The 288358-nt window shown below is 45.0% G+C and overlaps 1 protein-coding gene across 1 annotated transcript; it reads left to right on the forward strand.

Annotated features, from left to right (window-relative positions):
• Positions 1-1213: 1213 nt before the first annotated feature.
• On the forward strand, positions 1214-121482 carry CPLX3 (complexin 3). Its single transcript, XM_069222138.1, has 3 exons — positions 1214-3081; positions 106612-106699; positions 118601-121482. The coding sequence occupies exons 1-3, from the start codon at positions 2918-2920 to the stop codon at positions 118817-118819; spliced, it is 471 nt and encodes a 156-aa protein (XP_069078239.1). The 5' UTR covers positions 1214-2917; the 3' UTR covers positions 118820-121482.
• The last annotated feature ends 166876 nt before the right edge of the window (positions 121483-288358 follow it).

Here is a 288358-nt window from a genome sequence, read left to right on the forward strand (position 1 = left end):
CACACCACTTACAAGCACACCACCTTCCACAGACATATTTCGCATGAATTCTAGGCCTTACAACTTACACACACTGTCTTCGGACTTGTGCACCCTTTACACATAGGCTCGTCCCTCACACACATCTTCCCTCTCTTATACCGGCCGTATTTTGTCAGTTGTGCTGCCTGGCACTCAACAAACACACACCGTTTGGACACTCTCTTTACACACACACACACACACACCTCTCCCTTCCACACATACCTCCCTTTCCATATATTTTTCCTTCTACACACAGTTATGTCTCGCTCTCCCTTCCCCCCTCTCCTCCTCCTCTCTCTCCCCCTCTCCCTTACTTCTTGGAAAACAAAAGCACACTCATTACTCAGGCACATGCCGCATCTCTCTTGGACACACTCCCCCAACACATGCAGACACTTCACACTTCTCTAAAGCACACTTACTCCCTCCCTCAAGTTCATACACGTAGAGTCTGTTGTCTCAAACATGTTTCCATTTCTCAGCTATTCAAGGAAGATCACCAATCTTAGAATCACGAAACAGCAAATACACAAACTGTCTCTCGTGCACACACACGGATGCACCCATTTCCCTCTTCTTATTTCTAGTAACTATTACTCGTGCCATAAGGTAAGTATAACTCAAGCGCCTACGCCATGCACAGCTAATTGCTCCACAAATTATATGATTGATGAAACCTATGGCATCTTTGATACTATCACTGCAACATTTGCCATCAAATTGTTGATGAGAAAACTGTACATGGTGAGGGTGCAAGTTATAGTTACCTTAGGGCACGAGTTATAGTTACTTGAAATAACTCTAAGTGCTTAATTTCTATGGTTTTACACAAGTAAATTCAGAACCTAACTATAAGGTCCTTGTAACCTTTATTTTTTTCAGTGAACATACACACACACACACTCACCTGCTTTCCGCACACCTTTTCTATATAATCCCTTCTACATACATGTCACACACTACCTCTCGTTGTTTTACGTGAAAAATGTGAGCGATTGGACTTGGTACATGGGAGACAGCAGGACTTGCATTTTTGGCAGATGTTTTAAAACGACAATAAACCCAGTATACATTCCAAGTGGCCTACATTCGGTATTGTTACGGGGTTTTCTATAGCGCGCAGTTCCGAGGGCCATTAGCACTGTGTTCCTACAGCGCACGCCCTTCCCCAGAAATGTATTTCTTACACAGTCTCCCGTCTCAGACACTTCTATCCGCCTCACACCTTTCTTCCCTCCTGTACTCCACCTTTACTCAGTCACTTCCCTCACACACAAAAGAGAACTCTCTCCCAGGTATTCCTATCTCCCAGATAAGCGCTCCCCTCGCACATAGCCATCTTTCTCCCGCACACAGTCTTCACTCAGACCCTTATACCCCTCACACGCACTCACCTTTCTCGGGCACTCCTGTCCTCAGCACGAACCCCCACTCATGTGTATCTCTTCTCCACACCACGTTCACTCCCTTTACTTACTCCTCATACGCTCTCCTCACACACACTCCCTTGAATCTTGAATGCTCCCTTCCCTCAGACTTCCCCCCCACTCGTGACACTCCACTTATCTCTCACACAAGCCCTCCCGTCACACACAGCCAACACCCCCCCCCCCGCCCAGAACAGGCGGTGGTCGGGAGAGGCGGGGCCGCGGAGCTGTCCACCAGCCGCGGTGCTGAAGAGCACATCACTCCCCCAGCAGAGCCCGGGCAGACGCCAGACTGATTGTGAGTGCACGAGGAGGCTGCCGCGGGACTGGGCACGCAGCCCTCGGAGCCGGGAGCCCTTGGGAGAGGAAGGCTGGACACCGGCCACGCAGAGCGGAGGCAGGAGAGCACCGGGCTCAGGGGTACACTCGGTGCACTAGCCCAAGAGCTGAGGTGTCCAGGGGGGGATTCCTGTCTGAGAGCTGAGGGGCTCCTCGACGACTGTGCCTGAAGGAGCCTGGTTTGGAGAGCTCCGGGGCTCTATCTCGGAAGACTCTGGGGTGTGGCTGGGGCTCTGCGCCGGCTTCAGAAAAGTTTGTGGAGAGCCGAGGGGCTAATCGCCTCCTGGGTCCCCGGGCGTTCCACGGTGCCAGGCACCCAAGCTCCGAGGATAGGTAAACCGCCCAGCTCTGAGAAGTCCCCGCTACCGAGGCTTCTACGAGGACAGATAGACTGCCCATCTCTGATTCTGAACTCTGATCTCTGGTGGTTCCTCCCAGGACAGATAGACTGCCCACCTCTGACTGACTTCCCCGCTACTGAAGCTTCTCAGAGGACAGGTGTACTGACTGCCTAGCTCTGAATCTGATCCCAGCCCCTGAGCCTCCTCACAGGTCAGGTTGACTATCCATCTCTGATTCTACTCTAAGCTCCGGAGGTTCCTCCCAGGACAGGTTGACTATCCATCTCTGATTCTGCTCTAAGCTCTGGAAGTTCCTCCCAGGACAGGTAGGCTGACCTGCCCTGAATCTGATTTCAGCTCCTAAGCCTCCTCCCAGGACAGGTTGACTATCCATCTCTGATTCTACTCTAAGCTCCGGAGGTTCCTCCCAGGACAGGTTGACTATCCATCTCTGATTCTACTCTAAGCTCCGGAGGTTCCTCCCAGGACAGGTTGACTATCCATCTCTGATTCTACTCTAAGCTCCGGAGGTTCCTCCCAGGACAGGTTCACTATCCATCACTGATTCTACTCTAAGCTCCGGAGGTTCCTCCCAGGACAGATATACCGCCCAGCTCTGAATCTGATCTCTCAGCTACCGAGGCTCTTCCGAGGACAGCCAGACAGTACTGTTTTGATTCTAGACTCTGAGTCTTCAACTTTGAACTCTGACCTCCCAGGTCTCGTGTGAACTCCGAGGGCACAAGGCTTTCCAGGGCTCACAGAGGCTGTAACTGCACCTCCAGGATGGCGTTCATGGTGAAGACGGTGGTGGGGGGCCAACTCAAGAACCTCACCGGGGGGCTGGGCAAAGGAGAGGAGAAGGGCGAAGGGGAGAAGTCTGCGGCGGAGGCCCAGGGCATGACCCGGGAAGAGTATGAGGAATACCAGAAGCAGCTGCTGGAAGAGAAGTAAGTGCCGACATCTTGCTAGTGTTACTTTATTGTGTAGTTTTATGAAGCGCTGCGAGACTGAACAGTTGCATTTTTAGGCGCCTCTTGAACTGCATGTGTTTCAATCCAAGCTACTGGTCTGGTGTACTATTCTTGGGTATTGTCCACGGATACTTGTCCAAGGGCATCTCTCTTCTAGTTACTAGACTAGGTAGGTACTGTGTCGGAGTGCTTGTCTTGTCTAGTGATGCTGGTCCTGGGTAGCGAGTTGATTCTTGTTCTGGTGTTCGGCGCTAGCTCTCGGCATTGTTAGTGTTGAGTGGTTCTAGGCTGTGATACCGGAATCAGTCCTGTCTCTGGGTACTGCGTTTCAAGTACTCACTCTGGGTAATGACGCTTCGTACTGGTCGATGGTACTGGACCTGGCTAATAAATATAGGTAATGGTCGTAATTACTAGTTCTGGCCATTAGTCCTGGCCCCAAATTTAGAGTAAAGGTCCAGGTTGCTGGCTATGGTTACTGGTTCTAAACACGTTTGCTAGGTAATGCTAATAGTTATACCTAGTTTCTGGCCCTCGGGAGTGGCCCCTGGCCCTAGATTCCGGTTCTAAGTACTGAAACTAGTTCTTAATTAAATTTGGAGTGAGTACTACTGCTACATTCTTGCATGTAGTCCTGGTTCTAGTTATTAGTTCGGGGTACTGCTAACGAGCACCAATCCTGAATACTAATTCAGGAGGTACTATCCTAGGTTCTCATCTTGGGTACTAGTTCTGGGCAACCATGCAAGGCACCAGTAATGGGTTTCAGTTCCACATACTAGTCAAGGGTATCAGGGCATGATTTAGTGTTACTACAATTGACGTAGAATATAATGGACTTGAAATATTACAGATCGGAAGTCCGTAACGTGTGTGATGGAGTTACCGGTCCTCCAATCTCTAAATTAGACACTTATGGGGCTGATTTAAGAAAAGTGGTGCTGCACCCAGTTGAGTGCCACTTTACTTGCGCCTCTTAGCGCAATAGCGTTGGAATTACCGACGCTATTGTTGTACTCGGCAGGAGTAGCGCCTACATTTTGACGCTACTCTCTCAGAGTACATAGGGGCCCATTGTATTCAAAGGCATGCCCCATTTGATCGCCTGCTCTGAGAATGTGTTTAAAGTGCCGAAAAAATGGCACAAGGAAATCTCTTAGATTTTCTTGTGCCATTTTTTCACCCCTCCCAACGGGAACACCCTCCTTGCATACATTATGCCTGGCGCAGGCATAATGTGGCGCAAGGGTTTACAAAGTGGCGCATTGCAAGCATGTAAATACGCGCGTGTAAAAAGCCACTTTAGCACCTCCTTTAGTGTCAATAAAATGATGCTGAGGCGACGCTAAAATGATAGTTTTAGGTCCTGGACTGAAGAGCAGGTCTGAAAACTGGTCCTATGTGCACAAGTTCTGGATACTCGACACCTATTTCCCGGTACTGGTCTTAGATGCCCGGATGCCGTCTCTCTTTCCTCTGGTATTAAATTCAACCCAAACTAAGATTTGCAGTTATTGGCCTTAAAATCCGTTTTCTTAATCCCCGTGCAATCTGTACACCGGGGGCGGGGCGTCCACGGCCACCTGGCCTGCTTATCTAGGTCTGCGCCGTCTGGACGTGAGCCCTGCCGATTAACAACGTGTTTCTAGGGGTGCAGCGGGGAGGATGACGTGTGTATGGCGAAAATAAGTGGAAGGGGCAGTGATAGTATACAGCCTCCCCCGTCGCCCCCACCCCCCCCCACCTCCCCCCCGGCCTCTTTGTTTCTGTGTCTTCTGACGGATTCTAAAAAGGGCATTTTCAGCACAAAACCTCTAAATAGTTTCCTAGCAGTGACAGGTCACAAAGGTCAACTACAAAGCAGGTGGTGGGAATTTTAAAGGCCATAATCAAATTTGACATCCGTCCCCACCCCGTCAATTTGTGTTAGCCAGTGTCAGAGTGAAGAAGAAGAGCGAGAATCAGAGAAATTACAGAGAATAGTAAAACGTGGGAGGAAAATGGTGTGCTGGGGTCAGCCAGTAAGGCAGCGAGAGGTTTTATAGCATTTTCATTTGTAGTTTTTGCAGCTCACAGAGAGCTTCTGGGTGCTATGCAACTAAACACATACTTACACATTTATCTCTGAGTAGTTGTAACATACTATGGGCTTGATTTAGAGTTTGGGTGGCAGACTTTGCATCCCTCAGCGTGAGTGAATTACCACCTCTGCCTGGGCTGCAGTGGCAAATCTGTCCTGCCCCCCCTGGTCCAATGAGCAGGTTTCTCCACTACAGTGGCTACAGGTGGAGGTGGGGTGAGGTATTGACCGATATGGTAAGTATCGAAACTGCGGTGCGAGGTATTTATGGAGTCCAGGGAATAAATACCTTCTATTCTGTGTTTTCTCTTAAAAATGTAGAACGACATGTAGTAATCAGTACCGACTGCACCAAATTACACGTCTCAGTAATTATCGTGAATTTTTCCCCGGGTAAATTTTGGCAACTTTGACCTGACGTAATTGACTCTAACTGACCCTGGGAAAATGGAAGGTGCACCTGGTAAATTACCCTCAGAATTTCGATTCCCAACAAAACAGGGGTTTGCACAGGTATCGGAATTTGCGGCTAACACGTAAAGATGCCCTAATTAGGGCGCTTGCTCCCCCAGGGAGTGGGGGAGGGGGTCACAGAGATAACGCGCCTCTTTTTGGCAGAGCTGCATACCATTACCTCTACCCTTATGTCTCCAGATCATCTCCACATCCTACATTTCTCTCACTCCTCCTTCCAGACGAACTTAAAAACATGAATTGACTAACGCACAAGGTTCTAACTAAAATGGAAATGAGAACAGATTTCTAAAATAAAAAAACAAAGAGCTGGAGGTAAGGCACCGCTATAATAAAAGTAGAGACAGGTCGGAGAGATCCCCAATGAGGTAGACAATCACTTGTAGAGAAAAGCGAAAATTCAGAGATGGAGAAAGGGACCGAATGAATAACTGATGGTAAAAACGATGCAGGGGATCGCTGCTGCACCCATCTATCCGCCGACAGTGAAATCTAAATAATATATACCCCCAATCTTAATGTAATTCGGTTCATTGTACAGAACTGGTGTTTACCAGATAGAACGCCCTGGCAGAGCCTGTGCTTGCGGTGAGGGGGTGAGGGGGTGTATGGGGGTTTAATGGGTCTCTGGACCCAGAGTTTTTGATCCCATATATTGCACAAGCTCACACTGCTGACAATACACGACCAGGACACGCAAAGTGTGCACCATACTGTAACATGCAACGATTACAATATCATTCACATCCAACATAACATTCGCACAATGCTTTAGCACTGACAACTAGCATAAAAAAATCAGATTTATATATTATGCACACATTAGCAAATGATGGCCCCAGCAAAATAACATGAGCATCGTCATAACATGCAAACATTACCAGCAATTGTGTACACTGCAACTGGCACATGGCACTAAAAGATGCACACGCCATTTTATGCTCATCCCAATGTAACCGCACAAATGAACAACATTTGCAAAGCACCGTGGCAGCACATATCACAAAACATACAAAGACCACCATAGCATGAAGACAGCACCAAAACATGTGCAGAGCACAAAGCTCGTACACACAACCATGCCAAGAATAACAGCAGTGCTCACATAGCAGAAAGCCATGCACACACCTGCAACATGCACACACTGCCATAGTTTGCACACATTGTAATACCATGCACACATCATCATAACATGCACACCGCACCCTGGAATGCACACCAATGGCATACAATGCACACCCCGTAGCCGGCAACCATCACATGCTCTGACAATCCCAAAAGCACAGAACGAAAACCTCTGCACATTTAGTATAGCATACACTCACTGATGTCCTTCTCTCGATGGCACTGTTGCCCAGTTGATCTGTGGTCTGCCTTTGACCTTGTTCCTCTATGACCAGACTAGTGCTTACCTGGCATTAATTTATCCACCCTAGTCCACCTTCAGTTTCATTTGGGGTGACATGCTCACAACTGCTTCTGAGGTCGCAACGGACATACATGCACACACAGACACCCCCCACACACATGCACACGCACAGCAACCCCCACACACAAAACTCACACAGATGTACATCTACTCCCCATGCACCCCATATAGCACACCACTACTGTAAGACTGACAACAGATCACACCTACCTATAAACATCTTCATGGCTCCACCCATTCTTCTGCCTCTAGGTGGAAGTCTGGTACTTTTAAGGTCTGAGTGCAGAGCGTGAGGCTGTTACCACCATGTGCCTGTCTCAGAACGGGAAATGCTGCAAAAAGGACATCCACTCCCTTACTTCTAACCATAAACAAAACCAAAACACTCCATGTAATACAAATACACATTTTCATGTCCTTCGATCAGGCCTACATTAGGGCATTCTGCAGCCTCTGCTTGGACTGGCACAGTCCCTTTGTAGAGCATCTGGTACAAACCTGGTGATGGCCTCTCCTGTTGACTTATGGGGTCATTTACTTCCTCAGCTCATTTTGGGTCTCCTTCTGCTGTACTGGCAGGTCTCTTCTGCCAGTGGCATCCGAGCAGACTTCCATGCCACCTTTATCCTTTATCCTTCCATACCTTATTCAATGAGGTTCATGTCTTCTTAGTGATGCATGCAAGAAACCATTTTCCTTCCTCAATTACATCACATCTACACCCGTGTACCCTCCATAAGTGGATCCCGAGATTGTGATATCTTTTTTTTCTAGTGTCAGAGAATGCCACATGGGCTTGCATGCATATTCGTCCCTCCAACATCGGCTGTATGTGTGACACAACATCAGCAACAGACAGCATGCTCCATTCTGATGACTAGAGGTTCTACAAGGTTTACAAGCTCCTTCATCTGTTTTTGGGCACGCTTCGTGGTTTGCATGAACCGTTCCACCTACCAATTTGTAACTAGGTGCTGCCATATGGTGGTGTTTTACTCCAGTCTTCTGAAGGGATTCTAGGAAAGTGTTGAGCATAAATTATGACAATCAGTCTTGACAACAAAGTTGTGTCATAGAGCTGGTATGATTGTTTTTCTACTGTTGAAGACATGGGGACAGTCCTCCAGCCAATTGGAGGGGGCATCTTCCTGCACCAGATGGGTCTCACTATACATGGGGTCTGCAAAACCACATCTAGTCTTCCCTGCCAGGTTGAAGTCCATTCCGGTGACTAGTCTTTTCATGGTGGTAACTAATGCTGTTCTCGACACACTCTCTGCAAATGGTCATGCACAGCACACCAACTGCTCAAAAGTGAGCCATGTTTTCTTCTGTTTGGAATCTCGGTTTTATACCGTTATATTTCTTTGATGCGCTAGGTGCAATAACCATTGAGTCTCCAATAAAACCCCACTGTGTATGCTGCGGCTTCTGGAGTGTAAATGGGGCAAATCCCTGGATGTCTCTGTGTCAGGAAGAACTAACTCTGCAGTCGGCCTCCAGATCGAGCGATGGCTTTCTGCACGTCTCCACATCTCCAGCCAACCATACGCAGAAGCAATTTGTTGGCTAACCTCAGACCAGTGGAAAGGGGAGAGGGTAAGAGAGAAAACATAGACACTAGATGTCAGCACTATGACTCTTTACTCTGCATTCATTGATGTCTGCGGGTCATCATAGATATCTAAAGACAAGATGAATACCTTTAATACCTAATCATTCTATTGAGTAATTTATCACTTACTATGGAAATGATACACCTTAAGAATGTATTTCTTTATGTTTCAGACTGTCAGTTTTCTAATGTTCCTGACAAAAGAACATAAATAATATCCATGTAATTATGGTTATACAAGTTTTTGACATGATCTCACTAGTTAATGACATGGTAACTATATTCCATTTCAATGAAAACAGGCTCTTTGGTCCCTGATGAACATTAAAGGTTGCCTTTTTGGAGCGCCCAGCTACCCTCCATGGTGATTAGTGTGCCATACAAATAGACGTAAGATAGCATAACACAGCGTAACACAACATCACCTGCAATACTATAACATACATTCATCATATATGCACAGCACACATTGATACCACTTAAGGAAATCCCTTAACATACTCCTACCTTAAATACATTCTGCACACCATGATTACTCAACATTCTTTTAAAGGAACAAGGATCCCTTTCTATTCCTCAAATAAAATAATCACTACTTCAAACCATTATACTTTGTTTCCAGGCATGACTTAAATTCTCAGGATACTTCTTTATGTTCAGGTCAGTTTTCAAACACACTTTCAAAGGAAAATAAACAATCTCCAAGGTTTTCACAAATTCTGATAGCAAGATCATGACTGCACCAAAAAAGTATCCTGATTTCTTAGGAAGAACGCTTTGAAACATGAGGAAACATACTAAATATCTTCCAAAGCGTCAATATTTTTTCCATACAAAATGAGAGTTTATTGGATTCAAGAGAAATGTAGCTTAAGTATGGATGCCAATGCATAGTGCATTCTCCATTGATGGAAACCTTTCACCAAGCATGCCGATATTCCAGGGCCGCTGTCAGCCTTGATTGCTCCAGAATAAACTTAGCACAAGTGAGTGTGGAGTACTGCCCTTGCACCCCCACAGAGCGCTGTTAGATAAGTCACAGGTCATGACTCAGACTGGCAATCCTGCAGCACATCAGGTGTGGCCCCTCCCCTATGACAGAGGAGCATTACCTCACTGCTAAAAGCAGAAAAATAAAGTGATAATAAACATATTTTATTATCACTTTATTTTTCTGCTTTCTTGGGGTGGGGCAGGGCCAGCATCCTCCACATCAGCAGGTGGAGGAGCCGTGGTGGTGCGCTTCTAAGTGCACATGTCAGTTTGTCTGTCGGTCCGAGACCTGCCAAACTGACATGCGCACTTAGAACTCTCCACCCGGCTGTGACCAAGCACAGTGTTTCCTTCCCTCTCTGAGAAGCATTTCGCCCCCTCAGGCCAATCATGGCACTTCTCTCATGCAGGTAACAGCATGAGAGAAGCATTGGGATTGGGTGGGGAAGGAGGGAGAAGACAAGAGGAACTGAGGTGGCTGGAGTGGCGGAACACGGAGGAGGCATGTATGTTTATTTTTATTTTTTTTATTGTCCCCCTGTGCCCTGTATTCTGCGCGCTGCCCTGCACCCCCTGCTCCGTGGGCTCACCTCCGCTCCCCTACCCCTTCCTGGCAGCAGCCTCATAGTCAGAGATCTAAGACAGCATGGTGTGATACAACATCGTTGTATCAGTGATTCCATTCTCATTCGTTCCACAAGCCAGATTTGATATCTCTCCAATATCAGGCACTCAGTGTGTGCTCTGAAGTCCCTCAGACGCTCATTACCTCTAAATGGCTGCAGTGGGATCGTGTGCATATTGTATTGCTGATCATGCAAGCGGTGTTTAGACAGAATGTCGGAAACAAAAATATTGTGGGACAAAAAATCGTGTCAAGAATATCAAGGGCAAAAATATTGTGAAGGGAAGTTTCTATAGGCAAGCAAAGTTTTACTAAAAATAACTCCACATACATGTACATTGATGATATATATATATATATATATATATATATATATATATCTATATATATATATATATATATATATCCTCAAAGTATGTAGATGTGGAGTTGAGAATAGTAAATCTATACTTCTTTGCATTGCCTTCTCAATATTTTTGACACAATATTCTGCCCCAAGATATTCTTGTTTCCGATATTCTGTCAGTGATCCTATGCAAGCAAGTACTGGATCTGTTAATCAGATATATGGCCCATTACATAACAGACCAGTTTTGGTTGTGTAAATACCCTGTAAATGTTAAACAATCATTAGCAGGAGTTTATGATCTATTATTAGGAGAATGCAAGGAAATATACTCTGCTTTTTGGGAGGGAAAAGCAGCAGCTTTTCTAAACGGTAGGACACCATCATTCCGAGCGCGACGACCATCTCTTTGTGGCCTGAACTACTCTCTGGCAATGAATGTTCTACTTGCCAGGAGTCAAGGCGATCAGAAGATACTTTTGGTGACATACCACCTGGACCACACTTAAAAGAAGTGCGTGACAGGGTATCAGTAGACCCTGGTATGATTCCAATCACATGATATCCTTGGTGTGGGTATCTTAGTCAGGGCTTCAACCATGTCACGTGCCATAGTCAGTCAGTCCTTGTCCACTTCTAGTTTGTCCGTTAATATCAATATTTAAATTTTGTGTTTATTTCCAAGTCACTTTAACTTTATAAGACCATATCACATAAAACATGATGAGGACATTTGACCTTAGTCAGTATTCATCATCATAATTAATTATTAGGAGTATACTCTTGTTTCAGTAACCCTGGACACCTTCAAATGTGTGTCCTTCTGCAAGAAGGTGATTATTAAATTCAAAGCAGCTTTCAATAACTCAGCATATCATTTCTAAGATTGTTGGCTGCAGCACAAAGGGGAAAACAAAAGGCTAAATGTTTCTCTGTAACATCCACAAACTCTCCTCCTTAGGTACGCCAGCTCATGTTCACAGAACTTCTAAAATAGGAAATTGGCTAAGTAAAAAACAAATACATCGTTAAGATACTACAGAAGTGTGTTGTCTGAACAGACAAGTCAGGGTCTGTCCTTAAACCAGTCTCTCTATATACTGCTTCCTCAAAGGACTTGCCCTCTCCAGACACAAGGTCTTTGTTGCACAACCATTGCAATTGAGATACTTTTGTACAGAGTTCAAACCAGCTGTGTAAACACACTTGTAGATGTTGCAAAGTCTTTTAAAGTTCTGTTAAGGTTTAGGGGCAGATTTAAGGAAAGTGGCGGTGCACCCAGTACACATCACTTTCCTTGCACCCCCCCTACCGCCAACATGTGTGTGTCGTATTTAAAATATAGCGCACCATGGCGCAGGGTAGGGGGTAATAGCGTAATTTTTTTTAATGCTATTGATGTACTCTGCAGGAGTAGCGCCAACATTTTAGTGCTACTCCTGCAGAGTACAAAGGGGCCCATTATAAATAATGGTATGCCTCCTTTTAACCCCTGCTCTGAGCACATGCATTGAAACAGCTTTTTGCACATTTAATATTTTCATATAATTGGATTTCATTTCATGCAACATGTCCTCTCACAGGACAACATTCATACTGCACACTGGCTGCATGCCCACCACATTTAAGAAAAGTAACACAACAAACACTTAAGAGGAAGAGAATGACCCAGTTACAGGTGACTGAATGTGTTTTAACTCCGGGTGGGGAGGGATGGAGATGGGGTGATGCCATCCAGTCCCAGGGGTAGAAGAAGAATGATCTATGCCCCTTGTAGATTCTCAGCATTCATTTGTCCCATGGCCTGGTGAGAGGGCAGTGCCCACCCTCTATTACGGGTGGCCCTGCCCTTTGCATCAAATCCCATTCCATCATAGTGTTGTCCTTTGATTGTCAGCAATATAAAAACACACAAAGCCCCTCTAGTAGGCTCTCAGATATAAAGCCCACAGGGGAAGAAAACACAGGATGATCCAGAACGGTGCATGAAAGGGCAAAACAACTGTTTTCCACACAATCACTTTGCAGCATTGTGCAGAATAGAAATGGTGCCACACACACCACAGCAAGTACACACCACTCGGGGACTATCATAACATTCCTACAAGATTATGGCATACACACATCAAGATATGCACAAAGCACCAGGATATGCACCCAACCCCATAATGTACATGTATTACTGCAACACACACACTGCCATGATATGCACACAGCACCAATTACAATAATCAGGCACCATGTCCACACACACTACATACACATACTACCAGAGCATACATATGCAAACATAACATGGGCACTGCATAACATGCCCCTGGACCTTGCAAAACCCTCCTGAAATTCACCAGTTATAGTTAACTCAACTATAAGTCGTGCCCTCACCATGCACTGCTTATGACCGCACGCATTACATCACTCATGATGTTTTAAGACATCATTGACAGCATCACTGATGACAACTGAAATTATATCATTGATGACATCACTAGGCATGGCAAGGGTGTAAGTTATAGTTATGTGAGTTAATTATATAACTGGTGAATTTCAGTGTATTTTTTTGTTTAAAATGTTACATTTGAACAAACATTTCCACCTAACTGCAACAACTTTTTTTTCAGTGAACATCTGAGGGTTTTTTAAAATTTAAAGTGAAATATTATTAACATACCTAACCATGCCATCACTTTAACCTTTCTTTCCATATATATGTAGATATAGATTGTGTGTGTATATGTTGGACCTGACATCCTTAGGGTGGTTCCCCCCAACCGTTTGGCTCACATCCTCCTGTTTTTGCTGACTTCATTTATGCTGGCTTTGGGACTCTGTGCACTTTACGACTGCTGTAAAGTGCTAAAGCACTTGTGCTCTTTCCATGGTGAAATTGGCTTGTACCCAATTGGCACATTTAATTTACTTGTAAGTCCTTAGTAAAGTGGTATGACATGTACACAGGGCCTGTAAATTAAATGCTGTTAGGACCCCTGAAATACTGATTGTACCAGCCACATAAGTAGCCCTTTAAGCATGTCTTAGGCCTGTCATTGCAGCCTGTGTGTGTGGTTTAAGCTGCCACTTTGACCTGGCAAAATAAACTTTTTACCAGACCCAAACATTCCTTTTTGAATCATGTAAGTCAACCCTCTGGTAGGCTCTATACAGCCCATAGGGCAGGGTGCAGAGTATTAAAAAAATTGGACATGGACTCTTAACCTTTACATGTCCTAGCAGTAGAAAACCCTAAAATTAGTTTTTCACTACTTCAAGGCCTACCTCTTCCATGGAATAAATTTGGATTAAATTATTACATTTGATAAGTGATAACTTTCAATTGAGAGCAGGTGGGAATGTCGAGTTTGGTGCCTAAAGAATTATAATGTAAAACCCTTTTAATGGTAAAGTCAGATTTTAAGTCACAATTATGGAAATGACACTTTTAGAAAGTTGGCACTTTTTTGTCCTAGCCATTTGGTGCCAGCAGCCTGTAATCTGGTACACTTGACTATGTTTAACTGACAGTTGGTCTTTGAGTATTGCTCCCAGACAGTGAGACAAAGGAGACAAATAACTGTCAGGATATGCCATCTCTGACTTGATGGGGGGAGCTGTCGCCTACCAAACTTGCACATCACACAGGTTCTGCCCAGCACACCCACAAAGAGTATGGGTACTAGTCTTTTGTGTTTGTGACCCCAAACAAGCTGGGGCCAGGGCAAAGAGGCAGGAAATTCAGAGCGCCTCTGGGGGTAGAAACCTCCAGAGCATTTCTTACTTCAAAGTAGGCACAGGTATTAATAATGGAGCTCGAGACCCAACTCTTCATTACACCTCTGGTCCTGTGGAAGACTCCGAAGGACTGCTGTGCTGCTCTGCAAGGACTGCTATTCTGTTGCCCTGCTCTCCTTCTGTCTGAGTGAAAGGACCGGAGCTGCATCTTGAACCTAGGACCACTAGGGTTAGTTGGCTGGCCTCCTGATCAGAGTTCTAGGGACAGAAAAGGCTCCAACCACCTTAAACCCAGCACCTGCACTCTGTCTGCTGTGAGTCCTACAACTCAAGGGGTACCACCACAGCCCTAGACCCTTAGAAGTGGGCCTAAAGGTGCTATGCTAGCACAGTGGGCAGAACTGATGCAGCCCAATGTATCTCCAATTCTGAACTTCTGCAGCGCAACACATCTCCGACACAAGAGTTCCCTTCGCAGCCCATAGCTTCATTGGAACCGCCACTCCTTGATGCACCCTCAATGCAAGCCTTTGCAGCGCAGTCCCTCGTTAATGCACCTTCAATGACAGTGCAGGAATCTGCAAGAGGGCCTACAAGAGGGCATGAAGGACGTCGCAGATGGGATGAGGCTCAGCCGCCTAAAGCTGAACTCTGACAAAACGGAAGTCCTCATCCTCGGCAACACCCCGTCCGCTTGGGACAACTCCTGGTGGTCCACGGCCCTCTGCACCGCACCGACCCCCTCAGACCACGCCCGCAACCTCGGCTTCATATTGGACCCTCTTCTCACCATAACCAAGCAAGTCAACGCCGTGTCCTCCGCCTGCTTCCTCACCCTCCGCATGCTCCGCAAGATCTTCCGCTGGATCCCCGCCGACACTAGAAAAACCGTGACCCACGCCCTCGTCACGAGCCGCCTGGACTACGGCAACACCCTCTATGCTGGGACCACCGCTAAACTCTAAAAACGCCTGCAACGTATTCAAAACGCCTCGGCCCGCCTCATCCTTGACGTACCCCGCAACAGCCACATCTCCGCACACCTGAGACACCTGCATTGGCTCCCAGTCAGCAAAAGGATCACCTTCCGACTTCTCACCCACGCACACAAAGCCCTCCACAACAAGGGACCGGAATACCTCATCGTCGCCTCAGCTTCTACGCCCCCACCCGTCTCCTCCGTTCCTCTGGCCTCGCGCTTGCTGCCGTCCCTCGCATCCGCCGCTCCACGGCGGGTGGGAGGCCCTTCTCCTTCCTGGCAGCCAAGACCTGGAACACCCTCCCCACCAGCCTCCGGACCACCCAGGAGCACTCCGCATTCCGGAGACTCCTCAAAACCTGGCTTTTCGAGCAGCAGTAACCCCCCCTTCCCCCTAGCGCCTTGAGACCCGCACGGGTGAGTAGCGCGCTTTATAAATGTTAATGATTTTGATTTTCTTTGTTGATTTTTTTGCATCCCGGCCCTGCCTCTTCTTCTGAACCACTGGTGCATGACACATGTTCAATGCGGGATTTCATTTCGCAGCCCGCAGCTTCTTGGAACTGCTGCTGTGCGATGTATCCTCGATATGGAATTTCACAACGCTCCTCAAACCAGGATTTAAAGTACAGTGTTCAGCAGGCCTAAGCTGGTCCCTGTATCCAGCCCACACTGCATCCTGGGTGGTATGAACTTGTGACTTTGTCCTGGTCCGGTGCGACCAGGTAACCACAGTTGGTGCTTCTAGGTACTATTTTCACTTAAATCTTTAAAATTGTGTTTCTCCAGTTCTGCTGGCTTGAAGTTTTGTTCTTTTGGTTTCAAATACTTTAGTAAATTTACATGCATACACCCTAACACCCTATGTCTCACACATGGGAATAAAAAGGACAAACACTGTCAAATACAAAATGCCAAAACTCACATATAATACACACAAAGATACCATAATATCATGCCACATCAACATGCAAATCCTACAACAATATGCTCACAACATCATAGAAGACATATGCTACCAGAGCGTGCCTGAACCACCATATAAGCCATACACAAACATAATCTATAGTCATGAACGTAACATGCAAAAATCATAGAATTAATGCATCATGACATGCATGCACCACTATAAAATGTACATATCACTGTTACAGACATACACCATCACAGCATGCACGTACAATCATAGAAAGCACATGTTGCCATAATGTGTACGCACCACTACAACACACACATAGCTCCAAAACACATAGGCAATATTTCCATAAGGCTTAGACTAGGGGTGGGCGGAATGTTTCATTCTCCCTGCAGAATTGGTGGAATTTGGTGACTCTGTATTATTCTTGTGACACAGATTTCCTGCCAAATTCTGCCAATTGCCGCTTGGTGCAACTTTTCTTGCGGGGCTCCATAAATACAAGCACAAGTGAGAATTGGCGTCCCCTTCCACCATTTTCTAATACGGGCAATTATAGGTGGTCACAAATGGTTGCAGTCAGAGTGCTGCTTCTTGAGTAGCTTTTCTGCCACTCGAGTACATTTTCTACTTGAGCTGCAGCAAAATCAACTCAAATAGCTGCGAGCTCCTGTGCACCGCATGGTGCAGTTTGCTCTGATTTTTCAGCGCTGCTCACCCTACTGGTGCTAAATTGCAGTACAAGCAGCTTAATGTGCATATTTCCATCTGTTGGCAGAACTCCACAGAATCTGGGGGTAGAAACCTCCAGAGCATTTCTTACTTCAAAGTAGGCACAGGTATTAATAATGGAGCTCGAGACCCAACTCTTCATTACACCTCTGGTCCTGTGGAAGACTCCGAAGGACTGCTGTGCTGCTCTGCAAGGACTGCTATTCTGTTGCCCTGCTCTCCTTCTGTCTGAGTGAAAGGACCGGAGCTGCATCTTGAACCTAGGACCACTAGGGTTAGTTGGCTGGCCTCCTGATCAGAGTTCTAGGGACAGAAAAGGCTCCAACCACCTTAAACCCAGCACCTGCACTCTGTCTGCTGTGAGTCCTACAACTCAAGGGGTACCACCACAGCCCTAGACCCTTAGAAGTGGGCCTAAAGGTGCTATGCTAGCACAGTGGGCAGAACTGATGCAGCCCAATGTATCTCCAATTCTGAACTTCTGCAGCGCAACACATCTCCGACACAAGAGTTCCCTTCGCAGCCCATAGCTTCATTGGAACCGCCACTCCTTGATGCACCCTCAATGCAAGCCTTTGCAGCGCAGTCCCTCGTTAATGCACCTTCAATGACAGTGCAGGAATCTGCAAGAGGGCCTACAAGAGGGCATGAAGGACGTCGCAGATTGGATGAGGCTCAGCCGCCTAAAGCTGAACTCTGACAAAACGGAAGTCCTCATCCTCGGCAACACCCCGTCCGCTTGGGACAACTCCTGGTGGTCCACGGCCCTCTGCACCGCACCGACCCCCTCAGACCACGCCCGCAACCTCGGCTTCATATTGGACCCTCTTCTCACCATAACCAAGCAAGTCAACGCTGTGTCCTCCGCCTGCTTCCTCACCCTCCGCATGCTCCGCAAGATCTTCCGCTGGATCCCCGCCGACACTAGAAAAACCGTGACCCACGCCCTCGTCACGAGCCGCCTGGACTACGGCAACACCCTCTATGCTGGGACCACCGCTAAACTCTAAAAACGCCTGCAACGTATTCAAAACGCCTCGGCCCGCCTCATCCTTGACGTACCCCGCAACAGCCACATCTCCGCACACCTGAGACACCTGCATTGGCTCCCAGTCAGCAAAAGGATCACCTTCCGACTTCTCACCCACGCACACAAAGCCCTCCACAACAAGGGACCGGAATACCTCATCGTCGCCTCAGCTTCTACGCCCCCACCCGTCTCCTCCGTTCCTCTGGCCTCGCGCTTGCTGCCGTCCCTCGCATCCGCCGCTCCACGGCGGGTGGGAGGCCCTTCTCCTTCCTGGCAGCCAAGACCTGGAACACCCTCCCCACCAGCCTCCGGACCACCCAGGAGCACTCCGCATTCCGGAGACTCCTCAAAACCTGGCTTTTCGAGCAGCAGTAACCCCCCCTTCCCCCTAGCGCCTTGAGACCCGCACGGGTGAGTAGCGCGCTTTATAAATGTTAATGATTTTGATTTTCTTTGTTGATTTTTTTGCATCCCGGCCCTGCCTCTTCTTCTGAACCACTGGTGCATGACACATGTTCAATGCGGGATTTCATTTCGCAGCCCGCAGCTTCTTGGAACTGCTGCTGTGCGATGTATCCTCGATATGGAATTTCACAACGCTCCTCAAACCAGGATTTAAAGTACAGTGTTCAGCAGGCCTAAGTTGGTCCCTGTATCCAGCCCACACTGCATCCTGGGTGGTATGAACTTGTGACTTTGTCCTGGTCCGGTGCGACCAGGTAACCACAGTTGGTGCTTCTAGGTACTATTTTCACTTAAATCTTTAAAATTGTGTTTCTCCAGTTCTGCTGGCATGAAGTTTTGTTCTTTTGGTTTCAAATACTTTAGTAAATTTACATGCATACACCCTAACACCCTATGTCTCACACATGGGAATAAAAAGGACAAACACTGTCAAATACAAAATGCCAAAACTCACATATAATACACACAAAGATACCATAATATCATGCCACATCAACATGCAAATCCTACAACAATATGCTCACAACATCATAGAAGACATATGCTACCAGAGCGTGCCTGAACCACCATATAAGCCATACACAAACATAATCTATAGTCATGAACGTAACATGCAAAAATCATAGAATTAATGCATCATGACATGCATGCACCACTATAAAATGTACATATCACTGTTACAGACATACACCATCACAGCATGCACGTACAATCATAGAAAGCACATGTTGCCATAATGTGTACGCACCACTACAACACACACATAGCTCCAAAACACATAGGCAATATTTCCATAAGGCTTAGACTAGGGGTGGGCGGAATGTTTCATTCTCCCTGCAGAATTGGTGGAATTTGGTGACTCTGTATTATTCTTGTGACACAGATTTCCTGCCAAATTCTGCCAATTGCCGCTTGGTGCAACTTTTCTTGCGGGGCTCCATAAATACAAGCACAAGTGAGAATTGGCGTCCCCTTCCACCATTTTCTAATACGGGCAATTATAGGTGGTCACAAATGGTTGCAGTCAGAGTGCTGCTTCTTGAGTAGCTTTTCTGCCACTCGAGTACATTTTCTACTTGAGCTGCAGCAAAATCAACTCAAATAGCTGCGAGCTCCTGTGCACCACATGGTGCAGTTTGCTCTGATTTTTCAGCGCTGCTCACCCTACTGGTGCTAAATTGCAGTACAAGCAGCTTAATGTGCATATTTCCATCTGTTGGCAGAACTCCACAGAATCTGGGGGTAGAAACCTCCAGAGCATTTCTTACTTCAAAGTAGGCACAGGTATTAATAATGGAGCTCGAGACCCAACTCTTCATTACACCTCTGGTCCTGTGGAAGACTCCGAAGGACTGCTGTGCTGCTCTGCAAGGACTGCTATTCTGTTGCCCTGCTCTCCTTCTGTCTGAGTGAAAGGACCGGAGCTGCATCTTGAACCTAGGACCACTAGGGTTAGTTGGCTGGCCTCCTGATCAGAGTTCTAGGGACAGAAAAGGCTCCAACCACCTTAAACCCAGCACCTGCACTCTGTCTGCTGTGAGTCCTACAACTCAAGGGGTACCACCACAGCCCTAGACCCTTAGAAGTGGGCCTAAAGGTGCTATGCTAGCACAGTGGGCAGAACTGATGCAGCCCAATGTATCTCCAATTCTGAACTTCTGCAGCGCAACACATCTCCGACACAAGAGTTCCCTTCGCAGCCCATAGCTTCATTGGAACCGCCACTCCTTGATGCACCCTCAATGCAAGCCTTTGCAGCGCAGTCCCTCGTTAATGCACCTTCAATGACAGTGCAGGAATCTGCAAGAGGGCCTACAAGAGGGCATGAAGGACGTCGCAGATTGGATGAGGCTCAGCCGCCTAAAGCTGAACTCTGACAAAACGGAAGTCCTCATCCTCGGCAACACCCCGTCCGCTTGGGACGACTCCTGGTGGTCCACGGCCCTCTGCACCGCACCGACCCCCTCAGACCACGCCCGCAACCTCGGCTTCATATTGGACCCTCTTCTCACCATAACCAAGCAAGTCAACGCCGTGTCCTCCGCCTGCTTCCTCACCCTCCGCATGCTCCGCAAGATCTTCCGCTGGATCCCCACCGACACTAGAAAAACCGTGACCCACACCCTCGTCACGAGCCGCCTGGACTACGGCAACACCCTCTATGCTGGGACCACCGCTAAACTCTAAAAACGCATGCAACGTATTCAAAACGCCTCGGCCCGCCTCATCCTCGACGTACCCCGCAACAGCCACATCTCCGCACACCTGAGACACCTGCATTGGCTCCCAGTCAGCAAAAGGATCACCTTCCGACTTCTCACCCACGCACACAAAGCCCTCCACAACAAGGGACCGGAATACCTCATCGTCGCCTCAGCTTCTACGCCCCCACCCGTCTCCTCCGTTCCTCTGACCTTATAGGTGGTCACAAATGGTTGCAGTCAGAGTGCTGCTTCTTGAGTAGCTTTTCTGCCACTCGAGTACATTTTCTACTTGAGCTGCAGCAAAATCAACTCAAATAGCTGCGAGCTCCTGTGCACCGCATGGTGCAGTTTGCTCTGATTTTTCAGCGCTGCTCACCCTACTGGTGCTAAATTGCAGTACAAGCAGCTTAATGTGCATATTTCCATCTGTTGGCAGAACTCCACAGAATCTCGTAGTTTTTATGTAACCCAATTTCGCTGAGTGGAACTCTGCGAGTCTTGTCCACCCCTAGTTCAGACACAACAGTTGTATGCTCACACAACATAAAAATGCATGTCATTATATGCATCCTAACATGCACACACCACCATACCTCCCAGATGCAACAGCAGCATTCACACAGCAATGCAACTTCCAGTCAACATTAAAGACGTGCTGACACCATAACAAGCACGCCAAAGTATTAATCTTCTACCGCAGGCATTGAGTATGGCATTTTGGAGCTCTCAGCTGCTCCACAACGGGAAGAGGTGGGGAGAGGGGAATGGGCAGACAGTTCAGACTAGAGAGAGGAAATTAGGGCGTGTAGGGAATTTCCAATGCTAAATCACAACAAGCATTGGCAAAGCCAATAGGCCTTGCCTGTGCAAGAGCTATTGGGTTTGCCAATGTGCTATAGCCATGCTGTTCACCAGCCTGGCTGCTGTTCAGCATGGCTGAAAGGTAGTGGCATAGAGGAGAGAGGCATGGAGTGTCATAGACTGGAATGGAGAAGAGTGGAGTAGAGTGTTGCAGAGTGGAGTGGCAGAGAGTGTCATGTATTGGAGTGACAGAGGGGCATATTTATACTATACTCTGTTTGCACCAAATTAGCATCATTTTTTTTTAACTATAATTCGGTGCAAAACTAACTCCATGTTTATACTTTGACGTTAGACCCATCTAGCACCAAATTTATGGAGTTAAAGTCATTTTTTGGATGTGGAAACCTACCTTACCTTAATGAGATGCAAGGTAGGCGTTCCCATGCAAAAAATGACTCTAAGGCCCTAGCACCATATTTATCTTTCTGTGCAAAAATCACGCACAGGGGAGGAGGGGTAAAAAAATGGTGCAAAACTTGCTTTGCACCATTTTTTAACGCCTGGGTCAAGGCAGACGTTAGGGGACCTGTGGGCCTAAATCCATGGTGGAACACCATGGAATAAGCCCACAGATGCCCACCCCAGGCCCCAGGGACACCCCCACCCACACCAGAGGGACAGCAGTGGATGGGGGAGCCCATCCCAGGTAAGTATAGGTAAGTATTTTTTTTAAAGTGCCATTGGGGGCCCTGAAATGGGCCCCTTACATGGCACTGGGTGCAGTGGCCATGCCCAGGGTTCTGGTCCCCTGTGCTGGCCATTGGGGTGGTGGACATGACTCCTGTCTTTTCTAAGACAGGAGTAATATGGTATGGATAGTTTTGCGTCAGAAAATGACTCTAGGCAAGTTAGAGTCATTTTGTTTTACTCTAACCTGCCTAACGTCATTTTTTGGTGCAAAACCCCCTTCTTCCATACCGCCAGCCCCACCCGACTAACCTAATTTTTTAAAATGCTATCTTACCCTTTGCACCAGCTTCCACCATTCCATAAATATGGTGCCCGGCTGGTGCACAGAAATGGTGCAAGCCGGTGCTAAACTTTTTGGTGCAAAACTGTGTTAGTGCAGTTTTGCACCAAAAAGTATAAATCAGGGCCATAGTGTGGAGCTGCATAGAGTGGCATACACTTGAGTGGCATAGAGTAGAGTGGACTGGTGTAGAGTGCATTGGCATAGAGTCTTGCAGAGTATAGTGGTGTAGAGTGTAGTGGTATTGACTGCAGTGAAATTGTATTCAGCAGCGTACAATGCAGTGACATAGATTGGAGTGGTGCATGGTAAAGTGGAGTGATTCAGAGTGGAGTGGTGCAGAATGGAGTGGTGTGGAGTGGCGCAGAGTAGAGTAGCTCAGAGTAGAGTAGAGTGGTGTAGCGTGTGGTGGCATAGATTAGAGTGGTATAGAGATGTGCAGAGTGGAGTGGTGTGGAGTTGAGTGATGCAGATGGCAGTGGTGAGGAGTAGAGTTGAGTATTGTAGAGTGCAGTGGCGTAGATTGCAGAGTAGAGTTGAGTGGCAAAGAGTGCAGTGGCTTGAAGTGGTGCAGAGTAGAGTAGAATAGAGTGGTGCAGAGTAGAGTATAGTGCCATAGAGTGCAGTGGCATGAGTGCAGTAGCATAGAGTAGATTGGTGCAGAGTAGAGTGGTGCAGAGTAGAGTGGTGTAGAGTTCAGTGATGCAGAGTGGAGTGTCAGAGTGCAGTGGTGTAGAGTAGAGTAGACTGACGTAGAGAGCAGTGGCATCGAGTACAATGATGCAGAGTAGAGTGAAGTGGCGTAGAATGCAGTGACATAGGGTGCAGTGGTTAAGAGTTAAGTTTCGTAGAGTGCAGTGGCATAGAGTGGAGTGGCGCAGAGTGGGGTAGAGTGGCATACAGTAGATTGTTTCAGAGTAGAGCGAAGTGGCATAGAGTGAAATAGTGCAGGGTAAAGTGCAGTTGTGTAGAGTGGCATAGAGTGTAATGGTGTAGAGTAAGGTGGTATAGAGTGAAGTGGCACAGTGCAGTGATGCAGAGTAGTTTACAGTGGTATACAGTGGATTGGCGTAGAATTTAGGGGTCTAGAGTTGAGTGTTACAGAATAAAGTGCATTGGTGTAGAGTGTATTGGTATAGAGTGCAGTAGTGTATAGTGCAGTGTTGTGAGTGGCATAGAGTGGAGTGAAGTTGTGTAGAGTAGATTGGTGTGGCCTGGACTGGAGTGGTGTAGAGTGCAATGGCATGAGTACAATGGTGTAGAGTTGAGTGGCAAAGAGTGCATTGTCATAGAGTAGAGTGGTGCAGAGTAGAGTAGAGAGGTCTAGCATGAAGTGACGTAGAGTGCAGTAGTGTATAGTGGAGTGGTGCAGAGCACAGTGTTGTGGAGTGGCGTAAAATGGAGTGGTAAAGAGTAGAGTGCAGTGGTGTGGAGTGATACACAGTAGAGTGGAGTGGCGTAGATTGGAGTATTCATGTGTTGTAGCACACTGCCATTACACTTTTTCAATTGAAATGTTCATTACATTTGCATAGACATACAGTTTTACCAATAGGACTATACAGTGCACAGACAAAAATTTGTGTATATTGCATCACCTAGTTTAATTATTTGTTTTGATCACATTAAAGTATTTGTTTCCAGCTTACTTCAGAAATAACAACTGTGCTTCATTTGTGCATTCATAATGTTGATATTTTCTGAAATACACGGTTCATTTAAATGTTATCGTGTGCTAGAAAATAATTCTTCCCTATCCCCAGTATCCAGCAAGATTGTCACATGAATCCTCTCACTTTGAAGTCAGAGAAAGAAAAGTAAACATGCGCCCTTGGAAGACAGCGTCTGACATTTGACCTTGGTCTTTGAATGTACGGCAAATGTGACGAGATAAGAACAAGATTTAAAGGCCTGTTAAGAGAAAGTGAGTTTGTGGAAGGAAACAGAAATGCAATTCAGGCAACGGGAAAGACGAACTGAACCTGGAGAGCCCAAATCGAAAAAAGCCTGCAAATGGAAAGCCAGAAAGTGTGAGTTACAAACCACAAAGTCAATGGTAATCAACAAGTGAAATGCATCCCTAGGTCAACTTTCTGAAAGTCGACAAGATGTCTTTAGCAAACCAGACAGCTGCTCTGTCTGTTAGGCTGTGACCTAAAAAGGGAGCTGAATACACCAGAGGAAGAGGAAGAATGCAAGCCTAGAAGAACTTATGTACGCTGTCCACCAGCAAGGGGGAAAATTAATAACTAGATTTTCAGTAGGTCCCTAAATTTCTCCTGATTGAGTTTGCCACGTATACATGTGGGAGTTTATTCCATGATTTTGCCATAGAATGTGACATAAATGTGCTTACTTTTCTCACCTGCTGAGTCATCAGGACTCGCAAGAGATGTGCTACCAAAGAATGCCCTGCACTGTTAAGTTGAATGTCTGAAACCGTTGTAGGAAGAAGACAGGCCCCTGAAGGTGGATAGGTCTCTGAGAGATGCAGGGTCATTTAAAGAGGATCCTCGAAGGGACAGGAAGCCAATGCACATTTTCCATCTCAGGGGAGATTGGCTCTCGTCTTCTCAGACCCAGAATTACTCTGGCAGCAGCATCCTGAAAGAGCTGCAATTTTCTGATCAAACAGAGCGGGAGACCTCTAAAGAGTGACACAACATGCACTAACAACGTGTGCACAACACCATAACATGCACACCCCAATAAAATAGGAACACCCCATATAAAAAATTTAAAAATGTACAAACCACAACAGCCTTCACATGGCAATGTGGCATGCACACAACATAGCACAGATCTACCACTTCAACAGGCAGGCACTACCAAGACATGCTCACACAGCCATCGCAGATATCACCATGAAGGGCACACAAAACTGTAACCTGCACTTAGCATGATAACATATACACATCACTATAAAGTGCACAGTTCACTATAGCATCACGGCATGCATACACCACAATAGCATGCACACATATAGGGCCAGATGTAGCAAGCAGTTTTGCCCATTCTGTGTCTATGCGAAAATGTGTTCGTACATATGGCCCATAGTAGTATGTCCACACCACCATAACATGCACACACCACCACAGTTTGCACACATCACTATGAGAGGATGGTGTATAACCAGAGCCACTCTAATTATGCCATTCTGCATTTTACACATAATTATAGATTGGCTGCACTTGACACATAATTGATCATCTACTGCATAAGCTACATATTTTAACAAAAAAGTTGTTTCTACCTCAAATACATCAAAGGTTACACGTGTTAAACCCTTTGTAATCGTCAGATGGTAAATTTTCAGTTGCCGAATGCTGTGTTTAAATGTTAAATTAACACAAATGAGGCAGAACCTTTGCCCAGACAATGTTAACTTGTTGAAAAAGGACAAAAAGTGAAGTAACATTGCACCAAATGTGCCTTATTATACTGGATAATCTTTTTCTTGCTTCTTAATTTAGTCAGCCCTGCTGCATAATCCCAGTGGCTCTGCATACAGTGCTATAATCACCAAATTATATTTTTACTCCTATAAAGCGGTAGGATACACCCACAGCGTGCACAAGGCACACAACACCATATCTTGACAGGGTTTAAAGAATAAGGCATATGATGCACATACAACTATAGCACAGACATGGCAAGGAAGTAAATTCACGTGAACGCCCCCTTCCAAGCCCAAAACCTCCACTTTCAGCCAAAGGTGTTAGAAGTCACACTCACTTTCTTAAAGGCTCAGCGTCTGTTAACACACACAGGAGATATTTTAACACAAAAAGGCAGGAAAATGTCACTTGAAACATTTTTGGGCTGTTTTCAATTATCACTTGTATTTTATGTGAACATTTTCTGAGTATGACGCTTATGTGTTTTTGTATAAATTGGAAATGAACACAATTTTTAATGTGAAAATACCATACACAGAAGGCACCCCCCACCCCCTCACACAGCACGATGTGCACGTTAGCTGTTGCCAAATCGCATTTTTTTACAAAAAGATTTCCTGCTGGAAGAAGACATTTTAATACATTGCTGCTGAAATGGGGATAATGCATTTTTTAATGAAAGGAGCTGTAATCCCCTAATCCGCTTTGGAGACTTGGAAGTGGGAGTGTGTGCGTGTTTTCTATTATAATCCAGCAACAACTACGCTTTGTCTAGGAGGCTGCTGCATCTTCTCGGAAATAAAATTAAGGTGCTTATTTACAGATCCTTAACAAGAGGCAGCCAAGGTCTATTTTTAGTGCCCTATCTGTAGTTTAACATTGCAATAATAGTCTGCTAAATGGACGGGTTAACCCTTAAATGACTGCAATATCAAACAAAATCATAAAATGGAAATACATTAGGATGAAACACAGTTGAGAAGGTGTTTAAATGAGGGACAGATTAAGGAAGTAGGGAACATTATGTATGGCCTTGCGTTTCATTTAATTTCTGAGTATCTATTGGCAAGCCAAGTTTACTCTGTAACTTCATATCATCAATTTATTAGATCGGATAGTGCGTTTTACAACTACCAGGTCACTGACAGCAGTGGGTAAAGTCTATAGAAATTTGAAGGATTTAGTCAATGCCTGGCATGTCATTGTCACTCACTCTCATTGCACCCTTTGAGGATCAGCGGGATATCAGGAAATGTCTACATTTGGGTGAGATGCTGTAAATAACACCTGTCATTGGATAGTATTCGGAGTCGCAGTCCATTGTTAATTTGTGCTAATTGTGCCATAACAGACAGAACCATTCAACAGCAAATCGGTGTTGGACCTCTCCAGTAGGAATAGTCCAGACTGAGGTGCTAGGCCACCCCAAGATCTGCAACAGAGGCAAACCCAGAGGCACTTTCAACTTCTTGGGCCTTAACAGTGAAGTGCCCTTGAGTAATATTATTCTTAGCCTCTGGTAATTACTCCAGGCCACATTCCAGTCTGTTGTTTTTCACTTACTGTGCCACTACAAACAGGAACGAACCAAAAACAAATCAGCCTCGGTCCTGTTCTAATAACAGCCCAGTCCGTTCAAATGTTCCCGCTTGGTCGAGGTTTCGCAAACAGAAGCCAAGGTAGTGCACGCATAATAGCATCTATGTAAAATCCTTAACTGCTCAAGGCGAAATTTGGATGTGATATTCACCTCCCGGGGAGATGTCAAGGCCTCAAACCATTTGTCGTCTTCCAGGCCCTCAAGGTCCCGATCCCATTGTTCCCTCAGATAATTGAGGGTTTCTGGGGAGTTGTTGATCAGCCTACGATAGGTAAGAGAGAATGCTTTTGGGGGCATGTGTTCGTCCAATAATCTATCCTCGAGTGGTGAGTATTTTGGAAGTTCCTCCCCCTTTGGTAATGCCTTTTGCAATGCAGGGCATATTTGCAAATATCGGTAGGCCCCAGTGGTGCCAATTGGTCCTCCACCTTTGAAGTTCAGTAAACTGGGTCACCCCTCCCTGTGTCCACAGGTCTCCCACCCTGGAGAGGCCAATGAGGTCCCACCTGTCTAAGCCACGCTGTGTCGCCAATGTGCCCAACTGTGCAGTGTCCCAGACGGGAGTGGCCTGTGTAATCCCCCCTGCCCAAGACATTAAGTGCTGTGTGCAAGAGAATGAGTGTGACTGCTGTTGAAGCTGTAAAGGACACGGTGCTTGCTCCACTATATAGGGCCCTAAGGTAGCCCCCTGGCCGCATGACTTGTTTATCCATATGGCAGACAGGTTCCCCCTCTGGGAGATGAACCCAGTGGTTGATGGCGACGAGTTGCACCGCTAGGTAATATTTCTGTGAATCGGGGATAGTGATACCCCTGTCATGCCAGCTACTCATCAATTTTTTAAGGGCAATCCACACTAGACCACCATCCCATCTCCTAGAGAAAGTGGGGTAGCACCATCATTTTGAATAAGGTAGCTTTTCCCAATAACGACAGAGGTAGGGTGCTCCAGATTGGACATCCCTTCGGAGGCACAAGAGTGGTGGCTCCAGATTGTGGGTGTAGAAAACATTTGGGTCTGTGGTTATATAGATCCCCAGGTACCGGAAGCCTTCTTCTGCAATGCTAGCTCCACAATCTCTGGGCAGATGTGGTACGTATCGATGAAGAAGATAAATTAGGGATTTGCTCCAATTGATAGTATAGCCCGAATACCAATGGTACAATGCGAGGATGTGCATTATTCTGTCAAGGGTGTGAACATGGTCTGATTATTATTTCTTTCCTGCTCTGAGTTTTCTTTTCCATTTCTACTTTTCATTCTTTCAGCCTCCCATCATCCTCTCCCTTTCTAGGTTTTATAATGTGCTGCTGATGCCCTCTTGCTATCTATCATCATCAACATCTTTTTCTCTGCCTCTTTGTATCCCTCCAAACATTTATACTGCCTCCCTCTTCTCCTGCCCCCATCAGGACTCTATCACTTTTTTCACATATTCCCCACTTAGATTCATTATATTAATCATCATCTTTGTAATGAAGAGTTTCTCTTCCATTTCTTGTTTCACCTCTGTCTATCCACTAACTTGAAATTTCCACCTTCTTCTCACTCAGGTGAGTGATCACAGGAGTGGGAGGAGCAGGGCAAAAAGGGAAGCTGACAGGATCCGGCATCCCCATCCTAATACTGGCAGATCAATAGGTTGCTTTCAAAACAAAAGCTTAGCTCATGTTATTGCTTCTTCACCTCTGAGTACATTTGGCATGCAAGCTAAAGACCTGCGCCAGATTTCCAAACATGCTTCAACCCATTGCTTTAATATTCATATGAACTGAAACTGCCCTTGCACGGTCCTCTGCAAAAACTGCCTGATGTGGGGGATAATCACAGTGCTGCATGAGTCAGTATAATGTATGCATTACTGAAATTCAAGTTTTACCTGCCAAATCTCCCCTTTTAAGTGGATCTCTCTCGCTAACAAAAACGTTGTTTACAGCTTTTTTTCTATTTAGCCTTCTTATAATACTCATCACCCTGATTCATATTTTTTTTAACACTTTTCCATCTTTGCTGTCAGCCTTATGGGCTATTCCACTCTCCTTAGCATATTGAAATGAACTTAAGAGTTTAGAAGCAATTAATGACATCATGTGTGAGACTAAGATTAGTACTCTGAATCTGATGCTGTGGATTCACAGGGGATTCACGCTGACACTAGGAAACTGACACTGGGCCACCAACAAAGGGATGCACACTTTGTCACTGCCACGCTGCCACAGGAGCACAAACAGTGACATGGGAACATTGGCATGGATACACAAACACTAGGATTCTAAAGAGGGGACACAGGTGAATCAACATTGACACTAGAAGACTAGCAGGGGCTGCTGATCTAAACACACCAACACTGACAGTGGAAACTTCTTTTGCAGCTTTCTAAACCACAAACCGGACTCTGGCACATTAGGCCATTTTACAAGAGAACAAGGAACACAATTGTAGGCACAGAAAGATTGAGTGATTTTTGCCCAGAACCACATGATGTTGAGCTGAGGCCAGAATTTGAACCTGGTTCCCCAATTCCAAGGCTGACGGTCTAGCCGCTAGGTCACATCTCCTTCTAGCAATATTGAATCACTAACAAAGGGCACGGTCACTAATGCTGGGACACTGGCATGGGGACCTTCCACTGGAACAGCGGCACAGGGACGCTAAGACACAAAGATGTTGATACTGTGAAATAATGCTAGTAAAGTAAGCCAACATAAGGACACTGACCCCTTGGAACTGACTGTGGGATGCAATACTAGTCTACAGTCATGTGGCTTCTGATTGAGGATGCTGACACAAGAAAAGTGACAAGGGACATTCGTACTGAGAAACCAATATAGAGCACCGGCATTGATATGGGGATATATTTATTACTGCAACATTGACATGGGTCACTAACATTGAAACTAGGACAGTGACGTGGCAGCACTAGCACTCACAAAGCAGCAATGCCACAAAGACACTGACTCTGGAATATTTCCTAATGGGCACAGAAACTGTGACACTGACACAATGGCATCAACACTGACTTGGTGATATTGACTTGGAGAGAGTAACACTGGATCTCTGTCACACACATTGATACCAGACCTATGCCACGGAACAGTTACACTAGGAGAAATTACACAGGGACACTAGGACACTGACACTATGACAGTGACACTTGGACACTACACCAGTACAGTGATACAATACAAGGTCCCTAACACCAAGCTGACTGGGGGGCACAACCTTGACGTACTAACTTATGGTTACTGACATGGGGACACTGACAAAGGAATGCTGAAACAAGGACAGTGACATGGATAAACCAACGTAGGGACAGGCAGCACTGATACTGACACTGGGACACTAACCTGGGCATCGGGCTTTGGTACACTACCAAGGCTTAATGCCACAGTGGCCCTACCTGGATACAAAGGCACAGACCTTGACACAAGAGGACCCTGAGAGAGACACTGAAACACACATAGGGACAGTGACATTGGAACAGTGACATTGGCAAATGGACAATGACATGGAAAACATTTCCCTGACGTGATTGAAACTAATGCCGGGGCATTAACACTAGGACATAGATAAAAAGGGAAATGGGGACTCTGACATTAATACTAGAAATATTTCAGGGAATAACAAAGAGAAGGACACTGACACTAATACCCTTACCATGGAACACTTTCAAAAAGTCATCAAACATTAATGATGACATAAGGGCATCCGCTTTGGGACACTGGCGTTAAAGCTAGGATACAGCTTGACTCTAGGGCACCCGCATGGAAGAACCAAGGGAAATTGCCAGAGGGATGCAGACTCTAGAACACTGAGACTTGCACATGAATACTGATATCAAGAGACACATCAGGGATACTGATGCTAGGACACTGACATGGATACATGGCACAGGAATGCAGGAATTTCAGTACTGACCACTAGTACACACATTTGGAATTCCTTTGCTACCACTGGAACACAGCCACAAATAGAATGAGGCACTGATGCTGGTACAGATAAATGTAATCGGGGACACGGACATTGGAATGGTGAACCTAGGAAAATGGCACAGAAAATGAGATGGGGATATTGGTGCTGGGACACTAACAGAGGGACACTAAAATAGGGAAATGCACACTTGGAGACATGGCGACATTTGAACACTGGGACGCTGACATTTGGACACTTCACGTTGTGACACTGACATTGGGATATGGGGACACAGAGACACTTGCTTATGCCACAGGCACTGAAAATTACACTAAGCCAATCACACTGAGACACATTTGCATGGACACAAAGATTAGGTAAGAGAGACAGATCAGATCAAACTGAACTTGCATCATGGGCATAAGATCTAACAAGTTCGAGGTCCCATCTATGCAACAATGTTCATTATCAGCCCGCAGCACCAAAAGCGCATAACACTAGCAAAAACTGCTCATCAGCAAAACTTCTTAACGTTTATTCTTGAGACAATAAGGTAGTCTACAAGTTTCTATACAAAATGAGCCCTCTCCCCTGCCAAAAAAGAACCTCAGTCCCATGCCTTAACCAATGGGAGTTCCAAGAAAACACCTTTTCAATTTCCAGCTCTGGGAGAAAGCTTCGTACTTTCTGCTGTCACAGCGTAGAAAAGGGGGTTCGATCATGGTAGGCCTGCAACCTATGGAAGAGAAAAGGGGTTCTTATTTCGCTTGTGGTGCCAGCCTTTTTCATTATATAAATTACATTGCCTGCCACCTTTCAGTTAATGTGAAAGCACTGTGCAGGCAGCCGCAGAGAAAGAGATCCTTACAGTGTGGGGTTCTGCACCCAGAATATAACACTCTCAGTCACTGTCAATTGATTGGGGGTCCCACAAAAGTTAATTAAAAAAAAAAGTACAAGGGGGGCAACGTTATTCTGAGGAGATCACAGTCAGGACCACCTGCAGCATCCCTCTGTATTCATAACTATGCTTCCATGTGTTTAGAATCGACTTTAAAAACCATTCTGTTATTAACACTTGTTAGTAAAATGTGCCTATAAATGCAGCATTTCCCCAAAGGTCCCTTGTGGGAGAACGTTCAGCTATGCGTATGATTGCATCTACGTGGTCCTCGGTGTTTATCAGTTTTACTACTCAGAGGTGCTTACAGTGGGGGTGATCCGCACCATCCCAAACCGTAGAGCCCTTTTTATGATGTTCATAGAAACCATGCCCCAAAGCGTCTAGCCCGGACCGCAGGCCTGTTTCCCCCCCCCTTGTACCCTTCTACCCCCTACATTCTCTCCGTGCTTTCATGCACCCGCTGTTTTTCCAACACAACTTTTGAAACATCTCTCCTCTTGCTCCTCAGCCTGCCCCTCCTCTTCTGGTCGACTTGTATCCTTTCCCTTTTTGTGTTCCTCATAGCCCATATTTATACTTTTTGACGCAAACCAGCGCCGGCGCTGGTTTGCGTCAAAAAACGTACTGCTGGCTAACGCCATTCCAACGCACCAGGCGGGCACCTTATTTATGGATTGACGTTAGCCGGCGCTGCGGGCTGGTTAGGGTAAAAAAAAAAGACTCTAACTGTGCAGCGCAGGCGTAGGGAAGAATGGGGGTTGTGCGTCAAAAAATGGCGCAAGTCAGGTTAAAGTAAAAAATCATGGGGGTGATTCTCAACCTGGCGGGCGGCGGAGGCCGCCCGCCAGAGTTCCCCCCTCCAGAATACCGCACCGCGGTCATTAGACCGCTGCGGGTATTCTGGGTTTTACACTGGGCTGGCGGGCGACCGCCAAAAGGCCGCCCGCCAGCCCAGTGTAAAACAACCTTCCCACGAGGACGCCGGCTCCGAATGGAGCCGGCGGAGTGGGAAGGTGCGACGGGTGCAGTGGCACCCGTCGCGAATTTCACTGTCTGCAATGCAGACAGTGAAATTCATTGTGGGGCCCTCTTACGGGGGCCCCTGCAGTGCCCATGCCATTGGCATGGGCACTGCAGGGGCCCCCAGGGGCCCCACAACACCCCATACCGCCATCCTGTTCCTGGCGGGCGAACCGCCAGGAACAGGATGGCGGTATGGGGTGTCTGAATCGCTGCGCCGCCATGGAGGATTCAGAAGGGCAGCGGAAAACCGGCGGGAGACCGCCGGTTTTCCATTTCTGACCGCGGCCGAACCGCCGCGGTCAGAATGCCCTGCGGGGCACCGCCAGCCTGTTGGCGGTGCCCCCGTCATTTTAGCCCTGGCGGTCGACGACCGCCAGGGTTAGAATGACCCCCCATGTCTCTAACTGGACTTGCACCATTTTTTGACGCACAACCCCCATTGAGATGACTCCTGTCTTAGGAAAGACAGGAATCATGCCCCCCCTGCCCAATGGCCATGCCCAGGGGACTTCTGTCACCTGGGTATGGTCATTGGGCACAGTGGCATGTAGGGGGGCCCAAGTTAGGCCCCTCTATGCCACTTAATTTTTTTTTTACTTACCTCAACTTACCTGTACTTACCTGGGAGGGGTCACCCCATCCATGGGTGTCCTCCAGGGGTGGGCGAGGGTGGCAGGGGGGGGTCCCTGGGGGCAGGGAAGGGCACCTGTGGATTGCTTCCATGGTCAGAGACCATGGAAATGAGCCCAAAGGTCCCTTAACACCTGCCCTCACCAAGGCGTTAAAAAACAGCACAAATCAGGCTGTGCGACATTTTTTAAGGTCCACCCCCTCCTGTGCGTCAAAATGACGCAGGAGTATAAATAAGGCGCACATGCCTTAAAGTCATTTTTTGGACGGGAACGCCTACCTTGCATGTCATTAACGCAAGGTGGTTTCCCGCATCCAGCAAATGCTGTACACTGCTGAATTTTGACATTTGCGGGGTTGGGCATTAAAGTATAAATCTGGTGTTAGGTTTGCGCCGAATTTGCGTAGTTTTTTTTAACTCAAATTCGGCGCAAACAGAGTATAAATATGCCCCCACGTGCCTTTGTGTCACATTTTCATTCTAGTTCACCCTACTTGTTTCTTTGTATCCTTGAGAATTATTTGTGTGTTTTTGGGATTTTTTCCTTTTTCTCTTTGAAAAAAAAAACCCTTGTGTTTGCTGACTGAATTGCTGTTGTGTTATGAAGGATAAAGTGTGTATCTAAATGTAGAGTGTGACGAATTGAGTTGCCTAGAAGCAGAATCTGTACATGGAGCAGCATCTGTACAATTAAATAATTTAAAAGCTAGACCACTGTATTGAGTGAACCTAGAAGCAGAGTCTGTGCTCTGGCAAGCACATCTGCCATGGGAAAGGCATAAACAAAGCAGTCGGTGCAGCACATCTCTACACTGAGGCCCATATTTATACTTTTTTAGCGCCTCATTTGCGGAATTTTTTTACGCAAAAGCGGCACAAACTTACAAAATACAATTGTATTTTGTAAGTTTGCGGCGTTTTTGCGTCAAAAAGCGGCGCAAATGCGCCGCTAAAAAAGTATAAATATGGGCCTGAGTGCCTAGACACACAGGGCCTAATTTATTTGTTGGTGGAGAGGGAACTCCAGTCTCCAGTCGCAGTGGAGTTCTCTCCCTGCTGACATAATGGTCCGCATGCCCGACAGAGTTGGGCAGACCATAGGTTTGACAATGGAAGAGACTACTCCGTTTCCGCCATAGTTAAACCCAGAAGGGATGTCGCAAGTTTAGCTATATGTCCACCTACCTAATTTCGATGGGAGGATATAGCTCCTATTTTCAGTGCCCTTTATTGCCAGAAAAAAACCTAGTAGTAAGGGGCATTGAAGAGTGCTCAGTGCCCCCCTTGCAATGGGAGGAAGCTCATATGGAGAGGGGACATTGTGTTTGGGCTTTGGGATTTTCCTTTTGAAAATAAAAGTGGGTTTGACATATGGCTTCATCATGTTAAGGGAGCTGTCTGTCAAACTTACAATGCATTTTCAGGAACCGCCATGATGACGCTTCCTGAAAATGCAGGAGATGTCCACAGGGGCCATGGGCAGCTTTAGATACTGTGGGTGGAGTACCCACTCCGTGGCCGTGGTAGAGTACTCCACCATGGTGATGGTCATTACTCCGTCCATCGAAACATGAATCAGCCCCACAGTCTGTAGATGGGAAATACCTTCAACATAATTATGTACAACAGAAGTGTCTAAAAGCAGATTCAGTAAACAGAAGACCTAGAAGCCATGTTTGGACACTGAGAGTATCTCAAAGCAGGGGCTGTAAAACTTTAGAAGCATTGTTAGTACACAGGGCAACTAGAAGCATGGACTACATACTGAGGGCTCATAGAAGCTGTGTGCATGCATTCAGAGATCCCAGCAGGGTCTGCATACTGAGATTGCCTTGAAACAGGACTCGGATCACATGGAAGTCCAGATGATGTACTAAAAGGGCCTAGAGGCTTGGGCTGTTTACATTAGGCACCTTAAAGAAGAGCCTGGTTACTGAATACCCAGAAGCAGGGGCTGTGCACTCAGAGTGTACAAAATGAAAAAGGACTCGTGGCATAGGGCATCTAGAAGAAGGGCCTATATATTGAACGCATCTAGAGGCGTGGACTGCACAGAATGGCGAGAAGCAGGACCTGTAAAGCTCCTTTAAGCAGAACCACTATACTCTGTATTGGAGAACCTTAGATGCAGACTCTCCACAAAGTGCTTTGTATAAGAGACTTTGCACAGAGCACGTAGATCGACAGTGTGTACACTGAAAATGCATAGAAACAGAGGGGGTTATTACAACTTTGGAGGAGGTGTTAATCCGTCCCAGAAGTGACGGTAAAGTGACGGATATACCACCAGCCATATTACAAGTCCATTATATCCTATGGAACTCGTAATACGGCTGGTGGTATATCCGTCACTTTACCGTCACTTTTGGGACGGATTAACACCTCCTCCAAAGTTGTAATAACCCCCAGAGTCTTTATCATGGTAGCTTCTAAAAGAAAAGTCTGTACAATGACAGCACCTACAAGCAGGGCAACCGAAATTTTGTATTTTCCGCATAATTATGAATATGTCTCGTTTGCAATATGATCCAACATATTCTGCATATTTATAGGACTTCATAAAAAATGTTAAGCACAAACGGATCAAAAGTTAAGACAACTACTACCACGCATATTGCAGTACAGTGGCAGGCCTTTTGTTGAGCAGAGGCAGGTCACATTTTAGTTGCTGGTTGCTGATTGCTGTATTCAGGACTTAAACCAAAATGACAAAATCATGAAGGAATACAGCTTCAAAGTGTTCGGCATTGACCCGCATAATTTGCCTTTGCTTGCTGCATAATTTAGTTAACCTTGCTGCATAATGTGGTCTCTACTCCTGCATATTTCTAGTGACCCTACCTGTGAGCAGTGGCCTTACAAAAAGATAGAGTTGAAGACTAGAAGCAGAGTTTCTGTTCTCGAGGTGTCTAGAAGACGGGTTCGTAAACTATCCAGAAACACTGTATTTACAGTGTCCCCAAAATAGAAGCAGAAACTGTTCACAAACGGGCCTATTCACAAAGGTAAATATGCATATGAGTATTTACTTATGTGTATATTTACTTCCAAACCTGGATGTAACTCTTTACTTTTTGCTATTCATCATTTCACCATTTTTGAGTGTGGATTTGTACCTTGATGAGGGGAAGTGGTTCTCCTACAACAGGATTTACAAGTGTAAATTTACTTCTAGTAAATTTACATGTCATTGTAGATCTCCGTCATTGTGGTGTCGAGCACCCTACAGGAAAGTAAAAGGAACATTATTAGTATATTATTCTTTTAAAAATATTTAAAACGTGTTAATGTTAAAACATACAATTAAATCAATTTTATATGATTTTAACATTGAACTACTAACATAAAACATTACAGCACATTAACTGATCAAATAAATATGTATTCAATAATCAATCAATTTAAATATATTCAATTAATGTATTAAAATATCATTTTAGAAGCATCCACCATCACTTACATTTTTATTTCTATTTAATACGTTGTAAATGTTACTTAATATTGTGTTTAAATAATATTAATGTAGCTTTTTAAAAACATTTTTAAAAGTTTAATATATGTTTGAAACTAAATTCATTAACTTGTTATTATATAATATATATGGGCATATAAATATATATATATATATATAAATAAATATATTCTTTCAAGTAACTTTAGGCCCTAAAGTAACTGTAACTCATGCCCTTGCCATGCCCAGTTTTCTTATCAATAATGTTATTGCAAACGTTTCAGTGATATTACAGATGCCTATGAGATCTCATCAATTACATAATATGTGAAGTAATTAGCTGTGCATGGCGAAAGTGCAAGTTATCGTTACCTTGGGGCGCAAGTTATAGTTACTTGAAAGAACTATAACTATAACTGCTGAATTTTTATGGTTTTGTACGAGTAAATTGAGAACCTAAATATAACGTCCCTGTAACCTTTGTTTTTTTTCAGTAAATTTCTAAGTTTTTTTAATGTAAAGTAATTTTATTTACTGTACGTTATTCCAATCACTGACGCACACAGCCTTTGGCCGTGGGCGGTGGCGGTTGCCCACAAGGCTTGGCCTTGCAGCCCAGCCTTTATAACCACCCAACCCGGTGCCATGCATGGCCTTTGGCCGTGCGCAGTGCAGGTTGAGCACAGGGCCTGTCTCTGTTAATGGATGTGTGAATGGGTGCGTGAGTGTCTGAGTGGGTCTGAAAGTGGGTGTGTGAGTCAATGAGTGGGTCTGATTGGGTGTATGGGTGTTTCAGTGGGTGTGTGAGTGGGCGCCTGATCCTCGGAGTGCATGTATGAGTGAATGAATTAGTGTATGAATGAGCCTGTTTTTTCTTTAAAATGTTTCCATAATTGTGAATATTTTGCACATAATTCATGACAATTTGTGATATTGTGCAATGCGAGGCAAAATTGTATTAAAACCTATAATTTGCCCCTAAACACACCTATATCACGCCCCTGAGGCCAGGGTACCTTCACTCTGACGCCTTATGCCGATTTCAAATTGTATTTTCACCCCTAATTGGTACAGCAAGTAACAATCTATTTCGCAGAATAGACAAGACGTTTATCACAATTTTACAACGCTGTATTACACCAGTTTATTTTAAGTATGTAGTGGTGCCTGAAAATTAAGAATTAATTAGAAACAACTACAAGTGACACAGAAAAAAGCATTTTCATAAAACTGAATTCAATACACATTTAAGACATCCTCGGCTAATTGGCCTTATGATAGCTGTTTACATATACACAGTGTCATGGATTCTAATTAATGCTTTTTTGTCCTTGTAACAAGTGCATATTCACAAACATAATGTTAGTTGCTTCATCAAGTTTGCTATTACTGTGGCAGATCGCTTTCATCGATAAAGTGTAATGTGAAAGTGCAAGAAGTGAGACGCCATAAGTTATAAAAAGAAAGACAAAAGACAAAACGAAGGAGTAAATGTTCCTAAAAAGAAACCAGATGTAACAAGATTGTTTTAATTCACTCTACCAAAATCCAAATCAACGGGCTCTTAGAATTCACTCAACCAATTGATAATATTGCTGTGGTATAGTTTTGATCACAATATTAATGCATTAGCCATACCGTGAGGGAATCACAGTGCTTATATAGCCACATCTTATAATAAACCAAGTGGTTTCCTCATGCTATCGGCTATACATAATCCAAGAACATCAGCCAAAGTTACAATATGATGGCTTTCCTACAGGCAATCTTGTTTCTGAAGCAGAAGAAAAGAGAAGCAGGCATGAAAGAAGTAAACAGTTTCAAACAGATACATATGGGTCCCAAAAGAGGAGTGGGGCAGCAGCTGTTATGTAACTGCTAACCAACATGTACATATAACTCCTCAGGCTTGATGTTGTTAACACAAAAGAAACGTAAAACATTACGTTTCTGGATGTGTTTTGTGTGGCAATGTCTGGCCACTGGATAAGTTTGGTGCACTTTCCTAAGCGCCCTCAGATGTTCAGGACCCATTTTTTTACTGGGAAGATTTAGGCCCTCATTACAGCCCTTGTGGTCAGTGTTAAAGCGGCGGTAATACCGCCAACAGGCCGGCAGTAAAAACAAATGGGATTTGGACCATGGCGGTTACCGCCATCCAACACCGCCACTTTAACACACCGACCGCCAGGGCGGGCATCACATACCCACCCTCGGGATTACGACCCAGCCTACCACCATGGTTTCCGTGGTTTCTGTACCTCCACGAAAACCATGGCGGAAGGCACTATCAGTGCCAGGGAATCCGTTCCCTGGCACTGATAGGGGTCTCCCCTGCCCCCCACCCCTCCCCAGAGCCCTCCCCCACACTCCCCCACCCGCTTCTGCCCCCGCACCTATACACACCCACACGCCCACCCATATACACACACGCACACATGCATACCCACCACCACCCACGCATGCACACATACATACCAACACACCACAACATACACCAACATAGCTTGTCACACACATGCATCAACAACACACAACACTCACAATCACTCATTCACACATGCATCCAACGCGACTCACACTCGCATGCACGCATACCAACACATATAACCGCCAACATACGCACCTCCCCCCCCCACATACACACAACACCCTCCACCACCCTCTCCGGTCGGAGAACCCGACTTACCTGCTTGCAGGGGGGTCCTCCGGCTGAAGACGGTCCGCGGTGTTGCTGCCAGCAGCAGCGTCCTCCAGCAAAACACCGCCAGGCGTATCATTGCTCATGATACGGTCGGTGGTGTTTTGCTGGTGTGGCGGTGCTGCTGTCAGCAGTGCCGCCTTACCGCCGTCCGCCTCCATGACCGTCGGCGGTGTTCCGCTAGATTTCTAGCAGTATACCACCGGCGGTCATAATACGCGTTGCCGGCTGGTAGCTACAGCGGCGGTATGTTGGCAGCCGTCACCATGGCGGTAGGCGGTCAATACCGCCAATCTTGTAATGAGGGCCTTAATTTCCTACCTACTGTTGCATTTAAGGACATTCCACACACAATAACCTGAGGTACATGTGATAAACCTTTTGACTGGTTTCCTCTTGCAGTGGGTACAGTGTATATTTTTTGGTTCAAACTGTTTTGACATGTTTTACAATATCTCAATGACTTCCCAGCCTGCTGTTCTGATTACATGGAGCAAAATGGCTGTGTACAAGCACATCTCTCAGTGATTTTGGTTTAAGGTATGTGAGCTGGACACTTTAGTCCTCAATCTTGTCTACAATGCTGTCAGCCTTAACTATGTGCCAATTTTACTTGCTTCATATGACTCACACTGTTAAATGTTGTTATTAGTCTAACTTGATTCTCTATCTTAGGTCTAGTTTTAGCTGTCCCAAAATAAAGGTTTTACCATTTTTGTGACAGAGCCATAGCACATGCAACCCTCAACAATTTTTTTCTAAATAATCTTGGAAAGTATCCAAGATGGTCACTCGACTACTATTACCTCAACAACATATCAACGGAACCTCACCTGACCCGCGACGACTTCTCCACAACATCTGCAAAATTCGACGATCATGCTCCTAGGGATCACCAATCGATTCTGGAGTCCCACATGCTGATGACTGATTGGAAATGAAGGTGGTAAGCAATGGCGACCCAACATCCCCTCCCAGTGCCAGACCGATGTTGTTGTTTACAGCGCTGCTGAGCTGCAATGTACATACTTTTCTGGGCTGGTGTTAAACGTAATGATCACCAGTCAGTCTCCCCCTGACCCGCTAATGTGTGATCTATGTGGGTGGTTGCTTGCTTCCTGCAAGAGTTCAAAAGCCTCATGTCCTGGTTGGCGCCACCTGTTCCTTGCTGGGCTACATCCCCCTACTTGGTTGGTTTCTAGGTCATAGGCAATGCAAAATTGGAGTTTGTCCCTTCACAAACCAACAACCACTGGAGCTGAAATGTGGTAACCTGTACGCCGCCTCTATTGCATGCTCAACGGTGTTGAGCATGGTGCTCAATGGTCCCTGGCACCTAATGATGCCTCTCCATCACTGTCCTTGCTGGATTAATTTATTGCACCTGCACTGACCCTTTTTTGCACATCCTGGGAAACAGTACTTTCTTTTGTTGACCCGGGACACATTTTTTGGCTCCCTACAAACTGAGCCTTTTGTTTCTGAGGCGGTGCAGCTTGCCCTTCACCATTGAGCTCCATTCCCCCTTTTGTTGGCGGGTCTCAGCTGAATCACAGCACTGGTTGCTCTCCCAGAGGAACATCAAAGTTGACCCCAATACATGGCTACTGATGTAGTTCTTTCGACCTAGACCTGTTTACCTCCCTCGCCTTGGCTTACATATGGTTGTTGTGTTGTACTGTATGTTTACCCTCTGTCATGTAGGGTACTTTGTCCTTATTGATCAGTGATCCAGATGACTCTGCTTCTCTGATGCCATGCTTTTCCATGCACAGTCAGTCCTATTGCCATTGTTTGGTTTGGTGCCCACCCTTGATTCAAACCTTCGGGTCGCCTGGCCATCTTTTTGCCACTGGTTTATCTCAGTTATCTGTTTAGCTCCCAAAAAGGCAGCCATCTGAGAAAGGGACCCGTTCCATTAAGAGATTTTTGTTTCTACTTTCTAACTCCTTACTGCTTAGTTTATGGAACATGGAACCATCCTGTATAAATAGGATGAACTCCCTTCTGTCTGCAGGACATAACTCATTCAAAATTAACTATCCTCCTAATTTAACCAAAAACACCGTAAAAAAAATCCAAACAAAAAATTCTCAAATATAACAAAGAAGCACATAATAAATGTCTGCTTTTGTTTCAAAAGGGGATCTATACTCAGTGATCTTATCTTCTTCACCAATCGTCATGCTCAGAGGAGAAAAGTGTTTTCCCCCTTACTCAACATCACATCTACCAAGAAAATACCACACCGCTACAAACTTACTATCGCAACCTCACCTTTGTTCAATGCTGATGCATTACCTCCATCTATAACAATGGCACTGTGCTCATTCAATCATCTAATAACAATTTGGAACTTTTTGACAACCTCTTCTCCTATATCAAGAACAAGATAGACGTTGATACAACCCCACCCCCTTATCTCAAGTCCCCACTGACTCCCTTCCAACTGATAACCACACTCCATCTACTCCCACTCCTACCTCATCCCACCACTCACCCACCAATATATCACTACAGACCAGAATCCACCCTCCTCATTCAAGAGTGTTGACCCTGCCCTAAGACAACTCCACTCCAGCAACTCTCCTTCCCAATCCTCAAGTGAAATCTATATTAACCATGTCCTCAGTGGTGAGAACATCAATATCACTCCTTATCAGTTATCCAATATTAAGATACCTATATACATTACTACAATCTAGCAACCACCCATCTCCTTAGATATGATGAGCTCCCAATTTCAGAATGCTCACTCCAATTTTGAGACCAATAGGTGTCTCTACACCTTAAATCACCATGACTATGTTCCATCCAACCTACATGCTAAGTACTAACTCTGTCCAAAATCCTATCACCATTCCCCTAGACTCACCCAATTCTCATGTCCACTCCTCTAAAATAAGGACCTCTCCGTTTACCCCCCAAATTACATACAAACCTCTCCCACTCAATTCAGTAGCTCCATCAATCACAATAGTACGACTCATCTGTACTCTATGCTTGATGCCATAAAATCAGATCTATTTCTGGTAAGGGCTGACATCCTCAATCTCTTGCATACCACATCTAACCTAGAACACAAATGGTCGACTCAAATGACTCACCACAGTCTCTGAAACCACTCTCATCCCTAAATGCCCACCTGCTGCTAGCCCTGCCAACTTCTGGGCTCCTCTACCCAGATGGAGATGCAAACCGAATCTAGACCATTCCACCCTACCTAAAGGGTTGATTAGACACCTATTGAAAAATGATATCCTTTCCCTTCTTGCCTCATACAACCCCTCCCTGACTGACCATGTTATGCCCACAGAAAAGAATCAGACAATTATAAACCATGCCCTCAGGGAACCCCATCCTAGATCTAGATCCATTAATAAAACAAACCTCAAACAAGTTCCCATCTCACACTCATCTAACAATGTTACCAAAACATACCTAAAATGGTTGCTACTCAGCAGCTGATCAGCAGAGAAACATGCTGCCGACATAGCTGACCTTATACTTAACCTGAACCTAGACCGCATAGTTCTCACTGAAACATGGATAAATTAATCTGTGTCCACTATTCTAAGTATCCTAGTTCCAACCAGCCATGACATTCTCCAACTGGACCTTGCAGGCCATCCTGGGGGTGGCATAGCCTGTATATATTGGATCAACCTGTCAGTAACACTGACTTATACTCTGCCAATGTCCTCTTGCAAAAATTTGAGGATCAATATTTCAAACAAAGAAAATGCAACTTGCACACTGCACACAATCTTCTACGCTCCTGGAGATAACCATATCCATCAAACAAATCACAGAGATCATCACTACTGACAACAGACAATACAACAACCATATTTTTCTTGGCAATTTCAACATTCACTGGAATGACATGAGTGACCCGCTAGTGAACTGTTTCAAGGCCTTCCTCCATGACCTTAACTTGGCTCACACCTTCAACAGCCATACTTGTAATAAAGGGGACACAAATGAGATGTAATCATAGCTAAGGAAAACACCATCTATCCTACCATACGACTAGGCCGACCTCCACTGCATCACCTTCTCCATAGCTGAAAGGGCAACTAACTTCAAAGGTCAACCAGATAAAACCAAACATTGGGTTGGAGACAACCGTAATATCAACGAAGGCACTCTGGGGGTCATTCTGACCCTGGCGGTCATGGACCGCCAGGGCCAACGACCGCGGAAGCACCGCCAACAGGCTGGCGGTGCTTCCTGGCTAATTCTGACCGCGGCGGTAAAGCCGCGGTCAGAAAAGGGAACCGGTTTTCCCCTGGCCATAGGAATCCTCCATGGCGGCGCTGCAAGCAGCGCCGCCATGGGGATTCCGACCCCCTTCCCGCCATCGCCAGGAACAGGATGGCGGGAACGGGTGTCGTGGGGCCCCTGGGGGCCCCTGCACTGCCCATGCCACTGGCATGGGCAGTGCAGGGGCCCCCTAACAGGGCCCCATAATGATTTTCAGTGTCTGCTTAGCAGACACTGAAAATCGTGACGGGTGCCACTGCACCCGTCGCACCCCAGCAACTCCGCCGGCTCCATTCGGAGCCGGCTTCATCGTTGCTGGGTCTTTCCCGCTGGGCGGGTGGCCTTTTGGCGGTCGCCCGCCCGCCCAGCGGGAAAGTCAGAATGACCGCCGCGGTCATTTGACCGCGGTGCGGTCTTCTGGCGGGGGAACTTTGGCGGGCGGCCTCCGCCGCCCGCCGAAGTTGGAATGACCCCCTCTGTCTGTTATCAGTCACAATTTCCTGTCCTCTCCTACCAACATGTTTGACACACACGACCCCACATAGCACTATATTAACTCTATGTCCAACATTATGGATTCTCTTGCCCCCAAACAATAAAAGTGAGTTCCCAGCAAAAGATCTAACCCATGGTTCAACTGTAGCCTTAATGAGGAACACCGCTTCCCTAGACTTGCGGAAAGAGTATGTAGACTGATCCCTTCTCTGATGAACCTCAAATGTATGCAGCAAAGGCACATTGCTTACAAAAGGCACATTTAAAGTTCCAATGCATCATATTTCCAACAACAGCCAGACATGGCCATGAATTGACCCAAAGAACAGTTTAAAATTGTCAAAAAACAAATGAATGGGAAACACAATTCCCCTTCTTCAAGCATTAAAACTCTACCAAATTGTGAATAATTTGCTTACTTCTTTTTTGAGAAAACCAAGTTAATTGACATTGATCTCTAGAAGGTGGTGAAACTCACACAGATCGAAGCCCCACCACACCTCATCCCCATCTCTCAGGAAGAATGCCCTGGAAGCCATCTCCTTAATCCTAAAAACAATGCCTTGTGGTCCATCTTTCAGTTCTTTGATGAAAGTGACATCCTAAAACTATAGACATCCCTACAATATTTTAACCACTCCAACAACCCTCTTCCCTCTAAACTCCTTAAAGAGACTAAGGCCCATATTTATACTTTTTTAGCACCGCTTTTGCGCTGCTTTTTGATGCAAAAACGGTGCAAATGTACAACATACAATTGTATTTTTCAAGATTGCGCCACTTTTGCGTAAAACAATTACACAAATGCAGCGCTAAAAAAGTATAAATATGGGCCTAAATATCTCTTGCTCCTGTTATGGACCAGGATTATCAAGGCCTCTCTTACACATGGCTCCATAACTGACTGTCTACAAATTGGCCAGGTTAACCCTTGTTTTAAATGAACCTAATTCCAACGAGTCTGATTCTAACAACTACCACTCAATCTCCAACTTCCCAACTTTAGCCAAGCTCTTGGAAAAATGTGTTCTTTAGCAACTTTGTAGTCACATCAAGCAATTCTAATGCCTCGACCAATGCCAGTCTGACTTTAGACTGGGTCACAGTACTGAAACTGCCCTGGCCCACATTGTCAACGATGCTGTACATTTATTCGATCAGAAGGAATCCTGCTTACTAATCCTACTTGATCTTTCAGCTGCTTTTGACACAGTCAAACATGAGATTCTCATGAACCTCTTAGAATTCAGAATGGGTCTCTCCAGTACTGTGTTAAAATGGTTCTCCTCATTCCCACATAACAGATTTCAAAGAGTCCTGATCAACCACGCCCTATAGACCAGATGCCAGTCCCGATTGGCATCCCTCAGGGCTCAACTCTTTCCCTCGCCTTGTTCACCTGTACATTGACACCCTGACCAAAATCCTCCAACTCGCTAACATCTCCTATCATATTAATGCTGATGATATGCAACTTTACATGAAAATTGCCTCACCCAAAGACATCTGCACCCTCAATAACTCTGACAAATACACAACATTGACTTACTTTTAACCACCTCAAACTTAACACAATCAAAATCGAATTCCTGTTAATCTCCCCACCCACTACCACTTCTAACATCAACAAATGGCTCCCACATCTTGCAGACTTGAACTATACCCCACATATCATCAAAAAAGCTAAATCCATAGGAATAATCCTGGACAGTAACCTCTCCATGCAGAACCACATCAGCACCTCCACCAGAAGGGCCAATCACCAACTTGCCATACTAAGGAAATTAAAACCTTTCCTTCACACTGCAGATCTCAAAAAAGCAATTCAAGCACTTGTGATCCCCAAATAAGACCACAGGAGTGCTACTCTCGTGGGCCTACCGAAAATAAAACTAGCATCTCTGAAGGCTACCTTGAATGCAGCTGCTCTGTTCATCACAGGCTCGGAAAAAGTGAATATATTACCCATGTCTTCCAAACATTGAACTGGCTAACTTATGAGGCAAAGATTCATCTAAAAATTGCTTGCATGGCACATAAAGCTCTTCAACCTCAACTTTCCATCCTGATTGGCCCGGAAACTAGCTCTTATCTGGTGGGAATAGATCCTCTCGTAGCACATGCTATCTACTGCTGAAGCCCCAAAAATGCAACAAAAAGAAAACCTACAAGTGAGCCTTCTCTAAAATTGGCCCAAACATTTGGAACTCTCTTACTCCTGAAACCAGGACCAACCCTTCAATAACGCTCTTCAAGATAGATGTAAAACTGTTTTAGAGGGTAGTATTTTTCCCTACTGATGCAATACCTTTCTAAACCTTACCGCGAGGAATCTAGTTGCTCCTGGTAACTTTCTGTTTGTTGCTTCCCAAGTTCGACATTCTATTGAATATCTTACTAATGTGATCTTCGCCGATCTTCCTCTCATAACCACTTATAAGTAAACTGCGTTATAACTCCCAGTTACCCGAAATGATCTTATTCATGATATCAACCATGGAATTCTATGTGTTCCTTTTTGTATAGAGGTCATCTATATATTGTGTTCTTAAAATTATGTATTTTGCCATGTCCTTCAAGCCCATGAACAAATGTGTGTGACTGGTGGTGAGGCAGGTGCCCATAGCAGTTCCAAAGAGTTGTCCATACCAATTACCATCAAAAGGTAACTTTTAGTAACGTATTGGTCTGCTCTTGAGGAAATGTTTGACAGCTAGCATGCCTGATTGATATTGAATGACTGTATACAGTGACAAACAGCAATTCTGATCATTATGTAACTCGGTTTCCAATGTACATCATATATCATTTTCCGAAAATCTTCACAGTCTTTACATTCCAAAGGGAGACTCAAAACATAAGGTAGTAGAAAATGATCTAGGTTGATAGATGTGTAGAAACAGTGTATTACCAGTTGTTCTGTCATAAAAAAAGTTAATTCATCAAAGGCCAGAATGCCCTGCTCTTTCCAATCCCATAGTAAATCAAAATAGGTATGCACAGTTTGGTTATACGTCAATGGTGAAATCAATTCATAGCATCCTGTGTTCTCCAGTTGTCTCGGTGCTTTGAGCTGTGAGCTAACAACAAATAAATTAAAAACTGAGCCACTCCCAGCCAAACACAATGAAAGAATATTGGGAGTGATGGTGGGGGCACGGAACAGACACCCTCTGATTTACTGGCCTGTTTACAGAAACAGGGTGATGCACAAAGCAAGTGAAAACAGGATTGATTGTGTTAATTGCTTCTGAATGAAGAAAAAAGTAGTTCCTAAGACAGATGCTAAAATGTGACCACTGGATTGAGATAGTACTTGGTCAATGCTCTTAGGGAGGGCTAAACACAGAAAGAGGCATGATGCATGCATGCCATGGAAAAATAGGAGAAAGAATAGGAAAGCACTGATGGAGGCAGTAAATGAGAAGCCTATAGAGAGCCCACAAAGTGTATACAAAATGTCTTGAAGGAGGCCTAAAAAAATGAACTGCTCCTCACTACAGGATTTTATTACCTAGAGATAACATATGTATAGATTCTGCAGCTTTTACTGATGGTGTCTCTGACTACGACTTCGGAGATCAGAGATCTGAACTTCCTGCAATTTAATGCATGCGTAGTAGGTATAATTGTCTGATAATTAATTAACAACACCTTCTGGGCCATTAAAAAATTGCATATTAATGCACACAGAGGACAACATTTTGGAAAAACTGTGACGTGCACACATTAATCTAAATGACAATCTCAATATAAAAATACTGTAAGCACATTATCATATGTTTCACTGAAGCACACGCACTATACTAAGTGCACAACTGTATTTCTGTAATACACATATATTTAGTGTAGCTCAACTTATTTGAATGCTTTTATGAAAAAACCTCATCATTTCATGTTTCTGTGATGTGCACACATTTATTTAGGCCCACCCAGCATTTCTGTGATGCGCAAATATAATTTGTGGCTCAACATCCTTTAGTAATCTCAGATTCTATAAGGGCATTACTGTAAGTGATGCGCGCACACACAGACACATTTGTATACTGTGACAACAGACTAATATACTATTTGAGTGTGCCCAAAACAGCAGAATATTTTACCTTCGTATAACTCTTTTAATATATGCAAACATATATGATTTATCCATTAAATATTGATTTATATTGCAATATGTGTGTGAGTGAATTGTGTGTTTCTTATATATTTCACTACTATATAAAATTAATTTTGATCCACATGCAAATATTTTGCATTCAAAATGCAAACCTCCACCCTCTCAGAACAAATGAGGTGTTTTTGACATATTTATATGCCACTTACACAGAAAAAGGCCAGTGGATAGATGCAAAAATATCTTTCTGCCTTCTTAAGGCTTTGAGGGGCAGTATATTTTTAGGATGCTTACATTCATGATTCCTGGTGAAGGTCTGGCTGAAATAAATTGCTTAATTACTTAATTATTGCGTAATTGCTTAATTACTTTTGGTGAGAAGATTGAAGCCTACTGGCAGTATTGCACTGGAGCAACATAGATTTTATACTAGGACCTAATGGAAATAAGTCATTTGATGAGTTTCTTACTAGGCTCAGAGCTCTTTCAGAGATGTAATGCTGGACTAATAAAGATGAGATGGTAAGGGATTAAATTATCATCAAAGTAAGAGGCAAGGAAATACAAGAACAACTGTGGTTAAAGAGGTCTGTCACTGCATGATGCTATCAAGGCAGCTAAAGTGATAAAACAATTGTAAACCTGGATCAAGTCTGTCAATGAAGATGGACTGGAAAGAAGAAACAAGGAAGTGTACAGTCTTGCAATCATAGTGTCTAAGGAACACTCAAAGTTTTAAATAATTGATAGACTAAATGGGTGCTATAAATGTGGCAGTTCTGCACATATTGCTGCTCTTAAGTTCTGTCCTACAATAGCAAAAGATTGGAAAAAACTGTTAAAGGCATGGACATTTTGCAACAATGAGTAACGGATTGCAAAGTTGGGAAGTTGGGAAGAAGGAATAGGTCTACCATTGCTAATGTATCAAAGGTTATGGAAGTTAATGATATTAGGAGTGTTCAGTCTACTTCACAGGAACAAGGTTTCATCCTTGCAGTGGGAGACAAAGAATCACAAAATCACCAAAAAGTCACCCATGTGTGTATTAGAGATTCTATGAACGGATTAGAAACTAATGGCAGATTCTGGTTCTCTATGGGCAATTGTTACTAAAGAAAGATTCATGGAGAGGTCTGGTGACATACTTAGGCCCTGATGGTGACCGCCAGGGGAAATGTGACGGTAGTACCGTCAACAGGCCTGGGGAGGGCACCTGTGGGCTTGTACAATGGTGTTCTACCATGGAAATAGGCTCACAGGTCCCCTACCCCCTGCCTTGACCCAGGCATTAACCATTTTTGCACGCAACTATAAATATGGCGTTAAGGCCATAGAGTCATTTTTTGCACGGGAACGCCTACCTTGCATCTCATTAAGGGAAGGTAGGTTTCAACTTCCAAAAAATTACTTTAACTCCATAAATTTGGCGCTAGACAGGTCTAGCACCAAAGTATAAACATGGAGTTAGGTTTGCTCTGAATTAGAGTAAAAAAATGACGCTAATTCAGTACAAACAGAGTGTAAATATGCCCCATAGTCTTACTACACAAGACACTAAAGTTTGGAGTTTGAAGAGAGTGGCCTAAAGTAATGTGAAGGTGGGAAAGGATTCTGTGGCACAGGTGAATAACACTCCTTTAAAAAAAAAAGAACCAAGCTTCAGGGTAGTATAGGAATTGGGAGTTGACCTTGATAACCCTCAGGGATGGAATTGCTGATACAACTGAATGTATTCTGTTTGAGAAACTGCAAGGAGAAAGTGTAGTCTTCCGGGTGAAATCCCACAGGACAGATCGGTTTAAAATTGCTATACTGGGAGATTATGATTAATTTATTTGTTTTCGTTTGTTAAAAGGGGCACTGGTCATTCATTTTATTTTTATTTATTTATTTAGTTATTTTTGGCCTCATTCCACCATCAGTTTCACAGAAATAAATGGCTTAGCTATTTTGCTGACAGTAGCTATCTAATGCAGCAAATGTGGTGTAATCATTAGACTTATCAGGCCAGATTGCCATTTGACGTACTCCTTCCAAACTTTATCTAAACATTTTGGGTTGCATGCTTTATCCAGCTGACAGATATAATTAACATACTTAATCTATTCTGCACAAGATGAAGGATCTGAAGATATTCATTCTCTACATATTTCTCTTCTTGTCCATGGTACCTTGTAAAATATACATTTCATCTGAATCTCGTTATGCACTCCATTTAAACTCAGATCTCTCTCGAATAATACTGGAGGTCGGCTTACCTTGATCTGGTATCTTATGGCTTCTGCTTATACCTTACTTACATCCTCCCAGAAGGATGATTATAAAGGACAATCTACAAACATATGTATGTCATCCCCTTCAGAGATTTACACTTTGTGCATCTCGGTACCTCATGTGAAAACTTAGCTAGCTTCTGTGGAGTCCAGTTCGCCCTGTAGAGAATACAAAAACGATTCCTCTTTAATGCAGCAGGTTTCACTGCAGAATAAAGGAAATTCAAAAATACTTGCCACAGGTCTTTAATCTCCATCTCCAGCAAGTCATCTTCCCATATTATATGCACTTCTGGAAGGCTATTGCCCTCCGCTTCAAGGACCTCCCAGTACCATAATGTCACTTCTTTCTTCAACTTAGCACTGTCTTTGATGAGATCCTCACACACCTCTCCAGACCATTTTGTGAGGACCACCATGATGGTAGCTGGAGGTACGTTTTTCTGTCTCAGCAGTCTTTTGAGCAAATCTTTCATACATTCTGGAGTTCCGGGACAATCCCAAATTGGAGCCAAATATGCATAATAGGGATTATTAAATACGTTCCTTATGCAGACCCATGTTTTTAGAGCTGCCACTAACATCTTCAGTCTAACTTTTTAAAAATACTTCCGGTTCTCAACCTTATATAACAAAAGGCTTTGATCTAATTTAGTCAACATTGCTGCATATCATATTCCTCTAGATGAATTATAACAAATCTAAATTTGATACGAGGAGAGGTGTGAGTGAGGAGAGTGTTCACCTGGGAGATTTTGTGCATACTTTAAAACCTGGATTCACATGGAAGGATAAATAAAAGTTCATCTCACTGTAAATAATATCTAACTGTTCTTAAACTGCAATGCATAGCAATTTATATGACAATTAGGTAAAGTTAGGTAGGGTCAGACTTCCCACAGCTAACTTCCTCTTAAGGTTTCTCCAAGACAAACTAATGCCCTAGGATGCCCATCCAAAACTGCTTACTTTGCCCCATATCTTGCTAATTTGATCCTTTGGAAATGTTGGTATTGATCTAAAAAATCAGTTTGGGAAGAATCATCATTTTTACCAGGTTAACTATCCCATAGTTCTTTAATTGCAGATTGTCCCATTTCCTTTAAAGCTTCTTGACTTGCCCAATGACCTTTTTCAAGTTTTTAACAGTGAGGTCCTCTAAATTGTGCACTATTTGAACAACCAAATACCTTATCTGTGCTTTAGAGTTTTGAAGTTTCTCCTTGATCTTCCAAGACATAACCATCTCTCTTTATTATCTAAATAACCTGAGATTGTCCCAAAATCCTCGGCATACTCTTCTAATTTAGGAATTGAATAAAGTGGGTTACCAGTGCACAACATAAGATCCTCTGCATGTGATGCTAGTTTTCTCGCTGATTGAAAGGCCTTAAACTAAAGGTCTGATATATAAATGGAACAACAATAGTGAGAGGGGACCGCCTTGTCTAGTTCGTATTGAAGCTAGGGACAGCATCTGTTAATACTCCATGTATTAACACCCTGGCAGATGGGGCTTTATACAAGGTCTGTAAAGTTTGTGTTATACTGTCATTGAACCACAAAATCCTTCCCACATGCAGGCCCAGCTCACCCTAACAAAAGCCTTAGCAGCGTCTTAGCTGCCACTGTCAAAGGAATTTTAAATTACTCTGTAATATATACTGCCCCAATCAAGAGATGCATTAACTCATTTGATTGCCATCCTGGAATAAACCCCATTTAGTTAGGATGACCTATAGTTCGAATTACCCCTCTACTCTTTTGGCTATGATACCCCTCAAGATCTTGTAATCACAAATACAGATATAGGTCTATAGGACTCTTACTTTTTTGGATCTTTGTTCGGGTTCAAAATCATCACAATGGAGCCTTCATATCAGGAAGGTATAATTTCCTTAACTTTAAGGTGTATTGAGTTAAACAATAGTTTCAATGTCAAGATTAAGAGTACCAGTAACTTTGTATAAAGCACTACAGGAATCCCATTGGGCCTGGAACTTTACCATTTTTAGGCTCAGAATCTGTCATCTTATTTTCTTCTCAGTAATTTCGGAACCAAGAATTTTGGCCTGAGACTGGTTAGCACTGGGAGTTCTTTGTCTCCCAACTATTCTTTGATGTCATTTACATCTGGCTTGATGTCCTCCTTATACAGCGTTCCTAGGTAATTCAGCATCTCATTTTCTGTCTCTTGTGTGGAGGTTTTCCTGTTTGAGCTTCAATTATTGTGTCTATAAAGTTTCTGGACCTATCTGTCTTAGTCTTCCAGCCTGACAGAGCTCCACGATTCTCCCTACATTCAAAGTGTAGCAAGGTTCTGGCTCTCACTCTATCTTGTGCCTTCCTTACCAGCATGTCATCATACTCACCTTGCATATTATCTCATTCTGATTGTAAAATTGCTAGCATACTGAGGTCAGCTGTGGAACACATCTGAAATTCTCTTTCTTTTTTTCAAAAGTTATACATTAGGGGTTCTGCCTGTCCTTGTAACTCTAACTGCTATTGGTGTGAGACTTTTCCTACTATTCCCCTCAGATGAGTCCCAAACAAAAGGCTGACTTGCTGAAACCCTATTATGATCAACAAAATTCCTTGGTCTTATCTACCCATTCCCTACAGATGCTCTTTTCAAGCTATACTACTCTATTCAGTGTCCACCTCGTCCTACACACCCTAGCTGGGAATTCCAGGCATAAAGACACAGCAGAATGATCCGACAGAAAAGTTGGAAGGTGAAGAACTTCCTGACTCCATATCATTCATGGTTTCATAAAGGAGGAAGTAATGAATTCTAGAATGGTGCCCATATTTCTTACTGTAGAAAGTAAAACCTTTCTGAGTGCCAAACTTCCTACGCCACATATCTATCAAGGGTAGATCTCCAATCATATCCTTTAAAGTACACCCTGTGTTGGGGCAATTTATATTATTAAATTTGGATGTCCTGTCTTTCTCTTTGTCTAAAACAATATTGAAATCTCCTCCCACTAAAATAGGTGTAGGGATGTCAAACAAGTGGTATTCTAAATTGCTTAAGCATGTTGGTCCATTGGAAGTAGAGCTGTAATAGACTGCACATGAAAAACATAATTTGCCGATCCCTAAAATAGGTACGAGCCATGTCCCTGTATCATCAGTTTTTCAGTTTATTAATCAAACTCCTGAATGTTGTATATCATACTGCCCTGCTGCTCTGAGCATACAATATCTTGTACCCAGCTACATTTACTAAGGAGGACCCTACAATCTAGATGCAAACGAGGCTCCTGTAGTATTATAAACTGAGCCACATTGTTTCTTTTGTGTTTGAGAATTATGTTCTGTTTTTTCCTTGATTTTAATCCATTCACATTCCAGTGATTATTGTAATGCTGGTGCCCATACTTTACATTTTCTGTCTCTCACTCCCCATATTTCTTCCATGGTAGTCTCAACGTCTCATCCACCTTATTTATTTCTGATTTACTACTTTCTCTGATGTGGGTCGTTGGGATTTTTTTGCATGTGTTTTTTCCTTGTATGCTCCCCACCCAATAGTGCCTGCCCGAGGAACCCTACCTTCCTCTCTTAATATAATTCCCACCATTTGAGAGCCTCAAGTAGAAGCTGCTTGCTAATTTAATTTCTACAATTGTGCCTATTTATAAAAGCCTCCCCCACCTTTCGTTCACCCTAAGTATTCCTGACCTTTAAGTATTTGCTTTCACTTACTTAATTAAATCTTCTGCCTCAAAAGCCTCTTTCAAGTCAAACATTTCATTCATAAATTAACACAAATCCTCCTAGGGGATTTTTGGTTTAATTCTGCATAAAGGAATCCATGTGGACTTTTTGAATTTCTGGGACAAGATTAATATCAGGTCTGTCCTGCAGGACTTCTCTCTTTACCAGTTTAATCACAAATCCCTGTATGTCACTAGCTTCCCTCCTTCTGTAATATTCAAAATTATTAGATTATTTCCCCCCAAGTGGTTTCCCAATCTTTCAGTGTCTTCCTTCAACAGTCTGTTTTATTGACTTTAATTTCCTTATTTCCTGGGTGTTTGCTTGCAGGCCAAGATTAGCCCTTTTTGTACTCCCTTACAGTACCTGTGTTCGCTCAGTGAGGTCATCCAGTTTACTTTATAAAGCATGACATGTCCTCTGTATTTCTTTCTTAATATTTTTGATGTCTCAAATCTTCTCATAATTTCAGATTTTAAGCCCAAAAGAATGCCCTTTAAGGAAGCATCTGACTTTTTGCTCTTATCAGCCTTATCTGACTCTTCGCCATGTGTAACACCCCTAAAGACATCTCATTCTTTCCAGGCATCCACTCTGCCCATTGCGCAGTCTGTGGAGACAATGGAAGCTCTTTAGCTCATCCGTTCCTAGAAGTACCTCATACCTGTTTGCTCAAGGGTTAGGTGAACCTGCTGGACCATCTGAAACATCTCCCCCACATATGGTGCCCCTCTGATGGCGTTCATGTTGTTTGAGTAATCTTCATAGGTGGGGGGCGGGCAGGAGAGGGGATGGTTCGGTGTTTTTTTCCTTAAAAAAGAAATTGCCTATTTGTCACATCAGGGTCCCTACTTGTGCTGATTGTTACAATCCAACGAATCCTTTCTGATTGTTCTGTTTTGAGATATTACAATAAAGTATCTTTGAAGAAAAGGGGAAGGTTGTGTTGTAGTGCAATATTTCCATGACACATTATCATTTATTTATTGAGTCAGTATTAAGATGTATGTATTTCATCTGGAATTCCTGCTAGTATTTCTTTCATTTTTATTACTGCTCATGCATGTCTTTGCTGTACAGTGTATCTTTAGCTGACATTCATTTGATATAGTGCTGTGCTCCTCAATAAATCTGCTCCAACGTACTTGAGTTTCTTAATACTAGGGTGGCAGTGAGGTATAATTTAAGAGATTACATTAGGTGTATGGGTTAGTGTAGGGGTAGCATTCAAGGTTAAGGATGGGGCAAGAGTTATGGATTGGGTAATGTATTGGGTTAAGTCTACTTCAGGAGTTGTGGAAACAACACAATTGTGATTCTTGTTTTCTTTTCCTAAATCAAAAGTCATTTTTTTCATGGATGTCCATAAATCTTCTTGTTGATTTCCATAAATTCATAAAAACAATTCGTAAGAAACAAACAGCCAACATGAATTTTGAAGCAACACTAACTTCTTCAGAGTTGATGAACATAAAAACATGCCAAAATAACAAGTGATACCCTGGCTGATTTATTATTCCATTAGAAAGATCACACCAGTTCATTAGTCTTTGCAAATTTGATATCTGGGATTGAAAATGGTGTGTTTTGTTTGACATAGAAAATTCAGGCAAGAGTAACTATTTTGTATAATGCAGTCATACTCTTCACGGAGAGTGGAAGTTTCCTTCAATGTTCCAGATCCTTCCTGAATCACACATGACATTTAGACAGATTTCAATCTAGGAATTTCTCCCTATCTTTTGTGATAAAGATGCCTCTCTATTTTAAAAGAGCATCATCAATTTTATGGTGCGGTCCACTCTGTGACTGGGAAAAGTATTGATTTGACCCAGTTAATAAAAATACCATAATATCATCCATATGGAGTTACTATATTTAGGTGGTCATTACGAGTTTGGCAGTCTTTGTCCAAGACCGCCGAAGCCACTGCCGCCAACAGACCGCCAGTGCTGGCGGTTCGAAAACCACCATATTTTGATTTAGGTAGGATTTATGCCCGTTTACGGGTGGAAATCTGACCCCATCGGCCTATCCGATGGAGGAAGAGAGGTGGTTCCACCACCAGCACCCACACGCCAAAAAGACTCCACCCGCCGCATTATGTTACGTAATATGGTGTGGCGGAGTCCTGTCGGCGGTGCGTTGCTGGTGGTGAAAAAAGGCAGGACATATCCCCTCCCAGATGACCACCTCACCGGAAAAGGTAAGTTGATTGTCCGAAAAGGGGGGGGGCGTTGGGTGAGGTGTGGTGTGTACGTGTATGTCTGCAAATGGGGGTGTCTGGGTGTGTGTATGTGTGCAAATGGGGTGTCTGGATGTGTGTATGTGTGCGAATGGGGCAGTCTGGGTACGTGAATGGATGCGGTGTCTGGGTGTGTGCATGTTTTGGAGGGGGGAGTGCGTGAATGGATGCGGTAGGGGTGTGCATGATTGCGGAAGGGGGTGCGTGTGTGTGAGTGCGAGTGGGGGTGTGGATGGTTGTGTGTGGTTGGATGGGGAGGGTGCGTGCATGTGTGTGGAAGTGGGGGAAGGTGCGTGCATGTGCGTGGAAGTGGGGGGAGGGTGTTTGCATGTGCGTGGAAGTTAGGGGAAGGGTGCGTGGAAGTTGGGGGAAGGGTGCGTGCATGTGTGTGGCGTGGGGGGGAGAGTTCTGGCGACAGGAATGGAGATTCCTGTCACCAGGTGCGTTACCGCCAGGGTTTTCGTGGTGGTGTGACTGCCACGGAAAGCCTGGCGGTCTGCCGGGTCCTAATACTGTTGGTGGCCTCACAGATGCCGCCGGGCCGGAGGTGCTGTGGCGGTACTGGCGACATTGTGGCGATTTGGCTGCAGCCAAAGCGCCTATCTCATAATGCAGCAGTCTTCACCACCGGGTCCGCGGTGGGGAGACCGCTGCCGCGAGGCTGGCAGTCCAAAGACTGCCAGCCTTGAAATGACCACCTTAATGTCCATTCAGTGGATATTTCAGGGTCCGCCACATAAAGAAGTGTATCATTCACATGAAATTACGCCCTCCCAGTCATAGCTCCATCTCAGCCCTTGCACTAAGGCATCTTTCCTAATCAAGCATGCCAGGGGTTCTGTAGTAAGGGTTAAGAGGAGTGGAGAAAGAGGCATTCTTGTCTCATGTCCCTATTCAGTATAAATGGTTCCAAAACCACTCCAATGACCCCTACTTTGGGTCTAGGGTCTCTGTATAGCAGCAACCCCAGGATATAAAGAATGGTTCACCCCCCATGTTTTCCATGATATATTTCTGGTAATGGCCATTTCACTGAATTGAAGGCATTTTTCGGATTAACTAACAGTACTGCCACTGGTTCTAGTATTTTTCTTGCACAACTAGGACAACCATTGGGACATCATAGATTAAGGGCCTTATTTATAGTTTGCTGGATGTGTTACTCCATCACAAACGTGACAGATATCCTGTCTGCCCAGTGCATTATATCCAATGGCACTTGTAATAAGGGAGGCGGGATATCCATCACGTTTGTGATGTATTACCCTTCAACCATACTCTAAATCATGCCTTAAGTCTTGTAGATCTGTCAGGAATATATCCTGTAATTGGGAGTCTATTAAGATACACAGTCAGCTGGCAGGGGCTTTTGTGAGTGTTATCCACATTCAGCAGAGATATGGGTCTTTAACATGAACACTCTTCAGGCTGTTTGCCAGGTTTATCTAGCAGTATAATGTTCGCCGTTTACAAGTCTGGTGGCAGAATACCTTGTTTTCTAACCTCAAACATCTTGTGGATGTACAGTACGATTCTGCTTGATAAACGTTTAAATATATCTGCTGGGAATCCTGTGTTTTACATTTTTTTTTTATTTTTATTTTTTAGATTTTTGTCATTTATTTTATACATTTTATTGATTTTCGGAGAGACAACTCCACATGGCATACGCTTAGGTTAACACTATAAATTCTTCATGCATGTCTGTTATCATGTAGAGCTCGTAACCCAGCATGAAAAAAACAAAAACTCATACCACAAGCTCTCTAACCCACCCACCTCCATGTGTTTAATATGTTTAAAATAAATATGTGCTAAAATGATTAGTCAGCAAAAAAAATACTTTTCTTATGGAGTAATGGTTTTAACCTTAAATACAATACTTGTCACACACAACCTTTAAATGCATGGAATGAATTAAGTTCTCTATTTGAAAACAAGAATTAGACATCTTAAACCTTCCTACCTTAACTAAAGCAATGTAAATACTGACAAAATATCCAAGATTGCGATATCCTGCTGAAACTAGCATACTTTGCTCTGACAGCTTTTCCACCATCGAGCAGAATGATAACGATGCGAAGGAGACTAATTTAAGCAAGGAAAATGCCCCCCTCCAGCCCTTGTCTGGTACGAAAAAAGAGAACCATAGGCCCTGGTGCCACTGCACCGGCTCGCACCTGCTTCCACCCCTTCACCCCCTTCTTTGTATGACTATATCACTTTGAAGCATCTGTAAGCTGCCTACAGGCCTTTACATAAACAATTACATTATTTTTTTTATATACGTAGTCGCTGTCACTCATGAGCTCACACATTGACATCGGAAATGACCTCACCAATGCTATGATTGATGACATCACTGATTATATCATCTGTGACAGCCGTAACATCATCTGTGCTTAATGCAGGGTAAAGGGCATATTGGATTTTATGTTCTCCCCATTTACTGGTAGCTACGAAAGTATTTAGTCCTCAGCACTGCCCTTTGCCTCCTGACAGAAATTTGCTCTGTATGTAACAGACAAAAGCCCAAACATACATGTGCACAGAGAATGCAGACCATTCCCTTTTGCTGTGGTCTGTCTGTTGCATGCCTTTCACAGGGTCATGTGCAGGAACATACATGGCCACAAGGAACACTTGGATAAATGGTACACAGGAAGACATCCATATTCTGTTTGTCTACGTGCTCTCATATTGGAAATGTAGAGCATAACGTAGCTGTGTGCTCTATGTTTCACTGTGTACAGCCTTTGCACTTGCACTGTGCACACTACTCATGGCGCAATGCATATGTAAAAAAAACAACAGATGAAGGACAGAATGCTGAACAATGCAAACATTCATCCCCGTCACAAAGATCTGGGGGTGAATGGGGTGGCGTGGTAGGCAAAGAAAACAATGGATTAAACCCAGATTTTTGTGACTGGGGGTGAATGTTTGCAATGTTCAGCATTCTGTCCATCATCTGTTATTTTTGCTTTTGTTGCCCTCAAATCAAATCAAAGCAGGATTTATAGAGTGCAACTACTCACCCATAAGGGTTTCAAGGCGCCAATGGGGTTTGTCCTCAGTGCTTCAGTTGAAGAACTAGGTTTTAAGGTCCTTCCTGAATTGCAGTAACAATGGTGACTGCCTGAGGTGCACAGACAAGGTGTAGCTCTTTAGCACGGTGTGCGAAGAACCTTCCTCCAGCCAAGGTCTTCCAATGTGAGTACGGTGGCTAGTGCCTGTTGAGCGGAGCAGAGAGGTCTGGTGGGGGAGTAGAAGGTGATGCGGTGGTTGAGGTAGGTGGGTCCTATGTTGTGGAGGGCCTTGTATGCCTGGACGAGGAGCTTGAAGTTAATTATTTTCTTGATAGGAAACCAGTGGAGGTCTCTTAGGTGATTGGAGATGTGTTTGCAGCGGGGAACATTCAGGATGAGTCTGGAGGAGGCGTTTTGAATGTGCTGAAGTTTCTTCAAATTCTTCTTGCTGGTACCGGCGTACAGGGCGTTGCCATAGTCGAGTCTGCTGGTAACCAGGGCATGGGTTACGGTTCTGCTGCAGTCCTTTGGGATCCATTTGTAGATCTTCCGGAGAAGTCGGAGTGTGTGAAAATAGGAGGACATGACTGAGTTGACTTGGCGGGTCATGGTGAGCGATGAATCAAGGATGAAACCGAGGTTGCTTGCATGGTTTTTTGGAGTGAGGAGTGTACTGTAGGTGGCTGGCCACCAGGAGTCATCCCAGGCTGATGTGGCCGGGTCCAGGATGAGAATCTCGGTCTTGTCAGAGTTGAGCTTCAGACAGCTGTCTTTCATCCAGGTGGCGATGGCTTCCAAAATTCATCTGGGCAGTTGGGTTTTCGGCCAGTGAGATGATCAGCCCATGGTTCCTGACGATGGATGTGAGTGGGGCCATGTAGCTGTTGAAGAGTGTGTTACTCAAGGAGGAGCCCCGTGGAACTTTGCAGCTTATCTCCATAGGTTCTGACAGGTAAGGCAGGAGTCTGACTCTCTCTGTTTTGCCAGACAGAAAGGACCGTGTCCATTGTAGGACCTTTCTGCAGATGCCGGCTGCGTGGAGTGTGAAGCAAAGGGTGAGAAACCATGTCGAAGGCAGCCGGTAGGTCCAGTACGATAAAGGCTGCTGTATGGCCACGGTCGAGGAGTGAGACAATGTCATCTGTGGCAGTGAGGAGGGTGGTCTTCTTGCTGTGGTTGCTCCTGAAACCAGATTGGGAGATGTCCAAGATGTTGTTGTCCTCGATGTGCTTACAGAGCTGTGTGTTGATGGTCTTTTTAATGACCTTGGGAAGGCAGCAGAGAGATGGGGCAGTAGTTCTTGAAGTCCAGGGGGTTGGCCGTAGGTTTCTTCAGGAGCGGGCGGATCTCGGCGTGCTTCCAGTCCTCGGGGAAGGTAGCTGTATCTATGGAACAGTTGAGGGTGTGGCGGAGCTCAGGTATGATGGAGGTATTGGCTTTGTTAAAAATGTGGTGAGGACAAGGGTCCGTAGGGGCTCTGGAGTGGATGCCGCTCATGATGGAGCAGGTCTCTTCTATGGTGAGGGTAGTCCAGCGGTGCAGGATCTGTAATGGTTTGGAGGGTCAGAGCTGGAGGGTTGTTGGAAGGCTCAGAGGGTTTTGGGGTCCGTAGCTGTTGTATATGTTTTTGATTTTTTGGTGAAGAAGTTAGCTAGTGTGTCGCAGAGGTTTTGAGATGGAGGGATGTTTGACGTTTCCGATTGGGGTTTGGTGAACTCTTTGACCACGGCAAAGAGCTCTTTGGTGTTGTGATCAGTGGCACTGATACGGTCCTGCAGTGTGGCTTTCCTGGTGGCTCTGATGAGGTGGTGGTGGGATTTGATGGCAGCTTTGAATGCCTCGAAGTCTTCATGGGACTGTTTCTCCATTTTTCTCTAGCTGTCTGCCGATGCGCCTGGAGTCCTAGAGTGCAGGGAGAACCAGCTGTCATTCTTGAGGTGGTGTTTAGCTGAGGTCTTACAGAGAGGTGCTAGGGTGTTGGTGCATTCGAAGATCCACTGGTGGAATTTCCGTGCCGAGATGTTAGTGTCGGTGGTGAGGTGCGGGAGAGACTTGCTAAGGGTGTTGGTGAGCTGTTCCTCGGTGATCCTGTTCCATTATCTGCTTGGGGCTTGGAGTGTATGGAGGTGGATAATCAGTGTGGTGATGGTGAAACAAATGCAGTGATGGTCAGTCCAGTGAAGTGTGGAGGTGTCGTCGATGGTGATGTTGTTGCTGGTGGAAAAGATGGCATCGAGTTGGTGAGTTGACCAGTTGCTTTAGTCCTATTGTGGCGAGGTTCTTGAGCAGGGAAGCCGTGATGTTGTTGTTGCCATTGTCAATGTGGTAGTTGTAGTCATCGAGGAGGAAGTAGTTTGTGGAGGTGAGAGCGTGGGGAGAAATGATGTCAACGATGAAGTCAATGAAGGCTGCGTGGGTGGCCTGTAGACTAGGGTGCCACGGAAGGTAGAATTGAGGGTGGCGTGTATCTGGAAATGGAGGTGCTCCATGAGAGGGGAGTGTTCTTCCGCGTTGGTTGTCAGGCGGAGGGTGGATTTGTGTACGATGGCCAGGCCGCTGCTTGGGTGAGAAGGCCGGTCTTTGTGGAGTAGTTTGTGGTTGCTTTGGATGGAAGTGGCGATGTCTGGTACAGAAGCTGGGTTTTTCCATGTTTAGATGAGAAAGGTGATGTCTGGGCAGCTGGAGTCTAGTAGGTCCCAGAGTTCTGCGGCATGTTTGCGTAGAGAGCGAATGTTGAGGAGGATGCAGCTGAGGAGCTCCGAATTGGTGTTTGATGACTCAGTGGCAGGATGGTCCGGTGATTGGTGTAGGGTGAGGGTGCGGTGGCAGTAGAGGCTGGAGAACGGTCTATGGGTGTCTCTGGATGAGGCAAAATGGCAAGATGCGGAGCATCCTGTGTTCAGCGCGTGGAGGGTCTCCGTGGAAGATCGGAGGACCAGGGTTCGTGGTGCTGGGCACGGTCCAGGCACGGACAGGCGCAGACAGGCTTGCCTTTGGTGTGCTGACAGTGAGGCCGCACTGCAGCCGCCATTAAAAATGGGAGGGAGGTGGGATTGTCCAGTCAGCTGGGAGGCTAGAGGGTGGGAAAGTGATTCGCTGGGATGTATGGTGGTGGGGCCACCAGGACAGCAGTGGCAGGGAATGGAATGCAGGGAGAATGAAAGGCTGAAAAGAGAGAAAAAGAGACAAGGAAGGAAAAATAAAAATAAAGTTGTCAGAAAAACAGGCAAAAGTAAAAGTGACAGCAGGATACTTACACACAGATGGCTACTAGGCCACCAAGGATGAAGCGTAGGTGGGAGTCTGCAGGTGGAGGTGGGCCTCGAACTGAGAGTCAGGCAGGCTCTCAGTTCGAACGCAGCAGAGGCAGCAGCAACAGGTGGAGCTGCACAGAGGAGAGCGAGCAGACGCTGACCAGGAGGTCAGAGGAGTCACCCAGATCTTTGTGACTGGGGGCCCTAAGTGGGGAGGGTATGTCCAGACTCTGTTCCCGTGCTCACTGCACCACTGGGTTCAAGCTAGCATGGCTGATGAAGGGTGATACCCCAAAACCGGTCCCAGGATGCTTGTTTCGGGTCTAGGGAGGACCTGGCTTGGCAGTTTTGGGCTGGACTGTTCCCATGGGGAACAGGGTCAAGACTGATGTGCATATGGCGTTTTCCAAACTGGGGTGGTGTGGTGGGAAAAAAAACAATGGATTAACCCCATATTTTTGTGACTGGGGGGGGTAAATGTTTGCATTGTTCAGCATTCCGTCCCTCATCTGTTTTTTTTCCAATGCATATGTAAACATGCTCTCAATTGTTGATGTATGCAATTTCACTGGTGATGTCATTGATGATGTAATTTGTGACGACATGAGCAAGAGTGATATGGTTGTATACATTACCATAACTAACACGTTTCATTCGTTTTTAGGTTTAGGACTGTCACACAGTGACATTTAAATGAAGTTTTTAGTTATAAAAAAACCATAAAATTCCTTTAACATACCATTTGGTCAAAGTGGTACTGAGTAATAGGCGTGCTCTTCAACCATGACTGTGCCCACTACCTATGCTCACAGCAGGCCAAGAGCAGGGCTCCCAGTCACTATCTGAAGGTAATGGGCACATGGCGTGGTCGCTGAGGTATCCAGCATGCTTTGAGCACTTTGCATGGCTCTCGGTCTTCCTTGGCTTTACATGAATTACTCACACTAGCCATTATTACAGACCTGATAAATGCTTGTAATTAGAAGAAACAATTGAATAATAATGACTGCTCCCAAGTTTTATCTTTCCTCTCTAAATTCGCATAAGAGAACATTTAAGTGCACATAGAGCTGGAAACTCGGGATGGATTACCTCCAAAGCTGGCTGGCATGAAAACACAGGCAAAACCAAAGGGGGGGGGGGGGCTGTCATGGTCTGGTATAAATCATCCAGCATTTTTGTTTAAATTATGTGAGGAATTGAAAATGAATGCGGGATACCATGTCCCCTTTTAACTGTTAGACTGAGAACACTGCAGGTACCAGATCGTTTGGGAAGGCTAGCTGCCATGACAAATAAAGGACGGATGTGAACATATGTGGGCGATTCCTGACAGATCTTGCAAAAATTAAATATATGAGGTTGTCTAATCCATCTAGATGTGCACCTTGTCTACTGTCCGATTTTAAGCAGAAACTAAGGGAACAGCAACTGGCATCTGCAACCTGAAAATGTATGAATACTCTTCTCTCGTGATTGCCAAAATCATGAAATGTGCATAAAACAGTTACAGTACTAACGGAGATGCACATCCAATATTACTGAGCATTGCCTGAGGGTTTAATAATGAACTGCTTGGCACTGTGCCCTGAGCTTTAAACAGGATCGATATTTGTGAATATTGAACAATAGAAGCACCTATTGGGCACCCTATAGGACCTGATAGCTAATCTCATAAAAGACAAATTGCTACATGTTGTCAGAGTGCTTCCTTACAGCGTCTGCTAAATTTAAAAACATTATTGGATGAACCCCATAAATGAAACACAACTTTTATTACAACACAGTCTGTCCCCACCCGAGGAAGTAGAAAAGACGGAGCCATAAGAAGATGCCCCATGCCAACAAACTATTAACAGTGAATAACACCCTGCACAGGATAAGCTAAATATGAATGTTTGCTTTCTCGAGAAACCTGAAAATTGCAAGCATTTATCCTTTTTACAACTATATGTGCTAGAAAGTGAAAATAGCTAGATAATAATACCCAAGATAGTGCTGCATGTGTTGCCTTTGCTAACACAACACAAAGCATATTTTGCTTTTCCAACCTTCATTTTCTTCCCGCACAATGTAGATTTTCCTAGTCTTACGACGGAAAGTCTTAATTTTATTAAAGACACGGAGGCGAGTATTATGCGTTTCTTTTCTTACTTTCATAAATAGCAGCAGTCAAGAAATATACTACAGTTCCCAGAAGGCAAAGTAACAATAGCCAATGGGAATAAAAACGTAGTCAGGACAGAGTACACCAATCAGCTGTAAACAAGGGTATTGTGACATCACTTGACTGCGAACAGCCCTCTTTTCTTGCGAGAGAGTCAGTTAAAATTAAACAATGGAACAATGGAAAACAAAATGAGAATTGCCATAATGAACGAGAAAACATCGGAACAAAAGTTCAAAATCCAAGATAGCCAAAACGGATTCCGGTAAGTAGCTCCAACGGGAAGATCTGCTTTGAACGGTGTCATGGAAGTTTGAAGAGTAGTAAACCAGGCTGAAATCAGAGATTTAAGTGGAAGGCTGAGTGATGGCCAGCGGTGCTGAAAGAAGGGAGGGAAAATAAGAACAAAGTTAATAAAGAGGAGGGATAATACTCGCCTCTGTGTCTTTAATACAATTAAGACTTTCCGTCATAAGACTAGGAAAATCTACATTTTATGGCAAGACCGGAGGCTCCTATTATGCGAGTTTAAAGCATATTAATTGCATTTAGAGACATATTATTGACAGGTTTACAGTGGAAAACTTTAAATACGTTATCATTAGACCAGTCTGCAGATTTAAGAATATCCTCTAAACGGGAACCTGCCAAAAATGCTTTAGAAGCCATAGCACCCCTGGAGGAATGCGCTCCGAACATAGAAGTATCTATGCCCCCCAGAGACATCAACCATTTAACCCATCTCGCTAGGGTAGCAGCCGAAACAGGAGAGTGAGGTTTCCTAAATGAGATTAATAATTGGGAATGAGAAGATGATCTTAAATCTGCAGTTTTTAATTCGTACGCTTTTAAACATTGTCCAACACATAATTTCGGATGATCAGGAAAATATGGATAAAATACTGAGGATAAATTGGTTTTTGTGCGGCGAACCACAGTAAACAAAACCCCTGTAGGTGTAAATTGTCGATTAGAAATATCAAGAGCTTTAACATCTGAGACACGTTTAATAGAAACCAGACACAATAACATAGTCAACTTTGCAGATAACATTTTGAGCGAAAGCATGAGATTATCAGGCCATGACAGGATGAATTTTAAAACAATGTTAACATCCCATAATTGACTGTATTTAGGTAAAGGAGGATTAGAAAACTTTACTCCCTTTAATAAGCGGCAAATCAGAGGATGTTCTCCCACGGGTCTCCCATCGACTGGAATATGATTGGCAGATAAAGCAGAACGATATAGGTTAATTGTACGGAAAGCTTTGCCTTTGCTGGCTTCAGCCGCTAAAAAGTTGATAATATAAATCAAATCTGCTGAAAAGGGATCAATGTATTTTCCCAAACACCAGCTGTGCCAAATAGACCAGGCTGACGTGTAAGCCTTTTTTGTGCCTGGGGCCCAGGATCGTGAGATGTATTGGGAAGCTTCTGTCGAAATGCACAGGAGAGATTGAGGTTGCCCGAGAGTTTCCATGTCGAGAGAGTTAGTAAATTGTCCAGGATGAGAGGATGAGATTGACCTAGCGGGTCTAGAAGCAGTTCGGGGAAGGAAGGAATTAAAATCGTGAAATCTATAGAAAGTTCTAGAAGGGCCGGGAACCACGTTTGTGATTGCCAAAAGGGAGCTATGAGAATTAAAGAGGCTTGTTGACGCCTGATGTGGGCCAGCAACCTGCTGATCATAAGGAAAGGGGGAAAGGCGTAATTGAGGGCAAGGGACCAGTCCTGTAAAAAGGCATCTGATGCCAAGGCTAATGGATCCGGACGCCAGCTGTAGAATCGGGGAAGTTGAGCATTGAGGCGAGATGCAAAAAGATTGATTTGTAGGGGACCCCATTTGTTGTAAATGATCTGGAAAATTGAAGTGTGGAGTTTCCAATCGCTTGCATCTCGGAGATGACGAGAATGCCAATCCGCCACCGAATTCTGAGAGCCGGGAAGGTACTCTGCATGAACCGAAATGTGGTTTGAAAGGCAAAATTCCCCAAAACCCTTGGCTAGTTCCGCCAGAGGTTTGGATCTTGTGCCGCCGAGGTGATTTATATAACGGACAGCAGAGATGTTGTCCATTCTGAGAAGAATGGCACAGCGAACCCTGTTTTTTGCAAGGCTTTTGATCGCAAAGGAACCGGCAAGCATCTCTAAACAATTGATATGCATTTTGGACTCCTCTGATGACCATGTGCCTCCAGTCGAGATTGGTCCACACCGGGCCCCCCAGCCGGTTCGGCTTGCATCTGATTCTAATACTGGATCTGGGGCTGATGCAAAGATAGTTCTTCCGTTCCAGGCTTCTAAATGGTCTATCCACCATTGAAGTTCTGTGCGAGAATCGACGTCTAAAGGAATGATATCTGCATATGAGAGTCCGTTCCTTAAGTGGCAAATTTTTAACCTTTGAAGTGCTCTGTAGTGAAGAGGGCCCGGAAAAATGGCTTGAATTGAGGAGGAAAGGAGGCCCACAATTCGCGCTAACATTCTGAGAGAGATCTGAGAACTGCGTAGGACTTGAAGGATCTCCGACTTTATGGTCTTGATTTTTGCGGAGGGAAGCAAAAGAGTGGCAGTAATTGAGTTTATTTGGAAGCCTAAAAATTCTATAATTTGTGAAGGGTTTAGTATAGATTTTTCTTTGTTTATGATAAAACCTAAATCTGAAAGGAGTGAGCACGTGAGGGATAGATGAGACAGTAGGGATTGTGGAGACTGGTTCATTAATAGGATATCGTCGAGGTATATAATCAATCTGATGCCTTGAGCTCGGAGAAAAGCTACCACTGGTTTCATGAGTTTGGTGAAGCACCACGGGGCGGAAGAAAGACCGAAGGGTAGAGAGGTAAAATGATAATATTGGTCTGACCATTGGAATTGGAGGAATTTCCTGAAATGAGGGTGGATTGGAACTACTAGATATGCATCCTGAAGATCCAATCGAACCATGCAATCCTGTTGAAGAAGAGAATCTCTGAGATGGAGGATAGTTTCCATCTTGAAATGGTGATAGACTACAAAATGGTTGCATTTTCTTGTTTTTCTTTAGGACCAGGAAAATTGAGCTGGTAAAACCTGTTCGATCGGGAATGGTAGGAGCAATGGCTTCTTTTTGTAACAGGGATTGTACTTCTGATGTAATGAGAGATGCCATGTCTGAGGAAAAACGTGGAAGGGAGGTTAACCGAGTCTGAACAGGGGTTGCGTAAAGTTCTATGGAATAGCCTTGAACCGTGTAAAGGACCCAAGGATCTGCCGTGATCTCTGACCATTTTGGAAGGAAAAAATGGAGAGGGCCTCCCACAGGTATAGAAGAAGGTATACGACTTACTTGGTTGAGAAGAGGACCTTGTGTTCCTGAAGCGCCTGGAGCGGAACCCTCTTGCTCTTTGGGGGTAAAATTGCGGCCTATAGTCTTGGTATGACGCATTGTGGTATCCTCTGGAACCCTGATAGTAGTATGGACGGCCGGCAAAGCGGTTCCTTCCTCTGCCAGCCCTTGCAAAAACCCGGTGGGCAAACATCTTTTTCATTGATTGTTGCACTTTGTCCAGTGATGTGAAAGTCGCAACATATTTGCTTAAGTCTTTGATAAAAGACTCTCCAAATAGAGCACCGTCGGTGTGAGTGTTAGGCTGGATAGAAGCCAGGTTGATCAGTTTAGGGTCGAGCTTCAGAAGTAAACCCTTGCGTCTCTCGTGTGTAAGGGAAGAGTTAGCATTGCCTAAAAGGCAAAAAGCCCGTTGAACCCACAGGGTAAGCTCTTCAGGGTCTATAAAAGAGCCGTCAATTCTAGCTGCGGACCGAAAAATATCAAGCAGTTTGTCCTGGCAAGAGGACCACGCCTTGTCCACCCCTTTGCGTGGTTCCTTGCCTAATTTTATGAAAAAAGTCAAAAGGGATTGGTCAATAGAGGGAGTAACTGAGAGATTACGGGAAAGGGAGGGGCGTGGACATTCTAATTTTAGTTTAGCTCTGGTTTGTTTATCTAAGGGACAATTGATTTTGATAGTTGAGACATATTGTGCGACATGATCTGCGGGAACCCATTCAGTAGAATTGGGGTGAATTATATTGGAAGGGTCAAACATTGGGAAACCCTCAGGGTCTAAAATATTAGAGGTTTGAAGGGAAGAGGGTTTAGCTTTTTTGGAGGGAGGAGGAGAAGGAGAAACATCATCACCATTAGAAGACACGTTGGAATCAGAGTCCAAGTCAGAGAGATCGTCATCGGTGTCTGGTATGGACGATATTATCAAGGGAGCAATAACATTCTTTTGCTTGAGTTTGTGTTTTAAACCAGTTTTTAAAGTTGGTTTCCCAATGTCCAAATGTTTATACTCCTTGGAGGGAGCCTTTTGAGGAGCCGCGTCCTCTGCCACATGTGAGAGAGTCTCACCTTTCTTTTGCGCCAATTTTTTTGATTTTTTGGGATTTTTTGAAGGGGAAAGGCGCTGACTGCATTCCCCCGCAGTCTGGGCCGAAAAGGACCTAGATATCATATCTGAAAAGGAAAGTTCTAGGTTCTTGGAATTTTTTTGCATAGAGGATGAAACAGCCTGTTGTACAGAGGTTTTTATAAAAGCAGATAATTCTTGTCTAATGTCCTCAACCTCATTTGAATGGGAGTTGTCAGAATCCATTATTGAAATAGGAAAGGCTGGGGAGTGAGGGGTTAACAGAACCAGGAAGGGAAAGAAGCTAGCAAACTCCGCCTTTGTGCGTCGTCAAACCTATCAGTCGAGAGAGAAGGCAAGAGCAGGAATGACCACAGCCTCGGGTTTTCGAGCGGCAGGAGAAAATAGAGGAAACACAGGACAAAGCTTTTCTTCAGTGTTTAGAGCAAGCGCTTGACTCAACGAGCGCAGGAGAGTGTCGAGTGTAATGAAAATAGCTGGAATTCCTCAAGCGCGGTGAAGCGAACTGCCGCCTGAGGGATTCCGAAAGGTAAACAAAGCGCGCGAGTGGCGCTCGCAGAGAAAAAATTCATTAAAAGGAGCGCGCAGAGCGCTGACAGAAATGCGGCAACATGCCGTCTAGTAACATAAGCATGACAATGAACCCAATGCGCTAAAACAGCAGAAACACAACCAAGTCAAACATTAAAACACATTACTAAAAATATATGACATAACTATTAGAAATATATAGGGGGTCATTCCAACCCTGGCGGTCGGTGTTAAAGCGGCGGCCAACCCGCCAACAGGCTGGCGGTTAAAAAAATGGAATTCCGACCCTGGCGGAAACCGCCAACAGAGACCGCCACTTCAACACTCCGACCGCCACGGCGGGACAAACAAACAGCGCGGCGGTCACCGCCAACAGACAGGCGGGAGACAAAGTACCGCCCACCCTATCACAACCCACCAATCCGTCACCTTTTCCGGGGCGGTAGCCCCGCCGATAAAAACACGGCGGAAACAGACATTTCGAAAGGAAAATGCTCACCTCCATACACTCCACGAGGAATCTGGACAGCATGGAACCCGAACTCCACATCCTCCCAGCTATTGTCTTCCTGCTCCTCTACCAGGAGCACGAACGCCGGCGCAGAAGACAACGGTGAGTACTGCACCTACGACACAGGGGAGAGGGGAGGTAAAAAATTACGGAGACACACATACGCGACACACCCACCCCCACCCTCACCCACTACAACACGCACATCAATGCATAGCAATACATCACAGTTACATCCCCAAACCCCCCGGAAGAATGCAAAGACAAAAGGAAATGATCATCAACTGTCGAATATATTGTATCACTGGCTTATAAATATATCACACATCTAAAACTATTATATACATAAATATTAAAAGTCCGATAATTTTTGCAGGCATTGTCTGTGGACCACTGGGCCCAAATCACATGGGCAAAACCCACACAGGATACCTGACACCAGCGGAGAGAACACTGCAGGGGCATCAGATAGCAAAACTACAGGCACCTCAGGGGGAAGGGAAGGGGGGGCACCTCAGCCAGATGAGTCCACGACGCCAGATCCACAAGGGGCCTCCATGCCCACTGTTCCATCCTGGGGAGTGCAAAGCCACAGTCTCTCAAGTCTCTGCAGTGGGTGGGTTGCCCACTGTGCCATCCTGGGGAGTGCAAAGCCACAGCCTCTCAAGTCTATACAGTGGGTGGGTTGCCCACTGTGCCATCCTGGGGAGTGCAAAGCCACAGCCTCTCAAGTCTATACAGTGGGTGGGTTGCCCACTGTGCCATCCTGGGGAGTGCAAAGCCACAGTCTTTCAAGTCTCTGCAGTGGGTGGGTTGCCCACTGTGCCATCCTGGGGAGTGCAAAGCCACAGTCTCACAAGTGGATGACAGTCTCCACTGGTTCTGGAGGGGGACTGGTGCCCAGAGTGCTTCGTGCAGCCCTGCCCAACACAGATGAGGGCCTGCCCCTTCTGCCAATGGGCCAGCGGTGCTTGAGACGGCGGTGCCCAGTTCAGCGGTGCTTGAGACGGTGGTGCCCAGTGCAGCGGTGCTTGAGACGGCGGTGCCCAGTTCAGCGGTGCTTGAGACGGCGGTGCCCAGTGCAGCGGTGCTTGAGATGAAGGGCCCAGTTCAGCGGTGCTTGAGATGGCGGTGCCCAGTTCAGCGGTGCTTGAGACGGCGGTGCCCAGTGCAGCGGTTCTTGAGATGAAGGGCCCAGTTCAGCGGTGCTTGAGACGGCGGTGCCCAGTGCAGCGGTGCTTGAGATGAAGGGCCCAGTTCAGCGGTGCTTGAGACGGCGGTGCCCAGTTCAGCGGTGCTTGAGACGGCGGTGCCCAGTGCAGCGGTGCTTGAGATGAAGGGCCCAGTTCAGCGGTGCTTGAGACGGCGGTGCCCAGAGCAGCGGTGCTTGAGATGAAGGGCCCAGTTCAGCGGTGCTTGAGACGGCGGTGCCCAGTTCAGCGGTGCTTGAGACAGCGGTGCCCAGTGCAGCGGTGCTTGAGACGGCGGTGCCCAGTGCAGCGGTGCTTGAGATGAAGGGCCCAGTTCAGCGGTGCTTGAGACGGCGGTGCCCAGTTCAGCGGTGCTTGAGACGGCGGTGCCCAGTGCAGCGGTGCTTGAGATGAAGGGCCCAGTTCAGCGGTGCTTGAGACGGCGGTGCCCAGTTCAGCGGTGCTTGAGACGGCGGTGCCCAGTGCAGCGGTGCTTGAGACGGCGGTGCCCAGTGCAGCGGTGCTTGAGATGAAGGGCCCAGTTCAGCGGTGCTTGAGACGGCGGTGCCCAGTTCAGCGGTGCTTGAGACGGCGGTGCCCAGTGCAGCGGTGCTTGAGATGAAGGGCCCAGTTCAGCGGTGCTTGAGACGGCGGTGCCCAGTTCAGCGGTGCTTGAGACGGCGGTGCCCAGTGCAGCGGTGCTTGAGACGGCGGTGCCCAGTTCATCGGTGCTTGAGACGGCGGTGCCCAGTGCAGCGGTGCTTGAGATGAAGGGCCCAGTTCAGCGGTGCTTGAGACAGCGGTGCCCAGTTCAGCGGTGCTTGAGACGGCGGTGCCCAGTGCAGCGGTGCTTGAGATGAAGGGCCCAGTTCAGCGGTGCTTGAGACGGCGGTGCCCAGTGCAGCGGTGCTTGAGAGGAAGGGCCCAGTTCAGCGGTGCTTGAGACGGCGGTGCCCAGTTCAGCGGTGCTTGAGACGGCGGTGCCCAGTTCAGCGGTGCTTGAGATGAAGGGCCCAGTGCAGCGGTGCTTGAGATGAAGGACCCAGTTCAGCGGTGCTTGAGACGGCGGGCCCAGTTCAGCGGTGCTTGAGATGAAGGGCCGAGTGCAGTGGTGCTTGAGATGAAGGGCACAGTTCAGCGGTGCTTGAGATGAGTGTCCAGGTCAGCGGATCCGGCCATGGCATGGATGTCACTCGCCACCTGACATGTGGCTGGAGGGGCCTTCCTGCCCATCTGTCTGTTGGCTTGCGGGGCCCTCCTGGGCTGCAGTACCGGGCCTGTGGGTGTCCTCCTGCACACCTGGGATGGGGCTAGTGGGGCCCTCCTGGGCAGCTGGCCTGCTGCCGAACTTGTCGGGCGTGCTGCCCTTCCCACCCTTCCCTGTTCGCCTGTGGCCCTTTCCCACCTTTGGCGGTGTGCCAGGTGGCACCCCACTTCCTGCCGGAGCCATGGTAGGGATTTTGGTCCCTGGTGTCTTTGGCCTCTCGCGCCGGGCACTGGCAATCTTCGGATGCTTTTCCGGGGGTGGGCTGGCCGTGCCTTGGCTCCTAGCTGAACTGCCTGCCCTTGAGGGTTGGGGACTCCACAGTCCATGGCAAACAGTCTTTATAGGTCCCGGTTTTGTGGTGGCTGAGGTGCTGATTGGAGTCTTATGAGTGGGGGAGTTGTTGGAAAGAGGTTAAGATTGGCAAGGAAAAGCAATTTCGAAAGAGAGGGACGGGTAGGTGTAGTGGGTATGGGAGTGGAGGAAGAGGATGTGGTTGTAGGAGTGTGAAGTCTGGTGTCTTTGGGTGCAGGTGCTTGGGCTGGAGGCTGTCGTGAGGTGGATGGCTGTTGGGTGGGTGGCTGCCTGTGTTTGTGTAGTTTGGAAGAGGGGGTGACAGACACACTGGGAGAGGACACAGGGGACGTGTAAATGGTAGTGGGGGTGGTGACTGCACGTGTGCGGAGTGTTCTGGTAGGTGTGCTGGTGATGGACGTAGTGGCTGAAGATGTTGTGCATGCAAGTGTGAGTGGAGACGTCACAGGGAGGGAGGAGGGAGACGAGGAGGAGGGGGACACAGTGGAGGCAGTGGGTGTTGTTATGTCTGCATGTGGATGTTGCTTGTGTGAATGCTTGTGTGATGTGTGGTGCTTATGTTTGGCTGAGCTTCCCTTGGGTGTTGAGGTGTGTGCAGGCTGGTCTGATGGTGTGTCTGGGATAGGCAGAGGTACAGGGGATTGGGTCTGGGTGGAGGAAGTTGGAGGGGGGAGGCTAGAGACAGGGACAATGGCTGCCGTCAGTGCTGAGGCCAGAGCGTTGATCGATCGCTGATGGGCAGCCTGACCAGAATGAATGCCCTCCAGGTATGCATTACTCTGGTGCACCTCCCTTTCTACACCCTGGATGGCATTCAAAAGGGTAGACTGCCCAACAATGATGTTCCTCAGCAGGTCAATGACCTCCTCACTGAGGGCAGCAGGGGTGACAGGGGCAGGACCTGAGGTGCCTGGGGCGAAGGAGATGCCCACCTTCCTGGGTGAGCGGGCACGGGGCAAACGCTGAGGGGCTGCTTGGAGGGTGGTGCTGGTGCGCTGGGTGGCGGCTGTGCCTGTTGTTGCGGGGGGCACGGATGTTGCCGCCACCACAAGGGAGCTCCCTTCAGAGGACGAGTCGCTGTCACTGACATCAGCACGAGTCCCCGCTGTGGAGCTCCCCTCGGTCCCACTGGTGTATTCGGACTCCGTTGCATGGCCCTCCAGGGCCATGTGGGATGCAGCTCCCTCGTGCTCCGATGCCACTTCTCCTCCGCCTGATGATGCTAATGCACACATGAACAGGAAGACCACAAAAAAAGGGGGGGGGGGGAATAAAGACATGTTGAGTGCATGCATTGGCGACACCGTTGGCGGAGAGGACAGACACAGAAGCCCCCTGCACTACGCCGCGCACTTGGGGTCCACTACGCAATCCGTGGGACATGGCCTACAAGCCTATGTACGACAACTGCACACATAGATGACACAGGGACATGGATACCTGTACTTGGCACCCTACAGAGGTGGGGGGCGGGGGCACAGGGCCATGCCTTACGGAGGGGCCTAGCCTACAGAAATCGCCCTGGCCTAGGGATACCCACAGCCCTCCTCCCCCACCCAGACACCTCCGCTGCGCGCAAAGTCACCAGAGTGAGAGTGTCCTCACCCCCTTGTGTCTGCTGTGATGTCCTCACGCGCCCATCCAAATCGGGGTAGGCCACCGCCAGGATCTGGGACATCAGGGGGGTCAAAGTCCGACTGGCACCCCTCCCACATTGGGAGGCCATCCCCAGCCGAGCCTCCGCCGTCTTCCTGCTCCAGCGGCGGATGTCCTCCCATCTCTTCCGGCAGTGGGTGCCTCGTCTGTTGTGTACCCCCAGGGTCCGGACGTCCTTGGCGATGGCACGCCAAATGTCGATTTTCTGGTGGGCGCTGACCTATGTGACATGTACAGGGAGAGAAGTATAATCATCACCTTCTGCATGCTCCATGTGAGTGGCCCCCCATCCCCACCCTTGCCATGTGGCACATGCTCCCATCTGTCGTTTGATGCATGCCTCAATCGCACCCCTCCCCACCATCTTTCATCTACCCCACTCAACACAGGCATAGCCCACGAAGCATGGTCCCAGTGTACTTACCTGTTGGTCTGGAGGACCGTAGAGTAGCGCATACTGGGGGAGGACCCCATCCACAAGTTTCTCCAACTCCTCCGCAGTGAAGGCAGGGGCCCTTTCCCCAGTCGCATGAGCCATTGTCTCTTCCAGACCGAGGTCACAGCAGCACTTGCAGTGTAGGTCCTCTCCTGTGGAAGATCAGGTATCGAGTGATTAAGCTGATAGAAAATGGCGGTTACGCACGCGGCGGTGCGTACCACGACCGCCGGCGCACATCGTCATTGGCTCCTGAAACCCATGGGGTTCAATGTTAACCAATGCTGCTTTACGCCGCGGTCTTCGACCGCCTACCGCCACGGTGTCCCACGCCAGCGCATTGACCTCACATCCCATTGTCGCACTTCACAGGTCAGGCAGCTGCCATTTCAAGGGCCCACATGGCTGAATTTGTACTGCGACACACATACCTAGGCCTTGCATCGACACTCATACAAGCCAAACAATGCATAGGGATTCGTGTTATGTGCAAGCTGTGGGAACGTACCTGTGGTTTGATTGACTCTGTGCTCGCTGTTGTCGTTCATAGGCACCGTCCACTGGGACATGCAAGGAGATGGAGGAATCTTCCCGTGTACAGACCGCTGGTGGACCTGTCGACAATGGAGGAAAGACATGTCATACTGACATACAGGCTTGACCGAGCCACTATACAGGAACTGTGCGCCCAGCTGGAGCCAGACCTGATGTCACCTATCCGCCAACCCACAGGGATCCCCCCTCTAGTGCAGGTTCTGTCAGTACTTCATTTCTTAGCAAGTGGGTCATTTCAAACAACTGTGGCCATTGCATCAGGGATGTCCCAGCCCATGTTTTCCAAGGTGTTGTCCAGAGTGTTGTCTGCCCTGCTCAAACACATGCGGAGCTACATCGTCTTCCCTGAGGTGGGGGATTTGGCTACAGTGAAAGGTGATTTCTATGCCCTTGGACATATTCCCAACATCATTGGTGCCATTGATGGGACCCATGTTGCTTTGGTCCCCCCCAGCAGGAGTGAACAGGTGTACAGGAACAGGAAGAGTTATCATTCCATGAATGTCCAGGTGGTCTGTTTGGCTGACCAGTACATCTCCCATGTTAATCCCAAGTTCCCTGGCTCAGTGCATGATGCGTACATCATGCGGAATAGCAGCATCCCTTACGTGATGGATCAACTCCAGAGGCACCGTGTGTGGCTAATTGGTGACTCTGGTTACCCCAACCTGTCATGGCTACTGACTCCAGTGAGGAATCCCCGGACAAGGGCAGAGGAACGGTACAATGAGGCCCATGGACGTACTAGGAGGGTGATAGAGCGGACCTTCGGACTCCTAAAGGCCAGGTTTAGGTGCCTCCATATGACAGGTGGATCCCTAATGTACTCACCAAAGAAGGTGTGCCAGATCATCGTGGCCTGCTGTATGCTTCACAACCTGGCTTTGCGACGCCAGGTGCCTTTTCTGCAGGAGGATGGTCCAGATGGTGGTGTTGTAGCAGCTGTGGAGCCTGTGGAGAGTGAAGAGAAGGAAGGCGAAGAGGACGACATAGACAACAGAAACACAGTAATACTGCAGTATTTCCAATGACACACAGGTAAGAATCACCCCCGGCATATAACATTTACTTAACCCCTACTACCTCTCTACTGTCTGTCCTTTTCCCCCAGTGTATGGTAACTGAGTTGTGACTTTCCCTTCAGATTTCAGAGCTGTGGGCCCCACTGCGTGACATCTGCTTCGTTTCCCCATGGACTACAGCTGTGTGACATTGGTATGGTGGCATCACAATGAAAATAAGCATTTTGGCACGGTCATATCTAATACATTTGTTCCAAATAACAGCCAGACTCCTGATTGTTTTGTGCAATAAGTGTGTTTATTACAGTGCTCTAAATTGGTGGGTGCTTGCAAATCGGTGAGTGGTGATGGTGGAGGATTGTCCATGGCAGAGTCCAGACTATCAGTATCACAGGTGCAATGTCCAAATGCCTGTGGAAAGTGGAGCAGGGACAGTTTAAGGTTGGACAGGGTGTCAATGTGGGACAGTGGGATGACAATCAGGGAGGTATCCTTTCGTGGCGGGGGTCTTGGCATCTTACTCTGTCTTCTTCCTGGATCTCAGGGCCCGCTTGCGGGGTGGTTCTCCTTCTGCAGGAGGTGGGGTTCTGGTGGCCTGTTGGTCTTGTGTCGGGGCCTCCTGTCCACTAGCGCCGGCGGAGGTGGTAGGCAGTTCTTGGTCCATGCTAGTGACAGGGGCCCTTTGTGGTGCCAGAGTGTCCCGCAATGTGGTGACTACCTGATTCAGTGCCACTACGATGGTGCCCATGGCGGAACAGATGTTTCTTAGTTCCTCCCTGAACCCCATATACTGTTGATCCTGCAGAAGCTGGATCTCCTGAAACCTGGCCAGGACCGTGGACATCGTCTCCTGGGAGTGGTGGTATGCTCCCATGATGGAGGAGAGGGCCTCGTGGAGAGTGGGTTCCCTGGGCCTGTCCCCCCTCTTTCACACAGCAGCCCTCCCAGTTCCCCTGTTTCCCTGGGCCTCTGTCCCCTGGACCGTGTGCCCACTACCACTGCCCCCAGGTCCCTTTTGTTGTTGGGGTGGTGGGTTAACCTGGGTTCCCTGTAGTGGTGGACACACAGCTGATTGACGTGTCCTGGGGACGGAGGTATGGGCCCGCTGGGTGGGTGCTGTGCTGGTGTTCCCAGAGGGGGGAAGGTCTGCTGTGGGCTGTGGCTGTCTGAGGGGAACCGACTGTCCAGAGGTCCCCGATGGGCCGGGCTGGTCATCTAGATCCAGGGAGACAGAGCTGCTGTCATCACTGTGGGCCTCTTCTGGGGGTGGAGTGGACATTTGTGGACCCTCCTGCGCGGTGACGTGGCGTTCGGGTCCTGCAGGGGTATAAAGGTATGGTTATTGCTTCTGTGTGTGCCATAGCGTGCAATGGGTGGTGCCTGTGTACCCCAGTGCTGGCATTCCCTTGTGGGGGCTTTTGTGATGGTGGTTTGGGAGGGGGGGTGTGCAGTGGGCATGCTTAGGTGATGGGTGTACCTGCTTTGTGGTCGCATGCAGGGCTTGGTGTTGGGATGGGTGCGTTGTGATGGTGAGACATTTGCAAGGAGTAGGTGTGATGGGGGTGAGGGTGAGGGTGGGGGTATGAGTTGGCATGCTGGTGGGGTGGGGGGGATGAAGTAGTTAAGATTAAACTTACCAGAGTCCATTCCTCTGCCTACTCCTGCGAGGCCGTCAGGATGCAGGATCGCCAAGAGCTGCTCCTCCCATGTTGTAAATTCTGGGGGAGGAGGTGGGGGTCCGCCGCCAGTCTTCTGCACCGCGATGTTGTGCCTGGATACCATGGAACGCACCTTCCCCCGTAGGTCGTTCCACCGCTTCCTGATGTCGTCCCTATTTCTTGGGTGCTGTCCCACAGCGTTGACCCTGTCGACTATTCTGCTCCATAGCTCCATCTTCCTGGCAATGGTGGTGTGCTGCACCTGTGTCCCGAAGAGCTGTGGCTCTACCCGTACAATTTCCTCCACCATGACCCTGAGTTCATCGTCAGTAAACCTGGGGTGTCTTTGCGGTGCCATGGGGTGGTGTGGGTGATGTGTGGGGTGGATTGTGTGGTGCTAAGTGTGGTGCTGTGTATTGGTGTGTTGTTTGAAGTGCGTGGTAATATTGCAGGGTGACAGTGAATTGCGCGTCTGGGTGCTCGGTTCTCTTTTCTCAGTGCGTGTTCACGAATCTCGAGGAGTGGGGGTTTGTGGGTGATGTGGGTGTGTGTTTTATGTTGTATTGGGTGTGTGGGAGTGGTGTGTGTATGTGTATCAGGTGTGTGTATTTCGATTTGTCCAATGTGGCTGTGTTTTGTAAGTGTGTGTGTATTTTGAGCGCGGCCATGTGTACCGCCAATGGAATACCGCGGTTGAAAGACCGCCGCGTGGATTCGTGGGTCGTAATGGCATGGGCGTTTTTCTGTTGGCGTGACGGTGGAGGTTTGGTCATCGCCAGTTTCTCGCTGGCCTTTGGTGTGGCGGACTTTTGTGGATGTCTGTATTTTGGCGGTTTGCCTGTTGTGGGTCAGAATGACCGTGGCGGTGTACCGCGACCGCGGCGGTTTTATGGCGGTCTTCTGCACGGCGGTAAGCGCCTTTTACCGCCGAGGTTGGAATGACCACCATAATTTTTTAGAGAACGAAGGATAAAGGGTACTTAACTTGACTGCGAGCAGCAAGAAAAGAGGGCTGTTCGCAGTCAAGTGATGTCACAATACCCTTGTTTACAGCTGATTGGTGTACTCTGTTCTGACTACGTTTTTATTCCCATTGGCTATTGTTAGTTTGCCTTCTGGGAACTGTAGTATATTTCTTGACTGCTGCTATTTATTAAAGTAAGAAAAGAAACGCATAATAGGAGCCTCCGGTCTTGCCATGAAATTTAGTCAACCCTGCCTCCCTGTTTTGGCCTTCACTGACACGAAGCATCACTCCAGTGGGCCTGGTCATAGTGTGGGGGAAAGCATATTTCAGGGCATTAGCATGAGTAACAGAAAGAGTGTGTGATATGAGCAGAAGGAGTCTTTGCTTATGTGCCGCTTTCAATAACTCGGCCCGGCCCTCGAATGACCAATCATGAGACGTAGGAGAGGACCAAATACAAACTTGTAGCCATAAGGTTAGGAAAGGGGACACACACGCGAGTTTTTTCTTCAGCGCCTTCACGGGTTTGCCGTGTGTTCACAAGGGTGAAGTGATGTGTGAGCATGAGACTGCAGGGGAAAAGGTGTGCTATGGAGAAATTCTGTGAATTTCCAAAGTATAAGCGTGATACAGATTAGAAGAAATGTGCATGCTGGCTGCCTGAACTAGCAAACTACTGTGCTATATATCACTTCAGGGGAAGGTTGCAAGAATGTACCTGTTACATACTCCCAGACAGGTTTATTTACGGCTCTCCTTTGCATTTCTATTTTTTTGCTCTCGCCTTATATATAACACATGGAGCGGCCTATAATCAGTGTATAAAAGTCGGTTTTATTTCTTTACCACAGGATGTCTGCAATTGTTTGTAATAATCCTGAAGCTACTTGCAGTATGATTCTAGGGATGTCAACACATTCACAATGCAGGATTGGAGACACTAATAGCTGTTGCATTGGATTCTGTAGAGTATGGTATTTTTTATCTTTTTGCGATTTTATAGAGCCCAACCTCGACCCGAAAGTGTTGGAGCGCTTTACACGAGCACCAGTTGTATTAGACAAGGTCAGATTCATATTTTTGTTTTTAGACGTGACATGACAGATATCCCGTCCGCCATAATATGATCCCATCATATCTTATGGGAATCGTAATACAGTGGATAGATATCTGTCCCATTTGTGATGGAGTAAGCCATCCACCAAACTCTAAATCAGGCCTCAAGTGACTTACCCAGAATTACAGGATGTTAAGCTGATGCCAAGACTTGAACCTGGATTTCCAGTGCCAGAGTTAGTAGCTCTGACCCTTACGCCGCATTCTCTCCAGTAAGTACAGCCTTCCATTTTTAGGTCACAGCCTACCAGACAGTGCAGCTGTTTGGTTTGCTAAACACATTTTGGGGACATTCAGAAAGCTGACCTAGGAATGCATTCTGCCTGTTGCTTGCCATTGGCTTTGTGGTTTGTAACTCATATTTTCTTGCTTTACATTTGCTGGCTTTATTTGTTTCAAGCTGTCCAGATTGAGTTTGTTCCTTCCCTTGCCCAAGCCTTATTTACAGTATCCTTCCGTGAGCTCCCTTTTTGTAAACAGGCCTGTGAATCTTGTTTCCATCTCGTCCCATTTGCTGTACATTCAAAGACTGAAGTCAGATGTCAGGTGCTGTCTTGCAAGGGCACTTGTTTATTTTTATTTCTCTGTATTTAATGTGAGTGGATTTATGTGACAATCTTGCTGGATACTGGAGGTAGGAAAGAGTTTTTTCTAGCACACAACAATATTTAAATGAACTGTGAAAGTATTTCAGAATATATCAGAATTAGGAATACAAATGTAGCACTTTTTTTTTTTTTTCTGAAATGTGTTGGAAAAAAATACTTTAATATCATCAAAAAATCATTACACTAAGAGATGCAATGTCCACACATTTTAGTCTGTGCACTGTATAGTTTTATTAGTAGAACTGTATGTCTGTGCAAATGTAATGGTCATTGCAATTGAAAATGTGGTGTCTGGAATGACAGTATGCTATCACATCATGAATACTCCACTCTACATCACTCCACTCTACTATGCACCACACCACTGCACTCAACTCTGCGCCACTTCACTTTACACCACTCCATGCCACTCCACGCAACACCACTCCATTCTATGGAACTATGTGCTTAGCTTCTCTACTCTACCCTGTACTGCTCTACTCTTTGACAATGCACTCTTTGCCACTGTACTCTATACCACTGCAATCCTCACCACTGCACTCTACACCACTCTAGTCTAGTCCACTCTGTGACACTGTACTTTACTCTACACTGTCTGCCAATGCACTTTACTGTGTATCACCTATCTCTATGCCCATGCCCTCTACACCAATCCCCTCTATGCCATTCTAATCTACTCTGCACCTCTGCACCCTATGCCACTGCACTCTACACCACTTTACCCTATGACATTACTTTCTATGCCACTCAGCGTATTTGCAGTCTACCCTGAACCACCCCACTTTATGGCACTTCACTCTACTCTGAACCATTCAACTCTATGCCACTGCACTCTGTGCCACTCTACACTTAACCACTGCACTCTTCACCAATGCACTCTATACAACTGCACTCTGTGTTACTACACTCTACTCTGCATCATTGTACTCAACACCAATGCAGTTTATACTGCTCTACTCCACTCTACACCCTGGGCACTCTACTCTGCACAATGCACTCTCTGCCACTGAACTCTATGCCACTCTACTCTGCACTGCTCCACTCACCGCTACTCCACTCTACGCCACTGCACTCTATGCCACTGCATTCTATGGCACTATATTCTACTCTGCACCACTCTATGCTACTCTACTCTGTACCACTCTATGCCACTGCACGCTATGCCACTCAACTCTTCTCTACACTCTACGCCACTGCACTCTATGCCAGTCAACTCTACTCTGTGCCACTGCCCTCTGCGTCACTCAACTCTATACCGCTCCACTCTGCACCACTCTATGCCACTCAATGCCACAACACTCTATTCCAATCAACTCTACTCTGCGCCACTGCCCTCTACATCACTCAGCTCTATACTCTCCACACCACTCTACGTCACTCCACGCCACTACACTCTACGCCACTCTATTCTACTCTGCACCACTCCACTCTGTGCCAGTCCAGTCAGCACCATTGCACTCTACTAGGCACCGCTCTAATCTGTGCCACTGCATTCTATGACGCTGCATTGTACGCCTCTGAATTCAATGCTACTATGCTCAGTGCCACTGCACTCTATGCCACTATACTCTGCAACACTCTGTTCCAATGCAGTCTACACCAGTCCACTCTACTCTATACCACTCCAGTGTATGCCACTCTATGCGACTCCACGCTATGCGACTCCAATACACAACACTCTCTGCCTCTCCAGACTACAACACTCTATTCCACTCTTCGCCATTCCACTCCACAACACTCCATGCCACTCTCGTCTATGTCACTAACTTCTAGCCATGACGAACAGGAGCCACACTGGTGCACAACATAAAAAAACATTGGCAGAGCCAATAGCTCTTGCATAGGCGAGACCTACTGGCTTTGTTAATGCTTATTATTAGCCTGGGTTATTTCTGGGTTTGAATACTTCTGTGCAGGGGTGGGGAATGGGGGAAAGAGGGGTTGCTCCTGTCTGAGACGCATACAGTTACATCAGTGCAGTTCTTGAGTCGGACCCCCTCCAGAAATAATTCCCAGCTTGGTCCTTGCATTTTCCTTCTTCGTTTGTAGGGCTATTACTCCGCCGGACAAATGTTAGCAAAAGTTAATTTAGATAATAAATTGCGCATTTGCGCCCGAGGAGTCAGCCACGAGCCTCCCGGGTCCCACAGCCCCCTCAGTCTGAGGCTCGCTGAGCTGTAAACTAAAGATGCCGCAGCGGTGTCTGTCTCTCACTGGTCCCCGGGGAGGAGGGGGCAGCTCAGTCTCCCCAGGCCCCTCACATAGCTGAATTATTCATCCAGACGAACTGAGAAAGAACACAAGAGAACGTCTTCAGCTTCCTAGAAGTAATTAAGGGTAACAGCAGGTGGCGCTCTAGGCAGTGGCGTCACGAAACTGGAGGACCCCTCACTCCGGACTCACGCAGGAGCTCTCAAATCAGGGTACTGTGCTGAGGGGGTCCCCTGGAGCTTGCCCCCACTCACCCCCTGCACCGTGGGGGCTGCGGGGGTCTTTGTTACGCCACTGGCTCAAGGATGGAAGGAGAGAGCTATCTATGTATAATAGAAACGGGCCGCAGGTAGGCATTGGCAGAGCAGTGTGTGTGCATGGACAGTGGGAATGCGGTGTAAAACCTGTAGACACGCCTGGCATGCGGAACAGAAACGGGATATCCAGTGATGCTGGAACAATATTTAGAGGGGAGATGCTGGGCATCACTCAAGTGCCTTGATTATTCTTTCCATGCTGCTGAGTTACATATATATGAGATATTTGTACTTTACTCTGTAAAGCACCCACGTTTATATGTATGTATGGGGGATACTGTCTCATCTCCTTTCACCTGTAGATTGTCACTAGTTAAAATCACAAAATATCCTCAACATGCATTATGTTATGTTATGTTAGGTAGTCTTATAGAGCACATCCCGGCGCTAGAAAAGCACAGAAACCTACCATTACCTGAGGAGATTGTCCCCACCTGTATAAACAGGTTTGTTTTTAGTTGCTTTCTAAAGCTCAGTAGATCACTATTGGGAAGATCGTTCCACAATTTCGCGGCCCTGTAGGCAAATGACCGCCCCCTCCCCTTTCTCTCCTAATTCTTGGGACCCCAAGGAGGGAGAGGTTGTTGGATCTCAACCGCTATCTTGGCCACCTGTGGAGTGATTAGAAGTTGCAGGGGATGAGTTCCTGCAGAATATTTCAGTTTATGTAAAATGCACATGGCATTAGGAGGAAGGAATTGTGAACATAGATATCTGTTTTAAATGAATTAGTAGTACTTCGTCTAACAAAGTGGCCTGACTCTCTAGACAGCCTGTGCTTTGAACGCAGGCCTCTTTCTTCAGTCTATCTGTCCACCAGCAAGCATTCATAGAGGTGCTGCAGTCTCTTCCGCACCCCACAGTGAAATGGGAATGCCAAAGTAGTCTCAGCAGGGGTGCAACTAGACTGGCACGTAGGCATGGGGTGAGGGGGAGGAGTTTAGTGTGGGAGGGGTCAGCTGACAGGTCAACAGCTGGAGACAGGGCTAATACTTCAAACAATGGGGTGGAGCTATCCTTAGAACCAATAACAGTGATAAATGGCACATTTAAACATATTGATCAGATCTGATAAAAATGTCTAAGTAAACCAAGAGATGGAATGACAGATCTATGTATGATCTTTTGGCATTATGAGCTGTGGGAGTTCTACAGGTCAAACTCCGGAGAAGAGATAGGACAGAGAACCCCATGCAGCAGAGTGGCCAAGGCCGGCTTCCCGAGTAGCTCAGGTGCTCGCTGAGTCACTCAGGAGTCCATTTTTCAATTGACATCGTTATTAATACTAATGTATACATGGCGGAGGAGCGTCACACCTCCACCCCCGCCAGCAGCAGCAGCTACAGAACATTTACAGTTAAAACGTAATAAACTATTTTTGCATTATGCCTGAGCAAGGCGGGGCATTCTGGTGCTAGGAGGCCCGCAAAAATGGCGCAGTGAAATTTGAAGGATTTCACTGTGCCGTTTTGGAGTTATTTTTAACGCCCGCTTAGAGCTTCCATTGTAACCTATGGGCCTCCTTGCACTTTGCTGCACTAGCGTCAAAATATTTGACGCTGATGTAGCAAAGCTCCACAATAGCATAAAAAATGTTGATGCTATTGTGCTAATGATGGTGCAACCATGGTGTCGTTAGCTGCCTGGAAGGGGGGGCGCAAGAAAAGTGGCACATTATAGCTGATGCGCCACTTTTTCTTAAATATGGGCCTTTGTATAATATGGTCCCAGAACAGCCCAGATGGAGAGGATCTTTAGCAGCACCTCTGTCTAGCAGGAAGGGGTCGACATGGTACAAAACATTACTTACCATCACTGTGCCAAAGGTTAGCAAGGTTTTGAAAATGGGAGGCGACTGCCAAGCACCTTAAAGGTACCAAGATGGAGTCTATGTACTGTGTTAGTACATATCCCTAGGCGGATCCATTACCAACTTTCAGCCACCAGTGCGGGATACTCACCCACTGCACTAATGCATTCAGAGCCTCTACATCATCCAGAAGTCGAATGAGCAAAAGCGTTAGCTCAGGTTGGTAAAAAAAAGCAATGGCTCAAGTGAGCACCTGAAACTAGAGGATTTGGGCTCTGAGAAAAGTGTTAATTGTATCATTTGACTTGCGAGGGTTGAGAAGAGCCAAATGTCATCCTAAATGGAAAGCACAAGAGCAAGAAGTTGAAATAGCTACCATTATTCACTCTGTAGTTTTGTGGTCAGTTTTGAGCGCTAGAGCTTATGGCTTTTGGCATTAAGGCCCATATTTAAGAAGCTCTTGCGACACAACGTCTTTTTTTTACGCTAATGTGTTGTTAGGCTTTAAAAATCGCCCTACAATATTTACAAATAGCGCAATGCATGCTTTGCACCACTTTGTAACCCCTTGCGCCACATTATACCTGAAAATGGCATAATGTATGCAAGTGGGTGGTCCCCCATCAGGGGGGCCAAAAAATGCAGCAAACAAATCTAATAGATTTCTTTGCACTATTTTTTGCTGCATTTTTTAACGTCTGCTCTGAGCAGGTGTTAAAAGGAGACACACCATCTGCTAAAATGGGCCTCTATGTACTTTGCAGGACTAGCGCCAACATTTTTGGAGCTGGTCCTTCAAAGTACATCAATAGCGTCAAAAATGTTGATCCTGAGCAATAGTGCGCCATATATTAACAACGGCGCAAACATGGTGGCTGTAGTGGGGTGCTAAAGTGCGCTAGAAAAGTAGCGCTGCATTGGATGCAGAGCCACTTTTCTTAAATCTGCCTCTAAGTCCGTACAAAGGCAAGGGCAGGAAGTTTAGAGTCATTCAGATATGGGAAGAGATCTGTGACCAACATCTTTCAATAGTGACTCCTCCTCGGCTTGGACACCAATTGAAGACAAATTTAAATAGTTTGGCCCAGATTTAAGAAGCTCTAGTGCCACCTTAGCATAATTTTTTTAAGCTAATGTGGCGTTAGGCTTTACAAATCGTCATGCAATATTTACAAAGTAGCTCAATTCATGCATTGCACCACTTTGTAACCCCTTGTGACACATTATGCCTGCACCAGGCATAATGTATGCAAGGAGGGATTTCCCTCATTAAAGGGTCAGAAAAAATGGTGCAAAGAAATCTAGAAGATTTCTTTGCGGCTTTTTAAGTGGCATTTTTTAACACCTGCTCTCAGCAGGCATTAAATAAGGCCCACGCGCAGTGGCAGTGGGGGGCGCTAAGGGGCGCATGAAAAGTGGCACTGCATTGGATGCAGCACCACTTTTCTTAAATCTGCCTCTTTGTTTTTTCAGGTGTTTCCTGGTTGAGGCATTTCTGCAATACAGAGATCAGTGTGTTGCACAACCTTGGGTGTTGGACTCCCAGGACCTAAATCCATGCTTCAGGTGCCTGTTGATTAATTGGTTGATGTCATATGTAGTTATTAATTGTAAGGTCCTAGATGTACCCTGGTGAAATGTCACTTTCTGTAGGTATCCTGACCCTTTACCGAAGTAGGCTTTTTGCGCAGCAGAAATTACAACACTTTATCATTTTATCCACGAGGATACATTGAGGTTGGTTTTATGTAGTCATGCTTTTGGAGATTGAGGGACATTACAGCTGTCCACTTTTGTACGCAGCCTGCCAATGAGTTTCTGTGGTTAACGTATTAGTTTTCCACCTGGAAATGGAATTGGGGTTTTTTGTCACACATTTAGAAGTGTACCTGATACATTTCCAGAAGTTATGCTAAAGGGCAAGCATAAATGATAAACTGTGGACAGGTTTCTTAGTAAGGAAAGTTTGGTTGTCCTCTAGGGCAGAACATGACACATTCATCCATTTTCAGAACAGTCTCAGAAACATTCCCTAATCCACTGTCTAATGCAGCTGAAAGTTAAAGGAGATGCAACTCTATTAACTTCCCCCATTTTGGAAGGAGGGTCATTAGTAGTGTGGCCTGCACAAGTTATGGGTCCACACTCGACCACCACTGGGATCCAAATACCCGATTGTATCGCTTGTCTCCTATAGGGTAGCACTGCAGAGCAGCCCAAGGCTTACTCAAGGGAGGTGGTGTCGACTAATAAACACCATTCACTAGCACACAAGAATAACACTCAATAAATTATTGTCTGTGGTTTTTTCTTTTGGTAAAGTAGAAGTACATTTATAACACATACACACACAACAATATACAAATATGCACAAGCTGATCGAATTACTTTTGGATGGCATTGCATAATCATTCTTGTCTCTCCCAAAGGGAGATATAAACCAACAACCTACATGGAAGAACACTCACTTGTATCCCAGTGCAATATTTAACTGTAACATGGAGTGGGAGCACCTAATACTGGCAATAAAGTACATCTACTTTGATCACTAGTGGCTGTCAGTCTCATCACTCAAATAAACATCAACAATGAGCATGTCTAGGCAGGTTAGAGTAATTTGCACTGAGTGGCATCCTGTCCTGAATGTGCCTGATCTCGGAAGTGTTAAGCAGGGTCGGGCCTGGTTATCCAGGCCCGACCCTGCTTAGCACTTCCGAGATTGGGCTAATTCAAGTCAGTGCACAAGAAGCCTGAAACGGCAGCTTCCACTTAATAAGGCCCTGGCGTCTATTCAGGCCAGGGCTGCAGGCAGCAAAAGCTGCAGTTTCAGGCCCCTTGTGCACTAGTGTGCACAAACAAAAATACGAGGACTCACCTGTGTCCTCATTGCCCGTGGCCTGGTGCTCTGCCTCCCTCTGCACCCTGTTCCGAGGCCCTTCCCGCTGGTTGAGGGAGGCCTGGGATTTCCTGGATCTGGAGCTGCTGAAGCCAGCTCATTCGCCGTCGGGACAAGTCTGTGCACTGCAGGCAAGTTATGGGTCACACAACGCAAGCGCAGACAGTCTGCGCTTGCGCTGTGTGGTCCATAACTGGGCAGCAATGTGCATGTTTCGAGCTCTGCTCCGCTGGCAGGGTTGGCAGATTTTTTGGACGAAATCCACACTCCAAGCGGAGCGCAGAGTGCCAAAAACTAAGAGCTTGTAGCCTACCCCTACCCACAAGGACTGCAGCCATAATCTTCACCCAGAGGGAGTGAAGTTCAAGCTGGGACAGGCTTGAAAACACATTTAAACCCTTGATGGGGTGTCATCATTTCCAAGTCCCTGAACCTGAGGGTGGGGACAGTTGATAACTTCTTGGGGGGGGGCTGAGCTCCTCCTGCAGCTCCCCCCACTCTTGGTGTTGAGTTTGGTGGTGACCCCGTGCTCATGGGGATCACCACCATACCAAAAAGTGTTTTTTTCACTTGAATTGGGCCCTCCAGGCCATTTTGGGCCGCTCGCTCTGGAGAGTGCAAACCAAATGAGTGGCACTCCCACTGCTCCGGGGAGAGCTGCTGTGGTGGTTTTCTTACTTGCTTTTGTTGGGGGGTGTTTCGTCCCACCCAGACACCCCGTGGCCACAGCATTGTTGGAGAGCAGCTTGGGGAGCCCCCCCGGCTGCTCTCGCTGGTTTCCCACCCAGCCATCAGGTGCTGCTGCAGGAGCCGGCTCTGCCTTGGGAGTCTGCCCATGGGCTGGCGCATATGGTGCTGCGACCTGGCAGGCAGCTTTTGGGGAGTGCAGTAGCACTCTCCATCACCTTCCTGGCACCAGCAGTGTCCAGGGATGGGTTCCTGGGCCCCCACTCACCTTCTTCATGGGGAGCACAACAGCACCCTCTGACTTCCTCTTTGGCTGCCGGCTTGCTTTCAGCTGGCGGCCATATTCACGAGGAGTGCAACAGCGCTCCCTAACTTTGCTTCCCCGTGGGGCCCCAGGATGGGGTGCAGGGCTCCTCTCACCATCTTTGCAGGGGAGCCCGAGGACATCTCCTACCTTTGCTTCTTTGTGGAGCTCAGGGGGGACAACATTGGATTGGCGGCGGAGCCCCACATGCTTCCCTGCCAGTCTTGGGGTCAAAGGTCACGTACCTTCCCTCTGGGATATCTCAGGCCACTGTGGCCCTATTTCACCTACCTTCTGCTCATTTTGCTCCTGGTGGTGAGCCCTAGCCTCCTGGAGGAGCATTTTCTTTAGGCCTCTGGGCCAAGAAGGTTCCCAACTCGGTAGGGAGCTGGTCCCACTGACTTCTTACACCCGTCTTTCATCTGGGTGCCTCTTTTCTTCTGGGCAGCACGCTCTCCTTGCACCAGAGAACAGTCTCTCACCCAACTGGTCCTCAGGTGGTGTAGGAGGACCAGCTTACCTGGTCCTGTAGTGTGCTCACTGGGTCTGGGGTCATTAAGGGGCAGAGTCCTTGACCCAGTGGGCAGTCCAGGGGTTGCACCTCTGGCCTATCCTGATACACCACATCACTTCTCCATCCCTGTCCCAGCCTTCCTGCACCGCTTTCTGGGATAGCTCAAAATGGCGTCATCGAGGACTCAGTGGCCATTTGTGCTCTGAGAGACTCAGCCCCTCCTCCCTGACATTCCTGCCGGGGTCTATCCCAGCAATTTCTCCAAGGAGCCTCTCCTCGCTGAGGGGCCTGGGCTTGGCCTGGTTCCTGGCACGAATAACAGCTGGCTGATTGATTCAAGGCCCTCCTCCCACAGCTGGACAGAGTAGTATTTGGCCCTAATCTTGAGCTGAGTCAGAGAAAGATGACATTCCTGGATGACCCATATGCTGTACAAATATGCTTTGTAACCTACTGCATTATTCTTTTCATACAGGTTACAGTGTACATTGGTGGAACTCTGGCATCTGTGGACCGTAAGGAACTGGAGCTGTGTCCTAGGCCAGCCTTTCCAATTGATATATAATGGAGTGTCTCTACAATCAAGACAGTAAACACACTGACTATCCCTTACATGTGCACACCTGTCTCATAAGGCCTACTCCAGGTCACCACTCACTTTGCATGGTCCCTTCTGCGCTAGGCTACTGAAGCGCAGTTCTTGGACTGCACACGCCAGGAATTCTCCCTGTGCAGCACTCACACGGGTTCTCATGCGTGTGTACATGTGATCACGTGTAACCAGCCCTGGACCTCTGACCCTTACTCCGTCACAGCAGCCTTTCCTTAACAAAGCAGTAAACATGTGCAGTCCATGTTACTATGAGTTTACTCTGAGTGAGTCCCAAACTATGAGGTTCCCTCACAGTAAAAAATCAGGTGATCCAAAAGCTAAAAATCAGGGTGGACCAGATAGCCAGAACCATCCTCTCACACCCCAGGGCCAAGAGGATCCCTTTTCTGATGCTGGCCAGAGCAATTTCAATGTTTCGGTCCCCCATATGGGACTAGTGCATCATTAGTGATTGTGAAAAAAATGCATTCGTTTTGCATCTTCCATAACTGTCTTGTGACAATGGATGTTAATTCATCAAAATGACATGAGGCTTTCAAGTACCTTCTTGCAACCTCTAAATCGTGATCACATTCATAGGACTGACTCACTGCACCATCGATAGCTCCTCAGAAGCCACCTGTTGGCTGCTAAGGCGCTAAGGGAAGTGCAAAGACTGGGAATTTCCATTCCTGACTCTGCTTTCATAGCCCTGAGACTAGTGGTAGTGAGGCTGTTGCCAGGGGCACCAAAGACCCTAACTGATGCTTATACTTGTCACCTCGCTGTCCATGATTATGGTGAGAGAGCGCGGAGTGAAGCTAAGCAAATAGTAAGCCATGATTTTTAGGTCTCTTGATGGTTTCTTCGAAGGTAGAGTTATGGTGGTATGTAACAAGGGATTGGGATTAACTCCACTTAAAAGTGAGGTGTTGATCAAGGATATGATGCCTGTTACAAGCGCAAGAAGGAATTGTTTCATGAAGATGTTGTGCAAGGCCCAAGAGGCAAGTTGATGATTTGGTTATGGCAGCCAGTGTTAGTACCACACCCTCCTCTAAGATTTAGGGGCTAGATGTAGGAAAAAACGATTTTGCGACTCTCAAATTGTGAGTCTGAGCGACTCGCAATTTGAGAGTCGCAAAATCGGATGCTGGATGGTGCCCCTGACACCATCTGCGAATCGGAAGGGGGTCGCAAAGACCCACCTCATTAATATTAACCCCCTTCCGATTCGCAGCGCTCACAGGGATGGTGGCCTGCTGGAGACAGCAGACCACCATGTCTGTGACTGCTTTTTAATAAACCAGTTTTTTTTTTTTTTTGTATTGGAGCCCGTTTTCCTTAAAGGAAAACGAGTTGCAACACAAACGAAAAAATTAAACGTTTGTGTTTCATTTTTTCAGAGCAGGCAGTGGTCCACAGGACCACTGCCTGCTCTGAAAAAAAAAATTCAGGGCCATTCACAAAGGAAACACCCCTTCCTATTTGCGAGTCGCATTCCCATTTTGCGAATCGGTAACCAGGTTACCGACTCGCAAAATGGGAATGAACATCCCGATGTGCGTTTTGCATGGCGCAAACAGTGAAATTCGCTGTTTGCACCATGCAAAATGCTTGCTACATCTGGCCCTAGATGATGAGAGGCAGGGAACTTGAAGGGAGGGCAGAGAAGTAAATCTGGGCTCTTAGTGATGGAGCCATAGGTTTTCATAATTTTGAACTTTAGAAGGTTTTAAAAATGTCTTATAGAGTTGGTCCTATGACTGGTTGACTTTAGATGTGTCTTAGATCTGTACAGTGTCCATTGGCTTTTGGCTGGGTTCGCACAGTAGAAATACTACATACATACATGTAAAAAGATACAAGGTGAAAGGAGCAGTGGGGTAGAGGAGAAAATGGGAAGAGGTATAGAAAGACAGGTCAGGTACGAAGAAGGAAGATAGAAGGGGGTGGAAAGCTGAAAGGGGTGAAGTGAAATGGAGAGACAGAGGTGAGGTAGACACGAGGGAGAGAGCTGTGGTGTAGAGGGATTGTTGTGAATTAGAGGACATATAGAGAGAACTGACAGGGAGAGAATGTAAAGCAAGAGGAAGGTAATGCAAGGGGCGGGGAAGGGGGAAAAGAGGTAGAAAATTAGAAAGGGGAAGAAGGGAGGTAAACAGATGAGGGAGTGAATGTAGGGTGGTGTGAACTCAGACGAGCTGGTGAGAAGGATGCGATGTAGTGAAAGAAATTAAGTGGCGTGAGGTGAGGTGAGGTAGAGGTGAGTTTGGGGCAAAGTAAAGTAGCTGGATGAGGCTGGGTAGAGATGAAACTGGAACAGTATAGTGAGGTGGAGAGAGAGGCGAGAGGCAAAGTTGAGGTAGAGCTGTAGAGGTTGAAAGAGAAAGTGGTAAAGGGAGAGCTGATGAGGGAGAGGTAGGGCGGGGAGAGGTGTACTGAGAGGTGAGATAGAGGGGGGTGAGGGTACATAAGGATGTGTAGAGGAGAGACAGAAACACCATTGTGTATTGTAACTACTGCAAACTGCCTGCGAGCACTAGAGTGAACGTTGGACAGGGCCAGCTGTCAAATTAAAATATTCAATGGTTTATACACACGGTTACCATTTTTCCAGAGAGCCCACGGAAGGTGGGGGCACCGGGCAATTGCTGACTTCACCCAAGCCTTGATCTCTGCTTCCATGGCTCCACTGGTTGCAGCCCCCGGGGAGTTGCCCCCAGTTCGGCCCTGTATCCCGGTCCAGATCAAGCAGCATCCGCAGTAAGGGTCTCCCTGGCAGCGAACGTCAGAAGCGTCAAGAACAGGGAGCTGAAAAGAGGCGACCAAAAGCAAGTCTTTGCATCAAATGTTTAAATGGCGGATGGCGTTCGGATCAGAGAGCTGCTTGTCGCACGGTCTGCTCGCGATGCAGCAGGCACCGGGATGTCGTGGCTCTCGTTACATGAGGATAATAACCGCCCATAAATTATAGCCCCATTGCAATGATATGGAAAAATACGTCTGTGGGATCGATACCTCCGGAGTAAGTACTAGACAGTGGTATATAATGCAGGCAGCAGACATATTTCAGTCACTTAAGAAGGGAGCAAATACTGCTGAGGATATAAATTACCACCTGGCAAAAAAATTACCAACAATCAGAAATACATGTCACTTCAAGATGTCTGCAGATCAGGGAACTCCAACACTATTGGCTCAGTGTTCAGTGGCCATTACAAAGGCTTCTGGGAACTGGTTATGGGATTTACCCATTTCAAGGACAGCCCCGCTGATGCTATTTGAGGCACAGTATTTCTGTGCTGGATTGCTGTTGGTAATCCAATTACCACTGCTGTAATGCATTTTACAATTAGCTGTAATTTTACGCACACATGTAGCCTACTAGGGTGGATTATGAGGCCAACAGTATTTACGCCTTCTGTAATGACAACTGGACAGTAATAAGAAAACTAGACACAGTTTAGTTTGCAGGTTACACAGGCCCGATTCTCCAGTGAACTAGTGCATCCAGTGCAGGGGAGTGAGTACCATTCATGTACTTGTTTGGTCTTATGGTTACAGATCAACTCCAGTTGGGGCCACCGAGCCTTTCATCCTTCTGAGGTCTATAAAATGAGTACCATTGAGTTGGACCACAATAAACATCTGTTACTCAGCGCCTGGATACACATCTGTTGAACGTGATTTTTACAAACCCCCCGCTTTTGTTTATATCATAACAGTGACAGATGCCAGTGAGAAGATCCTGCAGGCCCAGTAGCGGGGCCACTGGAATTTTGCAGCAAGGGATGACCAAACTATGCGGTTGAGTTTACTAAGTTATGCAACAGGAAAATGTAAATTACGTGGCATAATTTGGCACATTTTCTGACAATACAGGTCGTTATTATGTCATTTTTAGATTGAGCATAGCAGCGCACAAATGCTGCTTTTCTGACGTGTTGGTATGTATCTGGGCTTTTAACCACGCCCACCGCACGCCCATCACTATCACTCATTCATGGGCTTGCCCTTCAAAAATCCTTTATTTTTGTTGGTAAATGCTTCACGTTTGTCCCTCCTTGGGGCGGTTTAGGTACCGCCTTAGACATTGCCCCTCTTACATGGCTAATTGCACTTTTTGCTGATACGTTGGACTGGGAGCAAACTTCTTTTTCCTTTTGTGTGCTGCTTCACACTAATGCCGTGGCGCTTTGAATCGGCTCGCTTTTGTGAAACTGTATTACTTTTCATTTTCAATCTGTGTGGCAAGAAAAGTCCGGTTAGGAGTTTACAATGCTAATAGCTCTAACTCGAGCAAATGCAAGACCCATTGCATTGCAAATGCTTGTTACACTAGTTTACACTGTCTGGACAACGGTTTCACCGTATTATAGTACAAGTTTTAGACCCAAACAGGGCAATAAGCAACTGAAGGGTAAACAGCCAACCTTTGTGTAGTGCTTTCTGCTGCCCAGCAAAACACGTTGCAGCATTTTGTAGTTACGTTTGCTCAGGTTTAGCTGGAAAAACATTTTTTTGGGTTAAAATCTGCAAATGATGCAGCAGATGATGGATTAAGTGGGAAATGCTGCAAATCCATAATCATGCGAAATACGCCACACCACAACATTGCATAATTCCAGTGGCCATGGCTATTAGAGAGCCACTTGAGTTCTGGAAATCAGAGAACACTGTGGTGGAAAAATAAGCCTAGCAAAGAAAACGCGGGAGAGGCAGCCCTATCGCACATGCATGTACGATGATAAAGAATTTATTTATCTATAATCCTGGTGGATTTCCCTCTAACGTAATTTGGACTTTCCATGGCTTCCATACCACAGGCATTCACCAGAAGCCTCTCCAGCTGGGAGCATTCATCTAAGTGAGGAGCTCTCTTGGACTCCACCCCCTCCCAGGTATGCAACCTCACCACTACCATCACTAGGTTCACTTACTCTCTGTTCCCACAGACATACTGCCAAACCCACTCTGACCAACAATTAAGAAAGAGAGCATCTGGTGCATTAGATATGATGGGAAATCCTTTGGCATGTGAACCATACGAGTAGAATTATAAAACCGAACTTAACTGCAGTGTAACTGTGACTGGCTGAGAGTGGGTTGGGAGGTGGGAGCCACACAAGGTTTCAGTGTAGGTAACAGCTGTGGGTGCGGAAAACAATAGGTCTTCCAGGATTGCTTAACTTTGGAAGGATTTCATTTTAGCGTCTGAATCTAGAGGACTGGCCTGACAGTGGATTCTCAACATCATGTGGGGCTGCTTAATTTCTGATACCCACCTGGTCCCACATGTCTGCAGTAAGACTCTTCCGTAAAGAGGAGTGCCCTGGTTGAGAAACTGGAACCCACCAACATGACAGGTCTTAGAGATGGAAGATGGAGGTGAGAGGACAAGGTCCCTGGTGAGGTGGAGTTAGGCATTTGTGTTAGGACACAATGACAACTAATGATGTGATGTGGACAGCGTTCTTGTGTGACTGGATGATTGTCCCCAGATTATATTAATTTTAACTGCACCAATGTAGTGACAGGGGCATGCACATCAAGCACGGATCATAACCAATGGCTGTTCCCAGTGCAACAAAACCAAAACGTATCCACAATTCAGCAGTGAATATTGATCTGAATTGTTTTCCTGTCACTTACTTGGTAAGTCTTGATCCGTGAACACTATGGCCCCGATTTAAGAGGGCCTAGTGCCATTCCAACGACACAGCGTCACTTTGTTTATGCTAATGTGGTGTTAGAAGGCCAAAAACCAGCACCATATTTACAAAGTGGCACCATGTATGCTTTGTGCCACTTTGTAACCCCTTGCGCCACCTTATGCCTGCACCAGGCATATTGTATGCAAGGGGGGCGTTCCCCCCTTAGGGGAAGCTTCACAAATGGTGCAAAGAACTCTAACAAATTTCTTTGTGTCATTTTTTTCTACCATTTTTAATGCTTGCTTAGAGCAGGCATTAAAAGGAGGCTCCTTTTGGTTTCAATGGGCCTCTGGGTGCTTTGCAGGATCAGCTTCAACATTTTGGATGCTAGACCTGCAAAGCGCCAAACTAGCGGCAAACAATATGATGCTAGTTCCCTACCTAGTGCCATGGTGCATCGTATTTTAAATACGGCGCATACATGGTGGCGTTAGGGGACCACTAAGGGGCACAAGAAAAGTGGCGCTGCACTAAGTGCAGTGCCACTTTCATAAATCTGCCCCTATGTTTTAGTTGAAATACAGAGCAGTGAAAAACAACAAATCAAGGTGTTTAGAACTGAATTTGTCTTTTTTTTTGTTTCATTAAGCTAAATATTTTTGGTGGATGGTTTCCCTTACCCACAATTAATTTTCACCAAAATATGGAAAAATAACAAAATAGTCCTGAGCTATATTGTTGTAAGCATATAGCTCGAATTATGACCCACCTCTTAGGCAGATCGTGAATCTGAGATCTCTCTGCTGCACTGAAATTCTTGATGTGTTATTACTACTCCCCCAATCCCCTCCTCCCCATCTGTACTTTACTAGAGGACAAACTCCACACAACCAGGTTTTAGAGTGCTGTGCAAGGGAGGGTGTGAGATCACCATGCAAACGTCCAGCTATGGGCTTGACTTTGCTGTGTTGGCCTGGAGCTCTTCTCTCCCTCAAGGGTCTACCTGCTGAGAGCAGAAAGATTGTACAACAAGCAGGGTGCAGGAGAGGGGCTTAACGGCAGTGGAAAGGAAGAGTAATGCAGATTGGTAGCGTTACTGAGCGAGAAAAAAAAACATTTGTGAAATAACCAACATTTTTGAAGTCTTTCCAAACAGAGAGAGGGGAAAGAGTGTGTCTCTGTGTGTAAACAATCCTGCTGAAATCCGGCAGACACCTCACCATACTCGAGGGAAAGCACCTGTACTAAATTATTGCAAAATGCAAACACTTCCCCTGAATCTACGCCCCTGAGGAAGAAGAAGGGAAAGTGATGGAAAATTTTGGGGCTGGGGTAAGGTACGTTTTAGAATGGATGGGTGTGTATCCCACTCCCAGCAGTGGTGCCAGTGGCTCCAAGTACAGACTGGATCTTAAGTGCAAGCACCATTAGTGGTGCCACCTGTGGTGTATTACTTTATCGGTGCCGCGCGAAGGCGGTTTCCACGGTGATGCCGTGAGAGAATCTTCGCGCGAGCCCCGGGGGAAGAGCGGCTCGCGGAAGGGGGAGACGGTTGGAGGTGATGTGAAATGACAGAGACGGTCATCGATGGCTGGGGCATTTTATACAATAAAACTCACCTTAAAGATCGGTTAGACTTTGTTTGTAATTAACGCCGATCTCACACTGGCGACGAGGATGGCCCAATCGTTGCCCCAACATCAAAGGGAACTATAACGGCTAACCGGCAAACCGAGGGGCCATTGGTGGAACACGTGAGTCTTTCAACGCGAGGAGCAATTAGCAAGGATAACGAGAGGAGTACACTGGAGTCGTGTTGAGGAGGTGTAAGACTCTGGATTTATTTGAGCTCCTGGAGGCGGAGTTTCATTTTAAAGGCATGGATGTGGAACAAATTTAAAGGGGAGGTTTTTCCCTCTACTCAGGAGAAAGGGCAATGATTTCAAGATTTCCTGGAGGCGTGTGTTTTCATTAAAGGAAAGTGTGCAACAACGTTAAAGGGGAAGTGTTGCACACTGTTGTTCTGCATTCTCAAGGAAGGATTCCTCTGTTGAACTGCATTCTAAATATGGATTTAATAGTTGAAAGATCTGCAGTATCAGTACACGGTGATAGGCACACCTTTTACATCTAAGCGCACTTGCCTGTCATGTACATTGCACGGTGACAGGCACACCTTTTGGGAAGTGGGATTTTGAAGAGTTCAAATACGTTTTCAAAATTCTGTTAATTTGCCTGTCGTATACATTTGAACGGTGACAGGCACACCATTGGGAAAGGGATTATTTTTAATGAGTTTAAACGTACAGATAAGTTGAAATGTGTTTTGAAGAAAATTATATAAGTAATTAGAGGATTTAGGATTCTGTATACAATAGCACAGTTAGTGTTTGTGTTAGTTATCTTAAAATTTTAATTATTTCAAAATGCAGAACGTAACACCCCCTCCCTTTTTCTTAAGCAGTCCAGGTGATCCTACATATTCTTGGCCTAAATGGAAGAAAATGTTTGTTCACTATGCTAGAGTGTGTGGACCGGCACTCAGCGCAGAGAGGAAGCACTCACTTTTAATGCACTGTTTAGGGGGTGAAGGTCAAGAGGTACTTGAAAATCTACCAGATTTAAGTCTTGAAGAATCTAGAAATCTAAATGAATATGAATTGTGCTTTAAAAAGTTGGACAAACATTATATACCAAGAATCAGTACGATAATGGAGAGGTACTATTTTGGGAGAAGGGAACAAGGGAAAGATGAATCGGTGGAAGAATACATTACTAGTTTGAGAAAACTGGCAGCCTCTTGTAAATTTGGATCTTTAGTGGATGAAAGGATAAGAGATCAGTTTGTGCTTAGGTGCAGTAGTGACAAAATAAGGGAAGAATTGTGGTTAAAGGATGAACCACCTTTAGAAGAAGTAATTTTGGTAGCTAAAGGAGTTGAGCATATGCTTAAATGCGTTAAAGAACTAGGTAGTAACAAAATTATAACTGGAGATTCTACAAAGGTTGATGAAGTGATTTGTGAAGTAAAAAGTACAGAACTCACTACTTTAAAAAAAAAAATGATGAGTCTAAATTTAAAGGAGAATGTTTTCGATGTGGGAGAACTGGCCACAAAGCTAACGCTAGCAATTGTCCAGCTCTAAATGTGGTGTGCAATGGCTGTGGGAGAAAAGGTCACTACTATAGATGTTGTCGTAACAAGAATAAAAAATATGGTAACAGCAACACCATGAAAGAGATTAAAGAAGTGTCTCAGAAGGTGGTTTTCCAAGTTAAAGCATGGGTGAAATGTAAGGAACATCCAAGTGAAGTGATGAAAGTAGAGGGAGTTGATCTGTTGATGAGGTTTGATTCATGTTCACAATTAACAATAATTTCAAAGAAAAACTTTGACCTATTAGCAAAGAGTGTGAGAGTTTTGAATAAAATGGATGTATGTCCAGGTGGATATGGTGGACAACCAATAAAAATGTTAGGATACTTTGAGGGTCATCTTGAACTAAAAGGGAGACATTTAATAGGAAAAGTCTATGTGTCCAATCAAGGGGACAGTCTTTTGAGTTGGGCACATCAAAGGTTGTTGGGGGTAGTATTAAATCCCAATGCACAACCACAAGTGCAGGTACAGTGTGTTAAGGGTGTGGAAGAAGGGGTAATCTCTGAATTTCCTGGAGTGTTTTTGGAGATGTTAGGTTGTCTAAAAGGATACAAACATAGAATTAGATTGAAGAGGGGTGCCACTCCGGTAGTAGCTAAGGTGAGGAGAATACCTTTGGCGCTACAAGACCCAGTGAGGTCAGAGCTCAAAAGATTGCAGGATTTGGGTATAATAGAGGAAGTGGAAGCAACAGAATGGTTAGCACCCATAGTGGTAGCAAGGAAGGGAGATGGAGACATCAGATTATGTGTGAATCTTAGGGCTCTAAACAGAGAAGTTGTAGTGGACAGATTTCCTCTTCCAAATATTGAAGAAATTGTGTCCACGATTGGAGGAGCAAAATATTTTTCCACTTTAGACTTAACGTCAGCGTACCATCAGGTTGAGCTGGAAGAGAGTTCACAGGAGTTGACGGCATTCATCACTCCTTTTGGAGCCTTTAAATTTAAGAGGATGCCTTTTGGATTAGTATCGGCAGCCTCTGTATTCCAACGTATTATGTACAAGGTTTTGGGGAATGTAGAGGGTGTGAAATGTTACCAGGATGATGTTTTAATCTTTGCAGACACAGTGGGAGAACATTGGGAGCGTGTGAGGTTAGTGTTGAGGAGGTTAAGTCAAGCTGGTTTTACTCTTAAAAGGAGAAAATGTCGGTTTGGTCTAAAGGAAGTCGAGTATTTAGGACATTTAATCACAGGGGAAGGGGTAAAACCCAAACCTGAGTTAGTCTCGACAATAAGAAAATTATTAGCTCCTCAAACCAAGGAAGAAGTGAGTTCATTTTTGGGGACGGTAGAGTATTATGGGAGGTACATCAAGAACTTGTCTGAGAAGACTACGAGCATGAGACTTCTTTTAAAGAAAGGGAAGGAATTTATTTGGGACACTGATTGTGAAAAAGAATTTATTATGGTTAAGGAAGAATTGGACAATGCTACTTGTCTTCAGGCTTTTAAACCAGATAAGTCTACCTTTATTGTCACTGATGCCAGTGCGAAGGGTTTGGGTGCAATTTTAATGCAAGATGACAAAGGAAAGAAGTGTTTAATTGCTTGTGCATCTAAAGCTTTGAGTGGAGCTGAAAAAAATTACTCTGTAATTGAAAGGGAGTCATTGGCCATTCACTGGGCACTAAGGAAATTCAAACATTTTGTTTGGGGGACAGAATTTGTGGTGCTATCCGATCATAAGCCTTTAGTTGAGGTATTTTGCAACAAAGGTTTGAATTCTATTTCTGCAAGAATTCGGAGGTGGATTATTTCTGTACAAGAATTCAGATTTAAAGTGGAATATCTACCAGGGACGTTGAATTTTAGCGCAGATTGTCTGTCCAGATTGGTTATGGAAGATGATAAGGAGAATGGGAAAAGATTACAGGGACAGGAAGATAAAGATTATGAATTATTCTCTGATGTATGTGAAATTATATGTGGCGTGATATCTAAGCAAGAGTGGAAAGAAGCAGTGAAGGATGATGTAGAACTGCGGGAGGTGTGAGAAGCACTGGAGAATGGAAGATTTAGATCACTAAATAGAGTGTGGTTTTTGATAAAAAATGAATTAGCAGTGGATAATGGCATGTTGCTGAGAGGCACAAGATTGGTTCCACCTGAAGTATTAAGGACTAAAATAATGAACCAAGCTCATGAGGGTCATATGGGAATTGTTAAGACAAAAGAAAGTTTGAGAGAGTGTTTCTGGTGGCCAGGAATGGATTTGGAGGTGGAACGTGTGGTTAGAGAGTGTATACAATGTTCGCAAAGTGACAAAGTATTGAGGACTCGCAATGTACCTATGTGTTGTAGGCAATTGCCTTCTAAACCCTGGGATGAGGTTGCTATAGACATTGTTGGTCCATTAGCGGGTGAACATTCTACCCCATATTTGATTGTATTAATTGATTTATATTCCAGATGGGTGGAGGTCAAAAGTGTATGTGATGTCTCCTCTTCCAATGTAATGTGTTTCTTAGAGGACATTTTTAGGAAAGAAGGTTTTCCTAAATCTTTAATATCTGACAATGGTCCACAATTTTGTTCTAATAGCTTTGAGAAATTTATGAGAGAGTGTGGTTTCAAACACAAAAAATCAGCAATATATCATCCCGAGACAAATGGCGCAGTGGAGAGATTTAATAAATTTATTAAAGAAAGTATCCAACTGGCAAAGGTGAACACATTGAATTGGAGGACAGAGCTTTTGAAGAGGATCACAAGTTATCGATTTTCACCGCATGCCACCACTGGAAAGTCTCCTTTTGTGTTGTTCAAGAAGAGATTACCAAATACCAAGTTGTGTCCTGGTTGGATGGAGTGGAGGAAAAATTGCTTCAATTTAGATAATTCTGATTGGCGGGACAGAGAACTAAGACTTTTGGAGAAGAGGAAACAAGAATTTGATGCAAGGAAAAAAGTTTCAGAAATTAAGCTAGCTGTAGGTGATGTGGTAAAGATTAAGGCACCCACAGGGTGTGTAAAAAAATCATGTTTCACAAGACCTTTGGTAGTGATCAAATTCTTTAAAAATGCTATAAAAACTTCTGATGGCAGAATTTGGAACATGAACCGAGTGGTTCGCATTAATGATGTGGTGCGACCAGAGTCAAGTATTGGAGGTAAAAGCAGTAGTGATTCTGAGTCAAGAACATAAAGTGACAGCTTGTGTGGTAATACTAGGTATGAAGGGATAAGAAGAAGTTGTAGGAGGAAAACTTCTCCTGAACACCTGAAGGACTTTGTTCTAAATTGAATGTAGTTTCTTAACACATGAAAGACTATTTTTATAAATTGAATGTATTATTCTTTGATTTCTTAGAGCTATATTTCATACCAGAGATAAAGGTTGTGGGGTCTCTGTTTGGGATGCAATCATCTTTTGGGAAACATTTACTGTAGTTTTTGGTCTATGTTCATGATCTTTCATATGGTTATAATACTCTTCTATGTTGAAAATTTTGTTCATTATTAGGGAGGGAGATGTGTGGTGTATTACTTTATCGGTGCCGCGCGAAGACGGTTTCCACGGTGATGCCGTGAGAGAATCTTCGCGCGAGCCCCGGGGGAAGAGCGGCTCGCGGAAGGGGGAGACGGTTGGAGGTGATGTGAAATGACAGACGGTCATTGATGGCTGGGGCATTTTATACAATAAAACTCACCTTAAAGATCGGTTAGACTTTGTTTGTAATTAACGCCGATCTCACACCACCCTCACCCGGTCACCCACCCAGATCCCAATACGAAGACTGCACTGTTTTGGAAAAGTAAATGTCACACTTTATTGGTTTAGTTTTATTACATAGATTCATTTTGTGCTCTTCATTCGAAGGTATAGATTTATATAATTTCCCTGCCCCAGTGAATGTTCAATGGTACCCATCCCATAATCCATTCAGTCAGGCATGCAATGTCGCCATGGCGAGAGGCCTCACACTTGAGGTAGCCATGTTTATCTCGTTAATGGCAGTCCAAGAAAAACAGTGGTCATAATCCTAACAAAAGTATGTTTCATTCAACTTCAGGTGATCAGCCATGCTGGGTGACCAACCACTTCCGGTAGTCGAGCCTCAGTCAGGTGCACTGGGTGGTGACCTTTACCCTCCAGTGGCTGTGCTTCAACAGTCACAGTCTTTCAGAGGCCATGCTACATGACCTTCAGTTAATTGGGCATGCCCGGTTGCTGTCCACTTCCAGTAGCCATACTTCAAGTTAATCTGCAACACCAGGTGACCCTTCCCTTCTGGATGAGGTGCTTTAACTGTCACAATCTTACAGCAGCCATGTTTCATTCATCTTATTAGGCATTAGGTCATCCACTTCCGGTAGCCATGACTCAGCCACTCAGGCACTTTAGCAGAACCTCCACTTCCAGTGGCCATATTTCACTCAACTTAAGTCCAACAAGGCCTGTCATATTGCCATACCACCACCTATCCAACATGCCCTTACTATTTAACGTTCAATGCCAAAATTGACCCCTCTCACCATCATTTCTGGGTGATTCTAATGACTATGTAGTTGTTAATTATTGTATGTCAGATGTTTCTAAATGCTACCTCTTCCACCTTAGCTGGTGGCTGACTGTGTGGCAACAGTGACATGGCTTGTAAGATCTAGGTAGCAGCTGCTGTGACAAATACATGTTTAGTCAATACTATAATATTTCTTGAGTGTTCTGCTCATTGGGCCTTGCCTGCCCCTGCTGCTGGGTTGAGTGGGTGGCTTTTAGTGGCGGCTCGCGGCATGCAGAAGGAGCGGCGCGCCACGCGGGGGAAGGATAGGGAAATAAAAATTTAATTAATTAAAAAAAATAATAACATAAACACTTACCTTTTAGCTGCCGCACAGTGCACCGCTCTTCTTTTCTGCTGGCTGCAGGCAGGCACAGCCTCCGAGCCTGGCTTGTGGCCAATCCTGGTGCTGTTCAAAGCAACATCAGGATTGGCTGGGAGCGCCCATCCATGGCGCTCCCAGGCAGACTGGGAGCCTATGCAGGCTCTCTCCAGCCTGGCAACAGTGTTGCTGGGCTGGAGAGAGCCCTGTGCTTATGTGTGTCTGGCCGTCCCAAGAATGCCGGCCAAACAGGCTTGCACTCTGAGTGGGAATGCTATGCACTCCCCCTCGCTGCTCATCACCCCGCGGCCCAGTCCATTTTACTAAAAAATGATAATAAACCTGGTTACTGTTTTTTAGTGAAAGGTTTGCCGCTGCTGGCGGGGGGCGACGCTCCTCCGCCCTAATGGAGGGGCCGCACTGCCTTTCAGGAACTGAACAGAGGGCTCCCGATGGTGACATCTTTGCTCTTTCTTCTGTACCCTATTTGAGGGTTTGAGTGCATACTCTGGACTGACCAGAAATTGGAAGAAAGGTGTCAATCCCTCCTAAGAAGAAGGGCAGACTTTGCGGCAAATTTATGAAAAGTGGCACATCATGTCATTATGCGCCACTTTTCTTGTGCCCCATTGCACCCCCCTAATGCCACCATGTATGTGCCATGTTTATGATATGGCGCACCATGGCGCATGTTAGAAAACTAAAGGTTGACGCTAGTTTGGCGCTTTGCAGGATTAGCGCCAAAAATATTGACACTAATCCTGCAAAGTGAAAGGAGACCCATTGAAAAAAACAATGGGAGCCTCATTTTAACACCCGCCTTGGGCAGGCGTTAAAAATGATGCTAGACGTATTGCAATGGAATCTCAGATTCCACTGTGCCATTTTTCTGGCCGGAATGCCCCTCTTGCATACATGATGTCTGGCGCAGGCTTAATGTGTTGCAAGGGTTTACAAAGTGGCGCAATGCGTGCATTGCGCCACTTTGTAAATATGGTGTGGCATTTTTGCCAACCTAACACCACTTAGCGTTTAAAAAAATGATGCTAATGTGGAGCGAGGTGGCGCTAGGGCCTTCTTAAATTTGGCCCTTAGTTTCTTGTCAGTGGCTGGGTGGCCTTACCCAGGGCATGGCCTACTAATGTCCTTGCCCTTTGATCTCCCTCTGCTTGGTGTCCTCAGGGCATTTTCATCAGCGGCAGCACCAATCATGCTGGGACATCTAAATAGTACAAAGTAAATGTCAATGCCTGAATGGTCAAGAAAGAAGACACTCCCTGGAGGTCTAAACCTCTTGGGCAAGCCATGAGTGACAGCTGTTCCTAAAATCATGGGTTCCAATGTGACGTGACTGCCACAAAGTGTGTAGGAGAGAGCAATGCAGGAATATTTTGTCCTAGATAGCTACCCATCTGCAATTGGAAAGTTAAATCTCAACACAACACAAACACTAAAATCAAAACAGAGACTGTTAGACTTTTTGCTAAGGGGAGATTGGCCAAAATGTACTTCAGTTGCATTCGGTACACTTGATGGTTTTATACGAACCGCAGTCAGGCAAAATATTTGCAAGAAAGACACCTTTAAATAAACAAAGTTCCCATGATTCTAAGTAAGTGTTTTTTTTCCCCCCTAGGATGGAGCGAGATGCCCAGTTTACCCAGCGGAAAGCGGAGAGAGCCACACTAAGGGGCCACTTCAGGGAGAAGTACCGGCTGCCAAAGGTAAGGGTCCGACCTCACAACGGCCTCAACAAGGGCCTTCACCAGCACCCACATCTGCCTACAAAGGGGTTCTGCTGAAAGTGGATTGGTTGTCTCATTTTGTTCGTTGGGTAGGGTCTTGAAATTGTTGCATCACTGATACTTATCCAGATACATGTACTGTTAGGACGCTCCCTAATTGGGTTCGACTGGTACTGGTGGTGGTGGTGTTAATGTGGCCCTTATGTATTCTTCCTATATCATTTGCTCTTGGATGATTACTGGGGCCCCACTCTTCACTGCCAGAAGATTGATTTAATAATGTAGATAATATAGACAAATAGGCCCATATTTATACTCGGTTTGCTCTGAATTAGCGTCATTTTTAGTTACGCTAATTCAGCGCAAACCTAACTTCATATTTATACTTTGGAGCTTGACACGTCAAACGCCAAAGTAATGGAGTTTACGTCATTTTCTGTATGTGGAAACCTACCTTGCGTCAATGAGATACAAGGTAGGCATTCCCGTGCAGAAAACAACGATATGGCCTTAGTGCCATATTTATCCCCCGTGCTGAAATCTAGCACGGGGGATGGGAGCCTTAAATAATGGCGCTAAGCTTGCTTAGCGCCATTATTTAACTCCTGGGTATGGGCAGGCGTTAGGGGACCTTAGGGCCTTTTTCCATGGTCAGAGACCATGGAAAGAGCCCACAGGTGCCCCCCCTTGCTCCAGGGACACTCCCACCCACACCGGAGGGACACCACAGGATGTGAGACCCATCCCAGGTAAGTCCCGGCAAGTATATATATATATATATATTTATATATATATATATTTTTTTCCGCCTGGGGCCCAGCATGGTGCTGGGCATGGCCATTAGGGTGGTGGGCTGGCTCCTGTCTTTACTAGGGTACTAGAGAGCCATGTCCATGGGGGTTGTGCGACAGGAAATGGCGTTACACTGCTTAGAGGCATTTATTTGCCTCTAAACAGTGTAGCACCATAATTCGGCGCACAAGCTCCGGTTTCCCCTACGCCTTCCCCACCCAGTTAACGTCCTTTACAAAGACGCTAACAGGACATTAGCGCCAGCTAGCGCCATTCCATAAATATGCCGCCCGGCTGGCGTCCAGGAATGGCGCTACCCGGCGCTATACTTTTACATGCAGTTTTGTGTGTAAGAGTATAAATATGGGCGATAGTGCCAGCTAGAATTTCACAAGTTAACCTTTCTTTGGAGCCTTATCTTTACACGCGGAGATTGCTCATTTTTTTCAAACATTTAATTGCTGCATCAATTTTCAAGAGCAGTCAAGGTCGATCTCAGAGAGGTGCATTTGGTTGTTATCTGTGCCTGGTCTAAATTGTACATCTTAATGAGAAAACTCATCACTTTGTTGCTTGTCCTTTTACTTTTCGCGTGCTTTAGATTGCAGATGGTTGCTGTAAATTAAGGTTCTGTTCAGGAGCGGCCCCTCCGCTACAGCGGATGAACGGAACCCCACTGCTGAAAGGCAGAAAAGTAAAATGAGAATAAAAGTACTTTATTATAACTTTATTTTTCTGCTTACGCGGGGGGGGGCAGAAACCCCCACGTCACCAGAGAGGAGGAGTAATCATGGTTTGCTCTAAGTGCGCATGTCAGTTTGGCCGTCTGCCGTCTGAGGCACGTCAGTTTGGCCGTCTGGCCGTCTGAGGCAGGCCAAACTGACGTGCACTTAGAACTCTCCACCCGAGCTGTATTTTACAGCCAGGTGGAGACCAAGCGCAGGCTTCCACTCCATCCCTGAGGAGCATTTAAGCCCACTCAGGCCAATGTCAGCACTTCTCTCATACTGTCAGTATGGAGGGAAGCAGAGAAGCACCAAGGTGGCGGGAGCACTGAGGCGGTGTCCGTCAGCACAGGCGAGTGTTTTAATAAAAAAAAAAAGTATTCTTCCCACCTCTCCTCCCCGCCACCCACTGCTCTGCGTGCTTCCCTCCTGCCGTCCCTGGATGCGGCTGCCACTGCAGACGGTTTAGATAGGAACAGGAGCAACAGATTATCTGTATAGAACAGGAAGCAAAAATGTGTATCATCTGAAAGTAGTCTATTGGATGATGATTCTTTAAAGGTAATTTCTAGGTCTTTCACTGGTGAAGGCGGCACCAAAGTCTTCCCTCCCCCTGCAACACTTCGGAATAGGCAGTCCTTGTTACTTTTCAACACTGTAGTCTGTCTGGGAGTACATTGATGTGATTATGCCATTTATCTTCCTTTCACACCACTCACAAGGTAGAGTTCTGTGTACCACAGGGCTCACTAGCCAGTTGTGAACTGATATTTTCCCTTTATGTTAGCTACGGAAAAATGTATTTGGTAAAGTTAACGAGGTGTATATTTGGTTGTTTTTATTCCGGCTAGTGAGAAATCGTTTTTGGCTTCAATGCAGGGTGTATTTGCCATTTATGTGTAAAATTTCCTACAAAGTATAGTGTAGAACAATGTCTCGACGTTTCATCTTACTAGACACTGCGGTTATTATTCTCACCACGATTCAGTGATTTCTCTAATGCTGCTGCAGTCTGATAATGATCATTGTATTAATTATTGACTAAGAGTCGAGTCTTTGCCTTGTGTATGCTCTTATAAATCTTTCTTATCTCTGAGGCGAGTTGTGAGCTTCTAAAGTGGTAGATTGTACTTTCTGGTTTGTGAAGCCTATTTCTTATGTTATTTGATTAACTCCTTTTTCCTGAATTTGTAGACATTATTCCATACTCCTGTTAGTGATGCCTAGCTCCCTTCCGTTCCCTGCTTTCATGGTGATATTCCTTCTTTTACCTAAGAATATGTTCAATGTTCGATCTAGGAGTTTTCTTGTATCTAAAACTCGTTTTTTAAATCCTCAGTGCTTTTCATGTTGTCGGTTGCTTTCTTTCGCAGTGCTTAAAGTCTAGTCCCCTGGTTCCCTCTGATTTTGGTAAGACTGATACCGCACTTTATCATGGATAGCTTTGCAATCACATAGAGCTAAAGTAATCAAGTGTTCTATGTTCTTTTGTGTTTTACTCTATGTGGCCGTGTGTTATTTAAGGAAAGGACAAGAGTGTTCTGTGAAAGTTCAATAAGCGCGTAGTCCGATGTGTAGAAAGTATTCTTTATTTCGTTAACTATTGCATATTGCGAAGCCCTATCCAGGCAGCAGACTCAATACAGTCCCCACGTAGCTCCAGAGACCAACTGCCCTTATGATATTCTACATTCCACGTCATGATGCATTCCACATTCCATGAATACATCATCACATAGTTACCAAGTTCCCATGGGCACAGAACACACAGAATAACCACATTACCACACGTTCAAACAGAAAAGCAGAAGTAGAAGTGATAAAACAGAGAGGAGATAGTAGGGATAGGAAGGAAAAGAGAGGGGGAGAGGAGGGTAGGACTGAGGTAGGAGGAGAAGGGGGGGCGGGGTGAGGATACGTTGGATAGGCTATCTGGGTGAGGTGATGATGGGGTATTGGAGGCGACAGGTTCTGGTTGGCTGAGGCAGGACCCTATCCAGGCAGAACCCACCCCTCCAATCAAGGGTGGATAATTACACTTATTGTGTTACCTCTGATCACCCTTGAGTAGCTTGGCAAACAGCAGTCAGGCTTATCACAGAAGCAATATGTAAAGCAAAAACACAGCACTTCCCTGTCACTACCACACAGCGTGGCACAAAAGAGACTTCACACACAATGTATGCATAAAAAGATTGCCTTCAACATACACCTGGTCAATACAGTACCGGTATAATGTAACTCTGGGCCTCTGCCTCGATTTGCAATGGAAGCCACGATATGAGGCCCAGTTGCATTAAACACTACTACTGTGTGTACAGATGAGGAAACCAATACATTTCCTCCTCGCACCCACATAGGTTGCCAAACGTTGTCAGCACAAGACCCACCCTAGAATTCCCCATAATAAGTGTAACACATAAACCCAGGGTTCACCATGGTTCCCAAAGTTAGCAGCAAAATGTGCATACAAGGTTTACAACACTTTTGCATAGCACTATAGTTCCAGCTGCACTAGTAAGACATAATGCCAACTGTACAAACTTTCTGGCAGGATAAACGTGACTAGCAACAGCACAGTACTACCTTCGCCTTTGCCCGCACTCACTCCCTCACATCTACTCTGCTCCACTATGTGGTGCCACGGGTATCAGCCGGCACATACACACACTCAGTCGGATGCACTCACTCCCAGCACCCTAATGCGGTCCTCATACCTGGGTAGTGGATGCCACTGTGTAAGGGTCAAATTTGTAAATAAAAGCGTGTCAGTGCCCAAAGCTCACCCCTGAAACTTGCAATTGCTGCAAATAACTGTGAGGTCAGAGAATATTGAGGCAGCTAATTCTAATACAGTCTCGGGCCTCTTTAATCCATTTACAGCCACTATGTGCCCCTTCAGCTCACTCTTGCAGCTTTCTGGTTTCTTCCTTTGTGAAGCTTTTCCATCTTTCTTCGTGCCGTCTTTCCCATATGTGTCTTTTGCTCGCAGTAAATGCCTGATGCAGAAAATAAGTGTCTGCCCTCAAAAATAAGTTGCAGTGCCCCCCACCGACAACCACTGGCACAAATAAGGCACTGAACTGTGTTTGCCAACTCTCTGGGTCCCAAACCACCCCTCACCCACCAACCAGCTTCAGCTATCCTACCCCTCCACGAACCAAAGATTGCATTAACCTTTCCCTGGTTACTGGGCCACTCGCGGCTAGTCACCAGTCTTAGGAATCTGGAGTCAAGGTAGGGGAAAGGAAAGGAAAGACAACAGCTGCTAAACAATTAAGGAGACATTGGGGCTCCCCAAAGGAGGTTCACTATGAGGTCTGCAAAACACTAGTGGATAGTCACTTGGGCCGCCGTTAGACACCGAGGTATCCAGCCCAGTCAGACAGTTGAATGTTACTTAATAGTTGCCAATTTCAGCACCTTCAGAATAGAGACACGCCATTGGGACTTGTTGACCTGAGTCACCCTCAACACTTCCAGTTGCATATGACAATTTATTAAGCCTGCACCTCCTGTAGTAGGAGATGCTGCGTCTGGGGCAGGAAGACTTCAGTGACCCCAGACGGTTGCGATTTCACATGAAAAGTGCTCAGTGTTGTACCCCTACAAAAAGGAGGCACAACATTAAGGGTCCGATGATCTGATTTGCCCTGACCATACGTTCAATCACAAGCTAATTCCAAATGTGGTATCTCCTCGGAAAGAGGCACTAGTCTGGTGCGTGATGACTTAAACCACACAAGACAATCCTGGACTCTCCCTTTGAACTGCAGATGTCTTCCCTAAGATTCCTCCCTGCCCACCCTGAGGCTCTGAAATGTAGATCTTTATCTTTAGTGGGGCTATGCAATGCCCTGGATTCAAGAGGCCAAGTGTCACAAACCTAGCCCCCCAATCTATCTATCCAGGTCCCAAACGGCAGGGATCTATCATTCTGGATGCCTGAGTTTTATAGCGGTCACTTGCGGAATGTAGAGATGTACAGATGTGCTCTACCCCTGTGATCCGTAGAATGAAGTCTAATTTACAGGACACAAGAACTATTTTAGAACCTAGAAATGCCCACTTCCAGAAGTGGCATTTCTAGAACATCGATGATAAAACTACCTTTACCCTCAGAAGGGGTTTGTCACCCTGAAGCCATCAATACTAAACATCATGAGGCTATTCCCCTGCAATCCACTATTGCAGCCAGACTTAATAAGAATAATTCTCCCATGTTATCTTCTGGGTAGAGCAGCGCTCATAAGTAGTGTGACCACACATGGGGGTTCAGCCTTCCCTGGACACATATGCCCTGGTGCACACCGATGCCCACCAGGCATGTGGGACACTTTCATTAAAGGCACCACAAAGGTGCAAGTGCACCTGTACTGGTCTGTCTATCAGGCTCAGTTCCTATCTTAGATTACCCATGCGCAAATGTGCACACCCTAGAAAATGTTGCCAGCTCTGGTACCTATATAGGAAAACCACCAGGGTGCAAGTCGCACACACAGGCGAGTATTACTAATTGCCACTCACACATGGGAACACCTGTGTGCAAGTATGCACACACTGGCTAGTTGTAGCTCTCTCCTTTAAACGTATGTCACCCTGGTGCAAGTAGGCACCTTGAGGCCAGCTATTCCAAACTCCCCATGTATATGAGCTCCCACTACATGATCCGGCACTCCTTGACAAGAGTGCCCTTATTAGTAAGCTGTGCCATGAGCTCCCCATCGTATAAGTGTGCAACCACCAGCCTGGTATGCCAGGCTCAGTACCTCTGAAGGCCCCATGACCTCTGCGCACACTCTGGCCCCTCCCATGGCAGGACCCATACATGTTGGTCATCTCCACCTCCCCTCTAGGGGAGGACATGTGGGCACACTTCCCTTTGTCCATACAGGGGAACAGTGCCCATGGCCCACTGCCACTAGTAGAGGACCGGCCCACATTTATGGATGTGTCTGACCACCACTCCTCTAGGTAGGGGACACCCATATGTGGTACACTTTGTTATCCCCTCCCTTCCCTCCGCCTACTACCAGCCCCACTGTCGGGGTCCTCCAGGGAAGGTGTAAGGCAGCTCAGAGTTGGCCCCTACATCAGGACTGCCACCCTGAGTGCAGGCGTGCTAGCGCCCCAGCATGCCTCTTGCATAGCCCTAGGACATGGTCAACAGGGTTTCCTAGGGGTTGGCACACCCAGTGCACGTCCCCCTAGTAGCCAGGGCCGTACGAGCCCCAGGTATGTGGTATACCTGTTTCACAGGGCCCTCATGGGTACATCACCTCAACCATGTCCCTACCTGCCTCTTCCTACCATAGGTAGGACAGGCGCACCCGCTTTACCACTGCCAGACAGTGGGGATGTGCCCAGAGTCCTAAGGTCACACACAGAGAGTCTGCAAAGACTGGGGAAAAAAAGCAAAAAGTTTCAGGAAAATTCGCTCAGCAGAGCTATGTCCAACATGGGGTAAGTGGATAAGAAGCACTAACATCTTGACAACTTCTATCACACCTCTCCTCTTAGACTTCAGTCATCTTGCAGTGGATACCACTGCCTCTCTGTCAAATCAGATTCACCTTTGGACTCCTGTCCTGTTCATATACCTACTAAGGTACTTGATGTTTGGTTCATTTCTTCTTGTTACTGTTTTTAAAGTTTGAGAATTGGTCCCCACAATAAAGCTTATTTCCCCCAGCAGCGATGTAGTTACTTCTATGTACGTTCTTGGTTCAGCTCTCTGCTTATCAACATCTCTCCTTCGTATAGCACGCAGATGCGGCCAGTGGAATGTTTGTGCATTGTCAATCCTGTTTATGGATTTTCATTGGTTGTAGATCCGTTTCTTTATATTCATTTCTATTGCAGTGGCCACCCTGCTCCTCAAAGGGGAACAGGTTCAAAATGGATGAGGTGAATCAGTTACCACATCAAACTTTGCAATAACAAGCAGAAATGTTTGCAACTTTCAAATATGTAGCCTTTAAAAAATATACTGAGAATGTTAGCATGGCACAACAGTGTCGGGCCAACACCTTTACTATTTTCATCAACAAGTGTGCAGGAGTTCAATAAAAAATGTAGGGGCTGATTTAAGAGCCCCTAGCGCCTCCTTGCACCACATTAGCATAATTGTTTTTTAAGCTAATGTGGCCCAACGAGGCCAAAATCGCTGTGCCAAATTTACAGAGTAACGCAAGGCGTGCATTATGCCACTTTGTAACTCTTTGCTCTACATTATGCCTGCACCAGGCATAATGTATGCAAAGGGGGCGTTCCCCCATTAGGGGGGCCGAAACAATGGCACAAAGAAATTCAAAAGATTTCTTTGCTTCATTTTTTTCAGCTCTTTAATGCCTGCTCAGAGCAGGCGTTAAAAAGAGGCATGCTGTTGTTTTCAGTGGGCCTCAATGGGCTTTCAAGGATTAGCGTCATAATTTTTTGCGCTAATCCTGCAAAGCTCCGAACTCCCCTAACTACCGCCATGGTGCAATGTATCTTAGATACAGCACACACATGGTGGCATTAGAGGGGCGCTAAGTGGCGCTATAAAAGTGGCGCTGCACTGGGTGCCGCACCACTTTTGTTAAATCAGGGCCTTAAACTTTTATTTCTTGTTTAATGGTTGAGTGACTATCTGAGATGCGGCACTCCTTGGTTTGATAACCCCAATGAACAGATTTGTGGGCAAAACCAGTCAGGCTTTGAGTTTTTGACTGAGGGGGGGTGAAGACACTTCTCAAACAACAACCAAAATCCCTGTCAGGTTGAACCACATAAGTCACTAAATTAACCATTGCATAACTCTCTCGTAGCTTGGCAGTAGACAGCCAATATGTTAAGTCTTTTTACAGCAATCAAACACTCATAAGGTTTAAAAATAACACATGAAACATCCCACACCAATTTAGAAAAAACGGAGAACATATTAATAAATGAAATGAGACCAAAACCAAAAACAATCCATGCCTTCGAAACACAGATATTCAAATTCAAGTTTTAGGTCACAATAGCTCCTAAAAGCACAAAGTGTCACTCACAGTCATTTGTTTGTTGTAGACCAAGGGACAGTCACAAGTTTAGGCTGACTGTGACTGAGCATGGGTCAGATACATGGACCAGGTTAGTGCCGCTGAAATAAGTTACCTTCTCAAAGCCTGGCACAAAGAGTCCAGTGTGCACTGGAGGAGGACAGGAGGAAAGCATTGCAGATGGTCATCAACATAGTGCAAAGAGCAGGCCTGAAGTTGGCAATGTCATTGCTATAGCACGATGATCTGGTCAGGGGTCACAGACAATCATTACTGTAGCTTCACGTTGGCAGTCACTGTGGGACACTGCTGTTGTAGCGTGAAGTGCAGATCTTGCGTTGCCAGTCATTGCTGGTGGTCACTGTAGTGCACAGATTCAGGTAAACCAGAACTTTACATTGGCAGTCACCGTAGCCATCAGAGTCACAGTGCAAACTGGCCCTTTCGAGGTCGAGAAAAGCCCCAAACTTCAAGATTCAGATTAGTGCACTGTGATGCCAGCCAAGGGTCCAGCACCTGGGAAGTTTTCACTTGGGGACCAGGGACTCACTCTAGCAGAGACCATCAGGGCTCATGCAGGACCAATTGTATCAGGTCAGCTGGGCAGTTGCAGGGAGGCCTCTGGGGCTTGTTGTGTACCTGTAATTTAGAACAGCAGGTCAGCTAATTGACCTTAGAGTCACTCAGGCTTTCCTGACAACAAGGTGATGAGCTTCTCTCCTTCAAGCAGTAAGCACGGTCTTAAGCAGCATGGAAGTCCTATGAAGAACAATGAAAGTCTGATGCAGCAGGGCAGTCCTCTGGTGGCAGCAGGGCTGTCCCGTGAGAAAAAGCAGGCCTCAAGCATCAGGCAGTCCTGTGAGCACAAGGCAGTCCTTCTGAATTCTTCCTCAGGTCCAGGAGTGTACTGAAGGGCTGGTCTGAAAGTTCAGTATTTATATCTGGCACCAGTCTTTGAAGTGGGAGAAACTGCTAGACTTCCCCCCATCTGGTTCTGAAAATGTCCTTCTTTCACCTTTCTACCCTGCCCAAGCTCCATGTGGTCTAGCACAACAACAGGCTGGTGTCAAGTTCCTTAATGAGTGTGCTGACGGCAGCCCTTTGAATTATGAGGCAGGGAACAGCCCCACCCTTCCCATCCCTAGCAGGATGGCCCTCTCCCAGCTATACCCAGGCCCTATTGTTCACTGTTTGGGCCCAGTAGGCATTCCTGATGAGGGAGCAGTTAGATGGCCCAGGTAGCTGGAAGCTCCTAGAAGGCCTCAAAGTTTAGGGCAAGAAAATGCTAACATTCTAAGAGTGGCATTTAAATTACAATTTATTTGAGCTCAAACATGACATTTGTACCTGCTTCCAATCAAAGGTTAGCACTTCTTAACTGTAATAAGGTTACCCAATGTTATCCTATGGTAGATTCAGGCCCTAAATAGTGAAAAACTATTTTTGGAATTTGGCACTACCGGACATGTAAAACTTAAAAATACATGTCCTACTTTCTCAATGCAATGTGCTCTGCCAAGTGGGCTGCTTAGGGCCTATTTTAGGGGTGGTTTTATGTATTAAAAAGCAAGGTTTAGGCCTGCACATGAATTGGCAGTTTAAAACTGCACTACATGCTACAGTGGCAGGCCTAAGGCATGTTTTAAAAGGCTACTTTTATTGGGTGGCACAATGAGTGCTGCTGCACACAAATAGTATTTCATTTACAGACCCTGCGTACCCGTCCTATCATATACGAAGGATTTACAAGTAAATTAAATGTACCAAGCAGATGTAAGCCAATTTTACCATGTTTTAGGTGGGTGCACTAGGGTTTTAGCACTGGTTAGTAGTGGTAAAGTTCTCTGAGTCCAAAAAGCCAACAAAAGCAGGTTCAGAAAACAGGAGGGGTGAAGGAAAAAATCCTGCAACGAGGGACAAGTTCCACATTTTTCAGTACACCAGCCCATACAAGGATTTTTGAGGGGTCCATAACTATTAACCTTGTGATCCTCGGATACCCATAGTTCTTTAAGTATGGTTCTTCCTTCCAGAGAATACATTAAGAAATATTATCACATTATTTATAGCCTCTTGTGTGCAGATATAACACATACCAGATTCTAACACCTCTCCCTTTTTCAGATATTTCATATCTGAAAGTTGCTAAAATGTCCACTTGGTTCCTGTCTCCTAAGTTTGATATGTTGAAGTCAGGAAGGTGGACTCAGCATGTACCTCTTCCTTAGTTGCATGTTGTGAGAATCAGGTACCACCACAGCTTGGACGTTTGTAATTGATCAATAGTTTTGGACCAAAAGTATAGTAAAAAACCATTGCTACATATGGTACCTAATCACAGTTTGGAAGGGACACCCACAACAAACTATGATTCGATATAGATTTCTAAACACATTTTAGGAGTCAGTAAAAATTTACTGACTCCTAAAATGAGTTTGGAGCATAGCAAATAACTTTTTAGCAGTCACAAACCCTCTGATATTACAAATCGAAGAGTTTGCAACCACTAAACATTTTAGTATCTCTGGTCCTTGTTATTCTGATGATTGATTCACAGATTGCTCCCCAGGGTATTAATGTTATAATGAATTGCACTACATACATATGAAGTCCCAATGTCCAGAATGATAAAATACATTGAGCGGATCATTGACACTCATCCAGACACAACCCACTGCAACCTTCCTTATACAAATAGCCTATCCTCCAACGAAGATACAATTTGGTCTAACCTCAGCTGCATGGGATCCAAACTTGATGTTTGCAGCTATGTGGGTACTTGCATTTCCTGGAACCCAGTATTTCCCCTCTCCCATTTAGCCTGTTTTCTTGTTTTTCATCCATCTTCTACTCCTCTCCTCTCCTCTCAGCTCGTCTCGTCTCCTCTCTTCTCCTAACCTCTCCTCTTCTCTCCGCTCCTCTCCTCTCCTCTCCCTTTTGCCTCCTACCTTTCAACTTTCTCTCATTCTACTTCTCTCGGCTCTCATTGCTTCCTTGGTTCCACCTGCCAATTCCTCCTGTTACCATGCTTTTCTGTCCCACCTCTCCTTCCCTCTCAGTGCCTTCTTGTTTCTCCCACTACTTTCTCCACTGCTGTTCTTTCCTCTCCTCTGTTCTTGCCCCTCCCATCATCTTGCATCAGTTATAGTCTCCTCTCCTCTTTTCACCTCTCCTTTCATCTCTTCTCCTCTCCTTTCCCCTGCTCTCCTCTCCTCCCTTTTGTTCAGTTCCCCTTCCTTGACTGTACCATATTTGACTCTTCTCTATTCTCTTCTTTCCTTCTCACTAAATGTGTATAGCTAATGAGTTACTAAAAGCATCGCTCTTCGCTTTTCTAGAGTGAGCAAGATGAGGCCCAGATCCAGTTAGCTGGAGGTGATGTGGAGCTCCCGAAAGAGCTGGCCAAGATGATTGAAGAGGATGAGGAGGAAGAGGACCACTCAGTCATCGGCCAACTGACCAGTATGCAGAATCTGGACATCGACTCGCTGAAGGACAAAGCACAGTCAACTCTAGAGGACATCAAGCAGTCAGCTGAGAAGTGTGCAGTCATGTGACTCTGCTGTCAGCGGAAGACGTCATGTGAACCCTATTGTCACCTATGTGACCCTCCGCAGTCAGCTCAGAAACGTGCTCTCCCTAGGAGCCCACTTCCTATGTCCAATGTGAGGGGAAGTGACTTCTTATAACTTGACCAAGCTCAATAATTTTGGAGGTGTAGATGGAATCTAAGCCATGTGATTGTCCCACCACTAAAGCAATCACCCTGATAGATCTCTCCCTGTGATAAACTGAGAACCATCCTACGAGTTAATTTTGTCTTTCAAATAATGTTACAAAAGCCTACTGTATCTGCTGTGGTACCCTCCCACAATCCTTACCCCATTTTGTATTCACACTATCTACCAAGGCACAAGGGCCAGTTGATCCCACTAGTTCGAACTCAAATTAATTTGAATATTTTGTGTTGTCTCCTACAGGTGATTCATAGCTGCATGTGATGCTGTGCTAGTCAATCCACAACATAACATGAAGTTCAGAGAGGTTAATAACAGTCCACCCCATCTCAGTGCTTTGCCTAATCATGTAACATGTTTATTGAGCCTTAGCATCTTCAGCCCTATCAGCTGAGGGACATGGTGTTACTTAGTGTTGGTTGGCTTGGAAAGTCTTTTCTTTCTGTCACTGATGTATGGTCCAGCCAATACATGATTCTGTGGGCATTGATTCAGTCTTCCTCCTTAAATACAGACAGTTTCCATCTGAAAGAGAACCAGGGACTTGAATTCTCTGTAAGTTGAGTTTGTAGGCCAATGGGGAAGGGCATTATCTTTAGTCCCTTAATAATGGGCCACTCGTAAGCTGTACTGATTACATAATTACATAGGAGGTTCTGATTCATGAAGCAGGTCAGACTTACTTTATTGAATATCACCTCCTCAGACTGTGTGGTCTCTGAACATTCAGTTCGAGCTAGCTTTGAGCCATTTCACTGAGCTGGTAACGCGGTAGTGATGGGACCAAGTCACTGAGCAGATAATTCAGAATTGATGAGACCACGTCATTGAGGGGTATTTCAGCAGTGATGTGGCAAAGTAATTAAAAATAATTGGTCCCCAGTGGTTCGCCAGACATTTTACCAAATCATTCAGAAAGTGTTTGGCCATGTCACCTGGCATGGGTTAGGCCAAGTCACTTAGCAGGAGTCTCACCAAGTACCTGAACAGAGGTGTGGCCATGGCACCTCGAAGAAGTATGGCTTATTTACTGAGGAGGGGAGTGGCCAATTTACTTGTAGTGGTTTGGCTAATCCACAGAGCTTACGTTTGACCAAGCTAATGGCCACAAGAAGTCATTAGGCATGTGTAGAGTCGTGCCATTGATCAGCTGTATCTCCAAGTCATAGATCAGGAAGGTTGCAAAGCTATTGAGAAGATGCATGGCCAAATCAATAAGACAGGATGTGATGACATACCTAAGCAGAGATATGGCCAAATCATTAAGCAGGAGCATGACTGGGTCATTGAAGACTGTAGTGAAGCATCTTAGGATTGGTGTAACCAAGTCACTTGAACAAGCACAACCACATCAGTGAACAGAGGTGAGACCACTTCCTTAAGCAGGGGTGTGACCAGGTCAGAGAGGAGAAGAGGGGGCTTGGCCACATCACACAGGAGTGATGTTGTCAAGTAACTAAAAAGAAGTATGGTCAAGTCACTAAGTACAAGTGTAGCCATGTCACCAAGCAAAGGTGTGACCAAGTCAGTAAGAAGAGGTGTCTCCAAGGCAAACAGCAGGATTGTGCGCAAGTCAGTAGGCGCTATTCTGTATCGCTAAAAAAGATGTGGTCAAGTCACTGTGCATGGGGCACAGCAAAGCCATCCACAACAGGAGCCATTCAGTCAGTGAGCCCTACGGCCAAGCTAATGAACAGGGGTGTGGTTAAGACACTTAATAGGGATGTAGCAAGTCTCTGGACTGACGAATAGCCAGGCCACTGAGCACAGGTGTAGCCATTCACAGAGCAGGGATGTTACCAAGTTGCTGAGCATGGGTGTGACCACTTCACTGAGACGCAAGGTAATCAAGCCACCTGTGGCCAAGTCTATGACTCACAGATGTGACTGAGATCCCTTTGAAGGAACTCACTGTCCTCAGGGTAAAAGTGCCCATGATGGAAGAACATATCTTATACCTTCAGAACATAGAACATCCAACATCAATGCTCTGGCTTCCTAACGTGTGCTACAGCAGCTCATAGGAGGGTTCGAAGACTCACCTGGTGTAGGTGCCCTTCTGGCACCTAACTTTTGTAAATTCCATTACATTACTCTCTTTAATCCAGATTTAAGGATCTGACTCCTTTTGTGAAATTGGCTGTGGAGTTAGGTGCTCCAGTTGAACATCTAAAATACTGGCCCATTGGTGGCAGAGAATACAGCCTGCTTGCCACGGTTGTGTTAGTTGAGTCTCACCACAGTGGAATTTAGTCCTTTTACTTCACCCTCCCACCTCTTCAAAGTGCCACCAATACTCCTAAAGTACCCTGCATCAGTCCACATCTGCCCCTTGGATAGGAACTGACATTGAGCTCTCCGTGGAGCCCCAAAACTGAACCTCTCCTGTTGTCTTAGGTGCCAGAACGTGAACCTGCTGAGACTGCAGCCCAAGTCACAGCTTTTGTTTTTATGTGTTGAATAAAAATAACCCGTATTCTACACTATGATTTTCAGACTTTTATATGGTGCCATTTATGGAACCTTGTGAATCGAAAGACCTGCTGATACTTTCATGTCTTAGCCAGTCAAATGGGAGAGTTTGGGAGGGGGAGGCAGGGAATGAAGGGTGAGTATAATCTTTCTCAATCAATACCATGGTATAATCAACCGAAATAGCCACTGGCAAAGCCAATAGGTCAGTTTTATAATGTGTCTCTCCAGGGTCTCCTTAGGGACTTAACGACTTGCCCTACATGCACCATGTCACTCATCCTTGCCGTCGCATTCATTTACGCACTCACTGACTCATTCTTGCATTCGTCCACTCACCATCCACAATAACACCCACAAACACAACAAACATATACTCTATAAATTAAAATAAGAAAATCAGAAGAAAGAAAAAATGCTGCCACCTATAGACGATGGTCATTGCAAAAAACAAATAAGTAAAAACGGAAAAATCAGCAGTGGACAGCCACCTTAGAATAGTATTGTGTTTAGTGTATCATTTTGTTAAAATTCCAACATGGCTGCAACCTTTAGAAGCAACATGTGTGTCACTGTGGAACAGTAAAACATTAATACTCTATGACCAATACTATTCAAAGATCGTCACTCAGGAAACATTACAGTGGGCAGCCATCTTGTAATGGGATTGTGCGTAGTATGTCATTGTTGTGCAGATCCAAGATGGGCGACCTTTTGCTTCTAAATGTGGCAACAATCTTGGCATGGTAAAATAGTGGTAAACTATAGAGAATATATTCCAAGATTGCCACGCACAGGACACAGATCACATGAGCATTCGTGGCTCAGTGGTTTAATGTTTCTAAATCTGTTATTTCCAGGTCAGATAACACTGGTCCTGGTTTTACTGTGCGGATGCACAGCCAGCAAATACGTGGAAATGAGAGGGGCAGAGGCTGCTGGCAGATGCACATCTCACTCCACACCACTCTCTTTGCTCCCTCTCCTACTATACAGCGGGGCAAAACAGACAGTGCTCCCCCAGGAGAAGCCACAGTGTGTTCACTCCCAGAAAGCCCTCCCTGTCCTTGGTCCAACACTTGTTACTTGCACATGCCCCCTCCACATATTGACCATCTACTTAGTGTATGTGATAAAGATCTGCATTAAACTCCTAATAATAGTAGAAAATCTCAGCAAAAAAGACACACAAAATTCAGGTTCTTCATTCTAGGAAGGTTTAAGTTGTAATCCCTATTAACTCACAGAGGAATACCATTCAAAATCATTAATTTCACTTCCTCTACCTACCCAAAGAGTTGATGGGAAATTCATATGAGTTCAGCAGGCCTTTCTAATTTTTGTGGGCCTAGCAGTTAGTCATGATATTTTGCTCTAACACATTTAGCAACTATAAAAAACATATAACATGGAGACCTACCTAAAAGAAACACCCAGTACACCACCAGCCCATGATTTGTCCATAATCTTGCCTCACTCATATTCCAGCACAGCAAGCCTCTTGCATGAAGGAGGCTTAGAACAGTGCATGTCAGACCTACCTACATGTGTGCTCTGACATCTTACCTGTTCACAACTGCTGCTGGGTTCTGTTTTCACAGAAGAGGTGGAATGGTATGGCACCCCTGGCTCAGCCCTCTTGCTTGTCTCGTCTCTGCTAGAGCGTCCTGCTTGCCACATTTGCTAGGTGTGATGAACTTTTGAGGGCTGCATTGTGCCACCACATTACACCACAGCCCAGAATGACATGAGTATTCTGCATACTCCTGGGACGCATCTATCAATTCTGCAGCACATGCAGTGGCACAGGACTCTAGTCTGTGATGAATCCAAATTACCCCAAATTACTACCAAATCAGAAATGGGGGACTTGCTTGCACTCGAGGCCATTGCAACCTTGCTAAGCCACTTGCAACATTATTCATTAACAGCCTGTCATGAATATTATAGCCCTTATTATTACATAGGCGGTACTTACCGCCTACCGTCGCAGTGACGGCCGCCAACATACCACCACCATGGTTACATCCATCCGCTATATTATGAGCACTGGCCTGACTCCCGCCACAATAAGGGTGGAAATCCGGCAGTGCTCATGATGGTGGATGGTGGTAAGGTGGCGCTGCTACCAATAGCACCGCCACGCCAGTTGAACATCGGTGGCCGTATTATGTCCAGTAATGCGGCCTGGCGGTGTTCTGCTGGCGGTATTAGTGCCCCTTCCCGTTCCCTGATGGAAGACCTCCTCGACCAAGGTAAGTCGGGCTTCCGACAGGGGAGGGAGGTGTTTTGTGTGTGTGTCTGCGTGTGTGCATGAATGTCTGAGTGTGTGTGTGAATGCGTCTGGGTGTGTTGTGTTGTTTGCATGTGTGTATGCATGTGAGTGAATGCGTGTAGGAATGGTGAAGTGAGTGGGTGTCTGCATGTCAGTGTGATTGTGTGTTAGAATGAGTGTGAGTATGTCTGGAAGTTTGCGTGAATGAATGTGTGTATGTCAGTGTGTGAATGAATGTGTGTATATCTAAGTGAATGGGTGTATGTCTGGTGCGTGTGGGTGTCTGTGTGCGTGTATGCGGGGAGGGGGGGTGTGGTGGGTGCTGTGACTGTAGTGGGGCAGGGGGTGGAGGTGATGTGTGCATGTGTGTCTGTGGGGTCAGTTGTGTGGTGTGTCCGTGTATGGGGGTGAGTGAGTGGACCGGAAGGGGGTGGGGGTGAGTCTGGATGGATGAGGGGTGGGGGGTGTCAGGTGAGTGTTGGGGGGGTGGAGGAGCAGCCTACTAGTGCCAGGGAAGGAATTCCCTGTCACCGTTAGGGCCTATCAGCATGGTTTTCGGGGCATTGCTAACGCCACGAAAACCATGGTGGTAGGTCGGCTCATAATACCATAGGTGGTACTATGTCTGCCGCCGGGCTGGAGATAGATATCTCCGGCCCTGTGGGTCATACCGCCATGGCGGTTTGAGTGGAGAAGTGGCAATCTCATAATGTGGCGGTATATACCGCCAGCCTGCTGGCGGTGATACCGCCACATTAACCCTGGTGATCAAAAGTCCGCCAGGGTTAAAATGAGGGCTTCTGTCTTTTTTCTTCTGGGTATTCCCCTTCTTCAGTTACATGTGCTAATCAATTCATTAAAAGTGAAAAAGTGAATAATATGAGGCACATTCAGTTTCTATTATTATATTGTGCAAAATGATAATCAAACTAGCTTGAATATGTTTGCAGTATTTAATTTAAACACCGACCGTTCTGCTTTACATTATTTGTTATTGATTTTGGAAGAGTGAAAGAACATCAGGCCACTCTGCTAATTCTTCATTCTAAGAATTTCAACAACTATGAAATAATGATATAAAAGTAGAGCACAAAGAGTGAGGAGTTAAAGGGGAACCTTCACACCAGGTGACGACCCGACAGGTTTTGCAGAATTCTATCAGTGATCCTAACTGAAGGCTACTGGGAAGGCAGGCACTTAGCCTTCACTCGCTGAAATAACCAGTGCATCTGGCCTTGCACAACAAGAATAGCCTGCTTGCTAATTTATTGTTCTTTATTGTTTATTGTCCTATTTTTCAAACAGGTATGTGGGTGTGAGCCATCTCCTAAATTCGAAATAGGTTTTTATTTTATGCTGTGCTAAATTAGCTTAGCACTTAGAAGTGGCAGAATGGGGTTATAACAGAGTATTTATTTTTATTCACGCTTTTTGTGAATGTTGCTGCTTCCATTTTATTTGTCTTTATTTTAGTTACAATTCATATTATGTGCACTAGAATAGGGTTTTGATTTTAAAATAAATCTTCAAAGTGTATCTGTCATGTTCTAGTGTTCTTGAGTCTGTTATTTCTTAATCAAAGAGGGTTTTGGGGGTCCACAAACTATCCCTGTTATGTATCATGGGGATGATCATTACCTGAAACACATCTCACTCAAATACTTCTTAGTAGTTTGTGGGGTGGTTGCAGTACAACTGGGTTTCTGTCTAAGGTTGGCACATTGACTGAGTCCTTGGTGCCAGAAGGTCTAGAAAAATTAACACTGTGATTATGGAACAAACTAGAAAATGTATCATTTGGGACCCAGCCGCAGTACCCGGAGTTTCTAGATCCTTCAGGAATTTTGGATGGCCTACTCAAGAAACCAAGGGGCAGATTCAAGAGCCCCTAGCACCTCCTTGCACCACATTAGTGTAATTTGTTTTTACGCTAATGTGGCCCAACAAGGCCAAAATCTCCGCTCTAAATTTACAAAGTGGTGCAATGCAAGCATTGTGCCACTTTATAACCCTTTGCGATACATCATGCCTGCACCAGGCATAATGTATGCAAAGGGGGCGTTCCCCCATTAGGGGGGGCCAAACAAATGGTGCAAAGAAATCTAAGAGATATCTTTGTGTCACTTTTTTCGGCACTTTTAATGCTTGCTCAGAGCAGGCGTTAAAAGGAGGCACACCATTGTTTACAATGGGCCTCAATAGGCTTTGCAGGACTAGCTTCATATTTTGTTACGCTAATCCTGCAAAGCTCCAAACTAGCATAAAAAATTATGATGCTAGTTCCCTAACTATGGCCATGGTGTCCGTATCTTAGATACAGCGCACCCCTGGTTGCATTAGGGGGACACTAAGGGGTGAAAGAAAAGTCGCCCCAAGTATTACAATTAACAGAGACATCATGATAATATTGGGTGCCTCCTCCAACTCAGCTGGTACTTCCCATTTGTTGTAGGTTTGTCAGGCTCTTGATTTATAAAAGATTTATTCCCATATTTATTTCTGTTTCTTAGAATCTCATGTTTTTTTAAATATTTGTTTAGAATGGCACAAGCTCCTATGCTAGATAGATATGTAAGACCTCGTCATAGGATTTCATAATGTAAAAATGCAGATTGAGGGGGATATACAGCACAGTATTGAAGCTATATTCTGGCTTCATTTATCAGATGCCTATGACATTACTCTTGCAGAGGATGACTGACCTCCAGTCTTTTTAAGGTTTTTGGAATCAATGCACCTTCAGGTGAAAAGATAATAATGCAAGTGTTTTCCTCCTTAGAACCGGAGCAACTCAGGGAAAAATAGGCACATGCATGGGCTTTGAAACAGGTTACTGTGTTGTTCAGAAACCAAGCAGGGAGGGATAAAAGCTCTGATCCACGTGCAACTCTCTTAAAGAGTGTGTCCCAGGTGCATACTCGGTATCCTTTAAAACCAGAGGCTAAGCACAATATAACATTTATTTTAGAGCAGCCACAATATCAAGGCATGACAGTGCTCTGTAGTTCTAAAATAAACCCCCTTTTATTTTCAGTTTTGAAGCCAGATAATGTATACACAATATTTTAAGATCATAGAAATGTAAATGCACACACACCAACACTAGGATTTTTTCAGCAAGAATTACAGAGACCTTACAAGGAGACCGCGAAGTGATATCATATATTGAGGATGGTTACATTACAGATGATGACTTGATTGAACACCTGGCTAGGTCGGACGGAATTGTGGCTTTCCTAGCCCAGTACGAGTATAAAATTAATTTGAAGATATCTAAGTTTGCATATTTCAATTTGATTTTTCTCGGATATGAATTATCTAGTGAGGGTAAAGATTTGGCACCTCACATCCTACAGAAATGTGCCAGTTTACACCCTTTGATAACACTGAGAACATTACAGGTTCTGTTGGGATTTCTCAACTTCGGTAGAGCTTGTCACTTTATGCTGAGGTAGTGAAGGCTTTGTATGACTTAATGACTCCCACATTTTCTGAAAAACATTGGACACAAATACACACAGCTATCTTGTATGGACTGCATGCACACATGATAGAAATGTTATACATATTTTCTAGGATTTCATACAAGTCAGGGCAGCAAGCAAAGTTGCTGCACTGCATTGCATGAAAGAGAGAGAACAGACATGCTCCAGAGCGCTCGTGGAAAGAGGAAATAACAAGGAGAAATAAAGATATTTCTTCTTCATTATGCCTCACTTGGTAAGGTGTAGCATTTTGACACATTCCCAGGTTTACAAGTCTTTGTAAATCAGGGAATCCCCCAAAATCCATGGATGGATGCGTAGTAACCCCCAGGCTCCACTCATGGAAAGCCACAAAGGTGAAATGTAATGTAACACAACACAAGCCACGAAAAGTCACGCAAATCAACACAAATCTGCCTTACGTGGCTTTGTAGCTATTACTGAAGCCTTTGCATTTCCCTTGGGTCATCTTGCGTGATGCCAGGACACCATAAAGGTTTCATAAATATGCACCTAAATATTTACACACTTGAGGTAATAAAACAAACCTAGCTATTGGAGTTATTGCCCGGCCTCTGAGTCACTCCCACACCAGTTGGCAGCTGTCGGCCCATCCCTCCCGGCTCTCTAGCAGCCCCTCACCCAAATCCAAACGGTAAAAGTGATTTGTGGCAGCCTTGAGCATGGAACTCTGAAAATCCCTCAGGGAAACCGCGGTGAACAAGCCCTACCCTTTTCTCGCCACATACAAGTCTGTTACACACACATGTCGGCAAGAAAAGAGATGCAGGACAGTTTTCAATAATTTATTGAAAAGGCTGCAATCTATAATCAAATAAATGAGCTGCAATGATGAAAAGACTGCAATTTATGATAAAACACATGAGCTGCAATGATTACCCTGATGAGGAATAACAAGATCAGGATTCTGAAAATCAGAGATGTAAATAACCTAACATATTGCAATGATATGAATATACAAGTACTACCTAAAAGCCTAATCTCCAGCCCCTTAGCGAGAGCATGGTGGTGAAAGCCAAATCTGTCTATGCAGTGTCCATGAGAAGCACACCCCACCCCAGCTACCTTGGTACAAGGTCAGGCCTTCAGTCTTCAGATCAGGATTCGCAGAGACACAAAGGCTGAGGTCAGCGAAAACCGGCATGCAGCATGGATGGAGGCAGGAGAGTGGTTTATGGACGAAGAAGGAGAAGGAGGAGAGCAACACGGCACCAACAGGGAGCAGGACGACACGAAGGACATCAGTGGGACTTGCCCAGCGTAGAAGAAAGTGCGGTAAATGGCAAGGGGTATCCCTGCTTCATCAAGCCAAGAGAGGGCAGCAGAGTGGAAGGAGCCTGAGTGCCAGCCAGAGGGAGAGTGCGGTATTCACTACACCCTGGGGAAAGACGATACAGACTAAGCTGCGGCTCTAATCAAGAGTTGCGGCTTCAGGCAAGTGACAAAGAGGGGTGCATGAGGCCTGGCACAGGGATACTTGATGGAGCTATAACAAGTGATGTGGGAGCACTAGTAGGATCCCTACGTCCGGTGTGTACTGTTTAACACAGGTGAAGCAGGGAGCACTTATATATTGTATGGTGATAGTCAAAGTGGATACTTATCACCAACCTGAGAAGGGTTGGGCTTTCTGATTCCTAACCTCACTAAGGCGGACACATGGTATCCTCAACACTGAGTACAGGCCCGTGGGCTTCGCACAATATATAACACTGAGCTATGTGTGACAGGACGACACCAACCCATAGTCTAGCCTGATAATTAAGGCCTCCCTTTTTATTTCCCCAAAGGTGACAACCAGCCTATTGTGGAGACCTCAAAGAAGGAAGACCCTAGCCAACCTAAGAAAACATATATGGAACACTTATGGCCGACCTAAGTTGTCATATTTAAAATAAATCCCATATACATCAATATACTTGTTTGGGTCATATCTTGCATCCTGTTACACTACACTAGAAGCAAGTTTATCTAATGCTAGCGCTCTACACATTCTCTGGGTGCAGTGGGATTTTTCTTTAAATGCTACTGACATAAAATTTGAGTATGACCCTGCATTCTGCAAGTAAGGATTTTTGGAATACACACAGAACATACCACAAGCTTTAAATGTTTTAGCCACACATGATTATAAAGGCGTGTTTTACATGCATGCCTCTTCATAACCTGTGTTTCATTCTAAGCAGTAATGCTGTTGCCAACAGAAGGATGATCCATAATTTCCTACATTTATTGTGTTTATTTCAGCATTCTGTGTGCATGGTAACAATGTAGATTTTCCACACAGACACTTAAACATATTCAAGGATTCAAAACGGAAGTCAATAAAAAGTAAGAACCTTTGGGGAAAGATGCTTGTCCTACAGAAGAAGCTGCCCAGCTCACCATAGCCCATAAAAGTGAAGGAATTCACACTAACTGGACTGTCCAGCAGATTTGCAGTAAAAAAGCAGTGCAACCCTTTACGGTAGCTGCTGTGTGCTGTTCTCAAATCAAAGCCAATTTGGTAGCAATACAAGCAACATTGAAAGGAGAAAAGCCCCCTGATGGTTTTCCTTCTAAACATTCCTACAATCTTACAGAAGATAACGTGTCTATGGTTTTTATGCCTGGAGTCAGGGATAGACATACTCCTGTGAGGGAGCTAGGTTACATTATCAGGGCAGCTCATGAGGCAGTTAGTCTATGCACATGCTGGTGTACGTGCTATTGTATCAACACAATAGCAGCAATATCAGTGGCCATGTTTACAAAAGCTTACAAAACATATGTGCAGCAATGCACTGTTTGCCAACAGATAAAGCATTCTAATGTCACAAAACCAGTGCAGACCTCTTCACTATCACTGGCAAACCTTTTGGGGTAATCTTCCTTGGCCATATAGGGCCAATCCCAAACCAATATATATTGGCTGCTATCAGTTCGTGCTCTAGACTCCTTTGGTTTTGACCACTAAGAATATTAGGTGGTCACACACCAAATTAAATGCTCTTCGGAGTACCAGTGTCATTGCTGGGTCTTTATATTCCTGGAAAGACAAAGTCAAAATCATCTGACCCATTGGTGCGATTAACTCTATTACAGAATGTTCATGAAACCAGAACTACATTACTTAACATGAAGAGCTCTGATTTTGCCACCAGTGAACAAAAGATTTTTAAATCTGCTGACAGATGACTCCCCCAATTGGGCAGCTAGTCAAGAAAAGTTTCCTGTCAAACAAGTTTTGATCCATTTTACCGACTACTTATTCCAGTTCTTGGGGTGGAAGTCGTTAAAACAGTAATCTTGCTGCCATTGCTTGACTGAAAAAAAAGAAGGTGTTGATTGATCCCATTTTGGCTGATTTTGTTCTGCAGACCTCCGCTAACACCAAGGTGCCTCCGGAACGGATCAGCAAATCCTCTCCCAACTCTGCAAGATCTGTCCCGAGAAGAATACAGTTGTGAAGTCCTACATCCCATTCCAGGGACTGAGGAGCTAACTGTGTCTCCAGCATTGCACCAAGTACATAGATGGACTTGATATTGCCATTTCAACCATTCCAACTAATGCAATTACTGCTGTGATTTACTATGAGCCACCAACAGAAATAATATCACTTGAAATGTGTCTGTTACAAGAAACTATACTGTATAAGAAGGATTCTGTTGCAGATTTTGTTTGAGAGAGAAGAGATAATAAATCTGACTCCAGTCAATTAGTACCACAGATGACGTCTTGTTTACTATTTGTTTCACAACAGATCAAACACACAAAAAGTGATGGGAGGATGCTTGCAATAAGTCTAACCACTGGCATTGCTCTAGGAAGCATTCCTATCAATTATTCTTTTAGCCGCCATGCCACCGCCGATTAGAACCAGCTTCATGCAAATCAGTCTTGACCCTCCTCCAATAGGAACAGTCCACTCCAAATTTCCAAGCCATGTCCTGTCTGTTGAGTATAGCCTAACCCCCCTCAACCCGTATAATGACATAACTTGGTGTCTCAGGGCTCCTCCTGCCCATTATATTCCCAGATGAAGTTGTTACAGATACCGTCCTGCTTCTTGAGCCAATCCTGCTCTATCCCTCAAGGGATTGCTCTAAACAAGTAAAAAAAGACTTGGAAACATGAACATTTTAATAACATTGCACTACCCAATGATTGTTAGATGGAGAATGTTTATTCATGCAATTAATTTTATGCAATAGAGGATCATAATTTAATGAGGTGACATTATCCACCTTGAGGGTTATGTTAACTCCCTGGTAGACCACACTATCAATCTTTCAACGATAATGAAAGCAAGTATCGTCATTACACACAATTTGAGTTTTACTCCTATTTAAAAAGTACCTCGAGATGTCGCCAAAGCTAAAAACTTTTTCCACCTCCCAGGTGGCATCCTAAGGATCTGTAGTGACAATGGCAACATCGTCCACATATCCCAGCATCATAGTGAAAAAAAATAGTCACCTTGGGGGTTATGGCTTTTCTATTCATGTGTTTTTGCAAAAGTGGATTCATGTAGAGAGCAAATAAAAGAGGGAAGCAGTGATACATCTGCCTTGCCCCCCAGTAATCTTAATCATATCCAGCTCTGCGGCATCAGCTGTAGTTCCGCCACCAGGTTATGATTCATAGTCCTTATGGCTAATTGAAAACCAGCTCCCACCTCTACCCTCTCAAGAACCTCCCAAAGATACAACCAGCTTCTGAAATTCTAAGGGGCATGTTGACAGGCCCCTAGTGCCACCTTGCACCGCCATACTGTAATTTCTTTTTTATGCTAAGGCGGCATTAAGGATGCCTTTTTCCTGCTCCGTATTTACAAAGTGGAGCAATGACACTTTGCAACCCCTTGCGCCACATTATGTCTGCGTCAGGCATAATGTATGGAAGGGGGGGCGTTCCGATGCAGGGAGGCCTGAAAAAATGACACAGTGAAATTTACAACATTTCACTGTGCCATTTTCCCCATCATTTTTAACCCCTGCTTGGAGCAGGGGTTAAAATGACACACCCATTTTAATCAATAGGCCTCCCTGTGCTTTGCTGCACTAGCAACAACATTTTTTATGCTAGTGCATCAAAGGACCACCACAATAGCATCAAAACCTTTGATGCTATTGTCCTAACGACCACCATGGTGCACCGTATTGTAAATATGGCACAACCATGGTGTTGTTAGGTGGCAGAGGCGATGCAAGAAAAGTGGTGCATCGGGACCGATACGCCACTTTCTTGGAAATATGCCCCTAAGGCTCCTGCAGATGCATTTTGCAGACTTACTCCTCACATCTTCTATTCATCAAACACTACAAAAGTTTTTTTTAAAACATTGGATCTGGCCTATTGACTGGCTACTTTTGGATGAATTTCAGTTCCCTGTTTTCAAGTTTGTTTGGTGGATTTTCAACTGTACCTCTGAGAGTTGGATGTGCAATTTTATTTTTCCCTCTAGTAAAGAAACAAAGTATGCATGAATTCCAATGTTAGTGGAAATTACATCTATCCGACCAAACAACAACAATGCTGAGACAACATGGCATTCTACTTCTTTGGAAAATTGTTGAATGGAATACATACAAATTGGACTCTTTCATCCCATCAAGCTCTTTGAGGGAAACCTTTGGTGCATGAACTGTCTTGAAACAATCTACATGGAATAGTCAACACTAATACTATTCAACATGAAAGAAGGGATTCAGCCAATAAGATCACACCACTCATTCGGCCCTGTGATGCAGCAGTCAATCATGATGTATGCTGTACATGATGAGACATTAACACTGGCAACACCTTCTCTGTCACTGGCTCTGGCAAGAGTCAGACTGCAGTCAGCATCTGCATCCTTGTATTGCCTTGATACTGCGCTTCAATATGTGTTCACCCAATCTTCAAAGACTTTTTATTTAAAAAAATAATTTTTATTCTCAACGTGCATTTTTCAGAGGCAGCCATCACAAAAAAACAATAAAGAAGGAGAAAAAGACAATAAAATGGTAATTCAAAAAGATAATAATATAGCAATGAATCAAACTACATCGTGCACGATAAAATAATTCCAGTCCTTAATAACCAGCTATTAGGGTCTTTTTAGGGGTCGAGGTGTGGCAAAAAAGTGTGTGGAGTTACGAGGGACAGAGAGTGAAAATTGCATTTTAAAATATCTAACAGGGTTAAGACACTTGCTGCAGAGATCATTGTGGGCTCAGCAATTTTGACAAAACAGTTGTCGGATAACTCAAGTGGTTAAATTGTTCTGGGAGAGTTCTGTGTTTTGTCCAGTCATAGGCACAATTGTAATTTATAAAATAGCATAGACGGTTAATGTTCCTCCTTCAAAGCACAACGTGTAACATGCAGATCGCAGATTTGTTTATTATTTAGCTAGGCAAGCGGGCTATTGCTTTTGACACTGCAATCATTTGTTTACTTCCAGTTCACAAGCTGCAAGGCTTCTAATGTAGCACAATGATTTATTTATCAGCATCTAGAAGCTGTATGCAAACTGTAAGTCCTGGGTTTAGACCCTCACTGCCTTTTCTCAATCTGTTGTCATTCTAAGATTGCAAGGAAGGGTTCCTTTGGGAAGTAAAGGCCATATTTCAGAAAAGTGTCGCTGCACACGGTGCAGCGCCACTTTTCATGCACCCTTTACCGCCCCCCTCCACCGCTACCATGTGTGCGCAGTATTTAAATACGGTGCACCATGGCGCAGGGTAGGGGGCAATAGCATAATTTTTTATGACGCTATTGATGTACTCTGCAGGAGTACATAGGGGCCCATTGTAAACAATGGTGTGCCCCCTTTTAACGCCTGCTCTGAGCAGGCGTTAAAAGTGCCGAAAAGAATTACGCAAGGAAATCTGTTAGATTTCGTTGTGCCGTTTTTTCAGCCCCCCTAACGGGGGAATGCCCCCTTCGCATACATTATGCCTGGCGGAGGCATAATGTATTGCAAAGGGTTACAAAGTGGTGCAATGCATGCATTGCGCCACGTAGTAAATATGGCGCGTGATTTTGGCCTCGTTGGGTCACATTAGCATATCAAAAATTACACTAATGTGGCGCAAAAAGGCGTTAGGGGCTCTTAAATATGCCCTTAATAATCTTATTAGTACAGACAACCACCACTACTGCGTTAGGTTTATATCCTGACTTTGTGTTTCCTCCAACCATTCATTCTTAACATATAACGTCTAAAAGTATGGATGATGTGTCCTATAGATTATAATTTATAACCCTCATTGTCTTATGTAACATTTGCTGCACATTGATTTACACGTGTAAGATTTATTATGCCTCTTTGTGTGATGTAAAGTGCTCCAACACCGTACATTGTGATGAGTAGCACATTGTGATGAGTAGCACTATAAAATAATTAAATTAAAAAAGGAGATGCCATTTACATCAATATTTGTGTAATTACTCATACAGGCATTCTTACAGTGCAAGTACATCTCTTGCATAGAGAGTTGAATAAAGTAAAAAAATTAGGCCCGGGTGGGCAGAGCCACGCCTCGAGTTGGAAAGTCCAGTAGAGTAGCTGCAATAGTTTTAAATCCCAGAAATCCAAGCTTGCGCTTGGCAAGTCTTGTTAAATGTGTGCACTGGAGACACAAACTTCTGGTGCTAAACACTTGAGCTTTTCTTGTATAATATAGACTTTATAGGTAGAGCGAAGGCCATTCACACTCCAAGTAAGAAATTGAATGTTACTTGATAGTGTGTCTATTATGATTTGTGCTAAGATCAGCAATTATATTTTTTAGTAATCATAGTGCCTCTGAGAAAATCCATCTCTAGTTTTTTCCTGTGATACCCTGTGACCCTGAACCCACCACAAAACCCAAACCCATCACCCTGTTACACCTGCTGGCTCCACCTCCCTTGAGGGCAGCGTTTTGACCGAACCCCGTCAACCAAGTGACCTCTAAGGAATCAGAGAGGATCTCCCATTCAGCAGGTCCTATTCTCTTCTTGTGAGAGACATAGGAGTTGTAGCAGCAATTTGAGGATCTCAGAACAATTTCTGCATTAGGGCTACAGCAAAACTATAAATCACACAGAAATAACAAAGAAAAACTACACAGAGGAAAATAATAAGTTCAAACATAATACAGTACTATTCAGTTCAACAAAAAGGATATTTGGGTCATTCTATAGATTGGAATAATTCCAACCGAAGATAAAATACTCTTCCCTTCAATCATTATTGAAAGACCGCTCTTTGAAATGGCTCAAAAGTGCAGAGGCTACAGAACTGATCTCCCACTGCTTGTTATTGAGGCATTCATTGCCTGTCAAAGTGCCCTTCAGTGTTCAACAGTCTGATTACAGACGTTTGAGGGAAAATAGTAAGTATATGATCCTTTCTTAGCTGAATTAATAGGATGAACAATCTAATAGAGCAGTGGGTGAAGACAATAGTTTCCTATGTGTATAAAAAATTCACTTTAATGTGGATTTGTTTTGTCTGATCCCATATCTCTTAAAGGGAAATCTGTGTGCCCACTTTACCTGGCAACCTAAGACCCATTCTTGCAAGGTACAGAAAGCTTTTTTGGAGTAGCAAACAACAAAGCCTTGTGGGTAATCTTTTTTAGCACCATGAACGTCAATTCACCAGAAGGCCAGGGGTACCAGAAGTGACATCACACCCCATTTGACCTATACATTCACTCACCCACAGATGCTTACAAATTAATACACAATCACACATACACACACTCTTTCCCACATAAACACACTCTTACCTGTATACATGCACAAACATACTATTAAAAGCATTTTTAATTCTTACCTCAGTTGCCAGGGACGGTTATAGTCTAGCTAATGGTACTCCATTTTTTATTACACTAATAGTGAATAATTTAGTTATTCACTATTATAATAAAAAAAATAACAAAATACAAGGAGATTGGAGCCCCAACCAATGTTCATAAGGATGAGGTGCTCCTGTGTTTCTGGCACTGATTATGCCTCCCCTGAGCCCAGGTGTAGCAAATGCAGTGCCAGGGGCCATAAGGGGCAAGCTAGGGGTCGCAGCTGGGCCCCCTGGTGGCCCCTAAATGACGTCCATGTTCAGCACCTTCCTCTATATCAAGAATTCCCAAGTTGTTATAGCACATTCTGTTCTCCACATCATCCATTTTAAGCATGATCAAATTTGTTTGCGATGCCTGAATAGAGATCTGTTCTTTCACAAGAATGATGGATTCTTCCAGATTGCTGGAATATTCCTCAGTCTCACTTATGTGAGTGCTAATAAGAGACAATGCTTCCTTAGGTGAGTGTGTATTGTGATAAGAGAAGGTTCATCAAGTTTATCCAGCAATGCAGATAAATCTGTTGGTCTACAATGCTGAACAGATACATAGTTTTTATGCAAGATAATTGGGGTTACTAGTGGCAGTGTCAACAGTTGTGCAGTGTGATCTTGTCACAGTCTTTTACTCTGACCATACACAACCCATCCTGGAAATTCACAGGCCTCGTCTAGCCTATAATCTTTCTGTATCTGTGTCTCCATTATCTTGCCCCAGTTTAACATGTGCGCAGTAGAACAGGTAGGTCTATCTGCCACTATCGGGGCAAATGAGGATACCTCCACAAAAATGCATTGCCAAAAAATGGCAAGGGAGACCATAAGGGAGCCAAATCCCTTATGATAGAAGCAGTGCTGAGAGAAAAGGGGGAAGGACATACATGTTTGGGACCTAATGTTAACCAGGTGGAAGAGAACGTTCCGTACCCTGCAAATTGGAAATGGTTGGCAGGGTATTTAAATCAATGCCCTTAATCAATGCAAGATAAATAAAGTGAGGCATAATTTACGGGAGATAAGAATCTGTTTCTGGAATGTGAGGGGCATCTCGAAACATGAGTATTAACTAAGAGAGTTGGGGGAACTGCCCAAGAATGACATCATTTGTATGCAGCAAACATGGTACATGGAGCCAGAGTTTTTCTTGGATTATACAAACGTTGCAGCACCTGCCCTCCCATCCCAAAGTGGTGGTCGCCCAAGTGGGGGGGTCACAAGTCAAATAAAAACTGATCTGGCAGTAATGACATCCATAATTTGGGCAGGAAAAGGGGATGCTATCATTGTAAAAATCGACCCACTTAAAAGACAAAACAACAGAGTCAATTATACCTTAATCATCAGAAATACCTACCTGCACCCAACAATCACACATAAGAGTGAGTCTGCAAGGACATTGTCAGATTGCCTAGAAACTCTTAGGTCAAAATATCCCAAAGCACACCTGCTGATTTTTTTAGGGGATTTTAATTCAAATCTACTCAGAAACAGCAATCATGTGGAACGGAAAGAGAGAGAGGATGAATACTGGAGCATACGGTAGGTGACTGTCGAGGACCTGCGGCAGGAAAAATGGCAGGAAAAATGTTGTGTATATCTGGTAAATGCCCTGGAGGGTTTAGAGATGTGATGTATCAATGATAGAGTAATATCAGATAGTTCAGCAACATATATCACATCTCCCCTCTTGGACTAACAACCCTGGACTATCTATGGACTTCAATAGAGCATTTCCACATTATAAATGGCTTTCAATCTTGAAAACCTCAAAAGACCATGCAGCAATTCTATGCAAGATCACCATGCCTCTGGAAAGGTACCAGGCAACAAATATGATTGGCTATCAAGAATAAACATTAGAGAGAATAAAATGGTGGTTGGAGCAGTCCCAAATAAACTAAATAAAACAAAACCTAGGTCCAACAGATAGGGATTTTTAAAAAAATGAAAATGAAGGAATACCAGACTGGGCCACACTGATTGCATCAAGACAACTTATCAGAATGCCCCAAAAGAAGATCAAAGGTGGAATAAAATAGTCAGGGACACTCTGACAGCCTGAAAAGAAAAAGCTTACGAAAGAAGCTAAATAAACCCCTCTGCTGCCTCACGTACAAAAACCTTGATATAAAGGGTATGAAAGAAAAAGTGAAAACACTAAGGCAAGCATATAGGTGACATATATGGCAGGATAAACGGAATTCTGAGAAACTGACCTGGGGCAAACTTCATGCTGTACTCAGAACAAAGGATTCAAGGAAATTCTTGGAGCTAGTTAATAAGCTCACTCAAATCCGAAATCCAAAGGACTGTAACGTCTTCATGAAACAATGGTCTGATAGCATAAAGCAACTCTACAGCACAACAGTGGTTCAAATGGCAGGCATAACATGCATGATGAATGACCGAGATCACCACAGGCCACAAATCATGGATATATCCGATACGATTGATGGTCCAATGGAGGTAAGGGAAGTAAGCACAGTACAGACATCCCTCAATATCAATCTTAAGGAAAATTAGAGCAGCTGGGGCACCAGACCTAAATAGCCTCCCAGCAGTCCTGCTAAAATCAGATCTGAGTCTTTTGACATCCATTCTAAACTACCTTCTCAGAATGTTATGCTATGGCTACAGTCCCTTGTAGGTGGAGGGCTGTAAAAGGGGAAGCAGAGCTTTACCCACAAACTATAGCATGATAGCTCTATCGGACGTGAAAGGAAAGTGATACACAAGGTTACTGTACAGAGAGCTAAAAAACTGGGCAAAAAGAGTAGAAACTGATCCCATGGTTTCAGACTGGTTTTCAAAGGAATAGTAACATCAATAACAATCTTCTCACCTTAACCTGTCTAATTGATGAAGCTATGCTCCCCAAGACTCGACCTCTTAATGCAGCATTCAATATTTTCACAAATGCCTTTGTAACCATCCCAAGAGGCTCTCTATGGGCAAAGCTGAGGAAGTTGGAGATACCACTGCACCTCTTGAAGGCCATAGAATCACTATACAGTAACACATGCGTGATGGTTAAATTATCAGCTAACTGGGCAACCTCAGGGAAAATCTACACAAGCAAAGGATTGAAGCGGTTGCATCCTCGTCTCCTTACTTTTAATTTGTATATGACAGATATGAAAATTCATCTAGTAGTCTACAGATTTGCCTGTCCCACTAGATGAAGCACAAAATTAAAATCTTACAATACGCAGATGACATGATGCTACTTGATAACACTCAAATTGGCCTCCAGAGATCGCTTGTACAATACTGTGCAGTAAATAATATAACTATTAGCTTAAAGAAGATATTGGAGGGTCAAGATTAGAAAGAGTAACAAGTTTCAAATATCTCAGCATTATGAAAGATGGGGCAGGAAGCTGAGCTATGTTCCTTAAAACTGATAGTGAAACATCTGATATTCAGGATGGACCAACTCAAGAGAAGCCTTGCATACCAAAACACAAACGCCCTACTAACGGTGGTGGTAACTATGTTGGTGCCCACAATAACATAAGGTGCAATGGTGTTTAAAGATCAACTCTGTGAGCGGCTAGATAATCAGCAATGTAGCTGCTATCGCCATCTATTTGCACTTCCAGACTGCACTAGGCAAACTAAAATAAGACTGGAATTTAAATTACCAAAGCAAGATCTGGTATTGTGGGCCAAATTTGTTTCAAACTCTCAAAATTTGAAAATGGTCCCAAGTGGCTCAATGAAACACCTTCTCTACGAGTAATTTCAGGAGTCCGGCTCTGCATGGGGTCAACTCCCAGTAACCTCCATCAAGGCCCTGAGTGCGGAAGATCTAATAAATAACACCTTACCGTAGAGAACAACAAAACTATTAATGAAGTTAGCGAAGATAACTTCACGGGATGAGGAACGTAGGGACCTAAGAGCCCAATTTCACAGCAGTTGGGCCGTAAACCTTTCCACCTCAGCCTCCATACATGAATATCTGAATTTGCCCATCCCAAACCATGCAAAGTATATACGCATGAGAAAGCAATTTAGCCTCATCCCACTATGGTACTATTGGTATGGTTGCAAGGATGGTGATGGTGATGTGCGATGCAGATGGTGCGGCTAAACAAAAGATTCTTAAATACATGTGATCTACATCTGTGAAGCTCTAAAACCCCTGAAGTTTCGAACTCTTAAATGTGAGGGCATGTTGGGCAGCTGTCCTAATCTTCTTAAAAGGAGAATTATATCAGCTATCTGGGAACTTTTTAAAGTTTATGAAAGCAACAACAGGTAATCTAAAGTGTCTATGCTGGTGGTTACACTGGTGGCCTTTTAAGCACAGAGCAATTTGACTTATTTGGGTCACAATTTATTGGCATGGAGCACTTTGGACCAGTGGGGAGTCAAAATGAATCTAAAATAAGGACAATATTCAGAATTGGCCATGATGGGCACATCTGCCTGTGGAGTAGAAGTTGAGAGAGGCCATGGTTAGTGGACACTACTTTTCCCCCACAGGAATGATGAACTAGGAAGCACTTTTTAACCTTAAGCACTTTAGAATAGCATGCTGCCCTGTGGCTTCCATGACTAATTTTTTGTGTGAGGCGAAATCATATGTGTCATGTTGTATTATTGGCAAAGGGCAGTTTGAAGCTCCAAAAGGGGACTTCAAACCTTCAAACCTGATATCTTTTCCTTTTTAAACAATGTTTTAATAATGTTTGATATGGCCAGGCAGTCACCAATGTCCTTTGGCAACACCACAATCAAACAAACCTGCCACCCACAATAGCCCTTACGATATTGTCAAAACCATCAAAACAAGAAAAGTTGATTTAGGGATTGAAAGATCTGGCCATATTTATTTACTCATATATACAAAACACAACTTTAGATCAATTTTATGTACAGTAACCTACAGCTTTACAGCTTTATTTACAGAGATTAAGTCCTAGCCTTAGCAAAGTCAGTAGTACATGGGAGTTTCCTAACCACAGCTAAAATTGCATCCTTCTGCATCCTGTGCATCCTTCAAAATCATATCTTGACGAATGAGATCATAACTGGATGTAGAGTCTTCTCCTCCTAGAACCTCTTATCCAGTAAATCTTGATATGGGTGGGTCCCTCCTAATGGGTGGACCTCCCCTACCGGGGTGTTCCTGAGCAGGGGGCCCATCTGCCCGCTAGGATACCTACCTCGATCACCCCCTACACCCAACTTCCTCCCCCCAGGGGCCTGTCCTACCTGGTGCCCATTGCACCTGCACTGGAGATTGCCAGGTAAGGGCTGCATGTCAGCAACCACCCACAACCCCTGGAACCTCTTGACTTTGTGCCAGCACTCCCTAGAGGATCCAGTGACCTCGCTGTCACTTTAGTATAAAAGAAATGCCTTTACATGTACCCAAACTGTCCCACAAATCATGATCTCACCCCCACAAGCCAGCATTGTTCACCTACTATCTGTCCACCCTCACCATGGCAGGGCGATGTCCTAACCAGGCCAAAAAATCCTCAAGAAACAGTTTGTTACACACCTTAGACAAATGGACAACATTCTACATAAAAAAGCTCTACCTTGATACAATCATAAGCTATAGAAGACAACCTAGCCAACCTGAACAACTTACCAATCATATTGTTAACCCACTTCATAGAGTTACTGAGCGCCTTGAATGATTTACCACCTCTCCAGTCAATCAATCAATCAATCAATCAAAAAAATTTATAGAGTGCACTACTCACCCGTGAGGGTCTCAGTCGCTTGGGGGGGCAAGGCGGGGGCAAGGAGGGTCACTGTTCGAACAACCATGTCTTGAGGTTCTTTCTGAAGAGCAGGAGGTCTTTGGTTTTGTGGAGGATGGTGGGGAGGGAGTTCCAGGTTTTGGGGGCGAGGTAGGAGAAGGACCTGCCTCCTGTGGTGGTGCGTTGGATGCGGGGACTGTGGCGAGGGCGAGGTCGGCTGATCGGAGGTTGCAGGTGGGAGTGTGGAAGTTCACTCTGTCGTTGAGGTAGGTTGGGCCAGTGTTGTGGATGGATTTGTGTGCGTGGATGAGGATCTTGAATGTGATTCTCTTGTCTATGGGGAGCCAGTGAAGGGGTTTGAGGTGTGGTGAGATTCGTTCTTGGCGTGGGAGGCCAAGGACGAGGCGTGCAGCTGTGTTCTGGATTCTCTGGAGTTTGCTTTTGAGTTTGAGTGTGGTGCCGGCGTAGAGGGCGTTACCGTAGTCTAGTCTGCTGCTGATGAGTGCATGGGCGACTGTCCTGGTCTCTGGGGGAATCCATTTGAAGGATTTTTTGAGAGTGTGGAGTGTGTGGAAGCAGGAGGAGGTTAGAGCATTGATTTGCTGTGTCATGGAGAGGGAGGGGTCCAGGATGATGCCGAGGTTGCGTGCGTGATTTGCGGGTGTGGGTGCGGGGCCTAGGGCGGTGGGCCACCAGGAGTCGTCCCATATGATTTTGTTGGGGCCGAAGATGATGATCTCGGTTTTGTTGGAGTTAAGCTTAAGGTGGTTAGTTGTCATCCAGTTGGCTGCGTCGAGGAGAGCAGTGTGTAGGTTGGTTTTGGCGGTGGTGGGGTTGCGGGTGAGGGAGAGGATGAGTTGGGTGTCATCTGCGTAGGAGAGGATAGTGATTCCGTGTGATCGGAGGATGTTGGCTAGAGGGATCGTGTAAATGTTCAAGAGTGTGGGGCTGAGGGAGGACCCTTGGGGGACTCCATAGATGATCTTGGTAGCGGTGGAGTGGAAAGGTGGAAGGCGGACTCTCTGGGTCCGGTCAGTGAGGAAGGAGGTGAGCCAGTCTAAGGCTTTGTGGCGGCATGTGCGGAGTGTGTGGTGGCAGACAGTGTCAAAGGCTGCGGAGAGGTCTAGGAGGATGAGTGCGACGGTCTCGCCTTTGTCGACTTTGGTCCTGATGTCGTCAGTGCATGCGATGAGGGCGGTTTCCGTGCTGTGGTTCTTGCGGAACCCGGATTGTGAGGGGTCAAGAGTGTTGTTTTCTTTGAGGAAGTGGGATAAGTGGGCGTTGACTAGTTTCTCAGCAACCTTGGCGGGGAAAGGGAGGAGGGAGATGGGGCGATAGTTGGAGAGGGTCTCCAGGTCGGCTTTGGTTTTTTTTAGGAGAGAGGTGATTTCTGCGTGCTTCCAGGGGTCTGGGTAGGTGGCGGAGTCAAAAGAAGAGTTGATTATGTCGCGGAGTATGGGGGCGATGGTTGGGCTGGCTTTGTTGTAGATGCGATGTGGGCAGGGGTCGGAGGGGGATCCGGAGTGGATGGAGTTCATGTTTCTTTCGGTTTCTTCGTGTGTGGTGGGGGCCTAGGTGGTGAGTGTGGTGGGGGGGTCATGAGTGGGAGTTGAGTTGGGTGAGTGAAGGGTGTGTGTGTGGTGGTTGTGTGTGGTATGAAGCTGTTGTGGATGTCCAGGATTTTGTGGTGGAAGTGGTTGGAGAGGGCGTCACATGGGGGCTGTGTGTGTGAGGGGTCTATGTTGCTGGCTTTGGGTTTGACTAGTTCATTAATGATGGTGAAGAGTTCTTTGCTGTTTTGAGAGTTGTTGTCAAGGCGTGTCTTGTAGTGATCTCTTTTGGCGGTGCGTATGAGTTGGTGATGGGTGCAAATGGTGGCTTTGAGGGTGGAGAAGTTGGTTGTAGAGGGTTCTTGTCGCCATATTTTCTCCGCTTGGCGGCATTTGCGCTTGGAGTCTTGGAGTTTGGGGGTGAACCATGGGGCGTTCATGATGTTGCGGGTGGCGATGTGTCCACCTGGGAACAACGATTGACCATGCTAGTACAGTGTCGGAACCTCTTTGTGAGCCAGCTCATCTCTAAGATAACCAGCTCAAACAAGTCTTTCCATCCAATCTCAGATAATCATTGCAGCCAAGATGCACAATAATAATCTATGGGCGCGTAAACTACCAGGGTAGGAGTTTGTCCAATGCAGTCCTCAGGTTAGCCAGGCACAAACGACCTTGACCACAAAACGTAAACCGATATCCTGCTGCCTCAGCTCTGGCCACTTAGTTACCTGCGAAATATAAAGTTTTTGATCTCCTCCCGTATGAGTGGACAGGAGGCATCAAGGTATCCAGCGCCGATTCCGACCCCTCACACCACCTACTTGTGTCAACAGGAGAATAGAAAAAGGGGGTAGGAGAAAGGTATTAAAGACAAGTAGCTACAACAAGTTCAATCTTACGTAGCACCTGTAACAGTCCAACTTCCACCTGCCGATACTTTGTATTGCTAGCCAACCCCATCCCTGCTGCAGCAGTGGTGGACCCATTTCTAAAGGAGTACAAGCCATACTCAGCGGGATGTAAAGTCACCACACTCAGGGCACTGTCCAACACGCTACGGAACTAAAATCTAGTGAGTGGTGTACCATCTGCATGTACCAACCAGGTACCCTCGGACCCCTGAGTACGCTGAGCCAAAAAAGCCTCCTAATTCCCCAGGGGGCAGCATTTGTTACCTAGGGCCCTATGGAGCAGAATGTGTACACCCCTTCCCGTCTGGCCGTTTATTGAACAGGCAATTGTTATTGCCGGGAGCCATCAGGCCAATTAAAGTCTGCATACTGCAGATCCTGGTCACACTTCTCTTTTTTTACTTACTAACTCACCTACCCTTAAAGCCCCATAAAACACCAGTGCAAAGGCCACCTAGAAGAGACGGACCTCATCTTGCGACCTGAAAATGCTCCCCAGAAAAGACATGATAGCAGGCAGCCGAACCATGTCAATGAGGCACCAAGTATTCGGCTTAGCCCCCACAAACGCTGCCAGCCCTTCGATGCTCTCTGAATCAGAAAGGGCTTTGTCCCATCGGTGTGCCACAGAATCTTCATAAAGAAGGATATTGCAGCGATGGGATGCCTAGCATATGAGACTGCTCACTCTCCCCACTTCAGGAACACAAGAAATTCTAAAACTGACTCCGGAGTAAATCAGTCCTTTCCTCCCATGCTCCCTAGAAACTTGCAGAATGCGCTGAATGCCCCTTCTTAGGCATGCCTCATCCTGAGCCCTACACTGGCTGCCACAAGGTCTGATAAACTGGGCTGCCACAGTCGCTACAGAAATGGTGTGGGGATCTATGGTGTTCCTGGGCGATGGTACCTGTAGACCTGCATCTTAAAACGAGACAAAGCATCTGCTGCATTGTTCAGTACACTGGGAACATATATAGCTTTAAAAAATACATTCAATTTTAAGCACAGCAACACAATCTCTTAATACTGCACCTGGGTGCCTGTTGATTGATGCATTCCACTACAGTCATGTTGTCGGACTAGAATCACACAAACTGGTTGCAGAATTGCTCCGGCCAGACCATGAGGGCCACTAGAAACTAAAGTCCACCCACTTCCTTGGCTACCACTGAGCACACCACTTGGGACCCAGAATGGCACCGAAACCTTCACTGCCTGCTGCATCCATAAACAGACCTATTTCCTCATTAGTCCTGGCAGGGCTAGGCCATACTACTGTCCCATTGAAATCCCTCAAGAATGCCTCCCATAACCTCATATCCTGGCAAACCTCTGACAATAACCTAGAATCGTGGTGTTGTGCTTTCAAGCTTGACATGAATAACACAATTGAGCAGGAGAATGGGCAGCCCATAGGGATGATGCAAAGAGCAAAATTCAACTGGCCAACCATTACCTGTAACTGATGGAGGGTCACCTTCTTTGCCCTTACTTCCTTCAGGGCCTGGGAAAAAACGGTAAATTTTTCCATGGGAAGCCTAGATACTCCTGCCACTGAGTCCAACCCAATCCTAAAGAATTTGATAGTTGTGGCTGGCCCACAGGTCTTACCCTGTGCCAGGGACACTCCAAAGGTCCCCATTAGCTCCTGAAAGGGCTGTAACACTCCCCTATACCAGGAGGGCCCAAAAACGAGAAGTCATCCAAGTGATGCAACACCCACTGATGCCCAGACCTCTGTCTAAAGACCCATTCTTGGAAAGGGCTGAACTTTTCAAAATATACATAGGAGATTGTACAGCCCATGTGTATGCATTTGTCAAACTAAAAGGCACCCTCAAACTGAAAACCCAGTAGGTGGATGTTTTCTGGATGCAAAGGAAGCAGCCAGAAAACTGATTCAATATCCGATTTTGCTAGCATTCCAGGCCCCAGCTCCTGCAGCATCCTGATTGCCTGATCAAGAGAGGTGTACTTGATAAAGCATAAAGTCCCATCAATTGCTTCATTCGCCAACTGTCCCTATCTTGAGAACTACCACTAGAGGGGAGCACATCAAATTCTCAAATGGGACCATTGTGAAGGGACCTGCAACCCTCCCCAGGTTTTCTTTCTTTGAGAATCTTATCCCTGGTGACACTATGATTGGATAGGACCTGGGAGACTGTTGATTCTTTCAGTATGCTAAACCTACACAACCCACCCCTGCACTGCCAAAGGGTTGGTATAAACATTCAACCATGACACCTTTGACTGTCAATCAACTGGGGAAGGAACCTTGGTTATAAGGGTGTTGTCGTTGGCTTAGGGGACTAATGCTTCCACTATAGGAGCCTGTGTTTGACTTCCTGGTCACAGGTTCACATCCCAGTGGGTCCACTCAGCCTTTCATCCAAAGTTCTGAGATCAATAAAGTGAGTACTGTTGGGTAACAATAAACATCTGTTATTCAGCGCCAAGAGCCCTACAAGTGAACGTGCGCTTTACAAATACACATGTTATGTTATGGTCATTCCTAGTTTTTAGTACCTTTGACCTTAGATTTTTTGTAACAATTTGTCTCAGTGGGATGGCAAGCCACAGAAGGTACAACAATGCTTAAACTTTCATTTCCCTGGGATGTAGTGCAGGATCTTTTGTTTAAATGCCAACAAAAGCCCTTCTCCCCCACCTCACCCAGGCTGCTGCTCGCCCCTGTGCCCACCCGAAAAGGCTGACTAAGGGTGGCTTCAAGGTGCTGTGGCTTCAGAAAGTGTAAGCAGGTGTTGAAGTCTATCTGATCCCTTGCTAGCGTAGGCCTACTGGCCTTAATTCCACAAAACTCCTTATTGTTGTCCCCCCAGGCCATGCCACTAAACTCATCAACACACCTATTCTGATAACTAGCCAATTTTGCATCCTGGTTTGGGAAACGTTCCACTATAATAGCTTATAAAATTGTGAAGCCAATTCAATAGTGTCTCCTCTACATTCTTTTTGTGAGACCAATGACCACAATCCTTAGAATGGGAGCACTCCTTGCATCGCTTTTTCTCCTCTCTTTCAGGCCTATCCACAATCAATTCAGACATGTCAACATAACCTTCCAAAATGTTCCTTTTATCTCCAATGACACTCATCTGCCCAACTGATCATGCTCAGAATGAACACCTCCCAGCCTGTTTGTCAATGATACCCCTGTACCTATAACCATTGACTCTTGAGCTGGGGGTGGAGCCCCTGCCACCGCTGGAACCATTGGGGATGCGCAGCTGGCCACTGAGGTACCACAACTTGTCATCCCCTACCCTGACTGACCAATGTGCAATGGCCTTCTGGCCCTATCATGGGAGACATGCCCGCCTTAGACTGCGCGCCCAGTCCTTCTGCACCATCAAGGTGTGCAACCAACCTCCTATCCCTCTCAACATTATCACCCTCAGCCACACCGGCCAAAGCACCCTCAATCATGGGAGAAGTCAACTTCCCAACTTTAGATAACCAGGGCAGGATACTTTTTAAATTTGCCACCAGATTAGGTTGATTAACATTCCCCACCGCTGTAACCCCAATCACCATGCAACTATTTCCATTCTGCTACCACTCGCTGCTGGCACCATCACTTGCAAAACCTCCCTTCTGCAACTACATTGTTGGTGTTTGCGGCTGGTGGAGGCTGCAAGGGGATCCCAGGAGTCGCACTTTCCTCCCTAGCTGCTCCCCACTAGGGGAAATGCCATCCCCAAGCTAGTGAACCGGAGCTGTTGGTTCACTAGTTTTGCTCCCATGTGCCTGCGGATGAAAAAGGGCCAAAATCTTATCCATGGCATCCACCCTGCGCATCAGTGCTTCCAAATTAACCTCGCTCCACGCCTCAGAGTTGAGCCACAAACGGTTTGTACTTTTACTTTTTTCCAGTATTATATAATTTTGACCCAAGCCACATTAATAAGACATAAATATAAAGACCTAGCTTTTATCATTTATCATTGTGCATATTTCTTTGCATTTATCTATAACTATATTCATAGCATATGCCTTTATTATCATTCTGGAGATGTCATAAATATTATGTCTATTGCCTTCAGTGTATCCTTCTTCTTGAGATGTGTGTTAGTCAGTCAAAGAAAAGTGAATACACATGATTAACAGAATTCACATTCAGTTAATGTATATCATTATGTTTTGCAACATGATAATCAAGTTTGCTTGAACACATTCACTGCATTTAATTTGAAATGCTGACTGTTCTGTTTTACATTTTTTTAAATTAATTTCTGAACCGTTTCTAGAAGACTGAAAACTACATGACTTGTTTATTGTTCAAGACAGCAAAGTCTTGCAGAATAAAAATAAGTCAAAGGACATCTGGGCACTTGCTGGTAATTGGGAAGGGAGCCATTTAACCTTTGTTCAGTGTAAATATCAGTGCAGCTGGCTCGCATGACAAAAATAGCAGAACATTCTATGTTATTGTTCTTTATTGTTTATTGCCCTATTGTTCAAACAGGTATGCAGGTGTAAGCCACCCACGAAACCCCAAATAAGTATTATTTTATATTGTGCTAGAATTTGCCTTGTGCATACAAGTATCAAAATGAGGATATCATATTGGAGTACTTCCTTTTATTTACGCTTTTAGTGAATGTTGTTGTTGCTATTTTATTTGTCTTTGGTGTAGTTACAAATCATATCATGTGCACTAGAATAGGGTTTTGATTTTAAAATAAATCCTTAAAGTGTATCCCTCGTGTTCTAGTGGTCTTGAGTATATCATTTCTTAACCAAAAACAGTCTGGGGTTCCTCTAACAATTCCTGTATTATCTCATGTGATTGATCATTGCCTGAAACACATCTCACTCAAATACTGTTCAAAGAGTTGTGGGGTGGTGGCAATACAACTGGCTTTTCGGTCTGAGGTTGACACATCCTTAGTGCCAGGGGTCTTGAAGACTGAACTCTAAAAAATGCCTTGAGCCCTCTGTTAGGCTTAGTCTCCCTTTCTAGCTAGGTTTACTGGGCACTCCCCTCTCAGAGGTAAATGGGAGGCAGGCTCCCTTTTTTGGGCCTCCTCTAGGACCTCAGTTGAAAATAGGAGATTGCTGGTGGGATATGGGAGAAAAGGTATCTCAGTTCATATCCCTCATACCTCTCCTAGCTACTAACCAGCCTCTGATTTGCTACTAAAAGGGAGGAGTGGAATAAAGAGTGGAAAAGGTAAAAGGCTAACATGGCTCTGCATCAAGCCTTGACTACATTTAGCTTTTGGCCTATATCCTATGCTTCCACTACTAGTGGTTGCAAAGGTGGTGTCAGGATTAGAAAGGGGCTACTAGGGGTAGTAACTATTGACCCCTTCAGGCCCAGAATGACCTTCAGGCAGCCCAGGAGGATCTAAGAGAAATAGAGGCATGATACCTTCTCCTTATCTGACAATGACTGCAATCAGACCTCTAACAGCTGCCTCTTTGTGAGCTATATATTTAACTATAGAGCCCACCTTCTCAAGGATGCAATGGGTGCCGTTAGAGCCACAGGCTAATCGATACATGACATCTGAGACGTAAGAGGAGGAGTGCTCTTCGGACTGCTAAAGGACATGCCTGGGCACTGTCCCAGCCAGGTGGCATTTACTAGACTGGGACAATGTGGGACCTTACCATAGGTTGTCTAGATTGCAGCTCTGGTGAAGCTAAAATGCTGTTCGCCACACAAGGCTTGAGTTTGCCTTCTGGCACATTTGGAATGTGTGGTCGATGCAGACTAGTCTGACAGATTGAATACGTGAGTGAATCCATGAGTGCAATGCTGCTGAGGTGGTTAATATTAGAATGAATAATAAGGCATGAGTGCCAGTAGGTGGGAGCACAAGTGCAGTTCAAAGCATCAGCCTTTAGTGCCTCCATGCTACTTTTTGTTGAGGACAACTGGATGTCCATGTTCCAATAATATAATGTTGATGCCAATACTGGTAGGTTCGTTTGTTCAGTTTTGTAACACATTCAAAGGCATCTCAAAGTGTTTTGCAGGGTAGACATCCCAGGCCAGTTTCTTTATAGGTGTCATCTCCCAAGGTGATACAAGCATTAGATATCACACAAGCAAATGGACACCACATGAGTACTGGTAAGTCAGTTCTATAATTCCTCCTGCAAGGTTGATTGGCACTAGTTGTGCTTTGTTAACCAGGCTTTCCTTGGTGTATACATTATTGCTGGGTTATATGTACCGGAACCAAAGAGATGTTCATACTTTGTGCAAAGGAAGAAAATATGTATAAATAGATAAATGTTTCATGGTCGGCAATCGTGTGTAGGCAGTGGTATCAGCTGGAAGCCCTGTGACTTGCTGTGAGATGACTTACCCTTTGGTATCTCTAGTACTGCCCTTGCTACCATCTCAGCAGCAAATAAGAGACTGCTGAGGAGACGAGGAGGGACAAGTATCAACCATGGGATTTTATTGGGTGTCTGAGTTTTTATTTGCTTCTCGGAAAAGCTCCTAAACAGGCCAGTGACTTCACAAGGCTACATAAGGCAGTCTTATTGTGCTGCTAAGTGGTGGCACAAAAGTATTGGAAAAAGACAACTATGCCCTTTTTATGTCACGCTTATTGGATAGTGCATGAACTGTCTATGGCGTGAAATATTGTGGGTTTCTCAAGAACATATAGGGGCAGCTTCCTTGTAACTCTTATTTGCTTGTTTCTTATACGATGGCTTGCCTTGTTCATCTTGTGCCTGGCCATTCCCCTGGAACATTGCCTCTTCTCACTGTTCACATTTAGGGACCTACTTTTTTCTTTTCACTTAAGCACTTCACAAGAGTGCATGCTTTTCCCAGTTGTCTTCCTCTGGTACTTCTCCTGACACCCCTCTACAAACAGTGAGCTTCTTCTAGTCTCCTCTGTGATGTGTCCACTATTGTATGCTTCTCCCTCTGAACTGCTTTCTCGCCTATGTGCTGCTTTTCAGCCCGCTCCACATTTCTCTCTCCTTCTGTCTGTTTACTCACCTCCTATGCTTTACCTTGCTCGCTCTTTCCTATTGCTTCTCCTTCCCACCCACATCTCCATGTTGTTTCTGCCCTGTGTTGCTCTTCCCTACCTCGTCCTCTGAGTTGCGTCCTCCCACCGGCACCCTCCTTTCTCTCACCCATTTCTTCCAACTCCCCGCCACCCACCGTGTTGCTTCCCTCACCAGCTCAGCCCTCCGTTTTACTTACCCCCAATCGGCGCTTAAACAAAAGAAATAATTGTTCGTGTCATTTTGTAAGCGTGTGCATGTGTGGTGCCTGTATCTACAAACCTACGATTGTTGCATCAGACCGTCTTTTATTTTTTCTGTTTATTGCCTTTAGCCATGCTATATAGCATAAGGGAGGCATACCACGTGGCTAAAAATCACTGTCAAAGCCAAAAGGTCCTAAAAAGCGCAACCTATTGGCTTTGCCAATGCTTTGTTTACTGTATGAAGAGTATTACAGCAGACAAGTTGCTACTTTTGCCTGGTTTGATAAAAATCCTCTCACCGTTGTCTTTGCAAGAGACATTAATCCAGACTTTGTGGGCAATGTTGGTACCCTCATTCCACCATTCGCACAAAGCCTGTGTTGATCCACCATTGACATCCTAGGGGCCAGTTTCAACTGCTGATACAAATACACAACTGTGAAAATACAATGAGTGAGAGCGGCAATACATGAAGCCAAAAAGAGGAAAGTATAAAACCTGCAACTGCATGTTCACTGCGTGCTCTGCATGCCCACTTTAAGATCTGCGAATGGCGGGGCAGCCTTCTAGTGGACTCTGATCTCCATTTGGTGGTGAGGCGAAGATAATGATGATGCAAGCTAGCAATGCCAGATGCATGAATATTTTAACACTGTCCATAACTTTAACCCCACGTAACAATGTGATATGTTACATTACATCACATCGCGTAGCAGTGCGCTGCATTTCATTGTTACTTTATGTTCCGTTGTGTTATGACTTGTTTCTAAAGTAAGCTAAACCCCCAGCAATCTCTTAGTGCTGCGAAGACACAGGTCTAACCAAACAACATATTTAAAGAAGAGTCATGTTTTCAACTCTGCAGGGAAAGGTAAAGTCTTTCCACAGGAAAACAGCAGGGAATCTCATAGAGAAGATGCCAGCACAGAGAATAGACAGCCACCAAGACTGGGGCTCTGGTCAAGGAAAAGTAAAGCCCGAGCAAGCTTATTTTTCAGCAGAAGTTTCTACATGATAATCAACTGGTTGATCGAGCCACTCACTAGCCGTACACCAGACTTCATTGTATTGCAAGACTCTTTTCTTAGCCTTTATGGGGCTCATTTACAAGCCCCTCGCGCCGCCGTGGAGTCATTTTTTTATGCTACAGCGGCACAGTCCAGTCCCACACCCCGTGCCATATTAACAAACTGGTGCACTGGTACCATTGCGCCAGTCTGTAAACCCTTGCACCACATTCGACCTGCACAAGGTATAATGTATGCAAGGCAGGTGTTCCCCTGCAAAAAGGCCTGCAGGACTGGCACTGCATCATTCTAGCCTCCTTTTTTAACACCTGCTCAGGGCAGGCGTTGAAGTGACGCAAGACATTGCTAGTGTGATTGATGGAAATGCATGCATAAAGTCAGGGACTTATTCTAGGGAAAGACAGGGATCCCGGTCCTGCGGAAAGCCCCGAATCTTTACAGACCATGGATAGGGCTGAAACATAGTGACCTGTTGGATGCAGGAGTACAGGAGCAATAATACTCTCCAGTTACATCCTAGTTTTTGTTTTTAAGGTAAATCAGCTTTATTAATATCAAAATACATATGGGTTATATACTAACAATACAAGAAATCTATCATAATGATAGTGATATAATTTTAAAACAAGTTGTAAACGCTGTTTAACATTTTAAAGTATAGAAAAAGGGGAGGAAACAAGGAAAACGGGACAAGACCTTTTACAGTGCGAAAAATACATAGGAACTTCAACAGTTAAATATAAGAAAGTAATATTCAAAAAAGCATAAATGTAAGCTAAGTTAAAATTCACTCAAGAACAGAGAAAATAAAGAATTCATGGTGGCTTAAAATTCTCAGATAATGTACAATTGGTAGAATTGCAAGCAACAGCATTAAGATAATCAGTCAAAGGTAACCAGTACAAATCTCTATTTATGGAAGGGCAACATAAAGAGGTAAAAGCAATATCTAATCTATGGTAGTGACACACATTATTCCACCAAGCTTTATAGGAAATATTGGATGCATTTTTCACATTGAGAGTAACTTGTTGAAAGGCCAAAGCTAACATGAGATCCAACAATTTTAAGTTATCATCATCTGAAACAATGTCAGCAGAGAGACTACCTAAAAAAAGCACCAGCGGAGATAATTGGGATTGCAAATGAAAAATGCAGGTAAATTGACACCAAACTTTCCTCCAAAAAGAGACAGTAGGAGGACATTCAAAAAGGATATGCATAAGATCTCCCTTTGGGCTATTGCAGGACCAGCAACTTGGAGTGGAGGTTACAGAAAATGTTGCTATATTAGAAGAGCTAAAATAAAGTCTGTGATAAAGAAAGAAAAGTGACTGTGTGGTAGAAGCCGATCTGGATATTTTATAAGATCGATACCACACCTTATTCCAAAAAGAAACAGTCCAGGTACATCCCAAATCCAATTCCCATTGAGATTCAATTTTAGATTTAGGACGCGTCAAAACAGTAGACTGAAAAAGTTTATAGATATTTGATGCCTTAGAATATGAGATAAGAAAGGAGGACAAAGAAAAGGGTAATTCCGAAGAAGAAGAAGAAGGGGAAGGCAAGGAAAAAAGTACATCAAGAATAATATTAATAAGAAGAAGATATTTAGGCATAAATGAATTGGGACAATGAAATAGAAGTTGGAATTGTGAAAAAGAAAGTGGAGTATTATTGGAGAATAAATCCTTGACCCAAATTATATTTCTCTGTCGCCAGGATTTCCAAAATAAGGGTTTTTTATTAATAGTGATAAGACAATTATGCCAAATAGGGAAATTCAGAAAAGAGGAATGAGAAACCGAAGGAGGTAAATAGTGAGAACGCAGAAGAGAGCAAGTATGTTTAAGAAGCAGAGAGGAGATAAGTGAAATATTATAGGAAAAGGATACCACCTCACTAGGGGAACAAGGCAAAAGAAAAGAACACTCAATATCCAACCATAATGGATTAAACCTAGAGTCTGTCAGGGAGACCCACCTAGAAACTTGGTGCAAACAAAAGGATTTGTGATACAATCTAAAATAAGGAAAATTGACTCCTCCCTCCTGTTTAGAATGGCGAAGATGACTAAGAGAAAATCTAGATTTCTTATTGTTCCAGAGGAATTTAGACAATTTGGAGTCCAATTGTGTGAAAAAGGTACCAGGTAAAGGAAGCGGAATCATGGAGAGGATATATAATATGTTAGGAGAAATCATCATTATAATGGAATCAAGACGACCCCACCAAGATAAAAATAAGGGATTCCAAGCCAGAATCGATCAATCAACTTTCTCTAAAGCCTCTGAAATATTTACTTCAATGGACTTTTTAATGGATGAAGTGAACCAAATACCTAAATATTTAATCTTGGAAGAATTCCACTGAAAACCAGTGATATCAAACGATGCTTTAAAACAAAATTTTGTTAAAGGGAGGATTTCAGTTTTATCCGAATTTATCTTATAACCTGAAATCAAGGAAAAACCCTCAATTTCCCAAAGTAGAGACAGAATCGAGAGCTCAGGGTTTGAGATATATAAAAGTATATCATCTGCATATGCCGTTAATTTTAAATGTTTCTCGCCATACTGGAAACCTTCAATTTATTTTAATGTTATTTCTAATACTGAATAGAAAGGGCTCGAGAGCTAGAATAAATAGGAGTGGAGAGAGCGGACACCCTTGACGTACACCTCGGTGTAATACAAAATATCTAGACAATTTCCCATTTACCGATATCGATGCCATTGGAGATTGATAAAGCAAAGAGATAAATGAAATGAAATGAGACCCTAAACCATGCCAGGCTAAAGCTTTTAATAGAAAAGACCAATCTAACCGGTCGAATGCTTTCTCAGCGTCTATGGAAATTGCCGCTAGAGAATACGACAGAGCGGGAGCCTTGCTGAGTACATTAAAGAATGTTCTAGAATTGTCAGAAGCAAGTCTACCTTTGACAAAATCCCATTTGTTCCTTACTTATCATCGCAGGTAAAAGAGTATCAAGACATAGGGCTAATAATTTAGCAAAGATTTTATAATCTGTATTAAGAAGAGAGATTGGTCTAAAAAAAAATCAAAAAGTATGATCCTTACCGTCCTTTGGAATTAGGCAAATCAAAGCTTCCTGAAATGTGCCCCCTGTAAAACAAGAATCTATGAAGAATTGGAAAAGTTGAAAAAGTTTAGGAAGTAACAGGTCAGAAAAATGTAAAAAAAATTCCACTGTAAATCCATCCGGACCTGGGGTTTTCCCTTTTTTTAGAGATTGAAGGGCTTTAAAAATTTCTAACGAAGTAATATCTACTTCAAGTGAAGTAGCATCAATCAGTGTCTTATTAGGGTTTGGAATATTCTTTAAATAATCATCAATCTGTAAGGGGGTCGGGACTGACTCAGGAGTATAAAGTGTCTGGTAATAATTAATAAATTCAGCTAAAATATCTTCATCCTTAAAAAGGGATTCACCAGTATCTGAAACTATATACTTCACATTATGGCGTTGCTTTCGAACTTTTAAATAATTAGCCAGAAGCTTCCCCGCTCTATTCCGAGAAGTAGTGCTTGATGCTGGGCATTGAAAGATTTTTTTTTATTAGAGACAAAATTTATTTTATGACAACAAGCCGCAGCCTAAAACGAATCCCATAACAATTGTGGAGAAACGTGGGAATCTTCATTAAATCTAAAAAATTTGTCCACAAAGGCAACAAAGGAAGCGGAAAATTTAGAGTCAAGTAATAAAGAATTATTAAATCGCCACCTATTGGACTTGGGATGCACCGGGAGCAAGTCAAAATCTGTAATGACTGGGGCATGATCAGATATTACCATAGGTTGAATGGAGGAGTCAATAAGATTTTGGGATAATGATTTAGAAACAAAAATATGGTCAAGTCTAGATAAGGAGCCATGTGGTGGAGAATAAAACGAAAAATCACTATTATGAGGATTGCAAGTTCTCCATGAGTCAATTAAATTACATTGTGAGAAAAATGCCTTAAATTGTTTATGCATTTTATGGGGAGAAAATTTTATTACAGATTGCCTATCTATAAAGGGATCAAGAATTTGATTGCAATCCCCTCCAATAAGAAGAAAATCATCATTATAATGCAAACATTGTTTAGTGATAGTGGGCCAGAAAAGATAATCTGAATAATTTGGACCATAAAGATTACCAATAGTCATTGTAATCCCATTAATACTAAGCCTCACAAAGAGCCACCTACCATCAGAATCCGAGTCTTGTGAAATAACATTAACTGATAATTTGTTTATGGCAAAGCACAATTACACCATTTTTCTTTGTAGAAGAAGGTGAAGTAAAAACATTGCCCACCCAGCCTTTTTTAAGTTTCATAGCTTCAGAGTCCGTCAAATGGGTCTCCTGTAGAAGAACCAAGCCTGGACTATATTTAGATAAGTGGGATAAAATGATCTGCCTTTTGATTGGATTAATAAAACCTTTGACATTTCAAGAAACAACCCTGAATTTACGTCACATAACCATATATGTACACGAAAGGCCTTGTACCATAAATAACTGAAAATACATATAAGGGAAAAGAAAACAGAAAAAACAAAAAGAGAGAAGAGTAAAGGGAAAACAACAGGAAAAAGGATGGAAAGTAGTCAAGAAAAAAAGAAGATACAGTACATGTCAAATAAAGACGACTGCAAAAACATACCTGAGATGAATGAACAATTGGGGAGGGTTGGTGACAACACAGACTGAAGACGGCACAGCAAGGGAACAGAACGCATCAACGGACAAAGGTTACGAGCAAAAATAATGATTATAGAACACCAGGAACCTGTGGAAAGAAAACAATACATTAACAAAAAAGGGTCTGTAGTCGCGTCAATATAGTATACTGTATAAACTGCATAAAAAGGACCATCAATTCTATCGCAATAATAGTGAAAGGGCATAATAAATTAAGAAACGTATAAAGTCAACGTGTAAAAGGACCAGCTGTTTCCATAGAATTTGTAGAGTGTATTCGTAGAAAATCACGAAGAACTGCAGGAGAGGTAAATGAAGTGGTCTTGTTTTGATATGTCACTTTTAACAAACACGGATGGAATAATCCAAAACGAGCTCCCAAGTCACGAAGCTGTGGACGAAGATCCAAAAACTCTTTCCTCCTGTCTGCTGTAGCTTTGGACACATCCTGTGAAATGAAGATTTTACTTCCTTGCCAAGAAATTTGTTTTTTGGTTTTCGCTGAGTTAAGAATTCTCAATAAGTCAGTGAATTCAAGAAAGAAAATAATCACGCCTCTTGGTTTAGATGTGGAGGAATGTGGAGAACGATGACCAATGCGGTGCGCTCTTTGAATGTTTAATACTGTAGAAGATGGTAGATCCACCAACTGTGGAAAGAATGAGGTGAAAAATGAAATTGGGTCACTCCCTTCAAGACCCTCCGGTGATCCATAAAGGCGAAGATTATTGCGCCTATTTCTGTTTTCCAAATCCTCCGTAAGAGTCTTCAAGGTTGCCACTTCCTTCTCCAAACTAATAATTTTATGTGTTTCATCCTGCACGTCGCTGACTCTTTGTTCCAAAGCAGAGACTCTCACCTCCTTTTGAGGCCACTTAGAATCAAGATTTTGTATCCGAGAATTAGTTTCTTCAATAAAAGGACGCAATGCACGTATTTCGTCAAGCACAAGTTCAAGAGAGATCGGCGAGGGAGATTTTACTGGTGAAGGTGGGTCCTGTTTGACCCTCTTATGAGTGAATGCAGAAATATGCTGAGTAACTTTAGGCGAAGAAGAAGATGAAGAAGACATCTTTGAAATGGAAGAAGAAGACACTGCAGCAGAAGTGTCCATTTGAAAAAAGTGCGAAAGTTTGTCAGCTGAGGAGGACTGATGTGACAGAGCTTTTATTTTCTTTAGTTTGCACATATAAAAATAAAAAACCTTCAATAAGGAAGCAAGTGACACAGGAACACCAAAAATACGTTAGCAAAACAGCAAAAAAAAAAAAAAAAAAAAAAACAGGCTTGCACAAAAAAGAAAGTCAAATATTAAAAAAATAAAAAGTATAATGTAATGGTGAGCAAAGCTAGTAAAGATGGCCGCATTCATGAGGAGAAATAAGAAAACGTAATTAAAGAGTCAGGAAATATGCTAGGCAGCCCAAAAAACGATGAAAATGCTCACCAAAACATCCCATGGTTGTTTTCAGAGGAACGACATTGAAAAGAAGGAAAAAAACGGCTCCGGCGGTAAAGATTTGTCCGATGAGGCGCGGAGCTCCGTTATCAGGCGGCCATCTTGGTCGTCGGCTCGCGCGCGGATCCCTAGTTTTAGTTTTAATCACATCATTATTAAAGATTATAGAGGTTAATTTCTTTGAGTAGGTGAGTGAGATTTTTATGTTTGTTGTTCGTCTGAATCCCTTACCCCATATCCCTGCAAGGATCCTAAAAACATTTGAGGGCCTGGCGGCCATTAGATGATTCTTTGGCGAGCGCGGGCTGATAATGATGAAACATGGGTGTGTGAGGTCATCCTGTAATGTTTCAAAAATACTCCAAAGGTCCTTTGCTTGTTGACACGAGGGACATCCTGCTATTAACAGGAGAAGTGTATTGTCCAGAGTAAGGAACATAGAGGCACTGACCCTCCACATCGCTATGTTTTGTGTGATAGCAGTAATATTTGGGAGAATGCACACGTAGTTAGGCCTCCCTTCTCTCTCATTTCCCCTGCCCCCTGAACACGTAGAGGCAATACTGTTGTGTAAGAGATTGGTGTCTCATTCTCCTCACCTCCCCAACCACATCAACCTGCTGAAAGGACCTGCGTTCCTGCCCAGTCGTTCTCTGGTTTCATTGCACGCTGGATTACCTTCTTCCTGTTTTTTTTCCTGATGATGTCTCACCTTAGGAGATCCAACACTGCCACCTGAACATCAAGCAAGAGGACGTGCTGAGAGTGACTGGAAGCCTAAAACAGGTCAAAGTTGCATGACTTCAGAGCATTCTTTTGAACTTTTCCATCGCGAATGACTTACTTCTTAACCAATGGCTTCAATTCAAGCTACGGGATGATGCCATCTATGACAGAGGTGATCACACTGATATTGAAACCAGACAAAAACCCTTTCTTTGCAATTCATACTGGCCAATTTCACTTATGAATATTGGCACCAAGATTTTTAACTAAGCGATGAAGTGATGCCATCTCTAGTATACATGGCTCAAACAGGGTTTACGCGATCGTGTAATGTGAGCTGCAATACCAAGAAGTCATTGCACTTCATTGACATAGCAACGAAGGGGGAAGGAATGCAGTACTCCTATTGCTGGACATCAAGAAGACATTTGACACCATAGATTGGGGTATGATAGATGATAGACACCATTGGTCTAAACTAACTGTCAATCACTATGGGCAAGAATTAGGGTCAATAGTCAATGGTTGGGACAGATTGTGATATAGAGAGGGAAGCAACAGGATATCCTCCTTCTCCCCAGTGTTTTGACTCTCCCTGGAGCCCCATCTACAGAAATTAATGGATACTCTTTCAGCAAGGGCATACACTTTTGGCCATGTTTAAACTGACGGCCTGTGCTGATAAACTATCTGATGACCCTGTAGGTTCAACAGTGTTTCATGAGAGGGCTAATTTTTGAGCTTTTGAACTTTCAGAGAGTTCTCTGCTTTTGGACAAACTTTCCTAAGTCTGAAGGCATGTCTGAAGGCATGGTCCTGGTGGGAGGTGGTAAACTGATGAAACAACTGCAGGCTTTCACCTCCTTCCATTGGACAACAGGAGGCCTTAGCTTCCTGGGGATTAGGCTGACCCCAAATCTACACATATGTGCTGCAGAAATTTTCTGAACTCTGTTCAGACAAAGGTGCAGGGATTTGATTGTTGTACCATCACACACTATCCTGGGTGGTATGTATTGCAGCTATTAAAATGAAGCTTCTACTCAATATTCTTCATGTTCTTCCTATACCTGAGCCCACCCAGGTACACCAGCTTTCTTGGTGTGTACTCTATCATGAGGAATGCCACTAAGAACCCTAGTGGGTGAGAGTCCTTCTAGAGAAATCTAAGGGGTGCTGACCCCGAGCTGGTATAAGAGAGATTAGATGCAGGTTTGAGGGTGTTCCTCAATTTTATTAGTTTAATGTAAGAAAAACTCAGGATGTCCTCACCCTCTCGACTTCAATATGATCCGCAATGGCTCATATGCCTGCTGGATGCAGGTCCATAACTGTTTGGCTAATACAGAAAAGTATGTGCATCAAATGGATTACTTCTTGTAATGGTGTATGTTTAGCGAGGATGCTAATCTAAAATGTGTTTTTCTTTTTGGAGATTAATTTTTTTAAAGCTGTTCTTGTAGAACAGATTGTCAATTTGAGTGTATGGCCCTATATGTAATGCAGAGTTTCTTGGAAACTCTTGGAATCTGGCAAGTAGATTATTTGGTGACCAGTGGCCAGTAGAGGAACACACGCAGAAGTTGTCTTGCCACTGTATTCTAGATTAATTGTAAGAGTCTCATAACCAAAGCCAATATGATATAGCCCATTTGCACAATATAGACATTGTTTGACAAGGGAAATAGTTTCCCGAATCTTCAGTGGGAATCTCTGATAAGTGAAGATGCACTGTAGTATCCTTATGGTATGAAACACTGATTTGGTCTCGATTAACATGAGGGTTTATAGAGAGGGCTGAGTACATGTGAACTCCTAAATGTCTTACTTGTGTTGACATAGTTGGTGGTGCACCCATTTCTTCTGGCCAGGTTGTCAATGAATCATAGGTTCTCAAATCTGTATGTGTGAGAATTTCATGTTTTGATGCTTTGTGTTTAAGGTGGTTTGTTAACTTCGAGTGGCTTTAAGGCCAGAACCTAATATTGAATTTATAATGCCTTTAGGCAACCATAACTGTTTGACATTGGTGTCTTGGGGTCAGATGTTATTATTGGACACAAAACTGAGCACCAAGTACACACTATAGCACCTGACCAGCAGAGTAGTAAAGTTGAGCAATCCAAGGCTTAGTCAGAGAGGGTGTGTTGAGTTAGAAACTCAAGACTCAAGAATACGAACCAGGCATGGGCAATTAACAATGTGTGGTAATGTGGAATAATACAGATCACCACAGATGAAGTATCACAAGAGAGATGTTTGTTGGCCACAGTCTTCAACCGCCTCTACACAGCAACTGTCTCTCTACAAATCCTGAGCACTGTTCACAGCACCATATTCCACATCCCATGTTCTAATTCCATATAATATGGAATATGGAAAGATGAACACATCACCACACAGTGTCCGTACAATGCTTATTCTTTATTAAAGGAGGACATGCTCTACATGATACCCTAGAGGTTAACAAATAAGGTGGAGAATGCTTTTTGTGTACTGGGGAGACAACCTAGGTTATTCCCATGGCTTAATTGTTCACGATACTTTGCGTGCTACAATCACAGCTTGATATCTGAGATTCTCACTCACTGGGACGGGAACTGCAGAAGATCTTGTGGGGAGAACCTGCCTGGTTTTGTGTTGGTTAGGACAGCTACCCCTGGCCTGCTGATGTGGGCTCCATCGTCACCTTCTCTTTAGGCCTCCCTCAGGTTGCACAGTACTTTTATGTTGTCAATATGGTTACCTTGCCTTAGCCTAAATGATGGATGCACATCTGGAATTTGAGGCACTGGACCAGTGTCCCAGGTAAGCGAAGGAAGTGCCAGCACCAATTCGAAGTGCCAGAACCAACTGGGTTGGCAGTTCTTGCATTTTGGTGGGCCTTGTGCTTTGGGATCCTATTCAGGCCCGGACAAAAACCCACCAACCAACCAAGCTTGGGCCCACCCTTGATTGTCAAGGTGAGTACTTAGTCACTGTCACAGGCTCCTCCACTGATGCAGTTCACTTCGGGTACCTACGCTTCTTTCATAGGGACCGCAGACTTGTGTGGTTGCTTATAGTGTCTCATGGTTTCTTGAAGTTACGTCATGCTATTGAGATGCATTGGGGATTCATGGACCTCTTCCTCACAGAGTAGTGGAGCTCCTTTGCTGCTACAGCAGAGTATGCCATCAGCTCATCCTGTCTGTGCACCTTCACAGCCCCTGCCCTTCTAAACAGTGTCTCCTTTGGGAAAGAACACCTCCAATGCTCCTCCTGAGCTGTTGACCATGTCTCAGTTTCAAAGCAGGGCTCAGACAGCCTCTGCTGCAGCTTTCGTCAAGTTCTCTTAGGTTTCTGGTCCAGAAACATGCAATTGGAGTACGCAGTTGATACCCCAACCCTGGAGACCAAAAGAGATGTCCGTCACCACTGGTGTGGAGACCCCGGTTGCTGGTAGAGAAATCTTGGCACACTGGCAGTAAATTCCTTCCCCATTTTTAAAGAAAATCTCAGACAGTCATGGTGTGCACTAACAGTCAGGTCTGAGACCGGTTCTTGGCAGTTCTGCCCTTTTACTTATTCTGATCAGGCTGGTCCAGCCAATGCATTTGTCCAAAGTGTGAGCAGGAAGATGGTGTGAAGCTAGGATTTCTCATGGCAGGGAACAGCCAAAGCAGGGGCACAAAGGCAAGGGAAAGCTGTCCCACCCAATTAACTGTTAACCTTTTGTTGGGGGTAGCCCTTCAAGAAAACGAGGAGCCAAGAAAGGGCAGGTTAAACTCCTTAGCTACAAAGGGGTCCTCTGTCTTCTTTCCTGAACATTTCTCAGTCTGATCCACTACACAGGATCTCTGCATGTCCAGAGGTGCACCCTGCAATTCACATCTGCTCTCTAGTCTCTCCCTCCAAGCCTGCATAATAGATACCACTTGGATAAAAATGGATCCCATTATGGATATGAATATTTGCACTACACACGCCGCATACACTCATCTACAGACAATATACAACATGAACATGCCCATTCATGTCTTATATGAATGATCAAAGACCAGGTTGCAAGGGACTGGCAGATCAATTTAAAAACACAGGAGAGGCCAGAAGCCCACTGTCCCTAGCAGGCAACAGGTAAAAAGTTCTGTCCTACTAAAATCATATCATAGCCATCATTTTAGGCCCTTTATAAAGTGCAGAGTTAACGACAGTCACACACATCAAAGATGGGGGCATATGGTGAGCATCTCTGGCTAGAGTGCCCGGCTTTAGATTTCAAGGCATGTCACAAAGATACATCCAGAACACACTTATGATCATGAACCATATGTGTTGAGGCAAGGGTCCAAATGTGATAGCTTGCTTTGATGAATTCAAGGCATTGGTGCAAACTGTGCGAGTCATGCTGGGGACCTTACTGTGTTGCAAAAATCAACACAGTTGTAACATGCCAGTTGAAAGGATTTCATCAGGACTGGGGAAATGAAAGATATTTCAGGTACTCTTGCACTAATGTAGTGAATGGTGGTATTGACATAATGTTTGATCTGTCCTTTAGGGAGGAGATTCATTCAATGAATTTTCCTTCAAATCAGACCTCATTTAGGGGGTTATTACAACTTTGGAGGAGGTGTTAATGCGTCCCAAAAGTGACGGATATACCACCAGCCGTATCACGAGTTCCATAGGATATAATGGACTCGTAATACGGCTGGTGGTATATCCGTCACTTTACCGTCACTTTTGGGACGGATTAACACCTCCTCCAAAGTTGTAATAACCCCCTTAGTCTCTTTACAAATGACTCATGATGCCCTGTGTCAAAAGCAGCAGATAGGTCGAGTAATGCTACTACAAGCAGAATTGTTTAGTGGGCAGTCGAAAATCAACTCCCCCTCCGGCAATTAGGGTTAGATGATGCAGGCGTGCCATGCTCAGGCCCAGCCATCATCATTGTTGCTGCTGCCTGTAATCTGTGATCTGTGTTCCTAGAACCTTGGGACTCCAGAGCTTCATAACTGATATTCCATTGACATAGTCTGGGCCATTCTGGCAGCTGCAATACTAGGCAATATCACACCTGTTTTTATTTTTTAGCTTTATTATTGATTGGCCTCTGCATTTTATTGTTGCAGATGTCAGCCCCTTTTGGCTAGTTGATTTTTCTGGCCCCATTTGCTCAGAGTCAGCTAGTGTCTTACCCTGTAGCATTTTGTTTGCCTGTCTGTCAACATCTATGGCTGAAATATGCAATGTGGTACTACGGGGTGGTATTGAGTGGTGGAGAATCTCAGCTCAAAGGGCACATAATGTGAGGGGAGTTCTAAAAGACCATCAGCCTCCATGTAGTGTGAAGACTAGAAGGTGTCAATACCCACAGAAGCCTGAATTTGAGATAAAATAAGTGCATAACAGTGGGAATTGGGCTTAGTTTTCTCCTCTACCCTCATCACTGTGTCTCTCCCCTCCTCACAGAGGTGGGAGAAGGTGAAGCTTGTGGCAGTGACTACCACACCCATCTCATTGGTCTTCTATCGTTCCATTACAGTTCCGCACTTACTGGTTCTTCACTGTTGGACTGAACTACTTCAGAAAGGCATAAAAATCTGTTCATCGAGCTGAGATAATTTACTGCTGAATATGGGTGGAGGCGGTGGTTGCCAATTTGCATTAAGGGACAGGGTAAGTATTGATTTGCCTTATTTTCTCTTTTGTTTTTTTAACATGACTGTGAGAAAACATAGACTAGGACGAGTAATCCCCAGCATGTCTAGTAGTAAAACAAAACTGAACTTCGTAAGAAACAAATCTTTACATCATGGTATTTTTAAGTCGAGTGTAAGTGTTCAACCTCATGTATGCTTTTAGTATACTTCTTTTGGCTTAAAGTGATTTCATTTGTTGGTTGCAGTGTCCTTTAAAAATTCTTGCTTGCTAGTTGTCAGTTCTGCCTTTTTTTGTTTCAGAGCAGTGATCTACTACTGTATTATTCCACTTTGGTTTCTTTATCTGTTGCTGTGATGGACTAATTTTGTTATTTCTTTGGTGCTCCACTTTCACTGTTGTTGTTATAGGCTTGTAGCTACCTGCATTTTATTGCAGTATTCCGTTCCTCCCATCTCCTCCCATGTGGCTGACATTGATTTTGGCTTTATTCCAGTGCTGTCCTCGTTTACCTCTGGCTCCTAAAATAAACGTTTTGTACAAAAGAAACATCCAGTTATTTGCCCTTTCTGGTAGAATTTAGATAAACCTAGAAGCAATGATGTGAAACTTTCTTAGCCTCATCGCATTTCGAGTCTCTCTCTCCAGGCCCCCTCCATGCCAGCACTCACAACATCGCACACAGGGCACTGCTTATCTCCTTTATTGGAGCCATAAACCTTCTCAGGCTGCTCTTCTCCTTGAAATGTGAGGCAAGAATGCTTGCAAGACTTTTCATTCTGTTGAAAGAAAAAGTATATACTTTTTCAGCCCTCTTTTCCAATTTCTGTTCAGATGTTTACAGAGGTAGTGCAGTCATTTTCTCGTCTCTCCTAAAGGGCTTGTGATTTCTGTTGTCAGTAGCCACCAGTGACCACCAAAACATGGCAGGAAAAGATGAAATTATGAAACTGGGTTAAACTATTTATGTGGCAACAAAAGTCCAGTTCTGAATTTACAATGCCAATAGCTCTAACTCAAGAAAATGCAAGACCTATTGCATTGCAAATGCTTGTTAAAGGCTTGGTATCTATTCTCACCTTCCTTTCTAAAAACTTAAGGTAAACTGTCCTCCGTTACCTGGCCACAGGGATTTAGCATCTCTAACTGAGCCATTAGACTTTAGCCTGCCTGATACGGACATGCAGTGTTCTGTACAATTTTTTTCATGTGGTACTTTGATAAAGTCTAAAAAAAAACATTAAGCTTAGTCAATAGTACTCCAAGGGCCAGATGTATGAAGCAGTTTTTTACCGGTCGTTTGTGACCGGTAAAAGTCTTCTTGCCATGTACCATCCCTATTTTGCAAGTTAGTAACTTGTTACCAACTCACAAAATAGGAATTGCGAGTTGCTATTAGGAAGGGGCGTGCCAAGGGCGTCCCTTCCTAATAGTAAGTTGCAGGGACATGTATAAATGTTTTGCAACCGTGAATGCAGTCGCAAAACATTCTCAGTTACCACCAACTTTGAGTTGGTGGTAAGCCATTCACAAATGGGAAGGGGTTCTAGGGGACCCTTTCCCCTTTGAGAATGGTAGCATAAATGTTTTTTAAGAGCAGGCAGTGGTCCCACGGACCACTGCCTACTCTTAAAAAATGAAAAGAAACCTTTTCATTTTTTTTTTAAATGCATCCTGTTTTACTTTAAGGAAAACGAGCTGCATTTAAAAAACAAAAGATTGCTTTATTTCAAAGCAATCACAGTCATGGTGGTCTGCTGACCCCAGCAGGCCACCATCCCTGTGATTGTCACCAGAGCAGCACTCTTAAAAAATAAAAATAAAACTTTTCATTTTTCTTTTTTAAACACATCCCATTTTCCTTTAAGGAAAACAAGTTGCATTTAAAAAACAAAAGATTGCTTTATTTAAAAGCAATCATAGAGATGTTGGTCTGCTGCCCCCAGCAGGTCACCATCCCTGTGATTGTGGCCATTCCCAATGGGGTCACAAATTGCGACCTATGACATGAATATTAATGAGGTGGGTCATTTGCGACCCTATTGGAAATCGATAAATTTGTCTGAGACACATTTGTACATTTCTATTTGTGAGTCTCTAATTGCGACTTGCAAAAAGTTGCAAATAGAAATGGACATGCATCTGGCACCAAATATTAAATCTCCATATCTCCCTGAACTATCAGTAAACCCGGGAATTAATTTAAAGACGTCCTGTGACCTACCCAGCAATTATGTTTAGTACTTTGAAACTATACATACTAGGCAACAAACTTTATCCTATATCTCTGCATGAATACATTTACAAATAGCTCTGATTAGATTCTGGATGCTCTCTCAGCAATTCTCCAAAATCTGGTATCTAGAGTTACGCATGGTTCCTTCAAGGGAGTACAGAGCAATTTGAAGACTGGATTACACACTGACCAAAATATGACCTGATCAGAACAACTGTCTTCAGAATTACCCCATTCTAACACACCAGTTAAACACTCTTCAAAGTCGCCTGTACCCTCTCATGCTGGTTGCCATCAAATAAATCAAACACAATTTAAGAAAATAGAGAAAAAAAATCTAAAGATGTACAAGTGTATTTTTTTAGAAAGCTCTTTAAAGAGGCCCATGTTGATTGTATTTCACCTTCTCTTACAAAGGTTCCCATTACTCATCTGGCTTATTATCCATTTTGTTTAGAAAAAAAGTAGAAAGTACTAGCAGCAGAGACCAATGCTTTTTCTGGTCAATAAATGAAACAGTTAAGTGAAAAGCAAAAAATGCAGAATTAGTTAACCCATCATCAAGTGACTCCTCTACGTTGTTGAATTTTGCAAATAGTCAGCCAAGTGATTTAGGCAACCGTAATTCATAACCACAAATCATAAATCACATAATGGGACATTCCGATTCAGTCAATCTTAAAAATAATCCACCAGCTCAAACTGATCCTTCAGTTTGCTCCAAGATGGATGGATTTTCTCCTGAGTTCTCCAAGGACAATAAATCTAGGGCCAGTGCTAAGTTTAATTCAAACACAGAATACTTTACATCATTATCTGCATATTCATCTTGTTCAGAATCACAAAGCATTCAACACCTAAAGATCCCAGCTTCTGTACAATACCAATAACTTTAGACTTCATTTTTCTATTTTCTCAGTCAAAATACCTTTTGAACAGATCATTTTTGTTGCATGTGTTTTGAGAAATTGGAAATTGATGCATTAGAAATGTTCAGAAGCAGTGACATTAACTTTGTTACTACTCTGGATTCTTATTATGGCAGATGATCTAGAGTAGCTTTTAACCTAAAGATAATTGTGAGCCTGAATTCTGAAAACTGTGAATACTTTCTTACTAGAGAAATTGATGTTATGCAAATTTTCTTTCCATAAAATAGCTAACTATTCTGCCCCAAATCCCCTAGGGAAAATGACTTGTGTAGTAGGAACTTCATTCCCACTGACAGACTGTTTATGGTCTTATTATCTCATTAATCACCCTTCCAATTTAGTGCAATGTGTGAAAATAACTATAACAACATCTGATAACTGATAGTCCATATCAATATTCTTGGCTCCAAATTAATATGTAAATGCCCCTAGGTAAAAAGAAATCGATAATGGTCTGTTTATCTAAAATTATTGTTTGAAAAAATGGCATTCAATACTTATGATGGGTGAATTTAAAGTTAAAGTTTCTAATCAATCATTAGAAAATGTTGCCGCCAAAGAAAGAGTCTACGCTCTGAGTATTCCCTCCTCTTTGTACCCCTAGTTTAAGGGGTGATAAACATGGTTTAATAATGAGGGAACATGAATTAAATATAATAAATGGCCGACTTGAAAAAGATATTACTGTACATTAACACTTTAGTATTGGGGGTCATTTATGACTGACAATGTAACCTCTTTGTATTGTGCATTAGGACATCGGACCAACCTGAATATAACAGATAACACCTGAAGTGACCATAGAAAACTACCTTTTAGAGTCACTGTCTTCCCAGTAATTATATCCTCATGGAAACTGAACAGTGACATTGTTATTCTTCAGAAATTCAATGGCTGGATTCTTTGGAATACTAATAAAAAAGTTAACTTGCTGCACTTGTTACTAAAAGCAATTAATAGTATAACCAGCTCAACAAACGACCCACTTGAATAATACGAATATTATATAAAAACTTTTTAAGTTAGACCTCAAGTGTGTACGCCAACCAAGCTCAAGATATCTTTGATGGGTGCCCAGGTTGAACGTAATTTCAATCTAGTTCGAAGGCAGTTTATTTTTTTCTCCCCAATCTGAGAGAAAATAACTAGCACCGTAAAAAAGGAGAGCAAGCCACTGAATTACTTATAAAAGACTGCAGGCAGATTGTCTCTGGATTGACCTCTGTGAATATGTGTTTCTGAAAATACATGAAGATACTGGAATATAGTTGCAACGAAATTCAGAAAAATTCACTGAGGGAACTTCTGCATGTAGAGATGTTTGATAGGAAGCGAATAGATAGCATATTTGAAGAACGATTTTCATTTGCCCTAGAAGGTCTGGTATATTGCAGGCTCTCCTTGAGCCTATGACATTGTAACAGCTAGAATCCCAGTTAAAGGTACTTTCCCCCAGGGTAAATTTCAATTTAGATGCTCAATTTTGTTTACAAATGGACAAATACAAATTTGTTATTGCTACTTCTGTTGCAAAAAAACAGTGGGTTCATTGCGTGTTTTTATGGTTAAGATGAACCCTTTACGATAAAGAGTTGTTACTAGTGCATGGTAAAGCTTGACTTTTAAAGATGGAATTTGTACATTTTGTAAATATGGTGTGCAAGATCTTGCGCTCGTTAATTTTATTTGCCCTGCTTTCCACTCTACACATCAACAGTTTTTGAACACCTTTTCAAATAATTTCATAAATCCTCTGGAGAAAAGGTCCGATAATTAATTGTGTCCCCTCAAAATGAAACTTATAAGTTTTAGAATGTTTCATTTTCTTTAAAGCACTTTATATTTTTATACTGAATTTATTACTGCAAATTATTGAAGTAATTATTCTGTATATTCTTTCTATTAGTTGAAGATCTCTGCGGAGTTCCAAATCAAGAAATAAAATACTACACATACCACAATTAGTAGTGTGCCGACCCAAGTTTATCTATCATAATTTTCTGATCATTCCTGATGCAGATTAGTTCAGAGTCAGTAACCACGATAAGCAGAAATTCTGTTGTTTGTTCGTTAGTAAAACTTTGAGATCTCAAAGAAAGTTGCTCTTTCTATCAGTTTTCTGAGGAGTGGCCAAAGCAGACACTGAAAATCGCGACGGGTGCCACTGCACCCGTCGCACCCCTTCGACTCCGCCGGCTCCATTCGGAGCCGGCATCCTCGTAGAAGGGGGTTTCCCACTGGGCCGGCGGACGGCCTTCTGGCGGTCGCCCGCCGGCCCAGCGGGAAAGCCAGGTGTGGTCATTCGGCGGTTCCCGCTTGACCCCCTAAGTCTGTTAGGTCTAGGTTATTTTTCTTAATGAGTGGTCATAAATAAGATGTCATGGGTTTTTGTGATAGTGTCCCATGGTTAATGAGTTGTCAATTATGTTCATAGTAGATATTGCAGCCAATGCTGACAGGTGTGTCTTATCGTTTGAAGGGGTGCATGAGTTCAAAGATAAGTCAGCTGACTCAGTGACCTTCATCAAGTACTGAAATTCCTAAAATGACATTTCCCTGAAGGAAGTTAGGTCCATATTTATACTTTTTTAGCGCTGAATTTGCGTCATTTTTTTATGCAAAATTGGCGCAAACTTACAAAATACAATTGTATTTTGTACGTTTGCGCCGATTTTGCGTCAAAAAGTGGCACAAATGCGGCGCTAAAAAAGTATAAATATGGGCTTTAGTGTTGATGAAGCTTCGCTTCAAGTGATTTCTCTAATCTTGGGTTCAGATAGACAACTGGATGTTTTGTTCAAGTAGATATCTAGAGGCTTATTTAAAAGAATCTGATGCATCACCATTGATGCATTAGATTTCTTGTATCATTAGTTCGGATGCATCTGTGTGCAATAGTGACACATTGCTGGACTGGCGTCAAAAAAATGATGCTACTCCAGCAATGCCAGGAGGCCCCATTCAAAAAAGCCCTGCATCAGTTTAACACCTGCTCTGAGCAGGTATTAAAAAAGTTATGCTGTGAAGGCACACAACGATGCAGTGAAATCTTGTAGATTTCACTGCGCCAGTTCTGCATGGCTTCTAACGGAGGAATGCCTACCTTTCATATATTATACCTGCCGCAGGTATAATGTGGTGCAAGGCTTTACAAACTGGCTCCCATTTCACCAGTTTGTAAATGTGGCACACTGTGGGGGACTGCTTTGCACCACTGCTGCCTAAAAAAAAAATGATGCAACAGTGGTGCAAAGGGCTTGTAAGTAAGCCCCTTAGGCCCATATTTATACGCAAAATCAGCGCAAACTTACAAAATACAATGGTATTTTGTAAGTTTACGCTGATTTTGCGTCAAAAAGCGGCGAAATTGCGGTGCTAAAAAAGTATAAATATGGGCCTAAGAGGCATATTTATACTCCGTTTGCGCCGAATTAGCATCGTTTTTTTCGACGCAAATTTGGCGCAAAACTAATGCCATATTTATACTTTGGCGCTAGACACGTCTAGTGCCAAAGTATGAGTAAAGAGCGTCATTTTTTAGCGTGAACGCCTTCCTTGCGTTAATGAGATGCAAGGTAGGCGTTCCCGTCCCAAAAAATTACTGCGACGCAAATGCGTCGTATTTATACTCCCGGGCAAAAATCACGCCCGGGAGTTGGCGGGGCAGAAAACCCCGCATTTGCGCCACTTTTTAATGCCTGGGTCAGGGCAGGCGTTAAGGGACCTGTGGGCTCAAAATGAGCCCACAGCTGCCCTCCCATGCCCCCAGGGACCCCCCCTGCCACCCTTGCCCACCCCAGGAGGACACCCAAGGATGGAGGGACCCACCCCAGGGACATTCAGGTAAGTTCAGGTAAGTATAAATATATTTTTTTTTCATATTTTTTTGTGGCATAGGGGGGCCTGATTTGTGCCCCCCTACATGCCTCAATGCCCAATGACCATGCCCAGGGGACATAAGTCCCCTGGGCATGGCCATTGGGCAAGGGGGCATGACTCCTGTCTTTACTAAGACATGTAAATGGCGTCTGGGCGTCGTTAAAAATGGCGCAAATCGGGTGGAGGCGATTTTTTGCGTCAACCTGACTTGCACCATTTTTAAGACGCCCTAGTGCCATTTTTCCCTACGCCGGCGCTGCCTGGTGTACGTGGTTTTTTTCCACGCACACCAGGCAGCGCCGGTCTGCTTGCGCCGGCTAACGCCATTCAATAAATACGGCGCCCGCATGGCGCTTCAGAATGGCGTTAGCCGGCGCAAAATTTTTTGACGCTAAACTGCGTTAGCGCAGTTTAGCGTCAAAAAGTATAAATACGGGCCTCAGTGTTTTAGCATTGCTGGTATTAGCATGGACTGGTATTTTGTTGCAAGAATCTTGAGACTCAGTTGTTATTACACAGATACATTGAGGATTGGCAAATTTGAAACAACATTTTGTAGAATTCTTTTGTGCGGCACATGGCATCTGCAAGTCAGTTTGAGTAGTGAGCTTTTTTGCTTTTTTTGATGGTTGTTCTATAAATCCTGGTGAGTCTTTGTAGGTGTATTTTGTCTACTGGACCTGTTGATTTCTGCCACCTGCAGTAAAAAGTAGGGATTTGAGTTTTTGGCTTATTTGTCTCATTGTTTATATTAGTATGGGGAATTATGAGTACATTTTTAGCATTAGTATAGGGAGGTATGAGTTAATTTGAGTGGAACACGTGTGAGTCTGTTAGCTTGTTTGAATGGAATAATGGAAGGATAGAGGAGGGAAGAATCCAGAAGTGTTAATTGGGAGATCATAGTAGTAAGATGAGGTTTGGGATGAGTAAAGGAGAGATGGAGGATGGAAGAGTCTAAAGAAAGGGATGAGGGAGATTATAGTAGTTAAATGGGGTTTGGGAGAGATAAATGAGGAAGAATTTAGTAGGGTTGTTTGGGAGATCATAGTCATAAGCTGAGGTTTGGGTGAGCCAGGAGGGGCAGAGGAGGGAAGAGTCTAGGACGGGTTATTTTGGAGATCAGTATAGTAGAATGGGTTTGCGATGAGTAAGAGAGTGGAGGTAGAGGATATATTGATAGAGGTAAAGGGTTGGTCAGACAGAGTAAAGTACCGCTATAAACGAAATAAAACAAAATTGTAATATTTAAGTTGCTATTTGTGAAAATACAGGAACGGAGCAGCATACCTTACATTCTTACTTTGCATGAACATCTCTTAATTACCAGGACTGACTAATGTTTCTATCATGCCCTTCTTAAGTACCTGTGAAGTAACAACAAACCCTGTGCCTTTGTTTTCCCTTTATTGCAGCTAGGTGTGAGGATCCAGATAGCTCCAGCAAGAACAAAAGAAGTCCTGATGGACACTTAGCTTCGACCTTTGTTTTGGCCCCAGGCCGAATTTAAAATAAAAAAAGCCCCCTCCTTGCCGCCTGCACGTTGCTGCTCAGAAGGAAAGCAGACAATGTGCAAGCACTGCAGAAGCACTGCAGAATGCGCCGCAGTGTTTAAACATGACTCCAGGATGAGTTCAGTATACTACAGTGTGGCACAACGACTTGGCAGAGTGGTCATAATTGTAGCCGACCCCTGCGACAAATTACCGATCAGACAAATGGCCAATCCAACTCTGAAATTACTGCTAAGTAAGCATGCATGAACTGGCTGTGATAGCCACATCCCTTGGTTAGATCTGTGTGTCATCAGTTAATGAGTGGAGAAGGATACACAGACCACAGCCTCGAAGCCAGAAAATAATTGAATTCATATCCATTTGACACAGTAGGAGAACCCTGGGGCATAGCAGGTAACCAACCTAAGTCTAAGGTGAAGTCTGCTAAGTGTGGAGCAGACCCAATCCGAAATAAAGCTGGTGGTTCATGGCTGGAGGCACAGCAGTCTACTCTCGTAAGGATACAACATACCACGATTGTATTTCACAGACCTCACGAGTGTTGGCCATGAGACTGTTGAAGTTACCACAATGCTCCCTTTCTGTTCCCTACTCACCCTCTCCTTTCTCTCTCCCTCTCTTCTTAACTCTCTGCCTTTTATATATCTGCCTCTCCTAGCCTCCTGTCCTGCTTTACTCCCCACTTCTCCTTTCCCCTTACATTCCCCTTCATCCTCCACAAATTTCTCTTTGCCTTCTTTACGATTTGTTTCTTTTGCTATCCTTCTTCTCACTTAATTTCTTTATTTTTATTTTATTTTTCTTACTTTTTAGTCTTTTCTCTATTTTTCTTTGTCCCCTTTCTTTCTTCCAGTTCTCTGACTCTGTCTTTCAGATTTTAAGTTAGCCATGGTCTCTCTTTTTGTTCCTTACTCTTCTTTTTCCCCTTTGTTCATTCTCTCCCTGTACTTACACTCTCTCCTCCTTTCCATCTGTAACAGCTTCCTTCATAGCTGAGGTCTACAGACAGCTTTAGCTGCAGCGCCAGCCTCATGTTTTCCAAACAAACTGATAATAAAAATACACACATACTTAAGGGACACCTTCCTGCACACAAACAATCATCCATGGAATTTTGCTTCTTCAATGTGTGCTGCACAATGCAGCACACATAGAAAATGCAAACAAGCATTTGCAATGCAATGGGTCTCGCTTTTGCTCAAGTTAGAGCTCTTAGCGTTCTAAATTCCTAACTAGACTTTTCTTGCCACATAAATTGAAAATTAAAAGTAAAACAGTTGACATAAGGAAGCCTACTCAAAGTGCCACAGCCACCATGAGCGCAAAGGAGAGACACAAAAGGAAAAATCATTTTGTTCACAGTCAAACGCATCGGCAAAAGTGCAATTATCCATGTAACAGGGATAATGGCCAAGGTGGTAACAAAACTGCCCCAAGGAGGGACAAACGTAAAGCATTTACCAATGATAACAAAGGATTTTTCAAAGGCAAGCCTACGAATGAGTGATATTGATGGGTGTGTGGTGGGTGTGGTTTAAAAAGACCACAGATAGATAACAACAGGCCAGAGTGCTTGCGCTTTCGACTTCAAATGAGGAGGAATAAAAGCATTCCTCCTTGTTTTGCCATGCTAACACCACCTCTTGAGTGGCGTTAGTTTTTGGCGCTGCCACAGATTTATGATTTCTCGTAAATGTGGGTCAGTGTAAAAAACAATGGGTGTTGCGATGGAACACCCACCTGAACACCCATTGCTAGCCCCTCTGATGCAGGAAACTGCATCAGAGGGGCCCATATTTGCAAGGAGGCGTAACGCCACAAAAAGTGCCCTTTAGTGCTCATTACATACCTTGGTGTTTTTTTTTAAATCTGACGTTTTCCATGGCCAAGCCAAATTTATTTGCAGATTCTTGTTTATTTATGTGTTTCTCTCATGTCATCCTTCTGCACTAATCTATCTGCAGCTCTCTTTATCCCCTACACCAGCACAGCCATCAGCGCAATCCCTGCCGCCTTGAAGTAAAGTCGATGTACCCAGGTCCATCTGTTATGCTGAGGGAGCTCAAAAATACAAAGCCTGTGAATCTTAGAATTAAAGGATTCTTTGTTTGAAAGCATCGAGTTTCCTCTGTCATCCTGGTACTGTACATGATATAGCCATCTGGCCCCTTGCATTTACACACACCCCCATAGTTGGAAGTTCTTTAGAGATTAACCATCTGTTCGTGCAAAATATGCAATGTTTTCAGATGCACAGAAGTATGAACCAGAATTCAAGACACCCATTTAGCCCAGCGGCCAACACTTGTGCTTCAGCGCCTCCTGGAGTATATCTATTGAATGGCAGCCAAGGGGATCCAAAGACAGCCACTACCCTCTTTTGAGATATATCCTGCTCTTAAAAAATGAAAAGAAACCTTTCAATTTTTCTTTTTTAAACACCTCCAGTTTTCCTTTAAGGAAAATGAGCTGCATTTAAAAAACAAAAAAAATGCTTTATTTCAAAGAAATCACAGACATGGTGGTCTGCTGCCCCCAGCAGGCCACTGTACCTGTGATTGTGGTCATTCCCAATGTTGTGGCGAATTGCGACCTACCTCATGAATATTAATGAGGTGTGTCATTTGCAACACCATTGGGAATCGCTACATGTGTCTGAGACACATTTGTACATTTATATTTGCGAGTGTCTACTGCGACTCATAGAAAGTTGTAATTAGAAACTCACAAATAAAAATTGACATATATCTGACCCTTGATCTCCCCATGCCTAAAATAAGAGACATTGGCAAAGCCAACAGAGATCTACGGGCATTGTCAATGCTTATCTTTAGCCATGTTTACAGCAGTACAACTGCTGTGTAGCATGGCCTAAAGCAGCGAGGGAGGCACGATACTGACTGGGGTGTGGAAGAAAGATGTGGCGCTACTGGCAGAGCTGCAGTTCTGATACCTGGGAAACAGGGCTCTAGTCTTGGCCTCTGCTCAATATCCTGTGACTCTGGGCAAATCATTAAATCTCCCCATGCTTAAAAAAGCATTAAAGTGTCCTAATGTAATGTAACTGGTGCTCATGCAAAGCGCTCCAATGCCCACAGTCGAGTTCGCCCCACATAAAACAATGTGTCTGTATTTTTTAGAGGTTTGGCAAGGATGTTGTTACCAGCTGAGCTGTAGAGTGCCTGCTTTTAATTGACAGTTATAAAAAATGTTTGCACCAGGTAAAGTGTGCTTATTATTAAAATCTATATTTTGGAAGCACTTTTATTTATCTTAAACCTAAATATTTTTACGGATTTTGTGGCATCCTGAATTTTAATTTAAATTTCCAGAATACACTGCATTTGCTTCTCAATTCTGTCAGTGCAACCATAAGTAGTGCTTTGAAGCTTGCACAAAGGACTAAACATTGTAGGTTAATCTGATCTTTGACTCTGATGGTGTCAATAGAAGTAGAGCCCTCTGTGGACACTTGAATACTACCTCCAAGCAAGAAAGGGCAGCCAGTCTAAAGAATGTCTGGAAATGTGACTTCTGCATAGGGTGCGTTTTGAGCAATAGTAATGTCTTTGCTCTCTTGAAAAATCACTTTTCCAACTTCTGACCAGATGTGATGAGGTAGAGGAAGGCAGACAGAGAGAGAGAGAGTATGTTTGTTGCACCTACATTTTTTCTCAGAAACACCTTCATAATCATGGCCAGTGACTGGATCAGATACCTTTTTGGGCTGCTTATGAGTAGGCTGACCAGATGTCCTAAATTTTCCAGGACAGTCCCGGTTTTTCACCAGCTGTCGGCAGATTTTAGAAAATTTGGCTCATATCCCGGTTTGTGGAGAAGGTCGATTGAAAACAGTGGGAGGTGCCTTTTATGTTTTCCAAAGCAGGGACAGTTAGTAGCTGTAATAAGCAAGCACTTTAATTGAGAGGCATAATGCTGGCATTAAAAATTGCATTTCATTTATGTTCTTAGTGCCTCTTCTGTAAATCTACGATGTCGTTCTGTGCTCTCGGTAAATTTGTAGTCCTTATATTTATGTGAAGTGACCTGGTTTTTATCTTGAAAATTCTGGTCACCCTACTTATGAGAGGTATTCCCTGGGAAATGCCCTTCCACAATGGCTTAAGCATTATTATGGGAAAGGATGTGGCGTAACTGGGGAACCAGGATGGCGTCTCGGCGTCGGCTCAACATCCTGTGATTCTGGGCAAATAACTTTTTTTTAAAAACGTTATCATTTTGTTACAGCTTAAGTAACATACAACAATTCAACTCACCAGTTGGAGGTCGAAGACATCCAGAAATCTCAGGTACTGCACAATGACATAGATGGGTCACAGAAGTGAGGGTCGTGAGGGGGAGGTGGATGGTGAACAGGTGGCAAGGCGGAACAACCACATCAATCTGGGCAAATAACTTAGGGCCAGGTGTGCAAAGCCCTTTTACATTTCTTAATCGTCCGAATTGGTATTTCAGAACATTAAGAAATGCAAAACGGTCTTTTCTTATGTACAAAGGCCTTTAAGAAATCGCAAATTGCGATTACTACCCTGTAGAAATTGCAATTTGCGATTCCCAAAATAGGAAATCGCAAATAGGGATTTCCTATTTGCGATTCCTATTCTGATGTACAAAGCATTTCCTAAAGGCGACTTGAGCACTTAGGAGATGCAATTACCACTGACATGAAGTCAGTGGTAACTAGGTGCAATTTAAAAAAAAGCACCCTAAAGGTGCTTTTTGAAATTGCAATAGAGAACACACATGCCCTTTAGGCATATTTGTGCTGTACAGGTGCACCTCGATTTTTGGGGTGCACCAACGTGGCACTTATGCCCTTTGCCATCCCTAGCTTTGCATTTCCTAAATAGCGATTTCTTAATAAGAAATCGCTATTTAGGCAATGCAAAACTGGTCCATTGACTAAAATGTAATGGGCTTTCTTAATACCGATTTCCTGATAGCGATTCCTACTTTGTAGGAAATGTTATCAGGAAATGGGTATCTCTCTACATAGCATTTAGCATTTCTTAAATAGCGATTTCTATGAAGTCGCTACTTAAGAAATGCAGAAAGCAATTTTGTACATCTTGCTCTTAATCTCCTTTTCCTTCAAAATTTAAAGAATGTGAAGTTGTGGACTGTAACTGGTGCTCATTTAAAGTGCTGATACATTTGTGTTGAATTTGTGCTACTTAAAAAAATACCCAAAAAGAAGTAGTACCTCAGTCACAGTGCGAGCAGTGGATGGACACTAATTAACATTAACCCATTAAGTGCGGGCGTCAGCCACTGGCCGACGCACGCACTACCTCCCTGGTGCGGGTCACGACCAGTGGCTGACACCAGGGAGGGGGTTCAAAAATGCACCTGAGTTTTTTTTTTTTTAAAACCCCTGGGAGACACAGAAGCTCTTCTGTGTCTGCCCCCGCCCCCCACCCGCCCCTTTGTGACGTCAGCACGCCCTGAGACGCGCTGACGTCACAGTGTTGTTTTCCCCATCGGAGCAGGAAGCGGCCATAGGAAAACGGCCCCAAACGGCCTTCCCCACGTTCGGAAAGGCCTCGTATGAAAGGGGAGACTCTCCTCTTTCATACGAGGCATTCCTGAATGCGTTTCCTGGCCCTCGATCGCAGCACAGCTGCGATTGAGGGCCAGGAAACGCCACTAGACACCAGGGATTTCACTTGGGGGGGTCGGCCCCCCTCGGAAAACGGGCCGCCCCCCTCAGGCCATATTTTTTTATTTCAAGGTTGGTGCCCCATGGGGGGCGCGATCGCGCTACCGCCAGGGGCTAATTTTTTCTTTTTTTTTAAATAAAGAAATTGACAGGGGGTCGCCTGTGGGCAGGGCGATCCCCTGTGGGGACAATACTTTTTGGCCATTTTGGCCCCCAAGGAAACCCTACAACTACCAAAAAAGAAATACAGATCTCTCTCTCTCTCTATATATATATATATATATATGGATTTAGATATAGATATATCAATCAATGTAGATAGATATATCTATCTACATGGATATATCTATAGATAGATCTATATATATATATATATATATATATATATATATATATAGGCCTTCATTACAACCTTGGCGGGTGGCAACCGCCGCCCACCAAGGTTGAACCGCCAGGCGGCCGCCAATGCAGCCGCACTCCCGTGGGCTCTATTATGAGATCCCTGCTGGGTAGGCGGGCGGAACCCTGATCTCGCCCGCAACACGGGAGCCGGCAGTGTTGCGGCCGTCGCGCTTTTCACTGACTGCATATATATATATAGATCACTTTTGTCAGTGCATGTGTGGTTTCCCTGGGGGCTGCGATCGGCCCCCAGGAAAACCAGACCCACATATAAAAGTGATCTATATATATATATCTTGTACATATATATATATATATATATATATATATATATATATATATTTATTTATAATATATTGGATTGGATATATATATATATATATATATATATATATATATATATATATTTGCCACCAGTTGTCTTGCAGTTGCGGCTTGCACGTTCAAAGCAGTGCATATACTTCAACTGACGCATTTCAACTGTAGCTTTTAGGCAGCAATAAAAAAGTCAAGTAAGTCTTGTGATTATGTTTCTGCTACAAAAGGATCAGACTTTTGTCTAGTGGCAGTTTTAGTGCCATAAAGAAGCACAGAAGGTTTATATGACTACTGCAAAGAGCAAATCTGTATTTTATGTAAATAGCTGAGTATATTAGTAAAGTCAGCCACTACCTGCGCTATAATACAAATGAAATGTATGTGTGGGGTGGGGGGTGGCTATGGAGAGATGAAGAGCATGTTTGCTGGGTGGTAATGAGGGAATCCGAGGAGGAGGACATGGGAGTGGGAGCACCAATAATGATTGTTGGACTGGGCGCAGGAGGTGCTAAAGACTGTGACGAATGGTATGTGACAAGGTGTTTGAGTGGCTTGAAAGAACTTGCTGATTGAGGGAAGAAGCACAGGTACGGTGGCCTCTACTGTTGCACGTATCACACACACACACCAGCAATTTTGTTATTGTCTACGTAGGCTAGTGTTTTAGAGCAACAGTTTAGCCAATAGCAGAGATGTCATCTTGATGGATGACTGCTGCTGACGTCACTCGGATTATAGAGGACAGCTCTGACATAGGATCAGAGACTGAGACAGCAGATACTGAGACAGCATCTGAGGGATGGGACAATGGCGCAGACTCTGGGAGTGATTTTTCAGTTGGAGGAGTCCCATTGGATAACTCCTTCCAGTAAATTGTGAGGGAGGTGATGAGGGCAGTCCTGTTGTCCCTTCGCAAGCACAGTTTGTGCAACAGGGCAGTAGTGGGTTAGCCCAACCCAGAGAGCAGGTGAATGCGGGGGCAAGCACAGAGAGGGTGCTCTCTTGGGAGCTCCCCAATTTAGTTCAGCCCCAAATTCCACTGCCCAAATTGTATTGTGGAGACATCAAAATTATCTAACACAAAACAAACTGGTTTTGTAAGGCAGGCACCTGAGTTTTTGGTCCTGGCTTCGGCGGCTATATAGGGAAACATACTAAACCCAAACATTTCTGGAAATTAGACATCCGGGGTCACAGAGGTGTGACTTGTGTGGATTCCCCAAAGTTTTCTTACCCAGAATACCCTGCAAAGCTGAAATGTTGAATAAAAACTCTATTTTTCTTGCATTTCTGTCACACAAACTACAGGAATATGCTGCGATCCACAAAATTCCTATCACCCAGTGATTCCTCACCTGTCCTGATAAAAACACTACCCCACTTGAGTGCCTATACCTAGTGCCTGCGTAAGGAATGGATCACCCCCGGGTCAATAGTTGCCTCATGTAAGTACCAACATTGACCGTTGTGTGATCTATTCCTGTCGCGGGCACTAGGCCTACCCACACAAGTGAGGTACCATTTTTATCGGGAGACTTGGGGGAATGCTGGGTGGAAGGACATTTGTGGCTCCTCTCAGATTCCAGAACTTTCTATCACCGAAATGTGAGGAAAAAGTGTTTTTTTTCCAAATATTGAGGTTAGCAAAGGATTCTGGGTAACAGAACCTGATCAGAGCCTCACATGTCACCCCATCCTGGATTCCCCTAGGTGTCTAGTTTTCAACAATTTGCAGGTTTAGTAGGTTTCCCTAGGTGCCAGCTGAGCTAGAGGCCAAAATCCACAGCTAGGAACTTTGCAAAAAAAAGCTCTGTTTTCTTTGTGAAAATGTGATGTGTCCACGTTGAGTTTTGGGGCATTTCCTGTCGCGGGCGCTAGGCCTACCCACACAAGTGAGGCATCATCTTTATTGGGAGACTTGGGGGAACGCTGGGTGGAAGGAAATTTGTGGTTCCTCTCAGATTCCAGAACTTTCTGTCACCGAAATGTGAGTAAAGTGTTTTTTTGGCCACAGTTTGAGGTTTGCCAAGGATTCTGGGTAACAGAACTTGATCAGAGCGACACAAGTCACCCCATCTTGGATTCCGCCAGGTGTCTAGTTTTTAAAACTGTGCAGGTTTGCTAGGTTTCCCTAGGAGCCGGCTGAGGTAGAGGCCAAAATCCACAGCTAGGCACTTTGCAAAAAACAGCTCTGTTTTCTTTGTGAAAATGTGATGTGTCCACGTTGAGTTTTGGAGCATTTCCTGTCGCAGGCACTAGGCCTACCCACACAAGTGAGGTATCATTTTTATCCGGAGGCTTGGGTGAATGCTGGGTGGAAGGAAATTTGTGGCTCCTCTCAGATTCCAGAACTTTCTGTCACCGAAATGTGAGGAAAAAGTGTTTTTTGGCCACATTTTGAGGTTTGCAAAGGATTCTGGGTAACAGAACCTGATCAGAGCCTCACAAGTCAGCCCATCCTGGATTCCCCTAGGTGTCTTGTTTTAAAAAATGTGCAGGTTTGGTAGGTTTCTCTAGGTGCTGGCTGAGCTAGAGGCCACAATCTACAGCTAGGCACAAAACACATCAGATTTAAATGTAAAAATGTGATGTTTCCATGTTGCCTTTCCTGTCGCGAGCATTAGGCCTACCCACGCAAGTGAGGTACCATTTTTATCGGGAGACTTGGGGGAACACAGAATAGCACAACAAGTGTTATTGCCTCTTGTCTTTCTCTACATTTTTTCCTTCCAAATGTAAGACAGTTTGTAAAAAAGACATCTATTTGAGAAATGGCCTGTAATTCACATGCTAGTATGGGCACCCCGGAATTCAGAGATGGGCAAATAACCACTGCTGCTCAATACCTTATCTTATGCCCATTTTGGAAATACAAAGGTTTTTCACTCTTTATATTTCAGCAAATGAATTGCTGTATTCCCGGTATAGAATGAAAACCCATTGCAAGGTGCAGCTCATTTATTGGCTCTGGGTACCTAGGGATCTTGATGAACCTACAAGCCCTATATATCCCTGCAACCAGAAGAGTCCAGCACACGTAACGGTATATCGCTTTAAAAAATCTGACATTGCAGGAAAAAGTTACAGTAAAACGTTGAGAAAAATGGCTGTTTTTTTCAGCTCAATTTCAATATATTTTTATTTCAGTTAGTATTTTCTGTAGGAAAACCTTGTAGGATCTACACAAATGACCCCTTGCTGAATTCAGAATTTTGTCTACTTTTAAGAAAGGTTTAGCTTTCCGGGATCCAGTGTTGGTGTCACACCCATTCCTGTCACTAACTGGAAGGAGGATGAAAGCACCAAAAATAGTAAAAGTGAAGTATGTCCCAGTAAAATGCCAAAATTGTGTTGAAAAATGTGGTTTTCTGATTCAACTCTGCCTGTTCCTGAAAGCTGGGAAGATGGTGATTTTAGCACCGCAAACCCTTTGTTGGTGCCATTTTCAGGGAAAAAAACACAAGCCTTCTTTGGCAGCCCTTTTTTCTCATTTTTTTGAAAAAAAATAAATTATAGGTGTATTTTGGCTAATTTCTTGGTCTCCTCCAGGGGAACCCAGAAACTCTGGGTACCTTTAGAATCCCTAGGATTTTGGAAAAAAAGGACGCAAATTTGGCATGGACAGCTTATGTGGACAAAAAGTTATGAAGGCCTAAGCGCGAACTACTCCAAATAGCCAAAAAAGAGCTCAGCACTGGTGGGGGGGGAAGGCCCAGCAGCTAAGAGATTAAATAATCTGTACTTGGTCCATGTGCCTGCAAACAAAAAAAATAAGTGATGCCTTGCATATTCTGCCAAATTAGAAGGCAGCAAAGAATAGTGATAATAGATGTCAAAAAATAGTAAATAATCGCTGGGCTAAAAGCCCCTTTTAAGGGTTTTTTCTTTTAGACACATGAGATCATAGCCATAGTGATAGAGCGTGCGCGATGCCTGTAGGCGAGCCCTAAAATATGATGTGTCCTTTTGTAATATAACTGGTGCTCATATAAAATGCTCCAATACCTTTGGGTTGAGTTTGGGCTTTATAAAACTAAAAAAAGTGAGAAAACCAAAGAGGAGGAGATAGTGTCAGAATGGCGGAAAATCTGGTAAAACTGAGTGATTGACGGATAGCGGGGAGGGAGAAAGAAATAATTTAAAGGTACTGGGGAGGCAGGGAAGAAAGACAGAAGCACGAGATGAAAGTAGGAAAGGAGCAGGAGTCCAGGAAGGGAAGTTGGGAGGCACTAGAACATTGGGGTAGGGAGAGAAGGGGAATAGAGGTGGGAGAACGAGCAATTTCACTGAGCAATACTTGTGCTTACCACACCTAAGCAGTTTAGATTATTGTAATTAGGACCTCTTTCCGCTGTGCAGATCTCTCCAGGCAGAAACAGGCAGAATGTGTGTGGGGGGGGATTGAGAAGACCATTGGCAACCCACAGCATTTTGAACAGGTGGCACAGTGGCTGGGATTGCACAGCTCCTGGTGCAGGCACTTTCAAAACCATCTGAAGAGGTTCTGTGTACTGGTCTAGAGCACTGTTATTTTGGCTGTGACTTTGCTGCTCAAAACAACAATGACCTCTTAGGTAAAGCCTACTTCTCAATACGTTGAATGAATCAACACAAACAACAGGACTTTCAGGATGCTGAAGTAGAGTGTGAGATTTGTGTCATAACTCACATATTCACTAATTCCTCCAACTATATATTCCTCCAATGTGAGTTAGAACCCACTGCAGAGATCTGTCTGTAGCCTATATGTCACTCATGCCTTTACTGTTTATGTTCTTCGAGCAATGAACGCTTGTACTAGCCTACCCTGCCGGATCGTCTCTCTTCTAAATAGAAGATTGCACTTCGTGCCTTTTGTGAGAGAGGGAAGCTTGCTTTGCTTCTGACATGCTGTAACTGTTCTGGGAAGAAGCACAGCTTCTCCTGTTGCTGCCCAATATGCATGTATTCCATGATGGGAAAAGCTTTCACTGCTTCTGCCCTAGCTCTACTTTTCTTTTGAAGGAGGTATGTTTGCACTGTTTATACCTAAGGTGTAGGTGTTCTATGACAAAGGGATTTTTCCACTGCTGCTGCTGCATCTTGTGAAAAAATACAAAAGATATACTGAAAGCACATTTATAAAATACCATATGGTTCATAATATTTAGCTGTGAGATACATACAGTCTGAGCGGCTCGCGGAAGTTTGTCAGGGTGGGGCGGGTGGATGTTTGGGTTGGGGCACAGGAGAAAATGAATTAAATTGCTCCGGTCCCGCGCCGCTCCTCTCCCGTCGCTGCTGCAGGCACAGGCTCCCAGCCTTCCCTGCAGGCAATCCTGATGCTGCTAATAGCAGCATCAGGATTGGCTGGGAGCGCCTAGCCAGGGCGCACCCAGGCAGACTGGGAGCCTGTGCGGGCTCTCTCCAGCCCAGTAACTGTGTTGCTGGGCTGGAGAGAGCCCGGTGCACATGTGTGTTTGGACGGCATGAGGAAGCCAGCCAAACACACATGCACTCTGAGGGCAGTGCACAGTGAACAGAGTTTATTATTCTTTCCTTGTCAAAGAATTTGCAATGGTTGCTGCAGGCGGAGGGGGCGATGCTCCTCTGCCCAAAAGGAGGAGCTGTGCCTGCATACAGTCCTGAGGATGGTGCAGAGACATTATGAGTGCTGAAACATGTTGACAGAAAAGAGAAACAGATTCCATTGCTTAACCTTCCTGTTTTAAATCTTCTGGAAGTGAGACACCAGTACAAACATTTTAACCCACCCACACACAATGTTAACAAAGGTCTGATAGTTTAACAAAGGGAGAACATAAATGTTGACACAATTTACATAACCTCACCCAAAATGGGAAATGCATAACTACAAGGCTGTAGAACCATGGAACAGCAGTACTCTTTTTTTTCCCAGTGCTTGTGTTAAACTCACTGATAAAGCACACCACGTTAGGTAGGTGAGGGTTCTTTATCCTATATGAGTACATGAATGTAAAGTATTTTCATTGTATTATTTCTTCTAGGACTTTAGTACATCTTGAATTATTATGTTTGTTTACAGAGAGCATACAACACTCCTTTGACCCCTGTCACTCTCTCTTTAGTGTGTTAGCTACCTGTGTTTTACCTATTTTAAATGTATGAGAGAATTGTGTGATGTTTATCCTGCTACTGATGCCATATTTCAGGTATTCTTTGTGTAAGGGAAGGTTGTGCTACTGGTGTCCAGGTTGTACCTTTGTTGTGAAGCTCGGTGTAAAATGTTCCACTACACAACAGACAAAAAGATTTCTATTGCCAATGCTTGTTTTAATGGTGTTGTGAATAAAAGCATGAACCCTCCCAAAATATGTAACCAGAGTTTAATATTGGTTTTAGTGTGAAAAAGCAGCTTTTAAAATTTTACAGTACACGACTATGTAAATGTTAAAACATAGGTGACAAGTGGCTCCATTTTATTTATAAAACCATCTGCCAATCTGGACAGTTAGCTAACAGCACGTTGCATGCTGAAGCTGATAATAAAAGTACAAACATCAAAACTACAAGCCCCGCAATGCAATATGCTGTTCTCTAGAAGCCAGGCATCGCTGATGGTATAAACTTGTATAGTGTCATTTGGCGGACTTGTGAAATGCAAATAAAAATGTAGTTCCTGACTCCCTTCTTTGGTCGAGCGTGCAAGTGCTTTGATCTGGTGTGATCTCTCTGTGGGCTTTTAGCCACACCCACCACACACCCATCACTATCACTCATTCATGGGTTGCCTTTCAAAAATTCTTTTTTATCATTGGTAAGTGCTTTACGTTTGTCCCGCCTTGGGGCGGTTTTGTTACCGCCTTGGACACTGACCCCGTTACATGGATAATCGTACGATTGCTGATATGTTTGACTGCAAACAAACTTCTTTTTCCTTTTGTGTCTCTCCTTCGCGCTCATGGCGCCCGTGGTGCTTTGAATCAGCTCGCTTATGTCAACTGTTTGACTTTTTATTTACAATCTATGTGGCAAGTCCAGTTAGGAATTTACAACTCTATTAGCTCTAACTCGAGCAAATGTGAGACCTATTGCATTGCAAATGCTTGATTATACTGGCACTCACGAGTTAAACCGTACAACCCATGTGAGAGTGATGGTGTCTAATGCAAAGGCGAGCATCTCATAGGCAAACATTGATGCTTATTGGAAAAACAAACTGCTACAAAGACATTATTTACCAGAACAATTAGGGCAGTAGCAGCTAAACATGTTTAAACAGAGAAAGGGGAAACAATGTGCTGGCACCCTTCTGTCACCCATCCCCAACCTAGATGTTGGATTGATTACAGTGGAGCTCTTGCAACATCACTGAGATGATGCCCTTCTTGACAGGAAAAGCAAGTGCTGCAGATGCCTCCAGCTGAAACCTCCGAAAAGCCGGCAGTGGGAGAGGCACTGATCACTGAAAAATTAGTGCACAATCTCCCATGTCAATTGGGGTGCAAACATAATTTGCATTCGATTTGAGAAACTCTATACATAATGTTAGAACAGCTTAATGGAGCTTAATGGAGCACGACAAGACGATGTTGGCATGAATGCTATATAAGACAACAACATTGTCATGTGTAGCAACACTTAGGGCCAGATGTAGCAATTTCTGATTTTGCGAATCGGAAATTGCGAGTCTGTACGTCTCGCAATTTCCGATTCGCAAAATCGGATGCAGAGCGGTGTCTCAGACACCGTCTGCGAGTCGCTATGGGGTCGCAAAGACCCACCTCATTAATACTAATGAGGTGGGTCGCATTTTGCGACCCCATAGCGAGTCCCTGCACTCACAGGGATGGTGGCCTGCTGAAGTCAGCAGACCTCCATGTCTGTGACTGCTTTTTAAATTAAGCAGTTTTTTATTTTATTTTGCAGCCCGTTTTCCTTAAAGGAAAACGAGTTGCAAAATAAAGAAAATAAAGAAACCTTTTGGTTTCGGTTTTTCAGAGCAGGCAGTGGTCCATTGGACCGCTGCCTGCTCTGAAAAACCCTTATTGGCAACATTCACAAAGGAGAAGGGGTCCCATGGGGACCCCTTCCCTTTTGCGAATGGGTTACCACCAGTGTGACACTGGTGGTAACTGCGAATTGCTTTGCGACCGCGTTCACGATCACAAAGCAATTTAGCATAGCGATGCGAGTCGCAAATAGGAAGGGAACACCCCTTCCTATTTGCGAGTCGCATTAACAATTTGCGAGTCGGTACCGACTCGCAAATTCTGAATGTGCATCGCAAGAAGCATTTTCGCAGTTTGCACCATGCAAACTGTTTTTCACATCTGGCCCATAGTGTATTAAACCTTGTAGGCACAACAGAAAACTACCAATGTTTGCAGGTTAGAAAATACAAATAAGCCTTAGTGACAGAAAGGTAAACTGGTTTGCCCAGAATCATACATTTTGATCAAGTGCAGAAATTGTGACTTTAATGCAATGTTCCCAGTTAGGTTAAAACATCTGAAGCTGAGACCTCAAAAGATAATCCTGTATCTCTGGTGTTATGGGATTTGCCTAATAGTAGTTCAAGAGCTAAACACGTAAAATTTTGATGATTTGAAAAATCATGTACAGTCACATGATATCAGCCTGTCACTATATAAGAAATATTTGAGAAACAAGTTAGGAAAATCAAGAGCTATTAAGCCAACAAACTGTGCTTAATTTGTAAATAAAAAGGTGCCGGTGCTCAAAGCCCTCCTTTTAAACACGCGGCTGCTGTAATTAAACCTGCCAGCAGTGAATACTGCTGAGCGTAATCCTGAAGCCATCTATGGCCTCTTTAATCCATTTACGGTGATCCCCTGCCCCTTCAGCTCATCCTGCAGCTTTCTACTTTTTCCCTTTATGACACTTTTTCGTTTTTCCTTCTTCTGTCTTTCCTTCATGTGTCTTTTGCTCGCAGAAAATTCTTGAGGCAAACAAATAAGCCCCGGCCCTCAAAAATAAGTTTTGGTGCTCAGAACCGGAACCGGAAACAACAAGCACAAATTAAGCACTGCCAACAAAGTACAAAAGAATAAAAATAATTATCGGTGAAATTAGGGTAGCACAAACCGAGTGGCTTCATAGAAATAAATCATATTGTACTCCTCCAAGAGCACAATTAAACACAATGCAGACAAATTATCTATCAATAACCCAGTCCTGCAAATTACAAATAGAACTATTTCAGAAACTCCCAAACTTCCAATAGTTAGTTAAAAAGATTTTAAATCAATGAGTTAGAACAGAATATAATTCGTCTCAGATTACCAATTCTTACTAGGACACATATGTGAAATTCAGGTGGGCTGCAACACATATAAATTATTCACAAACATCAGCAGATTGTTAATATGTTTCCAAAAATATACAAAGTATACAGGATAATAGGGCATTTTGCAAAATATGCAAACTTTATCAAATTACATAATACCAATCAAAATCTAGTTATTTGGAAGAGAACTACCAATAAAGGAAATTACAATAGGACTATGTGAGATGGCAGAAGAGCTTGATGGAAGTTCAGGGCTGAGATCAGAGAATGGGAGTGAGGGGGAGGAGGGGTTAAGTGAACTGAGGAAAGGAGATGTTTGAGGTTAGATATTGTTGTGTTGAAACAAGGTGCCGTCCATAGATGGTGAATGTAAACCCAGAGAGTGAGGGTAAACAAGAGGCTTTTTAGGGGCGAGCGCAAAACGCTCCATCCCTCTTCTAATCTCTCTTTAGGGGGATTTTAACCACGCCCATGTTACGTCAGTCACCTTCATTGGTTCATGGGCTTGCCTTTTAAAATACGCTTGTTTTCATTCGTGAAAGGCATGCACACGTCATGCCTTTTCCGATCTTTAGCCCTCCTCGAGAGCACCGGTAAACCTCTGGAAACATACGAGGTTCCATGTTTTCCGTATGGTTTCAGGACTACTTTTTCTCTTTATTTCGCAGCTTTTTGTTTTTCAGCTATAGGCAGGACCACTGGAATTAGGTGATTGTGTGGTGGCGGCAATTTAGCACATAATTACAGATGTGCCGCTTTTGCCACATAATGCATCTGCTGCATAACCTGCAGATTTTAACAAAAACAATTTTGTTTCTAATTCAAATGGTTAAAACGTTACTAAAAATGCAGCACATCCGTAGCCACGCAGTGGAATGTCCTTAGCAAAATTCGATGTATGTTGTTATATCGATATAATAGGGTATTTAACTGGTACTAATGAGGTCCAGCTTTACCCAGACAATGTTAACAAGTTTGAAAATTACAAAATAATTAAGTAATTCTATCACAAAAGGTGCTGCATAATTCCAGTGGCCCTTGCTATAGGTCGGTTTGTGCACATGTAGGGCGCTATGAAAGATGTGAAGGGTTTTAAGTTGGATGCAGAGTTGGAGGGGAAGCAAGTGAAGATTCCAAGGGTTCGGACAATATAACCAAATTTGCAGTCACCAGTCATCAGACGAGCCAGTGCATGGAAGGCAGCTTGACAGAAATGAGAGTGATGCCAATGATTCAGGTTAGAAGAAGGCCTTTACCTCCATGGTGGAGAAGGGCTTGTACCTATCTTTTGAAGGTGGTAAGTAGAAAGAAGGGTTTATTCTTGCTGAAATGCTGGTTTGTGACAAAGCTGTTTGGGAGTTTTTGTTTACATGCTATTGAGAGAAAGAAGAGATCAAAGTAAAAGCCAAGAAACCTTGTATTTCAGGGGACAGAAGAAGAAATGCTGTCACAATGCAGTGATGCTTGACAAGATCCATTCTTTTGATGCATTTTCTACTGCTGATTAAGACAAATTCAGTTGTGTCTTGTTTAAGGTAAAATAGACAGTGCACATCCATAACCAAATAATTTACTAACAAGATTTTAAGTACCGAATACATTTTGCAAATAATCCAATGGTTGTTGGAGCCAATGTAGAACACCACTTTAGATTGTTAGTTTTACAGTGCAGCAACCAAGTATAGAGCCCAAGGAGCTGCAATTTGGAGATCAATGGCTTTTGACCTGTGAGAACTTCCAAAGGGTTTCCATAAACATGAAGATGGAAACATTGTTATTCTGCCTCACAGCATGAATGTGTTCCCTTCCTATCCTGGAGAACCTGTACTACACGGTTGTTAAGGTCCTGTTTAAATAAGAGCTGTAGATCTAATGTCCTTTCCAGACACCAGAAGAAGTACAACCCTAGCCCACAGGGGCTGGCACCTGCTGCCGGCTCTGTGTTAGTTTAGGGTTTTAGTACACTCAGGTGGTGGTAGGCCAGTAGGCATTCTTGGTGACGTGCACTACCTCAATGCAACCAGTTCAGCTGTTTTGTTGTGATGGGTGCTGGGCAGGGGATGAACCTCCTACAAGGACCTTAACACTGTGTAGCCATCCTAATGCTCAGCAGTGGCGGCCCGGCCTTTAGGGCGGAGGGGCCACACACCCCCACTGTTTGCCCCTCATGAAGAGTATCTGTCAGGCTGAACAAAGGTCAGCCTGACAGACACTCTCCATGTTCAGTTCAGGCAGCCAGGAGCAGACATGCGCGAGTTGCACACATTCCTGGCTGCCTGAGCTGAACTTTGCTGGGCTGAGGATGTCACAGCTCCTATGGGCGTGACCTCCTCGGCTCAGCAAAGGTCCCTCGAGGCGCTCCCCTGGGTGACGAGGAAAGCGTCACCAATTGACACTCTCCCTGGGTGCTTCAGGTTTAAGCCCTGAAGTGCCCAGGGCGAGTGTCAATCAGTGACACTTTGTCACAGAGTGCGGTGGGGTCAGCAGTCTCACTGACCCCATCCCACTCTGTGACGAGGCTGGGACTGCTGCCTTCCCTCATTGGCTGACCTAAGGTCAGCCAATGAGGGAAGGCAGCAGTCCCAACCCTCCTGGGACCTGGAGGCTGAAGGTAAGTGTGTGTGTGTATGTGTGTGATGTTTTAAATTGAATGTTTGATGCTCATGTGCATATTTGAGTGTTATGAGCGTTGTTAATGGATGTGCATGCGTGTGTGTGTGTGTGAAAGAATGAGTGTGTGCGATCTTTTAAAATGAATGTTTGGTGCGTGCGTGCATGTTTGAATGGTATGAGTGTTGTTAATGGATGTGCGTGCGTGTGTGCGTGTCTGTGTGTGAAAGAATTAGTGTGTGTGTGTATCCCACCCGCCCCCCTCCCTCCTAAAGCTGCCGGCCGCCACTGATGCTCAGTACTTTTTAGGTCAAGCAAGTGCTGTTTTTCCAACGTGTTGCTGTGTATCTGGGCTTTTATACACGCCCACCGTACACCCATCACTATCACTAGTTCATGGGTTTGCCCTTCAAAAATCTTTTATTTTCATTGGTAAATGGTTTACATTTGACCCTCCGTGGGGCTTTTAGTTACCGCATTGGACATCGCCCCTCTTACATGGCTAATTGCACTTTTTCCGATAGGTTTGACTGCGAGTGAACTTATTTTTCCTTTTGTGTGCTCCTTCACCCTGATGCTGTGGTGCTTTGAATCGACTCGCTTATGTGAAACTGTATTACTTTTCATTTTCAATTTGTGTGGCAAGAAATGTTTGGTTAGGAGTTTACAACGCTAATAGCTCTAACTCCAGCAAATGCGAGACCCATTGCATTGCAAATGCTTGTTTTTATTCAGCAGCTGCTCCCTTGGTGGTAAAGATGTAATCTAATAATTCTAAAATGTGCTTAGTGAAGTATCTAATGGCAAAGAGTTGGGCTTTTTGGTGGTATTTTCTATTAGTGTCAGAAGCCATGATATCACCACTCACCTTTATACTAGAGAGCCCAACCAACTCTTCTCAAAGTGCATTTTGGAAACCCTCAGCTGCAAATGAAACTCAAAAGCATCACTGCATGTACTTCCGACATTCCAGGTGTGTCAAAAATGTGGTGCTATGCCTCTGGCTGATGTGAAGAGAAATTTAGCTAGATTGTGCATTTAAGTTCAATTTGCAAATCCTTTGTCCCTGAGAGCCATGACATCATCAAAGGATTTGTGTGATGTGCCTCTTTCTATTCATGGCTATATTTGACACACACATTCTTGATCCCGCACAGTTTCTTGGTCTTCTTGGTGACCGCGATGGGGAACTTGGAGGTAAACATCTTCAGAGTTCCTCAAACTCTTTGAATGTAATATATAAAGGTTTGACCACTGTCACAAGATAGTAATGTGGAAGGGGTTTCTATGACTATTTAACACTACAACTACTACTATTACTACTGCTATGAAAACTACTAATATTACTACCATTAGCACTACTACCATTAGTACTACAACTAATACTATTTCTACTTCTACAAAATACCTCTACAACTATTACAATTGTGAAGTGCGCTTAGGGATCCCTGTCCGAAGTAGTTGAGTAGGTGTATAAAAAACTAACTCGCTGGGTCATGGTTTGCCTGATGTACAACTGTGTGCTGGAAAGTGTCTCATTTATTTATTCTGATGCAACAGCCGCTGAGCATGGGTGTGGGTGTTCAGATACAGCTGTCTTAAAAGAGCTTGCAAAGTCATGTTGGTAGGAAGTAACACATATGACTGAAGTTACAGTCATTATCATCCAGTGGGGTAGCACTAACACAATACTGAGCGTGTACGTTAAGGGGTGCCCTGCAGACATTTTGACCTATGTGAAGGACTATACCAGTGACCTAAAAAGCCTAGTAGAGAGACCAAACCCTGTAACCTTTCAGCTTATTAGTTGGCACAGTAGCATAAAAAGTGACATCCCTTTAGCGGTATTACATTGAAGATGCAGACCACACCTAAATATCTAAATATTTAGGGGAGCACAGAGGCCATTGCTAGTGACTGTTCCCTGTATTGGTCTACTCGAAGACAGTACTCTGGGACCTAGCACCTTAAAAGATGTGTTAGAGGTTATAGCCATTGACCTTTGAAGCACATGCTCACCCTTACGGTCTCAGACAGTATTGGGGTCATGCATGTGATCCTTCTGCACCTCATCGTAAGATCTAAAACATCCATCAATTCGCATTATCTTACATGGAGAAGAGATTGGCAATCAGTTCTGGAGAAATAGGACCAGAGCTGCCTCATTTATAGATACGTTGACTGGCAGCCGAACCACTCGTGTGCCAGAGGCCTCTCCGCTACCTACCAGTCACAGGAGAAAAGTGGTCCATGGGCACATCTCTGCCACACCATGCCCTCACAGAACAGTTGTCACGTATGTTATTACTGATGACACAGCCACAAAGTACGGGCACATTTCCAGGAATAACAAAAAGAATGGATCCCATGCTGGGAGTTTTTACTTTCATGATTGACATGCCGGCCCCAGGCAGAAAGGATGCCAATGGAAACCATGTTCCCTCTGGCACCATTTTTACTGGTGCATTCCACTGTTGGCGGAGCCGGCAGTGCCTCTGAAATTGGGCACCTCACCTTTTCCCTCTATATGAAGTAGGGGAACACGAGGGGAGTGGCCTAGAGATGCACATATTTTTGTCAGATGTTCTATTACAGCCTAATCTTAAATGAAGAGATAAGGGTCTATCAGTGATAAGCTTGTAAGTTTTTTTTTTATTCTAGCCTACTGCCTCCCAAACATATCAGAAGAGACCACGAGATAGAATTAAAGAAAGAGAATGCCCTTCCAAGCCCAGCAGGCTTCCAGGAGAAGCCCTGAGACTAGGAACTCGTTTGGAAATGCATGAAACAACCCATTGAATATTGGAAACCTTTGAAGATTATGTGCCTGGAGCATACCTTCTTCAGGTGACAAATACTCTAGCTGAGTGTTTGATAGCCTTTGTGTATTCAATGCAGAATTTCAAACCGCCTTTGATGTTCAATTTATGAAGCTTTTCCTAGGGCGTATGTGTGGGACTTTGAAAAAAGAGGCAGGTAGGGAGGGATCACCAGCTTCAAACTGAAAATTGAGACGATTTTTAGGATTAAAAAAGTGGTTTGTCCTTCATGTTGGCCTATCCCTGAAAAAACTAATGTAAAGGGCACTGAAGACGAAAATGCTTGAAGCTACCTACAATGATGAAGTGAATTCTCACAAAATGTGAAACATATCTGCCTGGAAGCAACGTGGGAAGTGCCCTCTGAATTCTGCATAAAAGCCCCAAATTTCGCTTGGTACTAAAGGGTGAGATGCACCATTTTGTTCCTGCCACACAGGAGAAAAAATGTTTGTTTCTGGCTTTTCTTTTCAATAATGCAGTCTGGAAAGGAATTTTCAATACATTTTGCTAGAGCTCATGTATGCATTTATGTATGTAAGTACAGTGGTGGCTGGGGACATTTAAAAGTGGTGGAGTGGTGTACAATTTGGGCACAAGTGTTGCCCCGTGAAGGAAGCCAGACCATTATAAGTGGACTTCAAGGGGAGGGCGAACGAAGCTTTACACCGATAATCTTTTGAAAAAAAAGTGGGCAAAGGCTGCCTTTGCACACACATGACTGTCCATTCTGAAATGCAGATTATTTTTAATTTCTCCATATTTGCAAGCAGAAGATCACAAAAATCAAATCAATAGCAGTAAATTAGCATTATGTATAGATAACTTAACACGTCTTTGACTTTCTTCTTTGTAAATACATTTGAAAGACAAACTTAAAAGTGGGTAAATGTGAGAAGGAATTACTACAGGACAGAAAAGATTCACCCTCTCCTTGGCATTTTGAAACAACACTTTTCAAGAATCTCTGAGCTGAAAGTAAGGTCCTTATTTCACAAGTAGCTTGCGCAGCCACTGCAGAACTTTTTTGACTCAACAATAGCGCTTTCTTTGCTCCATATTTACAAAGTGATGCATTCGGTGAAATACATAATTTTTGGCACCAGGGCGTTATTTTTCACCTGTGCTACAACTGGCTGCATCAGGTTAAGTTAATCATATGCAAGGTAGGTGTTCCCTCTTACCCTCTTAAAATCCCACATAGAACTGACACATCAATATTTATACGTTTTTAGGAAAGTGACACATTGTTGGCAAATATCCAAACTGTGTCAAAATTCCTACTCCTGCTTAACCCAGGCGTAAAAATGATGCATTGGCTTTCCAATAGTGATCTGACCAGCTTAAGTCACTACACACTGATAAAAGTCTGTACTTACTTCCCCTCTACTAGAAGTGGATCCACACATGTGCACTCTTTGTGTACGACTCACTGACCAAGCTGGGACTATGGCACCTATGATTTAGTCATCCTCTGCAGCAAGGCTATGTGACGTTGTGTATTGTTTTCAAGGGACAGGCCAGGATTGTCACTTATCCATGGAGAAATGGGTCCCCAAGTCCAGGTCTGCGAACTCCAAAAGGCCAACAGGTAAGAACACAAATAAGGTATGTAATACATTTATTTCCACTTCATATTCCAACATCTGCTTGTAATCACTTACACTACACTGTCACTCACTATGTCACACTGTAGGAAGCTGGCTCTGTATATACTATATCAAAATGAGATATAGGGGGTCTTTCCGACCCTGGCGGTCAAAGACCGCCAGGGCCGCGAATGGAGGAAGCACCGCCAACAGGCTGGCGGTGCTTCCCTGCCCATTCTGACCGCGGCGGTAAAGCCGTGGTCAGAAAACCGGGTCCGGCGGTTTCCCGCCGGATTTCCCCCAGCTGGGCAAATCCGCCAGGGCAGCGCTGGGATTCTGACCCCCTTCCCGCCAGCCTGTTTCTGGTGGTTTACACCGCCAGGAAGAGGCTGGCGGGAACAAGTGTCCTGGGGCCCCTGGGGGCCCCTGCACTGCCCATGCCACTGGCATGGGCAGTGCAGGGGCCCCCTAACAGGGCCCCAGCCTGCTTTTCACTGTCTGCCTAGCAGACAGTGAAAAGCGCAACGGGTGCAACTGCACCCGTCGCACACCTGCAACACCGCTGGCCCAGCAGGAAGTTCGGTATTTTGACCGCAGAGCGGTCAAATGGCGGTTCCCGCCAGGCGGGCGGCGACCGCCGCCCGCCGGGGTCAGAATGACCCCCATAGTGTGCACAGAGACCAGAGGCTTGACAAGGCAAAGTAGATATTACTAATGCTCTCTTTTGTGGTAGTGTGGTCGAGCATTTAGAGGGTAGTGCAAAGCATTTGTCGTACACACACACAGACAATAGAAGAAGCACGCACTCAATAACAACTCCAGACCAATGTTTTTTATATAGCAAAAATAGATTTTCTTAATTTAGTTTTATAATTTTAGAACCACAAGATTCAGGTAGCAGATAAGTACCCTAAAAGATTTGTATTTCACACAGGAATCAACAGTACTTTGTTTGAAATCGGTAAGTAATACAGTTTTTGACATATTGGCAATAATCTGTTTTAAAAAAGGACAGTGCAATTTTCAGAAACAGTTCCTGGAGGGAAGAAAAGTTAGGTCGGTTTACAGGTAAGTACAACACTTACAGTTTGAGTCTCCGTGTTTGAGGAAGTCCACCGGTTGGGGTTCAAGTTAACCCCAAACACCCACCACCAGCAACACGGGCCGGCCGGGTGCAGAGGTCAAAGATGAGCAATTTTAACATGAGCTCCTATGGAGACAGGGGGTACTCAGAATCAGGCCTGCCTGCAGGTAAGTAAGTACCCGCGGCTCTGAGGGCAAACTAGGGGGGAGTGAAGGAGCACTGGAGGGGCCACAAGTAGGCACCAAACACACATCCTCATCGGCACAGGGGCGGCCGGTGCAGGGTGCAAACAGGATGTCGGATTTCCAATGCTGGTTTATGAGGAGACCCCAGGGGTCACTCAGAGGCTGCAGGCGAGCCCCGGGGGGGAGGAGTAGGGGTGTCTCGGGCACACCACTGGTCGGTCAGGGAGGAGGGCCACCTGCTGAACGTAGATGCACCGGGTGTTGGTTTCTCCAAGACCTGGGGGCTGCGGATGCAGTGTGTCTTTAGGCATCGGATATCTTCGTCCAGAGCTTCGTTGTCAGGGGGGTCCTCAGGATTCCCTCTGCAAGCGTCATCGTGGAAGGCTGGAGAGGTCAACCCAGGTTGGGCACTTGCTTGCAATCGCCTGGGGACCTTCTGTTGCTGGGTGGACCACCTGGACATGGGCCGTGGGCGTTGGGTGCTCAGGGGTCAGGAGTCTCGTATCCAGGATGAGGTTGGAGTCCTTGGTTGTAGACTTTTCTTAGAGAGAGACGCTGTCTTCGGGAGTTCTTGGTCCTTTTGGGTGCAGGGAAGTCCTCTGGAGTTGGGCAGAGGTCACTGATCCCACTGGACATATTTCTGGTCTTTTGCCAGTTCTTTGAAGCAGGGGACAGGCCGGTAGGGCTGGGCCAAAGCAGTTGTCGTCTTCCTTCTTCTCTGCTGGGGGTTTCAGCTATGCAGTCCTTTTTCTTCTGGTCAGGTCACCAGGAATCTGGTGATCTGGGTTCAGGGAGGCCCTTAAATCCTAGATTTAGGGTTTTTTTAGGGGTCAAAGGGCAATAGCCAATGGTTACTGTCCCTGAGGGCGGCTACACCCTCCTTTTGCCCACTCCCTTTGGGGAGGGGGCACAAACCTAATCATATTGGTCCCTGTCCTCCAAACCAAGATGGAGGATTCTGCAGGGAGGGGGTCACCTCAGCTCTGGACACCTTAGGGGTGGTCCCGGCTGGGGTAGTCACTCCTCCCTGTTTTCCCTAATTTTCCTGTCCTGCCCGACTTGTCGCCAAAAGTGGGGCTTTTTTCCGGGGAGGGGGCATCTCCACTAGCTGGAGTGCCCTGGGGCACTGAAATCCGAGGTATGAGCCTTTGAGCCTCACCACCAGAGGTTACAGTTCGTGTAGGGGGAGGTGTGAAGCACCTCCACCCAGGACGGTCTTTGTTTGACCACAGAGTGCACAAAGGCACTCACCCCATGTGGTCAGAAACTTGTCTGAAAGTGGCAGGCTGGCACAGATCTGTCAGTCCTACACTAGCAGTTTGGCTAACATACAGGGGGCATATCTAAGATGTCCTCTGTGTGCATTTTTCAATAAATCCCACAATGGCATCAGTGTGGGTTTAGTGTGCTGAGAAGTTTGATACCAAACTTCATAGTATTCTGTGATGCCATTATGGAGCTGTGGGGTTCATAATGACAAACTCCCAGACCATATACTCAATATGGCTACACTGCACTACTGTGCATAAGAATGGACTTAGACACTGTAGGGGCATATTGCTCATGCAGCTATGCCCTCATCTGTGGTATACTGTACCCTGCTTCAGGGCTGTAATGCCTTCTAGAGGGATGCCTTACCTATGCCACAGGCAGTGATTTGTGGGCATGGCACCCTGAGAGGGGTGCAATGTCGACTTTGTCATTTTCTCCTCACCAGCACACACAAGCTGCACAGCAGTGTGTATGTGCTTGGTGAGGGGTCCCTTAGGGTGGCATAATACATGCTGCAGCCCTTAGAGACCATCATTGGCCACAGGGACCTTGGTACTAGGGGTATTTTTTACAAGAGACTTAACTGTGTGCCAGGATAGTGCCAATTGTGGAAACAAAGGTACACTTTTTGGGAAAGAACACTGGTGCTGGGGCCTGGTTAGCAGGGTCCCAGAACACTTTAAATCAAAGTTGGAATCAACACTAGGCACAAAGTGGGGGTAACCATGCCAACAGTGGTACTTTCCTACACACACATACTCAGCTCTCTACATACACATATGTAGACTATGTCCACTGTAATGTGACACATAGACATACTACATACATACCCTCTTACATCCAGGGCCAATGTAGATGGTGATATTCCACCATTTTACAGCCTTTTACATTGGTCCTAGAACATTAGGCTACTTGCATCATTTAAAACTGATGCAGCACCTCTAAATTTTGATTCGTTACTGAAGTTGCGTCAGTTCTAAGGCAAACTTCAGCAATGCGCCACTTTTTGGGTGGTATCGTTAAATCAAAGTTCCCAAAGATGCAGCAGAAGATTGCCACAATATAGGGTGACCAGAATGTTAAGACCAAAGCTGGGTCATTTCACAAAAAATAGAAGACAGGCTGCAATTTTACTTCAAAAGAGTGCACAGAATTACAAAAGAGGCACTGAGAACATAAACAAAAATGCAATTTTTAAAGCTAGTATAGTGCCTGTTAATTAAATTGCTTAATGATAACACCTGCTAACTATCTCTCCTTTGGAAAACAAACAAAAAATCACCTCCCACAGTTTTCAGGTGACCCTCTCTAAAAACAGGGACATTAGCTAAATTTGCCGAAATGTTCTGGGACAGCTGGTGAAAAACCAGGACTGTCCCTGCAAATCCGGGACGCCTGGTCACCCTAACACAATATATATCCTTCATAATTAACATTGGCAGCCACAATCTCCAATAGTTACTCTGCCTTGCCTCCCACCCTCTGATCAGACTGTCAGTCATAGAGGGCCTCATTACAAGCTTGGCGGTCTATGGACTGCCAGACTCACGTTGGTGCTTGGACCGCCGTCAAAAGCGGTGGTCCGACTGCCCTATTATGACTGTGGCAAAGCTGCCACGGTCCGACCGCCGGCATCGCCAGGTTGCCGCCAGCCGACAGCCTGGTGGTGCCGATGGTCTCAATCTGCCAAGGCAGCTCTGCAAGCAGCGCTGCCCTCCAGATTACGAGTCTCCTTTCAGTCAACCTTTGTATGGTGGTACCACCGCCATGAAAAGACTGGCAGAAATGGGGTGCCGGGGTGTCCATGGGGGCCCCTGCACTGCCTATGCACTTGGCATGGGCAGTGCAGAGGCCCTTACAGACAGGCAGTGAAAAGCGCAATGGGTGCTGTTGCACCCGACGCACCACAACATTGCCGCCAGCTCTATTATAGGCCAGCATCAATGTTGTGGTGTGTTTCCCGCTGGGCCAGTGAGCTGAAATGCTGTTTCCCGCCAGAGAAGCGGGAAAATTGTGATAGGTACCACAGAGGGACGGCTGCATATGCAGTCATCCCGATGCGGGACTTTGGCGGGCGGCCTTCGCCGCCTGCCAAACTCATAATGAGGGCCAGAGTCTTGATTTCTATGATATTTATGGCTTTAAAGTGGCGCATGCAGACACTGTAAGCACTTTATTAGACAAATGTCATTATTACATTACTAGTGAAATAATTCAGTGTGTCACAGCTGATTTTTGAAGACACGTGCAGCACCGTGCTTACTGCCTTAATGTCCTTATAGGTGGCTGCCCTCATGCCTTGCGTGGCAATGGAATGCAACCAGCAAAAGCAACCACTTTTCATGCCAAGGGGATCTTGAACAATGTAACGTGAACTGCCTTTGAATTGAGGGTCTGATAAGAAGAACCAGGCTGCATGTCATGTAGACATCGACAGAAACAACCTTATACATTGTGAGACTGCGGATTATTTAGAAATTGAAGTCAGTGTTTTGCAAAGAGAAAGAAATGCACACTAAATCACAGCCCTCAACTGATTTTTACCTCTAAATCTTTCGGGTTTTTTCACACCATGGCCGGACGACTCCGAATCCGAATGCAGCCTTTCCCTTTCAGCCTGCGAGGTCAGGAACTTTCGAACTTGGAAGGAATAAATTCCATCTCCTTCCTTATGCACAGTGCCGTTACTGGTGCAGTACACAAAGAGGGAACAGAGCAATGGATAGGAATGACCTATCATTGCATGGCTTCATAGTAAGGCCATGAAGGGATTGGTCATGGTCCATCGATCTGAGCTTTCCCATCACTGCGCTGTCTCCTGTGCAAGATCAGTGGAGCAGAGGCCTCAGGGTGTGTCCTCGGCAGTTCTTAATTTGTGCTTGTTATTTCCAGTGCGGAGCACCGGCACTTATTTCTGAGGGCCGGCGCTTAGTTTTCTGTCTCAAGCATTTACTGTGAGCAAAAGACAGTGGGAAAGACAGAGGAAGAGAAAAACGAAAAAGCGCCAGAAAGGGGAAAAGCAGGAAGCTGCAAGAGTGAGCTGAAGGGGCAGGGAGAAGCTGTAAATGGATTGAAAAATGGATTGAAGAGGCCCGAGGTTGCTTCAGGATTACGCTGTCGCAGTATTATGTGCTCGCACTTTTATTTGCAGCAGCCGCGTGTTTAAGAGGAGAGTTTTGAGCACCGGTACCTTTTTATTTACAAATTAAGCACTGGTCCTCGGCCAATCCAGAACTGCTGCTCCCTTGCTGTTACATTACCAAATAAGAGCAGCTCCAGGATTGGCTTGAGCAGGCAGACCCAGCGCTCATTAGGAGTCTGGGGGCTGCAGCTGTGATCCTCCAGGCATACTAATTGCACAGATGGGGAGAGGGGAGAGGCCTCTAAGGACATGTGGGGCTGTTCACTGAAACGCAGCCGTCCAACCCAAAATGTACACTTTTAAGAGTGAGTGTCAACCCAGGTGAGCCTGCCTGTTTAGTGGGCTGTCATTTTTATGCCCCGCAAACCCTGCTGTCCTCACTCATCAAGCAGGAACGTGGCCCGCAACCCCAAAAATACACAACAGGAAAAACATTATATTTATTTTAGAGTTAATACAGGAGCTAGGGAGGGAAATGCCCTGATGTCCTAATAGAGGAGCCGTCCCTGTGTAAGTATAAGGTTTTTCTATAGCTCAACCTTAGCCAAAAGGCAGTAGAGCTCTGTATAGGGTCAGGGACAAGCATAATTTCAATGAGTAATTCGATAGGCATCTGAATTATGTTGGGTTAATGCTTCAGAGCGATAAGAAATAAACTACTATTGTAAGACAAGGAAACAGGATGTGTCAATCAAAACTAAGCAGCCTTGGTGTTCAGGAGCCCCAGCAGAGCTGGCAGTGATCTCCTGAGAAATATTCTGGCCCCTTTGCTTATTTTTTCACAAATTAAACACCTAAACTACACCTGTGACCTCTCTGTCTGCATGTCGTCACTTGACATAAGCTAGATGAGCTAAAAAGACAGTCCCTTAATAAGTAAGGACACACAGGTAGTCAGGCCAGCCCAATACTACACACTAGCACCGGCTTAGACACATCTAGCTGCCATTAACTTTAAGCAATGAAAACCCAGTAATTATCCAAAATCACTGCTGAAATGAAAGCATCTGAAGCGTGGGAGGCCTTACCGAGGGAGAGATCCCCTTGAGTGCAGCAGAAGGTACTTGTGGTTTCAGATGAGATGCAAATGTTTGTATGACAGAGGTGTAAGTAATTATAGCACAATATGCAGAGCCCGCTTGAATTCTGATAATACATTTCAAAACGTACTCCCTTCTGATGCAATCTCTGTTACATATTTATTGCCTTTAGCCTCAGTTGGCAAGGAGAAGGGAATACACACACAGGGCCTAATTATGATTCTGGTGGTCTTTAGACTGCCAGGATTGAGGTGGAGGTCTGACTGCCACCAAAGTGGTCGGACCACCGCTTTGGTGGCAGTCAGACCTCCACATTATGACTGTGGCAGTTGCACCACGGTCGGGCCGCCAGCCCCGCCAGTTTCTCTCCACAGGAGGGACTGGTGGTGCTGGCAGTCCTTATCCACCAGGGCAGCACTGCAAGCAGCACCCTTCTGGGGACCCCCTGCACCCCGTCACCGCCATGTAAAGGCTGGCGGAGATGGGGTCCCGGGGCTCCCAGGGGGGCCCCTGCACTGCCCATGCACTTGGCATGGGCAGTGCAGGGGCCCCCATGGCCAGCCCCGTCACGCTGTCAAAGCAGACAGTGAACAGCGCGACAGGTGCTGGTGCACCATACGCACAGCAGCATTGCCACTGGCTCAATTATTAGCCGGCGTCAATGTTGTAGGCTGTTTCCTGCTGGGCCAGAGGGTGGAAACACCATTTCCGCCCGCCTACCCGGTGAGAAACTCCTAATGGGGCCTGTGGGAAGGCAGCCACACTGGCAGCAACCTGACTGCGGGAGTTTGGAGGACGGCCGTTTCTGTCCACCGAACTCATAATGACCCACCACAGTGTTACGTATAGCCATGCATTGCAGTGGTCCTTTCAACGTAAAGGTGGACAGGGGTATGGATGAAATGTCAGCCACAGAGGATTCGCCAGGCAGAATCATAGGGGGAGGGCCTAGCCACAGAAGGCTCCCATTAATTGTATATTGTCTGGGGAAGAATGTGAGGAGGGTGTAAACATGTAGGTTCTCTCTTTTATGTGACCTACATAGTGTCTTCAGGTTCCACCCCTCTTACAACACACTCACGCTGCCGTTGGAATTCCAACAGTGTTCAGTATGGGAAAGCAGGGCCACAAATTAACTTGTATGTGTGGGACTTCATATACTGGAAACATAGCTGCTACAAATCAACAGTGTTAATCATGAGTGGGTTGATGCTAGGAGAGGAGGAGGTTAAGAAAGAATGCAGTTAGGGCATCCTTAGCTGGATGTCCATCATCCATAGGGTTAAGCGTAGGTGAAGTATTGCTTGAAGAGGAGAGTCTTCAGCAGTAGCAGCTAGTGTTCCTGGAAAGTGGTGGGACATACTTGCCACAAATTCCAGCAGGCAAGATTGACCTATTGCATGAGGATTTGCAGGATGGGGATGTCTGGTGAAAAATGGGGTCTATTTTGCATTTTAAAACACAATCTTCACTTCTCAGGAGTGGGTGCCTATTTGCCCCTTATATGTTAAAAATACCGCTGATGTCTTCTTGCCAGCTCTGTCACTGATATCCACTTTATGCAAAGAATCATGTTCAATATGCCAGTAGCTGAATTTTGCCATTCTTGCTGACAATATATTGTATGCTCAATATGTCAACCATGCCACTACTATTGTAGGGCCAGCATTTTATTGTGAATGCCTCCCCTAACACATACGCCATGGTTGCCCCACTCCTAAACCAAGAATTACCTCCACAAAATGTATGCTTAATGCCAAAAATTACCTCCAAAAGGCCATGTGCCATATGCCATGTTTAGCAGCAAACTTGAAAGAATATCACACGTACACAGCCTCTCTCTCACACTTATTAATTCTGACACTCACACTCCCCTAATCATTTTTGCATTAACACTCAATGAATAAATCAATCTTCTTAATTTGATTATTCAGTTTTAATCATAAAAGGACAGCAATAATAAGATCAAAATAAATCAAGAATCCATTGCACATAAAAGCACAGACTTAAAAAATAATTGACCAGATCGAAGCTGGTACATGACCTAACAATTGATACTATTAAAAATTGGCTAAATCATCAAGGATTTATGTAGGCGATTAGCTGATTTCAGAAAAAAACATAAGTTATTATAGACCTCAAAGGACACAAGTTTCTGCAAAAATATTACTGCAGACAAGCCTGTTCTTACACCAGTAGGCTTTAAAATCAAAATTGAAAAACATTTAGAATAAGCAAGATAAAATTTGCAAACAAAGGTGAAGTGCAATACACTCTGGGGTTCATCATAGTGATCGGAAAAAATATTGATTTTAAAAGTATTGGAAAATAAATATTGTGATACACAAATATCATGAAGCACAAATATTGATAAAAATATCATTTGTGATGCACGTAATATCTTTTTAAACAATATGAATGTTTTTTATTTTTTCAATAATATAGTGATTACAAATATTGGATTTATTTATTTGAATGTGTTTTAGTTGATACATACATTTTATGTGTTTATATGAAGATTTGTTTTAAATACAGGTTGTAATGTTGAGTGATTTCGATTTTTTAATTTAATTTATAATAGTAAATTTGGAAAGTGGGTTCTTGGCAGTGGTAAGTATAAACCTACCACTGGCAAAAAGGCCACTAACCAAATATAGGTTCAGTAAAGGTCTCAGTATATTAGCCCCTTGCTCAACCCTAGGTAGCTGTAACCGAGCAGGCAGGCCTAACTTAGGAGACAAGAGTGTAAAGCATTCAAAAACACCAATACAGTAAGTAAGTGAGACAAAACACACAATAAAAATCCCACACCAATTTATAAAAATAGGTTATATTTTGATGAATAAATAGACACCAAAACGACAAAAATCCAATGTGGGAAACCAGAGATATGAATTTTAAAAGAATAAACCCTTTCTAGTGCTTAGAAACACAAAGTGCCACCTTTACCAACATTGTCCAAACTTCATGAGGGGTTTCCTGAAGTCCTCCTTGCAGGTACAGAGGGTCCAAAGCACAAATCAAAGGGTCTGGAATCTCCTGGATGGTTCTTGAAAAGTTGGACCACAATTCCCACAATGCACCTGGCCAAATCATCAAACATCCACAGGATGCACTCCAGGCTGGGGACTCAGTAGCTGCAGGGAGTCCACTTCTGAGTCTTTCTTGAAGCAAGGCACTGTCCCCAGGGCTGTAGTACCAGACTGTGCAGCAGGCAGAGTTCACTCAGAAGTGCAGGCCAAGGGTGCAGATCCAGATTCCAGCAGAGCAGTCATTCTTTCTTTTGTAGTTTCAGGCAGCAGAGCTGAGAGGCTATTCACCTCTCACTATTTATTCCCAGCTCCTGGGCATCAGGAAGGGGGGCACACAACCAACAGAATGCAGAGTGACGTCCTGCATAGTGTGGCATATTGCTGTCCCAGAAAGCACCGCTCTTCCTAAATCCATGATGTCTGAAACTAAGAGCTTTCTAATCCATCCTCCAGTGTGGGTCATTTCCATAGCTCTCCTCCTCCTAACATCTACAAATTCCTTCCTTAAGCCTGGTATCTGGCTGAGGGGTCCAGAAGGTGGGGGTTAGGTGCTCTGGCATTTTCTCCCATCTTGCTTTCCTATGAGGCTGTATGTTTTATTACCCCTCCCCTGTTCTGGCATTCCTGTGTAGCCCCCAAGCTGCCCTTCACCAGATAGGCTCTCCCCTGGACAGCCACTTACCACTTAATCAAGCAGCCCTGCTAATCCTGTTAGCGCTGACCAATCAGAGGGGACCTTCAGAAAGCTGGATTTTGGCTTACAGAAAGAAAGCCTTATAACTTATTTTCTGTACAAGTTGTGATAAATTCACCAAAGTCAAATTGCTGGATTTATCAAAACAAATCTTTTAAGTCCATGAATTACTTTTCTACGCTTTTCCTTACTATTATTACCATGAAATACAATATAGCAATGATACCCTATGATGGCCAGTATCTATAAAGGGGGGGAAATGGCATGATCAGTTTTTCCCTAAGCAGGGTTTATAAAACATCTTTTATAAGGCCCCTGCTTATAGTTTTATGACCTCCCCCCTCCCACCCCTGGGACACCTAGGGGAGACCCTAGGAGTGTTGTGTAGCCATTTTAGTTATAGCTCCATGCACATTGAGCAAATCAGGCCTGCAGCTGTGCACTTTAACCTAGATATATTTTATTCAGCTTTGTTTATTATTTTAACAATAGCCACATTTGCTTTCTTGTTTTGATTTCTCTCAGTCTTTAACAATAGCCACATTTGCGTTCTTGTTTTATTTCTCTCAGTCTAGCTGTTTTTCGCCTAGGTCAGCACGGTGTTCTTAAACAAGGCTTTTCTTTCACTCTGTGCTTCTCTCAAGGCTGCAGTAAGATAGGTTGCCGGTAAACGTGGTACGCTTTGTCTCTGGTATGCATAGAAACATACACATCCTTTTGTAGCGACATTTTCTCAGAACATCAGCTGTTTTATTATGAAAACACTTCTCTGTCCCATACATATTAGAGGGAGATTCCAGCCAGATGACCACGACTGTATGCTGAGTGCTGAATGCTTCGCTACAGCTGCTTCTGTAGGCTACAGTCCTCTTGTTCAGGTATGAGGGATGATGGCTTCCCAGGAGAACCTGAAGGGCAGAACTAGAGCTTAACATGCTGTGCTCTAATATAGCCTAGGTAGGAATTATTTAAAGAATCTAGTGACAATATAGTAGCGTTATTTTTATGCTTTACTCTCCTTGTCACAATTTTAATCCTGTCATGCTTCATTGTCCTGGTTATTACAGCACATGCTTTATTATCAAAGATGCAGTTGCTTCATTAAAACCTTATTGAAACATATACTGCCCCTGATTGTCCTTGTATATGTGAGACTAATGTAAATGAGAGAAACGGATATGATCTGAGTGACCACGATTTCCCTGAGGAGTCGATTGTGTCATAAGCTTGGCTGCCCAATCATCCCTGCTCTTGGGTGGAGATGAGGCACTGCTATTTAGTTGGAGCAAAACCCAGATTATGCTGACAGGTGTCACCTGTAGTGGGTTCAAACTCAGTCCCCCACACCACAGGCGATTCTGCAACTCAAATCCAGTAGTCTCATTAGGAGAATGAGAGACTATGTGACAGGGGTACCTAATATGTGAAAATAAGGTTGATCAACACACTTAAAGTGCCCACAGCACCAAAGTCGAATTGGGACACCATTTCCATTTAAATGCAGTCTGCAGAGTCAGGCTGCATTTTAAAATAACAGAAAACCTCCAGCAGTGCCCACATGCAAAGGGCAGCAATTCCGCTGGGCCTCTACTTCCATGCTCTATTATGTACTAGGGTCTTATAGGTAGTTGGCACCCCCTGGCCACATTTTTTTACTAGGGACTTATAGGGGCTGTCATGCGAATGGTAGGAATTTAACTTTTAAAGACAAGCTGCAAGGCAGGCCTGCATTTAAAAGGACAGAGAGCACACAGCAGTGCACACATGCAAGTGCAGAAATCCTGCTGGGCATCTTATCTCCATGCCCTATTATATACTAGGGGCTTATAGGCAGATTGTACACCCTTGCCCTATTATATACTAGGAACTTACAGGGTCTGTCAGGACAATTGGAAGGGTACCCTCATACCTCGTGTACTCTACTACAGGTGTGTGTTTTAACATAGCACTGGCCTGGGTCTGGCTAACAGAGCCCAGGGCACAGTCAGAGTCAGTTATCATCAGCACCAGTCAGCAAACAAAAAATAGGGATGAACCAGGCAAAAAGATGACTTTGCAACAAGTAAGTTATAGTGTTGTAGCGGGTTGTTCAGTTTATAGTGGGATAGATGGGAAGTGAATTAGTTAACAATAATTATGAATTATTTCATACATTTTATTTAATTATATGATTGATATCTATTATGTAAATTCTGTAATATTGATTTATTTTCATTAAATGTTATTTGTAGACTGTTACGTTTGTAAGGGTATAGGGTGGGAAGTTAATTAAGTAATAATTAATTAACCATTAATAATTCATTGTTAATTAATTACACAATTCCTTTTAATTATGTAATCTATGGAATACGTATTTATTTTAGTTATATTTCAGTTGTGGGCTGCTAGGTTTGTAGGGGGTCTAAGGTCAGAAGTTAATTAACTACTAATCAATGATTTACCTGTTTTTAATAATTATTTAATTAATTTTCAATGATGTACTGATTTACTTTACAGATTTTTTTGTTGCAGGATGCTAGGTTTATAGGTGTATAGGGTGGGAAATTAATTAATTAATCATTAATTATGATTATTTGTAAATTAATTATTCAATTGAATTTTAAATGTTTAAATTGTGGAATACGTATTTATTAATATTTTAGTTGTGAGATGCTAGGTTTGTATAAGTATAGGATGGTAAGGTAATTAATAAATAATTATTAAGTATTATTTATAAATGATTTAATTGATTTTTAAATATATGAATTATGGAATTGTTGCGGGCTGCTAGGTTTGTAGCCATCTATGTTGGGAAGTTAATTAAGTAATACATAATTAACAATCAATTGTTAATTATTTGATTCATTTTTTGGGAATATTTATTTGTAGGGGTAAAGGATGAGATGTTAATTAACTAATAAATGAATAACAATTATTTATCAGTTGATAAATAATATTCTATTGAACAGTAATTATGTAAATTGATTATCTGTGTAACACACATATATATATATATATACATATATGTGTAATTATTCATTTTTATATTAAGAATTCATTATATTTGTTGTACATTCATGGTGTTACTTACATATGTAATAATGTGTTTGAAGTGAAGTACTTTCCCTGCTCTTGTTGTTTAGACTACAGTAAGAATAAAATTAACCTCTTTACAATTCAACACTTTCCCACTGTTGCACTGACTGGAGTGGGAATAGTATATTTCTTCCCACCAAAGTCCATCTCTTTCCCTACTGTTGCACATATTAGATTGGCAATAATACATTTTACCCCCGGTAAGTCCAACACTTTCTCCACAATTGTGCTAGTTGGAGTAGGAATAGTAAAATGTACTCTCCCAAAAACCAACGCATTCCCTAATGTTGCACAGGTTGAAGTGGGAATAGCGCTTTTTACCCCTCCAAACCCCAACACTTTCCCTACCATAAACTAGAGTGGGAATAGTATATTTCATATTCTTAGACTCCAATAGTTTTCAATGTTCGTTAAATAGAATTTATAGCATTAATTGTTATATTTTTTATATTTTACATTATTTTATTTTATTTATAGTTTCATAATAATACATTTAAAATATAAAACATTAATACAGTGTAAAATGAATATCAGTATTATATACATATTTCCTAGATATAAATCCAAGACATCATAAAAATGAAAATTACGTAAAATAAATATTTATCTGATAGAGACTTTTAATTGCAAATTCCTTACATTAGAATTTTCCCCCAGGCATCAGATTGTATCCAGAAATGTTTTCTTCAAGTAATACCCTTGCGTGCCGGTAGGTGGCGTCAGTCGACTCCGCGGGCGTCGTTGGCATCGTAGTCACCATGTTGACGTCGGGAGTAGTACATAGATGCCACCTCAGCACAGTGATGTCAGTTCTTTTCTTTCTGCGCCATGCGCTAATTCGGAGAGAGCTACCCCTGGTAAATATTTGATCGATTTCGACTCTTGTCGAGTTTTTGTGATTTTTGCTGTATTCTGGGATGTCCCCGAAGACTGGCTTCAAACCGGGCGAGGACTGTCACCGCATGATGTCAGTGACGGATCCGTATCAGGTCTGTTTGTGGTGCCTTGAGGTCATGTTCCGAGTGCCAGGTCATGCACCCGAAAGCCTTGAGGGAGCGGTCCCTCAAGCTTATGGCGGCCTGGCACTCGACTCCGCATAGGTCCTGGTTTCGCTCAATGGGAAGGTCTCAAGACCGGTCCAGAGCCACCAACACTTGTCTTCATCGAAATCTTTGGGTCAAGATAAGAAGAAGTCGAAGAAATCCCATCATCCTTCGACTTTGCCCCGTCCCTCGGCTGATGTGACGTGGGAGGAGCGTCAACACTCGAGGTCTCTGTCTTCGGAGCTTGCTTTTGGGTCCACTCTGTGCCTCCCAAAGTTTCCGGGAGCCAGGACGAACCGTGCCCAATTGAAAGAATATTATGAGGCCATGCACCTAATTTTTGGGCAGTCCAACCCGGCTACAGCGCCTTTGGGTCCAAGAGGTTAGGTTGGGGGGCCTTTGGGTTCCGCGCAGGTGGCTCCGGCTTTGGCCACCGAAGTCCCCTCTGGATCCGCACCCACGCCTGTCGTACCATTGAGACCTTCTCCGGCGCTGGTTCACTCCTGAGGTCATTGGTGACCACCATCGGCGTCGACCCAATCCTGATCTCCGATGACTCAGAGTCAGACCAGCGTCAGCCGATGCTGCCTCCTTATTCGATGGGGCCTATTCACCCCAGGTTGGATCGTGACCCTTATTCTTATGGGTTCAAATTCGGGGAAGGATTGGAGGGGTCCCTGGACCCTTATGAGTACCAGGATGACCCTAACTTGGACTGGGCAGAGGACTTGGACGAGGCCAGTGGTCTGGATACCTGGCCAGACGCTGGCATGCTGTCTCCTCCTACCGTTGCTATGGCGGAGGGAGCAACTTATTCCATGGTGGTCAATAGGGCATCTGAGGTCCTTAGCCTTGAACTGCCTACTGTTCAGGTCAGGTCTAATCTCCTGACAGAGGTTCTTCAACCAGGGGCTTCCACATCTGAGCCTCTTCTTCCATTCAATGAAGCCCTCACCGATGTCCTTTTGGGTACTTGGTCCAGACCCAACACAGGGGCTCCTGTGAACAGGACAATCTCATGTCACCATCGGCCTGCCATGAATGACCCTAAATTCCTGTTCCAACACCCCACGCCTGAGAGCCTTGTTATCCAAGCATCAACATCCTCGGGCGCATTCCCTTTTGCACCTCCGGTAAGGAATCAAAAAGGCTGGAACAATTTGGGAAGAAGATGTTTTTTTCCTCCAGTCTCGTGCTGCAGTCAGTGAACACCCCATGCCTTTTGGCCCGTTAGACTCACTCTCTGTGGGATACGGTCACACAAGTTCTGCCACAGATACCAGAGAAGGCACGTGCTATCATCTCCCAAGCTGTCACCGATGGGAGAGATGCTACAAAGTTCACTATCTGGGAAGATCGGTTGCGACAATGGTGGCTTTGGCCTGATTACGTACATCTGGTTTCTCAGAGGATGTCTAACAGACTCTTATAGACATGCCCTCTGATGGCTACTGTCTCTTTGGAGACAAGGCGGACTCAGTGCTGGAGAGGTTCAAGGACTCCCATGCTACGGCTCGGTCCCTCAGCCTTTCCACTGCTCCTTGTCTCCAACAGTCTGCCTTTCGCCCCTTTTGTGGCCCCGGAAGGGGTTCCCTGTCGCATCCCTTTCCCAGCCAGCGCACCACCCATGTAATTCGGCCACTTCGTGGCTGGGGACACGGAATCCCACATGGCTGTGGGACAGGGAACCAGAGGTCTGCCCAATCCACCCCTGCCCCTGCTGCAGCTTCCAAACCCATCTAGTCTGTCCCTTCACTCTCATACAGTTGGCAGCAGGATTCGCCATCACCTGCCCCACTGGGAATCCATCACTGCGGACAGGTGGGTTTTGCAGATCGTTCGAAGGGGATACTTCCTCCCCTTTGAACCTGTCTCACCAGCCATGCCTCCATCATTCAACCATATATTGGAGGATAATTTTGGCACTTCTCTGCCAGGAAGCCACGGCTCTCTTAGCCAAGGGAGCATAGAGATATTCCTTGAGCCAGAAGTAGGTTGTGGTTGTTTGTCCCGCTACTTTCTGGTGTCCAAAAAAGACAAGGGCTTATGTCATATCCTAAACCTTCGGGCCCTCAATCTCTTCCTCAAGGAGAAATTAAAAATGCTCACCCTGGCTCAGGTCCTGTCTGCCTTGGACCCAGAAGACTGGATGGTAGTATTGGACTTGCAGGATGCTTATTTCCATATACCGATCCTGCCTACCTACAGACGTTCCCTACGATTCGTGGTAAGTCACGAGCACTTTCAATTTACCGTGCTCCCCTTTGGCCTTACCAGTGCCTCTCGGGTGTTCACAAAAGTGATGGCGGTGGTTGCAGCTCATCTGTGCATGTTGGGGGTTTCAGTCTTCCCCTACCTCAACGACCGGCTGTTGAAGGCGGACTCACTCCAGAAAGTCGTCTCCCACCTTCAGACTACAGCGAACCTCCTCACACGCTGGGGTTCACTATAAACATGCCGAAGTCACACCTGACTCCCTCGCAGACGCTCCCTTTCATGAGAGCTGTTCTGGTCACAGTGCAATTTCAGGCCTATCCTCCCGAAAAGCGAGTCCAGGATATTCCGGCTATGATTCCGATCTTTGAGCCTTTATTTTGGGGTTCGTGAGACTGACTTTGAGACTGCTGGGCCTCATGGCCTACTGCATCCTGCTAGTGACACATGTTAGATGGCATATGCGGGCTAACTTAAAGTTCCAATGGGTGCAGCATCCGGGGAATCTCTCCGACATGGTCCAGATCTCGGAGGGGACTGCAAAAGACCTGCAATGGTGGCTTTCGAATCGGCATTGGGTCAACGGCAGATCTCCCTCCCTTCCCCAACCATATCTATACATAGTGACAAGATGCATCACTTCTGGGAATGGGCGGCCACATGGGAGAGGTGGAGTTCAGAGGCCTCTGGTCTCCGGCTGAGTCTGGGCTCCATATCAATCTTCTGGAGCACCAGGCGATCAGGCTTGCGTTGAAAGCATTTCTTCCCTCTCTCAAGGGAAAGTAGTGCAAGTGTTCACGGACAACACTACCACCATGTAGTACTGCAAGAAACAGTGCAGAGTACTGTCCTAGATCCTTTGTCAGGAGGCGCTACGCCTCTGGACATGGCTGGCACATCAGGACATCACCATGGGTGTTCAACGTCTGGCTGGCTCTCTGAACGCCAGAGCAGACAAACTCAGCCGTTGACGCATGGTCATTCATGAATGGCGTCTCCATCCAGAGGTGGCACAAGGTCTCTTTCAGCTCTGGGAAGAACATTGGTTATATCTGCTTGCCTTCGCAGAAAACGCGCAATGTCAGCTGTTTTGTGCATTGGAGTTTCCAAGGCGGCACTCGCTCCGAGACGCTTTTCGTATCGAGTGAAACTCTGGCCTCCCTTAAGCCTTTCCGCCTATACCACTTCTGTCCAGAGTTCTCAAGAAGATCAAGAACGACTGGGCCCAAGTAATCTTGGTGGCCCCGGACTGGGCACAGAGAGTATGGCATCCAGAGCTATTGAGCATGGCTATAGATCCTCCACTCAGACTGCCCCTTCGGGGGGATCTTCTGTCGCAGCAACAGGGGACGGTTCGCCACCTGAACCTGTCCAATCTCTGCCTTCATGGGTGGAGATTGAGCGGCAGCAGTTGATGGCTTTTGACCTTCCACCTGAAGTCTGTGTTGTAATCTTGGCAGCCAAGCATCCCTCCACCAAAACGGTACACGCCTATCGTTGGCAGAAATTTTAGCATGGTGTACCAACAAAGCTGTTGATTCCGTCTCTGCTCCTCTTTCTGAGATTCTTTTGTTAATTCTTTCTTTAGCCCAGCAGGGCTCTGCTTTGGGCACCCTAAAAGGTTATTTATCAGCTATCTCAGCCTTTCCTAGGTTGCCTGATCAGTATTCACTCTTTAAGTCTACTATTGTTAGTAGATTTCTTAAGGGCCTCACCCATTTGTTTCCTCCCACTCCGTTTATCATGCCTTAGTGGGACCTCAGTCTTGTCCTTACTTACTTAATGTGTACTCCCTTTGAGTCTATGCACAATAGTACCTTACTGCTCCTTACTGTCATAAATGCTTATCTTATTGCCATCACTTTTGCTTGCAGAGGGAGTGAGCTTCAGCCTCTGACTTCTAAGCCTGCATTTTTGTCTGTGCACCCTGACAAAGTGGTGTTACGCACTAAGGCTTCCTTCCTTCTTAAAGTCGTTACACTTTTTCATGTAGGACAGTCCATCCCTTTGCCTACTTTTTACGCACCTCCACATCTTCCTCCTGAGGAGGAGAGACTCCTCCGCCTGGGTCCAAAAAAAGCATTGGCGTTCTATCTCAATCATACTAAAGATTTCCGGGTGGACGATCAACTCTCTGTTGGATATGTAGGTGTGTAGAAAGGGAAGGCAGTGCAAAAACGTACCATCTCACAATGGGTACTTCTTTGCATCAAAATCTGCTACACTTTGGCAAAAAAGTAACCCACTGAGGGGTTGTGCGCCCATTCCGCCAGAGCAACTGCTGCTTCCACGGGATTAGCAAGTGGACTTCCTGTCCTGGACAGTCAGGTCCGCAGGGATGGCTACTTTGGTCATTTGGTCCTGCAGGACTTTCTAGTATGATCTTGGTTCGCAGCCCACCTCCGAGGATGGCATTGATTGGGTATCTATTCTAAAGTAAGGAATCTGCAACTAGAAGTCAGATGTACAAGTTACTTACCTTTGGAAACAATATATCTGGTAGAGACATATTCTAGTTGCAGATTCCTTACCGATCCTCCCCGCTTGCGAAATGATTTCTAGGGAACCATTCAGGGCCTTAGCAATGGCACACTAATTTCAGTGCCCTTTGTGGCTCTGCGCTATGGCATGGAAAGTCATGAAAAGAAACTGACGTCACTGCGCTAAGGCGGCATCTATGTACTACTCCTGACATCATCACAGCAACTATGACGCCAACAACAGCAACAGAGTCGACCAACGCCATCTACCGATGCGCAAGGGTATTCCCGGAAGAAAAAAATCTTCAGATACGAATTGACACCTGTGGGAACATGTCTCTACCAGATATATTATTACGGAAGGTAATTACCTTGTATGTTACTATATATGTATATCTATATTTATATTGATATGTGTGTGTGTGTGTATATTATATCTGTATATGTATATCTATCTTACCTACTGGCAGTCGCCAGTAGGTAGCTATAGTTAGGACCTAGTTTCCATAGAAAAAGCATTTTTTGACTTGTCTATCTATATCTATGGCACTGAATCTTCATAAAATGTTAAAAAATAAGTGCCCCGTGATTCTTGTTGCGCTTTGAAAATTTCAGGGTGATCCGTCAAGTGTGGGCTGAGAAAAAGGGGGTTCAAAAAAGTTGCGTTTTCCATGTAAATTCACATAGGACCTTTAGAAACAACCACAGCCCGGACCACTGGATGAAATTACACCAAATTTGGCAGAAATCTAGCTTTTGGTACGCAGCTTATGCTTTGGCTTATTTGGTGTAAATCCGTTCATTTGTTTACGAGAAAATTAAAGAAAATCCAAATTTGTATATCTAGACCCCCCCCCCCCAGGGCTAAAAAGCATTTTTAGAATCTGGGGTAAAAAAAAAAAAAATTAAGTACGGGCTCCTGTGCTTGTTTTTAAAAAAGTCCCCAGGTGGGCCAGGTCCTGGAGGCACTCTTTTCTTTTTATTAGCAGGGGCCTCCTGGCCCGCCATGGCCCCAGGGACTACCACCTTCCTGGGTATATTCCTAAAATATGTGCGGAGCCGCAGGGCCCCCACACGCCCTGGGGATCACCACCCCTGGGGCAAAAATGCTTTTAGTATGTGGGGAGAGGCCCAATGTCCTCCTCCGCAGCCCCGGGACTACCACCTTCCTGGGACGATCATTGTCATTTATGCGGGGGGTCTGTGGTGCCCCGGGGACCACCACCCCAATGGGGCAAAAATGCTTTTAATATGTGGGAGGAGGCCCAAAGGCCTCTCTTGCAGCCCCGGGCACTACCACCTCCAATCATTGTCATTTATGCAGGGCGCGCCCGCGGCCCCCGTGCTCCAAGGACCACCACCTCCATGGGGCAAAATGCGTCAATTGTGCGGGGGAGGCCCGTCGGCCTCCCCACAGCCCCAGAGATGGCCACCTCCCTGGGGCATTTCAAAGATTGTGTGCCATCCCCCAGGGCCGGTTCCTGCTGTGTCCTGAGGTGTCCACCCCGGGGGCATAGCTATTTGCTGTGACTTGGCTGCAGCTTTGCAGCTGCAGCCAAGTCACAGCAAATGGTCTGCTTTTTAGCAGCAGCTGTAAGTCAGGTCCCACTGTCAAAAAGTGGACCTTTCACCTCTTCCCTGCACACAGGTATGCATGCAGGGAATAGAGATGAAAGCTTTGTTTCAGCAAGCAGGGAGCTGCTGTCAAAAGCACCTCCTTGCTAGCTGAAGCAATAGGAATGCGGGGAGGCTTCCCCCACGGTCCCTGATAGCCCATAAGGGCTTAGTATAAAAAGTAAATAAACAAATTGAGTCAGGGACTGCAGGGAGGCCTTGAAGCTTCCCCCATGGTCCCAGATAGCCCATAAAGGGCAAAAATAAAAATTAAAAAAAATTAACATAGCTTATGTGAAGGTTGCAGACCTTCACACTGAGCATTGAGGATTTCGAATCCAGGTGTGTGTCTGGTCATTTCCTTCCTTTTTTTTTTATTCAAATGTTTAAGGCTCATATTGAAGGTTGATTTTACTTTTTTTAATTGACAAATACATTTTTAATTTCAATTTGTGCAGAAATATCTCATTCTAAGGATATCATCCATCAAAGCCCAAAAAACTCTCTCCCTCCCTCTCTTTCTCTCTCTCTCTCTCTTTCAATCTTTCTCCCACTCACACACCCACTCAGACACTTATGCACCCACTCACAGACCCACTCAGACCCTCGTGTACTGACTCAGAGCCCCAGTCAGACCCTCATGCACCCACTCACAGACCTATTCAGATAGTTAAACATCCACTCACAGACCCACTCAGACTCTCACACATCCACTGACAGACCCACTGACACCCTCATGCACCCACTCACAGACCCAAGCACCCACTAAAACAGTGATGTACGCAGTCTCACACCCAGACAGACACTCTCACAGCCACTCTCACCCCCAGATACACCCTCCTACACCTGTTATGACACCCAGAGAGTTCACAACCAACTCCCACCGTGCACGCCCAAACGGCTTTGCACAGCATGGGCTTAGGTGGTTACAGGGTCTAGTTGCAGACCCGGTCTTGCAGGCAACCTTTGCTGCGCATGGGTGAAGGACGTGCACAGTGCAAGGTTGGGTACTTATTAGGGGCTGGACTCAGCCCTGGCAACAGGCCTGGCCCTGTGGCCAATCGCCACCTCACACGGTCAAAGGCTGTGAATGGTGGTGGTTGGATTAACGTTTAGTAATTAAAATTACTATACGTTAGAAAAAAACATAGAAATTCACTGTAAAAAACAAAGGTCTCAGGGACGTTATAGATAGGAAATAGATTTTTTTAAAACATAGAAATTCACTTAAAAAAGTTTACAGGGAAGTTATAGTTAGGATTTTAAACGTACAAAACCATAAAAATTCACAAGTTATAGTTAGAGTTGCCTCAAGTAACTATAACTCATGCCCTAAGGTAACTATGACTCACGCCTGTGCCATTCACTGCTAATTAAACCAAAAGCGGTGATACTCATGACATCTTTGATAACATCATTGATAATATCAATGTAATAGTTGTGGTAAACTTTTTGATGAAAAAACTGTGCATGGCACCTTGTGAGTCATAGTTACCTTAGGGCACGGCTAATTATCTGCCATTTCTGGTTTAAACTGAAAGAAAACCAGCAAGCATAGCTGTACTTTAATTGAGGCCTGCCCAGTTTCCCGTCCACAGAAAGAGCTAATAGGATATCCTATTGCTTCTTAGTCAAATTAAGTGTCACTTTCTCTATCCATGATCAGAGGGACAAAGAGACGGCGACTGCCAAAAAAGTGGAGAATTTATCTGGACAGATTGACTGGCATATTTGTTATAATGATGGTTGTAACTGTTTTAACCTATCATTGAGGTTTTCATAGTTCCTAGGTAATTTCAATAATCGTTTGGTGATGTATTAGCTTTCGGAAGAATTGGGGAAGTGGGTGTAGTGTGGAGAAATAGTGAGGAGTCACAGTCGTTGAGTCATTCCTGTTCTTGCCAGAAAATGAATCATTCATTGTGTGTGAAATTGAGAGGTGTAAATATGACAATTTGAGTGGACATGCATCCTTCTCCGAATCTGATGGTATATTGATGACCAGGGAAAAGGCAGCATGGTTCAGTGCTATTAATATGTCATCAAAATACCACCAGATGGAGTTGGAGGAGAAGTCAAAAACACATTGCTAGCTGAATCACTCTGCTGGGTATGTTAATATATAAGTAGATGCCTTTCAGGTTGGTGTGCACATCAGCTGTTTTTCAGCACATGATGGAAAGTTTATTTCTAAAGATTAATGGCATCACGTTTCACAGAATATGCATTAGTGAGTGCAAAAACTAAGGAGGCGCACAATGAATTGTTGAATCGTGTGTTGGGATACAGTGAAAGAAGGGAGATTAATGGCGAAGAGAATAAAACGCAAGATCAAAGTAAATTTAGTAACATATCTAGGCTACACGAGATCGAAAGACAGAATCAAACCAAGTTATGCGCTGCATCAGCAATGAAGAATGATCTCTCTCCTAACACCAATGAGCAGACATCCTTTCTTCTGAGCACTATGCAAGTTTATTCCACATTTATCAGAAATAACAAATGAGGTGTGGATTTGCTGCAGGGATGTAAACTGAACTGGAATCAAGAGTGTCAGGATGCATTTAATTTAATTACATAGGATATTAGTACTTTCTTGTAAACAGTGAGTTCATTGTATTTATCAGATCACATTACAATAAATACGATAACTTTTGAAATACGAAATAAAAATGTGAAGTGTAAAATCTTTCTGTCAAATGATTTAGGGGCATTATTATCTCAGGTGCATTAACGTAAAAAGACAAGAACTGAATTTGAATCTCATGCTCTAAACATGGTGAAACAAAAGCATTCTATAGTGGAATAAAAAGCATTATTATGGGCCTGATTTTGAAGTTGGCGGACCGAAAAGCTGGCCTGCCAACTTCTCGACAGGGCAGTCGCCGCCTCTCCGCCGATGCTATTATGGACTTTTCACTAGGTCAGCAGGCGGAAACCACAGTTTCCGCCTGCTGGCTTAGCGGGAAGCTGACAACAACATTGTCTCCGGTTTATAATGGAACCAGCGGCAATGCTGTAGGCAGCCAGGTGCACCAGAACCCCCTGCTTGGGCAGTGCAGGGGACCCCTAGGACCCTCTGCAGTAATTCTCTGCCAGCATTTTCATGTCAGTGTTATCAACATGGAACCACTGGCAGAGAACAAGATCGTAATCAGGGCAGCTCTGCCCTGGAGGATTAGGATTGCCACGATCGCCAGCGGTTTCATGTCAGTAACACCTGGCGGTAATCCTGCGACACCCACCTCCATGTTTGTGATATGCCGGTCGGAGCGTTGCATTGGGTACAGTCCGACCGCTATCCGCTGACCTGAGACAGCCAGTTTCAGAATGTTTGAGTCTTGAATCATTTCAAACAGTTTTATCATTTCAAACAATTTTGCGGAAAACACAGTATGTATTTCAAACAGATCATAGCCTGTTACTTTGGGTCAGTAAATGCCCCTCCAAAAATTATAAGATTCATTTTTGTGTTGCAAGAATATAATTTAAAAGTGGAATATGTGGCCGAACGGCAGAATGTGGTGGGAAATTATTTGGCTAGATGTTATAGAAAATGATAAGGAATGTAAGAATGAGGGTAGAGTTTCGGACACCATGTGTGATACGGGAGGTTATGAAAGTTTGGTGGTTTGAATACAGAGGGTCAGGGTGAATGGGTAGTAGCAGTAAAAGTTTTGATGGGAAGCCAAATCAGAAAAGGAATGACCTCTCATCCGAAAGAGGAGAATCAACCTAGTATGCAACAGAGTTTGATAGACAGATCGTAGTAGGTCTATAAAAAGAGATTTTACTCTGAAAGTAGGTGGTGGCTTAGGAGTAGAGGTCTTCAAGCACATGGCAAAGAAGTTTACAAATGGCTAGCTTGTGCACTGTCAACTAGCAATCTTAAAGTAGGGAAAGATGGAGTCAGCAGGAGATTGCAAATCGTGCAGGCACAAGTGCTTTGAATGATCTGCAGGTGAGTAAACAAGTGATCAGCCATACCCACATAAATGAACCAGATCAAGACAGCTCGTAAACAGAGACTGGATGATAATTTTCCTGCATTGCAACGGGAACCAACAGAACATTTGTCAACACACACATGATCCAGTAACATGTTTCACAAATAGACTGATCTTTCATGGAAAGAATATTATAAATGGTGATGCTCAGAATCCCAGCAGCTTTCCTCGGACTGAGGGCAGGGCCTAAATTGCTTGGCCACCAGTTGTTAGACCAAATGGAATTGGCTTTGCCAAAAAGAATAATCTCAGTCTTTTCCCCATTTACTTTTAGACAGTTGTTCCTCACCCAAAAGGCCCCATTATTCAAACAGTACAAGAACTTGCAAGTAGTTCAACATATTCTGAAATGGAAATCATCAGCTGAACATCATCTGCATAAAATACAATATCACAACCACTTTCTCTGGCAATTCCAGCAAGGGGTACCAAATAGATGATAAATAGCGTTGGACTAAGAGATGAGCCATTAGGGGCAATCTAGGGGACATCCACTGAGCTGGATGTAAATGGGGGAAGAAAGACTGAATGGGTTCTGCTGTGAGAAAGGATTGGTTCCATTTTAGGGCCAAAGAGAAAAAGCATTTATCATGCAGTCTTCTGGTCATAATAGCAGGAGAACTCATATCAAATGCCACTGATAGCTCTAAAGGGATAAAGGCAGCAGATCTGCCCTCGTCCAAACTGAGCCTGAGAAAAGCTAGTGTGTGTGGTGGAGTGGTAGGTTGATGCCAACAGTTGGACTGAGGAAAATAATTATTAACATCATGCGCTACAGGCATGTGGGATGAAGTGTGACCAAGACGAGTGATCGAAACATTTGCTGTTGGTTTACAAAAAATCATTTTCATATTGCAAGGAGTTAGAGAAACGGCCTACCAAATTACACTTCATAGTGTGCCCCTTTTAATAATTGAAGGGAATACCAGCAGGAACCAAGTTGTGTCTGGCTTGCATGGGGCATAAAAATAAGGTGATCTGGATAAAGTGCAAGGCAAGTTTGCAAGAAACCAAGAACGGTCTAAGAGAAGGTATGATGGGTTGAATAAAAGGTGTGTGCTTGAGCTGTTCTAAACAAAGCAAGTCAAGGTGGTCTGGTGCTAATGATGTCACAGAAGTGGGGTTGAATCTTGTGGTCGTGTATGGCGATGGAACGTGAAGCAAGAGCTGGGTTGGAAAAGTGTTAAGGAAGATTTTGGCCCTGATTCCGAATTTAGCGGTCGGGAAACCCGACTGCCAGATTTGCGGTGAGGAGACTGCCGCAGAGCTGGCAGTCTCCCCACCGGCCCCATTATGAGTTTTCCACTGGGCTGACCAGTAGAAACTAGGTTTTCCACTGGTCAGCCCAGTGGAAAACGTACGGCGGCATTGGACTCGGCTCCACAGGGGGGCCTTCGAGCATCCTTAGAATGCGCTCTGTCTGCAGACACATTCTGCAGACAGAGACACATTCTGCAGACAGTGCACATACTGCTGGTGCTGGGCAGGGGGCCCCGGAACTTGTTCTCCACCAGCCTTTTCATGGCGGTTGAACCTCCCTGAAAAGGGTGGTGGAGAACATGGTTGTAATCAGCATGCAGCACTAAATTCACTGCCGCCATGGCTGATTACAACCACAACTGCCATCATCCCGTCAGGGTCAGAGATCCTGGCAGAGACAGAGGTCTTTTGGTGGCACCGGCTGCCAATCTTGTAATATGGCAGTCAGACCTCCTCCATGAGTTTGGCGGTCTTCAGGCCACCAGACTCGTAATCGAGCCCATAGTGTTTGCAGGCGTGCCTGTATTGTAGATTCTTTGTTTTTGCCACTTTTGTATCTGTGTGTGTAGTGTTGTGTTGGTGTATGTCGTTTAGATGTTTGTGTGTGTTTCTTGTATTGGTACAAGAGTCTGTGGAGAGAAGGGTGGTAATAAGTACTCTGAGGCCTATATCTACAACAAAATGATGCAGTGGGGTGCAGCAAGCCAGCTTGTAGCGCCCGCTGCACTATTAGGAAAGTGCAGGGATGCATCGTATTTAGAACAATACAATGCATCCCCTGGGCTGGTGCACAATTGGCTGCCTATTTCCAATGCAGGCACCCTTGCACCATGGGGTAAGGGTGCCTGCATTGCAGGGATGATTGTTTATGTGCAGGAAGGGATACCTTCCAGCACATAACCAATAATTGATGGCATTTTCCTGCTTCTATTTGTGCTGCAGAATGCAGCACACATAGCGCAAAACAAAAGGAGAAATAAAGGTATTTCTCATTGTTGCGCCACTTTTACGCCACCCCTGGGGTGGCGTAGGGATCTGACGCATTTCCAGGTTTGCGAACCCTTGTAAATCTGGGAATGTGTCAGATTCCATCGGTGTTGCATGGGAACACTCATAGAACACCCATAGAATGCCCTTCTCATGCAGAGTTATGCGAGAAAGGGGGCCATATTTACAAGGCCATGAAAAGCCACACAAGGATGCCCTGCAAACATGTGCAGGCACATTGCGCCGCCAAAGCATCACAAACGTGACGCTCTGGTAGTGTTATTGTGCTGCAGGGGCCCTGTAAATATGCCGCTGAGTTTTTTCATTCATCTAGTTCAGATTATGTTGTTTGGAATGTTATACAAGTAAGTACATCACTTTTAATTGGAATAGTATGTGGAATTTCTACTGTGTAGAATGCTAGCAGTGGCAGATAGTATCATTTGTCCTGTTTTTTTGTGCTATAATAAATGTTCGAAGATCAGCTGCATTTCTTGTGGTGATTGACAACACGAAGTACATGTATGTGAGACAGAAGAATCAGCTCTACAATAACATGGGAACAGAGTATCAGTGTTACTGAAACAATGTAAGAAGGTCCTAGCTGAAATATTACTCTTGGGGAGCATATTTACAAGCCCCTTGCTCCTCCTTGCCCTGCCCTAGCATCATTTTTTTTTAAAGCCAAGGAGACGTAAGGGAGGCCCCCCACCGTGCGCCATATTTACAAAGTGGCGCAATGCATGCATTGCGCCACTTTGTAACCCCTTGCGGCACATTACACCTGCTCCAGGTATAATGTATGAAGGGGGTGTTCCCACGCAGGGAGGCCTGAAAAATGGCACAGTGAAATCTACAAGTTTCTTCTGTCATTTTTAAAGCCCACTCAGGGTAGGCATTGCAGTGATGCTCCTACAGTCCTCCCTCCAGTGGTGCTCACATGATCACCGAGGAACACCAGGAAGGTGGAGAGATGGCAGCCTCCACACCAACTGCTTGGAAAAGAGGAATGGCATCAAAAAGGACAAATAATAGTTGGCATCTCTAGGTAATCAAAGAAAGGACAAACACAATAACCGTAAGGGATGAAAAGCCAGGAGACTATCTGTTGCGGGAGTGAGGAACCACAGCAATATGTACAATTGTCCGGCACTGAAGTGCTTGCTTTATTCTTTTATGCTGCTCTTCCACCCCTGACCCAGGTGTCAATCCTCGGTGATACAGGATAATAGTCCCAAGGCATGTTCCATTGTGATAACAATAGAATCCTAATTTCTGTCTACCAACCACCATCTTCCTCTTTGTCAACGTAACCAGACCTTTATTCTGTATCTTTATGCTCAGGATTATAGTGAGACTGCATTTGTGAGTAGGAACCTACTTGCTCTTTGAACCCTGTTCAACGCCATAGGCCTGACAGTGTATCTCGTGGCTTTTTAATGTTCTTGGCCAAGTAATTCCCCTTGCAAGTCTGTAGTGCTGTCCTCTAATTCCTCGCTCCCATTCTGTAGTGCTTTTCGGGGCTGAGATTGCTTTTATGTACAGTAGATTACAGCCCTTTGACCATTTTTATGCTTTCTATGGCACTGATTTTGGTATATAATCCATTCTTTCAGCCTAGGTTTCCATGTTTCGTTCTGACGTCCCCTTCTGGCAGGCTAGAGAGTAGTAATATATTCATTCTGTGTGTTTATACAGCAATTGTGCATCTCTAAATTGAGCCATCCATATTTACTCCTAACTTACTTCTGGGCACAATATGTATTTTTCTGACCATCTCTTACAAAACTCCGATGGTCATTTATTACATATTAGTGGATTGTTCAAGATTGAAGCCACTGGCTGTACGAGTAGATCATTCGACTTAGGAAATCTTTTTGTTCTCAAATTTGCAATTCTCCAATTATTTTGCTTAATTTCGTGTCCCTTATGTTAAGTAGGCATTACTTTATTCGAGGTGTCCTTTGTGGTACTGTGTTCCAAATATAGCCACAATGCTGACTACCTGATTCGTGAATGAACTTTCCTACGGCTTCCTAGGTACTTGAGGCTTTTAAATCAAGGCAAGCTATTACATTTATACTAGAATCTGCCTTTATTGTAGATGTTTGTACCTTCTCCAGTGCTTGCGTCTTTTCAATCTAGTCGTCATTATATATTTTTAAATGTTCTTTCATTCTGATTACGCATTTGTTTGGGAGAGAACATAGAAACGTATTTCCTATTTTTCTCTTTATTATATTTTTTACCCATATCCTAGATTCACTGCGTGCCATCAGTGAACAAACTTTTGAGAGATGTGAAAATACCAGTATGAACTGTTTTGAACATATTTTGAGTCGAGGGCCCATTTGAAGTTGCAGTAAGAAAATCAAAAAGTGAGTTTTGTAGCATGCTGGACCGTTACCAACGAATTCTATAACTGGACAAAGAGATGTTTTCAGTATTTGTAGTAATACATAATATTGACCCATGAGAGTCACAGAAGCTGATGAAACACCTTACAATTAACTGTAGATTCCTACACAAACCAAGCTATGAGAGATAGTGACTTAGGTTACTCTCACATATTCTTATTTCTAAATTCTTTGCCCCATAATCATAAAGAAACTATCCTGTTAACAACGTCACCATCACGTACACAATTAAAAATGTATTATGTTTAAAATTCTCATGAACAATGCTCCTGGAATTTCACTCACGTTACATCGCGTGTGATAATGATATTTTCACACAAAGCTTTTGGAAATCAATAGAATCGGCCCTTTTGGAGAGAGGGCATTTCGACTCCAAGGGAACGTTTTGTCTTTCTTTAAGGTCACAGTCTGAGAATACCCTGGCTTCTCAGAAACAAATTGCACTTGCAGTCAGCCCCAAGCTATCCGCTCTCTGCATTCAGACAAGAAAGCAAATAATCATCTGCTCTCCTCACCACAGCAAGCTTTTCAGTGTTTTGTCCCGAGAAAGAGGAGTTTGTTTAATGTATGATGTATATATGTATGCATGTATGTATGTGATATTTCTATAGCATGAGCCTTACCAAACGGCATTGAAACATTGTACAGGGTCAAAGACAAGCATAAAGTAAACAACTGATAGGAGAGGTGGCTGGCTTGAGGATGGTTAATGTGTTGTGATGTACTGTTCTTTGAAGAATTGCCTTTTTAACTCTTTCCTGAAATAGAACAGCTTTGGTGAGGTCTTGATAGATACAAGGATGTTGTTCCAGAACCTGGGTCCATTGATGGAGATTTTTTATGGGTGGTTCATGCCGCCTGCAGAATTGGTGGAATTTTTGTCACTCTGCTTTACTCTTTAACGAAGAATTCTGGACAAATTCCGCCAATCGCTCCATGCAGATTTTTCCCTGCAAGGCACCAGAAAATGCAAGCTGGTGCGCACGAGCAAGATTTGGTGTACAGTTTGTGATTTTCAAATGCAGGCAGTCACGAATAGCCATGGACAAAGGAAGGAGAGTGACCATTCCCCTGTCCATCACCACCCCAGAGGTGGTGCCCAGAGTTCCCCCAGGTGGCCACTTGATTCTGCCATCTTAAATCCAAGATGTGCAAAGGCCTCTGGGAGCATCTGAGAGGCCAGGTCAGGCAGGTGATGTCACAGCCCCCTCCTGATAGGTGGTCACTTTGCTAGGTGACCAATCCTCCTTCCCGGGCTATTTAGGGTCTCCCTCTTGGGTGGGTCCTCAGATTTAATGAGCAAGATTCTCCCAGCTGCTGAGGGTCACCCTGGACTCCCTTCCTTGGGTCAAGTCCCCTGGACCTTGCTGGTCCTCATCAGCCTTGCAAAACTTATTTTCCATCTCTTGCATTTGCCAAGACTTGTTGGAGGTTTTCCAGCACTACTAACCAACTGCATCTCGGATGCCAACGTGGGATACCACTTGCATCACTTCTGGGACTTCTCTTCTTTTCCTGTGGTGCGCTTCTGGTATTCTTCGTCCATCGACCTGGTCCTGCATCCACAGAAGGGTGGGTAGTGGCTCCTGCCAGAACCAGACACTCCATCACGAACTGGACTTGGTCCCCTTCCTTTGCAGGTCCTCTTCTGTCAGAATCTACCTTTGGGTTCTTCCAGTCTTGGTTGGATCTTGCAATAATCCTTTGCCAAAGTCCTCTTGTTGGGTTTTGGTAAAGCCAGGTACTTACCTCTCCTCTCCTGGTTGCTGGGGGTCACTATGGTACTCACTTCTTGGGGTTCATAGTTTCTCCAGCTCCCTTCTCCAGATTCCACTTCTTTGGGGTGGGGAACTGCCTTTCGCATTCCACTTTCTTAATATATGGGTTGTCCCACCCCTAGGGCACTCAATGTTTCCCTATTCTTTTGCCAATACTTTATTTCTTTCTATGCTCTTTACTGTTTGCTAATGTGTATATAGTAGTGTGTTTACTTACCTCCAGTTGGAGGGCTACCTCTTTAGTATTCCAGTATTGGTGTTACCATAATAGTACCTTTAGTTTTGTAACACTGTGTGGTTCTTTCATGTGTGATAGAGCTGTGTGACTATAGTGGTATTGCATAAGCTTTGCATGTCACCTAGATAAGTATTGGTTGCTCATCCACAGCTACCTCTAGAGGGCCCTGGCTTCCTAGACACTGCCTACACTTCACTAATAGAGGATCCCTGGACCTGATAAACTGTGATAACACTATAAGTGCTCATCACACACCAGGCCAGCTTCCTACAATAGCAATCAATAACATACATGCAGGTGACAGTGAGAGTTTTTTCTGATTGAAATTTGATCCTTAGAAAGGTCACACTAAATAAGCAAAATAAAAAAAGTAATAACAGAATGCACTAAATATAACTTGACAATTTACCAGTCAAGCCCCCACGAAAAAAGGTTAAAACACTATGCCAAACCTAGTTCCTCAGCTGTCATTCAAACTGGAAATGACAGGCATAGAGCCAGACTCTCACTGAATTAGGCCAGACAATAAACATGTCAAGAACAATCTCAATCTACCTGTTTGTACATGTAAAGGTCTCCTGTACTCTAAAAGATCAAATTCACAAACTGAACAATCTATTGTATGTCAGAGAAACTCCACACTTGTACATTGGTTATTCTTACATGTCCACAGGAGATATACTAAGCAACAGAATTGATCACATTATCAAAACGCATAACCTAAAGCTATCAATCAGCAGATTCTTAAAGTACTCTTTTTAAGTATTAGCATTTTATGACAAGAAAAAGTAAACATTTTAATAAGAGAAAAATCTCCCTGTACAAGGAGATTGAATAAAATACATGAAACTAAACAAAAATCAATGCATAGCTTCATTTATGCTTATAGTGAATGTCGTGAACACTTTATTTATAGCATTTATAAAGCACTCTGCCACCACCTGCTATCCTGGTGCTAGCCACAATGGGGATACAAGATTTCTGCTAAAGATAATGACAAGATGTCACTTGGGAGACAGCCAGGTCTTAAAGGCTTTTCTGAATTGTAGAAGGTCCGTTAGCGATCTGAGGGATGCCAGGAGTTGATTCTAAAGTCTGGCTGCTCCAACCATAAAGGTCTGACCTCCTTGTCTAGCTTTCCTAACATTGGCCACACATGCCAAATTGGCTGAAGAGGAGCAAAGATTCCTGTTGATAGAGTATTTTTTTACTCTCTTTCATAGGGTGACCTGTCCCAACCCCAGCAGGGCTCTAAACACAATACAGAGTGACTTAAACACAATTCTTTATCCTTGCTGGATCCAATGTAAATCCTTCAGCGGTAAGGAAGTAGAGGCTCTTCTGGGTCTGTTCAAAGCAAGTTTGGGAGCTGCAACTTGCACTCTAGTTAGACGATATAGCAGGTAATCAGGGGCACCCAGAAGGAGAGCATTGCAGTAGTCAAGCTGACTAAGGATAATGCTGCATACCACAAGTGCTCTAAGGGGGGGGCAACACCAGAAGAATCTTACATAAAGCTCTCAAAAGCATGAAACATGTGCCTGACATTTTGTTCATGTGGCTCTCCATGCTGAGCTTTTTGTCAAAAATGACCCCCAGGTTCCAAACCAAGTCAGCGGGAACAATAGTGCTGTCAACAGTGCTTAATTTGTGCTTGTTGTTTCCGGTGCAGAGCACCGGCACTTATTTTTGATGGCCGGTGCTTACTTCTCTGCCTCGAGCATTTACTGCGAGCAAAAGACACGTATGGAAAAGAAGGAGGAAGAGTCAAATGAAAAAGCGTCACAATGGGAGAAAGCAGAATGCGGCAAGAGTGAGCTGAAGGGGCAGGGAGTGGCTTTAAATGGATTGAAGAGGCCCGAGATGGCCTCAGGATTACGCTGCCTCAGTATTCTGTGTTCGCACATTTAATTGCAGCAGCTCTGTGTTTAAAAGGAGGGCTTTGTGGACCGGCACGTTTTTATTTACAAATTAAGCACTGGCTGTCAGATAGAACTGGCCAGAAGTTAGGTGGAAGCATGACTGATTCCTTGTAGATGAGCTGACAAACAATATCCAGAGCTAGACAGACAATATCCAGAGGAAGCTATCGATCATCTCTACTTGTATCTATTGCACAGATGTATGTGAAACAATTGGGCATGTTAAGATGCATGCCCTAAAATAAAGGGCAAAAGAATTAAAAGACAACAAGATCATGGAGCTACTCGTGATAGAGCAAATATACAACACTGTACACAGGACAACTAATTTAAAGAATAGACTAGCTGAATCAAGAAAATTTGAAGTACACTACTTCTGCCACAACAGAGATGGATGATTTACTGCTTGATTGTGATGGTTTTCAAAGACATTAGGATGTAATTGACCTGTTATCATAACACCAGGGAACACATACACTTTTCACATGGGATGGGCTACTGGTTTACAGCAATGTCATCCTTTTTACCCTATAAAATAGACTAAAATTGTTTCATAAAAAAGCTGATATGGTATTCATCAAATATGTTACTGCTGTAGTGATTTATATGCTTCAATCCATTATGGAAACTCACAGAATTCCCTTGAACATGTGTAAGAAATTAAAGTAAATTATTATAGTAAACTATCTCAGAAAAACAAAACTCTCACACAAACTGATCCCTTGTGAAATGTCATGGTTCCTTTGTAGGTTGTCAGGAAAAGTGGACTCAGTGTAACAATATGGCTCAAACTGATCTAGGGCTGCAAATCACATTTACCTTCAAGAAACATGCATGTCTTACATGAGGAACACTTTAAAAATGTGTCAAGTCTTCATGGACAACTGAAGGATTAGCAAAGCTTAATAAATGTATACTGAATTGTGTTTCAACAGAAATGTTAATGTTGAAAACTTAAAACACATTAGTTTAGTTTTAAAATGTAGTTTTAGAGAATGTTAATATGTGTTAGATTTTACAATATTTGTGTGATGTTGAAACATAGTATTCAAATTACTTGAAGTTTTATTTTATTCTTGGTGTTAGGATTTGTTAATATAGGGCCTCATTACGAGCCTGGCGGTCTTCAGACCGCCAGCCTCGCGGTGGCAGTCAGGAATGCCGCTGCTGTGGCAGTCCGACAGCCACAAAAAGTACCATGGTGGTCAGACTGCCAGGGTTCCGCTGGGATCGGTGATCCCGATGGGTTAATGACAGGTGGAGGTCGTAATCCGCCAGGGCATCGCTGCATGCGGTTTCACCGCCATGAAAAGGCTGGTGGAGAGCAGGAGCAGGGGGCCACATGGGGGCGCCTGCACTGCCCATGCACTTGGCATGGGCAGTGAAGCGGTCCCTCTGCCCAGCACTCTTGCAATGTTCACTGTCTGCTGTGCACATTGCGAGGGTGCTGGTGCACTCTGCAGGTGACAGCATTGCCGCTGGTTTGATTTTGAGCCAGAGACAATGCTGCTGCCTCTTTCCCTCTAGGCTGAAGGGCGGACACCTCGGTTTCTGCCCGTCAGCCTAGTGGGAAACAACTAATAGGTCTGGCGGGGTGGTCCCCACTATGACAGCGCCCTCCTTGTCGGGAGTTTGGTGTAAGGGCTTTCCCATCTGCCAAACTCAAAATGAGGCCCATAGTTATGAGTGAATTTAGGTTAGAATATACAACATTGAATTCTCACTGCATAAAGAGTTTTTGTTAGAATGATTTGTACTCTACATACACATAATCATTCCAGGTCACTTTACTGTATGCTAACCAAACCTTAATCTGCACAGAACATTTGTAATTGGAAGATCCAAAAGTGTGATTAGAAATAGGCAATACTAATTGCTAAAGAGGTACTGAAGGATATATTGCCTCTATCTGATATGTAATTCATGTTTGCGTGAGGGCAACTTGAAGTGTAGTTATACTCCAGAACAATCTTTCTGTTGTTGGAAACGAGACCGATTTGGCACTGGCGGCAGCAATAATAACCCAGAATGAGTCACCATGCAGTGGTATAAGAATAGACAAATGTCGTGTATCTAACTACTGATGCCTGTTAATAAATCTCACTACCCCTACCTTCTATCTATCAAAGCCACAGCCAAGGAAATGGATTTGGCTGAATCAGGGGGCGAAGGGTGGTGTTGGACATAGCCTTCATAGCGGTCATAGGGCATTTTCCTGAAACTTTTTGCTTGTTTCCAGTGGCAGCTCGTGGCAGGGAAAAGGGGTGGGGTAGAACAGCGTGTGGGGGGGAGCGACAAAAAATAAATTATATTTTTTAAAATACTTACCTTTCTCGCCGCGCTGCTTCGATCTGCTCCTCGGTCCTCCACTGCAGGCACAGGCTCCCAGCTGCCCTGTGTCCAATCTTAACGCTGCCTTCATACTGCTGACAGCATGAAAGTAGCATTAGGATTGGATGGAGCGCCCAGCCAGGGCGCTCTGAAGCAGAATGAGAGTCTCTGCTTGCTGTTTCCAACCTGGCAACGCAGTGCCGGATTGGAGAAAGCCTACTGCACATGTGTGTTTGGCCGGCCCAAGACATACATGCACACTAAGGGGGAGTGCTGTGCTGTGCACTCCCCCTCCATCCCTGTCATCACCCGTGGCCCCACCCCTTTGACAAGAAAACAATAATAAACATGGTTTATTATTGTTTCCTTGTAAAGGTTTTACATCTGCTGCTGATGATGGGGGGGGGGGGGGGGGACGCTCCTCTGCCATAGTGGAAGAACCACTACTGCTTGTTTCTCCCAGTTTTTTTGCTAACTCTCGTCATGTGGTCTTAGGACTCTGGGCACTTTCCCACTGTACTGCAGAGGGAAAGTTTGCGCACTCTTCTTATACATGCGAGGAAGGGGCGCTCATGGGATTGGTTGCAGTGCTGTTCCCAGGAGTGACCCGTAAAAAGGTACACCACTTACCCGGGGTGGGTACAGCCCTGGCTACTAGTAGATCACTGCACTGAGTGTGCCACCCACTAGAAGAGCCTGTCAACCATGTCTTAGGCCTAACAGTGCAGGACTTTGAGGGTGCATGTGTGCCTGTGATCAGGGTGCCATCTCTCATGCCGTGAACCACCCTGAGCAGGCCTTACTCTTCCGCAGGGCAGGTACACCAAGGTATGCCATGGCCGGGTAGGAAAGAACCCTCATGTGGGTTTTCCCTACCTTGGGGGGTGGCCTTTCCCATAGGCCGGGCTGTGTCTCTTGTAGTAGCCTTATAGACCTGGGCTGAACCCCCTGTATGTACAGGGTAGAAGTGTGTGCACCCTTCCTCCACTGGTTAGGAAGTGGCACTAACTGGCAGGTATGGGACCTGCTGCAGCAGGCCAGTGTGTGCGCACTTGCACAATAGCTTTTTAGTATGTGCTGAGCCTGTCATTGCAGGCCATTGTGTCTGCACTCGCACAATAGTGTTCAATAAGGTACTGAGCTTGCCATTGCGTCCTAGTTATGCACACTTGCACAATGGCGGTTTCATCTATATTGAGCCTGGCCTAGCTGGCCAATATGTGCACACCTGCACAATGGTGTTTTCATACATACTGAGTCTAGCAACCCTTGCCAATGTGTGCACAAATGCACAATGATGTTTTTACCCATATACTGAGCCTGGCTCCGCTAGCCAATATGCTTACACTTGCACAATGACGTTTTCATATATACTAAGACTAGCACAACTTGCCAGGGTATGCACACTTGCACACTGGTGTTTTTACATATACTGAGCCTGTCACAGTAGGCCTGTATGGGAGCACTTGCACCTTTTTGGTGATCCTAAACTCATGTCCACCCTGCTTCTGCAGGCTTGTACGTGCTCCAGGGCACGTGCCCATGGAGTGCAGAATACCTATGTGTGTTCTTAGAGCCCATGAGAGCCGCTCTGCCCATTGCAGAGCATTGGAAGAAGTTTATAATTAATCCTGGCTGTATAGTGGATTGCAGTGGAGCAGCCATGTGATGTTTACTATAATTGGATTCACAATGGCAAACCCCTGCTCATGGTAAAGATGATTTTGTCAATAATACCCTAGAAATCCCACTTCTAGAAAGTGGGCAATTCTGTGTTCTAAAAACTCATTTTGTGTGTCTTTTAATTCTGCTTTATTCCTCTGGAGGCGGGGAAAACCACATCTGTGCATTGCCCAGCAGCAGGTATGAAACTTAGGCAACTGGAACGACAGACCTCTGTCATTTGAGAGCCTGGCTGGATAGACTGGATAGACTGGCGGGAGAGGTTATGACACTTGGCCTCTCAGACCCAGATCAAGCACCACTAAAGATAAAGATCTTCCTTCCACAGCCCATGGCAGACATTTGTGGTTCAAAAGGGACCCCACTGAACCACCCCCAACTTTCGGGACGCGGTCGAGAGGGTAGGTTAATAAACCTACGAACGACGGACTTCCGTGAGTAGACTCTATAACGAGCATTCTTCGTTCTCTTTCTGCCAGCAGAATCTGTCTATTACACGTAGCTATGACGCTATTCAGCGGTGTCAGTTGATTACGGCAGCGTGCATTCCCTATTGATTTTTCATCATTAGAAAAGGAAGGTTTTCGCACAGGTCTCTTTTATGTTACATCACAAGTGGCCATTGCGCTTTATAGCGGTTATAGCTGACTCACGGCAGCGCACATTCCATGTTGACCTTTCACGATACATTAGAAAAGGAACGTGTTCTCGCACTGAATTTTCAAACGCTCGTCAAATCGAGGTTGCGAGACGCTTAGAAGCGTCGATCATTACTTACTAAATTTATTATTAACACGGCAGCCTAGGATACTTCACTTGTCCTCCCATGACTTGTAATTAAGGGAAACTATTCACATACCCAGTTTCTCATATCGATTGTTGTCTTTTGCAGAGATATAGCAATACATAATGACAGTTGAATTATGAACTCATCATTGTTGTTGTTGATGGATACATTTGATGCCTATAGTTGAACCCTTTGTATACATATCAATTGAACTTATGTTCAGCTATTTTGCCATAACTCTTGTTGTTTATGACTACCAGTATTTAGAACGTCAGTTCCAGTTTCTGACTAGCGATCCCAAGGAGCCCTCTCCTAATACCGGGGATGGTAAGCTGAATTCTTGTAAAATTGTTTTGACACGAGTGGTGCACCATATCACTTTGTTCACTATGTTGCACTATACAATTCACATTTATTCTAGTAATTTTTATGATTAATTTTATTTGTAGGGCGACCTTTTTTGACATAACAGACGCACTAAAGTAAGTGACTGTCCCATTATCCTTTTCCCGAGTAGGGTTTATTATTAACTTTTGTTGGAGAAGTTCATGTTACCCTCGGTCCTGATGAAGCGTCAGTGGACCCTTTTGGGCCAATAGACGCGAAACATGTAGACCTTCTATCAAGTAGGACAACAACTAGTCAGTTCCTCTTGTTTAAATGTTGAAAGGACGTGAGCATTACCACTCACCCCTTGCCTCTCTCCCTGTTTTTAACCTTGGTCTCCATCTTATCACAACTGATTAAAATTAATGATTATAACAAGTAGGTGGATAACCAATTTTAACACTTTTCTCTCTCCACTATTGCGTGAGTACTTTAACTTAATTCCATCTGCAATACGGTTAAGAGCTCCCCTCTCGGAGCCCGTTAGGCATTGCAGCGCCGGCCTAGCGAGGAGTTTTTCCCAATGATGACACCAGACATCCAATGTGATGCTTGAGGGCTCTGACTCCTGTAGATAAAGGTTCTCCTTACTTATCTCTCTTTCCTTTGGAACAGTGCACTTTTGTATTTGCTATATGTCATTGGGGAGACTGTACACTGGACCACTAATCTCCCGGTCCCTCTTCTGTGATTTCTGGATAGACTGGATAGACTGGCGGGAGAGGTTATGACACTTGGCCTCTCAGACCCAGATCAAGCACCACTAAAGATAAAGATCTGCCTTCCACAGCCCATGGCAGACATTTGTGGTTCAAAAGGGACCCCACTGAACCACCCCCAACTTCAAAGGCACACTGAGTAGAACTGCAAGTAACACACTTCCGCAACTTAGACATACACTAGCAGGGATGTGGGGCCAGTACCACTGGACTATGTGGTGCACACTGACAGAGGAACCTGTTGTGCACAGGAGTATTTACTGCCCATGGAATAGATCCGCGCACACTTCCTGCATCATGGTTGGTCTGGGTAGACTGCCTGCTGCTGTGAGGCACTGTGAAGTGTGCACTCCAAGGGTTTGTTGGCTTGCCCACTATTCTGTCTGGAGGTCTTAGTGTCTTCAAAGACCTCCTGCGAGGGACCTACACAATCTACTAGTGTCATCTGGAGAAAGGTGCCCTCCTCTGCGCCTCCATCCTCTGCTGGACTCCACCTGGTAGCAGCAGTGTGAGCATTGAATAAGTATTATACTTAGGACCCAGAATTGACTGATGTGGAGGCTTCAAAGTACTGCCCTCACTTACGGAGTATGGCCCTTCTTCGTAGGGACACTGTACGCATCAATGTCTTGTTTGTTGTGAGTGGGTTAACCGGTTGCGGGACCCCATGTGGCCCGCTTTTGTCGAGTGTGTTACATTTCACTCATGCGACACCCAAATGGAGGCTCATTGCATGCGGTGCATGATTCATAAGTTGTGACCCTCAAAGGTGGGGGCGCATCCAGAATCCAGATCAGTGCTGCATTCTGTGGCACTGCTGAACTTGCATCTTTGTCTGTGACTTGTACCTCATTCCAGGGTGGTCGGAATTGGAGTTCCTTGTGTATGACCAGATTGTCTGGTACGACTCAAGTCATTGGGCACCAGACATTGTGCCTCATTTCAGGGAGGTAAGGAATTGGAGTTCCTTGTGTGTGTCAGGATTGTCTGGTGTGACTCAAGTCATCGCGCACCAGGTGTTGTGCCTCATTCCAGGGAGGTACAGCATCACAGTTCTTTGCGTGATTGTGCGGCATTGTCTGATGTGACTCAAGTCATTGACCTCCTGACTAGTGTCTCATTTCGGGGAGATAGTGCATTGAAACCCTTTTCATGTGTGATCAAACTGACTGTGGTGACTGGTAGTCGCACCACAGATGTTGTGCCCGATTGCAGGGAGGCATGGCATTGAGAACCTTACATGTGGGATCAGAATCGTCTGGTACCAGACGTTGTGACTCCTTTCCCAGAGGTACGAACCTGGTAATTTTTTGTGTACAACCAGAATTGTAGGGCGGCTCAAGTCATCACACCCCAGATGCATGCCTCATTCCTTGGATGTGGCTCAGTGACCCTGCCCCCATGCTTTGCAGGCCTCTGAGCGAACCACCCAATTGTTGCCTGGTCAGCTGTTATCTCTGTCTCCCCCCCACCTTACACCTGGGATCCTGAGAAGTGTGACTTTGGCCCTGAGCAGCCTAATATACAGGGAAAGGTTGTTTCATCTCCAGCTTGTGGAGAGCAGGGTAGCAGGAACTGTTTGGAGGGTGGGGGCGGTTTGGGGCCCTGGGTATCTGCAAGTGACATTACCTGGCCAGATATCAGTGCACCACATCAAGGTGCTAGGAGCGAGTGCATGCAGGTGTGTGTGTAAATGTAAGGGAATGAGTGTGGGTGACTGAAAGAACAACACAGTGGTGTTAACGTATACTTTATTTCTTGCCAGAGGACTCTCACAGTTGACATTGGGTTTTACTTGTGTGGCCTAGGTCGTGGAGCCAATTAAAGGTGCTGCAAGTCGTAATATGTACATATTTCTGCTAAAGTTGTGAACTGGGGTGCACCCTTCAACAGTGTGTTATTGAATTGGGGTAATCTCTAGGATGGGCCTCATGCTGACAATGTTTGGCATCACATGAGAGTGCTGGAAGGGAAAGTATTATTTTTCTCACAGGTACATACTGTTTATGGTGATTAACACAGTTGGGCCTAGTACTGCGAGTAATAATTCTAAATGTGATTTATGTACAGATTTACATGATGATCATGCTGTGTTAATATTGTGTGTGTTCAATACAAATTTTATTTGCATACACTTCATGTGAAGTCTCTTTTGTGACGTTCAGTGTAATTGTTGCATGGAAGTGCTGCGCCATTGCTTTACACATTGCCCCTGTGATAAGCCTGACTGCTTAGTGACAAACTACGCAAGATGTGAGCACAGGTTATACAGTGAGTGTAATCACCCACCCCTGATGGAAGTGGTAGGTTCTGTATGGCTAGGGCCTCTCTTCAGGCAACCAGTAGGTTCAACCTCCAACATTTGGAAAATCCTGTTACGATTGAGTCAAGTCTGTCACTATAAGGAGACGCAAAGTAGTGTTGGTACGGAAAAGTCTTCTGAATGGTAATGGACAGACCCCAAACGTTGTCATCTGCCTAGCAGCTAGATAGGCTGTGTGTGGAGGGGAAGCACTGCAAGAATTGTGCCTATGATCAGGACTGGGGGCCAAGGATTGATGGTCTTCCTCCTCGGTGAGGGGTCATTACACTAGGGATCCAAGACCATCTGTACTGGAGCCTGGAGCACCAGTACCTGCCTGCTTGCCAAGAACAGTTTGCCCCGTGAGAAAAAGGAGAGCTTTGGAGAGAGCGAAGTCCAGTAGGGAGTTCTGTCAAGAGGACTCCCTTTGTGAGGTGAGGAGATGGCTGCTGTATCAATCAGGTTGTTGCCCTTGTGCAAAACCATTTGGCAACCCTCATTTTCCAGAGGAGGGCCTTCATGAATTGAGATGTGTGCATCACTGCACTCATAAGGCCAGAGCCCTGGGTAGTGGAAAAGCGGTGACCCCATGTGCCAGAAGCAGCCGCTGTGAGAAGACTGCTGTGTAGTAAGGGCTGTAGACTGCTGTGCAGTAGGGCTGTTCAATAATGGGCCACAACCCCATATGACAGAAGGGGCCAAAGACTTCACTCTGTCAACCAAGCCAGAGCCCGTGTACTGCGAGTATACAATGACCCTGTAGGTGGGGGGGGTGGTTGCTGGGACAAACAAGTCATGTGAGCTGGTCAAAGTCACTGCCGAAAGGAGTGAGGCCGGTACGGACCCTGCACACCTGCCTGGGGCAAAGGATTAGCACCAAGAGCCACATATCATCACCCGTTCCTATTGTGGGAGAAACCAGAGACTTAGGCCCATATTTATACTTTGTGAGCGCCGTATTTGCGCTGCTTTTGATGCAAAAGCTGCAAAAATTTACAAAACACAATTGTATTTTGTAAGTTTGCGCTGTTTTTGCATCAAAAAATGATGCAAATGCGGCGCTAAAAAAAAGTATGAATATAGGCCTTACTCTGAACAAAGGATCTTTTGAGAACATCTGGTCGCTGCATACCCAGCACCATGTGAACACTCTCCAATGATGGAGGGCAACCTATTTGGGCTGTATGCAACAAACTCACCTGAATTGACTGCTTCCACTCCAGCACCCGTGAAAGGGATGCACTCAGGAAGTCCAGTTTCTCTGATCCATCGAGGTGCAGGTAAGACTGATTTCAGGCCAGTCGGCCCCTGGGGAACTTGCTGCTAAATATTGCTGTGGCACTGGAACAATGTTAACTTTAGAAATAACGTCATAGTGGACTCTTGATACTTGGACTACTAGTGTGGCTTATCCTGGATGTTGCATACAGTGAATGGGGAATATTACTATCACTGGAAGCAAGGAGGGAGAGGGTCGCAGGTAGGCCTGGGTGGAATTCGCAGAGTTCCACTCCACAGAATTCCGTGGAGTTGATAAAAAACCCTGTGGAATTCCGCAGAGTTCCGTGTGCTACCCTTTTCAGAATGCACCCAGTCTCAGAAGCGCTAAGCAGGGTTGGGCCTGGTTAGCCAGGGCTGACCCTGCTTTGCGCTTCCGAGATCGGGCGCATTCAGGAGAGGGCCATAGGCAGCGAAAGCTATCGTTTCAGGCTTCTTGTGCACTGCACATGGGACAGGCCAATGCACAAAAGGCCTGAAACAGCAGCTTCTGTTTCAGGCCTCTTATGCACCAGTGTGCACATTAAAGAAAAAACTAGGACTTACCTGGGTTCTCGCAGGGGGCCCTCGTTGCCAGCGCCGCAGCCTGACTCTCTGCCTCCCTCTGCCCCCTGTGCCCGGAATCCATTCTGGAGCTGCCGGCAAGCAGCTCCATCGACATCGGGATGGGTGAGTGTGCACTGCAGCTCAATTATGGGCTACACAGCGCAAGTGCAGACAATTTGTGCTTGTGCTGTGTGGCCCATAACTGAGCTGCAGTGCGCATGCAGTGAGCTCCAAGCAGAGTGAAGCGCAGAGTGCTAAAAACTCTGTTAACTCTGCCAGCGGAGCGCAGCTCGCCGCCCACCTCTAGTCTCTGGAGGACTGCCCAGAGAAGCACTAGAGCCCTGACATGAAGGGGATTGTTCATTTGTTTGTGAATGTCATATTTTTCCTTTGCATGGTAGAAATAAAATACTTCCCTTTATCCATTAAAGCAAGTATTTGGCTGCACAATGGCTTTTAGCTGTTGCACACATTTTTAACTGGGAGCCTGTGTTCACTGCCCTTCCTTGAGAATGCCTTCAACTACTCACCCTTAGAGTCAAGTGCAGATGGGGTACTGCGCCCAGATACTCAGAATCCATAGTAGGTCTGGCCCCTAGACACCAAGAGTAAAATCCCTGATCACCAGCAGTTGGGCCCAGTAACTCCTCCTTGCCATGTGGCCCTCTGAAAGGGGTTTTGACAAGAAGTGTAGGATAAGTGGGAGGCCCTTGGGCCACTATTGAGATACCACTACTCTTATTGTTCTTTACATTTACCCGGTGATAAGGCGGAGAGCTTAGTGGGGCTCTCATTTCTGGCTCAGAGCAACCGGAGTACAGGTACAGAGACAAGTAGAGAGTTTGACTAGGAAGGTACACCTGTCAAACAATAATGCAGGTGTCCAATGGAAAGCTCATTGAGGACAGAAAGCTCCCACAGAGCAGAAGGGAAAAAGCTTGCTTAATCTTGATTTTTAGTATGAATAAAGACCGTGAAATCGGGGCGTCACAATCCTTCTAACTTTATGACAGGAGGTGTCAGAAAGGTTACCACAGGGATAATCGGATTGGGGTGACTAGGCATTTGTGGCTTATGTAATCCTTCTACTAGAGACGCTAAAAAAAAGTATGAATATGGGCCTTACTCTGAACAAAGGATCTTTTGAGAACCTCTGGTCGCTGCATACCCAGCACCATGTGAACACCCTCCAATGATGGAGGGCAACCTATTTGGGCTGTATGCAACAAACTCACCTGAATTGACTGCTTCCACTCCAGCACCCGTGAAAGGGATGCGCTCAGGAAGTCCAGTTGCTCTGATCCATCGAGGTGCAGGTAAGACTGATTTCAGGCCAGTCGGCCCCTGGGGAACTTGCTGCTAAATATTGCTGTGGCACTGGAACAATGTTAACTTTAGAAATAAAGTCATAGTGGACTCTTGATACTTGGACTACTAGTGTGGCTTATCCTGGATGTTGCATACAGTGAATGGGGAATATTACTATCACTGGAAGCAAGGAGGGAAAGGGTCGCAGGTAGGCCTGGGCGGAATTCGCAGAGTTCCACTCCACAGAATTCCGTGGAGTTGATAAAAAACCCTGTGGAATTCCGCAGAGTTCCATGTGCCACCCTTTTCAGAATGCACCCAGTCTCGGAAGCGCTAAGCAGGGTTGGGCCTGGTTAGCCAGGACTGACCCTGCTTTGCGCATCTGAGATCGGGCGCATTCAGGAGAGGGCCATAGGCAGCAAAAGCTATCGTTTCAGGCTTCTTGTGCACTGCACATGGGACAGGCCAATGCACAAGAGGCCTGAAACAGCAGCTTCTGTTTCAGGCCTCTTATGCACCAGTGTGCACATTAAAGAAAAAACTAGGACTTACCTGGGTTCTCGCAGGGGGCCCTCGTTGCCAGCGCCGCAGCCTGACCCTGCCTCCCTCTGCCCCCTGTGCCCGGAATCCATTCTGGAGCTGCCGGCAAGCAGCTCCATCGACATCGGGATGGGTGAGTGCGCACTGCAGCTCAATTATGGGCTACACAGCGCAAGTGCAGACAATTTGTGCTTGTGCTGTGTGGCCCATAACTGAGCTGCAGTGCGCATGCAGTGAGCTCCAAGCAGAGTGGAGCGCAGAGTGCTAAAAACTCTGTAACTCTGCCAGCGGAGCACAGCTCACAGCCCACCTCTAGTCTCTGGAGGACTGCCTAGAGAAGCACTAGAGCCCTGACATGAAGGGGATTGTTCATTTGTTTGTGAATGTCATATTTTTCCTGTGCATGGTAGAAATAAAATACTTCCCTTTATCCATTAAAGCAAGTATTTGGCTGCACAATGGCTTTTAGCTGTTGCACACATTTTTAACTGGGAGCCTGTGTTCACTGCCCTTCCTTGAGAATGCCTTCAACTACTCACCCTTAGAGTCAAGTGCAGATGGGGTACTGCGCCCAGATACTCAGAATCCATAGTAGGTCTGGCCCCTAGACACCAAGAGTAAAATCCCTGATCACCCGCAGTTGGGCCCAGTAACTCCTCCTTGCCATGTGGCCCTCTGAAAGGGGTTTTGACAAGAAGTGTGGGATAAGTGGGAGGCCCTTGGGCCACTATTGAGATACCACTACTCTTATTGTTCTTTACATTTACCCGGTGATAAGGCAGAGAGCTTAGTGGGGCTCTCATTTCTGACTCAGAGCAACCGGAGTACAGGTACAGAGACAAGTAAAGAGTTTGACTAGGAAGGTACACCTGTCAAACAATAATGCAGGTGTCCAAAGGAAAGCTCATTGAGGACAGAAAGCTCCCACAGAGCAGAAGGGAAAAAGCTTGCTTAATCTTGATTTTTAGTATGAATAAAGACCGTGAAATCAGGGCGTCACAATCCTCACAACTTTATGACAGGAGGTGTCAGAAAGGTTACCACAGGGATAATCGGATTGGGGTGTCTAGGCATTTGTGGCTTATGTAATCCTTCTATGTCTGCTCTTCCCATCATTGTGAAGCAGAACTCACCAAACATTGGATTGTTCCCCCACTAAGAGGGAATGTGAGCTGACAGGTGAGTTTTACCCTACTGATGATGTATTGTTGCAATATTAATCTGGCTCAATATGAGATGAACCGCAGGTTCAGACATTTGGTGTGTATACTTGAATGAGGATCCAATAGGGACAATTTACCATCTATGGTATTATGACTGAAAGCCTCTAAGCCAGAATTCCCCCCATACTGTAATCCTACTGCAGTGTTTGGATTCTCGGTTGGCCTATGATTGTCAGATCTGGGACAGTGTGTAGAGAGCTCGCTTGTGATTGGAGTATGGATAGAAGGGGGTTGCCTTCATCACCTCTTGGTGCACTGCATATTTGTGGACCATCCAGTGATTACTCATTTTTAGACAACATGATTATGCTTCCGGGTTTTGTAAGTGACAGAACTGCTACCTCGCTATGATCTACTAAAAGCCCTTCTCTGAGCCAATCTTTTGTCTGTTTGTAGGCACCATCTCCCTGGTGTCACTATGCCGCCAGCCAGTGTGATAAGGAAGTGGGCCCATGAGAGGCTGCCTCTATTGTGTGCCGGGCTGCATGGGGCCAACACCTCCCACCCTGTGCTGTATGCTGGGACAGGTGCACAATATCTCACAAGTCAGCAGGATGACCACAAAACCTGAACAGGCACCAGCAGAGTCACAGGAGGCAAGCCGTCAAAAGGAGCCTCCTGAATACTGGCCCTAGTGTACTCTTATTGGCTGCCGTGGGCCTGAGGACTCCAGCTGCGGGGTTGGCCCACAAAATTTTGTTGCTGAGTTGGGCCAGGCCATGTGCTCGTTGAGTGGTCAAGTAGATGACTGGGCAGCCAACAGATTCTCTTGTCACACTCTTGGCACTTCAGACGTTGGGAACACGTGTAAAACACTTACATTGAGAGAAGCAGAGGGAAGGAGGAAGAGAAAGGGCCAGAGAAAGAGAGACGGAAAGAAAGACACAAAGAGATAGAGAAAGGGCTGAAGAAAGGCAGAGAGAGGGACAAAGAGAGGAGCAGAGAGAAACAAAAACAGAGAGGCAACAGACACAGGGTGGAAGAAACACACAGAGAGTGACAGAGACAGGGAAGGAGAGGGAAAGAAAGAGAGGGGCAGAGGAATAGACTGAGACACACAGAGGGGTGGGGCAGAGAGATGGACAGTATTAGAAGGGGTGACAGAAAAAGAAGGAGGGGCAAAGAAAGGGACAGTGTGATGGAAAGAATGAGACACACAGAGAGAGACAGAGAAACAGAGAGGGACAGAGAAGGATAAAGAAAAGGAGAGGAATAAAGGGAGAGAGAGAGGGATCAAATGAGCAGGGAGAGACAGCGGGAGAGAGTTGAAGAGATAGATAGATAGATAGATAGATAGATAGATAGATAGATAGATAGATAGATAGATAGATAGATAGATAGATAGATAGATAGATAGATAGATAGATTGATTGATTGGACGGACTCAGGCAGGCAGACAGACAGCCATGAAGGCAGGCACTGGCCTTTTACATAACGGCTAAATTCTTGCCGGTTGTGGCCTCGATTATTTTAAACTGATCCAAGGCGCCAGATGACAATGCTATGTGTGCCAACCGTGGAGCAGTTAACATATTTCGTAGAATACATAGCCCTGACAAGCCTTTCTTATTGTCTGTGCCCAGAATCCACCTGGGTCAGAATGTGATGGTGACCCAGAATGTGATGGTGATCCAGGATGTGATAGTGAACCAAAAAGTGTAGTATCCTATGTGTTTCCATTCCCTGTATGTTGGGGCTGGGGCCTAGAATGCTGAGAATGAATGATGTAATAGGATGTTGATGTGTGGTATGAAGCAAAATACAGGAGATAGGGAAAGCTGTTGGAATAATGGATCCACAACAGAACTAACTGCTGTGACTCATCCTCTCCCTGATGAAATCTAGGAGATACCGTCAGTTGTTGGGAGCATCTATCCCTAACAGAACCATCTACTGTGACTCATCCTCCTCCTAATGGACAAGACAACCACAGCCTACTTAACCAACTGCATGACAGTGGTAGCAGGCTGGATGCAAACCAACTGCCTGAATCTCAGCTCTGACAAGGTGGAAGTACTGTTCTGGCAATAAGAACTCCCCATGGTACTCCACCTGGTGGCCATTGGACCTAGGACCAACACCCACAGACCACACAAGAAATCAAGGGACCATCCTAGATGACATACTCGACATGACGGCTCAAGTTAAAGCAGTGTGCCCTGCCTGCTTCCACATCCTATGCATGCTGTGAAAGATCTTCAAATGATTGCCTCAGAACACCAGATGGACAGTTACGCAAGCACTTAACACCCGCAGGCTGGACTATGGCAACACTCTCTATGCTGGGCTCTCCAAACAACTCCTACACAAACTCCACACCATCCAGAACACCAATGCAAGACTCATATTCCGCCTCCCACACTGCACCCACATCACACCACACCTCAGGACACTTCACTTGCTCCCCATTCACAAGCAAAGCAAATTCAAACTTTTCATGCACACATACAAAACCCTACGCAGGAGGACTAGAATACACTTTCACCAAACCACCAGTCACCTATGCCCTGCCTCACTCACTCACACACACTCCCCACATCTGCAAAAGCAAAACTGGAGTTTGCACATTCTCCTACATCACACCCAAGACATGGAATGACCTCCCTCAACACATCAGTGCCTCCTCTGCACTTCTTCGGTTCTGCAAGAAGCTGAAGACCTGGCTCTTCATACTATAGGGACCTCATGCCTGCCCAAACGCCTGGATACCCTCTTGGGTGATTAGAGTCTAATACAAATCAACATAACATAACATGGCATGACATGACATGACATAACATAACATAATATACCTGTAACCTTAGGGCCTAACACGTAATAAAGACCTTAACTCCTACCTGAACGTGTCCTGACTTTTGCCTGAAGACTCTGCCCTCTAATTATATTATTTTGGAGATGAGTTGTTAAGGATGTGCATGAAAATGCTGTAAGACTCTGGTTGCAATTAAAAGCCATATCTATTAGAGAGGAGATCTGTTGGGAGAAGGAAGATCAATGACCATAGAGGATTAGTTTGGGGCCACCCGCCCTCAAATTCACCATCAAGTGGTGTCAGCTGAGTCGCCAGTACAGGAGGATCCCAATGAGGAAGGTGATGAAGGAGTGACAAAGACAAGATGCCAGCTGAGGGCAGTTAAAAACTGAGGTGATGTGACCCAGTCCAAAGCTAAAGGACAATACTATGGAGACAGTGTCATAAGTGTTAAAAGGGCAGTGCTGTGGAGACAGTTCTGTGGCAGCAGAGACAGTGGGAAGGGGCAACAAATGTCCTTTACTCTGAAATGACCCATGGAGCTTCAGGCAGTAATACATTCAATGGTAATGATAACACGTCCCTTTATGATAATTTATCACACATCAGGACTCGTTTTAGGCCAATGAATCTTTTGACCCAGTTGAGAGACACCTTAGGACGAGATAGCTAATCAATATATCAATCAATACATCAATAAGGTCATCAATATTTATCACAACAATGCATTTCACTTTAGTCAAAGTCATTAATCAATTTGAAGATATTACCATGACCTTTCAGTCATGAATAACCACACCTTGTTTAGTAGAATTTTGTGAGTTTTATTCCCTATTAATTACAATCTAATAGCAAATGCGTTAATCTCAACACCAAGAAACATAATAGCATAGTCACAATATGGCAACTTTGATAAGCTTTCATGAGGGCGAAAATCACAAACATCAGAACATAACACGGCATGAACATAGATCAATTTTAGCAGAGAGTCAATAACATGTCAGTTCAACAAAGCATAATCTCAGTCGTTTGTCTATTTGCGGCAGTTTGATGAACACCTGTCCTAACCACTGATTAGCATTCGCATGTTGGGCTTCATGCAAAACAATTTAGAACACCAATTTGGAAAACATCTAGCTATGGTCTCTGTCAAAAGCAAGCAGTTGGTACCTAGAAAGGAAAAGCAAACAGACAAATTACAATTGCATTGTTATAATTACCCTCCAAGGTTTAGGTCAGCACACAGGATCAGTCTTCGTCTTCAGGACATCAGTCAAATCGCCATCAGTCAAAACTCAGCTCCGGGACAAAGGGCACTTCCCTCATAAGGAGGAAAAGTGTAAATGGACAAACTAAGGGCGAGGATGGTTTTAATAAAATCTCAAGTCACCAAACAGAGTGACAGTGTTTCTGGATAAAATCAATAGCATTCCCTACCTAATTCTAAATGACTTCCCGTGACATGAGTTTTTATCCCTTTTTCGTAGTACATTCCCCCAAAATTTTATTGGACATTTGCTATACCCCACTATCTTTGACCTATCATAAAGTACATTAGGTAATCTAACTCTTCACCCCATATTATTTTACAAGTTTTGATTGGTCTTCGTAATTGACGTCTTCAGAGGTGGTACGTCCGGTGTGATTTCATCCCTTTGTAATTCTTTGCACATCTTTTGGTCAGCAGTTCCATTGTCTTCACTGGTTTGAACGACCTTGAACATTATATTAATCCCCATTTTGACTGTTGTAATTAAGGCTCCCGTGAGCCTCTGAGCTGACGAGCTCGGGTGAAGCACCTGTGCGCCTTCTTGAGTGGTACTTAAACCTGTGAATACTTTCAAGGCGGCATTTCAAGCAACCCCGCCAGCTACACGTTGCTCTTCGCTGACGACGGCCAAATAGCCAGAAACACGTGTCCGAAGATACGGCACTCGCCGCACCAACTTATGGTGAAAAACTTTTAAAACTTTGTTCAAATTCGTGCTAATGACTGCATTTACCATGATGCCTTGGGGTCACAAATGCTGGAATGGAAGACAGGGTGCTCCCCATTTTGACTGTTGTAATTAAGGCTCCCGTGAGCCTCTGAGCTGACGAGCTCGGGTGAAGCACCTGTGCGCCTTCTTGAGTGGTACTTAAACCTGTGAATACTTTCAAGGCGGCATTTCAAGCAACCCCGCCAGCTACACGTTGCTCTTCGCTGACGACGGCCAAATAGCCAGAAACACGTGTCCGAAGATACGGCACTCGCCGCACCAACTTATGGTGAAAAACTTTTAAAACTTTGTTCAAATTCGTGCTAATGACTGCATTTACCATGATGCCTTGGGGTCACAAATGCTGGAATGGAAGACAGGGTGCTCCCCATTTTGACTGTTGTAATTAAGGCTCCCGTGAGCCTCTGAGCTGACGAGCTCGGGTGAAGCACCTGTGCGCCTTCTTGAGTGGTAATTAAACCTGTGAATACTTTCAAGGCGGCATTTCAAGCAACCCCGCCAGCTACACGTTGCTCTTCGCTGACGACGGCCAAATAGCCAGAAACACGTGTCCGAAGATACGGCACTCGCCGCACCAACTTATGGTGAAAAACTTTTAAAACTTTGTTCAAATTCGTGCTAATGACTGCATTTACCATGATGCCTTGGGGTCACAAATGCTGGAATGGAAGACAGGGTGCTCCCCATTTTGACTGTTGTAATTAAGGCTCCCGTGAGCCTCTGAGCTGACGAGCTCGGGTGAAGCACCTGTGCGCCTTCTTGAGTGGTACTTAAACCTGTGAATACTTTCAAGGCGGCATTTCAAGCAACCCCGCCAGCTACACGTTGCTCTTCGCTGACGACGGCCAAATAGCCAGAAACACGTGTCCGAAGATACGGCACTCGCCGCACCAACTTATGGTGAAAAACTTTTAAAACTTTGTTCAAATTCGTGCTAATGACTGCATTTACCATGATGCCTTGGGGTCACAAATGCTGGAATGGAAGACAGGGTGCTCCCCATTTTGACTGTTGTAATTAAGGCTCCCGTGAGCCTCTGAGCTGACGAGCTCGGGTGAAGCACCTGTGCGCCTTCTTGAGTGGTACTTAAACCTGTGAATACTTTCAAGGCGGCATTTCAAGCAACCCCGCCAGCTACACGTTGCTCTTCGCTGACGACGGCCAAATAGCCAGAAACACGTGTCCGAAGATACGGCACTCGCCGCACCAACTTATGGTGAAAAACGTTTAAAACTTTGTTCAAATTCGTGCTAATGACTGCATTTACCATGATGCCTTGGGGTCACAAATGCTGGAATGGAAGACAGGGTGCTCCCCATTTTGACTGTTGTAATTAAGGCTCCCGTGAGCCTCTGAGCTGACGAGCTCGGGTGAAGCACCTGTGCGCCTTCTTGAGTGGTACTTAAACCTGTGAATACTTTCAAGGCGGCATTTCAAGCAACCCCGCCAGCTACACGTTGCTCTTCGCTGACGACGGCCAAATAGCCAGAAACACGTGTCCGAAGATACGGCACTCGCCGCACCAACTTATGGTGAAAAACTTTTAAAACTTTGTTCAAATTCGTGCTAATGACTGCATTTACCATGATGCCTTGGGGTCACAAATGCTGGAATGGAAGACAGGGTGCTCCCCATTTTGACTGTTGTAATTAAGGCTCCCGTGAGCCTCTGAGCTGACGAGCTCGGGTGAAGCACCTGTGCGCCTTCTTGAGTGGTACTTAAACCTGTGAATACTTTCAAGGCGGCATTTCAAGCAACCCCGCCAGCTACACGTTGCTCTTCGCTGACGACGGCCAAATAGCCAGAAACACGTGTCCGAAGATACGGCACTCGCCGCACCAACTTATGGTGAAAAACTTTTAAAACTTTGTTCAAATTCGTGCTAATGACTGCATTTACCATGATGCCTTGGGGTCACAAATGCTGGAATGGAAGACAGGGTGCTCCCCATTTTGACTGTTGTAATTAAGGCTCCCGTGAGCCTCTGAGCTGACGAGCTCGGGTGAAGCACCTGTGCGCCTTCTTGAGTGGTACTTAAACCTGTGAATACTTTCAAGGCGGCATTTCAAGCAACCCCGCCAGCTACACGTTGCTCTTCGCTGACGACGGCCAAATAGCCAGAAACACATGTCCGAAGATACGGCACTCGCCGCACCAACTTATGGTGAAAAACTTTTAAAACTTTGTTCAAATTCGTGCTAATGACTGCATTTACCATGATGCCTTGGGGTCACAAATGCTGGAATGGAAGACAGGGTGCTCCCCATTTTGACTGTTGTAATTAAGGCTCTCGTGAGCCTCTGAGCTGACGAGCTCGGGTGAAGCACCTGTGCGCCTTCTTGAGTGGTACTTAAACCTGTGAATACTTTCAAGGCGGCATTTCAAGCAACCCCGCCAGCTACACGTTGCTCTTCGCTGACGACGGCCAAATAGCCAGAAACACGTGTCCGAAGATACGGCACTCGCCGCACCAACTTATGGTGAAAAACTTTTAAAACTTTGTTCAAATTCGTGCTAATGACTGCATTTACCATGATGCCTTGGGGTCACAAATGCTGGAATGGAAGACAGGGTGCTCCCCATTTTGACTGTTGTAATTAAGGCTCCCGTGAGCCTCTGAGCTGACGAGCTCGGGTGAAGCACCTGTGCGCCTTCTTGAGTGGTACTTAAACCTGTGAATACTTTCAAGGCGGCATTTCAAGCAACCCCGCCAGCTACACGTTGCTCTTCGCTGACGACGGCCAAATAGCCAGAAACACGTGTCCGAAGATACGGCACTCGCCGCACCAACTTATGGTGAAAAACTTTTAAAACTTTGTTCAAATTCGTGCTAATGACTGCATTTACCATGATGCCTTGGGGTCACAAATGCTGGAATGGAAGACAGGGTGCTCCCCATTTTGACTGTTGTAATTAAGGCTCCCGTGAGCCTCTGAGCTGACGAGCTCGGGTGAAGCACCTGTGCGCCTTCTTGAGTGGTACTTAAACCTGTGAATACTTTCAAGGCGGCATTTCAAGCAACCCCGCCAGCTACACGTTGCTCTTCGCTGACGACGGCCAAATAGCCAGAAACACGTGTCCGAAGATACGGCACTCGCCGCACCAACTTATGGTGAAAAACTTTTAAAACTTTGTTCAAATTCGTGCTAATGACTGCATTTACCATGATGCCTTGGGGTCACAAATGCTGGAATGGAAGACAGGGTGCTCCCCATTTTGACTGTTGTAATTAAGGCTCCCGTGAGCCTCTGAGCTGACGAGCTCGGGTGAAGCACCTGTGCGCCTTCTTGAGTGGTACTTAAACCTGTGAATACTTTCAAGGCGGCATTTCAAGCAACCCCGCCAGCTACACGTTGCTCTTCGCTGACGACGGCCAAATAGCCAGAAACACGTGTCCGAAGATACGGCACTCGCCGCACCAACTTATGGTGAAAAACTTTTAAAACTTTGTTCAAATTCGTGCTAATGACTGCATTTACCATGATGCCTTGGGGTCACAAATGCTGGAATGGAAGACAGGGTGCTCCCCATTTTGACTGTTGTAATTAAGGCTCCCGTGAGCCTCTGAGCTGACGAGCTCGGGTGAAGCACCTGTGCGCCTTCTTGAGTGGTACTTAAACCTGTGAATACTTTCAAGGCGGCATTTCAAGCAACCCCGCCAGCTACACGTTGCTCTTCGCTGACGACGGCCAAATAGCCAGAAACACGTGTCCGAAGATACGGCACTCGCCGCACCAACTAATGGTGAAAAACTTTTAAAACTTTGTTCAAATTCGTGCTAATGACTGCATTTACCATGATGCCTTGGGGTCACAAATGCTGGAATGGAAGACAGGGTGCTCCCCATTTTGACTGTTGTAATTAAGGCTCCCGTGAGCCTCTGAGCTGACGAGCTCGGGTGAAGCACCTGTGCGCCTTCTTGAGTGGTACTTAAACCTGTGAATACTTTCAAGGCGGCATTTCAAGCAACCCCGCCAGCTACACGTTGCTCTTCGCTGACGACGGCCAAATAGCCAGAAACACGTGTCCGAAGATACGGCACTCGCCGCACCAACTTATGGTGAAAAACTTTTAAAACTTTGTTCAAATTCGTGCTAATGACTGCATTTACCATGATGCCTTGGGGTCACAAATGCTGGAATGGAAGACAGGGTGCTCCCCATTTTGACTGTTGTAATTAAGGCTCCCGTGAGCCTCTGTGCTGACGAGCTCGGGTGAAGCACCTGTGCGCCTTCTTGAGTGGTACTTAAACCTGTGAATACTTTCAAGGCGGCATTTCAAGCAACCCCGCCAGCTACACGTTGCTCTTCGCTGAATCGGCCAAATAGCCAGAAACACGTGTCCGAAGATACGGCACTCGCCGCACCAACTTATGGTGAAAAACGTTTAAAACTTTGTTCAAATTCGTGCTAATGACTGCATTTACCATGATGCCTTGGGGTCACAAATGCTGGAATGGAAGACAGGGTGCTCCCCATTTTGACTGTTGTAATTAAGGCTCCCGTGAGCCTCTGAGCTGACGAGCTCGGGTGAAGCACCTGTGCGCCTTCTTGAGTGGTACTTAAACCTGTGAATACTTTCAAGGCGGCATTTCAAGCAACCCCGCCAGCTACACGTTGCTCTTCGCTGACGACGGCCAAATAGCCAGAAACACGTGTCCGAAGATACGGCACTCGCCGCACCAACTTATGGTGAAAAACTTTTAAAACTTTGTTCAAATTCGTGCTAATGACTGCATTTACCATGATGCCTTGGGGTCACAAATGCTGGAATGGAAGACAGGGTGCTCCCCATTTTGACTGTTGTAATTAAGGCTCCCGTGAGCCTCTGAGCTGACGAGCTCGGGTGAAGCACCTGTGCGCCTTCTTGAGTGGTACTTAAACCTGTGAATACTTTCAAGGCGGCATTTCAAGCAACCCCGCCAGCTACACGTTGCTCTTCGCTGACGACGGCCAAATAGCCAGAAACACGTGTCCGAAGATACGGCACTCGCCGCACCAACTTATGGTGAAAAACTTTTAAAACTTTGTTCAAATTCGTGCTAATGACTGCATTTACCATGATGCCTTGGGGTCACAAATGCTGGAATGGAAGACAGGGTGCTCCCCATTTTGACTGTTACATTATATTAATCTACATTGTTTCAATTCACTTTTAAAATTTAGCCTGTGGACGAGGGGAGATGGTGAGAACGGATCTAACATGGTTACATTCATCTTCCAAGTCGAAGGAAAAAGAATAAACAGGGTCATGGCCCCTTGTGAGTCAGCACACTGAAAAATAGAAAAATGCATTTAATATGAGAGCCAGGCAGCTAAGCTCCGGCTCGCGCTAACTTAAGGCCTATGAGGTTTTCAGTCCAGATTTAATAACGCAAATGTTAGTATAAACTTATTTAAACGTAATAAAAAAAACATTTTGATTATCATTATTAGTTCGCGTATACATTGGGGGCCACTCATCGTGGTCATAATTCAAGCGCACGTCTAAGCAAAATTACTATTATTATAGTTTTTATGCGACAGCATCACACATTAATTCATAAACATTTTATGTTAACATAGATTATATAAGCTACGCTCTCTCAGTCCCTCCTCTGATGACGTTCATCATCACACAAACCTTTCCCTTTCAACCTTTCACTTAATTTTTCACTTTATGCATAATGCGCATTTAAACATCATGTCCCTTGTGTGAATTTTCACAAATTTCATTAAACATTTTCTCCCTTTCATTTTCCTCATTCTTTCTGCTTCTCTTTGTCCAATTTCTTTTGATTTTATCATTTATTTTGCATGCTCCCCATAATCCTAATAGACAGGCCAGAACAATTAATAGTCCCCCTAATATTTTTGCAAGTACCCCATTCCAGATATTGCTCAACCAGCTCCCTACACTGGCAATTCCCTTTCCAAATTTCTCCCACACTCCCTTCAAATCCTTCAAATCTGCACTATCTTTAGTTAGGTTAGTAAGCATACCTCTAATCTTTTTACTATTGTCAGGTATATATGAGCAACAATGACGCTCGTTGAGCATCTTGCAGACTCCGCCGCTCTTTGCTAAAAGAATGTCTAAAGCAAGCCGATTTTGAAGAGTCATAGCTCTTTCCGCAGCAAGTTCAGTATCCATCAGGAGTATAGCCCCCGTAAAATTTGTCAGCATGTTATCCACAATAGTAGACAACTTTTTAATCTTTATGGAGTTTAAAATAACCCCTACTGAAGGGATTATGGCTCCAAATATGTTCCCAACGACAGCAGCCGCTGTCTCTCGTTTTTGTCTAGCAATGTTGTAATTCAGACGTTTTAGGTATTTGTTTTAAGTCATCAATCTGGTAAATCTTTGGGAACACTATCCCCAAATAACATGTCCCATACCATCCCTTAGGGAGACGGTAATAAGCATTAAGTCCACAGATATAATAAATCCCAGGGATCGCTGGATCCTGTCCATTTAACATGAATGTCCATTTACTCTGAAACAAAAACACATGCCTGCATTCACTCGTTCCCACAAATAAAGTGTCATGTTCAGATTTCGGCCTATATATACAAAGCCTTCCTACTTGTAATGCATCTATAGCTAGTTTGCCTTGCGTCTTTATTGCAGTGTAAGCATAATCATTTGCATATGTGCGTTTTTCTAACCCTTTTTCTAATCTTTCTTTTAATGCTTTGCGTCTATCATCAGTGTGATCTAAAAAACTTTTCTCTGCAGCTGACAATAAGCAAGTCAGATTGTTGCGGTTTGCATAAGCTGTCCCAAATGTAAGCGTTGTTTCAAAGAAACCTCTCACTAATTTTATACTATGCTCCTTAGCTAGCTTATTCAAAAACTCAATCACTGGCACAAAAGAAAACACAACATCCAAATTTGAATAAAAATATTGCACATGCTCTTGATTATAGAATCTTGTTAATAGCAAGCTACAACGTATCCCGTATGTTAGTGGAAGGCTATGGTAGGTGACCCCTTCTTGCACTGATAAAGGAATCTTTGTGCACACATAACAGTTTTTCGCATCCATGGTCTCACCGTACTCATTCAACAGGCGATAGAAGACATTAGTGGAAAGTTCCCCCTTTGAGTTAGTTCCCTCATGCAAATGTTTTGCATCCTGCTCAAACTTTTCCCATAGTGTTAATGTTGTAGTTTCAGGTTTTAAAGCATTGTTAGTCACTTTCTTATCCAACCACGGCATTCCCACAATCACTCCCACAATTATTATTGCACACACAATACCTAATATAAGACTTAATCAACCACACACCTTACTCTTCTTGTTACTACCTCTATTATAAGCCATGGTCTGTAAAGAATCAGATAGCAGAACAATAATCAACTTGAGGACGATATAAAACTCTTTTTTAAAAAAAAAATCTTGATGCAAAAGTCTCTTTCTCTCTCTCTCTATGTGTATTTATAGCGTTTCAATCACTCCAGGACCCCCTTTTGTCAAATCAGGTTAGCAGCTTGTCATAATCAGGTTCTCAAAGTCAAATCAGGTTATCAATGTCGTATCTGGTAATTTATAGATCTCTTTTCTTTGGATTTTCAGTTTTCGATTTTTAACAAAGGTTTTTTCTTTGAGTTACTTGAGGTACCGTAGTATTGGCCTGGTACTTCTCGATCAAAACAGAACGCTAAGAATTCTTGTTGCCATTCAGATGTTGTTGCATACTCCCACTCAGGACCCGCGTACCTTCTATTTGCGATTCTTTTTCTTTTCAGTCTGCGTTCACCTTGCAATTCTCCTTCACTCAGGTCCCCTACTCGGGATGTATCTGTTTCTTCTGTTATTGTTTCACCTGGTATGCTCCTTTCTTTTGCAGCCTGTTTCTCTGGCCAGTTATCTCCCTTATGCGTCTTCTTCCGGCTTGTCTTTTCAGGACGCTGAACAGCACCCTCCTCTTGTGATATGGTGTTTTCCCTTGATGGACCTGCAACTGGCTCAGGGGATGCCGATGTACTTTGATCTCTTTCTACTATTTCGCCTTCTTCTTCTTCTTCTTCTTCTTCTTGATCTGTAAAGGGTTCAAGTTCTAACCCGTATCCGTCTGCTTCTGGAAGAACCTCTCCTTGATTTAGTTCTCCTGCTGCCTCTACTGAGATAGGCACACTGTCACCTCTCTCGAACTTGTTTACTATTTGAGGGACAAGGCTGTTCTCAGTGGGCCCTCCTGCAGTCTCAGTTCCCTCTTGGCTGTTCTCGGGCCCTGAAACCTCCCTCTCTGTTGAGCTAGAAACTCCAAGTTCCTCATCAGTTGGACACGTTACCTTCTTTGTGTGACTGGCATGTATCCAGTTCGGAACACCTGCACATTTCACAGCAGTGGTTGTTGTCAATATTACTTGATATGGCCCCTTCCAGCGCGGCTCCAAACACGACTTTCTCACGTGCTTCTTGACAACCACCCAGTCACCGGCTTGCAGGGTGTGACCTGGATCACCGATCGGTGGCAATGTGTTAGCTTCCACCTGGTGCGAAAAAGAGCGAATCACATCAGCCAAACCTTTGCAGTAGTCCAACACCATATCATCCGTGATATTCACAAGAGCATTTGCAGGTACTGAGGGCAGCCTCATAGCTCTACCCATTAGGATCTCGTGTGGTGATAGTCCTGTCTTCTTATCAGGGGTGTTCCTCATTGACATCAGCACTAAGGGCAATGCATATGGCCATTTCATATTGGTAGCTGCGCACATCTTTGCCATTCTCGATTTTAAAGTACCATTCATTTGCTCTACTAATCCTGGTGCTTTGGGACGGTAGCTACAATGCAGCTTCTGTTCGATGTCTAATGCAGCACACAAGAGCTTAATCACCTCATTGTCGAAGTGTCTGCCCCTATTTGATTCTATAGAGACCGGAAACCCGAACCTAGGTATTAGTTCCACAAGCAGCAGTTTTGCAACTGTGAGACTGTCATTTCTACATGTGGGGTAAGCTTCAATCCAGTGGCTGAAAACACACACAATCACCAACACGTATTTCAACCCTCTGCAAACAGGCATTTCAATGAAATCCATTTGCATCTTGCCAAATGGACCACCAGCTCTCCCTATGTGGCTCAAAGTTACCACAGTCCCTTTTCCGGCATTCATCTGCTGACAGATGATGCACCTGTGACAGGTAACCTCTGCGGCATGTCTGAACTTTGGGTTAAACCAATTGATTATAAATGACCTGATCATTGCATCTCTTCCAAGATGAGCCTGTCCGTGATAGAGCCTTGCAAATTGTGACAGGAGACTGTTTGGTAGAACTAATTTCCCCTCCTCTGAGACCCACAAGTCGTCAGCCCTCTGTACACATTGCATTCTTTGCCAGGAGCGTTTTTCCTCTTTGCTAGCACAACCCTGTAGTGTTTTTAGCTCATCTAATGTTTCGACCACCCTCAATGCAAGTTTCAAGCATGTGTCTTTTTCAGTTTGCGGCATCAATTCCCACTGATCCTTGAACGATATACAGTTCAATGCGCAGAACCTTGCGACTTGATCTGCATAGCCGTTTCCCATGGACACAAAGTCTTGTGACTTAACGTGAGCATTGCATTTCACCACAGCAATTTCAAGAGGTAACTGAATCGCATGTAACAAATCCTTGATTTGTTCACCATTTTTCACAGGCGAACCAGAAGAGGTCATGAAACCTCTCTGCGACCACAATTGGTCAAAGTCATGTACAATTCCGAATCCAAATCTGCTGTCAGTATAGATAGTGACTCTCAGATTTTCAGCTGCGTGGCATGCCTTAGTAAGGGCAATTAGCTCTGCCACTTGTGCGGAATACACTCTCTCAAGCCAGGAAGCTTCAATGATACCAGCTATCGTACATACAGCGTAACCGGCTCTCAGCATTCCGACTGAATCTCTCAAACAGGATCCATCAACAAACATAATGCAGTCATTTTCTTTTAACTGCGCATCTTTAATATCAGGTTGGGGCTTGGTACATAGTTCTGTTACCTCAAGACAATCATGCTCCACCTCCTCTTCGTTATTAATCTCGGTATTCTCAACAGGAAGTAGAGTTGCCGGGTTTCATACAGTACATCGCTTCAATGAAACACTAGGTGACCCCAATATAATTGTCTCATATCTGGTAAGTCGGGCATTTGTCATGTGCTGGGTTTTGGTTCGAGTCAACAAAATCTCAACTGAATGCGGAACCATTACTGTTAGAGGATGTCCCATCACTCTGCCTTCACATTGCGTGAGGCTTTGACCAACTGCTGCAACTGCTCGCAAGCAACCTGGTAAGGCTGCTGCGACGGGGTCCAAGGTAGCTGAAAAATATGCTACCGGGCGGTTTGCACCTCCATGGACCTGTGTTAAGACAGACAAAGAACAAGCATCATGTTCATGACAAAACAGTAGAAACGGCTTCATATAATCAGGCATACCCAAAGCTGGTGCTCTGCACATGCACTCTCTCAATTCCATGAATGACTCAAGCTCTTCCTTGGATAAAGCTATGGTATATGGCTCATCCTTGACCTCTTTGCCTGTCAGCTTTATCAATGGTTTTGAGATAATCGAGAAGTTTGGTATCCACTGACGACAGTAGCCCACCATTCCCAAAAACATCCTGACATCTCTCTTGGTTGTCGGAGGGTTCATTTGTAATATAGCAGTCACCCTTTCCTTCGATATTCTCCTGGACCCTTTCTCAATCAAGTGTCCTAAGTATTTGACCTCTTTCCGACAGTACTGCAGCTTCTTTGGCGATACCTTATGTCCGTTCTTTCCCAAATGATTCAGGAAGGCGATTGTATCATATTTACAGTCATCTTTTGTACTGGACGCAATCAGCAAGTCGTCAATGTACTGTACTAGGGTTGAATTGAAAGGTAGTACTAGGGACTCTAAGTCCTTTTTCAATATCTGATTGAAGATGGACGGTGATTCAGAAAACCCTTGAGGAATTCTGCACCAACTGTACACGTTGTCCAGGAATTTGAAACTGAACAAAAACTGGCTGTCCTCATGAAGAGGCACCGAAAAGAAGGCTTGTGACAGGTCTACAACGGTGAACCATTCAGCATCACACGGGACCTGAAACATGATCACTGCTGGATTGGGCACTATGGGGCAACACTTTACCACAATCTCGTTTATTTTTCTTAAGTCCTGCACAATTCGAACCTTCCCACAAGGCTTTTTCAGACCCATTATTGGTGAATTACATTGACTGCTCAATACCTCCTTCAAGACTCACTGTTTTACAAAGTCTGCAATTATTTGTGCCACTTGGATAAGAACATCTTGTACCATGTGATATTGTGGCACCTGGGGAAACACTGCATTTGGCTTTACCTGTACCTTAACTGGTTCCACTCCCTTTATCAGTCCTACTTCTTTCCCTGTCAAATCCCACAATTTCTCTGACACCGTTCCCTGTAACTCAGCAGGTAAGTCAATCACGGTAAGCATCGGGAACAATGTAATCAAAGGGTAATCTTCATTTGTAGTTCCTGTTTCTAACTCTGCGAACTGACCATCATCTCCTTCATCATCACTGTTTGTCTGCACCTCAATTCCATCATTGGAACATGTAATCGAACATTTTGTCTTGCACAGTAAGTCCATTCCCAGTAGGGATACCGGACTTGAATCGCAGACTACAAACTTATGTAGTCCCTGGAAGTTGCCGATCTCAACTTGTACTGGATCTGTGATCAGATTTGTCAGGTACTGGTTTGCTACTCCGACCACCCTTATAGTACGCCCCGAAAGTGGCAATTTCTGAACCTCTGCACTCCTGACTGTAGAGCGTGTAGCTCCAGTATCAACCAAGAATGAAACCTTCTGACCCACTACCTTTCCTTCTACATAGGGTCCCCTCTGATCTACTTCTAAGGACGCTGCAAGCCTGCACTCTTCGCTCTCTGAACTGTCATCCGACCATTCCTCATTCATTCCATCTTCACCTCGCAATGGGAATTGTTGTACTGCATTATTTTGACTCATCACCTGGCCTGTGACCTGTTGAGGAAGCATCACCTGTTGCTGTCCTATCGGAGCCATTGGTAATTGCATTTGCTGTCTAGGTACCATGGGAACCTGCTGTTGTACTTGCTGCATTTGCTCTGGCTGAACAAGCGGCATTTGCATTTGCTGCATGGGCTGTAACCCTTGCATCTGAACCATGTTATTTTGAAAGTTCGAGTTCTGATTTCTCAACTTTGGACCTCTTATATTTTGCAATGTACCGACATTAGTGCTTTGTTGAACGACACCATCCTGCACCACATTCGGGCATTCCCGCTTCTAATGCCCCACGCCCCCGCACGCGTGACATGGTGACATCTTTTTCATCCCTTGCACATCATTTTGAACCACAACAGTATTTAAGTCTGGACGCGATTCACAAAACCTCGACCTCTCGGTTGAGGCTGAAACACACCATTCCCGTGCGGTTGCTGCTGTATCATTTGTTGAATTCCATTTCCCTGCATTCCTGCCTGCGCAGCCCTTATCTGCATCACCATCACTTTCTCCTTCAACTTTTTCTGCTTCAGCTCAATTTCATCACTACAGTATTTTGCAGACTGCAATACCTCACCAATCAGCTTCGCTTGCCAACAGATCAAATGATTCTTAATCATCTGGCTAACCTCTGGTCTCAACCCTTCAACAAATCTGAACACGAGATGGTTCATGTCTTTCGGCTCAATAGTCTCAGTACCACTGTAATGTTTGAATGCCTTCAACATTCTCTCATAGTAAGCATGTATTGATTCCTTAACATCCTGTGAGGTCCGGTCAATTTTCTGCCAATCAGTTACTTTGTTTGACACTTTCTGCTTCAAAAACTCAATCACCTTATGATAGTACTTCATTACCTCCTCAGAGGGTGCTCCGGTCACCTTATCCCTTGCCGGTTCCTTCGTCGGCCAGTCTACCCCTCTCTTGCACTCGAGCCAGAAGTCGGGCGGAACAATAATCTCAAACAAGGTATTTAAGTCTTCCCAGAGACACTTGGCAAGCTTCACAAACCTATCTGTTTGTTGGTACCACTCAATCGGTTTCTCCCTCAACCTGGGATAATCATTAGTAAAAGATAGGATGTCTCCTTGGGACCACGGTACATGAATTAAAACCCCACCAGCTGTTTCTCTCATTGGAAGTATCTTTACTGATTCTGTATCTGGTGTAGTTTTGGCTTTACTAGCTCCTGGGCTGTTATCTTTCTCCTTGTCTCTTTTCTTAGCCCATCTGCCTTCCCACTTTTCTAACGCTCCCCAGATTTGTGCACTTTGCAGTATTTCCTTTAAACGCGCTTTCATTCCGGCAGATTTCATGTGCTCGAAGTCTTTTGAGTCAAAGTCTAACCTGTAACTTCTTTTCAAATGTTTAGTGTTTTCAATATCAATATTGTACTTGTCTTCCAGGTTCGCTAATTTCTGATGTACCTTGCCTACTTCTTTAGTAATTTTAGGGCACAGGTATCTCAACTCTGCTTCTGTGTATGACTCTAGCCTGTTCACCACCATTGTTCCTTCCACTAATTCAGCAGCTTCCACGCCCAGTCTCAAAGTTCAGGTAATAATCTCTCTCTGATCTTTCTGGTTCTACTGCTGTTACTGTAGTCTTTTGCGTAGTATAGGTCTTTTCTAAGCACTCATTCAACTGTTGTGCTGTAAAACCTTGCAGTGAAATGTTCCCCGCATGCATCATCGGTGACTGTGAAGCATTCGTACTTATTGTCTGTGGGGTTAACACCCCTAGCCCTGCCTGTCTTATTGCTTTCAATGGTGCTTCAACTGGGCTAAGGTCTATCAAGGACCTTGATTTTTCAGCAGCTTGTTCTCCTGGGGCCATTAACTGAGGGGTTCCTATGGACCCTCCTCTTAGCACATCTTGGGCCATTACTCCCTGATCACATACACCAGGCTTACCTTGTGCATACAATGGCACCGGTGGACCAACAGTAATTGGCAATGATATTGCGGCTGGTGTCTGACGTGGTCCCAAACCTCGTGGAGCAGCTACTCCAAAGGTCTGATCTTCTGAAGCCGGTGCAGGTATTAATAGAGGTCCAGCTCCTGGGTTATATCCCGGTATCAGCTGTGGCTGCAGCAATTGCGGAGTTGGCTCAATCTGCACTAACCCTGATTTTGTATATATCGGGTCTGGCGGCACTATCAAGTTCGTAGTAGTCTCTAGTACCGGGATGTCTGGATAGATTCTCTGTATCTGCGGTGGAGGTTGCAACTGTATCTGCATGTCTGGCGCAGTGGGTACACTGACACCATTCTATATCAAAGCCATATCACTAGTCTGTGCTGTATCAGTAACTCCCTTTTCCTGCGTCTGGTTCCCAGGACCCGTACTAGTGCTCGGGACATTATCACTTACCGCATAAGGTGGCGGGCGATCATGTAATATTCGATCCATAAATTCTTCATCGTCTGAATCATCTTCTTCTTCCCAAGATCTCTTAGTTTGTTTAGGCTTACTAGAGTCCTTGTCTGTTTTACAGTTGGTTTTCTTTCCCTGTGTCTCATCTCCCTGTGTTATTGCTGGGAACAACTTTAACCCATCAACTATTCCTCGTCTCCACATTTTGCTTTCATTGTCCCACCTAGCTTCTGCATAAGTCTTTTCTGCCCTTTTTATTCTTCTTTGGAACTTTTCTTATCTCTGTTTAAGGGCCATTAAATCCCAAATTGCTAAGGCCTCATACTGAGCTGGCCTCGGAGGTGGTTTCTGTACACTTAACATCCACCTCAGATTTTCTAGCACTCTCGTATTGAACGTCCCATGTTCTGGGAACGCCAAACATCCCTCTTTTTCTGTCAATTTGCGCCACTGTTTCATCCATAAAAAAGGCGCGGCACCTTTTTCCTCCATCACTATATAAGCCGGAGTTCCCTCAGGCAGTGTAGGCTCCCCTTCACTCGCCATAATGTATGCATCTCCTTTCAGAGCACTTTTAAAAGCCTTTACAAAATTCATTTTGCGTTTTCTCTTATTTGTATTTAATCAGAAAGTGACTTTAGTTCCCAGGACACTCTTCACCCACCTTTCTCAACCTATTGCCGCTCACAGACAGCAGCCAATCCGTGCGCGACCCCTCTCGACAACTGATCTATCTCAGTGCGGCACCACTGACGTCACACTCACACACTGCAGCTGACAAAGTCTTGCGGCTCGTCCGCCCCTCACTGAATTCACACCAAACTAATGCAAAAATTACTGCGAGCACCTTTAACAACAACACAAATTTGCCGGTTTACTACAGGAAGGGTAACACATTCGCTTCAGAACTTTACAGAGATTTCACTTGAAGTCTCGGCCGCTACTCTCTCCTTCTCAATTCCCGCACCCGCAAGCAGAATTCGACCCGCAAATCCTACTCTCGACTTGTCAATGGTTCGTTCTAGTGCACTTTAGAACTCGCCAAATCTCCATCGAAGGTTTCACACTTATAATTTGACTCAATCTCGACTTGTCAACCACGCCCGATTGACCTAATTAAACCACACAAATTACAACATAAACCCAAGTGTCTCCCACACTTGTCAATATACTACGGAGTCTTAGACCAAGACGGGTCCGTACATGAACAACCAAACACGTGGATAATTTTGAGCACAAAGCGCCACACTCATATGAAGTACACCGACTTCCCTGCTCTCATACTGCGGAGTACGCCCACTCCTTCTAAAGCAACATTACCTGACCTAACTACAAACAAACTTCACAATTCACCTGCAAAATGCATAAGCTGAGCAAGCGCAAATCCTACACCACTCCTAGTATGACGCCGAGAACATCCCCAACTCACTTAGGCAGGCTCCGAGATCCCGGGAAAGTCATAGTGAATTTAGAAACACATAATACCTCCAATTTGCATTATCTCAGAAAAACAATTTAAACAATTATTCTCCGTCCTAGGGCCCCAAAGGGCCAAACTGTCGCTCTGCTACCAGAACTGATAACGCGTCCCTTTATGATAATTTATCACACATCAGGACTCGTTTTAGGCCAATGAATCTTTTGACCCAGTTGAGAGACATCTTAGGATGAGATAGCTAATCAATATATCAATCAACACATCAATAAGGTCATCAATATTTATCACAGCAATGCATTTCACTTTAGTCAAAGTCATTAATCAATTCGAAGGTATTACCATGACCTTTCAGTCATGAATAACCACACCTTGTTTAGTAGAATTTTGTGAGTTTTGTTCCCTTTTAATTACAATCTAATAGCAAATGCGTTAATCTCAACACCAAGAAACATAATAGCATAGTCACAATATGGCAACTTTGATAAGCTTTCATGAAGGCGAAAATCACAAACATCAGAACATAACACGGCGCGAACATAGATCAATTTTAGCAGAGAGTCAATAACACGTCAGTTCAACAAAGCATAATCTCAGTCGTTTGTATATTTGCGTCAGTTTGATGAACACCTGTCCTAACCACTGATTAGCATTCGCATGTTGGGCTTCATGCAAAACAATTTAGAACACCAATTTGGAAAACATCTAGCTATGGTCTCTGTCAAAAGCAAGCAGTTGGTACCTAGAAAGGAAAAGCAAACAGACAAATTACAATTGCATTGTCATAATTACCCTCCAAGGTTTAGGTCAGCACACAGGATCAGTCTTCGTCTTCAGGACATCAGTCAAATCGCCATCAGTCAAAACTCAGCTCCGGGACAAAGGGCACTTCCCTCATAAGGAGGAAAAGTGTAAATAGACAAACTAAGGGCGAGGATGGTTTTAATAAAATCTTAAGTCACCAAACAGAGTGACAGAGTTTCTGGATAAAATCAATAGCATTCCCTACCTAAATCTGAATGACTCTCCGTGACATGAGTTGTTATCCCTTTTTCGTAGTACATTCCCCCAAAATTTTATTGGACATTTGCTATACCCCACTATCTTTGACCTATCATAAAGTACATTAGGTAATCTAACTCTTCACCCCATATTATTTTACAAGTTTTGATTGGTCTTCGTAATTGACGTCTTCAGAAGTGGTACGTCCGGTGTGATTTCATCCCTTTGTAATTCTTTGCACATCTTTTGGTCAGCAGTTCCATTGTCTTCACCGGTTTGAATGACCTTGTACATTATATCAATCTACATTGTTTCAATACACTTTTAACATTTAGTCTGTGGACGAGGGGAGATGGTGAGAACGGATCTAACATGGTTGCATTCATCTTCCAAGTCGAAGGAAAAAGAATAAACAGGGTCATGGCCCCTTGTGACTCAGCACACTGAAAAATAGAAAAATGCATTTAATATGAGAGCCAGGCAGCTAAGCTCTGGCTCGCGCTAACTTAAGGCCTATGAGGTTTTCAGTACAGATTTAATAACGCAAATGTTAGTATAAACTTATTTAAACATAATTAAAAAAACATTTTTATTATCATTATTAGTTCGTGTAGACAATGGTGGCCACTCATCGTGGTCATAATTCAAGCGCACATCTAAGCAAAATGACTATTATTATAGTTTCTATGCGACAGCATCACACATTAATTCATAAACATTTTATGTTAACATAGATTATATAAGCTACGCTCTCTCAGTAACATAAAGAGAAGTGTAAGTGAGGACGGAGTGTGATTTGTAATTTAAGGTGACTGTAGCACAGACTAGTCCTTGCCTTAGGACGTGCCCAGTTGTGTTAGTGTACAGCAACAGTTTTTCATCGCTCCATTTGAATTTAAGTATTACATGTGCTTGGCTCATGCATCACTGAGCTGGCTGCCACACTGGAGATGCATGTGCCCTATGACAAGCAAGTACCCTGATGAGGGCATGAGGCCTGACCGAGTTTTAGAAGGACAGTGTGTGGTCTGGAAGAGCGGTGAATAAGAGTATTCTGCATATTTGTAGGCACTCAGGTGGTCATTATGACCCAGGCGGTCAGTGGAAATGTGGTGGTAGTACCGCCAACAGGATGGCGGTACATTCGCCACATTATTATTACCAAACCGACCGCCATGGCAGTAGCAGCCGCCGGGCCGGAGATAACAATCTCACACACACACACACGCCTTTATTCGGCTAAAAGCCATAAAAAGGAAATTACAATCAAGCAATACAAAAAGCACATTATTTCAGCAACAATTAATATTCGCTTAAATACTAAAATCAGACTGTCTAGATAATGGCCAATGTTAGTCTTAAAAGCAATAAATAACAATCAATTACAATATTACATTTTTGTAAAACCCTTAAAATTAAAATTTGCCTCCCGTGCCATCAGGCACTTATTTACTTAACTAGGGGAGGACTATTTAATCAATTAAGTAAAAAATTAATAAATAACTGGATCTGAAAGCTAGTTCCATAAGTGTCAGATGACAATTCTAAAAAACTTAAAAATCCTCCCAATAACTATGGTCCTTGTACTAAGGAGCAAAATAATTTTATAATTCATGTTCTTCCCAAGCATTATCAATATCCCCTGGGCTAAATATATCCTTAGCTAAATGTATAACCAGAGTCCATTGGATTACAGAAGACGGCTCCCATTTATCATTTTGAGGACCGTAAGTTAACTGTGGGGGTTTTGTCTGAGTTAAAGCGCCTAGAGCCTCAGGCCCGCCTTGTCTCTGATAAATGAAATTGCTAGTAAAAACCGGCTTAAACCAAAAACACTATATGGTATAGCACTAGATCTCAAGAATCTAGCTGCTTCATTATAATTCCTGATTCCAACGTTCCTGCAAATAGGTCGAATCCATTTCCTCCTTGGTTTATCATAAGCTTTGCAGTTTAAAAGTACATGATCCGTCGTTTCAGAAGTCACCATATTACACAGCCCACAAGTCGCCTCATGTCTTCTCCCACTCAAGGGGCCCCATTTAGAAGTAAAAGCCCTAACCTGGAGAGTCCCATATCGGAACTTCATAAATAAAACTTTTGCTCGCCTAGGATGGATAGTATCTATCCATTCCTCAGCTCTCGGTAATGGTTTGATATCCAGGAAACTTAAGGTTAGTCTACCTAAATCCTTGCTGTAGAGAGGGCTGTTTAGAGTGAAGTCCCAAAATACTTGTTTTAGTCGAATCTTAGATTGTGTTGTGAGTGTATGCGGTTCTTCCCAATAAAATTTCAGCCCTAGATTGTAAAAGCATTGCCTTATATAGTAGAGCCACGGAAGGGAGATGGCCTTATCCAAGTCCATGATCTCGATTAGTGCTTGCCTATATTGGATCAATTCAGGGGTTGTCCAAAGTCTACATCAGTAAAGCAAGGGCCTCAGGGCTGCCAATTTACCTATTTGTTTCATATTATTATCATAGGTTAGAGGAATCAGTGGAGTAGATGGCGGGAGACCCAGTACCCCCCTCATAAAATTATTTTCCTGGGTAACCAGTGGGGTTAGATTTGTAAATCCCCAGAGTTCAGCTCCATATAAAGCAGCAGCCTGTGTTTTGCACCTATAGATCTCAAATACTGGTGAAACAATACTAGATCTTGAACATTTGTAATTTTTACTAATCGCCATGGAACTATGAACTAAGGAGATAGCAGCTTTATTGACGTGCGGTGCCCATGACAACTTGGCATCAAGTAGTATCCCTAGATAGTTGAAGTTTTTTACTCGTTCCAATGCCTGCCCTCTAATCCGAATGTTTCTCTTAAGTGCTTTATGGGGATTAACAGTCAGGTATTTGGTCTTGATTGTGTTTATTTCTAGTCCCTTCATACTGCAGTACTCACTAAATTTATCTAATAGGGTTTGCAAGCCCATGGGAGTTTGAGATAATAAGATGGTATCATCTGCAAAAAGGAGGGCAGGAACTGGATCACCGTTCAATCTTGGCGAGTCATGATTACTTTGTTTCAAATGTTTAACCAGGTCATTAATATATAATGAGAAAAGGGTTGGGGCAAGCACACAACCCTGTCTCACCCCCCTCTTGATAGGTATTGGGTCTGTCAGCTCTCCCTTTGGACCCCATCGAACCTTTGCAAATGTATTTTCATGTAACCTCTCTAGCTGGCACAGGAGGTTCCCCGGCATGCCCTGTTTCTATAGTGCTGCCCATAAGGAGTCTCTTGGCACCAAATCTAAGGCCGCTCGCAGATCCACAAACGCGATATAGAGGTGACCCTTCCTTAGTCTAGTATATTTCCACATTATTGTCAATAGCCTAAAGGCCTGATCGACTGTACTCGTCTGCTGTCTAAAGCCTGCTTGATATATAGTCAATATGCCGTTTTCTTCTATCCAGCTACTTATTCTATTCAGCAACTGTCTAGCATACATTTTGAGCATGACATCTATGAGGCTGATTGGTCTATCGTTCCCAGGGTCTTCCCTGGATCCTTTTTTGTAGACTGGGATTATTTCTGCCCCTTTCCATGTCTCAGGCACTAGACCTCCCCTTGCTATAGCGTTACTTAAAAGATTTATATAAGGTGCCCAAATTTCTATACTATGTTTAAACATATCCCCCGGGATCTTATCCAAACCGGGGGCTTTTCCTGGCTTGATTGCTTTAATGGCATTCACCGTCTCCTCCAGACTAAATTGTAACTCGGGTAAGATGCCCCAAGTAGCTAGGGTTTTATGCTTGGAGGGATAGAATTCAAGACTGGGGGGATCAGAGTAAAGGTATGTAAAATGATTAACCCATGTTTTGGGATCTATATGATGATCTGTATTAAATATCCCCACTTTGCTGCCGTGGGTAACTATTTTCCAGAAGATCCTAGCGTCATTACTTTTTGCTGCTTCCAGCAGATCTTGCCATTTTTGATCCTCCCAGTTGCTTTGGGCAGTTGCCAGTTTTTCTTGTAGCTGGCCCTTGCCTGTTGTACAGCTAGTTGATTTTTTTGCTTTAAAGCCTCTATCAGTACTCTTTTCCTCTCCCTGCATTTGATAGTATACCATGGATTACTTGGGGTGGTTTGCACCTTCTCCTTTTTATGCTTATGCTGTAACTGTTTGGTCAGGAAGGGTCTTAGTGAAGTACTCATTGACTGATGGATGGCCGTAATAGGGATATCAAAAGGTTTATTTTTTGCATAAGGCTCCAAAAGATCAGAAAATGTATTGTAAATATTTGTCATAGTGTCCAAGTTGCCTAGTATTGCTGGCCATTTTACAACCCTTCTATTGTTGCTGAGGGTGGGTTGTAACTCCACCTTATCATGTTCTATATATTCCAAATCCAAATCCAGGAGGTGGGCCCTGAGTTCAATTATTAGCGGGAAGTGATTGCTTTCCCTTCTTTTATCTATTTTAAAAGTCACTAATCTTCCCCATGTACTTATACTATGCAAAATGTAGTCTATTTTCGAGGTTGAGTTGCCTCTCTGGAAGGTATCCAAATTAAGGCCTCCTTCACCCACTCTGCCATTACTCGCCCTCAGTCCGTGCTTTAATGTAAGGCCCATAAGTTGCAGGGCAGCCACTGTGCCCGGAACAGTTTTTTCTATTGTTAGATAAGGAATTGCTCTCATTGGATCTTCTTCTTCTGCTAGATGTTCTAATCCAATTATAGGTTCATAATTACAATTAAGGTCACCCCCTATCATAATTGTCTCTCCTACTGGGATCTTTTTAAGCAGGTCGTCTAATAGAGTTATTTCAGGAGACTCCAAATTTGTCCTTCTAGGCCTTATATATACATTAAGCAAGGGGGATATTATCTTATTTTTTTTCCCCAATACCAACCATAGAATATCCTCTGACTCTGTGACTTGCATACGTATCGCGACATTTAATGAAATTTTCACCCATGCAACCAACCCCCCGGACGGCCTCCCTCTGGCAGCTGAAGTTGCACTAATAAAAAAGGTTTTATATCCTAATTTATATGGCGGATCCTTAAGCCAAGTCTCTTGAAAGAGACAGACATGATATTGATCAATATAGTCCTGCCATTCAGGGTCTATAAGCTTATTTTTTAAGCCTGCTACGTTCCAGGAGATCATAGTGATTGATCCCCTTCCATTTAGGGTTGTGGCATTAGAAGTAGGGCTCAAATATGCTGACGAATCTTTCCTACGGGGTGAAGACTCCACTGTACTCCCTGCCCCTATAGCATGAGGATTATTCCCTTCCTGGGGCTCACCTACTGTTGGGTCCCCCTTTGGTCCCACTTGTGCCTGATCTAGCTGGGTTAGTCAATCTACTCTTTCAAGATTGGAAACTCCATTTCTCCTTTGCAGTCCCTCATTATTATTATACTTGGGCCTCTGGACTTGGGGTTTGATAATGAATGGATCCGGGCTAAACCTCACAGCATTAATTTTGGGGGCGGGGTTCTCTGTTCCATATCAATCAGGCCTCTGATTAATCTTCCATCCTTAAGTGTTAGTGCAATAACGTCCTGTTGCCCCGTCTCTCCTGGCATTCTTTCTGCCCCCCTAATATCTGAACGAATTATGGAAAGACAGTGGGGGTCATTCCGACCCCGGCGGTCAAGGACCGCCGGGGCCGGGGTTGGCGGGAGCACCGCCAACAGGCTGGCGGTGCCCCTCAGGGCATTCTGACCGCGGTGGTTTGGCCGCGGTCAGAACAGGAAAACCGGCGGTGTCCCGCCGGTTTTCCGATGCCCTGAGGAATCGGGATTCCGACTCCCTCACCGCCATCCTGTTCCTGGCGGTTCCGACCGCCAGGAACAAGATGGCGGTGAGGGGTGTCGTGGGGCCCCTGGGGGCCCCTGCAGTGCCCATGCCAATGGCATGGGCACTGCAGGGGCCCCCGTAAGCAGGCCCCACATAGAATTTCAGTGTCTGCATTGCAGACACTGAAATTCGCAACGGGTGCAACTGCACCCGTCGCACCCTTCCCACTACGCCGGCTCCATTCGGAGCCGGCGTCCTCGTGGGAAGGGGTTTCCCGCTGGGCTGGCGGGCGGCCTTCTGGCGGTCGCCCGCCAGCCCAGCGGGAAACACAGAATGGCCGCCGCGGTCTTTTGACGGTTCGGCGGTTCGGCGGTTCCCGCCACCCGCCGGGGTCTGAATGACCCCCAGTGTCTTTTGGCCCTGATCCAGTGTATAAGATTATTCTTTAAGGAATCCTCGTCTTCTCTGCTATTTAGGGACAGTTTTGGAACATTTAACAGGTAAACAACATTGGTCCTAATGGGATACCTATCCCCCTCAGAATGACGATTCCATGTGGTGCGACAGATACAATCATTAAATGCTTGGGGATAGGGGTTCAGAGTAGGTTCCACATTTCCTTTTCCTTTTTGTAGCCCTTTTACCAAGCAGGGTTCTCTTCGTAGATTCCCTGTTTCTTGGCGTAGAACACTAGCATCACTTCTAGGATAGTTGCGTAATCCAATATTTTTCTCATTTACCCCTCTCATACATCCCTGTGGTTGATGTAAAATCTTAGCTATAGCTGGGATAGGGTTGGGGTCAATATTCAAACTTTGAGGACGTGTAGATCTACCTTGTGGATGAAATGATGTAAGGGGGGTCTCCTTTCCGCTCTGAGCTCTATGGGTTCCCCTATCCCCCTCCTTTTCCACAATATCTGATAAGGTTCTTACTTCAAGTTTCAATTCCCTAACTTCCTGGATTAATCCAGAGAGTAGGTCATAGAGATCTGCTAGAGTTCTTGTTTTATGTTTTAAATGATTCACTGGTTCTAGATTGGGTGGAGATATCCTCTCTCTAGCTAACTGTACAATTGGGATAGTTGGGTTTAGCTCATCCACAGATTCCCCCTCTTGTACATTCTGTACTTTATTACCATCGAGTTCTGCCAGGACTGCGTATTTATTGAAGCACACAACTTCACACTCCTGCATATGACCCTTCTTCCTGTTACTATCTATAGTGCATGGGTGTATGGATCGAGTTGTAGCATCCTTAGGGCTACCTGTCCTAATATCAGTTGGTACCTCCCCCTCTTGCTGGCTAACAATCTCTATCAGTTTATCTTCCTCTAATTCGACTTTCTTCGTGTAATAGGAGGTAATCTTTTTATCAGGACCTTCCCGGATAGTGGCCCTATTACATAGTAGTGACTCTACCTCCTCGATAAGATCATCAATTTCAGCTATAGTGCAGTTCTCGCCCGTATTCCTAAGTTTTTTTATAGATTTCTCCTTCCCCCTTGGGGGTTCTGATGCCTTACGTTTTCCCATATCTTGAGCCACCTATATAATACTTCAGCTCTAATGGAACCAGTCCACACTATGTATTTATAAAAGAGATTAAAAGAAGGTCTAGTGGGGATAAACCTAGATAATAAATATTAACTTCTCGTATGGCAAACATTAAATATACATTTTGCACTCATAAATACAAGCAAACCTCTTGCAGAAAATGAAGAGGCAAGAGACCCAGCCCAGCCCCACTCCAAAATCTAGCAGATAATGATGAAAGTGCTACACCAATAAAGGGAGACTTCCGTCCTAAGGCCCTCTATAAAAAGACCTTTTTTAGGAGTAATTGTCGGCACAGTACCTTCAGGCAGCCATATACGTGTGAGCTGCCTAATCCGAGCGTCTTTATATGGATGTCAGGGGGGTGGCCCTGCCCTGCCTATTCCTGGCAATGACGGGCAAGGACGGGCCTGCCCTTGGCCCGGGCTTCACCTGGGCGCCGCCCGCGCGCGTCCCGCACAGCAGGAGCGCTGTTGAAAGTTAAAAGGGCTCCTGCCCTGGACACACCTCCCAGCACTGACGCGCTTCCCGCGGCGGCGGGAGCGCTGTTGAAAGTTTAAAGGGCTCCTGCCCTGGACACACGTCCCAGCACTGACGCGCTTCCCGCGGCGGCGGGAGCGCTGTTGAAAGTTTAAAGGGCTCCTGCCCTGGACACACCTCCCAGCACTGACGCGCTTCTCCAACCCGGCGACCGCTACTGTCCCGCCGGCGGCATTATGACCCTGCCTACCGCCATGGTTTTCGTGGTGTTCGGAACGCCACGAAAACCATGGTGGTAGGCCCTACCAGTGACAGGGAATTCCTTCCCTGTCACTGGTAAGAGGCCCAACCCACCCCCCTAACACTCCCAGACTACCCCCACCCCCCTCCATCCACACTCGCTCCTTCCAATCCTCCCCCACATACACACACACTCGCAGGCACACACCACGCATTCACACACTCACTCGCACAGGCATACACGCATTCATACACGCATGCATCCATTTATTCACACACACATCCAAACTTACATGCATTCTCATTTCCATTCATTCACACATTCTCACACATGCACAGACACACGCAAGCAACACTACACACTCATTTGCATGCACGCACACACTCACACATTCATTCACACACGCCCACACGTGCACACAACACCCCCACCCCCTTCCCCTGTCGGAAACCCGACTTATCGGATTCCGACTTATCTGAATCCAGGGGTCTTCCGGCAGGGGACAGGACGGGGTGCTGCTACCGCCAGCAGAACACCGCCAGGCCATATTATTTTTCATAATACGGCTAGCGGCGCTCTACTGTCGTAGCGCTGCTGGTGGTAGCAGCGCCACCTTAACACCGTCCGCCAGCATGGCCACAGCAAATTTCCGCCCTTCTTGTGGCAGAAATCCGGCTGTGGTCATATTATGGTGGATGGATGTTAGCCACAGCGACGGTCTTTTGGTGGCTGTCGCCACGGCAGTAGGCGGTACTTTCTGCCAAAGTTACAATGTGGGCCTCAGTGCTGATTGGCCAGAGGAGACGGTGCACCTTTAGCACTGGAAGAAGAGAGTATGGTGTTTGGAGGAGTAGCAGTACACCTTCCTCATAAGAGATCCTCACGGATGTCTTGTATGTGACCTAGGTGTCGGAGTGGAGGTACTAGCTGTGTAGACTTAGGAATTATGAAGAAGGGTAGTAAGCTCATTTTTGATGGGGACAGATCCGGAGACATTGAAAAAAGACCCTCATTACTGTAGAAAGATAAGGAGATAGACACTGGAGATAGACAAGAGACTGTGTAGTTCAAGAGTAGACTGTGTTCCGCAGTTATGGGAAATCAAATCTTTCCCTGCCTGGCATTTGCCAAATTGCAGTGTTAGAATATGAAATTCAGTTACTAATCAATGTGATGATCATGGAGTTCAAATTATTAGAAGTCTTGCATTAAGAAATGTGTCTTGCTTCTCACTAACTGAGGTTTCTTACTTTGGGGTACTGTCTAGTTGGCAGTTCGTACATCTTGACATGTGCCATATACATCGTATTGGTAGTGCGTGTGTCTGGATAGTATGTTTCCGTGTAAATTGACTTCTGCTATTTAGGAATTTGTTGTAGATTAGGAGTATTGAATCCCAAATATCGATGGAACAGAATATTGTTACCACAATATTGAGGGACACAATCTCAAAAGGTAAGTTTCAATACATTTTCTATACCTAACTTCTGATGTACCTTGGAGATATATATATCTTCAAGGAATGTAGATGTGGAGTTCAAAATAGTTAATCCCTACTTCTCTCTGCGCACTTACCTTTTCACATTCTGTCCCTCGATATTGTGGTAATGATATTTTGTCCTGTCCATATTTGGGATTCAATATTCCCTACTATAATACGAAATTGCACTTTTTGTTAATGGTTGAGGTGTGCTGACTGCTTAGTACTGCAAGACAAGTTAAAAAGTTTAAATTATCCCCTTGCAGGTTGTTTTAGTAGCAATGTGTGAGCATTTTCTTTCAACTCCATATGGAGCTTAGTTATCAATTTGGGGAACAAGGTGTAGTACCCGTCTGTATGTTGTTTGGTAGGTACGTGCTGTTGTGCGTGTCCCAGTGCCACAGATGTGAGCAATTACATCCCACTGCTAGAGATACAAGTGTAGTACACTTTTGTATGTGTTGGGGCAAACCGTGAAAAGAGTAGTACCCCATCACTAGAGGTTGTATGCAAGAAGTATCCTGTGGTATTCAAAGTTGGGGGTTTTTAGTACCGTCATGAGAAGTTGCCTGGAAGAGCACCCCTTGGTGTGCGAAGTTGGAGAAGTCTGGTTTCCTGTCGGGGAAGTTAAGTGGGGACTACCCCCTGACGTGCTAAATTGAGAAAGAGTAGCACCCTCTATAAGAAGTTGCATGTGGTAGTACGCCATGGGTGAAATGTGGGAGAAGAGAAGTACCATGTCATGAGAAATTGCATATAGAAGAGGCTGTGGAATGAAAATGTGGTGAAGGGTAATATCCCATAGTATTGTGGGTGATAGCCACACTTTTCGCCTGTGTGTGCTGTAGGACCTGTTGTCATCCTGTACAAATAGGAAGATTCGACATAGGTGTGGTAGAGGAGGAGGAGTACATTTATGATTTTTTTGTGGTGTGTTTTATTCAGATTCGATGTCATGAAGTCAGTCCGTGTTTTGTTTGATTTGTGGTGTTTGATGCAGCTTTATAGAGTTGTAGGTGCGCGCTTCTTTACTTGCTGGTGTGGTCTTGAGTAAATGGTTGTATTGCTGGACTGCTCTATTCTTTGTTTTGTTGGGTCAATACGTTTTTCATTATGCTTCTACTTTAGGCAGTTGTGTTCAGAAAACATCCTAACTTTTTCTGGTGCCGTTTCTATAGGGCCTGGTACAGGGCGCAGATTAAGTGCTTTCTTCAGACGATCCCTTGATCATGGTGATCTGGTCAGCTATTGTGACTGGGTGGTGTAAAAGATTTTTGTGTATCAATAACAATATGTAGAGTGCATTTTCACACTTGATTAGATTACGCATATAAATACAGATATTATGCTATTTTTTATATATTTATTTCTGTGTAGAAACGTGGTTTCTTGCTATGTGCTTAACCTGCTCACAAAATAGATACAAATGCCATTTTTTCTCAAATGGATGCCATCGCTGATGCTCAGGTTCCTTTCCCCGTGCCCCACTCTCTCCTGCCAAACTCTGTCCCACAGTCAAAGCTGAGACATACTGGTTTGTTTCCATTGTTGTGATTATTCTGCTTTCAACGAACTTTCCCCAGCTCAGTCACAACCCACAACAATATAAAAGGTCCTTCCATTGGTTCATTGCGTCCTATTCACATCACATTTTTTGTTAATGTTTCTAGTTTTCTTCCAGCATCTCCCGACAACATTAGTATAGGTGCTGAATAATTATTCATGTAGTGGGATAGTGCTTAGGTGTCAAAGCAGTATGAGGTTTATGTGCTCTGATTTGGTAATGAAATGCTACAACTGCTCACACCGCAGTGAGTCTGTGGATCCTGTAATTTCATTTGCAAAAATAATACATAAAAATCCTCTATTTTAGGAGCAAGCCAAAAGAGTTTCCTGTTCTACTAGGGATGTGTGTTCTGTGTTACTGTCTCAATTTTGCTACTTGTGATGTAAAATAATGTCTAATTTTGTATTCTCTATCATTTTTACATTGAGAGCCTTCATGCCACTTATTCCGTACTTCTTATTTTTGAATTTGTAATAAAACCCTTTAACTTTTATTTGATTTAGAATTCAGTTATTGAGAGGGCCCATTTATTTAATAAATTGAATTTCTAATTTGATGCATTAGGAGGTGCTTTAACAAAGGGACACGGTGTCTCATAAAATTGAGGTTTAACACAGTTTCCAATCCAGGAAATTATGAGCATTCTGATTGAGGTCAATTTTAGTGTGTCTAAAACTTGTGGGTACCCGACACCCACAGTGGTAGGCACCTTGGAGTGCTGGGTTGCACCTTTGTGTGTGAGCTTGTCTTTCTGGTGTTGTGTGTGTTGCTTGTGGAAGATGGAGAAAGTGTAAGTGAGCTTGTTGTGTCCGTTTCATTTGCATAGTTTAGTAGAGTGGCGTGAATGTCTAGGGACTGTGTATAAGTCTTATTGTCTCGTGTCTCGTGTTTGAGCGTGGGCACTGGAGTTTGAGTTATGGTAATGTATGGCTAAACCTTCCATTTCTGTGACAGCTATTTGTAACCTTTGAGTGCCTGTGTGGGTACTGGATAGTTTAACGAGTTGTTGTTGGGTTAGTGTGTGGAAAAGATTGAGACATTGTTAATGATTGTCCTTGTACTTTATATCAAAGGGCATACCTGCTGTTGTTTGTACAAAAAGGAGGTATGTAGTATCCTCTGTGTCTTCATTTCCTTTAAATCTGATCTGTTGTCTGGAATGCTAAGTGAATGATGTAATAGAAAGTTGTGTGTGTGTGTGTGTGTGAGAGAGAGAAGAGGAAGGTGGGAGACAGAGATAGTTGGAGGGGGAATGAAGCCCTAACAGGACCTGCCTGCTGAGACTGTAACCTAAGGACCTAACATCGAATAAAGAACGTTCCCCCTACCTGACTCTTGTATAAAGACCCTTTCCTATAACAGGAGGCTCCCTTTCATGTGCCTGGACGGGTGTGTATCCATTTGTCCATTTCTTTTATTTTGTTGAATTCTTTTATTTCATTACATTTCTTTATTAGATATAGAGTGACAAAAACTCTGCACATCGGATGTCAGAGCCCTTTACAGAAGGGATCAGCTTCCTATATTTGCAAAGGCTAGACAATTCTAGGTTTTAGTGGTTACTTTCATCAAGTGATGCCATATTTTACAACTTAGAGAATGAGAGCTGGATGAGATGACAGTTACACTGCAGATCATCCATGGGGTAGCAAACACTTCAAGCATCCCATGGAACACAAAGGTGAGTGCCTGAGCCATGGAAGTTTGAAGAAGCGAGTACATTCCTATAAAAGCCAACATCAAGCATATCACCAACAGAAGAGCGATTGAGAGGAGGCTGGCGTAAACTGATGCTAGTACCATGACTCGGAGGAGGACTCAAGTTGCTCGTCAAGCCAATATATTTGGCTGTCTGTGGTGCAATACTGCAATAAGTGAACCTTAAACAGATTTTTTAAGGCTCCCTCAGGTTCCCTCTCTCACCACACCAACAACAATCATAGTAATCAAAAGAGAACCTCTTTGGTGTTCAGTCTTTTTATGGTTTCCAGGTGACCCCTCCAGACAATTCTACCTTCTTAACCAAAAGTACTTTACATGCCAGGCCTTGCACGACTATAGCAGGAAAATGTAAACTACCAGAAAGCAACGTGCTGCTGACTGTAATGGGAGAGCTGTCTGAATGTGTGACCCTAGACAAGGTGCCACATGGCAGCCATGTACGCCAGGTCCTACATATGACATGCTCTGGAGTGACAGCACAGTGCTTTGAACAAGTCATTATTTAAGATAAGGTTGAGCAACCACTTCAAACATTTTACCCCAGCGCAGCAATGTCAATTTCCCTTCTCTCTGTTAGCACAGGAAGCAGTAAGCAGCAGCATGCCAGTGACACGTGAAAGGGGCTCCTGTTGCCAGCGGTTCGCGAGACTTCGGAGTCCTGCACAGTCAGGAAGCAGATGATGGTCTGAGATCACTGTTGGATGCAGCGTGAGTCATGCTCCTTCTCCAGCTCTGCCTTGCGTGGCGCTCACTCTGAAGCTCCATTATTTTTGCCAACTGGCTGCATGTCATGTGTGACCCAGGAAGTCAGTCTGTTTTTTTAGCCAATTTCACTTTACTGCTAGTGCAGTTTATCGCGCGGCCATCTCTAGCCACACAGAGGGGTTCCCTTGGCATTTCTGCACACTTACCGAGTCCCTGAGTGCTATGAAGTAGCCAGAAGGCATTATGGTGAAAATATATTCAACACCTAAAAAATACAACCACACATGTTAACACTTAGCACGTGCATCACATTTCATTGAGAGCTTTCGCCATACAACCTTAGGATACTATAAATGATGATCTAACTCTCTTACCTTCTTGAGAATACCCTGAGACCACCAGTCCATGGCTAATGGTGCACTGACCAACTCTGTAATGATAATTATTATACTAATAATGCCTCAATGTGATATGATCCAGGCCCAGGTGAAATCTTGCTATAGACTAGGGGGCATATTCATACTCCATTTGCGCTGAATTTGCGACATTTTTTTAAAGCGAATTTGGCGCAAACCTTGCTTTGCACCATTCCAGTCCTTCTGTATATGCCAAATGATACTTTCAATTTTGACTCAACCAACACATGTTTCATCTTGGGAAGTAACCCATCGACTTAATCAGGGCTCAAAACATCATCAGAAGAAGACAATCCCATTACAAATTCAGCAATCTTAAATATAACAATTGAGTGTTCCGTAACCAAACACCCAGGGTATGGAACCCAAAATATTTTCAAGTTCCTCTATAGTTCATGAATCAAAAGTGAGAACAATATTAATGTACAACACTATGGCCCTCATTACAACCCTGGCGGTTGGTGATAAAGCAGCAGTAATACCACCAACAGGCCGGCGGTAATAAATATCAAATTATGACCACGGCAGAAACCGCTCAGACAGACAGCCACTTTAAAAAACCGACCGCCAGGGCAAAATCAACAGGCACCACTGCGCTAACCACCTACAGCCAGATGGAGGACAATGTTCCGCCCACTGTATTATGAGACACCAATCCACAACCTTTTCCGGGGTGGTACCAACGACATCAAAAGCTTGGCAGAAACACCGCACAGAAGGGAAACGACTCACTTCTGGAGACTCAAGGAAGAACCACGCCGCCATGGAGCCCGAATTGCATGTGTTCCCCATTAACTTCTACCTTCTGCTCCACTACGAAGACGACCATGGTGAGTATTGCCACCTAGCACACGGGGGGAGGAAAAAGAGAGTGACACACACATGCAACACGCAACACCCCCACCCCAACACCATACACACAAGCAGATGCAATAACATTACATATTCACCCCGTACCCCTTAGGAATAATGCAAGGACAAAATTAATTGATTAAAGTGAGTGTAATAAGATAAATATAGTTGCAATACGTGCATCCAAATCAACAAGTATACACATATTTACAAATGTAGGGACACTGCCCAGTCCTCAATGTCCGTGGGCCACAGGGCCACATCACATAGTCCAAGACCCCACCTCACTCCAGCAGCAACACGGAGAGAACACTGCAGGGGCATCAGGTCGAAAATAGCTAGGCATCTCAGGGGGATAGGGAATGGGGGGCACCTGAGCCGGAATGGTACAACACCACTGGTCCTGGAGGAGGCAACATGCCCATCCCTCTGTCCTGGGGAGTGCAAGGCCACAGTCTCTCAAGTGGGTGACTTGCCCACTGGCTCTGGAGGGCGCAACATGACCTGTGCTTGGTCCTGGGGAGTTCAAGGCCACAGTCTCTCAAGTGGGTGACTTGCCCACTGGCTCTGGAGGGGGCAACATGCCCATTGCTCTCTGTCCTGGGGAGTGCATGGCCACAGTCTTTCTAGAGGGTGACTTGCCCACTGGCTCTGGAGTGGGCAACATGCCCATTGCTCTTTGTCCTGGGGAATGCAAGACCACAGTCTCTCAAGTGGGAGACCTGCCCACTGATTCTGCAGGGGGCATTGTGCCCAGGGAGCTTCATCCGGTGGAGGATGGGGTGAGTGGATGGCTTCTCCACTGGTTCTGGAGGGGTCATTGTGCCCAGCGAGCTTCATCCTGTGGAGGATGGGGTGAGTGGAAGGCTTCTCCACTGGTTCTGGAGGGGGCATTGTGCCCAGCGAGCTTCATCCTGTGGAGGATGGAGTGAGTGGATGGCTTCTCCACTGGTTCTGGAGGGGGCATTGTGCCCAGTGAGCTTCATCCTGTGGAGGATGGGGTGAGTGGATGGCTTCTTCCACTGGTTCTAGAGGGGGCATTGTGCCCAGTGATGCAGATCTTGGGGAGTGCAAGGTCACAGTCTCTCAGCTGGGTGCCAGACCCACAGGATTTGCTGGGGCCAGGCCACACAACAGCCCATGGATGCAGGACTACACACTGTCTGCCGGCGGTGACGGCTGCCCAGTGGTGGTAGTGGTGGTGCTACTGGTGGAGCTGGCAGTGGTGGGTGGAGGCTCCAGCCCTTCCCCTGCAGCCTCGGACGGCTGCCCACTGGGGCTGCTGCTGCTGGCAGTGGTGCTGGTGGCGGTGCTGGCAGTGGTGGAGGGAGGCTCCAGCCCTTCCCCTGCAGCCTTGGACAGCTGCCCACTGGGGCTGCTGCTTCTGGCAGTGGTGCTGGTGGCAGTGCGGGTAGCGGTGCAGGTGGCGGTGCTGGCAGTGGTGGGGGGAGGCTCCAGCCCTTCTCCTGCAGCCTCGGACGGCTGCCCACTGGGGCTGCTGGCAGTGGTGCTGGTGTCGGTGCTGGCAGTGGTGGGGGGAGGCTCCAGTCCTTCCCCTGCAGCCTCGGACGGCTGCACCATCATGGTTGGTGGTGAGGGCTCCGACTGAGTCCCTGCACCAGGCCCCTAGTCCTTCCTACCTGCTGTTGCAGGCCCCTTGCCCCTCCTTCCTGCAGCTGGTTCTGCCTCCTTGCCCTTCCATCCTGCAGCTGGTGCTGCCTCCTTGCCCTTCTGTCCTGCAGCTGGGGCTGACTCCTTGTCCTTCCTCGATGCACTTGGGGCTGGCACCCTGTCCGTCTGCCTGGCTGGTGGCCGGGATCCTTTCTCACCTAGACTAGTTGGGGACATTACTCTGCTCGTGGACTGGGTGGCTGAGGTGCTTGCCTAGGTTTTGATCACCATGGCCTGACGTGAGGTACTGGGGGGGTAGGGAAGAGGTCAATGGTGGAGAGGAAAAGTTCTTAGGGACAATGGGGTGGGAAGAGGGAGATGGTTTGGGAGTGGAGGTAGAGGGAGTGGTGGTAGGAGGTGTCTGTCTGCTGTGTTTGGGTCCAGGTGCATGGGCTGGATGCTGTTGTGAGGTGGATGGCTGTTGGGTGTCTGAGTGCTTGGGTTTGTGTAGTTTGGAAGGAGGGGGCACAGACACAGTGGGAGAGGACACAAGGGACGTGTGTATGGAAGTGGGGGTGGTGACTGCCAGTGAGGGGTGTGTGCTGTTAGGTTTGCTGGTGATGGGGGTAGTGGATGAGGATGTAGTGCATGCAGGTGTGAGTAGAGACAAAACTGGGAGGGAGGTGGACGAGGACGAGGAGGGGGCCACAGTGGAGGCAGTGTATGTTGGTATGTCTACTTCTGGATGGTGTTTGTGTGAGTGCCTGTGGGATGCAGTGTGGTCCTTGTGTTTGCCATGTCCACTTTTGTGTGTTGACCAGGGTGCATGCTGGTCTGCCTGTGTGCTTGGGATAGGTTGGGGTTGAGGGGAATGGGATTGGGTAGAGGAAGTTGGAGGAGGGAGGCTGGAAACAGGGACGATGGCTGCCATCAGAGAGGAGGCCAGAGCCTGGATTGATCTGTCGGGCCGCCATGCCAGTGTGAATGCCCTCCAGGAATGCATTTGATTGTTGCATTTGGGCTGCCAGCCCCTGGATGGCATTCACAATGGTTGACTGCCCAACAGAGATGGATCGCAGGAGGTCAATAGCCTCCTCACTCAGGGCAGCAGGGCTAACTGGGGCAGGGCCTGAGGTGCCTGGGGTGAAGGAGATGCCCACCCTCCTGGGTGAGCAGGCACCAGAAACTCACTGAGGGGCTGAGGGGAGGGCGGTGATGGTACGGGGGTGGCAGCTGTACCTGTAGCTGGGGTGGGCACAGAAGTGTTCGCCACCACCAGAGAGCTTCCATCGGAGGAGGTATCCGTGTCCGAACTGTCCCCTCCTGTCTCCGCCGTGGTGCTCCCCTCGCCCTCCGTCCCACTGGTGCCCTCACAGTCAGTGGATTCAGCCTCCTGGGTCCTGTGGGATGCAGCTCCCTCCGTCGCTGGTGCCTCTGCTCGTCCGCCAGATGATGCTAATGCACATAAGGACAGGGTGACAAAACAAAAAGGGGAGGGAGACACAAAGGATACACTTGGTCAATGGCGCCAACAACACCACCCTTGAGGTGCACGACACACTCACACACAAGGAACAGCCCTACGCACTAGGCATTGCACTACCAGTCACAATGCTAGTCACCAGGCCATGGATAGGGACACCTAACGCCAATTGCAGCATACCGGAGACCCACAGACCCCTGCCCAGTAGTGGATGCCTACTAGCTTGGTTCGAGTACTTTCGCATCAGAACCCTGCACAACATGGGACCAACCCTGCAATACAAGGCCTGGCCTAGGGGCACACACAGGGCCCCCACCCCACCAGGTGCAAGTTGTATATTGGGGCACTGCACTCACCCCCTTGTGCCTGCTGTGATGCTCCCAAGCGCCCATCCATCTCCGGATAGGCCACCGCCAGTATGCAGGCCATCAGGGGGGTCAGGGTTCGACGGGACCCCATCCTCGTTGGGAGGCCATCCCCAGCTGGGCCTCCGCGGTCTTCTGTGCCCAGCATCTCAGGTCCTCCCACTGTTTCTGACAGTGGGTGCTCCGCCTGCTGTAGACCCCCAGGGTCCGCACGTCCTTGGCGATAGCACGCTATATACCCTTCTTTTGATGGGCACTGACCTGCAGGGAAATGGACACAGGGAAAGCTATTAGTCCGACCGTCCTGCCTGTTACACTTATGGCCCACCATGCCCCTTCCGATCCCCATTAGCACAGACATGGCCCAGCATACATGCTGCACGCTGCCCAGAGCCCATCCACCACCCACCCCCTACATGAGGCTTTCACACACAGCACTCCATGAATTCACGCACCATGCATCGTACTCACGGTGTACTCACCTGTTGGTCTGGAGGCCCATACAGCATTCGGTACTGGGGTAGGACCCCATCCACCAGTTTCTCCAACTCTGCCGATGTGAAGGCAGGGGCCCTTTCCCCAGTCACACGAGCCATGGTCAGTTCCAGACACAGGTCACTGCAGCACATGCAGTGTAGGTCCTCTCCTGTTGAAGGTCAGGTAGCAAGTGAGTGAACAGATAGAAAATTGCGGTGGCGTCTGCGGCGGTGCATGCCGTCACCACCGGCATACATCACCATTGGCCACTGTACCACCAATGAGGAGTTGCGCAGCGGTTTTCAACCGCCTCCTGCAACAGCGTACAACGTCAGCGGAATTACCTCATTTGCACCTGTCCCTCCATACAGGACAGGCAGACACCATTTCACGGGGGGCAGGCCATGGATCTAACTGCATCACAGTACACAAATGCACTATTTGGACATCTCCAACAAAATACTGTTACAATCACAACATGCATTGAACTGTAGTGTTTGGAATTAAGAGATAATGACCAGCTGCTCACTATTTTACCCCATAGTTTGCAATAGGAGATGGAGACATCCCCCCGTGTACAGACCCCTGGTGGACTTGGCAACAATGAAGGACAGGCACATTATCCTCACCTATAGACTTGACAGGGCCACAATCACGGAGCTGTGTGCCCAATTGGAGCCTGATCTAATCTCTGCTATCCGTCACCCCACCGGGATCCCCCCTCTTGTGCAAGTGCTATCAGTGCTCCATTTCCTGGCAACTGGCTCCTTCCACGTGACAGTGGGCTTGGCAGCAGGAATGTCTCAGCCAATGTTCTCAATAGTGCTGACCAGAGTGTTGTCTGCCCTGATTAAACACATGTGCAGCTACATCGTTTTCCCCCAGGTGGAGGATTTGTCCACAGTGAAAGCTGATTTCTATGCAATGGGACATATCCCCAACATTATTGGGGTTATTGATGGAACACCTATTGCATTTGTCCACCCCCCCAACCCCCCGCCGAAATGAACAGGTGTTCAGAAATCGAAAGAGCTTTCACTCCGTGAATGTGCAGATGGTGTTCCTGGTGGACTAGTACATCTCCCACGTCAATGCAAAGTATCCTGGGTCTGTGCATGATGCCTTTATCCTGAGGAATAGCAGTATCCTAAATGTGATGGCCCAACTCCAGAGGCACAGGGTGTGACTAATAGGTGAGCCCTGGTTGCCACCCAGCATATGTTGGTGTATGGGTATGCTGTGTGGACCCTAAGGGTTAGTGTGTGGCTAACAGTTGTCCCTCGATATTTGCAGGTGACTGGTTACCCCAACCTCTCATGGCTACTGACCCCTGTGAGGAATCCCAGGACAAGGGCAGAGGAACATTACAATAAGGCACATGTGCGAACAAGAAGAATTATAGAGAGGACCTTTGGCCTCCTGAAGGCCATGTTTCGCTGCCTCCACCTAACAGGTGGATCCCTGTGCTACTCACCTAAGAAGGTCTGCCAGATCATCATGGCATGCTGTATGTTGCACGACCTTGCCTAGCGTCGCCAGGTGCCTTTTCTGCAGGAGGAGGAGGCTGGAGATGGCCGTGTGGCAGCAATGGACCCTGTGGACAGTGAAGATGAGGAGGCAGAGGATGAGGACAACAGAAGTGTAATAATTTGTCAATACTTCCAATGACACACAGGTAAGACAGTGTAACTTCACATTAAATGGACAGTTTTGTGTTTGACACTGTCACTGGCAGGCCGTTTTTCCCACTTCTATGGCCACTCACTGTACCCTTTGGCATCTCTATTTGCAGATATTTGTGCCCCACTGTCGCTCCTGGTGTGTTGACTGCAGCCAACTACAGGTCTTTCCTATGTATACATTACTGTACAGTTGAAATGCAATGTTTAAACCAGGATAAACGAATACATACTTAAATCATTTGACATACTCCATACTTGTTTTTTTTTTAAAGGGTGTTTATTTAAGTGCTAAGAAGTAGAAGGGGTAGTGGAATGGGCTGGGTTGATGAAGGAGGAAAATCCAGGATAGAGTCCAGTCTATTTGTATCACAGGTGCATTGTCCAAGGGGGCATAGGAAGGGGAGCAATGGCAGTTCAAGGTGGACAGGGTGACAGAGTGGACACAAGGGTGACAATCAGGAGAGTCTTATTTCCTGGCGGGGGTCTAGGCAATAGTCTCTGGCTTCTGCCTGGATCGCAGGGAACATTTGCAGGGTGGTTCTCCATTTGCAGGGAGAGGGGTGCTGATGGCCTGTTGGTCCTGTGGCGGGCCTCCTGTCCACTAGCGGCAGCGGATGTGGAAGGATGTTCATCGGTTTGGCTAGTGTCAGGGGCCCGGTGGTGTACCACTGCCTCCCTCATAGTGTTGGCCATGTCTGCCAGCACCTCTGCAATGGAGACTAAGGTGGGGTTGATGTCTTTTCAAGCGTGCCCGATGATGAAGCATGACATCCAAGTGGGTGTGTGAGGGCACTTGCTTCTAGCATAAGGGCTGCCCTTTGTTCTTTCTTTTTCTTTGGAACAGTGAATTTCCTATTTGTAATTAGTAACTTTGGGAGACCATACACTGGACTATTAATCTCCCTGTCCCTTATTTTTTGTTTAGACTTTGGCGTTGATGTCCTTTAAGTCCTCCCTGATCCCCAGGTACTGTCTCTCCTGCAGCCGTATGTTCTCCTGCAACTTGTCCAGTATCTGGCCCAGCGTATCCTAGGAATGTTGGTATGCTCCGAGGATCATGGTGAGTGCCTCCTGGAGAGTCAGATCCCTGGGCTTGTCCTCCCCCTGTCGCAGAGCAGTCCTCCCAGCTTCCCTGTTGTCCTATGCCTCTGTCCCCTGAACCGTGTGCCCACTGCCACTGACCCCAGGTCCTTGATCGTCATGTGTTTGTGGGGTGGCCGGAGGTGCCTGTAGTGGTGGACACACTGCTGATTGACATGTCCTAGGGACAGATGCATGGACCCGCTGGGTGGGTGCTGTGGTGGTGTTTGCTGAGGGGGGAGGCTCTGTGGTGGTGTGTGACTGTGCCTGGGTAACCGACTGTCCGGAGATCCCTGATGGGCCAGGTTGGTCATCCAGATCGAGGCGAGCAGAGCTGCTGTTATCACTGTGGGCCTCTTCTGTGGGGGGACTGGTTGTTGATGGCACCTCTTCTCCAGTGACATTGGCTGGGGTACCTGTGGGGATGTGAATGCAGTGTTATTGTTTCTGTGTGTGACATATTGTGCATGCGTGTGTTGCCCTCTATGGTTGTTGTTGTCCTGGCAGATTTGCCTTTGTGTGAGTTGCTATTTGGTGGGCTAGGTGATTCTCTCCAGTGTACATGCAGTGGTGATAGGTGTCCATACAAGTCTGTGAGGGGTGTCCATGCATTGGTGTTGCATGCCGGGCTTGGTATTGGGATGAGTGGGTTGTGATGGTGGAGTATGTGGGAGGTGGTGAAGTGATGGGAGTGAGGGTAAGGGTGGGGGTATGTGTTGGCATGCAGGTAGGGGGGGTGATAGTAATAGAGATTTGACTTACCAGAGTCCAGTCCTCCTCCTACTCCTGCCAGGTCCTCAGGATGCATGATTGCCATGACTTGCTCCTTCTATGTTGTTAGTTGTGGGGCAGGTAGTGGGGGTCCAAAACCAGTCCTCTGTACAGCTAGTTGGTGTCTTGCTGCCACGGAACGCACATTCCCCCGTAGGTCGTTCCACCTCTTCCTGATGTAATCCCTTGTTCTGGGGTGCTGTCCCACGGCGTTGACCCTGTCCACGATTCTGCGCCACAGCTCCATCTTCCTAGCAATGAATGTCTGCTGCACCTGTGATCCAAACAGCTGTGGCTCTACCCGGATGATTTCCTCCACCATGAATCTTAGCTCCTCCTCTGAGAATCTGGGGTCGTTGTGGTACCATGGGTGTAGTGTGAGTGGTCTGGGTGAGGGTGTGTGGGGTGATGTGTTGGGGTGTGTGATGTAAGATGCATGGCTGGTGTATAGGTGATGGTGTTATGTGGCTCTGGTTGTGTGGGTGCTCTTGCAATATCTCTCTCTTGTGGCAATTATTTCTAGTCGTAAAGGGATGTGGGTAGTGTGGGGGGGTGTTTTACAGTGATCTGTGTGTGGGTAAGGTGTGTGAATGTGTGTCAGGTGTGTGTAGTTTGAATTGTCCAATGTGGTGTAGTTTTGGTTGAGTGTGTGTATTTTAAACGCGGTGGTATGTACCACCGATGGTTTACCGCGGTTGAATGTCCGCTGTGGTGATTCGTGGGTCATGATGTGATGGGCGTAGTTCTGTTTGTGTAACGGTGTGGGTTTGGATACCACCAGTTTATCACTGACCTTTGGGCTGGCAGACTTGTGTGTGGGCTGGTGGCCTTGTGTGTGTGGCTGTATAGTGACGGATTGGTATGTGTGTGTCATAAAATGGTTGGCGGTTATCCGCTGCGGAAGCGTTATGCTGACAGCAGTCGACATGGCGGTAAGTGGGATTTGCCGCCAATGTCATAATGAGGGCCTATATGTGTTGACAGTAACATCATAGTCAATATGCCCCTTAGAGAGCTGCAATGTAGTGCAATCTGTGTAATACAAAATCTAAATTTATTGTCTGTGTTATATAAGGCACACCACCTCCCATGTGAACTTTGTGACACACCATGCACACACACATGTAACAAAACATGGAACTAATTAAGTGATATTGGGAAAATAAAAAGTGAATATAAAAATAAAGAACACTCTCCAAGAGCTCTACCTGATAAATGCCAAAAACGTCTCAACATAATATTGGGTCCGATCACCTCTGTTCTATAAGTACCGTCATGCATCCAAATGTCATATTAACTGTCAAGATAACAAAACATATTCCTATCTCATAGCGTCAACCAGGTCACAACACTGCTTAAGAAGCAAATCATCCTGTGTTCTGCGATATGTAGATTACACATGTCTATTTAGCCCATAGTGTAACATTGGCCTCCACTATCCCAAAATCAAAACAGTGGTCACAATAACAAAAACACTATAAATTAAAAGTTAACCAGCCCAGAGATAGACTGTATAGCTAGAATCAAAGCCAAAATTCACCATTATTCTTAATATCACGTAAACGTTTGCTTACCTGAAGAATAATAAAGGGATATAACATGTATATTTGTGTAGCAAAAGGACGTGCCTCGAGTACGCTGACGGCTAACCACATGA

This window comes from Pleurodeles waltl, chromosome 3_1 (assembly GCF_031143425.1).
Source record: "Pleurodeles waltl isolate 20211129_DDA chromosome 3_1, aPleWal1.hap1.20221129, whole genome shotgun sequence".
NCBI lineage: Eukaryota > Metazoa > Chordata > Amphibia > Caudata > Salamandridae > Pleurodeles > Pleurodeles waltl.

What these genes read in the sequence shown, in the direction of transcription:
- CPLX3 (XM_069222138.1), top strand. Translation starts at nt 2,918, where the DNA reads ATGGCGTTCATGGTGAAGACGGTGGTGGGGGGCCAACTCAAGAACCTC. An exon ending in AAGCAGCTGCTGGAAGAGAA is followed by an intron (nt 3,082 to 106,611) that starts GTAAGTGCCGAC and finishes TTTCCCCCCTAG; the next exon opens with GATGGAGCGAGATGCCCAGT. An exon ending in AGAAGTACCGGCTGCCAAAG is followed by an intron (nt 106,700 to 118,600) that starts GTAAGGGTCCGA and finishes TCGCTTTTCTAG; the next exon opens with AGTGAGCAAGATGAGGCCCA.